Source organism: Perna viridis, chromosome 11, assembly GCF_037379345.1.
Source record: "Perna viridis isolate PV_CMFRI_1.1 ecotype Kerala chromosome 11, ASM3737934v1, whole genome shotgun sequence".
In the NCBI taxonomy this organism is placed as follows: domain Eukaryota; kingdom Metazoa; phylum Mollusca; class Bivalvia; order Mytilida; family Mytilidae; genus Perna; species Perna viridis.
Window position 1 is genome coordinate 33,521,577 of NC_142455.1, and position 273,674 is coordinate 33,795,250.

General features: G+C 32.6%; 14 protein-coding genes, 2 long non-coding RNA genes and 1 pseudogene across 31 annotated transcripts; 10 read left to right on the top strand and 7 right to left on the bottom strand.

The window, feature by feature from the left end:
• Window positions 1–3,925: 3,925 nt before the first annotated feature.
• On the top strand, window positions 3,926–10,433 carry LOC148603798 (uncharacterized). Its single transcript, XM_088552438.1, has 6 exons — window positions 3,926–4,174; window positions 5,870–5,995; window positions 6,877–7,034; window positions 8,100–8,178; window positions 8,351–8,572; window positions 10,015–10,433. Exons 1-6 carry the CDS (start codon window positions 3,973–3,975, stop codon window positions 10,146–10,148), a joined length of 921 nt encoding a protein of 306 aa, XP_088408564.1. The 5' UTR covers window positions 3,926–3,972; the 3' UTR covers window positions 10,149–10,433.
• A 1,258-nt stretch (window positions 10,434–11,691) lies between these two features.
• On the bottom strand, window positions 11,692–21,675 carry LOC148603799 (uncharacterized). Its single transcript, XM_088552759.1, has 7 exons — window positions 21,566–21,675; window positions 20,378–20,437; window positions 18,292–18,658; window positions 17,185–17,670; window positions 15,746–16,451; window positions 14,715–15,445; window positions 11,692–14,192 (listed from the first exon to the last, which is right to left on the bottom strand). The coding sequence occupies exons 1-7, from the start codon at window positions 21,598–21,600 to the stop codon at window positions 13,728–13,730; spliced, it is 2,850 nt and encodes a 949-aa protein (XP_088408885.1). The 5' UTR covers window positions 21,601–21,675; the 3' UTR covers window positions 11,692–13,727.
• Window positions 21,676–21,899: 224 nt separating this feature from the next.
• Window positions 21,900–61,661, top strand: LOC148603800 (mediator of RNA polymerase II transcription subunit 24-like). Of its 4 annotated transcripts, XM_088551528.1 has the most exons (25): window positions 21,900–22,018; window positions 28,677–28,851; window positions 29,234–29,316; window positions 29,841–29,953; window positions 30,199–30,425; window positions 30,946–31,069; window positions 31,867–32,026; window positions 32,827–32,940; window positions 34,085–34,212; window positions 34,838–34,924; window positions 35,437–35,539; window positions 38,150–38,194; window positions 40,923–41,065; window positions 41,757–41,886; window positions 42,373–42,542; window positions 42,855–42,954; window positions 50,446–50,618; window positions 50,832–51,063; window positions 53,032–53,266; window positions 53,717–53,775; window positions 54,466–54,559; window positions 55,390–55,410; window positions 59,287–59,361; window positions 60,013–60,158; window positions 60,678–61,661. In XM_088551528.1, the coding sequence occupies exons 2-25, from the start codon at window positions 28,683–28,685 to the stop codon at window positions 60,837–60,839; spliced, it is 3,093 nt and encodes a 1,030-aa protein (XP_088407654.1). In that variant the 5' UTR covers window positions 21,900–22,018; window positions 28,677–28,682; the 3' UTR covers window positions 60,840–61,661. The 4 variants fall into 4 exon arrangements, with proteins under 4 accessions (XP_088407654.1, XP_088407656.1, XP_088407657.1 ...); XM_088551530.1 differs by lacking the exon at window positions 55,390–55,410; XM_088551531.1 differs by lacking the exon at window positions 38,150–38,194.
• LOC148603801 (uncharacterized) lies at window positions 23,413–26,726 on the top strand. Its single transcript, XM_088551533.1, has one exon. It carries the CDS (start codon window positions 23,568–23,570, stop codon window positions 26,538–26,540), a length of 2,973 nt encoding a protein of 990 aa, XP_088407659.1. The 5' UTR covers window positions 23,413–23,567; the 3' UTR covers window positions 26,541–26,726.
• On the top strand, window positions 45,298–46,934 carry LOC148603802 (uncharacterized; annotated as a pseudogene).
• Window positions 61,662–62,090: 429 nt separating the features above from the next.
• LOC148603803 (lanC-like protein 2) lies at window positions 62,091–74,854 on the bottom strand. Its single transcript, XM_088551538.1, has 9 exons — window positions 74,724–74,854; window positions 68,572–68,692; window positions 67,751–67,964; window positions 66,935–67,079; window positions 65,834–65,974; window positions 64,859–65,044; window positions 64,210–64,386; window positions 63,413–63,485; window positions 62,091–62,957 (listed from the first exon to the last, which is right to left on the bottom strand). Exons 1-9 carry the CDS (start codon window positions 74,820–74,822, stop codon window positions 62,881–62,883), a joined length of 1,233 nt encoding a protein of 410 aa, XP_088407664.1. The 5' UTR covers window positions 74,823–74,854; the 3' UTR covers window positions 62,091–62,880.
• A 180-nt stretch (window positions 74,855–75,034) lies between these two features.
• LOC148603804 (transmembrane protein 106B-like) lies at window positions 75,035–85,584 on the top strand. The gene is made up of 6 exons (XM_088551539.1): window positions 75,035–75,263; window positions 75,566–75,629; window positions 76,056–76,221; window positions 77,341–77,537; window positions 78,960–79,013; window positions 79,646–85,584. The coding sequence occupies exons 1-6, from the start codon at window positions 75,101–75,103 to the stop codon at window positions 79,779–79,781; spliced, it is 780 nt and encodes a 259-aa protein (XP_088407665.1). The 5' UTR covers window positions 75,035–75,100; the 3' UTR covers window positions 79,782–85,584.
• A 716-nt stretch (window positions 85,585–86,300) lies between these two features.
• LOC148603805 (GATOR2 complex protein WDR24-like) lies at window positions 86,301–116,979 on the bottom strand. 4 transcript variants are annotated; one of them, XM_088551534.1, is made up of 20 exons: window positions 116,840–116,979; window positions 109,514–109,603; window positions 108,899–109,006; window positions 107,769–107,885; window positions 106,486–106,563; window positions 105,853–105,959; window positions 103,482–103,610; window positions 101,424–101,555; window positions 100,687–100,885; window positions 100,135–100,314; window positions 97,473–97,544; window positions 96,613–96,710; window positions 95,569–95,685; window positions 94,710–94,824; window positions 93,442–93,507; window positions 92,779–92,918; window positions 91,947–92,198; window positions 91,354–91,453; window positions 90,698–90,890; window positions 86,301–90,333 (listed from the first exon to the last, which is right to left on the bottom strand). In XM_088551534.1, the coding sequence occupies exons 2-20, from the start codon at window positions 109,545–109,547 to the stop codon at window positions 90,198–90,200; spliced, it is 2,373 nt and encodes a 790-aa protein (XP_088407660.1). In that variant the 5' UTR covers window positions 109,548–109,603; window positions 116,840–116,979; the 3' UTR covers window positions 86,301–90,197. The 4 variants fall into 4 exon arrangements, with proteins under 4 accessions (XP_088407660.1, XP_088407661.1, XP_088407662.1 ...); XM_088551535.1 differs by lacking the exon at window positions 97,473–97,544 and adding an exon at window positions 99,228–99,242; XM_088551536.1 differs by lacking the exon at window positions 97,473–97,544.
• An 11-nt stretch (window positions 116,980–116,990) lies between these two features.
• On the top strand, window positions 116,991–119,507 carry LOC148603806 (uncharacterized). The gene is made up of 2 exons (XM_088551540.1): window positions 116,991–117,508; window positions 118,064–119,507. Exons 1-2 carry the CDS (start codon window positions 117,056–117,058, stop codon window positions 118,184–118,186), a joined length of 576 nt encoding a protein of 191 aa, XP_088407666.1. The 5' UTR covers window positions 116,991–117,055; the 3' UTR covers window positions 118,187–119,507.
• Window positions 119,508–136,379: 16,872 nt separating this feature from the next.
• LOC148603807 (uncharacterized) lies at window positions 136,380–154,127 on the bottom strand. The gene is made up of 10 exons (XM_088553939.1): window positions 153,059–154,127; window positions 146,411–147,166; window positions 145,863–146,021; window positions 145,075–145,211; window positions 144,513–144,683; window positions 143,920–144,109; window positions 142,948–143,109; window positions 142,463–142,657; window positions 139,710–139,841; window positions 136,380–139,437 (listed from the first exon to the last, which is right to left on the bottom strand). Exons 1-10 carry the CDS (start codon window positions 153,685–153,687, stop codon window positions 138,054–138,056), a joined length of 3,915 nt encoding a protein of 1,304 aa, XP_088410065.1. The 5' UTR covers window positions 153,688–154,127; the 3' UTR covers window positions 136,380–138,053.
• On the top strand, window positions 148,753–149,889 carry LOC148603808 (uncharacterized). The gene is made up of 2 exons (XR_015916912.1): window positions 148,753–148,842; window positions 149,715–149,889. It is a non-coding gene; the product is annotated as an uncharacterized LOC148603808 (long non-coding RNA).
• Window positions 154,128–154,133: 6 nt separating the features above from the next.
• LOC148603809 (inositol polyphosphate 1-phosphatase-like) lies at window positions 154,134–175,863 on the top strand. Of its 5 annotated transcripts, XM_088553941.1 has the most exons (8): window positions 154,134–154,261; window positions 159,683–159,772; window positions 163,761–163,882; window positions 164,628–164,854; window positions 167,769–167,886; window positions 170,904–171,053; window positions 172,074–172,248; window positions 172,795–175,863. In XM_088553941.1, the coding sequence occupies exons 4-8, from the start codon at window positions 164,645–164,647 to the stop codon at window positions 173,294–173,296; spliced, it is 1,155 nt and encodes a 384-aa protein (XP_088410067.1). In that variant the 5' UTR covers window positions 154,134–154,261; window positions 159,683–159,772; window positions 163,761–163,882; window positions 164,628–164,644; the 3' UTR covers window positions 173,297–175,863. The 5 variants fall into 5 exon arrangements, with proteins under 5 accessions (XP_088410067.1, XP_088410069.1, XP_088410068.1 ...); XM_088553943.1 differs by lacking the exon at window positions 163,761–163,882; XM_088553942.1 differs by lacking the exon at window positions 159,683–159,772.
• Window positions 175,864–185,636: 9,773 nt separating this feature from the next.
• On the top strand, window positions 185,637–191,527 carry LOC148603810 (histone-lysine N-methyltransferase PRDM9-like). The gene is made up of 4 exons (XM_088551466.1): window positions 185,637–185,771; window positions 186,302–186,502; window positions 188,036–188,342; window positions 191,343–191,527. Exons 1-4 carry the CDS (start codon window positions 185,637–185,639, stop codon window positions 191,525–191,527), a joined length of 828 nt encoding a protein of 275 aa, XP_088407592.1.
• A 5,591-nt stretch (window positions 191,528–197,118) lies between these two features.
• On the bottom strand, window positions 197,119–203,581 carry LOC148603811 (uncharacterized). The gene is made up of 6 exons (XM_088552250.1): window positions 202,636–203,581; window positions 201,818–201,885; window positions 201,012–201,212; window positions 199,329–199,635; window positions 198,668–198,853; window positions 197,119–197,310 (listed from the first exon to the last, which is right to left on the bottom strand). The coding sequence occupies exons 1-6, from the start codon at window positions 202,685–202,687 to the stop codon at window positions 197,165–197,167; spliced, it is 960 nt and encodes a 319-aa protein (XP_088408376.1). The 5' UTR covers window positions 202,688–203,581; the 3' UTR covers window positions 197,119–197,164.
• A 4,796-nt stretch (window positions 203,582–208,377) lies between these two features.
• Window positions 208,378–224,819, bottom strand: LOC148603812 (ferric reductase 1-like). Of its 6 annotated transcripts, none has more exons than XM_088552066.1 (14): window positions 224,568–224,819; window positions 220,899–220,961; window positions 217,961–218,047; window positions 216,537–216,728; window positions 215,929–216,039; window positions 214,614–214,764; window positions 214,015–214,125; window positions 213,206–213,321; window positions 212,755–212,844; window positions 212,158–212,229; window positions 211,802–211,901; window positions 211,080–211,235; window positions 210,106–210,182; window positions 208,378–208,766 (listed from the first exon to the last, which is right to left on the bottom strand). In XM_088552066.1, the coding sequence occupies exons 3-14, from the start codon at window positions 218,012–218,014 to the stop codon at window positions 208,668–208,670; spliced, it is 1,329 nt and encodes a 442-aa protein (XP_088408192.1). In that variant the 5' UTR covers window positions 218,015–218,047; window positions 220,899–220,961; window positions 224,568–224,819; the 3' UTR covers window positions 208,378–208,667. The 6 variants fall into 6 exon arrangements, with proteins under 6 accessions (XP_088408192.1, XP_088408195.1, XP_088408191.1 ...); XM_088552069.1 differs by lacking the exon at window positions 224,568–224,819 and adding an exon at window positions 221,709–221,867; XM_088552065.1 differs by lacking the exon at window positions 220,899–220,961.
• A 4,626-nt stretch (window positions 224,820–229,445) lies between these two features.
• Window positions 229,446–236,088, bottom strand: LOC148603813 (methyltransferase-like protein 27). Its single transcript, XM_088552072.1, has 6 exons — window positions 235,865–236,088; window positions 234,579–234,679; window positions 233,281–233,409; window positions 231,008–231,143; window positions 230,460–230,552; window positions 229,446–229,716 (listed from the first exon to the last, which is right to left on the bottom strand). The coding sequence occupies exons 1-6, from the start codon at window positions 235,872–235,874 to the stop codon at window positions 229,541–229,543; spliced, it is 645 nt and encodes a 214-aa protein (XP_088408198.1). The 5' UTR covers window positions 235,875–236,088; the 3' UTR covers window positions 229,446–229,540.
• LOC148603814 (uncharacterized) lies at window positions 229,790–232,805 on the top strand. The gene is made up of 2 exons (XR_015916429.1): window positions 229,790–230,340; window positions 232,136–232,805. It is a non-coding gene; the product is annotated as an uncharacterized LOC148603814 (long non-coding RNA).
• Window positions 236,089–273,674: the final 37,586 nt, after the last annotated feature.

Below are 273,674 nucleotides of genomic sequence, written 5' to 3' on the forward strand. Positions count from 1 at the left end.
GTTTAATTTATACTGGTCAGTGAAATCAAATCAGTTCAGGTTGGCTTATCATTTCATGATAAGGATGGTAGTTATGCCACACGTCAACTGCTCATATATATTCATTATTTTGAATTGTAGAAGAACATGCAGTCTGGGAGATATAAAAACATTTGATATCAGTTTTAAGTGGACTTGGTTAGATATTACTTTAAGGATTTTACATGATATATTTAAAAGTGAATTTTTATAATGTCAGAACTGATGTTATATGTTAGTTGAATACCGTATACTATGTAGCCGCAATTACCATTACCAAACAGAAATGTTTGCTGAAAGCTTGCGGCACACACGCCGCAATTTTGTTTGTCACAATGTTTACTATTTGTTTGCGGCTTGCAGCAAACATTCTTTAAACATCGCAGCTTTTAGTGTTAATAAACCGCGAGTTTGCCATAATTCTTAGTCATCATTCATGTTTGCGGTAACTTCGCCAGAAACTTAGTCGATGTTCTATTAGACAATTTTTTTTAATCTTCGGCAATATTTCGGTGAACATTCACCGAAAGATCGCCAGAACTTTTTAATTCTTTTGAGCATGCTCGGTGCTATTATAAATTTGAATCATGGAGGGAATCAAGCATCTCAGCATTTCATTTACCGTTCTGTGTATTAATTACCTTAATTTGGATGCAGTATGCAATCAAACAGATTTTAGGTAGGATTACCTGCTTTGCTATAGAAGAATTTATGGTCAGATTTAGATTCATTATTACAAGTAGTTATATTACTATTTTCATTTGAGTTTTTTTTTTGTTGTTGTCTGATTTGTTTGCTACAGAGCTATAGATTTGTCTGTATGCATTATACTGGTTGTGTTATTGCTTTTTAATGTTATCAGAAGCATTTTTAATCTAAAATCTGAAAGCATGCATATGAGACCTACATTTCAAAATTAAAAAGGTATTTGAGGAAAAAATGAGTACACAAATGTATCAATTAAGGCTACATTAATCAAGTAACCGAGTATTATCTATAGAGATGAATTTACATTGATCTGTGTCTATGAAATAACATAATTAAAACAATGTAAACATGGGCACAATTGCAATGGTAAATTTTGGATTGTATTAGTAATTATTACTGGAAATCTAGCTAGTACATTTACATAAATCTTTATTGATGAGTAACAATTGCCGCAACATTGCAGCAACCTAAATAAGGCTATCAGTGTTCATTGCGAACTTGCAGTGAATCTCATTTGCATAACAATACATTTATTTAGTTATGATGTTCGCCAAAACATCGCAGCTGTCCATATTAGGCTATAGAGTGTTTGTCGTAAGTTTGCGGCAAACTTCATTTGCATGGTTAATTGTTTGCAGCGAATATTTGCTGCAGGTTTGTTGTAAAGTTGCCATGTATTTGCGGCAAATGTTCGCCAGAGAGCCATATTTTTGGTAAGGGTATGCATATTATTTAGTTTATAATAGAATAATAGTGCTATATTTCGTGTTTACTTTTTATTTAATCTGCAAATAATTAATTGGATTTTTATACGTGCAGTACGAATCTACAACCAAACATCACGTTTCGCTGGGACAACGTTGCATGGCTCATGAATCCTGGTTCGTTGACATTTTAAAATTGGCGTCTGTAATTAAACGTTGGCCAAACTTTATTAACAGAACAATTGTAATCAGTAAAACCCCTAATTGACACAAGGATTGGTTTGAAATTTCAAATATGTATATTATACATGTTGTTCCAACGTTATCCCAACATGCTATTTCATAAACAAGGGTAACAACAACAATTTCATGTTTCTTATATTAAGTACTATTCTGTTTAAGAACCAGGTAAAATGTATATTAGGTTTGGCGCATAAAGAAAAGAAACGGAGGGGTTTTATTGCATTATCCAAGTATGTGTATATCATAACCCCCAGAAATGACAATAAAAGTGTTCGTAAATTCTGCCTTCTTAAGATATTGATTAGTCAAATTTAGTTGATATGCAAGTATGAAAAAATGGCGGGAAAATTTCCCCACACTTTTCCCCTATATAAGTAGTAAAAAATATCTACATCACAGATGCTTCAGGATAAATTTAAATAGCTTTTCGGTTGTTTTCTAGATGTACCGAACATATTTAAGGCAAACATGACTTGGGAAAATTGATGTGCCAATCATTAACTGATTCTTTATACAGAATCGTATTTAAGACTTTTGTCAATGTAATATTAACTTGGATTTTAACTACAGTCAAAAGCTTTCATGTGCAAAGAAAACATCAACATTTGTAAGTATTTTGAATTTCAATAAAATATTTCACGTAAAAAAAGAAAGTAAAAACTTGACAGTTGCAAGCAGAAAAATTCCGTTGCACCAAAACCCCACGTTGTGCCCAGTGTGTTTCTTTCAAGCACGTTTACTTTCACTTCATACGGACAAACAGTGTTTGTTACTGATATATAATATTTGTTATAATTCAATAACAATATCAAGGAAACAAATACATGATAAAGAATCAGATTGGACTGTTATTAGATGGTGTCAATATTCGTTTCTAGCACAGCACAACCTTGTCCAAAAGCGTTCGCACAATGTTATTCTGAATATTAAAAAAAACTAGCTGATAGTTTTTATTTAATATATATAAATTAGTAATATTATTATCGTTATTATTGCCAGTGGTTCTGTTTGCTCTTAATGTTTACTATTGTTAAATTAATGACGGTCTTTTGCCTTACATTTTAAGACCTTTTAAGCTTTCATGTCAACAGTGTTAACCAAATCTTCATTTTGAAAAAAATATCCTTACCATTTAATAGTGTTCTTTTACATAGTACATATACTGTGTATCGCAAGTTCTTAAACTTCAAACACGAACTTAACTGTTGTCTCATACAGGCTAAACTTTTTTCTAAAAATCTAGATTCCTCTTCTACGATAACGTGATTTCTTAAAGAATTTTGCATCGAAGTTGTTATCATTTTTCAAATATTCAATTAAGACATTATAGACAAAGCCGCACGTGTAGAATAATAATAATATTATTTTATTTCAGTATATAGGCACATATCCTGCCTCCCACCCGGACTATACAGGTGCAGCCCCAGGGGTATCCCAAGCTACTTTGTGCGCCCTAAAAATGCACGAAATAAGCACAATTTAAAAAAAAGTGGGGTGTCCAACTACCCTAAAACCCCAATTTCGGTTCCGCCAATGCTACCAATCAGGTATCAAAGGAAGATGCAGAAATATAAAATACATATGTATAAATGTAAGTTCATAAAAAGTAGGAGGTTTTAATCGAGCGCGCGTATTTGTGGGTTTAGCAGTTACATTTTGGCTGCTCCTGTAACTGCTATCCAACAATGTATTATTCTCCGGCTAACACCAACGTCTTAGTGCTATGTCAGTAGGCCAAACCATTTTGTATGAAGTGGTTTTATCCTCGTTTCTCGGAACTCAATAGCCCAAAATGTTATTGTACAGATTCCCGGATCCTCGTATTACAGACATTTGGAAAAATCTTGAATATTGGTTTCCTCAAGATCAACACGGATTTGTAAGAATTTGTAATGAAAACCTCTTCAGATGCTAAACCACTGACCGTTACCGATAGAAAAAATAATTAACGAAGCTTGATATTTCCCAAGGATGAAATTTTGAAGTTCCCCGAGCTCAGACGAAACCATGTAAAGTTAACGAACTTTGGCGTTATCAATTTTACAAACCCATAGAAGTGCCTTATGCCCTGATATCTTGAAGTTGTCATCTTACCAATTAGAGAAAAATGATGAACGCCTTCGCGATTGGTGAAAAAAATCAGAGAAATATCGTCAAGATGCCTTAAAAATGAACTGGGTGACAATATTATATCAAACAATGTTACAGTCACTTAGCTAAAATCAAATCTGTCGCCAAACAGTAAATTTTATTTATTACGTCCTCATTTTACTAATTCGAAATAAGTGAAGCGTCATCTATGGATAAGACTCAATTAAATGTGACTGAGAACTGCGACAAAAACAATTCCTTTCCTCTAGGATCTCAAGTAGGCTCGCTCGATATAAGGCGTTACAGTATTAATGGAATTTTGAGCTCCGAGACGGAATCCAGTTTAACAGGCGGACAAACCCTTCAGGATACTGATGCCACAGCAGCCAACTTTGTGGACCGTTTCATCGGTAAGTTGATTAGTAGTGAATACTTTTATTTACACCAGTTTTATGTTTGCCACTCTTAACTTAATACGACTACCATTGAAGCCGTTTCTAGGGCTGTGAAACACCAGCGTTTCGTATAATGTGAAATATTTAAAGAATATTCGTTTGTAAAAAGTTAACATACGTGCCACATGCTACATTTGTATACACTGTGACTTTGTCTTTGATATTATTGAGTGCCATTCTTTGTAAGAATCAGGCGATGTGAAGCAAATCATTATTCTCAATATGGTCTTTTTCGCCTAAAATATTCTGTAAATCTAGAAAACAGCCAAAAAGTTATTAAACTCATCCTAAAGTATATAGTATGTGACATAGATATTTTTTGACTGGTTATATTGGGGAAAAGGTGGGGGAAAATTTTCCCACCATTTTTTTCCATATTTTATTTTGACTAAATTTACCTAAAAATATCGTTAAAAGGCATATTTTACATACACTCTGATGGTTACTTCTGGAGGTTAAGAGGTATACAAATACTTGGATAATGCAATAAAGTCTCTGCTTTTTTATCTTCATGTGCCGCACCATACACACATTTTGCCTGATTCTTAGACATGGAAGTACTTAATTTTATGAGTTTGCTTTTACTGTTTTTGTTTGTTTACGTTTTTTTCCGCTGAAAATCTTTTTTTTTTACATCTTTTAAGGCTTAAAAATTAATGTTAATGTAATAAACCTTTCATGTAAAGGGTTACTATACTAGAACTTTAATGATAAAATAAAATAAGTTTGAATTTTACACGAAAATGGGACAAGAAATGTAGTTTATACAGTTTATTGTATTAAGAAATTTTAAAACGATGTTACACAATTAAGTGTAAAGGAAGCTTAGTTTTTTTTCTAATCTAACGAAAAATATCGGGGGGGGGGTGGAATGGTGATATAAAATATCAATTATAAGTAAAAGGGAATTCGGCACAAAAATTTTAAATCTGTAACTTTTCTAGCTTAAAATTCTAAGAATATAGTTGAGTTGTATAAAACGCGCTATTCAATACATTTGTAGAAAACATTTTTCTTTTGTCTGTTGCATTAAATTTAAACCAAAAATTTCCGCATATAATTTGATCGTCTTGCTACATCGAATGCCGTACCTCCATATGCCACCAAGTCAGAAAATAGCCCGCGAAAATTTTTTTTCGTTTGTGTCTGTTCAAATATTTATTTTGAATTTTTTTGTTTTTTGTTTTTTGTTTTGTTTTGTTTTGTTTTGTTTTTGTTTTTGTTTTGTTTGTTTGTTTGTTTGTTTTTGTTTTGTTTTGTTTTGTTTTGTTTTTTTTTTTTTTTTGGGGGGGGGGTTAAACAATTAATTCATTTGAGCAAAAGTTGTATTGAGTGTGCACTTCAACAAAACTTGTAGTTTCGAATATTAAGACCACCTGCAGTTGTACGTAACCAGCTTGATGATTTTTAAAATTATTGTTTAAATCACAGAAGAAATTGTCAAAATGCGCATGATAACATGAACGTTATAACAAAATGCATAAATTTGCATTCAAAACTAAATATATTATAACATTAATTATCAAATCAAATCTTGCATTCTCAAATGATTTTTATCTTTCATATTTCAAATTTGAAAACAATGCTACGCTAGTTTTGTTCAGGACAAGTGTATGTACTATTGTAAATATGACTAGATTTTCTGTTCAGATTACAACGACACGGGTACCGACCTACAGAAAACAACAGAATGTCCAGCATATAATCACTCAAAACCAACAACATATCAAAGTTTGAATAACGAAGAGGAAGCGGTAAGTCAACGACCAAATGATGGTAAGTTCGCTATACTCATATATATAACAGTTTATGTACAGTTGGTCAGTTTGGTTTTATCCCTAATCCCTTTTGGAATTCGGCGCTGGAGATATTTCCAAAAGGGATTAGTTTTATCTCTAGTTGTCGTGATTTTGACGGAAGTCTGTGGGTTTGTGGAATTAAGTTTTTATATGATAATGTCAATAAAAGTAACGAACTCATGATGATGAATCGAGGGAAATATCGAACAATAACCGAACTGGCAATGTGGAGAAGAAGGAAAAAAACAACGGAAAAAATTAAAATAACCACTATGTTCATGGCAAGACATTCAACCCGGTCCAGTTCTTTATTGAATATTCTATAAAATATATCAAAAATACTCCCCGAACATCCCACAAAAAAAAAAAAAAAAAAAACCATTATAATGTATCTATCTGATTGTAGGTACACGTACGTTGGAAAGCAAATTTTATAATTCTTTGTCATTGGTGTTGAATCATTAAATCCGCATGTTTCAAGGTTTCTTCAGTAGTGTTATTGAAAGGTTTCGCTATCTCGGATTTCCTGGTTATGAAAAAAGCTGATATAAAATCATAATACTATTTTTCGTAAGAGGCTTATTGAGATAACACGAAGTTCAGCTCAATGAAGCCAAATATTTGAAGCAGAAGATATCCTCTTGGGTATAAGGCCAAATGTACCAGATTAACGATATTTTAAAAATGCGTTTTTAAGCGGTAAAACTATCTTGCATTTGGTTAAATTGTTCATTTATCATTTTTATATGACAATTTTTATAAGACCATGCATGTTAGTGTTAACTAAAGGCTGAATTTCTATACTGGTACTTACAGTCCTGTAGCTGTATTTCAAAGTGAACAATCATTATTTCACAGGTCCATCTGGGAAACGGAAACAACGTAGATACAGGACTACATTCACCAGTTTCCAGTTAGAGGAATTAGAGAAAGCGTTCCATAAGACCCATTATCCCGATGTATTCTACAGAGAGGAACTTGCTATGAAAATAGATCTGACAGAGGCGAGGGTACAGGTGGGTAATATACCCATACCCTCAAATATTGGCGCTATATTTTAATTGTTTCAATCGTCCGTCAGTCCGCCTTCACCAAGACTTCATTCTATACAGGGCATCTTACTTATTCTAAATGACACACATAATAGTCATTGTGCCTAAAAAATAAAAAGTAAAAAGTATGAAATGGAAATTGTAGTTCTAAATAGTACATAGCGTAGTAAGGTTGTTTACCATTGTAATTTATCAAGAGTCAATGGCATTACATTGAATATAATTATAGGACCTTAACATTATTAAGGCAAACTGAACCAATTTTTGTAACCACTTTTAGTCCTGTGCAGGTCCAGGTGTTAAAAGAATAGGCCTGCAGCAGCGCTAAGCTTGTCGTAAAAGGCGACTAAATAGTGCTCAGAAACCTATCCGGGGGCTAGGCGCTCTGCCGACAGTGCAACTGGGATGTGTGCCAGGCGCGTAGCTGAGGCCAAATTGAAGTGTAGGCAAAATTACGGCAGCAGGTCCAGGGGGGCAAAGCTCCCCCCCCCCGAAGCTCCACGGAGATAGCGTTTTAGAACATCATTTATGCCTCTCCTGGATGTATTTTATCTAAAAAAAAAAAAATAAAAAAAATTGGCAAAATTAAGTGCAGGCAAAAAAAAAAAGCTTTTGCCTAACGGCAGCTATGCGCCTGTGTGCCCCAGGTGGTGGAATAGGGTACCCCTGGCGTTTTACATGCTGGGATTGTCAGGCTATAATATGGAAAACCTGACCGCAAACCATAGTGGTGCACCGTGTTGGGAAAGATACAACGTTCCTCGCACATTAAAGAACCCTGCTATGGTATTCAATAGGAGTAGGAACTTTTGCGCTCCGACCTTACCTATCCCCCTTTTTCTAGTGGCAATCCAAATTTGTCGACCCAATTACCCTTGCATCCCATCCCTTTTTTCATATCATCATTCATGTTCATTTTATCATCCATTTCATGTTCATCACCTGAATATGGTTGAAATATTGCAGCTCGGGTGTTAAACCCCAACAATCAATCAATCAATCATGTAACCACTTTTACGTCCTTTTAAGGTATGGTTTCAGAATAGAAGAGCAAAGTGGAGAAAGCATCAGAAATTGATGGAGCGTGACCAAGGGCTCAGTACATCAGGTATTTCACAAATATTTATTACGTTTGCTGATGGGTGCTAGTCTTGTAATACACTTCGTAAAATGAGACAAACATCAACAAAAGTATAGTCTTTACCAGTTCCTTTTATTATGTTGTATATATTGCAATAAAGTCCTTATCCACATTAAGAACTCTTTGTCTATGTTTTTAGCAATACCAACACCAAGAAAGCAGGACAAACCACCAACAGTCCGTAGTAACCAATCATCTTCCTTGACACAGCTCTCTAACGTGCCCCCACTTCCTCTCACTGGAATGTATTTCCCTGGCAACATGGACTGGTCAAGGTCATTTGGGAGTGCTTTATCCAATCAGATGCCACCTTACTTGACAGGAGGATTCAGATATGACAGACGACAGAATCAGAATGGAGGTAGAACTTTATCATCAAAGAATTAAAAAAAAAAAACAAAAGCAAAACAGTATATGTGATGATATTAGTTTAAACATATTCTATTCAGAAATAGTTGGATTTCAATAAATTACCAAACATAATAGTAGTAAGACAAGGATTAAGAAAAAAGCAATGACAATTTGATGAGCACATATTGCATACTCACATGTTGAAGAATATAATATGTGATGATTTTATACTGTGGTAACCTGCAAATACTGAATATCAATTTCCAGTTTCCATGCAACTAAGCCTGGAGCGTTCATTTGATAGAAAGAAAAAACAAAACCTTACTTTTTAAAACTGCACTCTAATGTCTATGCATGATTAATGAAATTTATTTCAAACAGAAACTTCCTATTTGAAATTTGCTACTATGTCACAAGTGTACTAAGTACATTATATATAGAAATGACTTTTCATTATGATCTACAACTATGTGCAAGCATCTGAGCAGTTTTTGAAAAAAACAATTTAATAAATTTTCAAGAAAGGGCACTAGTTCCACCATTAATGGTAGAATGGAACTAAAACTTGAACATGGTCAGGACATAATCAAAGCATCTTGAGTTAAAAAATACCAGTAATATTAAGTACCAGTTCATATGAAATTCAGACACTTGACTATGGTACAGGTGATTCATGGTGTAGAAAAACCAACGGAACAAACAATGTTTTTTTCGATCTTCAGATGCTATAATATTGGGACACAAGTCTTTTTCGTATTCATATCTGTACTCCTGAGAAAATCATACATTATTCTTCCACTAATACCAACCAATTCAAAGCAAATCAAGAACAATAACTCTTGAAGAGTGCTAATTTCATGTACAATTCATATAGATTTTATCTCATAAGTGCAAAACCAAGACCGGTTTGTTATTTGATTCTCAATAAGAAATATACGGTAAGTAAATTTGATGGGAATTTGACATGCATTAGTCACCTCCTGTCTGATTTTTGTAAAGACTGCTATATATTTCAAATTTTGGTATGCAGACTATGGGTTTCAGTGAGTTACCTTCAGCAGCAAAATATTTGAAGTAAATTTTATACAACAAGTACTCAAGACCAAGCATGTCAAAATGAGAAGCCAAATCCAAACAAATATATCACTACATATCTAAGACAAGAAAAGCAATTTTAGCAGAATTTGCAGTTCGAATGACTGCTAAAATAACAGGGAAACATCTGAATTCGAACTAAGTAAAAGGCTACCAAAGCAATTTGATCTGCAAGCAAAGGATGATGTTATATGGATAACACAAACAAGTTAATTTAAGTAAAATTTCAAAGATTTAGAGCATTAAAAATATTAAGACAATTTTAGAATGGCTTAGAGATGCTAGTAAGATTTCATTTTAATCTGCATGTACATGTATAATAGACTTATTCATTAATGACCATTTTCACTTTTTCAGGAGTTGGTCTGTCACAATGTAATGAGTACCAATACACATCTGCCAACAGAGGACTAGATGGGCTTGCACAGACTCAAGGGCTGACTCAACTCCGACTCAGGGCCAAAGAACATTCTATCACCATGGCTCAGTGAGAGCGTACTTTAAATTTAGTACTTTAAACAGTGATAAATTGTGACAGTTGGGAATTGGATTCTCGAACAAGTGCTAAAAATGACATAGGTTTGAAGTTCTGATCAATATTGAAGGATGGAGCAAGTGTAATATCCTAAACAGAACCAGTTTCTAGTATGTTAATGACTTAAATTCAACTTTATTTAGGGGACCCTGGTCAATTTCTTTATTCTCAACACAAGTTCTGGATATAAGTGGATATTTTCATTGTGGTTGTAACATGTATTCTATCAATTTAGGTAGTAATTAAGGCTATATCCTTATGTTTGTGTAATGATCTCAAGATATTTATATATTTGTAGATTCTTGTAAATAGCTGTATTTAATAGCAGATTCTTAATTTAATATACAGTGTCATAAATGTTGTGATTTTGTTCATTAAAATTGATACAACATACTAGAATTCAAGAATTCAATATTTTGACACCATATATGGAAATTCCTAAGTCCTTATTATTATTACTTTTCCAAATTAGGAATTACAATTTGATTTTCCAGGGAAGGGGAATGAACTTTTTAGAACATTGTTTTTTTTTAGAACAATTTCTGTCCTGACTTGATATTTTCTATAATCCCATCATTTACACAAGATTTTTCTCACAGTTTTGGGACCTGGAATTTAATTTTCTAATTTGACCCTAGCCTAACACAATGCAGACAAATCCTTGACCCTGATTTTATTCTTAGATTACATGTTCTATATCAAAGTATACTGAATGTTTCATGGTAAGAACAAGGTTATCCATCTTAAATTCAAATATATCCTGTTCCCAGTTATAATCATGGTTTCCTTGTCCAATCCACCTTTCCAAAAAGCTACAAAGGAGGATATAAGCCAATAGAAAGCAATACAGTAGAATCCTGTTAAAAGCCTATTTGTCTGAGAAAATAATGCAATTAATAGAAATTACAATTTCATGGGAATATATTCAGATATTTACAATGGTTAACTGTATTATTTTTATCTTTTATTCCATGTGTGATTAGATTCCTATCTCCGTGTACAGTCAAAGGAAAGAAAAAATATTGTTGTGAAAACCTTAAAAAGTTACAATTTTTGACTACTGACATATTATTGTTTTACCCATTTAGTTATATTTTTTAGTAATTTTTTTATGTAATTAAGAGAATTTCTTATACTGATAAGATAGGAAATGATTCTGATGTCAGAGTTCCAAAGCAACTACCAGGTATATGATTAAGTGGAATCAATCCACTGTACATGAAAAGCCTGTTTCCCCTTTTTTGGTGTATAAAGTACAGCAACTCAGAAATGAGAATTAAACTAAATAACATTAAAAAAAGGCAAGGAGCTTCCTTCTATAATGACAAACATCATACCAAAAATTATTGAAATATACCCAAGCATTTTGCATTATAGTCTGAAAACTTTATCCCACAGGCAGACAGACAATGGTATACCATAACAAGTCCTGTCTAAAAAGACAGGGAAACAATTTTTTTTTAATATTATATGACAAAATTTTGTTGACAAAATACACATTCCATGTAAAAACTGATTTTATATAATAAATAGTTCATTAACAAGGACACCACATGCAAATAAATAACAAGCATAAAACGTAATACAAATATTAGTCAAATATGTATCGCACTGATACACTGTTACAAACTCAGTAAAACACTCCAAAAATAAAACACTCAGTATATAATACAATGATGAGGTTGTCTAGGTTTTTATCCAGGTTTTATGATATAATTTATAGTACATTTGTATAACTAGATAAAGTGATGCCCCCGCATTTAACCTTCATACAGCTATATCATAACTCATAATTGTCAGATGTATTATTGTGTCCGTGAGACACAAATGATGCCCCCACATGTGGTTTTGAGTAAAACTCCGCATAGCTGAAAGAAACTTAAACTCAATCTGTAACTAATCATGACACACTCACATACCAAAAACCAGTCAAATATCTTCAAGCATTTATAAAAAAAAAAAACAAAAAACTATTATTTCAATACAATTTTTAAAGTGTAGGGCCCATTATTTTGGTAAAACTCAGCGTAGAAGAATGGAACTTATACTAATTTGTAACTAATCATGACAGACTCACATACCATACAGCAGTTCAATACCTTCAAGGATTTTCCCAAAAAAGTGTGGAAAACTTATGGGATGGACAGAATTACAGGCAGAATTACCGACAGAATTACGGACGGACGGACAGGGGTAAAACAATATGCCTCCAACTTATCGTTGCGGGGGCATAAAAATGGGTTATTAGAAGACAAATATTAAGATGTTACAAAATACTTATTGAACAGTTGTGAAATTGTATCAATCAAATTCATCTAACCAAAGCCTGTAAAATTTAAAAAAGGTAAAACTTAGACTGAAACTACATGTAACTAATGGTAGCAAGCTGTACGGAATTAAAATTTTTGTGTGTTTTCAATAGAATGAAAATTTGATGATAAACATTCAGTTTAAACCTCCACAGTGAAAAGCTTGTGTAAAACAGCAGAGGGCAAACCCTGAACAATTGTGGCAAATTCAAACATGATATAGGCCTTAATTTATATTATTGATTAAATGTTTGGCACAGCATAGGATTTCTGACACAGGATGAAAGGGGTAAAAAATTAGAAAATTATATTTGAAACTGACATTAACCAATTAAAATCCAAAATCAAAAATATATTTACACAGCAAGATTCAACATACAAAAGAGTACCTAAAATTCAATTTTTGGTGAAATCAAATAATTAGCTCTTTTTTCCCTCTTGATAGACCAAAAATTCTATAACTGCTTGTTTTTACACCATAAATATGTAATACCTTGTGGTTTAATTCAAAGAAACAAGACCATCACCATGACATTATACACCTGAATGTTTTTGCCATTGTATGGTTTGTGCCTTTTAATGTAAATTTTAGATTTTGACAGGAAAAATATTCAAAGATTTCATGATGAATTTTAATAATAATAATTTTTTTAATTGTCTTACAAGATATTTTCAAAGTTGCACATGCTGTTGATTTGCATAAATTAATTCTAATTTACATTCTGTGTATAAACAGTGTAAATATAACTTACATATAAACCTACAATACTCAAAGAAACATATTCCTCTGTCAATGAAGTTCATTTGAATACATTTCTTTCTATCAATTTTGTAATAAATACTTATTATAACATAGATAGCAGTGATGTATTAAATGTTCCCAATGTAATAAATTTTGATAATTAGCCGTATAGTGAAGCAAATTCAGTCATTTCACTCTCAAACTTTCTCCTGCAAAACACCACAGCATAAATATAAATCCAACAATCAAAATAATTTTAAGATTTCATGTTGAAAATATCAATAAATTATGGAGAAAATCTTTAGAATAATTAGGATAATCAATTAGTAATTGTGGATAACTATAATATGTTAACTAGGGTCAAGAATGCTTACAGATGCACTGGTTTAATCCTGTTCTGATTATTCACTCTTTCCTATCAACCATCCTATTATTCCACATTTATTCATACATTAACATATTTTACAGAATATTGTGAATGAATTTAATTAAACTGTAGACTTGTTGGGAGGTACATGATGGCGGTAGCACTTTCACTTGTATCATTGGTCTTCAGCAAGACCTGCTGCAGATTGTCTTCAGTTGTTTCAAACACCTCCCCCTCTGTTGTGATAATGTCCTGAACTAATGTTCCTGGCTGAGAGTCAAGGGTGAAGATCTGCGACGGGATAGAATCTAACTGGGTCACGACAGCAGGTGGAGGATGTTGAGGAGGCGGAGGCGTAGCGACAATATTTGCTGCCTTTTCATGAGTCCGATAATGTCTCAACAATGCAAACTTTGTATTAAATCTTTTTCTACATGTACTACATTCAAATGATCGGGGATTGTGATGGATTGATTTGATGTGTTTTTGTTGGCAAGACTTGGTTTTAAATGAGGTACCACATATATCACATAGAAACTGTCTGACGGATGAATGCATTGCCATATGTTCATTCAGATGAGTCTGAAAGGTTTATCAAAGTTGTGTTAAAATATCATAATAGCAACATTAAGTGAAGAATGTCAGATCAGTATGGTGACTTTACTGCAATCAATTTATATGAATTGTGATCAAGGTTGTTATTGTTTGTTAGAATTTTTGGTATTATTAAAGCAAGCTTTTTCTCTTTTTAGCAAAAACTGGTACTACAATTTATTTTAAGCAACAATATTGCAATAATAAATGCATGCATAAACACGTACAATAATTTATCAAGTTATAGTAGTGTTGTTAATGAAATCATTTAAATGTAACCACGTTTAAACCATTATTTAATAAAAAATGTGCCTATGGTAAGCACCTTGTCTACAAAAACCATTACTGAATCATGGACTAATCTCTATAGTAAAACAATGTATATAGTCACGTGAAAACTAGAGGGAAGATTTTGCAAAAAATGTATACAGTTGGAAATAAAATTCTTAATTTCTTTTTATGTTCTGTATTCGTCCTATGGTCACCCAGTATTCACATTCTAATACATACCTTTGATCTGAATGACTTTTTACACACACCACAATGAAAGGCATAGTTCCTATTCATTTTATCAACATGTGTTATTTTGTGTTGAGAAAGGGCATCCCTGCGTTTGAATGCTTGGCCACATGTATCACAAAGGAAAGGTCTATGATCGGTGTGAACATTATTTCTATGCCGCACCAAGTGTTCCTTTCGTATCGATTTATACGAGCACAGATTACACTGATAAGCTTGTGGTTCTTCCTTCTCCTCAAACTGCTGTAGGGCAAGCAAAATTTCCTGGCCAGTAGTTCCTGTTAGATCTTTGTGCAGACGTAGATGGGCAGCATAACGAGATGGCATCATAGAGGAATAGTCACACTTTGGACATTTGTACACAGTCTTCTTCTTCTTTTGTGAAGCATTCATGTCATGTTTAAGTTTCATATGCCGATCAAGGCTAATAAAATCATCTGTTGTATATTTACACTGATTGCAATGCATGAGATTTGAACTGTGGGTCAGTTCGTGACGTCTTAAAGCTCCATTACGGATTGTTTTGAAATTACATTGTTTACAATAGTACATTTTCCTTACAGTTTCATGAAACTTCATATGTTTTTTTAAATGACTTTGTCTTTTTGATTTGAATGAACATTTATCACAGAAAAATTTAAATGGTGTTAGAGACTCGTAGTCTTTCTTTGACTTCTTCTTTACATTTAGCCTAGGCTTGTTAGTTTGGACTTCAGGAACATCTAAAAAATACAAATCATTTCAGACTTACAAATGTATTTACTTTTTCTGATATGAATCTATGATAAACTTGACTTACCAATTTAGAGTTAAAAATAGGTATATAATGTGCCAAAGATATTTGCTCAAGTTTAAAGCATCTCAAGCATTAAAGAACAAAGAACAACACTCAAGTATACATTCTACTGTAAATAAAATGGTCCTACCTATTTCCTGTTAAATAAGAAACAAACTACTTGAAGATGGTAAATGGTATAACAAGTATATGCACTTTAACATGTCAGGTCTAATCAATACATTACCCTCAAATGTTATATGACTGGCTCTGAGTGCTGCCTGGATTTGATCCTCACCATTTACAAAACCAGAATTTCCCAAAACACTACCTTCGGAGTTTAGTCCTGTACTAAAATTTTGTCTACTAGTCCTTTCAGAGTTATTTTCCTCAGTATTGTAATTTTGCCCTCCTGAAATATCATTCTCCATACTGTCTTCTGATGTTACAGGAGTAAAGTCACTTGCAGAAGTCAAACCCATCATGTCGTCTGCCCCCGATGATGCTTTGTTTACATCTGATTGGATAAAGTTTGAGTCAACAGAATTTGAATTCCTGCCATCAATAAGTGTACAACCATCATGGTTCCTGTCAGAAACCACAGAAACCATGTTTTCTGAAGTCCTTATACTACTTTGTTCATTCACATGAATTTCAGTCGGCTTTGTCATATCATATTGTTCTTCTTGCTTAGAAACCATTGAACCTGTCTCAGTCATGGCAGTATCTTCCAAAGTATGATCACCACTGTCATTTTGAATAGCATTCATAACTTGTTTTGTATCATCTTTTATATCGTGTTGATTAATTATAGTAGATTTTGGAATTTCAGAACAGCTACGTATTGTCAACATTCCCTTATTATTCTGTACAACAACAACTGTTTGAGCTGACTTGTCATTGTCTGTCTTTGATTTGTAATCATTGTCATAAAATGCACTTGACCTTTTTGGCTGGAAAAAAAATCAAAAACAGTTTTTTTTTTTAAGCTTTTAAATGTATTATAGATAAAGATTCTAAAGATTATTTAATTATTATCACCCTTTGCAAGACCTTGGCATCTTTTTTTAAAATTAAACAAAACACTCATAATATGTGATGCTTAAATAAAAAGGGTGCTTAAAGGCTCTAATTGGCCTGAAATACAACACAAAAATTATTGATCAATGAGTTCAAACAGCTAATTGTGAATTTAGATACATGTACATGTACTTGTATCCATAACAAGAAGTAAACATCAGGACTTAAAGAAAATTCTTGCCTTAAAAGGATGAAATAAATGTTTGAAGTTGACCAAAATTTAGATATTTTTCATTTTTGTACTATTTTTTTCATTTTCAGGTCATATTTCTGGAAAGGAAAAGATGTCCACAACCAAGAAACAACTTCATATGAAGTGAATACATTCATTATTACATATAACGACGTTCCTTGGGTGTGGACAAAGTTTATTGGATGTAAATGTGTCAGAAAAAGCAACACAATTATCTGTCCCTGAAATGTTCATTTGCAGTACATTTTAACGGAAGAATAGTTCATTTTATCAAAATGTTATGGAAATTTGATGTTAATTTTTTATTTTGATAGTACAAATAGACAATCTAAACTGTCAAGTGTTGGCTTATTTCATACAATAATTCACCCACTGCCTAATTTTTAGAGGGACTGACACTTAAGAAATTATACCTTCCTTTTTCTCCTTGATCTTGGGGTATATTCCTCGTCCAAATCATCATCAACTGAGTGGGATAAAAATGATGAGGCATTAGTATTTAATCTTCCTGATTGTTTAATTTCTCTGCCAAATGCAGTCACAGATGGCAGCAGGATCTCACACATAGTTCCACAATTTACTGATCCTTCCTTTTTAATAGGATAATTAGTTTGTACAGACATATCTTGAGTCTTTGGCTTTTCAGTTTGAACCAATTTATTACAAAATTCTGGTTTAAAAAAATCTGACGACTGCTTCCTGCCTGTTTTCATTAATACTTGTAATCGTTTTTGAAGTATTAGCAAGGCCCATAACTCTCCAGCAATAGTACAATTTCCTTCCTGTCTTGTCATTTGGAAAACCCCTTCCTTATCAATAAAGTCCATGTACTCGGAATGATTTGTAAACATTTCTGCAGCAACATCATCAGAAAGGAATGCCACAACATGAGAAAATACCTACATTCAAAAAGAAAGTAAACATTTTAAAATTTACTGTTATAAAAGATTCAAAGGAAATTGGATATAATATTGAGAATTCACTTCTTAGAGATCCCATATTAAACATGGGGATAAGAATTAGTATAAGCCCCTGCTTCCTAAGGTAACTATTTTTTTTTAAGTTTGAAAGAGTAATCAAAGGAACCAAGATTCTAGCAGAAATCCAAAGAATGTAATCCAGGGGCAAAGACCAGACATGGAAAACAGACAGACACAACAAAGAACATAAAGTAACTAATATAATACATGCAAAGTAACAAAAGTAAATGAGCAACTGGGTCTCCAATAAAAACTGGGAGCATGGACCAGGTGCACCAGTAGGGTAAGCATCCTCTGCTTTTCTAGTTATGTACACTATTTTGAGTAAGCCAATAAAATATGTTTTTATCAACTTGCATATTTTCATTTCTTCATAAAAAAAATTTAAAAAATTTCTCTCCCCCAAATAAAATAAATGATCCTAACTTAAAAAAAATCAAAGAAATTCTAATTTCCCAGACCAAAATATTAATCTCCAACCTCACAAGAAATGGGAAATTCTGGAGCCAAGTAAGGTATTACAACACAAATGTATCTTACCTTTCTGTCAACAAAATGTTCAAAAGGCTGAATTTTATACTGTAAACTGATAGTGTTGTAATCTTCACCTTGAACCATGTTGCTATTGGCAATCCCATAATCAGTCACAAAGGTCAGCGTCTGTGACATATTAGGAACACATAGCATCTGGTTGCCAACAATGGGAAGGCCATCAGCTGTTGTAACTTGATTCTCAACAGATCCAGTAGAAGAAAATACTATTTCAGTGGTGCCATTTGTCAAGGCGGATTCAACATCTGAAGTTTGCGGTAGAGTTTCAACTCCATTGATAGTAAGAATGCTGCCATTTTGAAGGTCACTAATGCCCGGAGTAGCTTGCAACGTAATTCCATGCTGAGCTAATAGTCTGCATAGATGAAGAAATAAAAATTTTAGAAAAATACATGAAAACAATATAAAGTAAATCCCATCTTTTTTAAAGCAGAAAATTAACATGTTTGATTAAAATCTGACCAGACACTCTAAATCTTTTAAATTTTGATGAATTTTGTCTAAAATGTGCAAGATTTCTGATGGAGGTCTCTATTTCTGTACTTCTGTCATTTATTTGTAAATTGTAATATTTTAAAAAAAGTAGTCAACAACCATAAAACAATAAACCTAGAAAATAACATAAAGTATAGTTAATTTTTGTTAAGCATGTAATTTTCCAATAAAATTTTACTTGTAAGAAAATACCTATTTCCTTTGAGATCATAGATACTGTCGATTTTGAATGTAAATGAAGAATAAGATATAATAAGTAAGTTTCGTCATGTGACCCTGTGATTTCACGAGAATGGGTCTACCATTCAAAAGCATGGAGTTTTTTCATTCAGAGAGCATTGAGTTGAGTGTTAAAGGCAAAACATCTTTTTGTGTAAAAAATATCGATGAAAAATGACAAATATCTATTTCTACATGATAAAGGTATTAAGAAAAAACATAAAATGGAAGATTTTGCATTGTTATACAGCGTTTCAAGTACCCAGAAATAAACAATAAAATGCAGATCTGTCTTTGGTTTTCAATATGTCAGAAATGAACGAGACTTACATACCCTATTGCCCACTGTACTGAGTTATAAGTCTGATTCTAAAGTATGAACTAACAACACTGATTTTGAGGATTAAGTCGGATTGCGTCAACTATACATATTCAGACATTTTATTTTCATGCCTTCAGAAATAATTATAATAATTTATTTTCATGTTTATTGTCTACAAAAAAAACTGTTCCCAGCATGAAATACAAGGTGTATGATTTTTCATTATCTAACAAAATAAATGTTTTCATGTATAGTTAATCATTCAAGTACATGTGGACACAGTATCAGCAATATAGGAGAGGTCGCCAATCTTATTAGTGATGTCATAATCACTAATTTGCATATAATTAAGTGTCAAATTGGTTGGAAAATAAACAGCTAAATAAACAATTGACAAATTCATGATTAGAATCCCAATTTTCAAAACTTTATAACTTTAGATAATAAGATAATACTTTCTTGCAGAAGCACATTAATGCTATAGCAGTTTAACTTTGTTATTTTATATCCAATTTTGGTTCTGTAAAATGTTTCATTTAGATAAAATAATTCATATTATGTATGTGAATTTATAACTCTTTTATTTGAAAAATAATAATTAAAATCTTGTGTATATTGTACATATAGTCTAATTACTGAATTATTATTTATTTAAAAATTCCATGAATAAAAAGAATTTTATTTGCAATGTTGGGAACCAAAAGAAATTTTCGATTATCTTTAAAAAATGAAAAAAATTATGATGATTTAAAGTTGATGCCCCATGCCACTCAATGGATTTTTTGCCAACCAAAACCAAATCACAGGTAAGTGGTGACATGACGAAGAACTCTCCTAAATATAGATACTCTGAAACACCATTCTGTCTGCTAATATGGAGTTAGGAATCTTAATGTAGATTCACTGCATGTACATGTATTGTGAGCAGTCTTGAATGTTACTGTTGAAGGATGCATTTCCAATTACAGTCATTATTTGATTACAAATAACTCAATCTTGCACAAGCAAATCCCGAAATCATATAAAACAAACTTTCACCTTGTTAACGGTATGTTGATAACTTCAAGGCCAGCTTGGTTCCCATCTATGTCTTGAGAACTACAAATGAACAATATAAATATTCCTCGTTAATCATCTGATAGCTATGTAACATCAGAGATCTATGAATTAAGAAATATGAAACTTGTTAATAGCCAGTTTATAGATAAAATTATCTCACAGTGGAGAACAACACTCCCTGACCTTTCCACTTATTAATTTTTCTTTTTTCCCTTTTGATGAAATGATTTGAAATAATTGTAGCAGATGCCCAGAAAAATGTAAAAAACAAGAAACAGAAGATTTTATTCAAATATCTTAAAAAAACAAAAAAGTTGTGATAGGTTAATGTGAAAAAAAAAATGAATTTAATTTCAAATTATTTTCATTTCCTTAAAAAACCAGGGGGAAGGTTACTTGTTTTCCATACTTTTTTTTGTTTGTGTTTTGGTAGAAAGAAAAATTTGGTATGAACATGAAGCTAAGATATCACAGAATACGAAACTGAAGATTTTATTTTGATATTCACAATACTTTTTTAGATGTGATCATTTAAAGTCGAGTTGTCATTGTCAATTAATTATGAGATCTCGTTCCCCGACGTGTGATGTGAGATTTCAGTTAGTAACAAATCTCTTTAATAACAAGCCTATGATGACATTGATTTTTTGTTCTACAATATATATCAGACTTGACAAAATTAACTTTGATCTGACTGACTGAATGGCATATATATCAGGATTTTATTTTGATAAATATGTGATAATTCCTGCTGAATTTTTTTTTTTACATGAACTGTCACATGACTGTGGAATTGCAGGTTATTGGTTCTGCATCTGATGAAAATGTACTATATAGTATATTGATATCACAGTATTTTTTTATTTGCTAACTACACGAGTAAGTGACTGTTTAAGTTAAAAACCTATGCAATTGTAACGGGAGAGCATGATTTGACTCACAAAATTATACTCCGCCACTGAGGATCGAATCCTAGACCGCTCGGTGGCAAGCCAGCAACAAACCGATTCGGTTAGAGAATTAATCCTTTAGCCAAGTCAATTAACTGACTATTTAAATCTCACTACCTACTACAAGTTACAACGCAAGTAGGCCGTCCTGCCACACAATTGTTTCTTTTAAACATACAAAAAATATTACTAAAGAATACTTTTGAAATGTATTTACAGTGCGCTAGGGTCAGTAAGTTCTTGACTTTCCATGGTGCTTGCTAGTATTATTTTTCAAACCCTCCTTTCATGACTGCAGTCGGAATTTCTTTCCTACAATTTATCGGTGTAGGGTGAATTTGTTTTCCATTAGCAATCTATAGAAAACTATTGACATTTAGTTACAAAATTTTTAAACAAAAATATTTATATTATCAAGTATATATTATATTATTGAAGTCGGTAAAACATTTCAGTGGAATACGACAATAGTTTGCTTACACTTATTCCGGACAAAAGTTTAGCTTTTGACTCGGAATTTAATTACGACATTGGTTTGGATATTATTTATGTTTTTTATTTGTTACTTCCCCTGAATTTTATGCAGCGTTAAAAACAGAAATCCTACAGCAATCATTCATCACAAGACTTGTGTCGATTAGTTCGATCATTCCATGTCAAGCAGTAAATAGTAAGCATTCAAAATTATCGGTTTTATTATGTTGTCACCTTTGTCAGTGTGCATAATTGTAACTTTTGAAATAAAAAGATCAAAGAAAAATGAAGATAAAAGTAATGTGAAACGGGCTTCTTCTAATTCTACTTCTATAATCTCCCGACCAACTTTAACACGCTAAAGATAATGGGACTTTTCTCAGCGCATGCTATTTACAAAATTCCAAACCAAATTAAACTAGTGAATTCAAACATTAACAATATGACTGAATTTAAAAATAATCAATAATGAGTTTAAAACCGGTCTCACTAATTAGCGACAAGAAGAAAAAAATAGCGACAAGAAGCGTCAAGAAGCGACAAGAAGCCGACAAGAAGCGTCAAGAAGAAAAAAATAGCGACAAGAAGAAAAAAAATAGCGACAAGAAGAAAAAAATAACGACAAGAGGGAAAACTAGCGATAAAAAGAGAAAAAATAGCGACAAGAAAAAAAAATAGCCACAAGAGGGAAAACTAGCGATAAAAAGAGAAAAAAATAGCGAAAAGAAGGGAAAAATAGCGATAAGAAGAAAAAATTAGGGACAAGAGAGAAAACAAGAAGGAAATTAGTGATAAAAAGGCACAAAATAGCGTCAAGAAAGAAACAATAGTGACAAGAAGGCAAATAAAAATAAAAAATAAATCAACCCAATAAGAATTGTTATACAAATTCAAAAGATATTAAGTAATAAAATAAAGAAATATACTACTAAAAATAGAAAAAAAGAAAAATTAATTAGCAACCTCAGATTGATTAAGAGATAAGCATTAATTTCTGTCTATTTTTTCCTGTAATTTAATTGGCTTGTATATTGTTTTGGGGCGGCCTTGTGCATAATTATTCATACACACGTGTTTACCTTCAGGCAATAACAAGAAGCCGTGTAATTGACGACGGCACGTGGGTCAGATTAAGTTAATTAGTTTTATTTTGCAAGCAAATTATTCTCTGATCATTTCGAGTGAATAATAAAATGAATATAATTATGCAAATGAACATGTAATTAATGTAATAATTAGCTTGGGTAAATGTAAAAGTATAACTTTATGATTAATAGTAATAAAAACATTGATGGAATGTTTTTGTAACATTTAAAGGATTTGATCTTTTTATAAATAATACATCCATGTTTATTTAAATTTTACTCGCCCAAGCTTAATGAAGCCACAACTAACTACCACTTTGACATAAATTCATGATCACGCATATTCTATTCGATTCTTGCAAAAAATACGGCTCCGTTCGGTTGCAAGAATCTGCTACGTTTGTACGATTACGATTTCTCGAATAAATACATTCAGATTGATACCATCGGTGTTGATCAAAACCCTTAGGAACAGGGTTAATAATATCCTTTGGGCAAGATAATTTCCTATATTCCAGTATCGAATAATTCTATAAACCTTAGGAACAGGTTTTGTACCCCTTGGGCAAGGGAGATATCATTGAAGTATCGATTTAAAATTTTAAACCCTTAGGAACAGGGTTTACTACACCCCTTGGGCAAGGGATATACAAAACAAGGATGTCGAATCCTTGTGGTGACTGTGGCTTAGACTGCATAGATCTTTGTGTATTCTGTGAGCAATGTGAAGCTTGGTATCACAGCAAATGTCAGAAACTAAGCAAAGATCAGTTGAGAGTCTTAACTAAATGCAAAAACATTGATTTTGTCTGTTCACGATGTTGTCGCACTAGCGATTGTTCTTTTGATTACAATCTCTCTCTAAGTAGACTAGAGAAATATGCTGCAAATAACAAATTACTGACAAAGGCAGTGCAAGTTGAAACCATATTACTCAGGGGAGAACCACTGACTAGAATAAGAAATGAGACTGATTTTACATATACGGCACAGTCTGCTCTGACAGAAGATAAGGTTTCTAGACACATATTGAATGAACATAATATGCTAATAAATGATAGAAAACCTGTCAGTGTGTCTAGTGATGGAAATTGTCTCTTTAACTCTCTATCAGTCGATGTTACGGGTAATGAACATCTAGCCAGTAGAATTCGTGTTTTAACTTGCATTGAACTTGTCAGCAATAAGTCCAAGTACGAAACTCGCTTAAATGATCGTTTAAGTATAGTAACTGAATCATATGATGAGTCATGCCTAAAAGCAGCAAAGAATAGAAGCTTTTCGTCTGCCTGGACAATACTAGCATCAGCAACAGTTATGGGCTGTCCGATTCAGTCTGTTTATCCTCCAATAAATGGCTTCATGGACAAGGCTATTGGCATCTTAAACACGGTTTTTGAACCATTGCAAGGGAAAGCTAAAGAACCTATAGTAATATGTTGGACAGGTTCTTGCATTGCATCTAATAAAACTGGTACATGGACACCAGACCATTTTGTTCCTTTAGTGAAACCCAGTGCAGATATATCTATCATTGATATAGAGAGCACGGAGGAGTTTCCTCCTCTTAATAGCACTGCCAATGACTCTCACTTGGTCTGTCCGACAATATTTGATACCACTGCATTATCTATGCATGAGGCATCTTGCCTAAACAATAGCCATGACTCTTATAACAAACTTGGCGATCAGAGTGAGGTAAACGACCTGCAGTCGGGCACTAATTCGTCAGATCTAGACAACCCTATGCACACATTGTCTACACATGAAACAGAAACAGCAGAATCATGTCGCAAACTTGAAAATAATAAATCCCTATCATTAGACAGAATAATAGATACACTGGTGAATGAGAATGCTACTCATGATGACATTCCTCGTATTGTCAAAGATAATGTCTATTTTGTGTTGGACCACACAAAGAACATAAATAGGAAAACGAAGTCGAAGAAAATGGAGTTTTGGGACGATTGTGGAACATGGGATACGAAAACCACATCTACCAAAACTACATATTATGTTCGGAAACAAGATGGCACTCTGCAATCATGTGTCAAAAAGAATGGCCTTTTCTGTAAAGAAATTAAAAGGGAATTTGTCCCTTTAGAACCGCAACCAGATGATTCAAATATATTTGTCTTAAAACGCTATTATGCTTCTCTTAAAAGGGACAACATGTACAAGAAAAGAATCAGCTGGTTCGATAAAATGCCGGGCTATTCTATTGACACTATGAATAAAGCAGTTGCTGAATACTTAGGAACATATCCTATTGAGAATATAAATAGACATGGCAATGCTAGGATTACAAAACAAGAGTACATTCGTACTTCACCAGAGACTAAGAATAAAGTAAAAACTGAAATTGAAGCTGGCAAGTCAGTTAAACAAATTTTCACAGACAATTTTAGTTCTGAACATCAACCTCGAGACTCAAAGTCTATACAGAACTTAAAATATAGCATGAAAAAGAGCAGCGACCCTTCGCATAGACAAAATGTTGCTGATGATATGCAAACTGTCATCAATATGAATTCTGCAAAACACCCATTTTTAAAAGAGATAGTGCAGACCTCTGGCAAGCCACCAAATATAATTTGTTATACAGATTTTCAAATGAAACACTTTGCCAATGCTTGCAGGTCTTCTATCATTGGTGTTGACAGAACTTTTAATCTTGGCGCTTGCTTTGTCACAACAACAGTGTTCCAAGAACACAAGCTAAAACGAAAAGGGAAAGGTATGAGTCCGATTATCATGGGTCCTATTTATTTGCATTGGGATGGTGCATTTCACACCTACCAAAGATTTTTCACTCATATTGCCTCAATGCTTGATATTTCAATAACTGATACTTTACTTAGTGTAAATAACATTGTCATCGGCTCAGACGAAGAACGGGCAATAGTGAAAGCAATTAAGTCTAGCTTTCCGGATTCTGATTTAACTTTGTGTACAAGACACTTAAGTGAAAATGTATCAAGACATTTGAAAAACAAAGTAGGGGTAAATGAGAGAGAATCTAAGAAAATACTGACTGATTTATTTGGAGATAATGGGCTCATAGAATCAAATACAACTGTTGATTTTACATCACAGGCCACTGATATTGAACGCAAGTACGAAGACATTGTCGGTCCATATCTCACAAACAAAGTTATTCCTACTATCAAGGAATATGTGTACAAAGCAAGAAAAGGTGACTCAAGAATTCCATTGCAATGGAAAAATAACAACTGCGAATCGATGAACCACATCCTGAAACTGAATCAGGATTGGAAACCAGAAAAACTGCCAGAGCTGGTAAATAAAATCCATAAGGAAATTCAATTGCAAGAGAGCTTAATCGTAGGTGCACTATACGCACACGGGGACTACGAATTAAACACACAAGTTAGCCACTTGCAGTATACAAAGTCACTCTGGCAGAGCAAATCTGAAAAAGAAAGAGCACTTGTTCTTCAAAAATTCTTGAGTCACGGTAGCAAGGCTATTGATAAGGGCACAGTAACAACATCTACCGATGGGGGATTGGTAATCCCCAAAACAAATGCATGTGCACGAAAGCCAGGGCAGAGAAAACGAGCGAGATCAGCTAAGACAATGTCTGCTAAGAAAGTCAAATTTCAGTGACGGAACAGAGACTTGTGTCCATTAAACACGTTTTGGCTTAGAATTTGTAAATATGTATATATGTAATGTCAATAAAACAAAAAACGAACAAAGAAAATCTATATATATGTATATATTTGTTTAAAAATCTTCATAATTCTGAAAAAAAGTTTTTGTTTCATAAGAAAACGTACACACCTTACGAACACTATTTTTGGAAAACCCCTAAATATATATCAAAAATAAATATATAAAAATATCCTACTAAATCGATGGAAAAAAAAATAAGACTTTAATATATTAGCCAAAAATGTGCAGCAGAATCTAATATACCATTACTGTAAACAATGAAAATATATTTTCTTATCTATATAATTTTTCTTCTTGTCGCTTTTTCTGATTTTGTGACGCTTCTTGAGGGTTCTTGTAGCTTTTTATTGTTCTTTATGCTATTATTTTCTTCTTGTCGCTATTTTTCTCTTCTTGACGCTTCTTGTCGGCTTCTTGACGCTTCTTGTCGTTTCTTGACGCTTCTTGTCGCTTCTTGTCGGCTCTTGTCACTTCTTGTCGCTAATTAGTGAGACCCTTTAAAACTATATACATTGGTAGATGTTCAATGACTGTAGGTGTAAGTTGAAATGGCTGCTCTGGCTTCCAAAATTCTGTCTCCAGCTGCAAATTTTTCTATCCAGTTTTCAGTAATTGGAGCCAGCATGGGTGCCCCAAATTAATCTTTTTAAAATAAAACACAACAGTAAGTCCACTGATAATTCATCAAAATAACCCTCATTTTTGACATATATGTACCCTACTTTTGATGCATGTACAGTACAGGTTTTTAGCTTTAGTCTTATCCAGGATAAAAAATCATATATCACTTTTCATATGTTAAATTATAAAGTCCTCCAGAAATACATGTTTATACTTTATTTTATCATGGACTTTATATTTCCATATACATTGTAGTCCCTGATTTCAAAACATGTTGACCTTTTTCTGTTGTGGGCTTATTATATAATTTGATTTTTATTTATAAATTTTCAACAATTAAGGCTTTCATTTTGTCCTATAAAAACAGATGAAAATGTGATTACAGCTGATGTGGTTCCTGTACTTTAGTCTGAAACAACAGATAAAATTGATATAATGAGCTGGAACAGCAGATGAATTTTATTGGCAGACAGCTTAAAATGAAAACCCGGAACAATCATAATTCCCTTTATTCAAGGGATAAAATTTCTAAGCATACTACCGTGGCCCATTTATTGTGTGCTTTTTGTTCTGTTGTTTTTGGTTCAGTCTGAAATTAGGTCAATTAACTCTGATCAAGTGTCAACACAATTGCTTGATTGGAGGGGATGTCTGTAGCAGACAAATTTAGTGTCAAAACTTAGATGCTAAGAAAATCCCCAACTGATATTTTTGTTGCCAGATCACATGAAAAATTGCTAATTGCAACATTGGCGAAGCTAAGCGTGATCCCAGGGAAAATGCTGTCAAATCACCTTGAAAAGGTGTAAGATTTACATGTACATGTAGTTCATAGACCGCAAGTTTGTACCATGTACATTTTGTATATATTCTTTGTGAAAAAGTTATATTTAGTTCATTATTTGATATATTACTATCCTGTATTTAGTATAAAAAGCATTGTCACCATGTTTCTTTTGTAGCAGCAGGACTTCTCATGCAAACTTCCTGGCTTCTGTCATTCTTCAGTTACCTTTCCTATGATTCTGATGATTTAGATTTATTAACTCCATACTCTTTAATCATATTATCATGATTATGGAATAAAACAGTAATTGTCACATTCTAAACTGGTGATTAAAAAAGCATATAAATTTTTAACCAAACAGGTGATTACCGGTAAATTTCTACCAGAGTTTACCTACAATTTTTTATTTTTTTTCTACAAATTTTATGGGACAAACTGGCTCTTTTTAAGCTTATTTTTGCTTTAAACTATTTTTCCACTCTCCAAAGCTTGTATGTTGAAAACCTTAATTTAAGAATCTTGAGTGGCATAAGAATTTAAAATCCAACAGTTCACATAGTTTGTAATATTTATGATAGTGTACTTTAGTGTGCATCAACTGCTACTGTACTTTATTTTGTAAATGTCAAGGCCAAAATTTTTAGTACATTGAATTTCAGATAACTATGGAATCATCAAATTCATCATCATCTTCATCCAAAGGAAGTATTTTCTGTAACAAAGTAAAGACACTGTTGATGAGAGCATGGAGGGAACGATGGCAGGACAACCATTGGGGCGTAATGTTGAAGAGAATGTTAATGGATATTCCTGGCGATCCTAAGGAATTGGCTGGTGAGTTTTTCTGAAAAATAAAGGTAAGTTCCAAATAACTTTTTATACCCACTACTTGTGGGGTGAAAAGTGCTCGTGCTGTTCATTCATTTGTTCATCTGTCCCCATTTCTAATCCCAGACTCCTTTCCAATCACCAATGGAATTTAATGTAACTTTCATACATTCTTTATCACATGATACCTTTGTAGACCTCCTGTTTTGTTTTTGTTTTTCTGACTGACTTGATGCAAAAATAGGCTGTTATTTCTGCAAATGGAGATCAACAAGCAAACAAGCAAATAAAAGAATTAAAATTTTAGATGTAAGTCTTTAGCAGAAATAGAATTACTTTGTCTATTTATAATAAATTACTTGTTTTTTTTTGTTTGTTTTATTTATAGAAATTTTGATGCAGCAGTCACTTGTTGGGCCAAATCCAAACACACTGATATTGTCTTATTTAAGGCACAGTGTTACATCACAGGTATGATATGGTATTAAATGCTTATTTCAGTTTGTCAATCTTAAATAATGAAGAGGGTTTCTGCACTCACAAAATGAATAAATGCATGATGGATATTCCATTACCAAGCAGATAAACACATGATAATTTGTGCCAAAATGCACTTGTTAAATCTGGGTGATTTTGGAACTCTTTTCCAAATGTATCCCAACCCTCAGAAGGCTTATATGAAGAGAATAAGGCTTTCTGGAATCATGAAATTAGAAACTTTGCCTTGTTATGAAATAATTTCCATGTGGAAACAATCACTACCCGGAGGCATATTCTTAGTAACAGAACCACTGAATCATTACATTTTACAGAATTTGAGATAATAATTTTAATATTTACAATCTTCATATACCAGTTATCATTTTCATTATTTCAAAGCTTAAATAATCAATAGTCAATGCAATGACATGCAACTCTAATGATGTCTTATTTGGGGTCCTATTGACCTAATAACTAAATAATACATACATAGTGATTTGTACATTCATTCATAGGTCATTCCATTCAACACAGCATTAGGACTGATCACTAAGTATGAAGAATTTTCCAAACCATACTGTATCCTAGGGTTAATTAGTATGGCAGAAAATATTGCTACCAATTTCAGGTGAACATCTTATATTTGGATTTGATTTGATGGATGTCTTTAGTGAAACTGCTGTTAATTACCATTGTTTTGAAATTTCCATAGCTTTAATTGTTGTTTTCTTTTTGGTTGATATAATACATGTTTTGTAGAGTTATCTTACATCTGGAATGGAATCTGGAACTTAAAATAGAACTAATATTAAAGCTTTTACAACAGACTTACATGTATGTTAATTGAAATAACCAATTTACTACTGTTTTAAGTTTTGTGGCAAGTACAGACAATGGATTGACAACATCTCGAAGTCTCCAGACTACAATACACTGGTTACTATTAGGTATACTGCAGTCTCAACAGAGAATAAAAGAGAGTAGACAACCTCAACAGGAATACAGTTCTATCATAGAGAAGGCCAGTGGAGCCATTCAAAAGATTATTGAATTGCCAACAGTACAAGCTCTGCTGTATGTTGCCATGTCTGATGATGTTGGTAAGTTGTCTATTGGACAGATATGGATAATTAGGGCTCCAACGAAAAGTGGCGGTCGCTTAATAGTGATCACTCCTCTTTTCGTTCATCCAGTACAAACTTGTGTCCGGGCTGTAACCTTTTTGTCTTTTGATGAAGGCTTTTGATATTTTGCATATGGGTTGATCACTTAAAGACAATGTGCTGCATACTATGTAGTCATGGCATATGACCTTGACTTTTGACATCAGGGTCAAATTCCTCTTTTTCATCACAATGTTTCCAGGCTGTAACTTTTTTGTCCTTTGATGTAAGCTTTTCCCAAATCCATTTCACATATATGGCTTAACTGCCAAGCCAAGTTTCTCACAGATGGATTCCATCTCAATTATTTTTAGTTTTTCTACTGAACAGAATATTATTAATATGGAATTAATTTTGAAAAAATGAAACAATAAAAACTTTTCTGTATTTAAAATTGCTCCTAATGGAAGCTTTTCTTTTAGTCTTTAAAGTAGATTATTTGTATTAATATTTTCAGATAAATTTAGAGAATTTGAACAGACAGAAGTAAATGTTCGAGGGACTCTGAGCCAGATTCACAATGATGCTTTACCAATTCAAGCTCGACAGAAAGTTACTGGCATGCTTAACTCCTTGTCAAAGTATGTTTTTAACATTGTAATATCCCCACTGATTATTTTCATAGAGAATATGAAAATTTTGTTTATATGATATACATGCAGTTGTAAAAAGTAAGTAATATCATTTACTCAATGTGAAACAATCATGTAGGGAAAATTATGTCAGCAATCTACAGGAAAACCTACTGTAAATATCTGATCCTAAATAAATATAATTGTCTTCAAGGTGGAGAAATACCACAATTAATAGCAATCATTTATTCATCAAAGGTCAAATCAAATAAGATTGAACAAAAGTATGGATCAATTCTGCTGAGGAAAAAAAAGTCATTCACCAAACAAATGGTCCTGAAACAGGTGTATTAATATTTTTTTATATATATCTTACCATGCAGTTGATTTATGAATATAGATATTCTGTAAATTCAAAATTATTGTGATGTTTCATTTGTGCAAAAATGTGACTTTGTTAAAAATCACAACAGAAAAAACTTGCAATTTGGAACTTTAAAAAAAATTCTGATGGTGATTTTTTTCTCACAAAAACACCAACAATTTGAACCCCATATTTGATAAAATGACAAAATTACAATAATTACCATTATGCACATAATAATTGTTTAATTCAGATGGACATAACTGTCTTCTACATTACACATACACATACACATACACATACATGTACATGTACAGATTGAATTTTATTTTCACCCCCTACTTGTAATCTTAATTTCCTTTGTAAATTTTTGTTAGGTTTCTACATTTATATTTTCCATACCAGTGTGTTTCTGAAACTTCATAAACATTACTATTTGTAGAATTCAAGAATTTTCTCCTCCCAGCCAGGCAGTATTGGAAGTGACATCATTACCGATCTGCCCCTCCATAGAGGTGTTGGTTGCTGTGGAGGCTGTGTTGAATCCCACCAATGATATCCAGGCTTTTGTTGAACAGATTTGTGTAACAGAAAAACTTATGGTAGGCTTACCCAGACACAACTGTTCAATGCCTGTTTTTTTTGTTTTAAAATATATTATTTAAATAATATTCTGATAATTTTTCACTTGATGTAAGAATAATTTTTCTTATAAAAAATCTAGTCCAGTTTATTTACGTATGCGATGATTTTCATATGATAAAAAAAATCATATGAAAAATTTCTAGAAGCACTATAATATTTGATATACTTAGGTTTGAAACTCATTGAATCTATTATAAATAAGGAACAGAATACTTACTGTTTTAAGAAGCTGTAATTAATTCTTATTTTTATTAGGTTTTAATGAAAAAGTTGGTTATTAGGCCAGATAAAATTAATTTGAAGATGTTCATCCCCTCTCGCCTAAAAAGTTATATATACAAAAATATTTTAAAAAATGTGGGGCAGGAATTTGGCCGGGATTTTGTGGGCATCAGTTTCTAGTACTGAGATACTATAACAAACAAATCTTTCAAATAGCTAAAATTAGGCTGGCAAATATCTGGTAAGAAATAAATATATAAAAATAAAATCCTCCTACCTGCCCCATATTTTTTGTGAAGGTGGGATGAAAATCTACCATTTACAATTTTTTAAAGTAATTCTTTTGTGGGACTTGTGTATTTTTAGCTATTTAATTAACTGCCAACTATAAGAGAAGTTACCTTTTTTTATATCTCTCAGGGAACTATTTTTGATATCTCTCAGAGAAATATTTTTTTGGCCTCTTTCAACTGCTGTTCAAATTTTACCAAAACATTAAGTTTAAATGTTAATTTGGATCCATATGAATTTGTAGAAACTGTCAAGACCATACCTGTACAGTGAGCTGATAAGGGCCTGTTTTATGGGACTGATTGATGCACATGAGAAAGATAATGAATTAAACTGGGCTGCATTTACTTACTTGAAGGTAGGATAAAGGAATTACATTAAAACTGGTGACTTATTTAAAGAATGCAAAATCCTGTACACAGGTGATCTTTATATACAGATTAATTTTACATAAAATGCACTAAATGGGATGTTTGTATCATGGTCTTTTCAGACAGGTTATTGCTTAATACAGGTTGTCACAAAGATAGGTTTGACCGTAATCATGTTTCAGTTTGTTTGCCAGATTGACAGTATTTCTAAGTTTAGAGTAATGACTTAAATAGCACTCTAGCTAAGAATCATGCAAATTCTGTAATATGTGATACATTCCTAAAAAGGCTATACATTTTTATTTTTGTTATAAGTTGCTTTATGGGTCTATTTGATGAAATGTATAATTATTCATTCCAATCTGTCTGGTCTTAGGAGATAATTCATATAAACGTCAAATTGTTTCTATTGTATTTCAGTGTCATTTACAGTTATCTCCCTTAGTTTTGAATTCTACAATACATTCTAAATAATCTATATTTCTAAAGAAGAAGGGTTATATGAAAAGCCGTACATTCATTTCTGTTTCCTATAACATTTTAAACAAAATATCAAAGATAAAAATGTTGGCTTTCTTACCATGTATCACATTTTGCATGATTTTTAGCTGGACTGCTACTCACATAGATTTCCACTTAAGAATCATGCTAATTTAGAATAAGGTAATTTATTTTGAAAAAATGCTGTTCAGTAATTGAAAAGCATACAGAAAACTAAGAATAAGTATTGAAGCCACATTGACTATCAGAGATTCAAATTTACTTTCAACAGTGGAAGGTTCTGGACTTTCCAATCTTTCAAATCACAGGCATATTTGAAAAAAATCAACCCAATAAAGTGTCAATTAAAAGGTTGAAGGTCCAGGACCCAGGTAATTGAAATTTTAAAGGTCTTAGGTCTGAAGCATAGGGGTTCAGACCACTACTAATTAGAACCCCTATGATATACAAAAATTGGAAGCATAAACTTCAGTGTAGGTACCCTTCATTAGTCTATTGATATCTAATAAAGTTGCCTCTCGTAATCTTAAGTTGTTTCATTTCATTGATTATATATCCCACAACATTCCTTTGGTGTGTAGTTTTTTTCAACAATTCCTTCTTTTAATTTACATGTACATGTATCTTTAGCTTCCACAAGTATTTGTAAAGATGAACCAACAGGCTCCACGAAATGACTTCAGTATGGAGATAGAACAAGGGATAGATATATTGTTGAATTCTGTACCATTACTGGATCTGACTGATATCAAACTCAAGTAAGCTGATTTAAGGTTAGATCCAGGGGGTGTAGACTTTTGGTTGAAGCAAGTCAGAAGGGACATAAGGCATCAACATAGTGATATAACATCTAAAACAGCTGAAATAAATTTTAGTGTGCTCACTTCAGATCAACAGTACTGTGTAGTGAAAAAAATTAAAATGACCTGCTTCAAAGCTCTTCAGACCACAGCTGTGGTACAATAGTGATAAACACATCACCAATATTTCATGCATCTCATATACTGCATCTTTTCCTAAATATGAATGAACTACTCCTATTAGAATCAAAATAAATCATGGAAAGTCCATTTTATCATTGTTTTACCATTGGCTGGCCATCATGTTGTTATTTAGCTCACTATTGCTCAGGACAAAACAATGCAACTTAAACAGCCAGACTGTGGTAAAACAAAAATGGAGTTTCTGTGATTTATTTCTTAAATTAGATTTGATGAAGTCATACCAAATATTTTAAAATTGATAGTCACTGCTTTTACGCCTAGTTTTTGACTTGTAGAAGATACTAGGCTAAGAGTCAGTAAAGTGCCTACATTTATGTATTCAATTAATGAATACAAACTTGAACTCAATTAAAGTTATTTTCCTTTCCATTTTATGCAGTTGTGACTGTGTACAGTTTTTGCTGCATGAATTGACCAAAGCAGATCTGATCACAGATGGACAATCTCAAAGATTGCTACATAGAAGGTATCTGACCTAGATATGCACTATTTAACTTAATATTATTCATGTACACTGAAAAACAGACTTAGTGGAGATATTCAATAACAAATGTTTTGTTATGAGCCACTACAAAGCCTGAAACATATTTTTTTAAATGGGATAAAAAATTCTTGTTTTGGAATTGGATGACTTGCACTTTTCTGACCTTCTTTGAAAGGTCAGTATTTTGCAATGTAACACTACATAATAAGGAAAGTGAAGCTCCTGAGGGATCTGAGAATAAATATTTTCGTCATTTTTTAATTAAAAAAAAATATGTTATTAGAATGTGAGTATACTTGTTACACAAAAATATAAACCTACTCTACAGAATAAAATGTTTTTGGCAGATATTTTGCCTATATCAATCAACATTCAGATAACACATTCATATTTAAACATTCAAAGCTGTTTGCTCTGCTATAGAACAAAAATTTGATAGAAACTTTTAAGTACTGTAATCTAGAACTTAAGTTAATTTTTTAATATTGCTGCAGGAGTACAGAGTCAGATAAGCCTGCTAAGCCTGCAGATATGACAACTAAACCTACACCAAGCCTGATCATAAAGGCTGAACCCACAGTAGGGAGTATCCTTAAGGTAAGGCTGAACCCACAGTAGGGAGTATCTTCAAGGTAAAACTGAACCCACAGAAGGGAATGTCCTTAAGGTAAAGCTGAACATGCAGTAGGGAGTATATTCAAGGTAAAACTGGACCTACAGAACAGAGTATCTTAATGTTAGCTCAAAGGAAGACAAAACCACAGTAAGGAGAGTAGTCTACAGAGTGAACCCATAATTTCCTTAAGGAATACGTAAACCTGCAGTAGGTTGATTCATCAGTATTAATAATTCAAATTTACAAAGTAAGAATGAACCAAAAGAAGAATGTACCACCTAAGTTGAAACCAGGTTTGGCATTTTTATCTGTGTAGGAAGGAACCTCCATTCAGTTAAGTTGGAACTAATTGATAATTCATGAAATATTCATGTATTTTTTTATTAAAATTTGTACACGTGATCACCGCTACTATTTATGGTAGATTTGAGACAATAATTTAAACAAAGAATCAGTAGATAAACTTTCATATTATAAGTTTTATAACTTTTTATTTTGAATTGATATTGTTCAATGTCATTCAAGTCTTTTTTTCCATTAGCATTTTGGTATCTTATAATAATAAATATATCCTGTAATGCATGGAGATCATCAGTTTGGCTTTACTTTATATATCTCTGTAGCATTTCTGTTTGTCACTATATAGAATGGCTTAAGAAACTTGCCTGCAATTATTTTTTAATTTTTTTTATTTTGCTGTCATCAAAGTTTTAAACATACATTTTCTAATTTGACAGTTTTCTCATTCTCATTCTTTGCTAGATCTGTGAGTGTAAGATCAACACATGTCATATCAGTTACTGATTATTATGTATTTTCATTTTAATTCTTGACTTAACTTCAACTGAGCTTTTTGTCTTCACTACTAGTATTAGTACACTACTCTGTTTTCAATTTCTGAAGGAAACTTCACTCTATTAATGCCGTTCAAAAATAATTTTGTGGAGATTGGGCCATTTGTCACGAAAGTTGATGAGAGAAATCACAATAAAAAAACATCTTTATTTCCCTAAATAACTGTTTTATTGCTAAAAAGCAATGACTGTAAAAGAATTAAAATTTTATGGTGTATTTATTTTTGTTATTTTCCCAGTGAACATAATAGTACAATAGTACCAGAGAAAGTAACTTCTAGCATTATTCATGTATAACGCAAATCGTTTTTTGAAGCTGCAAAAATTTACAGAATCCTGAAAAATTAGGAAGTCCGAAAATTAATATGTTTACAGTATAGGGCAGGTGCTTTTTGGGTCTTAATAGATATAGCCATAGAAATAAGAAGCTTGTCCCAACAGATGGAGAGGAGAGAGAGCCTAAGAACCAAGGAATTATTTTGAGTTTGCCACACTGATAGAGAGAAGGGAGAGCCCTAGAGTTTGCCACACTGATAGAGAGGAGGGAGAGCCCTAGAACCAAGGAATTATTTTGAGTTTGCCTCACTGATAGAGAAGAGGGAGAGCCCTAGAACCAAGGAATTATTTTGAGTTTGCCACACTGATAGAGAGGAGGGAGAGCCCTAGAACCAAGGAATTATTTTGAGTTTGCCAAGCTGATAGAGAGGAGACAGAGCCCTGGAACCAATGAATTATTTTGAGTTTGTCACACTGATAGAGAGGAGGGAGAGCCTGAGAACCAAGGAATTATTTTGAGTTTGCCACACTGATAGAGAGGAGGGAGAGCCCTAGAACCAAGGAATTATTTTGAGTTTGCCACACTGATAGAGAGGAGAGAGAGTCGTAGAACCAAGGAATTATTTTGAGTTTGCCACACTGATAGAGAGGAGAGAGAGCCCTAAAACCAAGGAATTATTTTGAGTTTGTCACACTGATAGAGAGGAGGGAGAGCCCTAGAACCAAGGAATTATTTTGAGTTTGCCACACTGATAGAGAGGAGGGAGAGCCTGAGAACCTAGGATTTATTTTGAGTTTGCCACACTGAAAGAGAGGAGGAAGAGCCTGAGAACCAAGGAATTATTTTGAGTTTGCCACACTGATAGAGAGGAGGGAGAGCCCTAGAACCAAGGAATTATTTTGAGTTTGCCACACTGATAGAGAGTAGGGCGAGTCGAGAACCAAGGAATTATTTTGAGTTTGCCACACTGATAGAGAGGAGGGAAAGCTGAGGACTAAGAAATTATTTTGAGTATGCTTTACTCGACTGTAATTTTGTTCTAAAGTTTGTTTCTGATAGGCTACATGCATCATGCTTTATTACTTTTGAATACTGTTCTTTATCTTGTAAGAATAGGCTGCGGTTAATGCAAATTTGAATGTTAACTTTATCTTAGTTCTATTAAAAATATTTTTACTGTAAAACAACTGTCTCTGTGTCAATAAACTGTGAAATGACAAAGTGGAAACAAAACTTTCTTTGTTCCATAGTTTTTCAAACTTTTGTTCTCTTTTTAACCTTTAACCAATAAATGTATTTCTTATTTACAAAAAAATTTCTTAGTTAGGGATGTACTTGTTTTGTATTCATGAATAATTTATTGAGTTTTTCCTTAACCACAATTCTTTTCTTCAGGTGTGTTGTTTTTGTTCAGCCTGTAGTGATATTGGCTTTTTCTGTAGAATCCATTTTATTTTCAGACTCTGCATACAAATGTCTCTGCTCTGAACAGCTCCAGTGCAAATGTATGTTGTAGAATTAGTTTACACTTAGTTTAAGGCAACATGAGACAAAAAATGATTCAACTAATCAGTGACCCAGTTCACTAGAACATTTTATGATTTACATGTATCTAAATTAATATTGAATATATGCACTATAAAAGTTATTCCTTCTGATACAAGGGATATGTTTTGTTAGTAGCATGTCATTACCCTGTATATATTTGTTAGTAGCGTGTCGTTACCCTGTATATATTACATGTTACAAATGTAGCTGTTTTAATAGTGGGTTTTTCATTACCATGGTTACAAAACCTAAAATTGTAATTTTTATTTGTTAGGGTCTTATAATTGTTTATATTTTTAAGCAGTTGAAACTAACACTTACTGCCTACTTCCATTTCACAGAGAGCATTACCTTTTATATCCATATAATTCCCATTTACAACAGATCTTTTGTAATGACTACTAGTTATTTTCTCCGTTCATTTTTGCTCTATAGTTGTACATGTAATTGTACAGTGTTTTCATTGTACAGCTAGGATTATATTGTTATGCTATCAAAATTTTAAGATAAAATTTGGTGGTTTTCTTATATATTTGTTTAATGCATCCAGAAAATCTGCTAAATCAAAAAAAAACTCTAACAACTGAGTTAAACTACTTCAATCATCTAATAGATCATGCCATGTTTTCTTTGACCTCCTAAAATTATTTGTAAAGGACTTTATATTTAGATCTTCTTTTTGCAATTACTTCCAAAATTAATTAGTACTGAGATACTGAATCATTTTATGTCCCATGTTGTTAAGCCTTAGTGGTGTTTGGGTATCATCTAACTATGTCTTTATTAACCCTTCAATTGGTCCAGAATGGTGTTTTACATACATCATATTCAGATTCTTATCATAGAGAACTGTAGATTTTATTCTTTCATTTTACTGTTATTTAAAAGAAAAATTGAATTGGATTTTATTTTTCGCTGTATTAATAGAAATCCCATTTCAGATATATGTAAAATTTTATGATGTAAAGTTAAAGTTATTGCAATAACAATCCTTTTGCATTGTTGCCTGTATACAGTATATAGCAAACAATTTCATATTTTATGTATTTCAAAAACTCCAAAATTGTTAGTGGTGTGAGTAAAAGTTAAACAACACCATACTATTACCATTTTGCTAAACACAGGCATGGTTTTTTCAGCTTTGTAGCAGAATTCTGCTATTTCAAATTTGTATTTCACCATTATGATTTCTTTTACTGTATATTTACTTTTGATTTAGTCAATTTCCGCTTGGTTTGTTGACCTCATCCCTGATTTAAACACCATTCTGGACTCAAGTGCCAGTGCATTTAAAATAAGTTATTGTATTCTCAAATATTTAAGTTGTACTATACTATTCATTTGAATACATCAGTTTTCCCCATGATACAGTACTTTATATAATGAGATATTGATAATTTTGTAAAAACATTTTTTTTTTAATGCACCATAGTTAAAATATATTTATTTTCTATAAATCATTTTATAGAAATATCTTTATATTTTTTTTACATTGATTTTTCAGGAAATTATGTCCCATTTTTTTAGGAGTATTATGTTGTACCATTGTTGTTTGATCTGTCTGTCTGTCCACAAATTGTAGGATAACTCATGTTGAGAGTATCATGGTACACCGACTCCTTAAAAGGAAGTGCTATGTGTTTCCATTGTTGTTTGATCTGTCTGTCTGTCTGTCCACAAATTGTAGGATAATTCATGTTGAGAGTATCATGGTACACCGACTCCTTGAAAGGAAGTGCTATGTGTTTCCATTATTGTTTGATCTGTCTGTCTGTCCACAAATTGTAGGATAATTCATGTTGAGAGTATCATGGTACACCGACTCCTTGAAAGGAAGTGCTATGTGTTTCCATTGTTGATTTGATGTTGTTTTATAAGTTCCTGGACTATTAACACAAAAAATAAGGGGGAGGGGGTGTATCATGTGCTTTAATAAAGTAGTTTATTCATTATTCACGTGCATGTCACCAATCTGCTTTACAATCCTATAATTCCATGATCATCCCAGCATCAGTCATTAATTTCCATGCTTTGTCTGTGTAGTGATGTTGTAGGTCATTTTTATGTCCTGCATGTTATTGCCAAGTTCAGTAGAATGTTATATAGTTATTTTGAAATAACCACAAGTTTCTGTATTTATAACGACTTGGTAATCTTTTGAATTAGGATTGAATCTCTCATTTGACACAAAAAAATAGAGTGCATTAGGTCCAGTATTCAGACATCCATTTATTGTTTCTATGAAATCTTATCAGTATGATAATCAGCATGATAACATGTAGACTGTGATAATTATTTTTTTCATGTAGATTATAGAATAAAGTATAATAATATATGGTATTTCTGATGTTATATATTTATAAATCAGCATATATGGTGAACATTTATGAGTTATGCAAATTATTTGTAGCACAAAGAAGGTTATTTGTACTACTACTATTGTATGTATTACTGTAAACAAATGGAAAATCAGGACTATAAACTTTTACAATAAGGAATCTCTGGGTTTGTTTTTGCATATATACATCTAATTACAGACAACTTTCAAACTTGATTGGATTAACTTGTTTTATAAATTAGCATTTATTTCAACTGGGATAATTATAAAAATTTCTTGTTCCTGATAATTTATTTGTTTACAGAAGTATTACTGATATTTCTACATATCTGTTCTTTAATTTGTAGACTCTAGATGCAGATTGTTCCAAGAATCAAGAAGCGTTGATTAGTGTATTGTGTCACATGCTTTCTGGGAAAAGTTTTGATCTAATTATAGCTGCAGCTGCAGCCAATGGAACCCTACAGAACTTTGCTGTTAAACTTGTCAAGTATGAAATATCACCCTTTTATCACACATTCATCTAATGACATAATATTTATAATATTTGTCTCTTCATTTGTTTGTCTGTCTGTTCTTTGTAGATTACTCTTCTGAGTTATTTGAGGAATTAATGTTTTTTTTTTATAGAATAATGTTTTCCTTTTATATGGAAGGATGTTCCTTTTTTCATTTTACTTGTTTCAGAACTATGGGACTTTTACAATGTAATGTCAAAATAGATGAAATTGTTATATGATGTGCTTGTAACAGCTGTTTATTAGTTGTTGGAGCTAAAGTCTAAGATAATACCGTATACAGTAAATGTGCATGGAATAATTTTTGCATTTATTTATTTTTATGGTCATAGTCCCTTGTATCAATTTCCATGATTATGAAAATTATGACCATTTCACAGTATTAAAAATTGATTTTGCAGTGCTACTTTTGATCTGTCCACTGCGAAAAAATTTGTGCACTGTGAAATTGAATAAGTTTACAGTATTCTGGGAACATTGTCTGGTAATGTCCATTTGCATTTATGCAACCATTTTATTTGAGCAGTCAAAATGCACAGTTTGTATAATAAGATGTACCATAATTTGCAGTAACTGACTGAATATAACTTGTGATTATGACACCAGATACATTGTTTTCTGGTGTTTTTTTTCACTCATAATTATTATTTGTATGATTTTTAGAATAAATGAATACGCTAAGCAGGTGCAGCAGTCCCAAGGAGAGAGCTCAAAGGCAGCCCAGAATAGAGCTTTATTGTTTGACATCTCATTTCTTATGTTATGTCATATAACACAGCTTTATGGATCCGAGGTATATGGTGTTTAAACATATATAGCAGTGAATGATGATTGATATAAGATTCTTATTAGGGAAGATAATCCAACAGATGGATGCTTGTAAAGTCAAGTTACATGTATAATATGAAGCAGATGTAACATGTATCAGGACAAAGTTATAAGCTAACGAGGCCTTATCAATAAATATGTAACATCTTAAGTTAGATGTCTTCCTGGCTCATAGTAGACTTTGGATCAATTTCTCTGTGGGCCAATTTATTTGCTCAATAAGAACTGGGCAGCCATTTCTGCACTTTTTTTGAATGAGCTGAATGGCTCAAAATTATATTTGCACAGCAGTTCCCATCCCCTCAGACTAAAATCAGATCCATATTGGTTCTTAGGTCATAGATTGAAATTGTATAGTTTACTGTTATAGAAAAGAAGATTTTTGTTGTTTTTTTTTTCAAACTGCTTTTGAAATTAACCATCAAATCTACTTAATTTTAAAACTTTTCAGATTATAACAACAGCATCAGACTTCTTTGACACATTTTTCTACCAGTGGGTGACGCAGTGTTTACCAGAAGATGGGAAGTACAAATGTATAGATAATCATACACCAACTGAACAGAACAAAGTAGACCAACTTCTGAGTAACCTGATTAAAGGACTAGAACTTAATTACAGGTAAAATGACCATTTCACTGATCTTGTATATCTTTGTGTTCCAAATTCAAGGATAAGTATAGACTTAGGGTATAAGAATTTTCTGACCATTCATTTAAGGCCCATAAGTTTGATGTTTTTTACACAGTTTTGTAGGGTTGTTGTCCCTTTGACAAGTTCCTAATTTCCACATTTATTAGAAATATGATCCCCCTTTTTACCAATTAAGCATTAATTGTGTCATTTAAGAATCTACATTTTTGCTTTTTGTGGCAATTTAAACCTTCAGGGGACTATGACATGATAAATTTGTTGTATTGTTATTAATTGTAGTATGACTCGATGGCAGGAAATTTGTACCAACATGCCATTTGTTTCTCAGGAAATATTGTTTGCATGGGAACATGGAGCACTCTCTGCAGATAATGTCAAGGTTAGTTATTTCAATATTCCACCCAAATCTTATATCAGTTTTAGTGTTTTGAAATGTTTTATGCCATATTCAACAAAGAATAACCAAGGAGGAATTTTGCTTTTCTACCCAGGAATGATGTGAACTTTATGAACTTGATTTTGATTTTCCAGTCTTCTTTTTGGAACACTGATGATATTAAATTGTCAGTTCTCAGTTAAAGTGGTTAACATGGAAGAAATGTGTACAACGAGAATCTGTAGAAGTCCACATGATCTCCTATAGGGTTCATTATATAGGGCTTATGACTTAGGTGATAACAGTATGTAAACATCATATCTAATCAATCACATGTATAGACACTTGCACATGTCAAATTTCCAGTTGGTTAAATTTAGCTTATTTCTAGGTAACTTTCTAGTCTTTGTTTTATGTCTGTCCTAATTATTGTAAATTGGTTACTTTTCCTACATGTATCAAATACCAAAACTTTGGCATAGAAGTGTAAGACTTGAAAAAAAAACCATCTAAATGCATGCAAATATTCTAAAGGAGAAAGTACTGAAATTTGATTAATCAAGAGCAAAAATTTAAGTAAAATAATTAGTGGATCAGTTTGCCCATCTGTGACAAACCATGTCCATGCTATAAACTTGATTATCTTTTGGAGTAGGCTGTTGAAATTGAGTATGAGGGTAGATCAGCTCAAGACTGTGTTGTGCAGCATGGTTCGTAATCTTTGACCTTGAACTTTGACCTCATGAATGGAGGTATTTGAATATTAAGTACTTTGTTTGATTTCAACAATGATTGGACAATTTAAGGGATTCATTTGATAATCCTTCATAAGCTTTGCACATTTCCAACATTTATTTTTTTCTTATCCAGTATTACAGTCTATATGTTCATCTAAATTTTACTTTTAAACTTCCAAATTCTTTGTCAATTACCAATTAGTTATGTCAACTAGGTTTGAGAGCCTGGCAAAATCATGGGGTTATGTCACTGTACAATTAATAGGTTTCGTTAATTATATGGGTGTGGCAGTTGAACAGAAACTATGATGGCAGCTAACAACAATGATGAATAGTGGGTTGGTGGGACAGGCCTATTTACAAACTCTGTATTCTAATATTCTTTCTTGTTTTAATTAAAGTTACATGTAGTGATCACAAAGAATGTAATTTGTTTGGAGGGATTCATTATTACAATGTTTTACTGTGCCCCAACTGAGATCATAATGAATGGTAATAACAAAATTACAGAACTGATAAATTCTAAGTAATAGTCAAGAAGAAATTCTGTATAACAAATGGCAAAAGAGATTTCTATGATCGGTAAATGTATGTCACAACCCTTTACTTTATTAGGTAATAAAGTTTGATTTTTGAACATAAATTACATATGTTTTAAATTTAAAAATTTCAAAAAATGTTTAGGTTTTTTACATATGGATATATGCTTTAGTACTCTCAAACCTCTTTTTATCTACCAGCTGTACCCAGCAGTAACTTGTCATAAAACAGACTTCAATTAAAATATCCCTATGTTGTGCATTCCATTCAAAATTAACCTTTGTATTAAGACCTGTCTTATGTGACCAGGAATCACTTTGAAAGTCACTTTATACAGATTTGACTGTACATTTCTGCTGTTAGTAACATTAATTTTGATTGTTATGTTTGATTATTGATAGTTTAAACTTCATTTCATTTACTGATAACAAAACAGATTGGATGAAAGTAAAATATGATGACAAATGATAGATCTGCATTAATAAAGGGCTGTTGTTTGAAATGAAATCATAAGTGCATATCAAGATTCTTCAGGGAAGATAACTATAACAGATACATAGCTATGTAATAAGCTAATGATAGCTGAGCCAGTTGTAGACCATTGGTTTATAATAATTATGTTGAATATCTAGTTGCTTCATCTTAAGTTGTCTTTACTCATCATGAAAGGGCAAATGGCCATAGTCCGGACATGCCAGTTGTGTGAGAATTTTGATGTCCATTGTAAGTGCTGTGATTGCACTGTTAATAAATATTTTTGCGATAAATGCAAGATTATCCATTTAAGAACTGACTCTGTGTCACACCACAGAGTAGAAGAAGTTAATTACAGATTAGGTCAACTGTATGAACAAGATTTTGTAACTTGTGAGCTAGAAGTCTGTATTAAATGTTTGCCTAAGTTTCATCACAACCGTAAAGTGCATGATATAGCCAATGGATTAATGAATATATAAAGGAGTTCAAACTATAAGTTAAATAGATGGGAAAATGGAAGAACTTATAAAAGATCTGAGAAGTCAAGAACAGTTTAAGAAAACTCATAAATCAAAGTACTTTGAAGAACTAAAAAGATTCAGGCAATGGAAGAAATGAGGTAAAAAAGCTAGCTCAGAAATGTAATGCTGACAATGATTTAAGATGGGATCTTATCAAAGAAGATATTGATCAACAGAAATCTAAAATATTAGAAATGAAAGGTGACCTTGAGGATAATAAGAAAGTCCTAGAAGAAAGCAGTGATTTAGGAAATGTCAATTTATTGATCAGCAAAATAAGGGGGGTAACCCAGAGGCTTGAAGATGGGATTAAGATAAAGATTGATTATATTACTACTGCTGCTCTCTTTAGGGAAGGAAAGTTCGACCAGAGTGCCTTACCTAATATGTTCGGAAATTTAGATTCAGCTTTTTCCCCAGTACCCTATGATGAAATTAGATTAATCAGGAAAAATAGTCTTGAGCTGAATGTATATGATGTAACAAAAATCGCTAGAGATGGAAATGACAACAGTTATTGGTTTGGAAGTCATAAAACCCTGTTACAGACTTGCATTGACATGAAAAATGTAAAGGTCATTGACACGTTTCCTCACAATAAAAATGAGATTGAGGATATAGCAGTTTTAAAATCCGTGAGCAAATTTTGAAGATGGTGAAGAAATGTTCTTTCTTAATTATGATGATCAAGTTGATGAAAAGATTGAGTTGCCTAAAAGGATTACTGCAAATGTTAATGAAAATATTTATGGGCACAGAGAAAATAGGTGGAGAAATCGTTACACTTAATAAAGAAGGACAACTCAAGTGGGAATATAATGGCTATCAAGTTACTGACAGGGAAAAATTTATACCAAATGACATAGCTACAACAGAGTTAGGAAATGTACTTGTTTGTGATAACCATTTTTTGCATGTTTTAGACATAGATGGTACACTCATAAAAAAATTCAGTTTGATTGACCTTGACATTTCTTATCCTCTGAGTTAATGCCGATCAAATAACGGGAATATTTTAATGGGTTGTTTTCATGAGAAGAAAGAGTCCAAAGTACATGTTGTAAAACTGTTTGGAATAAATTAAATTACTGATGATTTGAATATGTTGTTCTCAATGTTATAACCTTTCTATATTTTATTGGGTAAAACATGTTTTGAAATCACTTACTTGTATGTCTGTCTGCCTTATATTTTATGACTAAATCTGCCACTGAACCATTTAATGGAGATGGGTAAAACTTTGAATGAAGGATTATAAATGGTATATTCAAGAGTACACATATAAAGATAGTTATTGGATTTTTGGAATAAGGATATACATGTACATGTATCTATTTGTAATTAATTGGTTTTCAGTTAAAGCAGAAGTGGTCACTTAGCAGTTGAAGTTTTTTATGCCCACTATCTTTAGGGTTTCAGTGTATTATACTACCATGGTGTACAACTCCTACATTTTTATCATCTTAAGAACCCTTCATTTGAGTGTTTGAAATGACTTGATATTTGATTTGTAACTGAAGCATGTTGAGTTGTATTGGGAGCAAATTTTTTTCTTTGTCACACATCTATTACCTGTTTCTTGGATGCTGCTTCATAATTATTTTCACCATGCTCACCAGTAAAGAGGTTATATCAAATTCAGCCCTGAAAATAAATTTGGTCAAATCAATATGGATATTGCATAACATATAAGTAAATTTGTGCACACATCGCCAACAAAACCTATTTTTGTGTTGTTTACTCATGCAGAACATAGAAACCTGTGGTGCAACATAGAGCCAAAATGTGTTAATTCTGCCAGATAGTTAGTTGAAGCATGTGGCCACTATGTTAAAATAACACTTTCAAACTTTGGAATTTAGTAAGAAATTATAAGAAATTGTACTTAAAAGATACTTTGTGACCTCATTTTGAATGTAATTGTAACATCTAGTAATCTTCTTTGTCCATGTTTGGTCTTCTCAATTTAACAGTGTCGGAAACTGGAATATACCCTTTCTTGCAGTAGTTTTTAGCTCACCTCGCCATAGGCCATGTGAGCTATTGCCATCACTCTGCTTCCGTCGTCATCGTTTGTTTTTAACAATTATTCAAACATCTTTTTTCTGAATTACTGAATGGATTTGGATGAAACTCGTCATGAATGTTCCTAAGGGTATCCTGCAAAAAGTTAATGCTTCGGTAATTGATCTGTCAAAAAACATGGCCGCCATCTCTAAAAATAGAACTTCGGGATCAATCAACAGTTTTTGGCTAACATCTCAAAAATCATTAGGTTTAGGCAAATTCATGATGAGAGGTATCTGTGGTGATTTCTGTCAACTGATGTTATTGCGCTTTTTCAACATTTTTTGGCTGTTTTTTATTTTATTACTTCATAAATCTTTTTCTCTGAAATCCATACAAAACTTGGTTAGATTGTTCCTTAGGGTATTCTACACAAGTTGATCATTTAAAATGTTTGAAACAAGGAAAAACATGGCTGCTGTTTCTAAAAATAGAGCAGGGGTCAAAATACAGCCTTTTGCAAATAACTTAAAAACCATTGAATTTAGCAAAGGTCTGATGTGGGGGTAATAATATTCACCATTAGAAGAGGGATCTGTGCCAAAATATGCAAAATGATTCGACGCCCAATTTAGGAGTAATGACCCCAGAAACAGATTTATTTCTTGTTTTTCACGTTTACAACTTTGAAAATCTTTTTTTCTGTAACCATGCAACAAAATTTATTGAAAGTTGGCATAATTGATTTTTAGGGTATCCTACACAAACAGATTCTTTAAAATTGTTCATTGGTTGAAAAAACATGGCCTTCATTAAGAACATAGGGGTCAAAATACTTTTTTTTGGCTATATTTACCTCAACTACAGATGAATAATAAAGAGGAAAGCTACTCATGAGATAAACATGATATTCTGAGTTGACTGGCAGTATTGAAATTATTTTTAGGCGGTGTTTTTCAAAATGACTGCCATTTGCGACCATTTTCACCAGTTGCTTAGATTCCAATGATCTTTGGTTTCAATAGGAAACATGGTATTTGAATGGTGATGAAGAAAGTTTTCTGTTGGCCACTTTCAAAATGGCTGCTATGTTTCATGCATGTACTTATATGATTTCAATGATATTTATATAGTAAGCATGGTCTCCTGTGTTGATTGTTGTTGATGAAAGTGTTGTATAGCCATCATTAACTTTATTTTATTTCCTTTTTCAGCAAATGTATACTGGGCTTATGTCTCCACTGATCTGGTGGAATAACAGGGCATAGGGGGGCCCTGTCCATATTTTATCAAGAGGTTCTAAAAACACTTTGAAGGCATTTCAAATATTTTACAGTGCCTTTGGTCTTTTTCAGCAATTTTTGTCAAACAGTATTAAAACATGATACCTTTACTTACTTTAGCTTCAAGAGCCTCTTGTTATGATTTAGATATCAATCTGTTCCTTTTGAAATTCTGTTCTAAATTTTTTTTACAGGTTAGGCTTATCTTCAACCATTTTGGAGTCAAAGGGATACAAAATTGGCCCTTGCCCAAAGAATCAGTCTTTTATTTTTGGTCTGATTTTGAAAATATTTATAGGATTTCTTATGAAGATCCCTGCCTGCATTATTAATTGGATTTCAGATATACAGTTTTTGAGTAGTAAGGGGTCAAAGGGTGCACACTAAAAAAAAATCGTCTTTTTTCGAGAGCCGATTTTGAAAACTGGTTTTTACTGGATTCCTTGTGAAAATCCATTTCTGTATTTTCAATCAGATTTCAGTACCTTTTATAATTTTTTAGTTTTAAAGGGTCAAATTGGCCATACCCCAAACAAGTCGAATTTTTTTATTTTTTGTCCAGTGTCGAAAATTTTTAAATAAATTTCAAATTTTGTGTAACACTGTGTCCAAACCAGTTGTTGTGTCTATAATGACCTGTAAGTCCCTATGCTGATTTAAAAACAAATGTAGCATATTAAGTTATGATTTATATAAGGCAAAAATTGATTTAAAATGTTACATGTGCATGTGGTTTTCACCCTGAAAGTTCTTTTTTCTTACATTGTAATAGATTTTAGTTGCAAAAAAGAGATAAATTTAATGATCTACAATTTTTACAAGCTCCCATAACTTTGAAATAATTGCTTTTAGGTCATGAGCATTTAAAAGTATTGATGAAAGTAAATTCATCTTTGAAAAGGTATAAGTGTATATAAAAATACAAAACGGTTTATCGGTACTTTATAAGATCATTTATGCAATTTGAGGATGTTTTTTTACATTAAATTGATTGATCCACATCTTGCCCTAAGCATTATAGGTTCTGGTTGCCTCTTGTCGTAGTTTTATTTTATATTATTTTATCATAACTTCAAAAGGACCATGAAAGGACCAAGTAAATAATGTTAAAAAATCACAACTTCATTATAAAATTGACTATTCCAGAGATGTGCGGTATCCAATGTGTCACAATTTCTTATTTAGGAAATTATAGATATGGACATTGACTTCACTTGTACCTGTTTGTAATGTGTTAATTGTATGTATATACCGGTAATGTTTTTAAAGGTGATGACTTAACTAAGTTGAAAAACTTGTCTCCAATCCATTTGTTGTCTAAGAACAATAAAATATGTTTTAACTGATTTATGAACTTAACTTTTAGTGACTTTTTCTTGCATAGAACCCAGTTATAGAACCAAATGGGGTATTGGGGTTGGAAAATTTTACTAATTTTGTGCAAAAATAAAAAAAAATAAAACCCATGTTCTTTCTAGAATTTTCATTTCCTAAACTTCTGAATCCACACCTGGAAACAATTTGTGTTATTCTAACAGGGACTATAAAATATTAGTAATATGAAGCCCCTTGTTGGCTACTACTTCATGATGGTCTTGCTTCAATAATCTGCTCACTATCACGATTATTGGACTCAGGTTTCAGAGTAAAGGTGTATATTGCTATACCACTCCTATGGTAGGAACTCTACAAAAGTAGAGAATGCTTACCCTACCAGTGCACCTGGTCCATTCTCCCACAGTTTTGAGTGGAGTCTGGATTGCGTTTTATTCTTTTAATTAATTTGTGATAATTATGGTGTTTTGTCAGATTTCTTTTGTCTATTCTTTGTCCCTGGTTACTTGTACTTATGACAGTCTCCTTACTTTTACTCTGTGATTATGGTACTAATGGCATCAGATTATCATACACTCCATTTCTGTTTTGTAGACAATGGTGACACGGAGTAAAAGTAAAATGTTATGCCTACCAATCATCATGTCCTCTTGGTTATGTAGTTATATGAATACTGTAGGAGAGGAGTCACGGGAGAAACCGTTGATGATGTTACAGTTTCTACAAACAATTAACCCTGTTGAGGGGGAGATCTACTTTACTGAAAGGTATTGTATTTATACATTTTATATTATAATATATAAATTTTTATGACAGTGTAATGATTTTTATGACAAAAAAGTGCAACAATTAGAACCTGTCAAAATATAACTCTATCAGTAAAGGTGTAAGCTGAAAATTAAAATTGAAAAATTTCATTAGACTATTTTGAAAATTAGTTGATGTTCGTGTTACCATGGAAATGACCCTCTGTTCTATAGGTCACATCTGATGTCAAACATCCTGAGGAAGATTTTGAATGATATTCTGCCAGACAATATGAAGGACAAGACAAATCAGTATATACCGAGGACAATGCTTCCTTGTGAATGTCTGGAGAAATGTCTAAAGAGGGTGTTCAGTAAAGGCTGGGTAGATATGCAGTGTGTATATACACTAGAACAGTTACTGAATCTGTGTGGAACAGACTGGTTTAGTGATAGGGCAGTTCTTGTGAGTAGAAGAGCGACATTTATTTTTCAAAAAATTGAAAACTTCCTTTTCAGATGTACAATTAGTAAAAGCAGATAAAAGAACATTCATATGTTATTAAATATCACTAGATTATACCTGGATGTAGATGATTTGCTTTAGAATCTTTCTAAAATTGCAGTTGATTATCATATTTTAACAGTCAATAATATTTCCTTTGATGGCTGTAGAAATATAGTGGTGAGCTGTCCATGACAAAAGATTCTGTCTCTCACTTTTTAAAATATTTATAACACAGTGGGTTCAATTTATACAGACACTACTACAATTTGAGAAAAGCAAGTTATTGTTTTGAAGAAAGGATTCATTATAGTTCAAATTTTAGCATATTTTCTCAACTTTACTCATATGCAATAGTGATTTGACACAAGGTAAAATAACCTGCAAGGTAATCTGTGAATGCTGCATGTAACTTTTCATGTATTGGACATGTCTTTGGACTCTGAACTCTGCAAGGTAATCTGTGAATGCTCCATGTAACTTTTCATGTATTGGACATGTCTTTGGACTCTGAACTCTGCAAGATAATCTGTGAATGCTCCATGTAATTTTTCATGTATTGGACATGTCTTTGGACTCTGAACTCTGCAAGGTAATCTGTGAATGCTCCATGTAACTTTTCTTGTTTTGGACATGTGTTTTGACTCTGATGTCTGAATTTTATTTTGGACATGTCTTTGGACTTTGACGTCAGGATTTTGTTTTGGACATGTCTTTAGACTCTGAAGTCTGTGGATTTTGTTTTGGACATGTGTTTGGACTCTGAAGTCTGGATTTTGTTTTGGACATGTCTTTGGACTCTGAAGTCTGTGGATTTTGTTTTGGACATGTGTTTGGACTCTGATGTCTGGATTTTGTTTTGGACATGTGTTTGGACTCTGATGTCGGATTTTGTTTTGGACATGTGTTTGGACTCTGAAGTCTGGATTTTGTTTTGGACATGTCTTTGGACTCTGGTGTCTGGATTTTGTTTTGGACATGTGTTTGGACTCTGAAGTCTGTGGATTTTGTTTTGGACATGTGTTTGGACTCTGATGTCTGGATTTTGTTTTGGACATGTGTTTGGACTCTGATGTCGGATTTTGTTTTGGACATGTGTTTGGACTCTGAAGTCTGTGGATTTTGTTTTGGACATGTCACTGGACTCTGATGTCTGGATTTTGTTTTGGACATGTGTTTGGACTCTGAAGTCTGGATTTTGTTTTGGACATGTCTTTGGACTCTGATGTCTGGATTTTGTTTTGATGCTTTTGTAATTTTTTGCTGGTATTGAATATGTACTTTATGCATGACATTAGTTTTTAGCTCACCTGGCCGAAGGCCATGTGAGCTATTGCCATCACTTGGCATCCATCGTCGTCATCGTTGTTAACAATTTTTCAAAACTCTTCTCCTCTGACACCTCTTGACCAATTGGAACCAAACTTGGTATGAATGTTTCTTGGGGTATCATGCATAGAACTGATGTGTGGATTTTTGATCCGTCGAAAAACATTTTCGCATATATATCCAAAACTGTTAGGTTTAGCAAAATTATTTCTATAGCTGAAATGACCCTTATTATAAGGCCTTCAAAAGTCGTCAGGTGACTCCTGTAATAGTTATTGCCCTTGAAAGATGAAAAATGACAGTTTTTTTTGCAGTTTTCAGCTAATATTTTTAAAACTATTATAGAAAGAAACTTTCTATCGCTGAAATGATCCTTATGACAGTCCTACCAAAGTCTTCTTGAGTCCAAATTGTTGGACAACTCCTTGTTAAATTCATTGCCCTTGAAAGACAAACTTTAACTTGGTGAGCGATTCAGGCTCCTTGGAGCCTCTTGTTGATGTTCTTTCTACATCACAAGGAATTTTGACTTGTCAATATACAAGAACAAATAATTTATATGTGACAATTTATATATACATTACCCTCCTAACATTTCAGTACATGTTAGAAAGCAGTAGACTTGAAGATCTCAATAAAGCCCTGAGTATGTTATACTCTGTGTTTTACATGGACCTGGAACAACTAACTCTCAGCCTGATCCTCCATTCTGTTCCTATGTTTCTCCAGTCAGAACAGTACATGAACATACTAACAGATCCTAAAGGCCTTATCTTAGCCAAGATGTGTGTAATGTGTTTGACTGCGGCACAATCTGCAAGAACTGCTGAAAAAGGTTGGTAAATTAATACAGGGAAAGTATACCCTGAATGCATGGTAATCTTTTCATACCCAATCTAAAAATGTTTTTCTTCCACTATTCTGCAGATTTCCTCTTTCTTATCTCAATATTTTAAAGCAATGATTCTTCATTATACTGTATATTTTCTTCTAATTTTTCTAATTTTCACTTATTTTTTGTTTCTCTCTGACAATCATAGTCCTTGAAGTTTTTTCTGTATTTTAGACTTGTCAAAAGGTGCTTCCTTGAAGAAAAGTCTTCCACACTACTGAACCTAATATGAAACATGTTATCATTTTACCTATTATATGTATACATATAACTTCGCTACTTCTCAGCTTCAAAATTTTTTTGATTGTTGTCAAGCGGTTTCGTTTTACATCAGTGAATTGATATTTTGAAAGACAAGGAGGTATTACCATCTATCATTGCTATTTTTTTCAGATATAATGTCCCACCTCAGAAGAGGAAGAAAGAGGACAAGAAAGGATGTAGAATTAGAGGTGAGGATTCATCGGATACAAAATATTTTGAAGTTCTGGGAAAACATCTTAGAAGTGTTATTGTGAATTGTCATACCTGTTAACCTTCAGACTCATGTTCTAGATTCTTTCCATTGTCACAGTTTCAGGTTGGACATCTTTACAGGAAAAAAAATTCATGTAAATATTTAGCTATTTAGTATTTTTCATAGAAAATAAAGTAATTTTAACCAAAAACCTTCAAAATATCTAACATTTGTATGTGGGAGATTCTGAAGTTTTTCTTTGATTTTGTGGGAGTCTAAATCTCGATTTGGGAGGAAAAATTGGTATGCATAATCTTGATGTCTGTACTTCAGTTTGTTGTAATTATAGAAGAAGTAGCATGATATATGTATGTACAATTGAATTCATAAACTACAAATGTATTGGAGTGATAGGATAGAGAACATCACTTAGGCCATTCAAAGTTCAATTCATTGGTTCTATGTACCTTTCTTCTTGAAATTAGAAAAAATACAATAAAATACATAGAATTCATGTACCCCGGTACATTTCTTCTCCAAACCCAGTATCTTTTTAAATACATTGTATACACTTTTTTTGTATTGTAGTGAATATGAGTATTTGTTGTCAAAACCTACACTTTATACATTTATACTTTACACTATTTTTAGCATTAGAATTTGTCTAATCTATCTGTTGTCATAGGATATTGAGGAACCAGAATGTCGACCAGTTAAACGTAGTAAAACACTATCAATGGAGCCTGCTCTTACATTAGATGCTGAGGGATACAACTTTGGTAAGATATTGCTATATCTTTATTCAGAAACTAATTGTAGTATAGATAAAGCTTTGTGTTTAGATGAAACCACTAGATTTCCTATTAGAGAAGCTTTCTAATAGTATACTTTACTTTTCCATTTCCTAATTATTTTTACATTGTCATTTTGTACACTTAATTTGAATTAACATTGTATGTCTTTCATAATTGTTTTAAGTTATTTAAGATAATTCTGTATGTTTCTTGTATTTTAGCAATGTACTATTGATTTATTTGTATAAAAGGCCACTTGATAATGTTAAATCTTCATTTTTTCTGAATTTAAAGTAAAAAAATTTCTAGTTATGGAATATATGTAAAAATGAAGTTTATGAAAAAGATAATAGACTTTTAACTTCATATAAATTGTTTCATACATGATATACTTTTTTGAGAACTATAACTGAAAACAAGAAAAATTGTTTAAGTCCTTGTCCCAGATGACACTTTCTTTCGTGCAATATATCTCTTTAAATGTACATTGACATTTGTGTGGAACAGATTTACTTCCTTATTTAGAGTCCCTTTGAAAAATACATGTACACTGTACCATTAATATGGAAAACATGTACACTGTACCATTAATATGGAAATTATTGCAGGGATATTTTACAGAATTTCTTTTATATTGGCTCTATATTTAAAGTTTTGATTTTATGATTTCAGGAAAAATAAAACTTGAAAATATTTTTAAAGTTAAAAAATTTAACCATACATTCACATTTGTAGAATCATTGCAATAATTTACAACTTATACAACTAACTGTTGTCATAGTTATGCTTTAATCACAGTATTACCTTCCCCCCAGGAGACAACAGCAATAATCAAGGTAGGTAATGGAGTGGGTTATTGCCCTTTGTTTATATTAACTGGAATGTTTTTGTCCATCATTGACAGTTTATTCACAGTTCAAGATTTTTATGCCCCCTGCCACAATAGTTTTTCCCATCTTTTTTTTTTTATTATTTTGTCATTCAACAATTTCTTGATTTGTTTTCTAAAGGCTTGCAGGAATAAAGATGGTGGTTTGTATAAGAATGTACCTTGATGGCTTACATATTTAGTATGTTATATATTCTCCTCCATTGACTTTTGAGAAAAAAAAACTTAGTAAATTTGTAAATTTCATAAAAATAATACCTTTCCAGCTAATTTTTTTACTGACTCAAGTCAGATCTTATATCTTTTTTACACTGTCATATAACAATATGATACCAACACATGGATCAATGGGTCTATCGACACCTGCCCTCCATTTGGTGTTAACATGTGAGGTGGGGGCATTTGTGATTCATCTGTTTTATGCTAGCTCTTCTTGATTTCATATCTTTTTATTAAAACTCTTTTGATAGATTAAAAAAAGTAATTATTTTGAAATATGAATTGTGAGTTTGTATTAACTTTTATACTTTGTTTTGAATTTGTGGAAATAGAGCAGCATAGTCCTGAATGTAAATATGGAATTTGATGAAAACCATAAAATCGGCAAAAAAATTGGTATGTCATGGTGTATGGTCTTTACTAGGACTATCTACAGTGTATTATTTCATTGTGATGGTTCAAATGGTCCTTTGTCTTTGTTGGAGAAAATAGGTAGAAACAGTTCAAACCCCTTTTAATGCAGAAAGGTCTGTGGAAAATATACAGATTTCAAGTTGTGACTTGGTAAAATACATCTTTTTGTGAGTTGTTTATCTTTTTAAATTTTAATATTAATGTTCAGTAATAGGGAACTTATATTGTGTCTGAATATTGTGACTGTTGTCTTTACTATCTTATTACTGAAGTATTTGTGCTAGAGATATAGATATACTAGAGTATGTAATACTATAGTCATTGTATACATCTAGACAGAGATGATTATTCTCTACAAAGTCAGTGTATAAAGACAATGTTGAGACACATGTAATTGCAATGTATTGATTTTCTTGGTTACTAACTTTGGCAGTTACTGTTAAGTGGTCATATAAGTGGTATCAATTTTGGCAGTTTCAAAACCTGATTAGTGTTATATAGTGTTAAAAAGTCAATTTCTTGGGTACCATTTTTTATGGTTTTCTGTCCATCCCAAAAAATACCAAAAATTAGTAATACATTTACAGATATAAGTAATCTCTACATAGTCAGCTACAGAGTCTCTTTTAAGTACCATTCTGTGTAAGAATCAGGCAATGGGTGGCACATCATAATTTTCAGTTTGGTATTTTATCCCTTAAATATTTTCAGTACATCTAGAAAACAACTGAAAAGCTATTTAAAATTATCCTGAAGCATCTGTGACATAGACATTTTTTTAATGCTTATGTAAGGAAAAACTGAGGGAATATAATCCTACCATTTTTCCATAGTGCATTTTAACTCAATTTGACCTATCAATATCTTAAACAGGCAAATTTTTAAAACACATTTATGGTTATTTCTGGAGGTTGTCGGGTATAAATAATTGGTTAATGCAATAAAATCTGTTTTTTTGCTTCATGTGCCACATCTTATACACATTATGCCTGATTCTTAGATGGAGAAGTACTTAATATGATTGGTTCCTACTAATAAAAATTATTGTTACAAAAAATGGTTTTCCTCTTCCTAAGATCAATATGCAATTATTGTACCCACAAAAAAGTTTGGGGGTATACCAAATTGAGCACTTCCACAAGTCGTGGAGTTTTTCTCCAAGCAATTTGATTGGTTGAAATCTGAGTTGAAGAAGGATTTGTAGAGAATCTTAATTTGAAATGTTTTGAGACTAGGCCCTGTTGTCTGTCTTTCTGTCTATATCTGTCCATTAGGTGTGTCTTCAGCATAACTCTTGTGGATGTCTGTCCATATAGGAACTATTAATGGGACGGGCTTAAACACTCCTTTGGTAGCATGGTAATGATGTCCTCATGAATTACTTATATTTGTATGGGATTAGTAAGTTAGAAAGTAGAAAGTATTTAGAAAAAATATAAAACAGGTGGTGCTGAAGTCTTAAACTAGCAGTGTCTATGGTAATTCCTAAATGTATGCCTGACTGATTTTGGTCCCTATCTTACCTAATAAGTATTAAGAAATTCAGATTGGTTTAATCCGCCATAAAGATTTTAAAGAATATTCAGTTTGAGCTTTGTTAATTTTGATATTATGTAATGTCATATTTCCTTTATATGTTTCAAGTATTTATAAGTGAAATATTAGGAAGCTTCTATAAAATTTCTGCATCAATGAAAGTATTATGTAAATACCTAGATCCACTTATTTTCCTTCACTGGTAAATAAGCTGATTTTTTCCCCTAAGAAATGTAACTTATCCATGTATATTAAAGGTAGGACTTTCTTATGTTTCAAAATTAATTTCAGTTTTCCATACTTATTAAAAATGTATATAGGTATTTTTGGATACCAGTAACGTCAAATTTGGTCCTGAAAATAAACTATGTCAAATAAATTTGGATAATATTACATAGCGAAAAATGTCCTTTCTTTACTGTCCATACATGCATAACACTGAAATCAGAATCAAGCTAAAATGTGTAAATTTGACTTTGTAAATATAAAACACCTGATTTCATGACATATTTCTATGAAGGATAGGTTAGGCACATGCATTTAATAAAACTTCATCTATGGAAGCCTTACATTAATTCAGCTTTCTATAGAATACTTAATTTTTAAAGCATGTGTCAAATATTTCAAGATAGAACCACTCAGTTGCATATGAAATCATTGAAATCTGGATAGGAATGGTAGTTTATGAAATAAGAATACTCAATAAAATTTTCACTTAATAACAGAGGCAATAACTAGTATATGTCTAAGTAAATATACCTCTTTGATGAAAATACATGTATTTTGAAAACTGACCAAACAAAGAGATAGCACTAGTCTTACATTTTATGTATCAGTGTAAGAAAGAACCTTTTATCTATCCTTAGTCCCATCATTAAGGTTGTGGCATTTTAAATTTATTTCACAGTATTTCTTATGATATAAAGTTTGTAGATAATGGTGATGGTTTCTCCTGTTTAGTTTAAGAGGGTTAGATCTGGGCCATCAATTTTTTTTTTCAGGTTAGGTCTGAATTTTTCTATGTATTTCTTGTTTGTATGCTCCAAAATGCACACATAAGATAAAATATTTCAGAACATGGAACACTCCTAAAATCATGCAATACAATCATTGAGATACATGTATATCTGTTTTAGCAACAATTTTGAAAGCTTCATTCCTTGTGTACATATGATTATTTTGCAGGAGATATTCTTTTTTATTCAGTGAAAAGACCAATATTCCCATTATTTTACCTTGAAATGGTTCAAATAAAATGTAACCTTGTGGAGTAAGTGAGAAGTTTCAATTTATAAATCAATGATGCAAATGTAATGCACCTGAATTTTCAGACCTATTTATAAGTATATCCTAACCAACACTGCAAAGCCACCAAATTTTATTTATTGTGTGAAGCTTTTTATGGTGCAAAATGTGTAGGCTTGATTCAGAATAACAATTTATCCTATTTCTATGATTGAGGTCGGCCACGATTCTCATTGAATTATCCAACATGTCAGTGAGATTTGATCAATATTCAAGAAAATGATTTGTATAAACTAATGAAAAAATGACGTGTATAGATTATGTTTTCCTTGTGTTTTAATTTAGTTGGCCTCATGTAGATTTAAAAAAATACTGTCTCCTTTCCATGATATTGTTATTTTTATTACAGATTTTCTGACGGCCAAAGAAGATGGAGAAACATCACCCACATTTGATTCTAAGGATCCATTGAATAAAGCATTAGGTAATAATAGAATAGTAGTATTCTATATTTAGATGTGGAAAATTTATCATTTTATTGGCAAGTTTAAGGTTTTTTCTAATATATTTTATCTCAGGCTACTGCTGTGATAATAATAAAATATCAGAAATTTACATTTACATTGCAAACTTTGTTGTCAACAATATAAACAGGACAGTAACAGTTTTAAACACTTCTACAGAACATCACATCTGTGTCCAGTTTCCTAAAAAAATATCTCAAACTGAAATTTTTCTCAAATCCTTCTACTCAAATTTTGACCAATAAGACCAATTTAAATTTAAGATTTGAGGAAAAACTCAGTATTTGAGGACATTCTCAACTTGATTTTTTAATGAAACTGAGGCCAGGACCTATAAGGCTCACTGATCTTCTATATTTTGACATAACAATGGTTTTTTTTTTATCCAAACATATATGTTCACATTTCTGGTACTGAGCATTTACAGTAGAAATGCTTCATTTATTCATTATTTTTAATATTGTATTGTTCAGTCTGCGATTTGTTATGAACTGAACAAGAATATAAGTAACTCTTTAATCAGGTAATATTTTGTTTCTGTTACAATGTGACCAATAGCTGTATGATAACAATACAATAATTGCTCAATGTTAAAACTACACATATTTCAGTGAACTTGTTCCGTCTCATGACGGCGATTACCCAAGAGAGTACAGTTGGACCACAGATAAGTTTTGTAGTGTCGTTTATAGAGGAGGCTATTAAATGTGGACCTCAATTTTGTAGAAATATATTACAGTTCATGCCTCCTCAGATGGTAAGATAATTTAACTCAGCACCATGAAAAAATAATTTTATTTTAAGGACATTTCCTCATGGTGTACCTTTACATGTGCACAACCTCTTCATGCTCTTATGAATTCTAAAAATACTTAAATATATTGCAAGTAAAACAAAGAAATATCTTCTGTGAATTTAAAACCACATGCAAGTTTAGCATATATATAATATATATAAATATATTAAATAAAGAAAACAATTGCATTTTTTCATATGATCAGATATAAATTGAATTGCCAAAAATATGTTAATTTACAAACATCACATTCATTAGGGGCATAACCACCTGGTAAGTCACATTGCTTTCATGTAATGCATATATTTGTTTATTTATGTATTCTTTTCATTTCTCAGTGTTTTGTATATGGATTTATAGAAATAAATAATAATAAAATAAAATTAAGTCCTTCATTTTGTTGCTATTTAATACAGATTTTGAAAAAAAGTTTCATATTTCATGAAGTTATTGATCTCCTTTTTTATGCTTTCCTTTCAGCTTGGACAGATAATGAGAAAAATGCCTGGCATCTTTAATAATCAACAAATTCTACATATATGTGACCTTTCAACCTTGGCAGGGAGAAAGTGGGCAGCCAAAGCTGTATGCCAAAATGCTCGATACAAACAAGACTATATGAATGTTGACAGAAATAGCTGAAGCAGCTAGAAAATACTTTTATCAAAATACAAAACCATCATGAGATACCTTAAATAATTGAAATTTTCTAAAGGTGACTATCCATCTGTGTCTAAGGCTAATAATAACTTGTCATTTGTTTTCAAGTTTTACTTAACATTGAAGATAGATGGTGTTCTATTGATATGACAAAAAAAACTTCTGAAGATTCTGACATTTCTCTACTTTGTTGTTTTGGGTTATGAGGGACATTTTTAGAAAGAAACCTCTTAATTTTTTGTTTCAAGATTTCTGACGGCCATTTTTCTAAGATAACACACACGAAAATCAATGCTCAGGCACTCTTTAAGTTCCATATGGCAAATCATTGATCCAGTTCATATTTTTCTGTACAATGTCAGACATTAGCAGAGCTGATCTATAGAATAATGGCTTTACTGAAGGTTTTTATTGAGTAGAATATTATTTGAATACAAAATTCACTGTACTGTGCATTTCTTGTTGCTAAAACATTTTGAAAAAAATTTTTTTTAGTTCTTTGTGCTTGATAGGTATCAACATATAGTCAAGCCATGTGGTGTCATAATATATCCAATATACTAAATATGTCACTTGTTTAATGGAATCTCATTTTCTAAGAATGTTATATGTTGCTTATTTCAATCACTGCCATCAAAGTATGAAAGGGCAAGCAATGAGCTAGAAAACATGGATCTGATGTGAAATAAAGTGCTAGAAGACTCAAACGCCATTTTTTCTAGATGTGCAATTTAAATATTGTGTTCATGTTGAATATATGATACAATGTAGTGTAAGCTGTTCTATATTAAATTATGTCGAGTATTTTGACTGTTTCATATGATACATGCCATTATCATTATACATCCATTTATCAGTTGGAGGATATTTTCCGATCATGTTGTCCACCTGTCTAAACTTTATGTAACCATCTTAATTCCCAATAGATGGACTATAACTATCACCAGATGTACATCACTTCAGGTTAGAGTGTATCTGCTTCCTGTGCCATACCTTCAATTTTCTGTTCTATTGAAAACAATATGTAGACCATAATATATGTCCCTTCCTTAATACTTTTTTGCTTTAATTGAATTCCCTTGACTCTGAAACAAGCATATCTAAGAAAAAAGAAAACTGTGACTTTTGAAAAAATTATCAAAATCCCTAAAAGCAGTTTTAGCTATATTATGACAGACAGACATCAGTATACCATACTATAATGTAAAAAACGAGCTAATAAAAACCAAGTAACAAAATTTTAAAAAATTTAATGAGAAAAAAAACATTTATTACAACAGGCTTAAGTTGTATTCAACTGACAAAAGGACACCTGCAAAGAAAAGAGAGAGAAAAAAACCAAAAAAACAACACTGAAAAAAAAACCCCATCAAATACTATTAACACTTAACAAAAAACAAGCAGCACTTTATTTATAGTGTCCGTCTGTAATAAATCACCACACAGGTTATTAACAGTCAACTATCACTGAATATGGCACATCATATAGTAAAAAGTTTCAAAGTTCAAAGATTGTGTTTTTTTCATAATAGACATTGCTCATACTCATTTAACTACATGTAGTTACATAACCATCCTGAACTTTCCATAGTGTGACTAGTAGTCAAATCTGATGAAAGCTCCAATGTCCACATATGCAGATAATTATTCATACAATTTACCTTGTGCTCTAAATGTCATTTTGATATTTATAGTACTAAGGTTCTATTTTATCCTTTGCTTTAGTAACTGGTAGATTTCATTTGGCTCTGTAGTGGTATAATTCAACTGAAATTAAATTTGATTAAAAGCTCACCAGAGCTTATGTTTTCTGTAATTTGTACCAAATCTAAATAAAGTTTTTGTATCATATTCATATCATACCAATGTCAACTTGATGCATCTAAACTGATTAGACTTTTAAAGGTTCAAATTTCAACGTGATGTTAAAGTTGTAAATTCATAGATTTCATCTGGCTATGGAGTAAATTGCATATCAACTTTAACTGAATGCCTTGGAACCAACATAGTAGATTTTGAAGCATCATAGTTCATAAGCAGGGAACCTTGATTTGGATGGGTCCAGTAGATCAACCAGGAAGTAAATTGTTCCAGCCATACCTGAAATTGTTATGTGCAATTTTAATTAAATCTTTGCTAAATGATAGTACAAAATTCCCAACTTTAATGTTTAAAACAACAGACAAAAACTGTCTGAGTCAATAGCATTCACGTATGTTAATGGAAGGCTCCATAAACATTGACAAAGATAACATAACAAAACTTTGCTTTAATCAGGTTTCTTGTTTAAAATACCAAAAGAAAGGTAGAATTGGGATTTATTACTGCCAACATTTCTTTTTCACCAGATATATAAGAATAAGTCAGTACTTTTAAAAACGCAATAGCTCATAACAGTTTAATTCTTTGTAAATTTCCTGTAGGTAATCAATCTTTCAAAACTGTTGAATAAACATATGAAAAAGAAGTGTGCAGTGTAGCCCTCCTCTTAAAAATTAGGGAAATACAATTTGCAATCCCTTTGTTAAAACATTGTAGTTTTTAAAGAACCTTACCTTCAAACAAAGAATATGGTGTATCTGCAATTCTACAGCCATGTTTCCCATAGTCACAGCACCATTCAGCAAACTGCAGTTTAAAGTTACTATACCAAATTAAGTTTTTAAACCATTTAATCTAGAGTTATTACTACACAAAAATACTTATATCACAATATCATAATGATGTTTTCTTAAATTTTAGAAGTTAAACAAGTTTGAATTCACATCAATGCAATAATTTGAAGAGTAAATTAACTGGATAAATAACTGATTTAACACTCATGACTTAAACATAATTGGGATGAAAATGTGAAACATTTTTATTGTAACCTATTCATGAATTTCATCCCTTAAAAAATCTGGGAAGTGCAAAAATTCTACATTGAAAGCTGTTGGCTTACCTAGACTTGTTTCTAAGAGGAGCTACACATTTCCCTACCATATATTTGAAAAATATTTCTATGCCCTATAAGTAATTATTTTGGTATGTTTGTATTTGTGCTTGTCAGTAAATAAAACTCAAATAGGAAAAAATCATGATGTCAAATCAAAGAAAATTGCAGATTTTGATACGACTTTCTCAAATATAAGTTGATGATATTTCCTAAAATCTGATGCATTCAGCAACCTCTTAATTTCACATTGTGGAAATATGAAGGTGAAGGACTGTTGCAAAAGTTTTTGACCTGAATTGAATTTCTAGCTTATGTCTAATGGTAAACAAAACTAAAATGAGAACTAAAGGAAAATTTGTTACTCTCAGCGAGACTATATCATGAGCAACTATCTACTAGTTGACTTATAGTGTTTACCTTAAAGGCCTGATACAGATATTTATGCTCATTGGTTTGTCTATACATAGCTAGAAAGGCATAAGCATTCCCTGCAGTGCCATGACAGATTCCGTAACCTTTCCTCAATAACCCTCGCAGCCAAATAACATCAGCACATCTCTTAGCTGCTTCTAGATATTTTGCATCTGAAAAAGTCTGAGAATTTATGAAACTTTTAAGTCTCAATTGGACAGAAAGAAATGTATGAGGTATGTATTAACTGGTGCAGTTAAATATGTACTTCACAGTGGTAGAGTTTACAAAAAATAGTAAGTGTAAAATGAGTAGTAAGATATGATGTCACAATACTATTTTCTACTATGATGTCATAACTTATTACGATGTCATAACTTATGACTAATTTCACATTAATGATTTGATGTGAAATTGACACTTCATCCTACTTAATTGACAGTCTTAATCTAATCATTCAAATGCTGTCTACTCTGAATAAACTTATTGTAAAATTTGACTTGTCAAGTATGACTCATATGTGAATATTAGTTACCCTGGTAAAACTGTGTATTTTCACTTCATCCTAGCCTTTCATGTTTCATACTTATCAAACAATAGCTTTAAAAACTTCACATTCATTGAATTACAAAATATTGTTATTTATTTTAAATACCTCGTAAGCCTGAAGAAACATATAAATCCAGCCAGGAGCACCATGGCACCAGTGAACCAGTTTATCACCTGTCAGACTTGCAAGGGAGGAAGGACAGTTGCCTGATGGGTACTGTAAACCCATCATCCAATCAATGGTGGGTCGTATTAAACCATGTATTGATTCTGTCATGGTAGGGTCCTTGATCTGAAAACAAGAAATATGGCTTGTTTACTTAAAAATGAATAAACACTATGTCCCACAGAAACTCATAACACTTAAATATATGTAAGAATGAAAATTGCCCATTTATGAGGTTAGACTTAATCTTGGTTGAATCTTTCAACTGTCTTCAAAGTCTACTGTACATTTTTTTTGCCTATAAATCAATGTGGAGTGAAAGGAGAACTGTTGATTTTAGTAAATATCATAAAAACCAAGAATAAGTCAAACTCTCAAGATATTAATCTGGTAGTAGTAAATATAAAATGGCTGTAGGTAGAGTAATTCAATCTGCCATGTTAAAAACTCAATAGAATATTTTTATTAAAATATTCAGACTTCAGTCTAGTTCAGAAAAAAGATTGTGAAATAATCAAAGTTTTAACTATGTTAGGGAAATCTATAAATATTGTCCCTAGTTTACAATGAAATACATTTTATATAAACTTCTTTTTCCAGCACATGATTATTCTACATTTGGGTCTGCTTAACATAAAAATTCATTGCCCTTTGTCAGAATGTGTTGAAATTTTAATTTTCAAGACTACAAGTAAAAAAAATCAACCGTTCACAATGACCAATTCTGTGCTTCAATTCTAAAAAGCATAAAAATTTTTTTTATTATTTTTTTTTATTTTAACAAAACACGTCTTTTTACTATATGTGTTTTATATATATAGACAAGCCTTTAAATGACTTCTGTTGACCTATAATCCAGCAGGTCTATAACTGCAAATTGCCATTTCATATTTGGGTAAAACTGACTTTACAAACCTGCATCAATAGAAATAAGATTCCTGCTATTCCATGAGCTGCACCAAGATATTTCTTCTGGTGCCACTCATACATCAAAGGACAGGTGCTTCTTTGATCTCTAGCTAATCTCTGACCTGATTCTAAGACAGTTCTGACAACCTGCAATAGATATAATATTATAATATTGCATTCCTGAATGACAATTGGCAAAAATCCAAAAAATTGACATAATTTACAACTGGTCTTGCTATGAAAAAATTAGTCAACAAAATTGAACTGGAGCTTACGCAGTGTGCTCAATTTATAATTTAAAAAAAAAAGGAAAAAAGACTAAACATGATTTAAAAATCTAGCAAGAAGGTCCATTTTTGCCACACTTAATTACATGCCAGTCAGGTCTCACACATTTTTCTTTGGTCTATTGTTTGTTTTTTGCCTTTGATCTTTTAGACAAATCTCATGCATTTGGGTCTTGGCAGCCTTCCAACTATGGCTATTTGTCTATTAATGTCATGTTTTCTTCCAAAATGGAAACTGAACAATTGCAACAGAATTTAGTAATGCGATTTAGTCATATAGGAAGTAATTCCTGTGATTACAGGCAGAACCAAATGCATGTCACCATACTACATTTCGGACAATTGTTTTTCTCACCAACCTTGAGATTTGCTCAAGTCAGATTTATTTGCCAATTATTTTTCATTGACTTACTGTCAAAGTATAGCTTATAGTTTTTTAATAAATAAATGTGGAAAATGGTTACACCAAGTAAAATAGAAATGCTTTTATACTCTCTTCTTTGCACATGTGTATTACTAAATATCTATTATCTTTGAATAATCATACTATTGAGATATGTATATTTAACAATTATTCAAATGAAGGTGTATTTGGTCAGTGTACAAAAACACAGTTTTATGTGGGAAAAGGGTCTCTCAACTCTTGCAATAAGATGCAGGGAACAAGATAAAAGCTTGAAAAAATATCAAAGTCCTTATCTCACTTTCTATACTATAAATGCTTAAGAAATTATATAATTACTTTCTTATGTTTATAAATTGACACTTCAAAAAGAAATAAACAAAATCCAGTTTAACTGAGATAAGATAATATACATGCCTGGTTTATAAGAGAAGAACTAACAGCATTCTCCCCTAAGTGATATTTAACGAAGAGTAAGGAATACATGTACCCAACTCGGCCATACAGATGTTCTTCTGGTAAGGATTGGTCAGTACATACTCTCTCATGAAGTTCTACTAACCTGTAATGTAGATAGCATATAAAACAAGAGTACTGACAGTATAACACTGAAATCTAAATCTAGTATCTGCACATATTTTTATTTAATGATGATTTACTGTCAACAGTAATTTTCACAACTGCATTTTTTGTGGATTCTTTCAAGTAATATAACTAGAATGGGTATGGTGATTATGTCAAAGAGACAACAACCCCACAAGGATGAAAAATGTCAGCTCAAGGTCACCCATGGATCTTCAATGATGAAGAAACTTTTTCACCATAGGGTTGGCCCCAAAACAACATTATACACTGATACAGCGAAATATTTGCCTTTATATCTCCAGCAACAAAAAGGTACAATGAAAGTAAAAATGAAACAAGACCTACAGAAGCCAGATTTACTGACTTTGGACTGGTGTCAAAAAAGATGTGGGGTTAAAGTACTTTGGCATTGTCATAATCCTTCCAATATCATATTCAAATTTTTAAAAAAAAAAATAGATGCTTAATTTTATGAGAAATTACTCCTCAAGTATATAATCAATTTTAGACCTGATATTGAGAGTATATTTCAAATGGCACTCCAGTAAAGTATATACAAACTAGATACAAAGCTTTAGGGAATTGTTGTTTATTCCTTGTTTTATTCACTGAACATTTGAAATAATAAATCACACACACATATATTACCTGGTAAGACAAGATTGTGATTTTTCTTCTTTCTTCAGTAAATGATATATGACAGAACCTATAGCTAGTGGTCCAGCATCACCACACAGAAATGTGAATCGTCTCCCCTTTAAATGACGAAGATGTTTCTTTATGTACTGTAGCCCAGTCTCCAAATATTGTTGATTTCCAGGATTTAGTTTCTTGTGAAGATGGAGATGCAGAAGAGCTAATCCTAAATGTATGTACATTTGTAATAACAGAATAATAAAAATGGGAAATTAAGTTTTTTATGCCTGAAAGTTACATGGTTTTGCTTTCCCCAGTCCTGGTAAAATACACAACTGCATGTGGTTTCTTACTTCCTACAAAGTTTCATGAAATTTTGTTCAGTAAATTAAAGCAGAGGTGATGTGCTGACAAGCTGTGAGCATTAGAAGTAATAACTTTGGAAATATTCAAGTTCTAAGGAACATAAATCCAAGATTTCCCATTGATATGCCCAAGATTTGTACCTTTATTTAAAGAGAACAACAATTAAGTAATTTGTAATTAATCAATAATGTATAATCAGCATTAAAACATGATTTTTAACAATGAACTTAAGATTACCCTATAAATGGAAAAATTTTACATTTTTTTGTAAGTCTGAGTTGCTCATTTACTTTTGTTACTTTGTATGTATTATTTTAGTTACTTTATATTCTTTGTTGTGTTTGCTTTCCATGTCTGGTCTTTGTCCCTGGATTACATTCTTTTGATTTCCACTAGAATCTTGCTTCCCTTGATTACTTTTCAAATTCTTAATACTAAAACACCTATATAATTGATTATATACTTACCCCCAGTTCCAGTGTACACTGAATAGTTGCTGTCATCATCATCATCTTCTAAACCTCTGTATAGTTTCTCCAATAGCTTGTTGACTGCCGATTTAATCTTCTCCTGGAACTCTGGCTTTAGCTAAGTAGATTAAATACACAATATGTAATTAAACATAAATTATAAATAGATACCAGGAAATTAAATTGCTGCAAATAAGTCTCTTTAAGGAAGATCATACCTAATATCCTTAATATAGATTTTCCTAAATTTTCTAAAAGATTACCTTAAATTAACATGTATTAAAATTTTCATGTAAAAAACATAGGTCACAAAATTTGATTTCGTGATATCTTAGCCATAAAGTAGGCTATTATTTACAACATTCTATACAAATTCTGTGTGGAACATTTCAATTTCACAAAATATCAAAAACTAGTATATACATTTCTTTAACATTCTATATGAAATAAGAAAAAAACTAAGAAAACTTATCAGACATCAAAAGAAAAATAGGTGTCACAGCACATGTTTTATTGTTGTATTTAAAAAAATAAAAATTCCAAGAACATTTCCCACCAATGACCTCACCTGTGAAAGAAATTCCCATTAAATATCTCTATATGGAAGACACTTTTTAAACTATAATGTTTGTAATTTACCATATAATTAAATCAAACATCAAAATTTTTGTTTTTCCATCAAATGTTGCAAACACAATTAGTTAATTGAAAATTTATATCACAGTCTATATGATTTTGCAAAATGACAGAAAAGAATGCTCTGCATGGAAGGTATGATGGTTTACAACTGATAATGCCTTGATATAAGATTTAAGTAAAGGTACATCCAAGGGAACTCTCCCTTATGTTTGAAAAAAGTTGGGTTGATTATATAGAAAAAAAACTTGAAATCACTATAGCCTCCCCTCGGATCCAACACTGGTAAGTGAAGATTGATTGATTGACTGAATATGGCTTAAAGTCCTATGGCAGATATCACATGCACTTTAGACAAAAATGACTGACCAATCTAACAAACGCTACTTTGTACTAGTCTGACATACTGAACCCACAGCTAGGCTGTCTTAGAGCTTACAAGATGCCAATTAATGTGTGAGATTTGACAAAAGTTTGAAAGTTCAAAGAGAAAAAACAAAAGATTGATGGGAAATGCTACCAAATCAGCTTCAAATGATATTAAATATCACTATGGTTATAGGTAGGCATGCCACCCACTAACTCCAAGCCAACCAGTTGTCACTCTGTGTCCTTAAGTCGCACTCCAGCTAAGAATCATGCAAAATGTGATTCATGGGTAAAAAGCCTACATATTTTTATTTTTGATATTTTGTTTGAAATGTCATAGTAAACAGAAATTAACATGTGGTTTTTCATATAACCCATTCTCACAGGAGATAAAAATTATATAGAATGCACTGTATAGTTCAAAATTAAGGGAAATAACTCTGTAAATGACACTCAAATACAATAGAATCTATTGGATTTTCAATGTGGATTATCTCCTAAGAGCAGGCAGGCATGAATGAATAATTAAACATTTCATGGTATAGACCCATAAAGCAACTTAAAAATAAAAATATGTAGCCTTTTTTGGGATGTATCACATTTTCCAAATTTTGCATGATTCTTACAAAGACAGCTACTTAAATACTGTGTACTTGGCACCAAAGTACTTGCTACCAACTTTGAAGTCTGTGGTGGAGCTCTGTCGGGATCGAAGCCAGGAAAACCTACACTAAAGGTAAGCATGCAGCATTACTACATTTTTGTAGCCTGAGACCACCCAGGCGGTGTTTAGTGAAGATTAACACTTGGAAAATTAGGAAATGCCTGTAGCTAGGTTTGTCTCTGTACGTAATACACAAGAGTAAGGAATATGTAATACTGTCCCGTGAATAAAACATGAATTAAAATATAGATCACCTCATGAAAGTGGAAGATATGAATATCAACCACTGGAAAAACTTTTCTCATCAGGAAGAATCGAAAGAGGGCTATTTTGTCATTTATTGATTAATAGTTGTTACCTGTCTATTGGAAGTATGTTCAGTAATACACAAATGAAATGATTATACATAGAAATAGGCATTTTGTTTAAAGAGGAGACATGAATACAAGTAGAGCTTTTTATCCATATTAATAACATCACACAAAATTACTAAATAAACAATTGTCAATTTCATAATTAGAATTCCAATTTTCGAAACTTTATAACTTGGTTATTATATCCAATTTTGGTTCTGTAAAATGTTTCACACTGATGAAAAAAATCATATTTCATATGTGAAACTATAATTCTTTCTCTTGAAAAATAATTTTTTAATGATATTTATGTGTAAACCCCTATTTTCATATAAAATTACAATTAAAATCTTATGCTTGTATAGTCTAATTACTGAATATTTATTTTAAAATTCCATGGATAAAAAAGAATTTTATTTGCAATTTTGGGAACCAAAAGAATTTTTCAATCATCTTAAAGATGAAAACGTTATGATAATTTAAAAGTTAATTCTCCATGCCACTCAATGGATCTTTGCCAACCAAAACCAAATCACTGGTAAGTGATGACATCACGAAGAACTCTCCAATATGCCAACCTGGGTCTAATAAAACACATAGTAATATCTAATTTCAGTGCAAACATGGAGTACAAATATATAATACAAGACAAACAAAAGAGGAAGAGATGAAGCACACATAGCATAACATGGTATGGTTATAAGCAGGCAAAAGCTGATAGCAAAGCTAAGACTAAGACTATTTATTGATGTCTTCCACATTCACTAAACTTAGAAAATTTAAGTGCAGAAAATATAAACAATCCCTTCTATCCAAACTAGAAAAGCTTAATGAAGAAAACCCCAAATTATATTGGCAATTAATAAATGATCTGAAAGACAAAGAAAGAAGGGATGAAAGTTCCACAGTTGCATCATCAAGCTGGTTGTCACATGTTAAACATTTAAGTGACCCAAAATCTAGCTGTATTACACGTATTAAAGAGCTAGATAGTATCCTAGAAAACTTAGAGAAAATTAATGCATTTAATGAACTTGATTTTATAATTAGCACTTCTGAAATAACAAAAGCAATTTCTGAAACAATATTAAACAAATCACCAGGGCTAAATAATGTGTCCAACAACATGATAAAATATGGCCAGTTATCACTTATGAAAAGTCTTCATAAGACATTTAATCTTTGTTTGTCTAGTGGAAAATATCCAAAATATTGGGCTCTTGGATATATATTGCCTATCTCTAAAGGGGGTGATAGTTCTTGTCCAAATAACTATAGGGGAATAACTGTCACTAATGCACTTGGAAAATTACTCAACAAAATTCTTGATATAAGACTCGATAAATTTTCAAGAAATGTTATTGACAACACACAAATTGGATTTACACGAAAAAGCTAGAACATCTGACCATATGTTTATTATGAAAACCTTAATAGATAAGTATCGAAATGTAAAAGATGGTAGGATGTTTGCCTGCTTTGTTGATTTTCAAAAAACGCTTTTGATACTGTCATTCACACAGGTATTAAAATCAAACTATTAAAAAGTGGAGTTGGGTCAAAATTTTATAATATCATCAAAAGTATGTACAGTCTAAGTAAGTCTTGTGTTAAAATTCAGAACCAGTTAACTGATTTTTTTAAAGTAAAATTGGGAGTAAAACAAGGGGACAACTTGAGCCCAAATTTATTCAAAATATTTATAAACGACTTGCCGGCTTACTTGAAAAATACTCCTGACCCAGTATAAATGAACTCAAGCCCACACCACTGTTTAATGTATGCAGATGATATAGTGTTATTGTCATCTTCAGTAACAGGCTTACAGGCTAAATTAGATATGCTACACTTATACTGTAAAGATTGGTACTTAAATATTAATACCTCAAAGACAAAGATTTTGACTTTCAACAAAGCAGGAAGACTCATCAAACATAATTTTTTATTTAATAATTCACAAATAGAGTGTGTGTCCAAGTATAAGTACCTTGGCATTACATTTAGTTGCTCAGGCACTTTCTCCTTTGCTCAGAATGAGTTATATCAAAAGGGATTGAAAGCATATCACAAGCTTAGAAATGATTTTTTTATCTTTAAATCCTTCAATAAAAGCTTCTATTAAAGTTTTTGATCATACCATCAAACCAATTCTTCCATATGGTGCTGAGATATGGGGATATTTTAACCCATACAAAATTAGACTTAAAAAGGAAGTTTTACCACTCGATGATATATACCAAAGACTTATATGTGAAAAACTTCATGTAAAATTTTCAAAATTCATTTCGGGTGTTCATAAAAGGTCAATAAATTTAGCAGTATTGTCAGAACTAGGTCGCTTTCCACTTCACTTTGATATTATCAAATTGATGATAAAATATTGGTATAGACTAGAAAATTTACAGTCGGACTTTCCATTGTTTCAACAGGCCTATGCAGAAATTGTTTAGACAAATTAAACCCTCATGGTATGGATCAATAAAATACATTATGAACATTGCTCAGGATATAAAACATAGTCTAACAAACATGACTCAATTCTCATTTGAACGAATCTCTATAGAGAGACATGGGTAAGAAATTTGAGAAAGAACAGTGAAGGCAAACTTAATGTATACGCTAAAATTAAAAACAATTTTGGGCGAGAGAAATACTTATCTTAAGTAAATTTTAAGCAAAGTAGAAAAATTACAAAGCTGCGCATCTCATCTCATAGACAAGAGATAGAAACAGGGTGTTATCATGGTATTCCTAGACAAAATAGATTATGTCGCAGGTGCCCCTCAGGAGAAGTAGATGATGAAGTACATTTTTTTTTCATGCTCATCAAATAAAATAAGAGAGAGATATACTATATGAGTTAATAATATCTACATGTCCACATTTCATTAACCTCAGTGATGAAAACAAATTGATATGGATCTTAAATTGTGAAAACTCTATTACTTTATCTGGTTTAAGTGATCTTGTTATCTCAAGTGGTGTTTAAATTATAATTTTTTTCTTTTTTATTTTTGTATATGTTATTTATTATTATTATAATTTTTTTTATCTATCATTAATATCTTCCTATATCTTTTTCTGCTTATATTGTAATATGTAATGTAAGAATTTTGGGTAATTAAAAGTCCAGTATATGCAAAATTGATCTTTAATTAATACTTGCAGCCTAGAGCACTGTCCCTTAGTGCCCTTTGTCTTGAAGCAACTCAAAAGACTTGCTTTTCTGCACTGGGCACAAGGAGGCTTCTAGTGAGAATTATGTCCAATGCATTTATTTTTTTTTCTTTTCTTTTTTTTTTTTAATGCATTATTATCACTATTGCAAATAGATATGCCCTTAAGTGAATATACATTTACATTCTTTATTCATATAATAATTTGATGATCATAGTTATAATCTCCATTATCATAATCTAATTTTGTAAATGAAACTGAGGTGTGCCAGTATGATAACTAAATACTATGTGCTGATTACTATGATGTATTACTCGTAATGCAAGTAAAAGCTCAAAAATGTGACAATTATTTAGTTTGTAAATTAATTGTTGATATTATATGTTATTATATATGTTCAATCAAAACTATTGTATGTAAAAAAAATGTATTGTAATCATGCCCTTTATGGGCCCTTTATGGGTGAATAAACAGTTCTTCTTCTTCTTCATACAATGTCCATGTATTTAATCCTTAGGAGCAATACATGAAAAAAAGACAGGATAAAATATCTGAACAGGGTTATTCAGCTACAAACATTGGATATTAAAAAAGGTAGACTGAATAAAATTATGTATATGTTTTGTTTCGTAAACAGGCCCTATTTCTTGGTTCATCAGTCTATTGAAAATAGATGAGGTCTCATCACTCTGGGTTTAACTGTTATTTGTATTCACATTTTGGTTTGTAAATGAAGTCTCTCTAGACTGATAATAATTTTTTACAGAATTAGAACAAATGTTTCTCATCTTCAATATTATTGCACATACTCCGTCCATAGTGCATACAGCAAGCGTATAGCTCTTAAACTCAGTCATGGGCAAAGATACTAGGGACTTGCAGTTTAGATTTAAAGCATGCCTCACTATGAAAATTAAAGAGTAGTTTCAGTATCATATACAGATATTAACCTTCTTATCAGGTCCTGTGAAAACTTCTTCTTTATAGGGAGGGAAGGGATTATCAAACTCTCTTTTCTCAGACATTTCTTTTCGTCTGTCATGTTCCATAAAACAACGAAACGAAAGATAGAATCAAGTTTTTGGCCCAAGTCTGAAAGGTTATATGTAAAAAAAAAATACATTTTGATATTGTTTAGTCACAGTGAGTTGTAAATACTATATCAATTCGGGTAAAGATAATACGCCTGACTTTAACCCCCCCCCCCCCAAAAAAAAAATACGATTCGTTCCGTCAAAATATTTTTAACTTACCTGAATGCTTCAGGGGTGACAGTTGAAAACATCACATGTTTATTCGTCTATTTACCCAGATTACAGATGAATAAATGGACGTCCAGGAGCAGAATAGTAAGAAAGGCACTCATAACGACTCCAGATCATCTCTCACAAGATATGGCACACTAAGTTCAGTGACAGACAGCTATGAAGAGCTGCTAAGTGGAAGTGTGCCTTGTCCAACTTGCAGAGGAAAAGGAAACATCCCAAAGGGTTAGTTAACAATTAATTTAGTTGATACTATTCTGTAATCAATTTTACACCAAGGAATTCATATAATATAAGGTAAAAATAAGCATGGAAATCCCAGCAACCATGCATTATTTCGATTGTATGAGACTCAGGATAGTTGCAATAATATCCATGTAACCTTATTTCTTGTATTAACTATAATTTCCCAACAGGGTAACATTTCCACCCCATTACTCACAAAAATGCAAGACCAGGAATAATTCACTCTTCGCATGAAAATCATTAATTTTATGTTTTGTATAGAGACAGTTTTTATTTTTAAGAGCAAGAGGGAGAACTTGTTGCCCTCATCCCTGTCAAAGATAAAAGATTAAAACCAAGAAGAACGTAAGTTGTCTAAAAATATCTTGTATAAAGATGCTAACATTTACATGTATTTAATGATTTGCCTTGTGGAATAGTGTATAATAATAGTAGTTCATAAATGGAGAAAAGCCTTTCTCTCTATCTTTTATCTTCTAAACATTAACATTTTCTATTCCTGCATTTGAGTATTTCTTGGTAATGCCCTTATAGATGATTGTATGTTGAAATGGTAGTGCTTCTTGGTAAATGTTTGTTTCTTTTGTCGCAGTGGGTTGTATACTGGAGTAGCAGTAATTCTTATTAAGTTCTTTGTTTTGTTCTATTACAATCGGTTTATGATGGAATATAGCAGTAATTCTAAGTAAATGTTTATTTCTTTCTGTTACAGGGGATTGTATGTTGGAATAGCAGTTATTCTTAATAAATGTTTAATTCTTTCTGTTTCAGGGGGTTGTATGTTGGAATAGCGGTGTTTCTTTGTGTTGTTACAGCCAGCCTCTTATTTTTCTTCCTATTCCAACGGGATGTTAATCTAAACAGTGGTGTTCTGCTGTTGAAACCAAACAACTTAACCATCAATCAAAGGGAAAAATATGTCTATTTTGATCTCACAGTAAGTGCTAGCAACTTTAGGAAAATTGTTGCCATATACAACTTCTAGGTAATTGTTGCCATTGACAACTACTAGGTACATGTACATGTAATTGTTTCCATGAACAACTACTAGTTCATTGTTTCCATGGACAACTACTTAGGTAATTGTTTTACATTTTATTTAAATATTCTTTAACAAAGTTTGGAAGGTTGATTTTCAGTTTGTGGATTAGTCTTTACATCACCACTGGGTTTTCAGTGGATCTTCTACTCAAAGACGTGTTAAACTTGTGAAAATAGTTTGTACATATGCACATTACAAAAAAAATTGAAACATCTGAACTTGATGCCATGTTAAGGTTTTCTCCAGGCTTTAAGTGGCTTGGTACCTTATATTGTGGCTTCAATACATTTTATTGCTGAAAGAATACTTCTAGGCTCAACTTCAGTGGCAGATCCAGGGGAGGGTGCTGGGGGTTGGCATCCCTCTTTGTTATTGGAAAATTTGTCATTTTCATGTGTGAAAATGACCAAAAAAAGGGGCAAATGATATCCTAGCATCCCCTTTTTTTCTAAGGAAACCTAGCTGACACCCCTCCTTTTCAAATTGTCTGGATTTACCTGTGAACTAATTTGGAAAAAAATAACTCATTGTGTAATTTTTTGACACCATTGATTTTTATGCCTACATGTATATTTAAAGTGATTGAAATAGTTGCTTTAATTGCTTTAGTAAACTACATGTATCATGGTCAAATTATTTTCTTAACAATGAGACTTTTATATATTTTTTTGTTAATACTGATCATTAGTAATCAATCTAACTAAAATTAGACCTTTTAATTGTTTGATTCAGTCACTGTATATATTGAATGATTAGCAGGTCTTATTTTACCCTACAGGTGCACCTGGTCCATGCTCCCAGTTTTTAGTGGAGTCCGAGTTGCTCATTTACTTTTGTTACTTTGTATGTACGATTTTAGTTACTTTATGTTCTTTGTTGTGTATGTCTGTTTTCCATGTCTGGTCTTTGTCCCTGGATTGCATTCTTTTTATTACTGCTGTAACCTTGGTTCCCTTGATTACTCTATAATAAGAATGTGTATGAAGTTAATAACATGTATATCTACTTTTTCAGTATGCTTTCAACATTACAAATGGTAATTATTTTCCAATAAGACTGACACAAGCTACAACTTCAGCACAGTTTAATTTGAAATTACTGAACACATCAATAACAGATTTCTCTTTGAGTGTGCCCTGGAAATCCACAAAGCAGTTTAATGTAAAGATAGGAATATCGTTTAGTAAAAATAATGGTCTTGCAGGAATGGCGTAAGTTTATAAAGAATCAATATTAAATTATATTAATCAAGTGATAACACACACGTTGCTTTGAGACTCAGCTAAATTATTTTGGAACCAGTACACCAGCAATACAGAAATATGCATTGAGAAAGGTAAAAAATATGTGTATACATATGCATGTACCTGTAGTTTAATTCCTACTGTAAAATGTTATTTCTTAAACTATAAATATGATGTTAGACTTGCCTATGAAGGATGGAGCTTACATTATACACTGTTATGTTGTTATATCAGTGATGTATCGACCAATAGGAATATGCTAGACTTTCTATTACACATGATGTGCATCTGCAGTAAAAGTTCTAACAATCACCTCCTAACTGCATACGTTACTACCCACGGAAAAATTTGAGCCAATCATGATTTGAAAGAGGATCTATGTATAAAGGTCATCACTGATGCTTTATCCCTACTGAATAAAAACAACATTAGCTCATGAACATTAAAGATTTTTTACCCTTATTAGTTATATAGTCATGTAGGGAACAGTAACATTATTACCTCTGAAGTACTGCTATCGTGTTAGGCAATGTACAGTGTAATAGTTAAAATCAAAGAGGAATGAATTAAGTGTCAGTCTATGTAAGAATCAGGCAGTAGGTGATACATATGGTATGAAAAGAAACCACCTTTTTTAAAGTTTGATTTGACTATTTGCACCATAAGAATCAAGGAAAAAAGACAAGATGTCCCATATCACTTTGGTAAATTGAGTTATAATTTCTTTAAAATGCACTGAACATTTGAAGGGTAGATAACTCTTTTCAAAAACCTCATTTTTGTAATATTCTATTGAAATATTTTTTAGCAAATTAAGTGATGCAGAAGTCAAATAATGGACTTTTCAAATAGAGAAAGCATCATGGAGTGAAATGATATTGTCAGATCGGTGGAGTTTTGACATGTATGTTTCTTTTTTCCCATTTTGCCTGATTCTTACAAAAACTTACACTTGGTTGTTCCCTGACTGAACAATCATCAATTTCTTTTTTATTATACTGAATCATAATCTTCAAATTCTTTGTTTGAGATTGTTGAATGTTGTCTGATCACCCTGTATTAGAATTTAACTTCAGAGATCACCTGAACTATGATCTGTACTCAATTGGAGAAGAAAAATAAAAGGAAAACAGAGTATGGCACTGTTACTCTGGTCATGAGTGGAAAAAAGACTGATGACAGAAACAAAACCTTTTGGAATAATTAGCTTAAATGTTACACTTGACTTTTATGTTACAAAAAGTAAATACCGAAATTTAATAAATATATATGTAATACAATTTATTTTCTTAAAAGCATATTTCTTTTGGTAAATGATAAAAAAAAATGTTTGTTCATTGTACATATACATGTATAATTGTTAAAATATTTGTGTAATATATTTGACAGGATGAGATGTGCAGATCCAGAACCATTCCTAACTCAGTATGTGATGATTTTCCAGTAAGTAGAAGTATAGATAGGAATAAATCAAAATCAGCATTATTGCAAGGGGTCAAAGGGGCACATTCCAAAACAAAATCAGCATTATTGCAAGGGGTCAAAGGGGCACATTCCAAAACAAAATCAGCATTATTGCAAGGGGTCAAAGGGGCACACCCCAAAACAAAATAAGCATTATTGCAAGGGGTCAAAGGAGCACATTCAAAACAAAATAAGCATTATAAAGCACCCTTTAAGCAGAACTTTCATCTTCAATTGAAATTCAGATTTCGTGCAATTTTGCATCTAAACCAGTTGTTGTGTCCATAATGAACTGTTAGTCCCTATATTTAAGTATCAAAAACTAATATTGTGTATATGGATAGAGGTCAACATATACAATTGTATCATGCTGTGCTTCACAAAGCTATTTATTATATTTATTTAATATGTGTAATATATTGTTGCTAATAAAATATTACCGTATTTCCAATGTTAATACCAGTACATTATGTAAGCTACTTTGAAGTAGACTAGAGTAAGTCACTGACACTTCAAATTAACCCTTTATTTCTTCGATATTTTCTATGAAACAATATTAATTACGCTATTCACAGAAAGCCATTAAAACTGTACTATGTATGTTATTTTAGAACCAGTATAATATACTCCTCCTTAGCCCATAAAGAGCAGTCGTCAGTAACCACGTATCCTCTTGTTGACTGTGGTAACCATACAGACTCTAGTGACTTTCCAACATTCTTTGGACAGAGATTGGAGATTAGCTGATGCTTTTTATACCATTTCCTTAGAAATTTGTTTTACGTCTATCAGAATTCAGCTACATACACATGTATGCAATTATGTAGCCCTGGATTGCACAATGGAATGCTGATAGACCTTATTGTAAAAGCTTGTTGAATATTATCAGGAATTAAGTAATATATTTATTGATGTGATATTTCACATTTTTGTATGATACTTTTTGAAGTAATAATTTGTGGCATAGTTCTGTCTTAGTATAAAACATGTTGCAGTTTTCAATCATTTTTATTTTGAAGACTTCAAATTTGTGTTTTTATAGTGCTTTATAGGGCAATCTTCACATTTTAAGAAGGCATTTACTTCGTATTCTTAGTTCACTGTATGAATTCCAACCTTTGTAAATGTTATTTTATTTGTGAATTATTAAAGAAAAAAGGACTATATCAGTAAAAAAATGGAAGGGATTGAAGTTGGTGGTCCAAGAATTATTGACTTCATTGTACTGTATATATACATGTATAGTTATATATATAACATACATGTATGCTTTTTCTGAATATTGGTATGAAATTTGAATTTCATTTGTATCAAGCTTTCTGATAGGTTGGTTCTGTTTGAGCAAACTTATTTTTTTATTTATTTTTTTTGTAGCAACTGGTTTAGAACTGACATGATTAACATCAAATGATCGGCACTCAGCAATTCAAATACATGTACATGTAATCCAAAACAAAATAAAGTTTTGATTACAAATCAGTTAAAAACACTTTTAGAACTAAAATCCATTATTAATTAAATAATAAGAGTGTTTTAAATTTTTGAACAGATTATGCAACGTAATGAGGTTTTGGCCAGCTTAAACTTTTCATGGTTTAAAAGGGTAAGCTGACACAAACCAGGTAGTTTTGTATATCATGTTCAAAAATTAAAAACATTCCTTAAATCACAGTAACAGTCCCCCTTTTGGGAGAGAGAACCCCCATTATGTTGTTAGAACTTGCGTCCAATACCCATGCTTGTACTTTTTAGCAAGTAAATGTTCCAACTAAACAGTAAGTGGATAACTGTCCCTTTTACAGAACTTTCACTGGAATAGCAATAAAATTTGCACAGAAGTATAGTTAATGTACTCAGTTTTGTGCCTAGATGAATTTTAATGTACTGTGTTTTATCTAGTTTGTGTTTTTTTGTATATGGAAGACAAACTCCAGTAATAAAATGTGATATTTTACACATGCATGTGGGTACATGTATTTGTTCAACAAATGAACACACAAATATATTTTGTTTTCCTTTGACCATGACATTTTGTTATGAACACTGGAATCAAAACTATTTTAGAGAAGCACAATACTTATCTGTTTATTTTGGTCGAAATTGAAAAATTCGCAAGAGTTTGTTGTAATGACTTAATATTTTAGAAACATAGTTTTTTTTTTATTATGGAAATCAATGTCATTTAATTTCTTATGCTAAATTGAAAACATTGTCTATCTCTATCTTTAGAAACATTTGGACAGACAGACAGACAGTTGTTATTTATATCAACTGTTGCTGCTGTAATCTTTATAAGGTGATGAATCAAACAAAAACATACCATATATATTTTAGCCTTGGTCTTTCCAGAAATAATTTCATCATTTGAGAGAATGAATAGCTTAACCATCATCAATGCTATTTTGACCATGGTTACTGTTTATTTGGAACCAATATTGTTTGTTTTAAGGTCATTCGGTTAGTTTACATTACAAAAATTCTAGAATAATTATTTCAGTGTAATTATGATCCCTTGTTTAAAATGGCTTATTCAAGTTACCTTGTCTTAGTTTCTAACACAAATGTGCTCCAAGTCTGACAGTAGATTGCATGTAATATATTTATATTCATTGTTTCCATGTCAACTGTACATTTGTAGGTAGGACATGGGCATAACAATTCTTATTTATTATTATTATTTTTTGTATATATGCTGTGTTTTATAGACCAAAGATATTTAGTTTTTTTTTATGAAGTATTATATAATAGTGTTAATAGCTTGAATCGTCACTTTAAGAGCTAAAATTTAAGTAGCAGTCTTTATAAAAATCAGACAGGGGGTCATCCATGCATGTCAATAACCCATCAAATTTACCTGTGTTTCTAATTCAGAAACAGTTTCTACATAATCAGTCATTTAGTTAGTTATTTGGTTGTTGCACTTCCAAAATAAAAGTAAAATAGATTGTGTATAAAACTGACATTTTTTCAAGAGTTTTCATTCTTGATTTGGTTTGATTTGGTTTATTTTAATGGGAAATGAATGTATGGTTTTCTTACAAACACAGATCTTAATACACGAGGGACTACGATAGTATATGTAGGCTGAAAAAACAATGTTTGGTAGTTTTTTCTTGACTATGGATCACTTAAGCAAAGGCAGTGTCTGAATTTTATGGTTCTGTCTAAAACTACATACAGAGTGAAATTCACCACTTCTTGTCCCCTTTTGGCAAATGCCGAAGGGGACTTAGGTTTGCACTCCGTCCGTCAGTCTGTCAGTCACACTTGGTTTTCCGAACTTTTTTTTGTAATGCCTCTTCCAATTGATTTCATATTTAGTATATAGTCTTATCATGACAAGTTACAAGTTAAGTTCGAATGACGTTACGGTTGAACGATTTTTACAGAAGTTATGGCCCTTGAACATAGAAAATTTCATGAAATTTTATGTTTTCCGGACATTTTTTTTTGTAATGCTTCATCCAATTGATTTCATGTTTGGTATATAGTCTTATCATGACAAGTTACAAGTTAAGTTTGAATGACGTTACGGTTGAATGATTTTCACAGAAGTTATGGCCCTTGAACATAGAAAATTTCATGAAATTTTATGTTTTCTGGACATTTTTTTTGTAATGCTTCATCCATTTGATTTCATGTTTGGTATATAGTCTTATCATGACAAGTTACAAGTTAAGTTTGAATGACGTTACGGTTGAATGATTTTCACAGAAGTTATGGCCCTTGGACATAGAAAATTTCATGAAATTTTATGTTTTCTGGCTTTTTTTTAGTAATGCCTCATCTAAATGATTTCATATTTGGTATATAGTCTTATCATGAAAAGTTACAAGTTAAGTTCGAATGATATTACGGTTGAATGATTTTTACAGAAGTTGTGTCCCTTAGACATAGAAAATTTCATGAAATTTTATGTTTTCCAGACTTTTCTTTGTAATGCCTCATCCAATTGATTTCATATTTGTTAGCTAGTCTTATCATGACAAGTTACAAATTAAATTTAAATATTATTTGCGCAAAATGGTTTATATGGAACTTATGGCCCTTTGACATAGAAAATTACATAAAATTTTATGTTTCATCATTTTGATGCAAATTGCTGCTGTCATTCTAGAGTTATTTGCCCTTTAATTCATAATAACAAAGTTTTTTTCAACTTTCCAGGTGATAGAAAGAGAATGTCTTTATGCAGCTTTCTGTAATGCAAAAATGTTATTATTTACTGTAAAATGAAGCTCAGGTTTGATTTTGATGGAATTTGCTTTTGCTCTTCAAGAGTTATTTTCTCTTGATTGTTAAAAAATAACACTATCCATTGTTAGTTCATGTATATAAAAAAATCTCATAAAGGCAATGAGTTCAAAGGCTGAAAGGGGACACTGTATTGCATCAGCAATACTGTCAGAATGCTTGTTTAATTTAGTTTTATTTTATGGAGACTTTGAAGAATCCTTGCCCTGTTCACTTCATTATTACGAGAAAATTTTCGACAGGTAAAAGTGAAAAAACAAGTACTATATTGAAAAACAAAGAAAGCCGTCGCAGTAAATTTTTTTCATTTTTACTTGTAATTTTTTACATTTCATTCAGGAAATAACACATGGTGTGCAATTTCAATTTTTAATACATTTTTTTCAAATGCCACTAATTTATCATTATTTGGCCAATTGGGATTCAGAATTGCAACCAGGTGACTTGCGTTTCCATGGAAGAGCATCTTTAAGGTGAAAGGGTGAAAAGTGAAACTATACCGACGGCGTTGCAAAAAGTTAACAAATTTTTTAAATGAATTACCCAGTAGTAAAATACTCGAACCACTATTGAACGGTGAATCCAACTTTCAGTGTATTTAAAGTTTTCTGGGCATTATCTTGTGGTTACTCATGAAATTCTAATGCACATTATTGCATACCACATGACCATCTTTTAACCAAAATGAAATTAGCTCATTCTTCTCTTATGTAAATATAAAATAAATATATAAACAAATAAGTTTTATTTGGAATTGGCATTAATTACATAATAATTAACATAATTTCTATTAAGCTTATGTTTATTATTATTATGTATACATAATGTATGGTTCTGTCTGATTTTTGTTTGGAAGGTTGTGGGCTAGGGTAATTTTTTACTCTAATTCTGTCCAGAAATGATATTTATACACATATTTATGAGTTTTATTCTTCAGTCATAAATATGGTATTTAAGTACCTCTCAGTCTAAGTATCAAGCAAAATATGTATAAAGTGTGGCATATAAAGAAAAAAACCCAGAGATTTTATTGCATTCTCTATGTATTAATACCTCATAACCTCCATAAACAACCGTCAGTTTTTGTAAAGTTAGCTTTTTCAGATATTGATTGGTCAATTTTTTATGCCCCCACAATGATAAGTTGGGGGGCATATTGTTTTACCCCTGTCCATAATTCCGTCCGTTATTCTGTCCGTCCCATAAGTTTTCCACACTTTTTTCGTAAACCCTTGAAGATATTGAACTGATTTTTTGTATGTGAGTCTGTCATGATTAAGTACAGAATGAGTTAAAGTTTTGTTCCTTTTTTGTAAACCCTTGAAGATACAGAACTGCTTTTTGATATGCGAGTCTGTCATGATTAGTTACAAATTGAGTATAAGTTTCATTCTTCTACGCTGAGTTTTACCAAAATAAAGGGCACTGCACTATAAAAATTGTATTGAAAAAGTAGTTTTTCGCTTTTTTTTGTAAATGCTTGAAGATATTTGACTGGTTTTTGGTATGTGAGTCTGTCATGATTAGTTACAGATCGAGTTTAAATTTCCTTCAGCTATGCTGAGTTTTACTCAAAACCACATGCGGGGGCATCATTTGTGTCTCACAGACACAATAACACATCTGACAAAGTGCTTTTTACAATTATGAGTTATGATATAGCTTTATGAAGGTTAAATGCGGGGGCATCACTTTATCTAGTTTTTTTAAATGCAATATGAAAAAATGGTTGGGATTTTTTCCACACTTTTTCTAAATAAACAATAAAAATGATCTACCAGGATTACGCTATTGTTGCTTCAGGATAAATTTAAATATTTTTTCAATTGTTTGATAGATGTATTGAATATATTTAAGGAAAAAAAAATTGTAAAAAGTGATGTGCCACCCATTGCCTGATTCTTGCACAGAATGGTACTTGTATGTTTTTTTTTTTTTTTTTTTAATTGGTCCTAAATGTACCGTATAAAAAATATGTTGAAAATTTTCCTGTTTATATATAACCTACAATCCCTGTATAAATAGCTTAAATATATTCCTCCAAGATGTTCCTCTCTATTTCATTTTGTAATAGATAGCTGGTTTTTTTTCTCTGAAGATTTTAACTTTTTTCTTCCCTAAAAGCATTACAATCTCGAAACCCCATCAGATTAGAAGTTTGATAAGTTTTAAAACTGTTTTTATTTCTCTAGGGTATGTAATCTCAAATTGCTATTAAAGTAGAAATGTTCTGTCATTTGTGATAGCATGATATTTATAATTCAAGTTAAATTTTAAATAAAAATAAATTTATAAAGGGTTGTAGTTTTCTTTTTTAAAATAAGATGACAAATGTTTTACTGACAAGAGTTGGAAATTACACACACGACTAAATATGTTTAACATCACCAAAAGTTGGTAGAATTTACATTGAATATTTCGGATAACCGATATCCTTCTTAAAATATTCAATGTAAATTCTACCATTTTTTGGTGATGTTAAACATATTTATACATTTATTTAATTTACTGTTATGTTTTGCATCGTTTTCAATGATCCATCATCTCCTAAATTTGGTAGTTCTAACATCGTTGGAAATTTTTCAAACCTTTCTATATATATATATAGAGCATATATGGAATAAGAGAAAGGAACACAACACTGTGTTGATCAAGTTATAGATTTTCTTGTATACTATGAATGAAGATCTATACAATTGTTGTTTTACAAGTTGTATAAGGAATGAAGGGCAGACTATGGTAGTGATACAGAATCTCTATTGGTGAGAAGATGGCTGTTAATTTGGGGTTTGAATATAATTAAATATCCTGTTAAAGTACTTTAAAAGAAAAGAGATAAAAACCAATGAAGTAACAACTATTATAATGAAGATATTAAATTCATATTTATACACAGAAAACATTCTGCGAACATCACTGTACATCTTTATAGTGGCTTATAAGTCCAAAATAGATGCAGTGATGAAAATAACTCACAGGGTCAAGGTTGGCTAAACATGTATAAGGCAGAAACAGACAAAATTAGTGATTTTATCATTAATTTGGCACAATGAAGATAACATTTTACAGTTGTATATAAATAACTCAACACATAGCTGCACTTCTGCACAAAATTAATAACATAAGAGTCAACATAATAACAAAGAAATACATAAATCCTAGTAATAAAATATATTACAGAGGTTGAAATAAGCACTCTATTGCAGGCCTGCGGAAAACAAATTTCACGATGGGCAAGCCAATGGTCCTTCTAACTTTGAATGTTTTTTTTTTTTTTTTTTTGTTCAACATACCATGATGGCATGTAAACTGACTCTGATTCAGTTCAGTCCAGCAAAACTTGCTGTCTTGACCAGTTGGACTAATTTTCTTATTTCTGCTCCTGTTTTTTTCACTATCCATCCCAAAAATAGAATATAAACGTCATAGACAATATTAAAATTTAAATGCTCTACCACATCATTTTTTTAAGCTTCATACCAACCCTTTCCTGTTAAAGAAAATAAAAATAAAAAAACATACTAGTCCTCAAAGAATCTGTCAAGTAAACATATTTTCAGGTACTAATATTTGAACTTGAGGCTCTAAAGAGTCTAAATCGCATACCTTGTTTGATAAACTATAGCTACATACTATTTTTTGTAAAAGCAGCCATGTTTTTCATGGATAAAAAATCCATGTAGTATACCCTAAGGAAAACACTGAATTCTGTGCAGTAGTTTCTGAGGAGAAAATTTTTGAAAAAAAAAATGTTAACAACCATGAGGGCAGATGCCAAGTGATGGCATTAGCTCACATGACCTATGTTCTTAACAATAAAAAGGTGCATGATCATTCACAAAACTTTAAAAAATATAAAGAATTATACATGTAATAAACTGCAGAATATGGATCAGAGGCTCCTATAGTAACCAACTGATTTAGATAATGCACTTATTTTCCATATACAAGTACATGTATAATAAAAAAAAATTGTAAATGAGCAAAAAATAAATAGACCAAAAAAATCAAATGCATACAGCATCACATGAAAATAAAATACATATTTTCCATTTTGGAAGAACTTTGAGGTAATGTACTTATGGATTTCCAAATCTCCATTTGAATCCTCTACAATCACACTGAAATATCTATTAATGGAATATGTTGTCACAGTAATACAATTTTTTGTTGGCACTCTGCAACTCCTCCTTAACAGCTCAAGGGATTTTGGTGACATTTTATAGAAAGGTTGTGTATGATATTCTCTTTGTGAGCTTGCTCACAGAATTTCTAGTTTTTTATTCATGCAAATACAACATATCAAAAGATGCAAAATGTAATAGCAACCAAAATTTTAAGACAGATAGCAGTGTCTGACTTATAAACATGGGATCCTATGGCAGCCTAGGGCAATCTGTTGTGCTAAAAACATACACAAGAAATGTTTTCTTTTTCTGAATAATTAACAACTTCAATATAGACCAATTCCGAATTCAAATGTGATTTAAATGATTAATAGATATATAAAAATAATTATATGACAATCTCCTGGGTAGGTAAACTTTTCTAGATAAGTATAAGTAAGTGAAACAAACAATATTTTCATTTTGGCCTAACATGTCATTTAACAATACACAACTACCCTATAGACAACAAATACTTGATAACAACATACAGCACTTATAATTACCCATACTGCATTGATTTTGCACCTGACATACAAATATACATATCACTATCTGCTTAACTAATTGAGCAATTTGAACACGCATCAATTTCACATAATAACAAAATTACACTCTAGATTCTTGACATTGTGTTTAACACAAATGGGTTTCAAATTGATTGAACTTCAACAGAAACATATAATGTTACATAGAACATAAAAGTAAAGCATTAACATGAAGTTGCATACCTTGTTGTGCTAGCTTTACCCCCACTCATGCATAAAGTTCATATCAGATAGCAACTAATATCACTTACAACATCTACCCTATCTATAAAAAGCCTCATACCAAATTAGAAATCATTCTGTTCAGTTGGAACTGAGATTTTTTTGTGATGAAAAAGGTAAGTACAACTGAACAGGAAGGTGATATCAGACAGCAACCAAAATTGCCTGCAACAAGTGCCCTATTTTAATAAAGCCAAATGCCAAATTTGAAATCAATAAGTCCAGTAAGAGACTTGATTTTGGGAAGAAAATTTTGACAGACAAAATAATTCCATCCATTCAATGAGTGAAAGTATAAAAGTCTTATTTTCAGCTAGTGTACCATGAAACTGTACTCCTTATTGTGATTTTCTCATTTTGAAGCAATTCTTAATTTAAGATACTGTCCATGTAAAAATCAGGCAGATTCTATAATATGTGGAGCACAGGGTAAATATTCATTTTGTTCCAATGAAATGTATGTATTATATGTATGTCAAAAAGAATTAAGTTTGTTTTGACAATGGGTGGCTCAGAAAATGATTTTAGAGTTCCCTAACAAAAAAACCAAATTTTGCTAAAAATAAAGTTATTTTCCTTTTTAAATAAATTTCAATGCTTTATAAGTATTTTTTTTCTCTTTTATCATTGCAGTTAGTTAATCCAAACTAACATTCAACTTGGTGAAAGGGTGCATTTGTGATATGAAATGGGCAAAAATTTTTTGAAAACAAAGTTTGTCATGTGCCGCCCACTGCCGGGTTTTTGCATGGACACCATCTTAAATGTTTGTATTAGTAGGGAAAGATAAATTTTCTGATGGGTAAAATTCAAAATTTACATCTAGTATTACAAAATTAAAACCCAGTCACATAATTTGCAAAAGAAAACTCGCCACACAAACTTTGGATTTTAACCATATGTTATTAAAAATTAGCATGAAGCTACTGAACACCATTTATACATTAGTTAAATTATAGAAAAACCATAGTAGTTGAGATTCATACAGCAGCACTTTCAACCTCTAAACCATTTCTTTTGATGGAATGCAATATTGCAGTGTAATTCTCCTTCTGTTATATCATACTACTCTACATGTACATGTACATGTACATGTACATTATATATAATTATACATTGTAAAAATTCTTACTTGATCACAAAGGTTTACTAGAGGTACAAAATGCAGTCCGAAAATCAATTTTAAACCTTTTGCCATAGACATCTATACAAATCAGTTATGCATACTTTAAAAGACCCAATACACTGAGCAGACTTAAGGAGGTAGACCTAGGGTAAGGGACATAAATCCTGAAATCAGTAATATGTTTGTATTATCTTCAATTTCACCAAAGCCTCTCAAGCTTTCCTTTGAAATTAGATTCTTACAAAAGATTGATGTAAAATGCTGAATATAAACGTTTCAATGATTTTTAAGAGTTGTGTCCCTACTCTAGGTCTACCTCCTTAAACAACTAATTAATATCTGATAATGAAAAATGATATTATAGCAAACCAAGGTAATGGCATGAATCTAATTAGTGCTACTCTGGGTAGTTATCAGGCAGATTCAACTAATAGAGTGGCCTGGATTTGACAAAAACCAACTTTTGATCTAACTAAAACTTCACCATAAACAGTAATCGGAAGTTGTAATTACTGGAAAATCAGATCGTCACAAATAACAAAATCCTAATACCATAAATTAAAGGTACATTCTAAAACTTTAGGATTAGAGTGGGAAAAAATACCTTTCCTGGAATTGCCCTTTTAGTAAACATTTTTCCCATTTAACCAAGGTCATCTCAAACACTCTCTTGTTGTCATTCATAACATCATACCAATACCGTCATCCAATGCACCTAATTCTCTCTAGGTCCCTCTCCGCTTAAGAAAACAAAATCAAGTGACTATAACCCTGAGTCCTCTTTGACAGTTCACACAGCCCGTTTAGAGAATGTATGTGTAATCTCATATTGTCTTTCACAACAATATCAGGTATATTCACATTTATGTCCACAGCCTGTGGGACACTGGTTACTTATAGACAGCCATTCCTGGATGTGATTGATATGTCCTCCATGTGAACAACCTTGACACCAAACAAACAGTCCCTTCACAGGTAAATGGCTGAAAAAGGAAAAAAAAATTATACAAAATTGAGATAAAAAAGTTACATGTTGCAAATTTTAAAAAAGTCTTACATAAATAAGAGATGTATTAGGTAAATAAATCCTAAAAAACTTAAGACTCTGTTTAAGATGGTATATAGATGAAAATGTATTTGTGCATTTTTGTGTTTCAATGATATCTCTTCATTAAAAAACAAAAAAAAATGAAAATTTATCCCCAAAATTAATTTGAACCTTAAAAAAATGAGGTGACTACACTATCATAATTTTTCATGATATATATTCTTCTGAAACAGCAATTACTTCAAGTTTTTACAAAACACCAACATGGAAAAATATTTCCATGAGTGACAACAACTTACCAAACAGAACAAGTATTTATCACAGCTTTACATTTATCACACAACCATCCGACCCTGGATAATGGACGGTTACATTGGTTACATGTTATATGAATAACAGTTGATTGTTGGTTCAACATGGATATGTTACCAAGGTGACACAGGTTTATCAATGTGTTGGATATTGTCCATAATTTGAACCTTGCTAACAGTTCTGTAAAATAAAAATAGAATATGTAGACATCTACATTTGTATATCATACTTCATATAAAATTTGATATTTTTTCCATCAGTTAACAAAGATTAATTATTCTGGTATATCACCCATTCCATAAAAAATACCACCGGCTCCAACAGGAAATTTTCTTATTTTTTCCATTCCCTTGTCCGTCTTTTTATCCTTCTTCCAACAAACGAAACATCAGACAATAATTTCTTCTTTGCAAATATAAATGGAGATAATTTCAGTAGTTTATTCATAAATTTGCTTCAACAAAAACTCTTATATCAGTCTTTATTTTGTCAAAATCTTTAAAAAATGTGGACTATTAGCCATACAACATAGGCGACCCTTTACTGATATATCTTCATTTAATAGGGGTCAGTATGCATTCCCTTTTAAATATTACAATTTTATAGATTATTCATTCCCTATTGGTTAAATAGTACAACTTACCTAAATATGAGGTAAACCAGTCCTCTTGGACATCATTGGGTATATTGGGCCTTTTGTTTCCCAGGACAACCAACATAGATACTGGGGTCTGTACATCTCCCTACAATGAGAAGTTAAGTTATATGGCCCGGCAAATTGCCATGATACATAAAGACAAGAGCATATTGAATTTAATAATTTGCCAACAGATGAAAAGAAGAAATCAAGTCAAATACACAACCAATATCTTAATACTGCAATCTCAGAAATACTGCAATCTCAGAAATACTGCAAATTCAGAAATACTGCAATCTCAGAAATACTGTAATTTCAGAAAATGCTGCAATCTCAGAAATATTGCAAATTCAGAAATACTGCAATCTCAGAAATATTGCAAACTCAGAAATACTGTAAATTCAAAAATACTGTAATCTCTGAAATACTGCAAATTCAGAAATACTGCAAACTCAGGAATACTGCTCATAAAGTTTTGAATTATTCATGTGAATGGCTCTTAAGGTTAAAATCATTATTACTAAAGGCAGGAGTCATGAAATTCTAATCTTAAATTGATTAAAAATACATCCCAGCAAACAAATTTATTTTCTTCCCACCTGTTCAGCAAAATAAATCAACATGTTTTGTATACTGTCTGTAACATCCAGATCAGCTATTTCCACTTCTTTTGTGATAAGTAACCAGTTAACATCCTCATTATTAACTTTTGGCACATGGTTAGTAGGAGGATTAGCCTCAGTTTCATTTGCACTAATTGTTGGTGATTCCTGACCGTTCTCTTTTGGTGCTTCAGATGGATCTTTTATTTCATGTCGAGGAACAAATGCCTCCTCTGGTAATTTGAAATCCTGAAAATCAACAAAAGAGTGATAATCCACTAAAATCAAACCAATTTCATTAAAGATGAAGTTCAGATCATGTAAAAAAAATGCTCTACAGTGTAACGCTTGATATGAAGTAGAGAAGATACATGTAAATACATGTTTAATACATATTTATACTATCACTTCAATACAAAAAAAGAGTCAATTCTAAAAACAGATTTCTGCTACATTGATTTATCAGTTAAGACAAAGCATCTCAAAAAACAACTCCAAACCTCCTTTAGTGGTAAGGAACTTTGTGCTTATAAATGCAGACATATTGAAAAATATTTAAGTTATCACTTGAAAAGTATGTGTCTCGAGACAAAGTAATATGGATGAAAGATAAGACTATTTTCTAGCTTTTCTTTCCACTATAAGTTCTGATCCTGCTTTTTTATTTAAAAATTGATCAAATTCATTTGGTTGCTCCATAAGTATTTAATCTAATCCCACAAAAAAAACAGATAAATCTATTCCAATCCACTTAATGTTGGTTGATCCATTGTATTTCCAATAAACCACAAAAATCAATGCTTTTTTTTTCAATTTAATGTTAACATACTTGACCAAGATTATCAAGATGATATGGGTGATAATTTTGTTCTACATCTGTCCCACCAAACAGAATATCCCACTCTACAGGAGGGTTGACCTGTCCTCTGGCAATGTTAGAAAGATCTGTGTCTGTCATGTCATCATCATCTATAAATAGTAATACACATGTATAATGCCATCATCATCTACAAATAGTAAAATATAAGCATCATTTATAATTACAGGAAAACTTGTCTAATATGACCATCGATGGAGAGCAAAATCATGGTCACATATGACAGATGGTCTTTATATACAGGTTGAATTTACACAGAATGCACTACATACGTATATCTTTAACTCTTTTCAGGCAAGTTGTTGCTGAATACTGATGGTCACTAAGACAGATTACACTGTAGTAACAAATTGATAATGTTATCATAGTAAAAAACTGATAGTGTTACCATAGTAACAAAGTTTGACTGTTTTACTGCAATATTTATGACTTCTGGTTTTCTTGTGCTGCACAAGCCAGCATGTAGCAGGGAAATAATCATGCCAAGTTTTAATGCCGAACTAAAAAAAACATCAAAGCTGAGCTGACATGATTTTGTAATGGATGGGCAGACAGACGAATGTATGGAATAGATGATTCCTATAGGGTTCTTGCCAACATTTGGTGGATAAATACCTGAAGTAGCATCAACTGTTGTTGTATGTTTCTTTTCAGTAGACTTGGGTGTTTCTTGTTCATTTACTGCAATGCATATACAAGTCTTTATATTAAAAATAATATACTTTTTTCCAATGATGTCAATAATTACTGATATAAATTAGCAGGATTTTCCATTATAACAGTGCATCTACATACATGGACTGCTTAAAAAAAAGGGATTAAAATTTTTTCACAGTTTTTCTTCCTAGTATCAAATAAAGATTAAAATTGTGAATTAAGAAAAGATTTTTATTAATTGATGTTATTTCTGACTATAAACTGTAACTGACACATTTAAGATTCAATTTACAATCATATGACTATCAAGATCAGAGAAATCTAATAATGCACAAGTTATGGTTTATTGTTTGATAGCTTAAGTGTTGTGTACGTGTTTAAACCCACAATGAACACACTATAGAAGCATTCGTATAAATGCACAATAACAGCATTTGTTTAAACGTACTGTAGAAGTTTTCATTCAAATGCACATTGAAAGGCACTATAGACGAGTTTGTTTATTATTTATTAACTCATTATTAGCTTTTTTCAGCTAGCATTTTTATATTTTCACTATTCTAATTTCATATTATCAATATAAAAAAAATAATTCTTTTTTATCATTTGTTTAAAAGCACAATAGGAGTGTTTAATTATACCCATGATAGATGTATTTGTTTATCATGCATTTGGTAACCATTTGTGTGCGTTTATGTATGGTGCATATGGGAAACCTAAATGTCTCAAGGAGTGTAATGCAAGATGCTGTTTCTATCATTTCTGAACACAACAAAATTTAAAATAAGAATTCAAGTAAACCTTATAAAGAAAAACAACTAGGAATTCAAACCAATCATCTGCTGATAGCAAAAACAGTCTCTACACAGGCAAAATTATTTCACATGATTTTCACCTGAATTGAGCAAAGAAACTTGTGAAAAGAGTTCATACAAAATTCGTGCTAAGTGAGTTTCATGTGAAAATCACATTAATTTCATATGAATATCACATGAATATCATATGAAGCTTGATTAAGATGTATTTCACATGTAAAATATTTGCCGAAGTAAAGAAAACAAATTTTCTCCCATCAGTCAGGTAATGTGAATATTGAGCAGAAATTAGAGAACATTCGATCTCTTACTACATGTGTAAAAGCAAATGTGTAGAAGAATAAACAAGACAAACAAATCTGAAGCAGAAGTTAACATTTACAAATAAGTGTAGGACTAGGGACATCATACCTTTTTCTTTGCCCTTATCACTTATATTTGAGATCACTGACTCGGTTCTATAAATATCTCTTGTCAACATTGGTGTAGAATGAACAGCTTTCAACGTTCTCCAACTCTGAGCAACCTAGAATAGTAACATAACTATAAAAACTGTAAGCAAAGAGGACCCTTTTAAAGCATTGTTGTGAAAGATCACTCAAAAAAAAATAATAAATCACGATATAATTTGGCTTTAAATTGTTATAAATTAGTAGCCCAATTATTATCACAGTAAGAAACTTGTTTAAGTGCATTCAATGTCTAATATGTAGCATCATTGTCCTAAATCTCAAATTTGGAATTATTCTTGTATGTATTTGATACACATATCATGCCATAAAACACTTCTATTAAAAGTGGTTTCTTATGCATTTTACAAATAAGCACTGTAATTTTATTTGTTGCTTTACCATTAAGACTTTATTATGCAATTTCAATTATTTGGTTTATTTGCGTAATGGTAAAAATCATAAAGCAAGTTAAATAGTTTTAATATTGCATTTTTCACTTTTCTCCAATATTACATATGTATATATTGTTTCTATTTACTTTCAGTTTACTTTACAGTTGCTGGAGTATATTGGGGCAACCATTTTGCTGCACCAGTGTATAATGTTGTTCTGAGGCCAGTGGCAGCCTGCCCTGTGGTGAAATGGTTTCCTGCTGTTCATTAAAGCCCCATGGGTGGCCTGCTGGGGTTGTTGTCTCTACGACATATTCACCATACCCATATTTGTTATGTTACAATTCATAAATTTGCAGAAACATCAATTAGCAATAAACCATGTGAAAAATTACTACCATAAGTGTCTACTATCCCCTTTCTCACCTTAAACCTATTGTTTTTCTCTGAGACCACTGCATTGTGTTCACACATATCCTCAAATGACTTGCCACTCAGTATGTACTGCTCAGCGCAGTTCACAAACCAGTCCATTGATAAAAGCTGGTAATAAAAAAAAGTAATGAGAACTTTCAGTGAGCTCAATATGAGAAGAATACAATTTGATATTAAACAAGTAAGTTGGATTACCCCCCTTTGCAAACATCTGCCAATAATTATATTTATTCATGCAGATCTATGAAATGATCTTATCATCTGTAAAATTTCCATCAAAATCATTTATTAACTCAATAAGAGTTGTGCTTGTAATCTTTACACATCTTAAACCCCATTTAAACATGTAAGAATATAAAAATATCTAAAAGCATCCACTAATAATTATCTTTATTTTGCACACCTAAAGGTTATCCTCTAAGTTTTTTTTCAAAGTCCATAAAATAGTTTAGAAGGAAGTGTAGTCTACTTAGGTACTTAGTACATGGACCAGCTCACTTTGCCTTTGATTCACTTAATGAAAAATGGTCCAAGAACCATTAAATTAAATTGACTGGCCTTATGGGAAACAAGAAATACGGTGAGCAAGCTCGTAAAAAGAATACCCCTCTGCTTCAAATACGACTTAAAATGTAAAACACTTATTGGTTTATCTCCTTTTGGCGTCATCCAACAGTAATTATATCCCTTCATGCATATCTACATATGATACAAAACCATAAAAAAACCTTAAAAAATGTTATCAAAATCCTTTGAGTGGTTTAGTGTGAGCTGCACTTAACAAGGTTTTACCATGTGAAACCCTTAATTTGGATGATCTCCCTTTAAAGTTCTCTGACAGTAATTATATTCCTTCAAGCACATCTACATATGATACTCAAACTTCATATAAAATTTCATCCAAAGCCCTTAAGTGGTTTAGAAGAAGTTGCACTTACAAGAAATGTGGACAGACGATTTAATTAACAGATTGATAGGTCTGATTCTTATATACCCTCTAACTTCGAAAATCATGTCTGGCATATAGAAAAGTACCTCATGTACATTAGAAAATGAGAATAAGAAACTCTTTGCATCAATGAACTGGTCTCTCTTATCTGGTTGCCTGGAAAAAACTGTTAACCTCTGCTTCTCTGGAAATTAACCAAAAAAAATTATACAACATTATACAAAATGTACTTCTATATGAAAAAGGTAGATGCTTGGTAAATGATTTAAACCAAAATAAAACCAGAAATACTTTGAGCAAGCTTAAAATGATGGAATTAAATGTATATGCTTTAAGCTCAATTATCTCCCTTTGGAGTTATCTGACAGTAACTATATTCCTTCAAGTACATCTGTATATAATGCCCAATGTTCCTGTAAAATTCAGTCAAAATCCTTAGAGTGGTTTAGAAGGAATTGTGCTGACAAGTTTTAACCGCTAAAACCTTTAATTTAGATTATCTTCCTTTGGAGTCCTTCTTTTGTAATTATATTCCTGAATTTTATATGTATTGGTACTGAACAGTTTAAAGTGGCGACAGATCCAGATGAGGGGAGATTCCAGCATTGCAATCCTCCCTTTGATTGAACATTTTTCTAATTTTGGCAAAAAGTGAGCAAATCATATCCAGGAAACTGGAAACCCTTTTTAAATATCTATGGATCTCTGCCCAATCATGTTAGTAGTAAAAATTTGGTAAATGATACATTAACTATTTTTATGGACTTTTTAATACAAACAATGAACACATAACAAACTTAGATGTTTCTAAGAACAAAATCAACACAATTTAAAAAGAATCAAACCATAAAAAAACTTTAAGTGAACACAAAACATAAGAGAAATGATCAAGAACAGTTGAATAATTGCATGCATATACATGTATAACAAAATGAACTATGAGAACCTTTAGACCCAAATCCAAAACGATTAAGTCTACTAGGGGAGGTAACCTGTACCTGTCTGGGTTCATCTCTTCCTATAGTAAGACAGGAATATTATATTTCACAATCTCAACATATATTTTGAATAGTGGAAGGCAGTTTTGAACTATCGTTACATAGTTTACAATGAAAAGGGAAACTTCAGAAAATACCACAAAATATACATTGAATCCTGTCAACCTCAGAATAAGCTTAAGTTTGAGGAGTTTTGGTTTACTCAGGTTGGCAATGCATGGGACATGAGGAAATTTGTGGGATATATAACTTATACAGGTATGCAGGTTCGACAGGGTTTAACTTAGAAATGTTTCACTATAGATCTTATGCTTGTGACATTAACATGGTTTATATAAAATTTACGAATATATGCTATTTAATTTAATGTTCTTGATAAAAAAAGTGCTAGACAATTATAGAATCAATGGCTTACACTATGACTTGTATATTATCAAGTTTCTCCAATTCAAATATTTCGAACTACAGAATTTGCTATCTAGATTGGAGACTTACAGCAATTTAAGAAGTAAATATTTCAATTGAAGTCACAATAACAAATATTCTAGCACTGAACTGAACAGAAAGCTACACAACTAGTGTTCAATACAAAAACAGTACAATTGATTCCATTCATGTATTAAGGTAAACATTAATTATTTATAAGCTGAAGCCTAACCAATCTAACTGAGCAAAGGTCAATTTGACAAAATTTCTTCAATGTACAGTTAGTGATAAATTATGATATAATGATCAATGATCAAGTTTACACATTAAAGAATTTTAAACTTTCTGTACTGTTAAGTTAAATGCCTGATTCTAATGGATAATAGGTCAATATACATCAATATAGGTCATCTGGTCATGGTAATTGGGGCAATGGAGTCTAATGGATAATAGATCAATATACATCAATATAGGTCATCTGGTCATGGTAATTGGGGCAATGACAAATTACAAACATGTTATAAGAAAGACATTAATTTCGCTGATTCAAAAATGCTGGTATTGAAACACAATCTTAAAAAAAACAAAACTATTAACCTCTATATAAAAATTTTAAAATGGTTTGAAATGAAATTTCAATTTTTTTTCAAACATTTTGAAGAAGACTTTAGAAAATATATGTAAATAAACACTAAATTAAACATGCTAGTTTGTGCAATAGGCATAAACATGGTCAAATATTTAATAGAGTAGAATGTTACATTAAATTACTTTCAAAGTGCAATGTATTTTATACACTGCCTGATATTACCCACATTTTAATGAAATTATAATTTTATTTTATTTTTTTTAATTTAATAATTTTTTTCCAAATAATATCACCTTTGTAACCTCATATGTGTGGTAACACAATATGAGAATTCAATGCCATATAAACTTTGGTTACTTTTTGTTATCATCTTGCTTTTCAGTAGATGATTTGTGAGTTCATTGATTTTGGATTACATGATGAAATAGTCACTCAACCTTGCTAAAGTAAATAATCAGTTACTGGCTTTTAAAATAACAGGATATCAACCTTGTCCATTGGGCTCAATGAATACACTGTTTTGAAAAGGCAATAACATTGTATATCTACCTCAACAAAATCAGAATATTTTATGTATATCATTCCCCAACCAGGATGTACACTAGCATGCACTTCAAAACCAAAGCCTACCAGCCATGCCTTTTAGTATAAACATGTTTGACATTTGTTTTTGACATTTTTTACAAACCTGTGGGCCATAAACCTTATAAATAAATGAAAGTAACACTATTAAATAACCTCAGTAAATAAGTCACTGGGAAAAGCATCTATAAAAATAAAGCTTCAATAAACAAATGATAATGATTCATAATCACATGAAGTTATTGTAGAATTTTAGAAGTTTCAATTTTAGAAATTAGGTAATTTGTTTTGGTTTTCAGAAACTAATAAGACTATTAACTGTTTTAACAGAATATGTACATTTCAAATGGTATGTGAATTTGTAAATTGGCTATTTGGCAAGTAAAAACCTGAAAAACTGGAATAATGTTAAAATGATTAACCTCTCACTCTAAACAAACCAATTCCTCTAAAATATTAGCAAAGCATTGAGTGTTGTATAGAAACAAATTTACATATGAACGACTATTTATTTTGAAAAAAAGAAGATTCTAAGGAAACATGAAAATTGGAAAGTTAATCATTAAGCTAGAAAGCCACTACATCCCAAAATGTAGACAGAAAGTGACAAAAAATAATGCATGTGAAATTGATTTTTAACACTGTAAAATATTAATTATTTTTTGAATCCGGTAAAATTAATACCTGCAAATATGCTTACTTGACAGATATGACGAAAATTAACAACCGTAAAAATTAACATATATGTATATTAAAGTCACAAGCTTCTTCAGTTTGAAATTTTTTAAAATGTCAACGGATTCAAAAGGTAAACAACTTAACTTAAACATTTACATCATTACATTTATTCCTTCTTGTTGAAGAAGCTTAAACACAAGATTTATAGTATTTGATATGCAACTAACAAAGATAGTCTTTAGGATATGTTTCAAATTTGCATTAAAATCACATTTTTTTCTCAATGAAGAGAATTTTGTACTTCAACACACCATAGTTATATTGTACTCTACTACCTGGTTGTTTGTTTTTATCTTTCGTGGCATGAGACACATGTCCCAGTACACTTATACTAAGGCCGTCGGGGACAACTTTCTCCGCTGGTTGTACTGCATCCTTGAATACATGCTGGTATAAGTAGTTATCTTTCCCTGAGCTATAAAATGTGTGACCATCGTCTCTTCTCCATGCTATACCTGTAATGACATAAACAATATTTATGAGTGTGCATACATAGACAATAAATATATGTTGACTTGAAATAAATCAATGTATGAATGAAGCTTGGGATCAAGAAAAAGCTTTCTTAATTATACTAAATTTGTGCCGATTTGTATATTGTTACCGTATATAGTCAACACACAGTTAGTGTCTGTCAACATTTAACCATTTCGTTTCATCAAGTTTAGTTTTGACCTGTTTAATATAACTTTTCTAAATCACTGACATTTTATTTTTAAGTTTCCAACATTTTTGTTATAAAAGAATTATTAAATTTTCAAAAAAAAACATTTTGTCTTTAATAATATAAAAAATAGTTTCTAAATACCATTTATGTATATTAATACCTGTTGTAACATCTTTATGTTCTTCAAATGATGCAAAAGGAATAAATGGTCTCCTAATGTCCCAGATATTAACACTAAAATCTATAAGTAATGAACAACTGGCTATATGATAGGTCCTTTCTGGTCTCCATTTAATCCTGGCAACTGATGCTATTGTGGAGACACTCTTCTTCAATGTTCCCTGAGCATGATCCCAGATCTAAATGTAAAAATTCAAAATATGCTAAAGGTATACATGTAGCTGAGTTCAACCTACACTTGTGATTTTATGCTTTTCAATTACTCAACTATAAATATCAGGAATTTTTCTTGTTACCTCACTGAAACCACAGTAACACAGCTTAGGCCAAAACAAAATAACAGATTTGTTTCCTACTACCAGCAAGGAAAAAAAATAGGGTAGGTAGGTAGGTAGGTAGGTATGTAGGTAGGTATGTAGGTAGGTGGGTGGGTAGTTAGGTAGGTAGGTGGGTAGGTAGGTAGGTAGGTAGGCAGGTAGGTAGGTAGGTAGGTAGGTAGGTAGGTAGGTAGGTAGGTAGGTAGGTAGGTGGGTGGGTGGGTGGGTAGTTAGGTAGGTAGGTAGGTAGGTATGTAGACATTTCACATTGAGATAATGGGAAACAGTCTGGTCTTTAACAGTGTTTGAGCCAAAGTGGCCATAAAATGTTTAGGGTAGGTATAAAAATCTAGGGTAGGTAAGGTAGCAGGAAAAAGATATATTGTATTTTTGGCCTTACCTTAATGGTTCTATCTCTACCACCAGTAGCTAACCATCTGGATTCTGAAGGATGCCAATCTATACAAAACACAGGACCATTGTGTGCAGTGAACTGTTTTTCTGGACTATTTGGTTTTCTCCAATCCCATAGCTAAAAAGGGGAATTATTGCATATCTGTGTACTACCACGACAGAAGACCAAGAAAATTAACAGATTTTACAAAATGGGGAAAAAAAACAATTCAGGTGTAGTAACGATGTCAAATATCACAAGTGGCAAATATTCAAATACACCTTATTAGTCCCAGATTTCATGCAAAAAAGGCAATACTGCAAGAATTAAGACACTTTATCATTTTATTTGCAGAGTCGCAGACATGCAAGAGGCCAAAAGGTTTCAATATTTTCTCATCTTTGCAAAACATTTATTTTAAACAAAATAATGAGATTACTTCAAATACATGCAGCAATAAGATTTTACTCATTGCAAAAATGAAACTCAAAGAATTTAAATTGTGTCAACCATAATTCAATTTAAACATAATAAGTATTTTATCTAGCAAAAGAATAAAAATAACCTGAAAAACTGAAACCAGATGAAAATGTCATAATGAGGGTTTTGATATGAAATTGTAAACAGTCTAAGGTCAATGATCATAAAACAACATGGAAGTTGAAACAGCTTGCCCAATCTAACTGTAATCTATCTCAGGTCACTTAAATACAAATTATCAGTTCACCATCTGAAAGAAGTAATAGGATTTAAGAAATTTACTTAGCCCAAGTACTGTACAATTTTATATCCACAAATACATGTATTTACAAAAAAAAAAGGTTGATGTTGGTATGGAACTAACAAAACAACTGACATTGTTCCTGAACTACAACACAACTGACATTGTTCCAAAACTACAACACAACTGACATTGTTCCCTAACTACAACACAACTGACATTCTTCTCAAACTACAACACAACTGACATTGTTCCCAAACTACAACACAACTGACATTGTTCCCTAACTACTACACAACTGACATTGTTCCCGAACTACAACACGACTGACATTGTTCCCAAACTACAACACAACTGACATTGTTCCCTAACCACAACACAACGGACATTGATCCTGAACTACAACACAACTGACATTGTTCCCAAACTACAACACAACTGACATTGTTCCCTAACTACAACACAACTGACATTGTCCCCGAACTACAACACAAACTTCTACAAGATAAAGCCATTCCTAAGAAAAAAAAATGGATATAAAACTATAATAGTAATTCTTATTTTGATTTTTTAAAATGCTACACTAAAAAACGATGTAGTATTCAGAATAGTTTGAACTAGAAATATACAAGCTCACAAAGAAATACTTCCTCTCACTTCAAAAGGACTCAAATGTACAACCTTTAATTTGAATTTATCTCTCGTTGGAGTCATCCAATAGTACCGGTAGTTATATTCCTTCATGCTTATCTATATATCATACCCAACCTTCTTATATATATAACACCACAATTCTTTGAGCGGTTTAGGAGTAGTTGTGCTTACAAGGTTTAAACATGAAAAGCCATCAATATGGATTATCTCCCTTTGAAGACCTCTAGCAGTAATTGAGTTCCTTCATGCACATCTACATATGATGCCAAACCTACCAATAAAATTACATAAAAATTCCTAGAGTGGTTAAGGAACAGCTGTGCTTAAAATTTGTAAAACCCATAACTTGGATTATCTCCATTTAGAGTCCTCCAACAGCAATTATATCCCTTCATGCATATCTACATATTATACTCATCCTTTCTATAAAATTTCATCAAATTTCTTTGAGCAGCTCAGGAGGAGTTGCACTTACAAGGAATGTGGAAAGACAGACAGATGGACTGACGGAAATTCCTATATACCCCCCAAAAAAAACTTTGTGGTGGGTATAATTATAATCTTCCAATTTCATAGTTTTTTTTTTTAAGTTAGATCTTTTAGAAACATTTAGAAGCTGGCATTCTTTTTTTTTACAGAGCAAGCAAACATTAGAGTGGCGTAACCAAGAAATGTTGAACAAATCTTACCTGTACATTGCCCCCTTCATCAGCAGCAGCAAAGGCAAAGTAGCTAAAGTTAGACGGGCAAAACTGAACATCTCGTATACTTGTCGAGCCTACAGAAAATGTCGTTGCTATACCACGCATTCTGATGTCCTAAAATGTATAATGTAAACTACATGTAAGTAAAAATGATAAATACTTTTAATCAAAATGTACTGTATGAATGTAGTTATCTGACTTTAGTATGATCCAGTCAAAAGTCCTTTTCTCTTATCTAAAAATTTCAGCAAACTGAGACTTATGAGTGAATGAAAGATTCTGTTTGGTTCAAATCTGACACTGACCTGCTAGACCAAGGTCAGTTAAATTGTGGAAAGGATAGCCTATAGCTTTACTGACAAATTCTATTTCTTCATCATTCAACTAAATGTTGGTGATTTAAGTGCAGGGCTTGTTGCTAGTGCGCCAACATGTTGGAATATACCCTTAGGGTAGCCAGAAATTATTTTAATTTTCTGTACATTTTATTAGTCCAAGTTACCAAAGCGTTAGGATTCTCTGCCATTATTGTGGAACCTACTCCTTCCCCGTATAATTTGGAAAGGATTTTATTATATTTTTTTAGCATTCATTTATCTTTGTCAGCTTCCTTTGTAAACATTAGGACTGGGACATTTATATATAAGGTACAAAAAAATATATTTCTCAGTTCGTAGGTCATTGTTATGCATTGAAGGGTTATGCTTACTTAATATAAGTTTCAGACTACCCGTAGCTCTTATGGAACTGCCACATGTATTGTAGTTTCAGAGAAAACATGTGCGACTAATACTTGGAACTGGTCACTTTCATTTTTGGCTTTCATGGAAACGCCTGAAGTTTACATTATAACTTAGCCTTGGCCGATTTTTGCGTACAAAAGATTATTATTGAGTCTTTCTTAAACCATTTGGCATTCCAGAATTTATTTAAGTTTTCATTCCATTCATATTTAAGCACGCTATTATCTACGTTCTATGGAACTATTTTTATGTGTAGGTGTTCATGCATATTCCATTTAAATGACATTATAGGATTCAGGCATAATCAATGACTCATCCTTGTTTTAAATTTTTTGTGCTGAAAAATTTGATATATAAGTATTTTATGTATTTTATTATAAGTGGTATTTTGGCCAACCGGCAACAAAATGTAGGGTTGTGATAAAATTATTACCCAAAGTTGGTGGCTGCCGGCCGAATAGAGTTCTGCCGGCAATTCCTGGACTTATACAAGGTGGGAAGCACTGCAAGATGGCATATTGTATTAGTCTCTCGGGCTGAGAACATCTTGAACAGACCAAAAAAAGAGCTCACTACCAGTTCCAATTGCATAGCCACTTACATAACATAAAGTTTCCAAGTTGCAGAACCATTTTTGAAGTAAAGGTAAAGTAAAACTCTTTTCAAGAAAATAATAGGGTATGTAAGTCTCGTCACATGACTCTGCGATTTTATGAGAATGGGTCCTCGTCTACCATTCAAATGCATGGAGATTCGTCATTTACACATCATTGGATTCAATATAAAAAGCTAATTTTTTTTAGTGTACAAATACTGATAAAAAATGACAAATATCTAGTTCTACAAAATAAAAATGTTAAGAAAAGCGTAAAATATAAGATTTTCCATTGTGATTGCAGCCTTTTGATTTCCCGGTAGTAAACAATAAAATGCAGATCAGTCTTCAGATTTCAACACGTTCTACATCGGAAATTCCGTAAGGGAAACGGAAACTAGAACAAGACTTACAAACCCGATAGTGGAGAAGAATCTTTTTTTGAATAACCCCTTCACCAGAGAAAATAATGGCAGATATTTACTTTCATATTGATCACACCAAGTTCTATTTAAAGATAATTTTGAAGAGAATCAGACCTTTCGAATAGCTGGTCTAAACTATTTTTGTAATTGAATGACAATGCAATATCCCACCACACTGACAACCTGCTTCATATAAAAGAAAAGCTACATATATTTTGGGGAAATAGGAAGGCCATCATCCGACACAGTATTTTTTGGTTGAGTAATTGTTAAACTGCACATTATGATGAACTTCTTAATACTAATTATTTTTACAAGGATATTCTTCATTATTGCATTCCCCTCTGCTTGAAGCCAGTTGAAGACGACCAGACCCACTCGCCTGTCTATTACAATATTTAATGGCAACCCATAATTTTTGTTTCACCATGAACTGACTTTCTATAGTTTGATAAAACTGTGTAACTAAGGCCATAAAAACAGGGTAGATTCTAAGGCACCACCGCATCTCTGAGAATCTAAAACATTTTTTTTTGTATGGCCTAACATAATCAAGCATAAAAATCATATTTATATTCTTTTAGAATTCTTACAAATATTTTCATAGATCCATCTTGTGAACCACTGAGTATTGAATTGCCTTCCATTTGATGGAATCTCACTCTGTTCACAGTCCTTGTATGTTCTTGGAAAACAAAATCTGAAACAAATTTCTGAGTGACAATTTTACATGCACAAAATTTAAGATTTACAATAATATTTAGATTGAAAACCTTAATTTGAAAGCTAGCAAAAAGTCAAAAATCTAAATAGATTGATTTTATTGGCTAACATATCAAAAATCCTATAATTCAAAAGTTTAATTTTGGACCCTGATTATAACAATTAGATTCTGCATATCTATGCAAAGTTGCAAATAACTCAAAAAATTCAAGATTTAATATAAAATCCTATTCTAAGTCAATTCCTAGTGTGACCTTCCTTTAATTAATGACAATTTGATCCACTAACGTTTACCTCTGAGTTTGAAAACTGCATTCTCCCTTTTGAATTAGTGTAAACTTTGGCAGCAAAAAATCACTGAATATAAACTTTGTTGGTCAAAGGAATGCATATGAAATTAGACAAGGAATTGGCAAGGTATAAAACAGCAGTATTGGTCATATTTTTTTGGTGAATGAATTGAAAAGTACTCATATGATGTGAGATAACTTGGATTACTTTACCTTGTTTACCCTTTTGTGGTCTATTTAAATCCCATATCACAATTTTCCCATTGGTAGCAGCAGTTGCCAGGATATTTTCTGAAATTCAAGTCTTCACACTGTATTATAATCATTAAAAGCTTAATATTCAGGAAGTCTTTTGCATTGTTTTTTGATGAAATAATTAATACTCTATCAATATTTATTTAAAAGTTGCATTAGTTGTTTAAACATAAGGCAGAATTCTCAATGACTTGTTTCCACTCAGTATGGTGCCCATAAGAGAGCTCGATACATTTGCTTCTAACTAGATTTAATTTGTAACAAGCCATTTTATTAGTTCATTCATTTTGGACAAACCACAATATTTTACATATAGTTCATATCCATATCCTAAAAAGAGATAAGTAAGGGTATTGTATTCAAGAAATCCCAGGAGCATACTAATTTAAGCATTTGTTTCTGATTTTGGTTGTGCTAGGTTACAGCTTTGCCTTGCAGAGTTGAAAATTTCTAGCCTGTGTGTGTGTTGTTTCATTTTCTCTTTTGGTTTGCTTTTGTGTTGCTGGAGAGTGTGGTACTCCTACAATGTAAGCAGTTGGAATTCCATTCCTCCATACCTCAACCCCTTACTTCTGAGCACCATATATATTGCCATTTAATGCTCATTCCAGCACTCTTTAAAATCAGCAGAATCATAGAAAAATATTTACCATTTAAAAATTTAATACAGTTCCTTTAATCTAACAAGATGACTGACCAAAAGAAAACCAAATGACCTACTTGATGAGAAAAATCAAGCAATCCAGGAAATCTTTTAAATGAACTTCATTTGGCTTTCAGCACTTTGAATGAGTACATACAGTCAATGAAATTATGAATTTTAATTTGTGAAACAAATATTAAATTAACCAACAAATTGCCATTACCAACTTTAAATTAATTTTGTCAAAAGTATATTGTATTCCGTAAAACTGGTGAACTAATTCAAAATGGCTGATCACTTTGATAATTATAGTAGGATGTGTGGGGGCGACTGTTTCACTGTGCCATTGTACAATGTTGTTTTTGGACCAGCTGCAGCCTGTCCTGTGGTGTGGGGGTTTCCTTGTCATTCATTGAAGACCCATGGGTGGCCTAGGGCTGACATTTTTATCCCAATGCAGTGGTTGTCTCTATGACTAATTCACCATATCCATTCTAGTAATATAATTACCTTTATATACACATATGCTCTTTATAACACATTAATATATACATACATATATATACCCAAAGCCAAATCCAATGTTTGGGATACTTACCATCCACAGGACTCCAAGCCACATCTGATGCACTTAAATTTAAGTTCAGACTTCTACCAACTCTCAAGTTGTATCTTTCAGTGAATGCATCATTGTCTATAGAGTAGATCTTAAAAACTGGAAGTGTATAAATATAAGTACTGTAATAATTACAAATAACATCTAAAATAAGTTTCTGATAAAATCCAAGTTAATAGAAATGAGTATATTTTTTTGGTAAAATGATGTTCAAATTTTCAAAGTCTTATCATAATGTGACCCGACAATCATAAATAAAAATAGAGCATCTATTGGGCCATTAAATGATACCCCGCCAAATTGCAAAAAATTTGGGGGGAGGGTAAAATCAACTTAAATTAAAGTTCCTTTTTTTGTCTGCAAAAACATATGTCTTCCCCGTCCCACAAACTGGATCCACTTTCAGTTTCCAACATGTCAACAGAACAGAACAGCTCCATAAAATTCTGTTGAAAGGCTGCAGAAAAGTTGCCCTGACCAGTTCAGTAGAACTTGTTGAACTGACAAGGTAATTATGAGGATTTTTGACAAATATCTACGTTAAAATGGTACGGAAATTTCTAAGTTCAAAGGAGCATAAACATTTTCTGGTAATATGCACAATTAGCTATCATATATTTGCTACATACTACATTTAAAAAACATTGGTTCAATAATTTCAGAGGAGTTGGGCTGACAAGGCAATTTATGAGGATTTTTAGCAAATTTCTAAGTTCAAAGGGGCATAACTCCTACAAAAATTAGGAAATCAAAATTTCCTGGTAATTTACATATGATGTACTTGCTACATACCAAGTTTCATAAAATTTGGTTCAGTAGTTTCAGAAAAGATGTGCTGACAAACTTTGTGATTGTGATGGACCCACAGACCCACGGACAAACAAGCCAGAAACAAAAATGTCTCCCAACCAAAGTGTCTATTGTGTCTAACTCAACACTTTAAAGTTTAAAAGTTTGTATGGTAATGTTCAAATGCATGTTTTTAATTTTCAATAAGTCCCCATTTTCTACATATGAACCTGATGATATCTTATGAACAGGCTGATAAATGAATTGACAAATAATAAACATGATAAACATGACCTTGAACTTCATGATATTCCTCTACTTACCATTTCTTCCAGCCACAACAACCTTGGAGCATTCTTTATTGAGGTCCATGGCATTGATGGGCTTCTCACAATTGATCTTAAATGTGCAACTTGGGCCATTGTTAGGGGCTGAATGAAAAATAAGTCATGTACATAAAGAACAATAAAAAAGAATGTTGTATTATATTCACAATTCAGCATACAATATTGGTCCATATTGAAAGTAACAAACCCCCCCAAAAAAAAATAGTACAAAAGAGAAAATAGTCCTACACCACTACAAGTGAACCAAAAGGTTCAGTATCTGTAAATTAAGTTCTATACAGTACTAAAGAAGAAATCTGAGATAGCTATAAGCCTTAAAATGTTAACATTTAATTTGGAAATTACATTAGTCAGTTATTTCAAAACTTTGAAACCCTTCATTTATTTCTTTAGCTTGTTCATAGCATTATATAATTAGTAGATCAATCAAAAAATGAAATTAATATCAATCAGTTGTAAAAAAAAATCAATCCAACTTCACATACTGTATAAATTACCTGAATTACATCTGCAAAACTTCTCATACAAAATAATTTGATCAAACATCAATTTGTCTGTGATCTAGGATATCAAAAATAATTCTTTTCATACCTCTTTCATGCATTGATCTTTCTGCGTGCATCATTTTGTATGTTCAGGATGTGCTAGTGTCAGCTGGCAAAAGGCTCCATCTTAAAATCACTATAAGTAAACAAGATACAATACACAGCTATTGTAACATCAATAAGAGTTCCATTTCATTTACAAGATAGATCAATGCACCAATCTGCCCTTCTATAGAATATAATATGTAAATTGAACCATGGACCGGTGCACCTGATCCATGCTCCCAGTTTTTAGTAGAGTCCGAATTGCTCACTTGCTTTTGTTACTTTGTATCTATGATTTTAGTTACTTTATGTTCTTTGTTGTGTATGTCTGTTTTCCATGTCTGGTCTTTGTCCCTGGATTACATTCTTTTGATTACCGCTATAATCTTGATTCCCTTGATTACTCTTGGAACTGCCTTAAATATCATATTAACTTTTGTATTAGATATTTAAATGTTTTCCTGCAACAACTAAATAATTTCTATACAGTTTTCTTTAGCACTAGTCCTACTGCCACTTCCTAGTAATATTGGTTCATCCAGTAAATTTTAACAGGTACTGGAAGAATTTTTAATAGGAAATTTTTTTCACTATAATCTTGGTTTTTTCTACTAATTTTGATTCACATACAATATTCAGGCATTATTTTGTTTTGTCTTTTGACCTAGGCCATAGATATTTGGTATATATATCATTATAGGTGGTGTGTGTTACCATAACTTAAAGTTCATAAAATAAAGCAATTCACCATAGTGTTATGTGTTGTATAGGATGACCTTTATGTGACCTTTACCTTTGCACAGATTCCACAAAATTAAAAGATGATGTGTAATACAGATGTATATGTAAAAAAATGATCTTAAAAATATCTATTTAGCATGAACCTAATTACATGTTGTCTTTCATGACTTAATTACTAATGTTAATACTAGACTCCTTTGATGAGCCCCCTTTAATTAGATTATCAAGATTTAATGATATGATTATCAAAAGAATCTTGTCCCCAAAATTAGTAACCAAGAGCAGGTAATTAAACAATTAACTCTTTGGTAAATAAATTGGCAGGTGTCACTAGTTACTGTTTAAAGTTTGTGTTCATTTTCTCTGCAAGACATACAAATTAAATAGGTCAACATACAGGCAGTTAAGTAAAAAAATACATGTATGAAAGTTGTGATAGTTGAGTTCAAAATACTACATGTATACATGTAACAATCATGACAAGGTGATACAGTATGTGAGGACATCCTTTAGGTAAGTACAGTAATTAGGTGGAGATATGCTTCTGTTGGGAGCAAAATTGTTGAGAAGCAAAAAAAAAATAATAAGGATCTAATCAACAGTGTGCCATAATAAATTCTGCAAACAAGGGAAAGTTTCCAGCACATGAATTTTGGGATTACTGTGTCATTTCTTTAATGGCATTACCTAATTCGTTCAAGATGCAGTAAACTATACAAATACCATCTTATCTTCAGTTTTCATATGAAATTGCCTTTATTCTGTTTTTGATAATGTTTATACATGTTATATGATTCATCCCTGTTTTAATATTTTGACTGTATCTCTCTGAACATGCTGAATAGGGTATGTAAATGTACATATACAGTGATTGGGATTAAAATTTTGCCAATAGGACTATGGCCCCCTTACCTTTCAATCCAACGGGACATTTTTAATTTCAATGGGCCATTCTAAAAAAAATACAGGGCAAAATTTGGAACAGCAGCTAAGGCTGGCTAGACATAGATATTGAAGACCAAATGTACATTTGTACCATAAACAAACTTTAATTTACACTACAGATCAAATGTTTATTAAGAGTTAACAATTAACATGTCAATTAATTGTCACATTAAAATCACTTTTCTTTTCAGTTGTTTGAGTTTTTATCCTAATGTATTGTCTAGTCCTTTATCATAGTCCACAAATCCCTCACCAGGTAGACCCAGTCCAAGCTTTACTGATATCAAATTATTTTTATTCTTTCAAACAATGTTTATTGTTCTTTCAAACTGTTAAGCGATCAAGAATATGTAATTACTGTTTCATTCCCCAGTCTTCAAAATCCCAAAAAAAACGCGGTGATCAAAACATCCGCCTGCAGATAATAAAAACATTGAAATTAAAAAGACACGTTCATGCCTTTTTTCCTGTCACAAGTAGTGGTCAATACTCCACCATCAATGATGAAACTAAATGTGCGCACATGACAAGGCACATTAGTCACTCAATGTGCCATTCTAAGAGGAAATGTGACTATGGCGCATGTTAATCCCAATCACTGCATACAAGTCTATAACCATGTGACTGTGGTTTCACAAGAAAGGGTCCTAATCTCTCATTCATATTCATTGATTCTTTTTCATTTACTGAGTGCTGATCCCATTTTCCTGAGTAAAACATCTTACTATGTAAAAGTATAAATAAAAAATGACTCATATATTTTTACATGATAAAAGTTGTTAGAGTAATCAAGGGAACCAAGGTTATAGCGGTAATCAAAAGAATGTAATCCAGGGACAAAGACCAGACATGGATAACAGACATACACAACAAAGAACATAAAGTAACTAAAATCATGCATACAAAGTAACAAAAGTATATGAGCAACTTGGACTCCACTAAAAACTGGGAGCATGGACCAGGTGTGACGGTAGGGTAAGTGTCCTCTGCTTTTCTAGAAACACCCGATGAGTTGCTCATAAAAAGTCAAGTCCGGGGTAGACAAACGAGGAAAAGAATAGAATGTAGAATGTAGAAAAGCAATGAAATAGAAGATTTAACAACAAATGCAGCGTTTTGAGATCCTGGAATCAAACAATGAAATGCTGATCTGTCTCTGAATTTTGTTAAGTTCAACATAAAAAATTCTAGACTCTAGTAAGGAAAATGAAACTAGAACGAGACTTACAAACCCAATTTGTCTTAATGACAAGTAATGTTTTGATTGACTTTGGTATTCTTTTGCCAATATTTACACGATTAATTTCTACCGCTAAGTACAAAGTTATACCATCTTCGAAACTGATTAAGTAGACATCCAAATGGGCAAAATTATGTGCTCATTTCAATGCATGATTGGTTGTCTCCCCATATATATTGGCCATAATCAATGTCATGAAAGTAGGGAGGTCAGTCAAAATATGAAGTATGTAGAAAATGTACAAGTTTATATTAGTTTGAAAGAGCCCAACAAATGTAACTTTTTGGTGCAAAAATTTTTAAAATCGGTCAAGGGGTTCAAAAGTTATTACAATTTAAAGTTCAAAATTTTGGTCATTTTTCTTGCGAAGGCAATAATGTCACATTTTGGGCACTTCTGTGGCCCACATAAGTCAAACAGTTAAAGAAATTCATACATTGTGTCTTAATCATTTAAATAAAGCCATTTCATACTTTGATTTAAGCCATTCAGGAAACTTGTATCTTAGATACAAAGAAAATTACACTTTTTTAAAATCGGCAAAAAAACACTTTGGACTTAGTTTTTTTTTGCTATGTGTCAACAGCATCATGAATTAAAGTGCCATTTTTGGATATTCATATTTGGAAATTGGAAGGTAGTAGAATTCTGATACTTTGCTGTTCTTTCAAGAGTAATCCATTAAACAGAAATAAATAAACAAATATTATGTAAAAACCTCTGATTTGTTTTTCATTGGAATCAAAAACGCTGCGGCAGACCCCATTTTTTTTATATGCGTTTTTTCAACAAAAAAATACATTTTTGCTTACTAAGAATTCAAAAAAAATATTTAATTTTTTCTGTCACTTGTTTTGTGTGGCAATAAAGTTGCTTGACTTGAAAAATCATGTTTTTCTGCTCAAAAAAATTTTTTGAGGTAGAAAATTTACATTTTAGGGTAAATTTTAGAGCTATTTTCAGTGCAAAAAATGGCGAAAGGTCAGACAGAAAAAGACATTTTGAATTTAAAAGCAGTTTTTAGCACATGACAGTTATTGTTATTGTGATTAAATATGTAAAAACACATTTTTATCAAGAAATAATTGAATTATATTTAAAAATCAACAAGCAAATGTTGAAAAATGGGGGTAAATCGAACATTTTTGAAAATTTCAGATTTAAAAAAAAAAACGCATATTTATGCTAATATTGATCAAAATATCAACCTACCATATACTTATGTGGTACCATTTTAAAGCTTAGAATCTAAGCTATCACATGAAGATACTTTCATCTTATTTTGCTATAAAATGTTTAATGTGGATGAAAATTTGTTAGGCCTATACCTTAAATGAAGCCAGACGATAATCAAAATAAACATACATTTTTGCTGCAAAAAGTGGCAAAATAATATTATATCAAGGTCTGGTCAATTCTAAGATTCCTAATGTAGTCTTGTAATGTTTTCTTGTTTAAATAGGGTCTTTAAACATAATAATAATCTCATTATTATGTTAAAATTGAATAAAATTTCAAAAACAAATGCTGTTTTCCCAAGAAATTGAGAAAATTTTTATGAATACATTGACTTGAACCAATGCGCATCCTTTCACTATGGAACTTTGAAGCCCTAGCTGTTTCCTCATGTGTACTATTATGTACATTAAATGATAATAAACAAAATATCATCATTTGATTAAGTTTAATGAACTTTTCGAAGTTTCCATTTCAGGCCAGAAGGGTTTCTTCACCAGGATCTACTATGTCTGCCAAATCTACAAAAGAGATTATGTACATAAGGACATTACACCTATTAACATCATTTACCTTATCAATTTACTTACAGTTAGTTTACTTTCTATTAAATCATAATCTGGTTTGCTAACAATCTGAAAAAATGTAAAACTTTATTTGCTGTTGGTTGCTCACAAAGCGGTTGACAAAAGATGTGGCGAGGAGTTAAAAACACCAAACTTCCTTTTCCAGAATAATTATCTTCATTTCAAAACAAGAAGATTGTTTTATAAGGTTATATTAATGTTATGTTAAATAACTTAATATGAATAATTTCGCTGCGTGATCCGTCTGGTTCTTCTATCAAGTGTTGAACTCTCTTACCAATCAGGTTATCAGGTTCAAGTGTGTCTGGAACTACCCTACTTACTGTACCCCATATGGTCCTACCTCAGACAGCCCATATTCGTCTCATAGCATAGCCCACTTTGCTCCTCAGGCCATCTGAAATAAACAAGTAGTGGAATTCAATGAATATGTACTGTGAAGCAGTTTTAAAGCAGAGTCTAAACACAAAACTAATCGACAGTTCTTGTAAGTAATATATGATTCAAATGTAAATGCTTATTTGTTACCATAATTAAAAGACTCAAAAGTTTTACTATTAAAATAAATAAAGCTACTAAACTAAATCAAAGTATAAAAACTAACTTACCATAAATTCGAAACATCTCCAGAACTCAACAAAATGAAACTAAAATGATGAAAAACAAACAGAAAATAAAACTAAATCATAATAAAATTTACATCAGTGTTTACTTTTTATATGACAAAATAAAATAAATATTTAGGCAGTCTGTTTACTAATACTTTCTTCTGAAATAAATCAATAATTAGAAGAAAAAACATAGTACAAGTATGTTTCATATACATACAACAAAAGATTGGTATTATGAGTCAATCAATGTGATCCTAAAAAGGCAAAAAAAAAATTAAACCATAATTAATTAAAATTTAATGATAAATAATGTATATTACTAGGATTTTAAACCTTTTCCAAGCAATTGTACATGTATATGAATATTAAATAAGTAGAGCATCTACAATCCTCTAAAAAATGAATATGTAAGTTAGCTGTTAAAAATTGTACAATATGAATATATAAAGTAAACTTAAGAAGATGCAGGTCATATGTAAAATATGCAATTGCCACATATATAAATCTCATCAAATAAGTTCTATTTATCAAGTAAAGTACAAGCAGGGCTACATGATAATTGTTCTAATAAAAGTCATAATATATATTAACTGATAAAATGAAAACCAGAAAAAAAGTTGTGTATCATTTGAAGAAGCAATTTAAGGTTGATTTTTTTTCTACATATGATAATTTTAGATAAATAATACAGTTAAAATAAATATAAAGAAGGTTTATGCTTAAACATGTGAGTTTCATATAAATTGGGCACTACATATAAATTAAAATTGAATTATCAAGAAAATTAAATGCAATATGTGCAAATTCTCCCAACCAATAGAAAAAAAGCAAGGTAAAATACAGAGACTTCCGATAATATAGGAAAGTCGATAAAGTCCGAAAGATTTTGAATAGATTGCAATCAAACGTTGGGAGAATTTACTTCATTACATATTCATCGTTTAATAAAAAAGTTATGGAAACATATTCCAACTAATGCTAAATGAGTGTAACCTTTTTTAAATCAGCTCATACAGAATCAAACGAAAATCAGACCTTCCAAGAAGGTGAATATAGTTTTTAAGCTTGCAGATGATAAAAGGTCATTCTAGAATTTGACCTTACGGAAACAGGGCGATTAGGCTTATATTAGACATAATTTAGGTACTTACCGTAAGTGATTGGCCTCCATGGCCTAGGTCCATCGTTGTCTGCACCACCAGTCAAAAATCCGTCCAGAAAACAGTCGGTAAAAGGCATTTATCCACGAGTGTTCGAAAATCTTAACAGAAGCTATGGCGGATCAGTAACATCCGGTTAGCAAGAACGATAACCGGTCCCGCTTTAATTTTTGTGAAAACCACGCCCTGACCACCCTAATATCCAATCGATTCCGCAAGCTATTATTGTTTTTCTTCTGAAACCAGGGTTACGGATGGACGCAGAAAGGATTAAATTTTCGGAATCCGACTGTCAGTGCATTCCGGGTACGCAAAACCTATTTTTTTTCAACATGTTTTTCCTTAAAATTACGTAAAAAATATGTTTTGTAACCAAAAAATTAGCCTGACAACCGGATTATCAAAATTGAAGATATTTCCAAAAATTTAAGCCATAAATGAAGAAAATCGGTCCAGTAATAGCTTGCGGAATGAATTTTGAAATAGGTATGATCTTTGACACATAGTTTTTCAGGCGGCCATTTTTCTCAAAGTATCGTCACTTCAAACGTTTGTACCAAATGACCATCAACTCCAATAACAATTAAAGTTGTATATTTAGAAAGAGAAATGTCTCATCTTCAATTACATATATTTTTTATTGTCATGCAATGGATTTTTAACCATTTTCTAACGTGTTAAAGTTGACTCAAAATTGAGAATTTTGCTCTCGCAAGAATATCGATAAACGCACTACCGACCTCCCTAATGAAAGAGAAAATGGTTAATTTATAAACAAAAAATTGCAAACAAAAACTGTGTGTATACCAAAAGAATGGAAAAGCCGATTGCTAAACAATACTCTGTTGAAATGTCAAGTCTTTTAAGCTCCAATCATGCTTTTCTTTCAGAAAGAGATTTCTATTTCAAGAACGAACCACCTGGTGTGAACTACGTCATCGAAATTTGTGCATTGTTCGCATTTCCGCTTTCGATTTAGTTGACTTCCGGTTTATCTTTTTGGAGAAGGACTTAAATTGTAGAATGAGTTTTAAGGTCCCCCAGCATTCCCCGTACCATAGAAACTCCCCAAATCACTCATATTCTAATGACCAAGGTCGGAACACGTCATTTAATAGTCCACACATGACCGCCAGTTCATCAGTCCCAGCATGGGGGTCTCCTGCAGTTGGGTACAGTCCAAGAGGGAACAGACCACATAAATCTCCATACAACCAGTGCAGCCCTAGAGGAAATCATTTCCAAACAAATGGACAATATAGCCAATCACCGAGAGGACATAATAATTCGCAAAACAGACATTACAACTGTAGTCCAAGGAATAAAACACCAAATATGTCTCAGAATAGATTTTCTAGTCCAAATGAAGTATTTAAAACACCACAGTCTCCATTAAATAGAAGTTATTCATCACCTGCATCTTACAACAGTTTTAATAGTAGTGGGAAAAGACCCTTTAACCAAAGATTTGATCAGGTACATTTCAGTGAACATCAACTAGATGTGAAAATGCTGATGCCACTCTTACACATGTATATATTGTACATATATATTTGTATATATATACAACTTGTACACCAAAAAAAAAAATTCCCCCTTTATCTACAAGTTAACATAAACCCTGGTTTGTGAATTTTAATCAAGGTATATATACACCTGTATATGTATAAACATTTTGTACATGTACCTTCTAGCTCTGCAGATTGTAAGTTTCTAAAACTTAAAAAAAAACACACACACAGCTACAATGTACACCAGTATTCTAAAAAAAATATACATACATTGTCAATGTCATTGACAAAAATAAAGAAATAAAATTTTGTATACTTGATTTTTTTTTAGGCTACTGCATACATGAATTTGTATTGAAGTATGTTTTGTTGCAATTTTGTATAGTAATTAATATTCCATGTGAAATATTTCTCCAGACTTATATTGTCTTTATTTCAACCTAGAACACTATCCAAAGCATGATGTGAAATATTAAGCATAAAATGATTTTACAATGACAAAAATTTCTAACATTTGCAGAATTCAAGACAAGGTAGATTTCATCAACGTGGCAGCGGTTCTATTGAAGACTATTATTCTAATTGTATGATTGATGATCCATGGAAATTTACACCCCCAGTGCCTGTTTTGACTAAATCCTGATTCTGCATAGTGCTTTTAATTCCTGTGTTGGAATTCAGATGGCAGCCGGCCTATGTAAAAAAAAATATAAAAAAATCATTGAAAAACACTAGGATAAAAATGTTATCATGCATGTAAATTTTATAAGAATTCTAACGTGCATACGCTGGCAGCTCTAATATGGTGATGATTTTACAATTTTTATCCAAAAACGTTTTATAAAGGAAGATGTTGAGATACTTATTGTTAAGATTTCAAATACTGTTAACATTTTAATTCATATTTGTCGTTTTATATATAAAATTTAAAACTTGATTTCTATTTAAGGTAACTATTTATAAATAATGTTACTATGTGTAAACTGATTTATGTATAATGTAGCTATTTATAAATTTGAACATAACATTTTCTCAGGTGTATGTTATTTGATGTAATAATCATTTATACATGTATAATGAACAGTTACATCTATATTGATTAATGCTGCAAGTATTCAGTTTAATATCAAACTTCTAACATCACTAGTTACATAATTTTAATTTCTTACATCTTAAACATCTCCTCTTATAAGTATTCATGCAAGTAGGTTTCAAATCATTTTCTACCCAAGATGATTCAACTGTTTTTATCTGTAAAAATTTCATGATTATTGGTGTAAAAGGAAAGATGATTGAAGTAAAACATATTTATATTGTTTATACCCTACTACGAAGTGGTCAGGTGCATATAGTTGTCTTGTCCTTCCTTCAATCAAACATCTATACTTTTTGTCTAAATACTTACAGATTTTGAGCCAATTTCAGTACATGCGAATATATATTTCATGAAAGAAACTACATTTTCTTACCTTTTTTCTTAAATTTTAATTCAAGTAAAAAAACACCAAAGTATTCACTTCAATGCCCCCTGAAAGTGTTTGAGTTTCTGAAAAAGGGGGCTTTTTAATATCTTGTTCTTTGTCAATTTTCAATGTATGTCTGTAACACTTGTGTGATGCTGATTTGAGTTGAAGACACTTAAATATGTGGTGCCACTGTTGTTAATAGCAAGCTGCTGGCTAAGACTTGAATATTGCCCATGTTTATAATACATGTATGCAAATGTAATATAGTCCTTTCATTACATTATACATTAGAATTGTGATTTGTTTTAAAGAAAATTACAGAGTTATTGTCACAACTGCATCTTTCTTTAAGCAAGTGCTGGTACCAAACTTAACAAATTGTATCCTTGAAATTTTATCTAAACACGGTTTATGCAAATGTTCCTTGTTTGTCAAATTCAAATATTCTTGAAGAAAACATGTATTATTTATATAATAAAAGCAAGTAAAAATACATAAGTTTATTAATGGATTTTACCTCTTGAAGTTGTTTACCATTAATACTTGAACAGGTGAGTTAGCATAGAAGAAACAGAATTTGTATTAAGTAGCATCAGTTGATTTATCTCCCTTTAATAAGGATGTTTCTATTTAAGTTTTTTAAAAACAAAGGAAAGCTGTAGATAAAGTGTTTCTCAACCCTATAAATATTCTGGTTTTGGCATGCGATGAATGTAAAAATATCTTTTCAAGTGCAAAATATCTACCACCAAAGAAAATACCCAATAGGCATGTGCATAACAAAACTAAGCTTAGTTTCAATGTCGTTTTTTATAAGTTGAGACATAAATTTTAATTGGACTGACATTTTAACCCCAGTAGTGTTGTTGCCTCGTTTATATTTATACTTTAAATTTGAAGCTGTTATAGAAGATGGTTTAGTGCAGTTTATTGAGTTCTTACTATTGGTTCAATGTTGCTCTCTGTGATAAAAATAATGGTGCATTAGCTCCTCCTTTTGACTATTATGTTGCCATAAAATTGAAGATTGAAAAAGTGAGACCTTGAATTAAATGTATTAGTAACTGAATGAAAAAAACCCTTACAATATTGTTGTACCTCAGGTTCTGTTTAAAAAAAAACTTGCTAATAACTTTACCTCTGAAACTACATGTTGTATATCCCAATTGATTTGTCTCTACCTGTTTTGTTTTGTTCTAGTTTGCTTCTGGATGGTATTTAAAAAGCTGCTTAACAAAATTTATTTAAACAATTTCAACCTTAATTGTGTGAGTCATGGAATACAGGCAATTTCAACTGTGGCATATTTTTACTTCAATTCAAGTGTCAAGGTCACAAAAAAAGCAAAGACCATATAAATTAAGTTTTTTATGTATAAAAAAGTGAAGGTCTACCAATAGTTACTATGGTAAATACACAATTGGTCCAGAAGTCAATAACAGGCTGGTGCAGGGTCCAGGGCCCTCAATTTCTGATGCACAACCATTGAAATTTGTTTACCTATGTCCTTGACCTCTTAATGAGGACTTTTTATTTTCTTCTTGTTGACCTGTTATTAAGGAATTAAATAAAATCCAAGATATTTCAGTCTTGAAATGGGAAAAAAGAAGAGATATGGTGAAATGCAACATGTGCATCATGTCCAAAATAGTAAATATATTACTGAAAACATACCTTTAAGTAAGCTCTGAATGGCCCCAACAACAAAAGTAATAAAACCAGGGTTATGGAACCATGACATATCTTCAAAATCAAACTAAAATGTAATATTAGACAGACATCTCCTGACTCTGGTGTATGAATTCTGTAGTGGGGTTAAACTAGCTTTATAAGACCTTAACCAACCACCTTTAATGGAAAATTAAGAAAAAACAGAAGTGAAACCAATAAACAAACACGATAAAATTCACTATATATACATCCAATTTTTCGATGAAATATGTACCTCAACATACTGTAAATTTGAACCCCAATTGGTCTTTTCACTTCACAACAGGGTATGTAGAAAAACTTGGGTTTTTATTCAGAACAATTTTAAAGGAGTATTACTGTAAATATCCTCATAGTACATGTAGGTGACTTACCAGATTATGGTGTTGCATACACAGATGTGTAGGTACTTGAACCACTACAAGACACAATACAAGTAATTGTTCATATGCTTAATTTTAGATAAAAGCAGATATCAAACATTTAGATCTGGAAAGGCAACTTGGGTGTAAAATATGAGTAGGATTATAATATAATACCGGTCCAGTTCTAAATCAATGAAAAATAAGAGGTCAGGGCAGAAATCACAATAATAAAGCATATGTTGTGTGTCCCAACTCATACGACAATTCCACAGAAAAGGAAATAGATATTGGATAGCCACCAAAATGGCTAATTACATATGCCCAATTTTCATTAAGGCACATGCTAAATTTGAAATCAATTGGTCGAATGGAAGTTGAGATATTTGTGACATAAATACTCCTTATCATTTCATATATATATAGTGAATAAAATGTGTCTTTGGGCAAAGCTTGATATGATCACAGAGGTCAAATTCTGAACAGTAGTAGCAAGTAGGGACACACCATTCAAGCTTGATACAGCTTTGAATTTTGATAGCAATGAATCATTTGACACAGAATAACAACCAGAATCAAACTGATTTTTTTGGTCCCTTATTCATAAATGGTTCCAATCACAAACCCTAAAATAAATACAGAAACGCAATATCTGTATGATGGGTATTTTTTGTAATTCTAGCCTTCTTTTGGCTATATGGGACATTGTGAAACAATTTCAAAGAAATGTATTAGTTTATAGTCCAGTTATTATCCGGACATAATGAACATTCTTAAACATTCTTAAACAGTTCAAGTCACTACCCTCCCTTTCCTGTGGTACAATCCAATAGAGATCAATCATTCACTTGAATATTCAAGTTATTGTCCAGACACAATTATTATTTCTGGCTCCTTTTAGCCCCCTATTCCATTAATGGTTCCTGCAACAGCCCCCAAATCTCTCAATCAAACTCTTTTTTTTTTGTGGTATGGCACCTTGTGGTACAGTTTTAAAGAAATCCAATCACTTAATAGTCATTTATTCAATCATTATGAAAAGGCTTGTTTCAGGCACATCATTCCTGAACAGTTCAAGCCTTAACCCCCAAAATCAATCTCAGTCTGCCTTTCGTATAGAAAATTGTGGAACAATATAGACATCCATATGCTTTCATTGGAGTTTATAGATGAATTATACTAAATGCTTGTTTTTTGCCCCTGATTTTAAAGTTTTAAAGCAATAGAAGCTGAAACCCCCAAAATCAATACTAACTTTCCTTTTGTAGTTTGGAACCTTGTCATAAAATTTTATTAAAATCAACTAATACATGTATTCAAGTTATCACTAAAACCAAATGACCAGACAATGACAGTGGCATACCATTATACAACTGCAAATTTATTTGGGGTTGTATAAAAATGATAAAGGCACACAAAACAGGAAGTGAGTGTTAAACATTCACTAAAATAGGTTACATTTAGCCGCACACCAAATCTTATCTATTGGGAGTAGAGATAGTTGTGACAAAATTCAGGTGACAAGGTGATTTCATTATACCACCGATGTGTTGAGTGGGGATATAAGCTAAAAATACTGTGAGCAAGTATTTGACAATAAATTTAATTGTATTCCATCAAACCTATTTTTATATGATGCCCAACATTTCTATTTAATTCCATCAAAATCCATTCGTCTGAATATAGCTGAAATATTGTTGCTCGGACGTTAAACCCCAACAAAGAAAATCAAAATCCATTAAAGGGCTGAGTAGGAGTCACATGTACAAGGTTTTAACATGTAAAATTTAGATTACTGGTATTTGTTCATGCACATCTTCATTTGAAATCCCTCAAGTGGTTTAGGAGTTGCACTTGCAAGATATGTGAACAGATATGATTGACCAGACAGACCCAAAGGATGATTCCTATACTCCCACTGATGCTCTGTGGGGTGTAAAATCCATTTAAAAAACGTGTCCATATTGATTTTTTTGGTAATCTAGTCATATAAGGAAGAACATGGATGGAATTGAACCACCACTGGTCTGTAGACCAGTACACCTTTCATGTCCTTATAACCAGAAGTTGAAATCACTTATGACTTAACTACGTAGAAACAAGAAAATTCTATGAACATGACTTCATAGCCCATTCCCAGTTATAGGCATTATGGTCTGTTCACCAGAAATAAGTCTAGTTGGGAAAAAGCAATAAAAAAATAAGCAACATTATTAATAAATTGAAAAGAGTGAATAACCAAAATATGATCATGAGTGCCAAAAATGCCTCGATTAAAAGTGTATGCAGAATTAATGTACCTCACACGAGTTCAATCTTAAAGTGTTCTTTGCACGAGTGATCCTGTTTTTGCTATTCATGATAACCAATTGATTATCCTATCTATTATGTGGATTTTCTCCATTATTTGTCGCTATTTTCAACATAATTTTATTAATTTTGTTTAAGACAGTTTGGGGAGGAGGAGTGAAATTATGAAATTTATTTCAGTTTGAATGATTGAAAATTTTTACACTGGCAACATAAGGTAAATCACTACTATCTATATAATAATATATTAATATATAAAAATAAACAAAACAGTATGCTCTAAATTTTATAGACACACTGTTAAAGCCTGATACATAGTTTCAAGTTTTGACAGGAATAAAATATGTGAAACAGTATAGATTTCTGACACACAACAAATGTAGTCAATGACCTTAAATATTCTACGGATTATGGAAAAACATCCAAAAGAAGGGATATGGCATAACTCAACAAATGCACCAGTGTATAACCAAAATATAAAATAATAAATACTTTCAGCAGTCACTAAAAGGTCTTCTGGAATAAGAAGCTACTTTGGTACACACTAAGATAAAACATCTCGCCATATCAAAGTAAACCAAAAATGCAACTGTTGTATATCTTTAGAGCCTTTTGAATCTTTGTGTTGATCAATTTGAAACGGGTCCAAAAATTCTAACAACACTAGATTATCAGATAATCCAAAGAATAAAATACTTGGAATAAAATCCCTTTAAAATATCAGGAAAGAAGCAATTTATACAAATTTAGGCCTCAATTCCAAAAATCTACTACTATAATTTTGTTTTTTGTTTTGTAGACCTTATGGTACATTTTCATGTTGATACCCAAATTAGTCTTGAAATAACAAAAAAACTAGATATTGCCCCTAACAGGATTAGTATTCCTTGGAGGCGGTTGAACCTTTATGGTGGATAGACAAAGCAAAATTTGCTGCAATTTCTAAAACACCCAACTCCAAACAGCAATCAGTACTTTTTTTGTTGTTGTTGACAATACAATAACAGGATATGACTAATGTAGTTTATCACTCCATTGATTTTCATATCAATCATGCAGATAGTTAAGGGGGAGTTGAAGACCTGCTTCAGACCAAGTTTTGCTGAAATATGCTTAAGTCCCAATGGTCATCATTTCTACAGTTTTTGTTCAAGCATGAATTCCTGACAATATGCAAATCCAATTATGGTAATCTATCACCCTTTATAAGTTTCACAACAATCCTGCATGTTGCAGACAAGGCATGATATCTCAGAAACGTCCAACAGCTATCATTTGTGCAATTTTTGTCCAAACCTAAATTACTGACATTATGCACATTTCCATGTGGTTATGTTACATCCCAAGTTAAGATGCTTAAAATATAGTTCAGATGGACAAACGGAGTGAAACCTATATAAATATTGTTTGTTGCCTCTTTCAGTCTCCAATACATAAATGAATACGGTAAAAACCCCAAAATCAACCCCATTCTGTGGTATGGAACCTTGTAGTGCAATTTTAATGGGACCCATAAATATGATCAACAAATTGTCTAGAAACCTAATTGTCTTATGACCAAGAGGACCCCTTAAAGAACAGGACTGCATAAAATAGGTAGGGCAATAGAATTACCCATCATAAAAGTCAAATTCAGGTAATGCTACTGAAAACCTAAAATGCATTCAGATAAAACAATCATAACAGCAGGTGCAAAATCCCTTAAAGTATCATAAAAATTCATGTGGTACCAATGGTATCCCTAATGCTTTTCTGAGTGAATGGCAAAGTTATCCTACTAGTAATCCATCCATATTAAAAAAAAAAAAGACCAGGTACACAATGACGTCATTTCAATTATTCCATCTTACAAAAAGAAGTATGAAGATGTTTATGATGAATTGAGGATGAAGAACAAAATGATGAATATCCTGATCACTATTTACTGACATGCAATAAGATATATAAACTTCATAAAATGTTGAAAGCCAACTAAACCAACAGAGCATTTTGTAATTTTTTGGAGGAACAAATGTGTGACTAAAAGATTAATCATAACCAGAATCCTTTAAACAAGCATCAGGTCCTTTCACAAAAAGCTTCCAGTGTAAAAAGAAAATTAGGACTACTCCTTGCATCTAGATAAATTTTATGAGGAAACCTATCACCCACATATTAATATTAAATGGTTTCTCTTCAACATTTCTAAATGGCATATTTGACGATGAGCATGTATACCTATGTAATGAAGTATGCATATAAAACATTTTGGTTGATTACATAATAAGAAAATACTGCAATTCATTGATGTGGGCCCCTTTCTTGGAATTTGTTGCCTTAAGAAAAAAAATATGGTGTTTTGACTGATTTAACAGGTACTCTCAACCATATTTGCTGTATAAAGGAGGTTGACCTGGGATAAGGGAAATCAGTGATAAATTTGTATTATATTCAATTTCATCAATGCATATCAAGCTTTCAGAATGAAATCAGTCTTGTTTATCTTGATGCTTACATGGTATTGATGTAAAATGCTGAATACAAACATTTCAATGATTTGTAAAAGTTGTGTCCCTTACCTGGGTCAACCTCCTTTAGTGGTATTTCATTGTCCATTTGTGCTTTTGCATTATAGTCAGCTGTAGACCATTGGAATTCCGGACACCTTGCATGACCGCCCCTATATGTAAAGTAAATTTTATATGAAATACAATAAACTTCTTGATATTAAAGGGTAAATAAAGAAGTAGGTCTAATTACGAAGATTGTACAACCAAGATTTTATAACTGCGGAGAGCTGTTTTTCCCAAAGGAGCAATGACTGAATTAAAAAATAATTTAAGAATGAGGTATATGGCCTTGGATGGTCTTAGCAACAATTTCACTTATTTTCCCTGACAGCACATATATTGATTAACAGGGAACAAATGATAGCTCTGACCTGAAAAATAAGTGCAGAAATATAGGCCAACAGTTCAAGGATTTCTATAAAACCATTGATATTCAAAAAGCTAAATTAGACATCACAAAAATTGGGATTCTGTCAAACATTCTGAGATCAACACAAACATTAAAATAGATTTATTGAAAAAGGCCAGAAAGTTGATATTTATAATATTCAAGTCTCAGATCTATAAAAACAACACAAAAGCTAACCAGTCTAAAACTCAGAACTCAAAATGGAATGTTACTGTAGTATCTGACTCAAATAATCAAAATCACTACCTGTAGGTCAAATTCATAGATGTAGACAAAATATGAAGCTTTACCATTATGTCAACCCATACAGCTCAATTTTGACAGTGATAAAATGGTTGACAGCCTAATAAACAAGCACTTTATACTAAAATTGAAATTACTAACTTTTAGGCCTCTATTCCTTAATGGCCCAATACCTCTTATGAACTTTGACCGGAGTCTTGACTAAAAAGAATTACTGGACAGGACTAATATTTGGATGTTGTGCAGGAAAATCACTTACTTTAATTACTTGGTGAAGTGTATAAGAGACTTTAACATCTTAGGAATGCTTGACAAAAAGATGGATAAAATAAAATATCAAAATAATTATTTTAGAAGCAAACTATGTGCCAATTTCAAGGATGATTTTGGTGTTCCAGAGGACATTTGTACATTACCTTGGGGTTTGCAGATTAGTGAATAAAATGAACTTCATTCCCTGATATTTCTATTGGTGTATTTCCTTATATCCAAGCAAAAAATGTGTTCCAAGCTACAGCCAAAAATGTCCCATGAAAAAATGTATGGAACCCTATGGAATCAATAAGTAAAGGACTGCACCAAATGATCAAGGCCATGATCAATAATCAATCCAAACCTATCTTTTGGGTATGTCCCCTTGTAAGTATAGTTCCATTGATGCACCTATACTCCTACACAAGTTTTTATGAAGATACTTGCTTTTTGAACCCTATAAATCCTAAATAGTTAAAGCGTAAGGAAAATGTCTCCTACAATCAATACAAAATTGTCATACATAGAAAGCCACCTTATAATGCAATTTTTTGAGATACATTACTAAACATACTGTCTTGATACTAGAAAATGCTTGTTTTGGTCCTTTTAAACCTTTTACTATTGAACATTACAAAATGGGTTTATCCTCCAAATGAATTATCCCAGTATTTCCTGTGTGGTATGGAACTTTGTGGTGACAAATGTTTGAGAGAAGCACATACATGCCAACCTTTTTGGAACTAAAAGTGGAAGGGGGAGTTCTTGGGGATTTTCATTTCATCCTTGAAGCAGAATGCTGCATCCTGGGCACATTTTGTTAAGTCTGTCCGACAATATTCAATAAGAGACATATATGTTTTCTTTATGTGAGGCCTTTATGAAGGGGAATTCATCCATGAGGACTTGAATATTATTGTCATAACGCTTCATAACTTGGACAACCAATTCTGGTGCTTCATCCCCCATCTTTGTATCGTATCAGGAATTTTCCCCAAATTCAAAATCTAGCGCGCCAATAAACTTTTTTAATCGGTGCATATGTATTTAACCAGCCAATGAAAAGGTCTGGGTATATACTATGTCGGACATGCGTTTCACTTCATTAAACTCGCCCAGTAATGGCAAAGTCGTCACATTATGGACTCGACCATAACATAGAGTTGAATTAATCAAGATGAAAAAAAAAATGGTAATCATTTTTAAAATCCGTAGAAAAGTTTCTTAAGTCAGTAGGCAGTAGAAACACCAGAAAATCAGTAGACTACCGCCTAAAGCAGTAGGGTTGGGATGTATGGATCCATAAACTGTTAAAATATAATAAAATTGTATAAAATACTTGTTTTTGGTCCCTTATTCCTAAAAGGATTGGGCAGTTAAACATAAATGCAATATTATCATGATTGGCCAACTAATATTTAATTGAAGGCATAAAAATACCATAAAATGATCATAATAAATATTCATGTATGAACCCCAAACCTGTTTTCATGTACATGCAAGAAAATCATACAGGAACCTGAACATGATACCAGCCCACATTTACTTACAAATATCAGTTCAAAAACCTATTTTCTGCATTTCAAAGAAAAACTTTTTGACCAATTAAATTTGATTATCAACCAGTACTGTTTTGGAACAGTTTAAACCAACACTGATCAACCATCAGCACAGTAACCAAAATGTAAACTAGACATAGCCCCTAACAGGACTAATACCACCTGCATCCAAATGTTAACTAGACATAGCCCCTAACAGGACTAATACCACCTGCATCCAAATGTTAACTAGACATAGCCCCTAACAGGACTAATACCACCTGCATCCAAATGTTAACTAGACATAGCCCCCAACAGGACTAATACCACCTGCATCCAAATGAACCCTGTACATTAGTGGACCAATGTGGACATAAAAATTCGTATCAGACACAATTTTTATGGTGAATAGAATATGTACTTTTGACACACAATTTGCTACCATTTGTAAAACACCCAACTCCAAACAGTAATATTTTTTTTTGGATAACATAATAACAGAATATGACTACATGCACATCTCCATGTGATAATTGAATACTCTATACGAGTTGTGGACAACGCATCAGACCAAGTTTGGCTTAAAGATGCTTAAGTGCTAACAGTGACCATTTCTACAATTTATGTCTAAACATAAATTCCTGACAATATGCACATCTCCATAAGGTAATCCAACATCCCATTAATTTTCTTAACCAGCCTGCAAATCGTTAGGGAGGAGTTGGGAACACCACATCAAACCAAGTTTGGCTGAAAAATGCACAAGTTCCAACATCCGTCTGTCATTACTACAATTTTTGACCAAACACAAATCCCTGTTATTATGCACATTCCAGTAAGTTTCAAACATTTCTGCCAGTAGTTCAGGAGTTGTGGACAACTCGGGAGACCAAGCTATGCAAAAAACGTTCAAGACGTTCAACAGCCATCATTTCTATAACTTTCATTCAAACCTAAATTTCTGACAGTATGCATATCTCTGTATGGTTATATTACATCAAACAAAGTTTCATAACAATGCTGCAAGCTATTCAGAAAATAGGTCGAACAGATGGACACAGAGGGTGAAACCTATATACCCCCAAAACTTTGATTGTGGGGATATAATAAGGGACCAAAAAAAATATATTTTATTTATATTACAGAACAGACAAATTATGCTTATCACCGGCCCTGCTACAATCCATACATCACCAAATTATTTACTTATTTCTTCCTCTGCAAAATCCAATTAAAATTTGGTGCTACTACCACTGTTGCCCCAACCACAAAAATTTATTGTACCCATTTTTCAAGGGGCTTTGTCCTAGAACTGTCTCACAAACACGTTGCCTTAATAAAACAGAACTGACCAAGAGCCAATCATCATTTATCACAACCAGAACAGACATTTTGATACAACCAACATTCATAAAGAAAATCCAGTCAACTGTCCTCATCCCATCCAACAAAAATCCATGGAATCTGTAAATATCATTTATACCCAACCATAACTACGGTGCCATTCATTTATTATCTAAGGAAACTATCCGTAAAAGTTTTACTTTCAGAATATCCTAATTCACAAAAAGTGTCTACAAACAATACAATATGAATCCTATAAAAAATAACTATTTATAAAGACAAAAACCCAGAGAAAATATTTAGAAACATTTATTCCAAAAATCAGTGTTCAACTACAATGTTCAGTTTGTCCCTATAACTTTTCAGCAGCTAGCCAGACACATACTACGTCAAAACTATCGGTGAACATTCCATTCAACAAAAATTTGGGTAAAAAAAATCTCCATTAACATAAATCAAACCAAATTAACTAGAAAAACTAAGAACAATGCTTCCTAACTTAATACCCTCTTCTCCACCTTTTGACCTCTATATAGATTAGGAACAAAATTTAAGAGGAGGTGCACAATGGGAACATGTAATAAAGATTTCAAATCCTTTCAGAGGGGTAGGAGGAATAAAGGATTAAATATGGGTCCCCATGTTTATAAATTACACGTCTATATTTGGCTATGTGAAACGCCCAAATTGATTTGAATAAAAATCTAATGAAGAACATGCACAATGGGAACATGTATCAAGATTCTGTTCAAGTTTTATTCATTTCCATTAAGTGGTAAGAGTAATGGATAAAAGATGGTACCCCCCGTGGAACTTAAGGAACAAAACCCCCCTATCACAATATCAGGCTTTCAAGTGACTTTTTGTAAAAAACAAGGGTTATTTTTAGGGCCAAATCCTTAAAAAATAAGGGCTAAATTCAGGATTTTTTTTAGGCTATTAACACAAAAATAAGGGATGATATTCTTTCTTTTTCAATTACAATACTAAAAGAAAAACAAGCTACTTCCCACTGGCTTAAGACAACAATATAAAAGTTATTTACCAACCCAGAAGACCATGTCAGTGGCCATCAACAGGTGTATTCAGCATTCCAGTTTGACCATTATAAGTTGAACTAGTATGGGTCCAAAGAATGCTGTGAACTGCTAATGACCACCAAAATGTCTTCTGAGGTGTTTATTTGATCATAATATTCATTTTCTTAAAGTATACTAAGCTAGATTCCATTAATACAAACAATATAAAAGGAAATTACTAATTAAAAATTTAAAAAAAATCTAAAAATAAGGAATTTCTCAACAAAAATAGGGCTTTTTTAGGATTCTTCTGCTTTTATTAGGAAAATTAAGGCTGCTTTTGAAAAATAAGGGCCAGCTTGAAAGCCTGCTACATGTACACCACTTTGCAAGTGCGGGTATGAAAATGTCAATAGAACTAAAATAAGTGTTTGAACTGTTGATGAAAAAAAATACAACCAAAATTCAGGAAATTGAACAAAATGGTCATTTTACCAAAAATTAAGTGTCAAAACTGTGAATTAGCAATTAGCACCATGTGAAATGGGAAAAGGCCATAATGGAAAAAGGAACAGATCTAAGGCCAAACACAAAATATGCACCATCGTATAGACCCTATAAAAACAGTCAATAATGACCGAGATCACCAAAAGGTCTTCAGTAAGTAACTTAAAAGCTCTGATAGGCCCCGACAACTAAAGTAATAAAATCCACAATAACAGAACTCCATAAAAAACCCCTAAAAAGTTAAAAAAAAAAAACACACGAAACATTAATGACCAACAGTGTGATTTGGGCAAATTATTCATTTCTAACTAAGTATCATGCTGCAGGCAAAGCAGATAAGTTGGAAATAGTGGAATAACATCTGATAAACTCCCAAATATTAATAGCAATCTACCCAGTAGACCATAATCAAACTGGACCTGAATTTTAGGACCCAATACATTGTGTTGAGGTTTGAGTAGTTAGGTGCTGCAAGTTATGGTTAAATTCATTTTTCTTATGCCCAACCTTTTTCAGAACAAGTATACAAAGTTAAGACTGCATGCTGGAATGGAATCCTATTTACCTATACATGAACCCATATCAAAATCCACTACAAATCTTTTAGTTCTACCCCAGCATGACAACTTGTTCACAAGAAAGGGCAACTACTTCTAAAATCAAAGTTGAATAGATCAGAAAATACAAAATGTCAATTTATCAAAAATAGCACAACTCAACTTGCAACATGCATGAAACAAGTGAAAGGTTTCTTCATATGTACCCAACACGATTCCATTGCAAAAACATCACCTTTGGTCTATCATATGCTTAATTCAATAGAGTACATAACCATGGTAACAGATCTCCTATCATACTTGTTGCAAATTTAAGAAAAGCACTACTTTTGGTTTTGCAATAAAATAAAAACTGGGTCAACCACTCCATCATTACAACTCAACTACACTTCAGTAATATGCTTAATCCCTTCATCCTACCTCCAAAGGTTAAAAGGGCAGTGGACATGAAGCCAACTTTTTGACTAACGAAAGTGGATAGATTCATTGCTTATCTCTACAACCCACCTCCCACTTTCCAATTTTTGGTGCTGTCAATTCATACAAGATACAACTCAACTACACTTCAGTAATATGCTTAATCCCTTCATCCTACCTCCCAAGGTTAAAAGGGCAGTTGACACGAAGCCAACTTTTCGACTATAACAAAAGTGGATAGACTCATTGCTAATCTCTAAAGCCCACCTCCCAGTTCCCATTTTTTGGTGCTGTCAATCCATACTATAAGAGTTAATATTTAATTATTTCCATCAACTTTCGACTCTGTGTTAGTGTGGATTGACAGATTATGTCTACAAAGACACTTGAAATGTAAACTGAATCATGAACTTAACATTGGAAGCCTCACTCAAGTATGGGTTCCTACTCAAGTTCATACAATTCAGTTTAGATATTCACTTCTTTGTAGTTTGGGACTTATTACTGTCCCTGGCACATACCTTTTGTTTTCATCTGTTAACTTGCTACAGCTACCAGATCACATGAAGCAACAATTACTAAATAGTTGAACAGGATACATAGAGAAAAATGTTGGTTCATGTGATCAATGCAAGTATCCACTCTCAAGTGGTTGTGTCCTATCTGGATCATACATATACTGTATTTTATCCTCTGCACATCAAATGAGGATAATTAAAATGCAACTTCTGAAGACAAGTTTCAATGTGTCAATGACTATGCTAGTTTTTTTTCTTTCTCCAATAATTAGGAGACCATTTTTTGTTAACTATTTTTTTATGACCTGTATCTATGTTTCAATGTGTAAATATTTGTTAAGAATTTGAATACAAATTGAAAGAAAGTTGCAAATGTAAGCAGGATATGATGACGTACCTGATCACAATTAAATAGTTGTGACAATAACGCTTTGAAAACTTCGCATATTTTTTAGTGTTTGTCCTTTTTTCTGTTCGTCCTCATTTTGGTAATGAAAAGTTCCTACCAAAGCTTAATATTTTTTTCCAGTGAGAATGATTCTATCACCACCAATTGAAAAATCTAAGTGTTTATGAATACAAAAAAGAAAATGTAAAATAAAATAAAACTTAATACACCAAAGAGCTGACAACGTCATGCTACCAGCTTCATACATTTTACCTTCAAAACCCCTTTTCCATTTGATCTCTGGCCAAAGCTTGCGCCAGTGGGAATTTCATCTGCATACTGACAAGAATTGCCTTCTAGCTTTGAACATGTCCCGAAATGCTACAAATTATGTCCATGATCCGAATATTGTCCTTCAGCACGTAACAAATATATCCAAAATGAATCAACTGATTGTTCATAATTTCATGTTTAGAGTCTGCAGATTCACATGTACACTTTTCTAAACATACTGATACTTTATTCCAATGTCTTTTTCTCATGATTAGAGAAGCAACACTAAATGGGAATAACCCCATCAACATGAATGTCAATATACAATCTGGAACAGTCAAACACTGATTAATCTTCAATAGGTCAGTCTTTATTTCATTCTTCTAACACACGACTATCTTCTTTCTATAAATATTCTTCAGCACATTATCTTTCTTTCAGTCTCAAAACAGGTAATAATATCATTGTAAGTTCACAGAATGTTGTTCAGCCTTAGAAGAAATGTCCTTAATTCTGAATCAGCAAAACATTATTGTCTTCTTTTGTTGGCATGTGTATTCTCTATTTAAAGTAGCCAGAGTTACCTTCAATTTGCATGAAAAATACTATATTCAAAGGTCTATTGTATAGAAATCTTGGACAGACCAGGATTACTTTAAAATAATAAAAAATACTCATATATTCAATAAATTATATATGGAGTTGAGAGAAGTGAAAGGAAAGTTTATAAGCAGTAATGCTGTGTTTTCATAAAAGAACAGATGACTTTGCAAAAGGGAGACAACTCCTGCAGGCTACCAGTAGAGAATTGTGATTTTTCTGTTTTAACAGTATACCATTATATTGACAGCAAATGAAAAACTTGATTCAAAACCTGAATATCAGTATTCTGATAAGCAAATTACATCTTTCAACTTATTTCTGCCTAGTCTTAACTCTTAACTATTCAAGGTAGATAATTTTAAAAGATCACCATCAAAATTGATTTTGAACAGAATAGTATCAAACGATTCAAATAATAGCCCTGACAAAAGGTCACATGGTAGAATTTTTACTTACCGAGACCCTTATATGCGGGACTTTCTGCAGTTAAACTACACTGTGGACCAACTAAGCAATAAATCTGATACAACTATCATTAATTCTGCTGTTTCGTTACAAAGGTACTGAATACATCTTAGAAAGCTTAAGAGAGAATATCTTGTTTCTTATTTTTCTGATATTCAATCATGTAGCATACCTAAATTAAATGGGGACTATTTCCACAACAATACATGTAATACACTGTTAAGACAGAATAAACACATTTTTCATCTGCTCCATAATCCACAATTCAGCTATCTATCTAACCTTTTTTTTAAATACAAACTTGAAAATTACAATTGGACTTCATATTCCACATGAATGCATGGATGACATTTTACATAAGAATACTAACTGATTGACAATTTGTGTATGCATAAAATGAACAGAATATCAATTTAGTTTGTTCATTAAACTATTTTTTGCTAACCAAATAAAGTGCATGTTAATAATGAAACCCAAACAAATTATGTTGAACTATAGACAAGAAGTCCAGATGTTTACATTTATACAAGAGTTAAGTAATGGGGAATTATTAGCAGGAGCCAAATCTATTATTTGATATATAGACATGTACATTGTCCCTAATTTCATGGGGTGGGCATAGAGAAAGGGGGTAACCAAGATTACTCATTGGTCCATACAACTTTGACTTTTGGAGCTGAATGTAATAATGAACAGGAACGTTCAGGGCTTTGTACAATGGCATTAGAGGTGATATTCTTGTATTAACAGACATCACTTTAAAGGCAATTGTTTATTGGGTCAAAAAAAAAAAGAGTTTTGCTCATGAATTTGGTGCAATATGATTTAATAAATAACAAATAAACCAAAATATCTTTAAGTTAGAGCCCTGCTAGATCTTATCTTTACAAGAACTTTTTGATTATTCCAAATGAAACTGCTAGTACTGATCAAACTGAAAAAAAAAAGAATATTTCTTTCCAAATTAAAGAATCATTTTTGCAAGGAAGGACTAGAAGAATGGTACAATGTAAACACAGTATACTGTTATCAACAACAAACCAGTGTATCTGCCACTCAAAAATAGAGGGTTGCAGCTGCCTTATGACCTAAAATATTCCTAATTAACATGTACCTTAAACCCATGTTTCTGATTCTACTAACAATAGGCTTTCTTGAACAAAAAGGTTGAAAGCAATTATTTTTTTCTAAAATGTATTGAACATGCCCTTTTGTTCCTGGTTAATTAACTAGAGCCCTTTTTGGCATTGCAATCCTCTGCCTTAAAAGTTCTACGTAGAAAATTGTGTAGAACTTTTCAATTACATTACCAAGAAGGGTATAAGGAGCTGGGACCAGAGACAGCATCAAAATATAAATATTTGAACCATAATTTACAACAAGATTAATATTAATAGATCTAAGTGAGTCCAAACAGGTAGATATAATACCCTATGAATAATTTACTAAATCCCCAGAAATTGTCAAATTTTATCCTTCCTATGTCAATATTATTGGTCATTAAATCAACATATAAAACAGAATTAACCCTAATCATATTATAATAAAAAAACAAAAACAAAAAAAAAAACAGTAAACTTTTTGAAATTCTGTCTTCCCTTAGATGAATTATCTACCAGCTTGAAATCACTTTCACAAAAATGTACCTTATGAATAAGACTGCATACAGAGAATGGGAAAGTAGTATACATATAATACAACACATCTAACTTTCTATGTACATAAATTACAACTGCAACAATTCTAGGCATGAAACATCTATTACTCCTTGAACAGGGAAACTTTACAATAAGTTCTGTGTATTTTTTGCTGATTAAGAACATTTTGCATGTGTGTTTTTTACAAGGTCGTACAACATGTAGTATTTGGGTCAGTTTCCCTTGTTTCAAAGAGACACAAAGAAGTATTTTCAGTAATGATTATTTATTGAACATTAATGCTGGTACATTCAAAGCAATGACATTTTATGTCGACATCTCTTGCCTTTCATGCTAATTAGACACAAACAGTCTCCAATGTGTGAAATTTCATCCTGAATTAAGTATAGGTATATACTGATTTGCAAATCTTACTAAATGAAATTTAACACATAATTTTAACCAATTATCAGATTTGAAAATGATGAAGAACACCCTGGGACATTGGATATTAGGAATACATGTAGTTCATGAAGAATTTATACACAATAGAGCTGTTTCATATCAATAAAAATTTTTACTGATCATTGCAATTTTCTCAATAAAAGGAAATCATCATTTCAAATTCATTATAATATATGGGGTGAAATTTAAATACAAAAATACATGAAAATAACAATGAAAGATCTATTCTCAATGATTGAATTTCAATTTGTTTAAAACCGATCTCAACTTGAATCAATAGAAAATTGGTAAATCCATTGTAAAAATATAAATAAAATAATTCAACGAATCAAACAAAAAAATTATCTTCATGCAGGAAAAAGTTTGAAAGCCTAATGCAGTAAACATGTAATGATCTTAAAGGAAACAATTAGCATAAAACAGGAGAGCAGCAAAGATCAGCAAAAATACCAAGCATCATTCATCTCTCAAACTAACACATACACACAAGATTTCACTAAGTACCGATATAATATTCAATACTTGGGAGTTTTTCACATTCAATTGTCTTTCCTAAGCAATAGCATTTTTTTAAATTTCTATTTTACTCAGACAGCAATGCAACTTAATGTCACGAATTTAGTCCAATCATCACGACTGAAATACGATTGTGCCAGGGTGACATTCTTTGAGTCTTCAGTCTTTTGACAGTTTATAAAGCCACAGAATGCATTCAATAAATTCCTGGATACACACAGAACTTTCTGACACTCCTTCAATACAACTGTTTTCTATCTATCAAGTCATTCTATTCCATCAAATTTATCCACTGGAATGAACCTTACACTTCATAATTACACAAAATCAACTGCAATAGCATCAAAATAGACATGAAACATTAAATACAATAAATAAAGTGAAGACCTCTATAGTGATGAAACAACTTATTAAAATGAAAATACCAGCAAATAAAAGTTAGAGGGAAATAAGCATTCAGAATACATTTTGGAAGTAATTGAGTATCCTGATTGTTAACAAGCATGAAATTGTCAAAAATACCAAAAATAAATGTTTTGATATAATTTTTTCTCTATTTCTAAAGCACTTACAGCATCCATAAAAAAATCCTCCTTTACAATGAATAATTAAAGCTAATTAAAAACTACATACTACGAGAAAAAATAATTTTATCTAGAGAGAGAAAGAATTGATTATGTACAAAATCTTATGGAAACTAAAATTTCAAATGAAATCAAGTCAACTCAAGAACAAATGAAGTTAAATAAACATCTCCTGGAATGCATATTTCCAAATAACATGAACAAAACGATTTTCCAAATTGCAAAAATTTAATATTCCTTAACTCATAAAACAATACCTCACCCTAAAGCAGTACGATATTTGAGAGAGAACATGTAACTTCTATCAAATCAATGCTTACCCTTAACTGTTTTTAAGGAAACAAACATCAATATAAATTACTGACATGTCTACCCAGGTCATATCCAAGCTCCTCGACCTGCACCATTATACCCCCCTCTGGAACCTCCAGAGAATCCGCTTTGAGTGCCTGAACCCACTGCCCCTGATGATGCAGACCCAGACAATCCTGGTCCACCTCCAGCACTTGATGATGAAGGCTTGTTTTTCAGAATGGACTTTGGAGGCCCAACAGGAGTAGCCATGAGAGGTCTTGGAGCTGACTGCCCTGAGGATGACTGCCTAGAATATTGACCCTGATAACTTGAACTATTTGACCTAGAAAATTGCTGCTGATTTGAATATTTATCTTGATAATTTCCTGAATCAAAACTATACTGCCTGGATGTTGATGACGTTTGAGTTGTTTCCCCTTCCGACCTTTGATCCTGACCAAACTGTGACCCATGACTGTACTGCTGCTGTGAGGAGTAACTCTGCTTCTTGTAGTAACCTTCTCTACCATATGATGAGCTACTTTCACTGGTTATCTCCCTTCCACCAACAGCTACTTTGTGACCTTGCTTCGCCAACATTTGAGCTAAGGCTGCTGCTACTCCAGCATTAGAGGCTGAACCCTCAGTCTTATTGTAAGCTGACGAGTCATAACTTTCCTGTGCAAAACTATCCTGACCCACTGAAGCTTGGCCCTGATCATCACCAGGAGTAATATATTGTTCAGAATATGAGGCATTACTTTGACTGCCATCATCACTGACCAAGTCCATGTTAGCGTAAGTTCCTGATCCTGAACTTTCTGTATTTCCAGTGTTTTTAAGAGCAGGGTTAACAGCCTGCAGAGACAGTTGAGCTCCTGGAGACAACTTTTCTTGCTTTGACATACTTGCAGCTAATGCCAGCTGCTTGCTTAGTGTTTCCATCAGACCAATTGTCTTTTCATCAAGAGTCATATTCAAGTTTTTAGCAACTTGTTGAACTGAGTTTCCCTGTTGCATCAGTTGAACAAGTTGTGCAAGTTGATTTTGTTGGTTGATAGTGGCAGAACCAGGAGTATTGTCACTGCTCATTGACATAGCACTATCCGACCGTTGCAAAGGCTGAGATGAAGATGACTGCTTGACTTCTGAACTCTCAGTAGATGCAGGTTTAGTGTCTAATCCTGGTATTCCACTTTTTTCATACATGGCTGCAAGCCTGCTATCAACACTAGGTTTAGAGGATGGTTGAGGCTTAGACTGAGAGCTGTGACTACTAGGTGGCTTTGCCTTTTCTTGTGGCTTTGGGGCTGGAGGTTTAGGATGACCTGATGGTTTATCAGCCTGGGAAGACTGACTTGAAGACTTTACAGTTGAGTGATCACCACTACCCTGCTCTTTCATCATCTTCATATTCTTCTTGCGAACTTTGCACCACATTTCATGACAGTCCTGATCTTTTGGAAGACTGTAATGACCATACAGATAATTCAATTAAGACATATAAGAGGAATATCAAAATCAAGTACCATCAAATTACTTCCTACCTTGTACCCCAGTTATCTGTCAACAAATTAAATTAGTTTAAAGTATGATATAGTGTTTTAAGTAGTAAGCTTAACTAAATAAGACATGCTGAAAGAGTTATCTAAATGCAAATATCATTTAATTAATTGAACCACTAACTTCAAAACCAAAATTTTCTGTAGGGCAAGAACTTAATAAATAGAGATAACTTACTCAGGTGGCACAATTCTACTGGGGTCAATATCTCTGAGCCATGGGCAAACCAAAGCAGCATCAGCACTGATCCTCTTAGCCGGGTCAAGTTCTAACATCTGATCCATCAGGTCAAGGGCCATCTTAGGTAAGCTGGAATAAACAAGGGACGCAATTTTAAATAAGCTCCAATTTTTTTTGTCTATGAACAGGGACATAGATTTTAGATTAATTTGTTGTATCTTTTCATTTGATCTATTCTACTGTATAGAAACATTCAATTCGAGAAGAAACATTTTATGTAGCTGTCCATTCAAAGTATCAAAACACAGATGTTAGGATACAAAGCGGGAACAGCATTGTTGAGTTGTAGACTAACAATAAAAAACTTTCAATTTAGGTCTATAACTGTAATTGTTTATGATAGATGACCTCAAAATGCACATTATTTGTTCATTATCTTCTTCTGCACGCAAACTGACTTACTCAAAAGGATATTATCAAACTTTAATTATTCAGACGGAAATTTTGTCAGGGATTGACACTTAACTTTTTTATCTTGGTTGCCACCCGGGCTCCTAAGTTAAAAAATCTAGGAGCCCAGAAAATTTTTCAGAATATTAGTTTAATGTGTAATTGTTTGAAAATACATTTCTTTTCAAGAGATTTTAAAAGTATTATGGAATAAACTATTTATTTCCCTGTCTTCAGTTTATTACCTGATTGGTTCTCATCTAGTGCTGTAGTGAGTACTCACAAATAAACATTTCATGAAATAGTTTTTCTGCAGGAGATCGTTTAGTTTGTTCCTTCGCAATTGGCTTTACCCCTTCAATGTATCGCCACATTTTACCATGGTCTTTACTAACCTGGTATTTATTATTTGTATTTGTACGCAAAATTCAACCAGTTGCGATTTCCGGTATGCCTAAAAACCGGAAAACAAACCCGACCACATACCAAAATTACGGTCGCCACTCAGACGATAAACAATGGTTATTATCGTCGCCCAGCAAAAATTTAAGTTGCCACAGGCGACTGTTAGTGTCAATCCCTGCAATTTGTGATTGCCTTATCAATAACCCATTTTGTTAAGTTTGACCAATTTTGAGAACGTGAAACTTTTACTACTCAAGTGTTTAAACTTTGATTTTGGACAGTATCACGATGAAAAATTTTGTAAGCAAGCTCACAAAAAGAGTATCTTATTTTTCAGGTGAACTAAAATCTAGTGAAACCTTTTAACTGGATTTATTTCCTTTGCACTGACCTGACCTGACTAAATCATTTCATTCATGTTTGATGTTGCCAAACCTCCCTATAAAATTTTATCAAGACTCAGCGAGTATTTAAGGAAGAGTTGCACTTTTAAAGTTTTAACATATAAAAGCCAAGAGCTGATTATCTCCCTCTGCAGGATCAGAAAATAATTATCTTCAAATGCATCAGCATATGACATCTGATTAGAACCATCATATCAATGGCAAACAGAGAAAATTATAATATAAATAGAGAGTAAATGTATGTTGGTTTCTCTTTTCATTTGAATCATTCCACAGATCCGGAAAATCCAATCTTAGAAAAAAAAAACACCTTCTATTTTGCTGTCCATTCAAAGTACCAAAAATCAAAAGTTAAGACACAAAGCGGGAACAGCTTTATAAAAATTCAATGTCAAGATGGCAATTTTTTTTGGAGAAAGTGAAAAGCAAAAATCAAAAGAAATTGTTCCTTTGTAGAATTGTACTAAAGCATATACATGTATGCTCTTTCAATGTAACTACCTAGTTACTGATTAAATGATCTTAATAGATTACCAAAAAGGTACATTTAAAAAAGGTGGCAGAATACTTTTTTCAAGCATGTATTTGGAATTCAGACAAGTATTGAATTTAAAATTCATGAAAAATTTAATTTAATACACATTAAAAATTAATCTATCTAAAAATGTATAACATTTTCTTTACAGCTAGTTGAAATAGACCTGTTCAAATTTCAACACAAATCTAGCTAGGCTAGCAAGTACTTTAAATAGTGATCTAGGTAGAAATCTGCCCAATCCTACCACTCTACCACAAAACACCTGTGTAATCTTTTGGACACTGTCTTTTTACGTTTGAATAGCTGTCAATTATGATGACTTTAACCTTTAAATTTGCTATCCACCATCATAACTGACAGTTATTCAAACGCAAAAGACAGTATCCAAAAGATCACACAAGTGGTATAGTGTGTCCTACTTCATTACCACAGAACAAATCCTTCACTTCTCCCATAAAAGATGCTACCAAAATTTGAGATTCTTCGGCTGCAGAGTAATTGAATTAGTTTTCTTTGTATATTCAATCATTTCTTTTTGGTATTTTTAGATATTATAGGTACAATGGGAACAGCTGATCAAACAAAAAAAATATATTAACAGTGGAAAAATCTATCCATATTTCCATACTAAGTATAGTTAGATGTTTGTTTCTACTTAATGAACAATTCAAGTAACTGAGAAAGTTCTAAATGAGAAGAAACATTTTATGTAGCTGTCCATTCAAAGTATCAAAACACAGAAAAAACATGTTAGGATACAAAGCGGGAACAGCATTTTGTATTTGCCAAATCCTTATTTCATTTGAAAAACTGGTCTAAAGCTATGAAATATTCAAAAAAAATCAAGAGTATCAAGATAAAATAAAGCCATATCTTTTATATCATTCTCACTCACATGAACATTGGTATGCTTTTTCTTTGTCCATAAAAAAGAAGGACCACATAACACTTACAATGAAAATTCTTCTCTTAGCTTTCTCCTGTATGTTTTCTTTGGTTTAAATGTGTGGAATAGAGGTAATTTAATAACATCTGGCCAGACAGCTGGACATGGAGAGCCACAGGTCTTACTGATCAACTCTAATTGAGGAAATTCTTGGCCAGCTTGGAATATTGGCTTCCTAGTAAATAGTTCTCCTAATATACACCTGCAGTAAACAAATAAATGTACATGAATGAACATTGTAATATATATTTTTAAATTTTCCAGACCAATTATCAACTTGTATTAATAGACCAAATAAATTAAAATAATCTATTTATAACATAACTTTGTCTGAACTGACCCTTACTTTCAGACATGATTTAACAAAAAGGGTGAAGTGTACAACATCTGAATTAAATACATGATAACAAAAAGAAATGGAACAATAAATTCCTGATTTTAAAAAGCAGAATAGAATAATGTCTGCACAACCCAATACTAAGTATAGTTTACCCAATACTCCATATATCAACTGCAGGACCGTATCTCTCTTCTCCAAGTAATAATTCTGGTGGTCTATACCACAGTGTAATGACTTTATTAGTGTATAGTCTCTCTTTATCTTCAGCACTATAGAGACGGGCTAAACCCCAATCTCCAAGCTTTATCTGTCCTCTGCAAAATGAACTAAGTTTTACTGGTTAGATCATAGAAAACATGAAGTTGCACACATTGTCATGCTAGGTATATCCTATTTTACTAAAAGTCTATATCAGACAGCAACCAAAATTACTTACAATGTATACCCCATAAAAAGTCACATACAAAACTTGAAATCAATCTATCAATTGGGAGTTGAGATAATTGCAACAAAATTCAGATGGATTCAAACATAGCATCCACTCATTGACTGGGGAAGTATAATTATTCTAAACAAGTTCATTAAGTACTTATATTCATTTTTGTCTATAAATGTTCATTTATAAATCTAAATTCAAGCATTAATTCAAGGACTTCAATTTTTTACCTAACACAATATATTTAGTCAGATTTAAGCTTAGTGTGATTAATATACAGTGTCTGATAAATAATACAATGTACTGATTAATCAACTTCATTAAGCAGCTTCAACTAAGAATCTTATGTACTAAGTGTGCTATTGTGATAAAGGACAATTTGTCAAGATCACTGTTAACATCTTAGTTCACCCCATTGTAAACAAAGGTAATTATCTCCACAATTTAGTTGTGTCTTCTACAGTACAAACTGAATTTACCTGTCTCACGTTAGAAACGGGTAAGTCACTGAGTGTCATTCAAGTTACTTAATTTGTTCTGCTAACCTGAAATCATGCCCTAAGCAAACAATGTAAATTTATGTCCAAAATGCTTATAATATTCCATATAATCAATAATAGGACATACAAAATATATGCATCAATGTCCCCTGACCTTAAATTACACAAAATCAATATGTTCAACTTACCTGTTATTGAGCAATATATTAGAACACTTAATATCTCTATGTAAAAAGTTCTTTTTATGACAATAATTCAAACCATCTAGCAGCTGCTTTGTGAAGGAGGCAACATGTTCATCCTTTAAATGTACCATGCCTGGTTCCAGAATGCCCATCAAATCATGGTCCATATACTCAAATACTAAGTAGAAAGCACCTTGAAAAAAAAAAACAGCATTTTGATCACTTTCACACTGAGTTCAAAGTCTGTGCTTTGCTCTTGGAAAACAAATAAAACTATGTGTGCAGGAATCATTTTGTGTACCTTATACTGATTTTACAGTCAAGCTAGCAAGAAAGCTTAAGAAATCTTCTTAAAAAAATTTAGAAATATCAATTTCAATGGGAGATAACTCTCACAATATTTGCAAGACATTGTTGATTTTCAATCTTGTAAAAATATTCATGGAAGTACCTTTTGTAAAGTTTTTGATTAAAATCTGTAGAGAAATGAAAGCACTTACAACATGTGATTGATGAACCAGATGTACAGCTGTCTAGCATTAATTAATCCCTGTGTCCTGTTGCAATGGGTACAAAAATAAACTTTTTCAACTTACCTTTGTCTTTCTTGAAGTCCAATGCTTGCTGTTTATCAGTGACTATTTCCTTCAAATTGACAATATTAGGATGATTTAACTGCCTGAGAATCTTTATTTCTCGGACAGCTGTAATAGGGAAACCTTCTTTCTCGTTCTCCAGTCTCACTTTTTTCAAGGCTACTAACTCATCTGTAACAAACAGTGATATATATAAATACAATGTTAGAACTGTCAAATTTGCAAAGCAAATTTCTGTTCATTCCCTCCACAGGATTTCAAACTCGTACCACTGTTACATCTACGGCAACACCGCCTGCACAAAGTCCAGTACACTAGGCCATATGGCCAACTAAGCTATATGAAAATATAGCTTTTGTTAGCCGTGTCATTCATCCTCATAGGATAAATTTTCTGTTTATCAGTATGCAGTTTTATTATTTACAGATAAATAGTTGTAGACAAATTTGACAACTTTATACCATAAGGTTATTTGTTATTGGGCTGAGGTAGAAGGATGTCCTTTATTGAGTTTTGCTCACAGTTTTTCTAGTTTGCTTTTCTTAGTATTCAAGTAACAAACCTGTAAATGTGTCTTTAGCCTTGTAAACTTGTCCATAGGTTCCTTCACCAATTATCTCAATTATCTTGAAAAGATCTACACATCTCTGACCCCAATCACCTTTCACTTTCTCATCATGTCTACGCTGCTGGCATATTCTGAAATAATCACATCATGGTCCATCATATCTTCTGAATATTTAATGCCAATCATGTTTGACACTGAATACACAATATTAAATGGAGACCTAACAGTATAATATTATAAATTTCTGGAACTTTACAATGAATGTTCACAAACAATTCAGTGTTTAAACTGTTAACCTAATCCAGTTTATCATCTTGAATATAATTCATGCATTTCAAGGCAAGAGTTTTTATCAACTATTATTGATTTATGCAAGTAACTTGAATACCTCATCATTTAGAGCAATTTTATTTCATGTTTGATAAAGTACAGGCAACATGTAATTGTTTGTTTCTCTTAAATGAACAATTCAAGTGAGAAAATTCAAAATAAAAAGAAGCACTTTATATAACTGTCCATTGAAAGTGTCAAAACACTGATGTTATGATACAAAGTGGGAACAGCATTATGATTATGTAGAGTATCCAACCAAACCTTAGGCACTTCAGCTACTACAGATACTAACTTTTGACAAGAGTATAGGCAAAAACAATATGCACTGAAGTAAATATGGCAAGGTTGAAAAATCTTTCACATTTAGTACATAAATTCATAAGCTAACTATAGCATTAGTTGTGGTACATATTAATACTTCAAATAAACTTAATATGCTATTGACATACCTTGGCCTTTTTAGTTTAGGCTGAGAATTATTGTCCTTTTTAGGTTCTGGGTCAGGCTCTGGTTCTACTTCTTCCTCAGGTTCAGGATCATCCATCATAGGTGGCATTGGAAGATCTGTTATTCTCTTCTTGACAGGGACAACAGGCTTTGGTGGTTCACTGGAAACAGAATATGATGGATTACAGTGACGTGTAATAAATCACAAGCTACATGTTCATAAAAGCACCATAATTCAGGAAGAGTATAAGAGACTATAGCATGTTCGTTTTTTTTTATAAATGGTCCTAGCATTTTTGCTAGGCAGTTTTTTTCCTAATAACCATCCAGAGATTATGAAAATGAAATAATGAGCAAAAGAATTTGCTATTTTATTACCCTCCACCTCCAACCTCCTTTCATTTGTCCATTTACTTAATGAATAGGTACACATGTATCAACTCTGGGTGAATCTTTCACTCTAATGAGAAGTTTTGCTATTAGCTTTCAATGTGACAACAGAACCTAAATCGTTCCAGAGTAATAAATGCAAGTATGCAACAAAACATACCTGTAGGGACTTTCACTTTCGTATTCTTCTTCTGGTGTGACTTGAGGTAGTGGTAATCGAGGCAGTGTTGGTAGTTCTGGTTGTCTACGATCAAGTGACCTTCTATCATCTTTAATATCCCTATCACGCATTTGCTGACTCCTTCCCCTATCATCACGTCTTTCCATCTCTATCTTTTCTCTATCACCTCGTCGTTCTCTTTCTCTGTCTTTTTGATGCTCCCTTGAACTTGATCTATCAGATTTACGATCACTAGACCGTTCCTCTCTACGATCAGAGTTTCTAGATGTATGCCCATCGTCTCTTCTTTTACTGTCATTTTCAACTTTAACAACAATTTTATCTTCAACATGTCCTATCATCCTATCTCTCTGACTAGAATTAGATTTGTCACCATATTTAGAGTCTGAGTTTTCTCGCTCTCTTTTTACAGGTTTATCATGATCTTTCCTATCGGAATGACCATCATGTGAAGGTCTTTTGATGTCTTTACTTTCAGTCCTTCCTTTGGCAGCTAAGGCCGCTGCTTCTTTGGCCTCCCTGGCACGTTTGTGTTTACTCAGTTCAGCTGCTAAACTTGTAGCATATTTCACTGTGGAATGACTAATTCTATTTTTATTATGGGAATGTCCATGTGAAGGTGACCTTGATCTAGTTCTGTTACCATATCTACTATAGTATTCACGGGACCTGGATCTACTCTTCCGACGTCTAGGACTTGGACTCCTTGAATTTCTTCCATAAGGCTTGCTGGGTCTAAAATATAAAAGTTAATTAAGATAAGAGCAAAATCTGACGAAATACATGTTATGGATAAGCTTCTACAAATATTTTCACAGCAATTTAACTATTGTGAATTCAGAATACATTGACTTGCTCATTAGGTTCCATTCTATGATCAAGTCCTGTTTCAAAAGGAAAATCCATCCTGTTCATATTGATAAGGATACAAAGTATGAGTGTCATTAAGTCTCTTAAATGCCTCAAAATTCTTAGATAGTTTCTGAATTAAGTAGCAATAATAATGCTACACATGTATTAGAATTGTGTCATCATACATGAATCATTCCCAAATGTCCTTTCATACTTTGCCTGTGACTGTTTAAAATAAGTAATTTTACAGAAAATGTCAAAATGGTGGGAAGTTAATTCATTAAAGCAGTTTTTGTTTTGTATCTAAATGAAAGTGGTCTCATCTGCATGACACTAAGAAAATTTGTCAAATGAGTGACTATGTTAATATCTTTGGCTATCTAAATTTTCTTTTTTTCCGTTTGCAGTCTGGTACAGTGAAAATTAAAAAAAAATGTGGTCTAAAATAAAGCAAAACTAAGCCAGAAATACAATTTAATGAATTTTTATTTTTCTGTCAAGACATTAGGGCTAACAGAGTAGCAAGTTCTTTAAGACCTATTGTCTACATTTATATTTTAAACCAAAAATTAAATGAAATGCTAAGTATGAAACGTTAACCAGAATTCAGGCACCCTGTATTGTATTGTCATAACATAGTGAGAATTTCCCTACTGTCCTAGTTAAACAATGAAATGCTTAACAGTTTTAATTGATTTGATCGGCCATGACTATTTCCTGACCTACTATACCTTCTTCCTGAAGAGGCGAGATTATAATACAATGTATAAGATACAAAATTGTATGGGTTGAAATGGACATGGTACGAAATGACTTCATCATGAAAATTACTGATTCCCAATGTTAGAATAAAGCAAAGGGAAAAGGAAACTTTACTTTAATGAAGTTCATTACATTTTTTTTTAACAAAATACACTAAGGACTAACAGAGTTTTAAGTTTTAGAGGACTTGTGCAGACAAAATATTGCTGGCCATTAAGATAAGGTCCTATCACTATCCTGCACAACAATTGTTTTTGCCAGACCTGCATGAACTCTATGTGTTAGGTATGATAATTTGTTGCATCTCTTCAAAACCTTTATGATTCATTTTTTTAAGCAATGGCAGTTTCCAAGGCTGTACAGACATTGGTTACTTTTTATATACATGTATGCATATTTCCATTAATTTTCTATTAAAATAATGTAGACTTGGGTTTAAATAAACAATTGGCCAAATGAAGGACGTACTGAACACCATCCTTTAAAAGCAGTGATGTTATTAGAAGCTGGCAACCGGCGAACATCACTGGATAATAGCCAGTAAAAAATAAGTGAAATCTAAAAAAAAAAAAAATTAAAACACAACAGAACGATTTGTAGTTTTCATTTCACAGATTTTCCCTACATCTAAATATAGAAGAATTTATTTTGATCAGCCAATCAAATTTGTACGTTTAAATTAAGAATCTTGTTTGATTTCCTGTCAAGAAGCATGGCTGGATGAAAAAAAGTCAATTCCAGAATAGAACCAACAATCTACATACAGCTTTTTCAAAAGGTCAAGAAGGATGATGATGGTAATTTATTTATTATGCAACTGCTGTTATGGAAGTGTAGTTCAAATTGTGGATTTAATTGGCATGAAAGTCAGTAGGCCAAAAGGGAGGGATACATGACGGTGACACGTGTGGACTGGGCCTTGCTTCATATTTACTGGGATTCATAATTCATATGGCAGGTTTGGTGGAGCAGCCGCTTTTTTCAGATTTAAAAGGGATTCCTGGGAATTTTTTTCTGTCAAAACCAACCACCCCCGATCTTTTCACTCCCCTCATAAAATTTCTGTGTAAAAGCATGTCGTATATTTTAACACTTCAACAAAATAATATACATATGGTATTATTTCAAGGAGGGGGTGAACTTAGTTTTGATCCATAGTTTTATTTATTGAAAATGAAATTACAATGAAATGTTTACCCCACTGATTTTTTTTTCAAAATTGTTTTTTGTTTTGGATTCTTTTTAGGGTGGGGTGTGGTCACCCTCCCACTTCCATTGTAAGCCATTCTATGCTGTAAAATTTAGTTTGATATAAAAGAAAATCATGAAGTGTGACCACTTTGAAACCAGTTGGCACCCACTTTCTGTGTGAAATGTCTTGTCAATTTGGACCCCTGTATTTTAAAATAAGTTTTGTGAAGACCTTTAATAAAAAAAAATATCAACCATTCTGCAACAAAATTATTTATTAGGATACCTACCATAAAAAATCAATATTTATAGTTCATGTGTACAAATAAAGTCATTTTATTGTTATGTGATACTGTTTCCTAATTTATATTTCATTTTTGAAAATATTATTTATTATTTTCATTTTTGTTTTTGTTTTATTTTGCTTATTATAGGGTTGCATAGTGGTTCATTTTATTATTTTGTTAATGTTTTTCAGCTTGCAACGATTCAGAAGGGAGAACCTGTTGGAGATAAACCTCTGGTTTTTCTATGTGGTTTTATTTAGCAAACCATTTACAGTGACGTCGACAGTTCAGTGCCTATAGACTACTTACTTTTACTTTAGACCGGAACAAAATATATAAATAAATAAATAAATGATAAAAAAAAAAGACATCTTAATTCCTTGATTGAGGTTCTTTGGTTATGGTTTATGTTTCATAAAAAAATTCTCTGCAACTGCATGGACCCAAGGGCCAATACTTAGTAAAATATGGAAAAGTTCAATGAAGCACTTTTACCCACATTTGGTACAGATAGGTGACATTATTTTCACCCTACCTGTGTCAAATGCTTGGCCAGAAAGAGGCTCCAGCAGGCTCAAGTTGGTTAAGACTGGTTTGAGGAATAGAATGCAGATGAAATGTATAAATGTTAATAAATTCTGAAAAGAAAGTTATTTTACCTCAAAATAAACTTGTCAAGACACATAAAATACTGTTAAAGCGTGATACTTGCTTATATACATGTATAAATATCAATGGATTGAGAAACAAAATAAAACCCTTCAAAATTCACCAGAATGCAGGACTTTGCGTCTCCAATTTAAATTTTTCTCGGTGAGCAAATGACATCACTGAAAAGGAAAACGAATTTCTTGACAGCTGAATAAAGCAGAGATAAAAAATACATGGAACCATTTTTGGCTAGTTGAATATTGATCTTGCTAGCCAAATATAAATTCAACTAGCCACATTTTTGGGGTTTTTTTTCTATATTATCATCTGTTTTCTCTTGCATTTGACTATCTTCTGCCTCTTTTTCTTTTTTCAACTATCTTTTCATTTGTTTTTAAATTTATCAAAAACTTTTCCATTTTCGAATATTCCCTCCTATTTAAGTTTTTCATGTACTTTACAGTAACAAAATACATGTAAGTACTCCATTTCTGAACTCATACTTTAAAAATAAAATTATATTTCAACAGATTCATTATGAAACAAGAAAATCATTTGCTTCTTGTTCATTTTTATTTTGACAATAAACAACTAATTTGCAAGGTAACAAATCCTAAATTACCAAGATAACTTTGTTTGAATACTAATACGAGATCAGGACCGTCGCCTAGGTTTTGGCACATCCGGTTTACCAGAAATTAAAATGGCAGATCATAAACAATGCTTACAAGTCAATAAAACTGTGCATATCATGCCAAAATTCACTTGACATATTCAAGATAAACTTCTTAAAATGTAGGGAACATATTTTTGATGTATGATGTTAAGGGATGTTTTACTAAATAACCTGTTGGCTGGTTAACTTTCCTTGGAACTTGCCAAACAAATGACGGTCGCCAAATTGACGAGTGTAAGCAAATGAGAACTCGCCAAAATACACATCTACTCGTATTTGGCGAGCTGGCGAGTGGTGGTTTCCCACACTGAACAAGGAGATACATCTAGGTATGGCATGCCAGTGACTATGTAGGTCATTAGTGGGAAAGGGGTTGAGCGACAGAAAATTACAAAGACTTGCAAGAGTATTAGGGAAAAACAAAGCAGCAAGTGAAGATAATAATTTCAGACAAAGCTGTCCAAAATCATCAGACTGATTGAACTGTTGGACAAATTACACAACCAGTCCACAGACTGTCAAATTAACATGGACATAAACTATGTGGTTTCAAAAAATGATTGGTGTTATATACATTGTATTAAAAAACAATTTTGCAGGAACTATTTTTGTGCTTGACTGTCAATCGCAAAAACTAGTACACAAAGAAAGTAAATAAAGTAATATGTTTACAATATCTTGTCCTAGGGCTCAGGGGTTTGATGAATTATTGAGAAAGAATTAAGTTAAACAAAAGCACCATGGCAGCACCAACAGATTGGCTAATACACTGTATTAAATACATACATGTACATGTATGTACATGTACAATTAAAGATAACCTATCAATTAATTTACATCAACAGTAAATAGTAGGGACAGAAAGTCAGGGATGTCCTATTACATAAGCATGTTGTCTGAAACATGAATGACTGTTGAAAATAAAGTACATGTAAATAAGCAACATAAACTTCTATAATTTTAAGCCTACATTTGATTGACCAACAAATTTTGTCGACCAAAAGGAAAAATACCCATTCCTGTATTAAACTTGTAGTCCAGGTGTAGCCACAGCATCTTGATGGATGGTACCACACTAATACGGGTGCAGCATGATCAGGGCTCATGCTACTGGGCGATTCCGGCGAAATAGTCGCCTTGGAGTCGCCCTCTCATTTTCAGACATCGCCCATGATCGGGACTGTACTCCATCTTTTAGCGGTATTTTGACCAGAGTTATCTCTCTTCCCATAACAATTCAAACAAAAATGGCACCCTTTCAAGAAAATAAATTGTAATTTTTTTCGAAATCTATCAAATTAACAGTAACAAGCAAGCATTTTAATCAGCTTTTAGTTTCAAACATTTAAGACAGGATACAGAATGAACATTCTTCACTTCAGCTTACGATAATTCATGTTTTACCGTTCACATTTCGTTACGAAACGTGCAAATTAGTCATGCGGGTTCGTTGGATTTAAGCTAAATTTATCTCACATTGTATTGTAATACATTGATATCACACTGAATCGTTTCATCCGTAATGGACAATAAGACAGACAGGGATGACTTCTAAATATAAGATAAATTTTGAGAAACACAAGTCGCCGAGTGTAGTGTATCATCGCTGTTTCATATCTCAATTTAAATTTGACATTTTAAATATATAATTCTTCAACTCAAACACTATTGTACAGTACAGTAAGAGACATACATGTACCATGACTGTTCAATGACAATGTGGTACACCATTCTGAAAGTGGTAGTCAATAACATGTATATTTCTTTGGATTCCTCACAAATCAATCTTTTTTGTAAGTTGATGAGCATACATTTGTACATGTAATCTAAATATACATATACAATTCAAAATAAAAAAAAGAAATTGGGAATATCTTTTTTGATCTTCAATCTTAAATCAGTGTCTTTATCGATGTGACAACTCTCGTGTACATGTACACTGAAATCTCTATTGTTTAATATATTGTCGCCAGTGTAAATCCTCACTCGCATTTTGTAGAAAAAAATCAAGTGAGTGCCAAGACTACAATAAGGTGAGACCTGAGATGTCAGCAATGTCATCGTACATGTATGTCTCTTCCTATACTGTTACTGAATATAAGGCAAAGTCTTAGCTGTCCAGCTTTGTATTCTTCTACCCTGTTGCCCTAGATTTCATATACAAATACATTTGAATTTGTAAGTGGTACTAAATATTTTTGCACTCACCTTGATTTTTTTCTACCATAGGGACTAGGCGATCTTGACCTGTACCGTTTTGATCTTTCAGGACTGTAACCCCTGGGCCTCTCTGGGCTATAACCTCTGTAAGCCTGGTAAGCCTTCGGTGGTTCAGCATAAGATTTTGGCTTGAAAGAGTCGGTGTAAGCCTTTGGCGGTGCATAACCTTTTGGAAAAGCCTCTGGGGAGTGAGGCCGTCTTTTTGTTTTACGTGAGCTATTATTGCTGTATGGTGGAGGTGAGTGGGCTTCAATTATCACTGGAGAGTCACTTCTTCCTTTATCATATGAACGAGGTTGAATCACTGGGGTAATATCACGTTTGGATTCTCTGAGGGACCGGTTTGGTTCCACTGGTGATGCAGGTGCCTGAATATCTGAATCAGAACTAATGTCGTCATAGTCAACAATAGATTTGTTTACATTTTTAACTTCAGTTGCACTTTCTTGTTTCTCTTTTGATTTCTTGTGAGATTTTTGCTTTTTCTGTTTCCTTTTCTTCTCTCGTTTTGAGTTCTGTCCATGCCCTGAATGTTCACTGTCATTATGCACTAAATGTCTGTAAGATCTAGCATCATATTCGTCAAAATAATGATCATCGGGATGCTTTTTCGGCATAATCAAATTTCAACACATGCTTCTTTCCGAATAAGAGTTATCTCCACTTGCCCCTTGTCTGCAGGCTGCTCGCAACAGAAATGTATACGTTATTTTTTTCAATTCCACATTAAATCCAGGTGACTGGTTGGAGTCGGAATGATTCACTTTTTAAACCTTGGAAATACTGTTAGAGATTTACTTCAAAGTTACAACGTATACTGTGTTGATTGAGTATCTTCCGGTTTCCGTAATAAGCTGTTAGATATTTCTGACTTCTGAGTTTATCTTATCATTAAATTCACAAAATATCGTTTCTATCTTTTAATTCGAATGATTCTAAAGTAAAATAACTAATATCTTTGTAATGATGGTCATTAGATTTAGAGATTCAAGGCGATTTTCTCTCTGGTTAAGCGTTTGATAAGATGGCAGTACATTGAAGCCGGAAACACCTTGTCAGAATGAACACACAAATTGATGACGTATTTCACACACCTGAAAAATATAAAAATAGATCACCTGAACGTCGACAGTTGAAAGCTCATTAGTGGATAAATTAATGTATGCTCTTGAATTTTCAGTAAGCAAACGTGTAAGTGCTCTTCAAAGTTAAATAATAATTCAATGTTTAAGCAGATCACCTTCATTATACAAGCATGACCATTTCAGCCTGTGTGATATTCCTATAGTATAATAAATGGTTCACCGTTACTTTTCTACATATATAATATGGGGTAGGCATTGCCTAAATCAGCGAGCACTGTGAGCTTTACCATACATGTACCATCTGTCCGAGACTCGTAAAAATAATAAAGGACATTACTAAGAGGGGGAGGGTCGACCTGGATAATAATTTTTGCATCGCAAGTGCAATATTTTTATTTATATTTAAGCAGCAAGCAAAATCAATATTTCTATTTGAAAATCTGTCTCGTTAATTAATGGGGGAGTTTTTTTTTCAATAAATGAATAACTTGAACATCCCCCCTCAAAAAAAAAATCCAACCCCATACCCCCCTTCCCCCTCGCTCTCAAAATGGTCAACGACTTTACAGCACTTTGCAATACTTTACATTTTTATCCCTTAAGGACATCTCTAGCAACATCCATTTCAGTTTTGACCTGTCAGATCAATCTGTACTGATATTGGAAATATTACAGTTCTCCATGGATGGTGGGAATATTTTACAACTATCATGTGATGTAAACGAAATTGAGACGACAGCTGCAAATTTCAAACAAGAAAATAATTGCCTTTCCTATCTTAGAAAAGCTATGCTTCGATTTTGATAATGTAATCAGAGTTATATTTTTGCCCGAGGCGGGTTAGGTTCTTGACAACAGCAACAGCGGAGATACACGTACGTATATCCATGTATTTCCCGAAGTTTTTATAAACATAACATTCACTTCTTTAAATAAGTAAAACAAATTAAAAAAAGACTTGAAAACTATTAGAAAAGATGAATTTATTTTATTTTTTTTTTTTTTTTTATTTTCATATGGTCAGGCATTTATAACAAAGTTCCATTTGCCACCTGACCATGGCAAATAGAAAAGAAATGTAATTAATTTGTGAAAAGACTATATATGATTTTATAAATTAAATATATTAAACAAATCATTCAAAAAGCATTTATCACAATAAAGCTCTCACACAAACAAAACTCTCACACTCTTATTTTTGTTTATAGAAAAAAAAATCTATTAAATAAATGCAATTTTAAACAAATTGAAAAGACTAAGCTTGCTGCTGTTGTTATTGAATGTAAAATAACATGAGGAAAAATTATAAATATCTAATCAAAAATAATATGTAAAGGGGACCAAAACTTTTCAGCTTTTTCTAAGCTTTTGTATTTAACAGCAATATACATTTCTAAATTCATGTACCTCTTTATTCTATTTTTCAACCCATATATAGTAGGCAATATTTCATATAATTTACACTTATAAATATAGTTTTTGGTTATAATCAATAAAGTATTTAAAAGTAAAGACTCTCCTATATAACCTAATAATATCTGCTTTTTATCTAACATCAGATCTTGATAAAACTTATTAAGTCTTCTAAATAGTTCTATATAAATTTGTTTTGTAAAACTACAATCATAAAACAAGTGTTCTATAGTCTCATCACATGATTTACAAAATGTACATAGTTTTGTATTTTTTATTCTAATTTTATACAAAAAAGTGTTAGTTGGAATGATTCTATGGATAATTTTATACTGAAAAATCATCATATATGGATTTTTGCACAATTTCATTAACTTAAAATGACTTGACCAGTCAATATCATCACAATCAAAAATGTTTTCCCAAGCTTGGTACTTGTGGGATGGCTCCTCACAAAAACCTTTAACAATATCTCTATATATATATTTAATACAATTGCTAGTTCTTATTTTTTCCAAAAAGCCATTACAACATTGAAAGTTTACAAAATTAAAGTCGGGCATATTTTGTACTAAATGAGTTTTCATAATTGGACGTATTTTTGCTAAAATACCATAATATTTTAAGAAATTTCTAATCCCGTAAACATCTCTCAATTGTTCAAAACTGTAAAACGAGGTAGTATTCCTGTCAATGAGATCACTTAGATTTTTAATACCACAAGATTCCCATCCACAGAAATAAGAAATCTCATTTACAGGGATAAAATTGAGAATATCCAGGGACAAAATATTTTGAACATCAATCAGTGTATCATGCTTTGCTAAATGTAATCCTAGCAAAACATCTCTCCAAAAAGGATTAACAACTTGTTGTGCCAATTCTTTTTGTTTTTCTTTTTCTAAAGCAAATACTCGGGCACCACCATGTTCAAGCTCAGCTTTAGCTACATTCTGCCAACTACCAATTGTATTTTCAATGAATCTTATAACCCATGTCACTTTAAGATATGCATTAAAAGATTCTAGGTGAACCATTTTTAGGCCTCCCATATCAAAATCACCAATTAAAGTATTTCTTTTTATTCTATCTGGTTTTCCATCCCAGATAAAATTAAAAAATAATTTATTAAGATCATCAATCATATGTTTTGGCAAGTTTGGCAATGAGGTGAACAAATGTACAAGTTAAGACAATGCAAGAGACTTAACAACTGTAATTTTACCAAGCAGTGTTAATTTCCTGTGTTGCCAACTCTTCAAAACTTTGGTGACATCTTTAATTTTCTGTTTAAAATTAATTCCAACCATGTCTTGCATGTGTAAAGAAAACTCAATGCCTAAAACCTTAAAATTAGATGAAGACCAATATAAAGCTTTGTCTTGACACAAGACTTCATCAGAGAAACGCTTACTACCTATCCACACAGCTCTAGTTTTCTGTGTGTTCATTTTAAGACCTGATATACGATAAAATTTTTCAAAAATATTAAGAGATTCTCTTAGAGAAATCTCTTTCCCATCTAATGTCAAAAAAGTATCATCTGCATATTGACTTATAAGGGATTCTTTCCCTTTGATATCTATACCTTTTACATTTTCATCAGACTTCAAACATAAAGAAAGCAATTCTACACCTAAAATAAAAAGATAAGGGGATAGAGGATCGCCTTGACGACAGCCTCTTTCTAAGTCAAAGGAACTAGACATATTGCCATTATTTATGACACAACTCTTAGCATCTTTATAAAATGTACTAAACCACCTACACAGTGATGGACCAAAATTAAAACTTTCTAAAGTTTTGATAATAAACTGAAACTCAATTGAATCAAAGGCTTTTTCAAAATCAATCAATAAAAGCAAGCCTTCCATGTCATTTTCCTCTAGATAATGCATAAGATCATATAAAAGTCTAGTATTTTCCCCTATAAATCTACCCTTGACAAAACCTTTTTGTGTGTCACTTATAATAGATGGAAGCACATTTTTTAATCTTTCAGCTATTGCTGCTGATGCTATTTTTATATCAACGTTTAAAAGACTAATTGGATGCCAGTTTGACATGTATCTTCTGTCTTTTCCCTCTTTAGGTATACAAGTAATAATACTTTGATTCTGAAAATTTGAAAAGTTACCATGTTCATAACCATATGAAATAGATCTAAATATAAAAACACCAATATTTTTCCAAAAAAATTTGTAAAATTCGGTGGTGAAGCCATCAGATCCTGGACTCTTAGCATTAGCCATTTTCTTCAAGGCTTCAGCACACTCTCGATAGGTAATATTACCTTCACATTTTTCTTTCAGTTCATCTGAAAGTTTAATATCATGAATTTATTTTTACTTAAACGTAATCTTAACCTATATATTTTCATTTGTTTGATTGAAGGATATGATGAATTTTCTAAGTAAGGACAGTCATTTTTTGTTACTTCTGGGACATGACTTTTTTTCGTTAGTATAAAGGGGAACCTTAAGGGAAATTTAGAAACTACATGTAATAACGGTAGAGCTCACACCACTTCACAGCGCTCCCTATAATACGGGCACAATTTTACCACAAACTTCTCTCTGACTTCCTGTGTATCTAGAAAAATGATTAACACATAATATGCCCTAGAAATGAGAAAGTAACATGAATTTTATGTAAAATAAAATATACATAGCCTGTGGGTTTTTGACTAATCCCTTTTGGGATTCGGCACTGGGCCTGAGGATATTTTTTGTTTTGACCACCAGATTAGGTTTTTACATGCATGAATCACATTCTATCCGATTTTTAGAAAGACTGCTACTCAAAAACTGACATGAGGCTGTAGTATATATCAACACTGAAATCTCGTCAACTTTAAGATGGCATGATCAATGCTTTTGAAGTTCAACATTAACTTTTGACCAATATGGGCTCAATTTTACCACTAATTTCTCTCTGACTACAGATGAACAAGTGTATTTAGGATAATTCTAAGGCTTCGTACTAGCACCCCATAGACATGAGAGTTGTCTTTTGCTATTTTTTCTATCAATTCTGCAGACAGTGCCAAAATAAACTAAGTTGAGATAAATCATCATCATGTTCTTAGATGTTCCATATCATATGTGTAAATTTAAACTTTATTATTCACAATGACAATCTGGTCAATAGAAGGATAAAGTGTAACAGTGAATTGATTGTTAGTGTTTTCCGTCTGGGATATAAAAATACAACAATAAAAGTTCCCTAGTGAGTGATAATGACCAGTGAGTAGTGTAAAATATCTTGCAATTATGTGAAGATTCAGAAGAGGGGTTTCTTGAAGGGGTATTGGGTGTAGTTGTTGGGAGGGGGGACATAATGGAGGTAAAATTAAGGTCAGTGGTCATTGTGAGAGATATTGTTATGTGACAGAATGGAAAAACTGTTGTCTTGAATCCATGATTACTCCCTAGTTTTACATATCCGGTACTAATTTACCTAGTTTTTCAAATACATCCCGAAGTTATATGAAAAAACTTTAATATGGAAAAATCTCATGCGAATTAACAATGGGATAATGCACAATTATGGGAATGTAGGAATTTGCACCTTATGGACTTCTGATTAACACTGTGCAGGCACACATTTGGGGGTATGGATACGTGAATACCGGGGAAACAAACAAAATTGAGGCGGAAACAGATATGGAAACAGAAAAGTTGACTTTTAGGTCTTGGTTTTGAAAAATGAGATAGTTATTTGAAAAAGCGATTATTTCACAGAACTCTATGATTATCAAGCGTATGTTACATTGTGTTTCTTGTGGTGAAAGTGTTTTATAACAGGTCGAACATATCAGTAGTTCAGGGTGGGTGTCTGTGAGATTATAACAAAATGTTTAATTCTCATTCATTTCCCTGTGATTTGTTTCAGTGATAATTTATTTAACTTTTATTGAGACCACTTCTACGATCTAAAACAAAAACAAAACAAGATTGGAATTTTAAAGCCATCACTAATTGCGTGTGAGGAATATACCTGAAGTGTGGCCTCTAAGAAATTCTTATCTAAATTAGCATTTCTGATCAGTTGGTGGGGTGTGCATACACTTTTGAGGGGATCCTTATTTGTTAGATTTGTTTTACCGTTGCAGATATGAACCATTGAATGGAATATTAAACGAATATATATCAAGATGGATCACAGACGAGGTTGTATTATGCAAAAAATATGTCTTTTTAAGGTAACCGTACCTATATTATTGCCTGCCTCACAGTCTTTACCATTTTATAAACAAAAGTCACGAAATCACATGATTTTGGCTAAGCACTATGAGTCTGGTAGTCTTCTATTAGGGTCTGCATAAAATAGTTTTTAGAAAATTTTATAAAGAGTTTTGTCTACCTGTCTACCATATTTTTAATCAATGTAACCGTAAACAGACAAATTTTTTTTTTATTACATTCATTGTCTTTTAATCAGTCCGCCAAAATATGGCCGCGATTTGCATCATCTATATTTTACATTTTTACAAATTAAACAATAATCAAAACAATTTGTGGAAGGTTGAATATATACGTAGATTACATGTATATCATGGGTAGGCACTTTATACCTGTATGTTACTATTAACAATCACTCATGCACACCCTCTAGTCCTGGCTCTCACTCCTCCGTCTCCTCCTTGGTTCCCGCCCCCTGTCGAACCCCCATTATATTCATCATAAAACTAACCAATACTATTTTCAAAAATCGAAAGTAACGGTATCAACAGGAAATCGACTTTGTTTCGAGATCATTGTATTAACTCCTCTCCAATGCAGTTGGGTGTGGATATTGGTACTTAAGATATTATTATTATACAGGATAACCTAGCCATTTCTCCTGGTGGTTTTAAAAGAGCTTGTAAAAGCATTTCCAGCATTTAACAAGCACTGACCCAATTCAGTTAAAAATTTCCATGAGGTTCTAACAAATAATGCAAGTTTTAGTTGATTGCCTTCGTGTAGTTTAAGCATAAAATATGTATAGTCAGTCTACCTTTCTCTTCATGTATCAGAAACTTAATAGAGTGTCCATATTGGTTCTTTAAATATTCCGGGGCAAGGGGAAGCAAAACTTGGCATTGCTCTTGTTATTTCAAAATTTGTTCTAAAGGGGAGATGCTTTAAATGTAAAGCAAAGAGAAGCGTAAAATACTTTTATATTTATATATGTCTTGAGCCACTGGACCAGAGTCTTCTTTTCTCATGGAATTTCTGCAATTTTTGACAATTAGCAAAAGTTTTTGGTTGGTCTTCCTGTAGTAAAACATATGTACATGCATATGAGGGTGTAAACCCCTTTTAAATTATCTGTACTTTGCCTGTTTTTAAGTACTCCTTGGTACTCCGAACATTGAGTATTGTTCCCAGAATCTTGAAAAAATAGTACTCCAAATATTTGGTATTTGTTACTTAATGCTTACATTTAGCAGTATTCGGTACAGTTTTACATGTACTGATAATTTCAAACATTATTAGCATGTCTAATGATTCATTTAATTCTGCTAGAGCTTGTTTTTTTTTTTTTTTCAACATTAATTTGAAATGTTGAAACAACTACCAACAACGATCAATGAAAAAAATGTGCACTGAAATACAAAATAAAGACATGAAATCAGTCCTTAAGGTAGGATACTGTACGGGTGCTTCCAGATTTACAATAGTAAGGATATGGAACCAACCATGAAAAGTTTAAACAGTTCATGGAAATAAATACCAGTAATTCATGACAAAATATTTCTGGTAAATAAGGAACCCCTCTAAAGTGTATGCACACCCCACCAACTGATCAGAATTCCACAATAGCCACCTATACACAATAGGTATAAGTAAATTAGTGAACCATATCAAGTGAATCTCAGGTTTTAGTTTATTTTGGCACTCTCTGTAAAATTGATAAAATAAGAACAGCAATAGTTAGATTAGTCTTTGATATACAATGTAGTTTAACATAAAATTGATGTAACTTTTTAATATCTAGGGGTGCTATGATTAAAAATTCTTCCAGAAACACAGGTTTGCCTGTAGTTCAAGTAAAATCTGTGGTGAAATTGAGACCATATTTGTCAAAAGGTGATGATGAACCTAAAGATATTGAACAATGTACATGTATATGACCTTTGCAATGCTGTATTTATCAATTCTTCAGAAAGTGCCAAAGTTAAACTAACTTGAGGTAATGTTTTGAGATGTTCCCAGTAACATGCACTAGAAACAAATTCTATTCAAATTGATGTGCTGGTCAGAGACCTATATACAATACAAGATTTAAACTGCATGTGTAAATGAGTGGGCCATATCAAGTAAGGTTTGGCCCCTTTGCAGATTTGAAAAAAATTAAACAGCATTATAAAAGTTAGGTCAGTTTTTTTATTTATTTTACATAAAATTAACTTTCTCATATCCAGGGCATGCTATGCCTTATTTTTTTCTCCAGATATGCAGATTTATTTGTAGAGGTGGAGAAGTATATTGTAAAATTAAGCTCATATTTCTTGAAAAGTACATGGAATGAAGAACCTTAAACTTACCAGAAGTTTCTTTTTAATTTTTTATTACCATAATAGTTAAATTATCATGTTAAAGTAGTCCAGTCAATCTAGCAAAAATTTACCCTTAATCTAAACAAATTGCAACAGAAGATATTTAAGGTCTAATCTATAGCATTATGATCCAAATAAACACAGAAAATGTAACAAAAGCTAACAAGGTAACATCAAAATAAGCATTTTAAATTTCCTATTGAAAATGACATTGGACAGGGGAGATAACAGAAATTATAATAACATTTTATACAGATGATATTTATGCCTGATAACTAAAATATAGTGATTGTAGACATTTAAATATTGATAAGAACATCATCTACAACTTAAAAAGAATTGTCATATATTTTACCAAACAACAACTTACCGATAGATGTAGAAACTGAATAGTAAACATTATGCCAATTTTTTGAGATAAAGAAGTTCAAGAATTCTAATTTTTATGAAAATGGTGAAGTTGAAATTCTCCTTTTTGATAGTAAAAGATTCTTTTCACAAACGCAAAACTGTTGATTGATATTTTGCAGATATAAACAATAACTTTTAAAAAAGAATTTCAAAATGGTGGAAGTGCCAGAAAATATGAGTTTTCTGTAATCAAGAATTCCTCAGAAATTTTGATATACCCATCATAGCCTGAACCAAATGTGTTACAGTGTACTTATCATGAACAGCGAAGTTATTTATGAGATAGTCAATAAAAAAGTACCATCAAAGTATTATACTTTTACCTTTAAATGAAATGGATAAAAATAGAACAAAAATCTGACAAAAAACATTATTTTTTTAAGTTTTAAGGAGTTGTCTTTCCTCTCTAATGTAAATTTCCAAAGGAATTTTGAATTGCTTGTTTTGAGTTTTTTGCAACTTAGATTTGTTTAGACTAATTCTATAGGTCTACAATCACAATATCACCGATATCATGTTTTTGGGATAATGAGCATTCTGTTAGTATCAGATACAAAATGTACAGGACTTGATGCATGCAATTTATAGTCTTAAGAGTAATCAAGGGAACCAAGATTCTAGTGGAAATCAAAAGAATGTAATCCAGGGACAAAGACCAGACATGGAAAACAGATAAACACAACAAAGAACATAATGTAACTAAACAATACATACTAAGTAACAAAAGCCAATGATTGAACAAGAAAGATATATACATCAGAGGCAGATTAAGTACTATTATTCGTGGGATACTAATTTTTGTGAATTTTGTGCGTTACTAAAAACACAGAATTGAATACCTAATAAATTACATATTTTATGTTGAAATGTCAAACCATGAATTCATGAACCCATGAACCAACTATTTGTCTGCAATCTATGAAAAGACATATCCATGAATAAAAGTACTCTCACAGTGTTGTAATTTGTGTAAAATTTGAACACGTAAAGTCTGTAGTAATAAAAGTTTTTTAATTCCCCTAATGCAGAATTTTACATGATATTATAACCTTTTATATTAAAGAAATAAAGGGCAGCCTTGATAAAAGTGAACTGAAATTGAAATTATGTGCTTTTTGAATATTTTGAGCTTGACATGTTTAATCCAATTTGTGGCTTTTGTATTTTAAAAAAGTCATCACCTGTCACACTTAAAAGACTAAAATCACATGTTTTTTTTTATATTTATATTCAGATGGCTATTTGTTTTACCTAGTTTCTCCTACAGAGGAAAAGTACATAGGAAACTTTGCTATAGAAGTAATGGGAAATGTATTTTTCTAGATGAATTTTTTGGGATTAATGCATTATGAGATGGTATGATATTGAAAAAGTATTTGCCATTATTTTTTTATAATCTTGACAACTTTTTCCCATTATACTGTAGGAATAAAATGAATTAGCATACATGTACATGTACAAAATGTATTCTGCTGTTAGAACTTTCAATCTTCATTGACATGATCAAATATTCACTCTGATTGACTGATAGTCAAATTCAACTTAATAACATGATAGTAGTTGCACTTATCAGATGGAAATTCTCACATTTACCAGGGTTTGATACTAACTTCATTTGTTCATTGGTCAGCAAGACTACTTACATGTAAGAGGTAAAACAGGTAGTCCATGGTGGTTACCATCTGTAACTGTAATTACCATCTGTGGACTATTTTATTACTTGACTTGGTCAACGTAGTCTGTTTACACATTTAGACATTATAAAAGTTTGAAAGAAATCGACCTCATGAAAAATAAGGCAAAATTTAGGTAGCTCATATGACTACCATGAAAATTTTTCAAGTAGTCCTTCCCAAAATAAGGGTGGCACAGAGCTACCGGACTACTGTTGGTGTCAATCGCTGTTCACATGTATAATTTGGTTTATCTTATTTAATTAAATACAATATGTAATAAATATGTATTTATATTATTTGTAATGAGCATGTTAATATGAAATAAATAAGATAAGAACCTTAGATCACAAGAAGAAGGTTAAGTACATTTACATTACATCCTCGTCTTTACTGACTACATGTAATTTGTTATTTGTTTCTTTCAGTTACACGTAATTTGAATATGAAAGTGAAAGATCTGATATCAGAATTGATTAATATAGGCGAAAAGGGAGCAAATGTAGCTAGAATTATAAGGTCTGAGCAGACTCTGCTGGAACTGCTAGTACAAGAAAAGACTGGTCCACAGAAGAATGAACGATTTGTGCAAGATTTCAAAACATTAGCTGATGTTCTTGTACAACAGATTGTGCAACATAATCTTAGCATAAAGGTATGTGCATAAAATACTGTAGAGACAATACTCTCATATAAACAAGTCACCAAGAGTAATCTCTTCATGAAGAGAAAATGTTTCATTGAATAGTTTGTACTTAGTGATATTCTTCATATTAGTCTTACCATTTAGAATCTTACATTTCCGGATTTCCAGCAAGTACATATTTACGAGTTTTTGAAGCATGGAATTACAGTATCTGTATTGGATAAATTTCCCATTTTAAGGAGTATGGGGCAACAGGGAATGGGGGATAGGGCATGGGGGATGGGGCAATGGGGCAATGGGTAATGTGGCATTGGGAATGGTCTAAATGAATAGGGGAATGGGAAGAGGGAATAATTTTGATTGGTCAATCAAACAAATTGTTTTGTATTTTTTTGCAAGCAACGTACATATCATAATTTTATGACACCAATTGAAATAATGTTTAAACAAGATTTTTTTAGAGTAATTTTTAATTATTACAGGTGTCGCAGTTCATTATTCATTGACATTTTTTTTAATATTAACCGGAAGTACATTTGTTATTGATTGAAAATGATTGCGCTTACACGATTTCTTAATGTAAATTATTGTTTTCAAAATTTATACCGAAATAATTTTGTGTTGGAGACACTCGTATATATTTTAATATTGACAAATTAAACACATTAAGCAATAATAACAAGACCATTTAAAAAAATAATAAAATGTTTATTACCTTAGCTTTCAATTGGCAGAAATATGTCGTTTGTCGCAACCTACAGGATAACAATATTGCCGTTTTAAACATGTTTAATATTTTATACAAGAATTTTAGACCATTATTGAAATTAAAACAGTTCTCATCCTAACAATATGCAGAAATGTGTCATTTTTAAGTAATTGAACTGAAATCAATATGTCATAGCCAAACATATGACGCCTATTGTGACAATTTTAACATTTTAAACCATAATATAAGACTATAAAGGTAATTTCAAGTGTTCGCACTCATTCAATTTGCAAAACAAATATCTCATTTTCAAGAATTTGGTCTGAAGTATATGTATCACAGCCATCAACATAACAATGATATAGACAATTTTAACATTTTTTACAATCTATATAGACTAATAGGTGTATTCAAATTGTTCCCACACATACAATTTGCAAAATATGTCTTTTTGAAGATTTTTTACTGAAATATGAGTGTCACAACCACCAACCGGATACAAACATTGCCCGTTTTAATATTTTTAACAAAAATTTTGGATCATTTTTTTAAATTAAAATGGTTCGCACCCATACAATCTGCAGAAATATGTCATTTTTGAGAAATTTGACTGAAATTAATGTGTCAAAGACACTCACATGATACTTTTTTTGACAATTTTAACATTTTAAACAATAAAATAAGACCATTAAGGATGTTTTAAGTGTTCGCACTCATTCAATTTGCAAAAAATATCTCATTTTCAAGAATTTGGTCCGAAATATACAATGTATGTATCACAGCCAACAACAGAATAATAATATAGACAATTTTAACATTTTTTACAATAATTATAGACTAATAGGTATATTAAAAGTGTTATCACACATACACTTTGAAAATATATGTTATTTTGAAGATTTTTGACTGAAATATGGGTGTCGCAACCGGCAACTGGATACTAATATTGCCATTTTTAATATTTTTAACAATAATTTTGGACCATTTTTGAAATTAAAATTGTTCGCACCCATACAATCTGCAGAAATATGCCATATTCGGGAAAGTTTACTGAAATTGATGTGTCAAAGCTCACACATGATACTTTTCTGACAAATTTAACATTTTAAACAATGATATAAGACCAGTAAGGATATTTTAAGTGTTCGCATTCATTCAGTGTGCAAAAAATATCTCATTTTCAAGAATTTGGTCTGAAAAATATGTATTAAGCCATCAACATAATAATGATATCGACAATTCTAACGTTTTTTACATTGATTTTAGACTAATAGGTATATTTAAATCGTTCCCACACATACACTTTTCAAAAATATGTCTTTTTGAACATTTTTAACTGAAATATGGGTGTCCCAACCACCAACTGGATATAAATATTGCCCGTTTTAATATTTTTTAACAATAATTTTGGACCATTATTGTAATTAAAATTGTTCACACCTTTACAATTTGCAGAAATATGTCATTTTTGAGAAATTTGATTGAAATAAATGTATCACAGCCCATATATAATGCTTATTTTAACAATATTAACATTTTAAACAATTAGTTAGACCATTAAGGTAATTTTAAGCATTGGCATTCATTTAATTTGGAAAAATATCTCATGTTCAAGAATTTGGTTTGAAATATATGTATAACAACAATCAACAAAAATCTTATCTGGACAATTTTAACATTTTTAAGAATAATTTTAGAAATCAAATTCATTCACAATTTATACATATATCTATATTTTTAAGAATATTGTGCATGATTATTTCTCATGCAGCTCGGAGTGTCGATAATACATGTAAACAATGCAAATACCGCGTGATTTCGGTAATTCTCGAACTCGCCGGCAAGATTCTAAAATCAATATTGATTGTACAAAACTTTTTGCATCCTTATCTATTATATGTGTTTGATAAAACATTTACTTTACTTTTTCTTTTCGGAATGGGGAAAGGCATTTGACAACGGGAAATAAGTCGATGCAATGGGTGATGGAGCGATGGGGAATGGGGCTATGGAGAATAAGGCAATGGGGGATGGGGCAAGTGGGAAGTTTATCCCATACAGGGACTGTACAAGAAATATATTACATGGTTCAACAAATATTAAAATATCCACACAAAAAATAAGTAATATTGTCACTTTTCATATGAGCTTTAACCTTAGCTTACTGATATATATTTAAGTGCCATTCTTCTATTCACTGTTTATATTTTATAGTTTCCAGGTGTCAAGGACAGCATATTTGGAGAGGAGAGTAATAAATTTACCAATGCACTAGGGGAGACAATCACAGTGCAGATTTTGTCTACCCCAAGTGATACTGCCAGTCTCCTTTGTGAGTTGTGAATGTTGTTACACATGATGGTAATTCCTAAATAAATGTGTCAAATTTAGTTCTGAAGATAACTGTATAGTATTTGAAGATTTGGAGAGATCAAATCTTCAACTACAATAAGATTACCTCCACTCTAATGCAACTGTTTAATATAACTGGCAGACTAAACAATTTAAAAGTTTAAAGATGACTTCTGTGCATGCATTTAAAATTTGAAGCAGTCAGTTGTGGAATTGACATCTAGAAATGTCCCATGTTATCCAATTGGATTCCATATTACAACAAATGTTGCAGTAGAAATAAATGTAAACTCTGTCTGCTTTCATAGAACTTCTTATTGTGAACTCCCTTATATGTATAGAGTCTTTTAATGAACTTTAATATCTTGCAATGCAATTGTTTGAAACTGGGTATGATGAAGAATAGACCTAATATCAGAAACTAGACCCAGTTCTAGTACTGTATAAGTAGTGGTTTTACTTCTAATTTAAGCTATTTTTGTGTAGTAACTATGATGGTCAAAGAGTTTTGTTCAAGAAAATTATTTGATTGAATATGGATGATGACAGCCGATTTCTTAATTTCGTTATACTAGTCCAGCATGTAAAATATATGTTCTGATGGGACTGATGTTTCTGGAATGCTCAAATACTGATGGGTCAAGACTGTAAGATTGGGATATTTTGCAGAGTTTTCATTCTACCATTCAAGCTGGGATTTGTCATGCACTGCATGCTTTTTCTTATACATCAAGTTTACAAATTCATTTACTGACAATTTTTTCCAGGGTCTGCAAAAATTCTGAGGAGTGTTTAAACTTAAAATGATTTAGCATATTGTTTGTCCTGCCTGTGTATGCTTATTCAAAGAGTAATCAGGGGAACCAAGGTTATAGCGGTAATCAAAAGAATATAATCCAGGGACAAAGACCAGACATGGAAAACAGACACACACAACAAAGAACATAAAGTAACTAAAATCATACATACGAAGTAACAAAAGTAAATGAGCAACTCGGACTCCACTAAAAACTGGGAGCATGGACCAGGTGCACCGGTAGGGTAAGCGTCCTCTGCTTTTCTAGAAACACCCGCCGAGTTGCTCATAAAAAGTCAAGTCTGGGGTAGACAAACGAGGAAAGTAAACTATGACCCGTTGAATAAATCAGTTTTCATGATGCTGATGGATACATCATAACGATCCACGAGTTCATGTTGACGACCATAAAACTTCTGTAGTGATGACTTCAATCTTGTAGCAACATAACCCTGTTCCAGAAGCCTATTTGTTAGAGTTCTAGCGTGATGCAAAAAGTCTGCGTAGCTTCGGCAAGCTCTTGCATAACGTATGAGTTGTGATATGAACACTCCATACGCAGGAGCCGAAGGGATGTTGCCACAGATGAAAGGAAAGTTGACAATTTTGAATGAAAAGTCATCACGTTTGTCGTAAAGTTTGGTCAATAGTTTTCCTTTACCATTGATTTCTAAGTGTAGGTCAAGATATGAGGCTGGCTTCACAGTGTCTGTAGTATCCTTTATCTCAAGTTCTTTTGGGTAGATGCGATGTATCAAATCCCTGAAATTAGGATTGTCAAAGTCGCATAGTTTGCATTTATCGCATTGTTCATTTCGTGCAAGATTAAATTGTCTTCCGTCCCTCAGTTCCTTAGAGATATCTTAAAGTAAGCTCACTTGTGACTTAAAGTTTTATTTGTTGTTTACTGCTGATTTTGACTGGAAGTTGGGTTCACTTGGTGAAAATATTAACACTGGTAGTAGGTTTTGCTGTTTTAGGCAATTCAGATGTGTAGTAGGGTTCACAGTTTTGTTTTTGTTTGGTTGTGAGTTTTTGGATTTGTATATTAAAAAGGAATTAAATACAGATCACATTCTTATAGAATGAGTGATTTTGTTACTCTTTTTCAAACATGCCCCCTTCCGTTGGATTTAGGAAGAAAATTTAACACTTTGAACAGAAAAAGCTGGTGTAAACTGGTATTTTGTGGATTTTTACATAATTTGTAAATAATTTTGCTAGGGGATATATAAGGCCTATATTCAGAGGTAAATTTAGGGTACCAGAATTAATGTTAATTGATATGTTTGTTGAATGGTGCTAAATTTCATTAAACTCAAATTTCATATTTGTGTGTTGTGGAATATAAAAAAAAACAAATTCATAGAATAATAGGATACTTAATTGAAAAGAGTGAATAACAAAATATGATCATTGGTGCCAAAGAACATCTAGATTTAACGAGTTAAATCTTAATGCGTTCTTTGCATCAGTGATCATATTTTGCATATTCATGATAACCAATTGATTATCCTATTTATTATATAGATTTCCTCCATTATTCATTGTTATTTTTAACATAAATTTAAAATTTTTTGAACAGCGGATTGATATTTGTGTTGTGACATTTTGGCAGGAGAATTTATTTCACAGTGTGAATTATCGAAAAAAATTACACTGGGCACATTTGGTAAATCATTACTGTCTATATAATAAACTGTGTTCTTTCACTCATATCAATGTCTGGTATTTTTTTCACAACTGTAGTTCCTTTTATTTATGTTTTAAATGATGAATATTGAGAGTTATACTGTTAATTACTTAAAATTGAAATTTTATATTTTAATATGATATACTTTTGTTAGCTATCAATGATATTTACCTTGTATTTTAAATCTGGTTTTGATCGTTGCAAAAATATATCCATAACTTTGGATTGTAGATTTTAAAGTTATGTCATTCTTCAGTGGAGTCATTTGTTTTATTTTTAACCTTTTTTTTTTTTACTGTAACAAGGATGTCTTTAAGTTTCTACAGTATTAGAGACCAGCAATAAAAAATAGCAGGAGAAATTATAGCATATAGTTATTAACTTGATTGGACAAAAAAATTGGCCCAGTGACACAAAGGCAGTAAATTTTCTGTGCAACTGCTTCTTAATGACAACCATACATCTAAGTAGAACAGCTTGCTGATAGTTATTTTATATGTTCAATCAGGTAAAGTTCTTGATGGGAATGATAAAGCAGCCAGTCTATTGGCCAGAGTGGTCCATGAAGATGTTCTCATTCAACCTAATGGGGATGTTAATCAGCTAGACTCTATTGAACTACCTGAGAAAGATATTGGTGTTTGGATTGATCCTATAGGTATGACCAAATATTAGGCAGAGGTAAAGAGTATGAAGCCTTATCAATATATTTGTCAGTTATCTACAGTTGGATGTCATCCTAGGACCTAGTAGGCTTGGAATGACTTGTCTGCAAGTAGATTTTTGTCTAATATTATTGCACAATTGAAACAAATTGGTCATTTTTGCTGCACATAAATTGCAATTCATCCTGTGTATACATGTACATATATTCACCATCAGTAATGAGTGCTTGGCTTGTTGGGTTTTTGATCCTTCAGGATCAAAACACCTTATTTCACGGGTCTAAATATGTAAATGTGTGTGAAGTTGGATCAGTAGTATAGATTGACTTTCAGTTTATACATAATAAAAAAGGGCAGCTCTTTATAGTATATAAAATGCAATTTATGATCACAAATATATTTAACGTAATATAATCTTTGAAATTTTGTTCATGTTCCAATTTTCACAAGAATCAAAAACCGCCAGTGCTATCAACAGTTTGGTATTGTTTCTCTACTAGAGATGGGAAAATTCATATTTTCAGTATGCAAACTTCAGTGTGCATATTAAAATCAATATATTGCATACTGAGTGGAGAAAAATACTGAAGGAGCATCAGTTGCTTAATAAATTTATAGAAAACTTGAAAAAATGTATTAAAAATGTTTGGAAACCACACACAGAAATTAAATCACTGCCCAATGGTTCAAAAATCAGATGCATTTAATTCCTTTTTAGAACATGAGAAATGATGATTACTTTCAAGAAAGTCGTGTTCATCACTGATAATTCCAAACCGCAAAACAAAGGAATTTCAATTCCAAATAAAAACCTCCAACACAGCAACAATGTAGTTGTGGCCTTATTATTTTGATTAGCTACAGAATTAATGGACTTTATAAAACATTTTTGACTTGAGTGGTCAATAAACAATCAAACAGATTGTGCAAAGATCAGTGATGTTAAAAAGAGAGTTCTGCTGTAATGAAGTGTTCTCCATAAGTTAATGTCTGAAAATTTGTTTCATTTGTAGATTCAACTGCACAGTACATAGGAGGAGAAACAGGCCTCCCTAGTAACTATGGTTTTGTTCCAACTGGTTTACAGTGTGCCTGTGTTCTGATAGGGGTTTACAACAAACAGACAGGGCTACCAGTAGCAGGAGTCATCAACCAACCATTTTCCACTCAGGATCCAGACACTGCAAAGTATGGAATTAGTCGTATTCTTTATATGAAATCACAGTGTACTGTTTATTCAGATATTGTTGCATGCTATTTTTAAAACAAATGCTACTTTTTATTCTTATTTGCAATACATGGATGTTAGAAAAAGTTAAACTTTTCAAAATGCAACTTTTTAAATTTTGCAATCACAGCTCTATCACATTACTTGCAATAAATACCAACCTCTTAATAATAAAATTGTGTTTACAAGAATTTGTGTGTACATACATGTATTAGGTTATGAATAAGACTGACAGAATGTTTTATTTTAATAGAAACAATCTTAAGACTATGTGATCATTATGGTCAACAGCTACTCAAAGTTTAAATACTGGGCCCAGCACCAAAAAAAATCACACATTAGCATTATGTACAGCATGTTTCTATCTTTAGAAAGAATTATTTAAATCACCCACAAGTCTAATTACAATTATATTGAGAGTTGTGCTAGTCCATTTCAAATTGCTATAGTGTTTATACTATTAGTACAATAAATGTGTTTTTTAAATACCATTGTTTCCCTTTCAGATGGAAGAGTTCCTGTATCTGGGGTGTAAGTGTAGAAGGCTGTTCAGTTTCCTCAGTTCAAGACATACCAAATCACATATCTAATGGTGACAAAGTTCTACTTACAAGCAACAGTGACAAGGCAGAGATTAAAGATAAATTCAGTCAGGCTTATTCTATACACCATGCTGCAGGTGCTGGTTATAAGCTTCTCTGTGTTATTCAGGGTCTGGCAGATGCTTATGTCTTGTCTAAGAATAGTACATTCAAATGGGACACTTGTGCTCCTCATGCAGTGCTCCTTGCTTTAGGAGGGGGAATTATGAGTTACAAAAATTTGTGTGATTTTCCTCAGGAAGGCACTCAATCGTTTGATAAAGCAGTGGGCCTCCAGATTTTATATGAGAGGGGAGATAACTCTAAGTCAATTGGTGTTAACCAGTGGTGCAATAGTGATGGCATTGTGGCTTATAAATCACAGGACAGTCTGAAAAGACTTTTAAGTGCAGTTAGGACTACTTAAGTTATTAGTTTTGGTCAAACTTTTAAATTATTACTAAAGACTACTTAAGCTTTTAGTTTTGATCATTCCAATCAAAGTTTGACCAACAAGTAGTAGTTGTTCTTTTTAGTCACTGCATGTAGAGTCTAACAAAAGAAATATTCTACTTTTTGTTCAGATAAATCTTCTGATCAGACAAGCATGTTTCAGCTTTCATGAGTGCAGGAAGCATAATTGAAAGTGGATACCAAAGAACTCTGAAAAGTTCATTTGGCCTGTGTTTCGTTAAAAAATATTGAGTTGAGCAGAAAGATGAATGAAGTATTGTTAGTTCCAGCATGCAGTGACTCGATGGAACAAATGGTAGGTTTACCATTAATTGGATTAGGTTTTAGTTTGTGATCCCAGTGTATAGACTTATTAGAACCTAACGTAGAACACTGATTACACAAATTGATGTTGTGTACATAGTCAGATTCAATGAAGCAGTCTTCTTATGGTTGATTGTATAGAAAAACTGGAAATCACTGGAACAGACCCCCCCCCCCCTTTTTCAGAATATCTGTATTCACCACTTGTATATGTTGGATGATTAGGATGTGATTGTTTAATTCACCAATATAGGAATTATTGTGTACTGTTATGGTACCATTATTGGCTACTGATTTAAGGGATAAAAGACCTTAAACAAACAACACAAACTAGATGTTTTTTGTAGGACGTCTGCTATGTGAGAAAAAAGTAGATGGAAAAAGACTGGGTAATACATCATTGCTGCAAAATTTTTATTGTTAAAAAAACATGATAATGGTAATGTTGATATGTATTGACACATAGGACAAGAGACAATCAGATCAAGTATCTGTTCGACCAAAACCATTAAACTTAAGTAGTGGAAAATGTACATATAAGGATTATAATTTCATGAATATTTTGTGATTTTTGAGTAGGTATTAACTGTATAACTGTTATGGGTACTATATTTGCATGTGCTGGTCGACTCCTATTTTGTGTCTCAGTTCCTTGGTTTAATATTTTAACAAACGCTTTATGTGCTGCAGTATTATCTGTATCTCTCAGAAACTAGTATCCCAAGCAGTCTTACTGTCAGTATTTTGGTATGAAACCCATGCTTTTGTGATAATTCAGGAGAGATCGCTTTGTCAAGGTTGTGATAAGTGTAATACAACCAAAGATTACATATATGTATATTTAACAACAAATAAAAAGCACTAATCACTTTTACTTGTTTGGAATATAAAATTCAGAAGTATATATCTATTAAAAAGTAACAGTTATCAAATAAAAATTGTACAATATATTATTGAAATCCATAGTATCAAATTCTGTGTCAATGAGGATTTTCCTTACATTTTGATATATTTCAACCAAAAAGGAAGAGTAAAGCTTTTTAATTAGTGATGCAACATTTGTCCTTTTACCATGAAACAAGAAGTATGTCTTCCTTAAGCAGTTTGAGAATAGACTTTTTCATAACCACTCATTTAGAAAGTGACTAACTTTAGACTTGACTTCTTTGTATTAGAAACCCTATTGCAAAATGAAAATTTCTATCTATCTGTGTGTTATTGTCAAGCATTTGGTAAGAATATTTTAGTACGTCAAATATGTTTTAAAATTGATAAAATATTACAAATGGTGTATTACTTTTATTGCCTATAAAAATAGATAAGTTGTACTGGTCACCACAAGGTCTTCATTGATGGGCACAATCAATACCATAAAGCATTAGTATTGTTTAAATCAGGTTGGGTCTGATAGCTTTTAATTGTAATTGATTTCATCTTGATTACATGGGATAAAAATGTAATCGATTACACCATAATTACTCATAATTTCAAATGCAATCAGTTGCATATGATTTCTTTTGTCAAAGTTAAAATTGAAAAATCCTTTTCAATTATATATTCTCTATTTGCTGTGGTAAATAAGTAGCAAGAAACAAGACAAAAGAGGATTGTAATCTAATTAGATTGGTAGAACACAATTATCTATTAAATAAAATGTATAAACAGTCAGAATATTTTTTATGTAATCAAATTGTAATAAAAATAATTATGGTTACACCACTTACTCATCCAGTAATCAATTACTTGTAGGTAATCATAAATTACAATGATTACTGATTACATGTGATGACATCTGAAAGTGTAATTGACTACAGATTATGATGATTATAATTACTCCATCCCTGATTAACATAAACCTATTCCTTTACAATCATAATACACTCATTGATTAAAATGTAATTGAATAGCATTGAACAAAATACGGCGGCATTTTTTATATTATTTATAAGATTGTTTACAGTAGACTTACTGTCTTACTTTCTTGTGGTACCACTGTTTTCCTTTAAATGTTTATATGTTTTTTTTTTCAATGTTAAGATGTAAAGATAAATATATACACAACAGAATTTTATTTAAAATTATATTTTTAATATTTACGCAAAAGAAATATATGTTTTTTAACTCTTTGAATTTAAAGTAACATTGTATGGCTAATATTTACACAGCAGAATTATATTTGTTTTGTTTATTCATTTGAATTAAAAGTAACATATTTGTTATTTTTTTTCTGTATCATGGAATAAACTGATACCACTGTGAAAGAATTATCGTTCATGGGGTATTAGTTTTCGTTGTTTTCATGGTTTTAATCATGAAATTTGGTTCCCAACAATGGAAATTTTTGAATACATTTGTAAGATGGAGTTGTCAAGTCCACGAATTGAAGAATTTTTTAACTAATATTTTTCCTTAAACCATGAGACTTTGTACCCACGAATAAAAGTACTTTGACAGTATATATAGTATGAGCAACTGTTCTCATGAGTACACACCTATTAACCATGATCCAAGATTCCTGTTTCTTTTTTTTCCACATTGCTGTTCCTACATAGGAAAAATTGCAACATATGTTTTTCATGTGTTTAGGACCACCATGAATTACAATGTACATACGAAAACAAATGTTTTGGATAAACAAATGAAGGTGGCTCCCCTACTTAGTAGAATTTCAAAACTTTTGTAGTTTCTCATTTCAGAGAATCAGAAAACTATGCAATGTGTATTCATCATGGTAATGTAGCGCTTTGTGAACAACTTCTATTTTTCAATGTATGTGGTCTACAGTATAAGAAAAAGCATAAAAAGGAGAGATAACTCTGTTACAAGAAAATTACAAAATATCACAAATGCAGTTATATTTCAAGTTCTATTGAATTTTTTTGGCCAAACTATTTATTTGGATAGCTACTGAGAATTTAAAAAAAGCAAAGGAAATAATCTTATTTGAATTTTGATTCCAATACATTGGTTTTTTATGGCCAAATATTAAAATTTAGAAAAAAAGAGGATGGTTTTACAGTTTTTTGACCCCATATTTTTTTCTTAAAAATTTTCAATTTTATGTCTGTAGACAGGGTAGGAAACTCCTTCAAATTCTAACCAGTCCTGAATACAATTTTTCAATATATTTACTATATGGCTATGTAAATTCATGCTAAAATTACCCAGCCTTGTCTCAGGCTGGCAGGCAGGCCACTATTTCTAACTCTGCTGTAGATCAAATTAGTTTTATTAGAAAAAATAAGTCATTGATTTTTATCAATATTAATATATGTGTTTTGGGGCAAAAATTGGGCCTCTTTAGTGGGAAAAAAATTAAATTTAAAAAAAAACTGAATGAAAGTTGCTGGATATATTCTTTTATTTACCTTTAAAAAGTATTTATGCTAAACAAATTACGACAATAAATGCATTCAAGAATAGTTTCAATTTGCATATACTCTGCATATATACTACACAGATTAAAGGAAATGGGAATCATTTAGGGCAAAATTCCCCATTCTGTGCCCCATTTATGAGAAAATGAGGCTGGTGACCCCCTTTTTTCTTTTCATTTTTTTTGTTAATAAGGGTATGAAGTTTTACAACATTAATTCATGAAAAAACAAGTAAATAAAAAATTCCTATGGTAAATATATATGTCTAACATGAGACTCAAAGGTATTTAAAGGGTACTGTTTGTATATAATTTTGGAAAAATAATTATTCCTCTTCTAACTTCTACTTTCAACAAAAGGAAGTATATAGAAATATTTAAGTATCACCATGTAGCCCAATGACTCAGCTGTCCAATGATACCATAAAATTGCTTTAACTCTTAGTTTTGGAATAAAATAAAAGATGTGTATCCCTACTCCACCAAAAATCGCTTCGACATATTTTTCAATGTCAAAACCCCTTCGAGTATTTATGCTTCAGTAAAAATGGCTTACTCGGAATTTGCTGTTCAGTATTATCACGATTAATATTTCTGGTTTTTTTTAATGTCTTGTGGCGATTTTCATAGTTAGAATTTATGTTTTAAAAAAATCAAATAACAGAATTTTCTATTTCCCCGTAATAAGTGGCATAAATTCGACTGTTCAAGCATTTGCTCAACCAAAACGTCTTAAATGTGGTATTCTTCGATAGATAATTAAATTTTGTACATAATAAAATCACGAAAACATAATTTTCTAGTCCGAATTTCCTCTGACCCTGCAACCCTCCTCTTTTTTATTTGGATATTGATATGTCGGGTTGGGTCAGAGGAAATTCGGACTAATAATTTTCATTAAAGAATTTTCAAAACAAGTTTTGAAAATTACCCTTATACCTTGAAAACAGGTCTCAGTATCAAGCAAAATTCTCATTCACACCATACCAACATTGTAAAACTTATTTTCAGGCATTCATAATTAAGATAGTGATGAACCCAACGCATGTAATCAATTCAGGCGCTTAGATTTTCCTTTTAGGAGTACAATTATTATAAAATCTTGAAAAGCGGAATTTTCAGAATTTCATATTTACTTCGATTTCACCTGTAATAGGATTTTTTTTTCAAATACCAAACTTCAAACAAGCTTTTGTGTATTCAAATACATTTATATAGCATCTTAGCTTCTCTAATGAGCCAAAGTAACGCATAATGAAAATAATGTAAGGCCACACCCCACAAAAATCTGCCAAAATATGAAACAAAATGATCGTTTAAAGCATGCACACACTATACATAATTCAAATGTATTCGAAACTGTTAGCTTCCACACTCAAAGCTGTCAAAGAGGCCGAGTGATATCGATAAAATATGAATCTTGAAAAATTCGAAGGATCTTCTGGAAACCCTCAATGCTAGATTATTTTCAGAATATAACAGCTTCAAGACCCTTGGTTTTTTTTAAATATTAAACTACTACTCCCCATACTCAGTTGAAAGCCCGACTAAAAAAAACAACATTATACAGAGTTGTTACTCCAAAACAGACGGTACACCTAATTTACAAATACAAATAAGTACTTGGTAGAGATTCCTCACACTTTTTAAAAACCATCTTCCAAATATACCAAAGAAGATGTCAAAATGCTGGATTTTTTTTTTGGACAACATATTTGTCCTATGTGGTGACCCTGTTTTTCAGCCTATGGTCTGCATTTCAATGGGAATAAATTGTGCTCCGCTACTTGCTGACCTTTACCTTTTCTCATACGAGGCTTACTTTATAGCTGATCTTATCCAAACGAAGGAACATTGTTTAGCCAGATCCTTGATCTCAGTTTCCACTATATAGATGACGGTCTGTTTTAAAACAATTCTGGTTTCGGGTATATTATACATCGCATCTACTACCTCAAAGGACTTGAGATAAACGACAATGCAGACACCGTGAAGTCAGTCTCGACATACACCTAGAGATCGAGGGTAAAGGAACACTATTGACCAAACTATACGACAAACGCGATGACTTCTCATTCCGTATTGTCATCTATGGCAACATCCCTTCAGCACCTTTGTATGGAGTTTTCATATCACAACTCATACGTAATGACATAGTTTACCGTGACTAGAGTTCTTATAATTAGGCCACTGAAATAAGCTTATGTTGCTACAAGATTGAAGTCATCACAACAGAAGTTTTATGGTTGTCATCATGAACTGTTGGATCGTTATGTTGTACCCATCTGCACCATGAAAACTGATTTTGTTCACTATGTTAGAGTTTCCTCCTCTTTTCTCGTCTACCTCGGACGTGACATTATATGAAAACTCGGCGGGTTTTTCTTTAGAAAAGCAGAGGATGCTTACCATGCTGCTAGTTTTTAGTAGAATCTGGGTTGTTCATTTACCTTTGTTTCTTTGGTTATTTCATGTTCTTAGTTGTGCGTGTCTGTTTTCCCTGTCTAGTTTTTCCCTTAGGACATATTCTTTTGATTTCTGCTCGAATCTTGGTTCCCCTGATTACTCACAGGCCACTCAAAATGTTATACTGGCTTCAATCGTCTTATTTTTTTTTATATTTTTGTTTGTTCTTTTGAACTACGAAAGGCTTCATTTCTTTACGTCGATTTGAATTAAGCTGATACCAATTTCAATATACAAAGCTTACTGAATAGCTGTCTAGGCAGGGATTATCTTTTGGATACTGGCTTTTAGGTAATCATAATTTCAGCCATTCAAACTTGAACAACTGTGTCCAAGTGTGAAGTGTGTCTATATCATTATTTTTTCTTGGTATTGTTAGCTGGACAAAACACATGTTTGTACCACATTTACACACACTTACCATGAACTAGAACTAAAAAGTGGGTAATATTTATTTGATAGAAGGCATTAACTAGCTATATATGTCAATACCAAACATCTAGGTTAATTTACTACAACAAAATTTCATAGGGAATTTTCTTTTTTTCTGGATTGTCATGCTTTAGGCATAGACACATCTGTCGTATGTCTTAATAGGTCTAATGAACCATGATATATTGGGTTTATATTACATTTCGATTGAAATAAAAAAAATGTTGATTATTCATTAAAAGTTTTTCAATTAAATAAGTAAACGAATTGAACTTGACTTCTATTACCTTAAATTGAATTTTAACTTAGACTCTATTTTGTATGATAAAAACGAAAATAACATAAAAATCAGATGTGTTTTCTATGATAAACTGTTTTTTTTTCATATGCGACATGTTATGACAATCCTGTCAAGTGAAATTGCGCACCAGCCGTGTGTATAGAAATGGTAGAGAAAAAAAATAATAAAATTGTGGCAAGTAAATGTTTTCACGACCCAACATATGCATATTAAGCTTTTAGATAGAATTTATTTCACATAAATTTCTTTTACCCTACCGGTGCACCTGGTCAATGCTCCCAGTTTATAGTGGAGTCGGAGTTGCTCATTTACTTTTGTTAATTTATATGTATTATTTTGGTCATTTTATGTTCTTTGTTGTGTCTGTCTGTTGTCCATGTCTGATCTTTGTCCCTGGATTATATTCTGTCTATTTCTGCTGGAATTTTTTAAGCTATAACTCAATATGACATATCTGTAAAGGAGCAGAGAAATTTGGGAACATCAAATCTACTATTTAACCCCTTTTGAAATATCATAGGTATCAATGCAAAAATATAGTTCAAAATAAGCAAACAAAACAAAGTTAAAAACAATAACAATAACAAAAACAAAAAGACAATAAGCAGCGGAAAACAAAAAAACAAAAAACAACAAAGAAAGATATCACAAAAAAAATAACTTTTTAAAAAAAAATATGGAATATGCTTAAGCAATGTATAATCTGTGTATCACAAATCTCAACGTAGCACACTTCAGTTTCCTGGTGCTCCAGTGGCAAATCCGAGGGGATGGTGGGGTGTTGAAGGGGGTTGCCAACCCTCATGTTTATTGGACAATTTGTCATTTTCATGTGTAAAATTGACATTTAATGGTAACAAATGTCCTAGCACCTCCCTTTTTCTGAGGCACCTCATCTGGCACCTCCTTTTCAAAGTGTATCCCTTCTATTGAACATGTTGAATTATTTAATTAGTGTGAAGCAGCAAATGTTATTATTTGATTGTAGCCATTGAAGTTATTAATGTTGGAAAATAAATACTTTCTAATTTTTAATAATTTTTTAATGATTAATGCGGTAAGAATAGATGTATTAAGTATCAGTCCATATGAAATTCAGACACTGCCTGTGGTAAGGTGATTCATGGTGTAGAAAAACCCTTGTAAGAAACGATTTTTTATTCTACATATGCTATATTTTTATGTGACACTAATCCTTTTTGTATTTAGAACTGTACTTTTGAGAAAACCACACTTTAACTTCCCACTAAGATCAACCAAATCAAGAACGATAACTCTTGCAGAGGGCTATTTTCATGTACAACCTATAAGATTTTTTTTCCTCAAAAGTAGAACACCCAATTGAAAAAAAAAGCTAAGACAGGTTATGTTGTTTGTAAATGAGGCTGAGTAAGGAATATAAGTAAATTCGGTGGGTTTTGACATACATGAACCACCTCCTGCCTTATTTTTATAAAGACTGCTACTTAAATACCAAGACATTGAATAACCATGACACAGATCTAGTGGAGCTTCAGTGGACATGGAATTATTGTACAAAATGAATTGCTAAGATGTCGTATTCCCAAATTTTAAAATATTGTCTAACCATGAGCGAATTGTCAGTTTGTTAGTAGTGTGTCAATATCTTAATTAAAATCCACAGGAAGAAACATGTTTTGATACTCCCTAAAGCATGTTATAATTTCAAACCATTTTTTTTTCAAAGCGGAAACTCTTAACGATTTTCATGTAAGTGATTTTTACTTTCACCATCTTGCTTTAATTTTTCAATGTATATCATATCGTATTATTTCTAACGATTCTATTCTTTTATCACATGCAGCCGTTGCATTCAATCCTACAATCTGTATTCACAAGGAAAGCCAATTATGGAATTTACTTATAATATCTAATTCAGCAGTATTTTGTTCCCAAAAGCTGTTTATTTTGTCTTGTCGATTTCGTGTTTTTTTGATGTATACATCGTTATAAAAATAAAAGGTAATAGCAAAAAATTCCGAACTCATAACCACAAAATAGAGTGGACATTTTTCAGAATAAACATTAATTTGCAAAGGAGAGAATGAAGCGGAAAATTCCAAAGTGGCCATAAAAGTGTGTTATATACATAAAAGCAAAAAGGGAGTCAACTCAGTGTTAAACAAAACGACTGGTATAGTGAAAATATATGTTAGTATTTCATTTGTTGATGCGGAATATTCTGAGATATATTCTTGATTTTTTTAGATGTCGGACAAGACGCACAACGTAATTCATTGCTTACATTGAACCTCAGACCCTCCAACGTGGGCTTTGCAAGCCAAAAACATTGATTAAAATTTATCACTAGCGGTTTCCAAACCTAAGGGAGTAAGCACCACGAAAATACCAAACAGCGGGAAAGTTTCTCGAAGTTCTAAATTTTGCTTATTCGCGAGGTTCGGGGAATTGCGAAAATAAAAGTTCGCCAAATTTCAGTTCAGACATTTCACAGTAATCTCACGTATTTTTACGCGAAAAAAAGACAGCGAAAATTTAATACCCTAATTCATAGAGCAAAGTGCGAAATTTAGCACCCGCAAAAATTACCAGCAATAGGGTATTGCCTTATCCTTTAATAGTTATACAAATGAAAAAAGTTCGACAACTGTTATTTCGCGTAAGCGTGTCATAACATAAGGTTTGTTATAAAATTACCGAAATTGTATGAATATATAAGAAGTCTTTGTTTATAGTGAATCAGATACCAACCCATATTAGAATTCAAACACCGCTAATAGAAGAGTCGATACAAGGTGCAGAAAAAACTCACCAATGAAAAATTGCTCTTTGGTCTACATACACCATATCTTTACAGTCCTTTCTGCATACCAGGAGAAAGAGAAAAACATACTTGCATCTCCCTAACAATTCAACCAAGATCATAATTATAACTCTTGCTAAGTGCCCATTCGTATATAACCTATATCATGATATGCATGAAAATTTCTAATGAGAAACTAAAGTGAATATTGTGGGTTTTTGACATGATGGTATCATCTCCTTTCTGACGTTTGTAAAGACGGCAACTAAAAAGGGACATATTTGAAAAAAAAATTATAAACTAATTTATAAACATTTTTTAATTATGTTATGGTGTTGCGAGGGAATATGTAATTATCTTTTAATCTCTTGTTTATGCCTGATCAAATAACAAAATATGACATGACTTTAAACGTTTAGGATAGTTAGTTTAATCTATGACGGATGCTGGACATTATCTGTTCATTCAGAAAACAATGCTATACTTCATGTTTTTATTTTTGTTCTGTTTTTGTAACGAAAGGTTTTTTTTAAATAAGAAACCGTTTGATGATTTTGTGAAAACAAGAACCATTCCGATATTTTACCCTTATGATGTAAATTCAGTGTGGACTAACATGTTTTAAGTAGTAGTCTTTGTAAGCATCATGCGAATTCTGTAATATACGATACGATCCAAAAAGGCTACACATTTTTATAATGTATGTAGGCAACCACAAATCGTATTTTCTTTGCATGATTCTTATCAGGGGGGGGGCTACATTATTCATTATGCACACGGTTTCCTCCACTGGACAGGACACTTGACTGGACGGAATGAAGGATTTGATGTAGTAAATTGTGCGTCAGGCTATAAACGGTACATCAAAGTCAAACTGGAATGGATCGTCAATCATTATGTGTCTCAATAAGAACGTCCTTGTCTAGGTTCAACCAGTTCAACGATTTCAAATCCCCTGTTCTTAATCAAGGTATTCAATAGCAAATTCTTTCAATTTCAAAGTTCCAACATGCTTTTCTAGAATGTTTTGCAATACTTATACCTAAATGCCTATTTTCTGACACAGTAAATACAATGCCATTAATTTTCCAGCATATATAAAAATGATGAAGCTTGTTCATATGGCTTGTGCTTCAGTATTTTTGTTTTACATCTTGTTTTCCTCGTCTTCGGTTTTTATATTCATGTATGTTATTCAATTCAAATGATTTGTGTTCGGCATATTGTACGAGAGGACAGCACAAAAATGCAAAGGGAAAATTTGGTAAAACCAGAAGTGAACATAGTCCATAAGATATACTAAAGATATCATGAAACTGTAATCTTTTAGTCAGAAACAGGATATTCCTCAATAAGTTCTGGATATCAGAAATTTCTTTCAGACCGTATTGATGAAAACATTGAAATTAGGCGGGCTGAGTAATTATTTTCGTAACACTTTTCTCGGTAACTGCTAATAGCAGCCTCTTAATTGATATTTGGCATCCAGCGTCAGGTACCGGTCCCATATTTTGTGGGATTTAATTTTTGGCCTGAGATAAAACTCTTAAGTTGAAAATTTCCTTAAGTCCTGTGTTTTTCCTCAAACCTTCAATTTCAGCTGATCTGATTGGTCGAAATTTGAGATGAGGAAGGATTTGAGCAAAATCTCAATTTGAGATGTTCTATGAAACCGGACCCACCAGGCTTGTTGAACGACTACTTTCTGTTCACGAAATTCGCGTATTTCTGTTTTCGACCCATTATTTATTTCTTATTTTACTGTTTAAAATGATCATAAATTTTGCAAAAATTACCAGAGTAAACAAACTTTATTTACACATTTTTTTAGATTTCATATAACTTGGAACACCAGTCTCCAGTACTGAAGGCATCATCCATGTTGTCGGTGTTGTGTCTTTACGGAGTCAGTTGTCTTCTCCTTCTGTCCGGTTTAGGTTAGTAAAGATGAAAAGAGGTTTCCGACCTCAGTATAAGACTGATAGTCATTCACATAATACTGTAAACGTATTAATTTTTGCAGTTGCCAATTTGTGCGGATTATGTCCAGTGAACATATTCGAGGGTGTAAGTAGTCGCGTGTTTCAAAAAAGTCATAAGCTTCATCGGTACATTTTTCACGTTTTTCTGTCCAAATCATAAGATAACGAAAAGTAATACGTTTAAAGTAATTGCAGCTTTAACAACTAGGAAAATTATAATATAAACATTCTATAGAAGTTTGTACAACAACACATCATTATGTATTTCCAAATATTCCTCTCGTGCCCTTTCTAAAGGCCCATTTCCTTAATGTGTTTTATTGCTTAATATAAAAAAAAACTAATACATGAAAATGATATAAAGTAAATCCCATCTTTTTTAAAGCAGAAAAGTAAAATGTTTGATTAAAATCTGACCAGACACTGTAAATCTTTTAAGTTTTGATGAATTTTGTGTAAAATGTGCAAGATTTCTGATGGAGGTCTCTATTTCTGTACTTCTGACATTTTTTATATACAATATACATATATACATGTACTTGTTCTGTTTTGCTATGAATAATGTTAAAGGGTATTCATTATCTGTTAAAAAAAACTACGAAGAAAAATATGCATGAGCTTAATACGAGATTAACTCCGAATTCCCAAATGTGTAGATCATGTTGCAAATCAAAAAGAAATAGTGTTCTTGTCGTTATTTTATATGTAGCCGCATATGACTGTGAAAACCCAGACTTGCCCAAGGATCCGGAATTTGGATATTATATAATTGAAGATGTAAAAGTAAGTGACAATTAGTAGATAGAATTTTAGATAAAACATGTATCATGATTAAAAATATTGGTTTAATACACCCCTGAAGTTAATACAGTTAATACGAAAAGTTTACAAAGGAAATTTATCTTCCTGACCATATATGGTCTGGGCTCGTTGAGTTATACGGTGGAACAATTCCAGTATCTGTATCATCATGTGTATACTTCGGCGAAATCTGCAAAAGAATAATATTTCGAATTTCATTTCTTATAAAAGTATTGTTTAATTCTAAAAAATAAAATGATAAAATGTTTAATGATTGTAATAATAATCAATAAAAAAGCAACAAACAATATGGCATCTACGAATTGGCAAAATTGACGATAATAACTTTCAGCAAGATGATTATTTACCTTTTTATTCAACAAATGCTCATATAAACCGACATTCAACTCAAAATAAAAAGAGCTTTACAAGATGATGAAATTCGAAAGTTTTTTCTTCAAAGATGTTGAACTGATGATCGCTTAAACAACTTTTAATTTCAATATTTTAAGCCCGATAAGCATGACGAAAACTACGCCTTTTCAACAACACCGCCAGGATTTTCAATCAGAAAATCAACCATCCCTGGAGCTGGACTAGGAGTTTTCACAGAGATAACGATTCCAAAGAATACTAGACTAGGACCATACCTGGGGGTACTGGTCCCTGGATATGCGTATGGAACTATCAAGGATACTCGCTTCACGTGGGCGGTAAGAAGAAATGATTTTCGAAAGAGGGATACATTTAAAAAAAAATAAATAGTATACATGCATTATTTTATTTGTTAGTTAGACTGAAATGAACATATATATATATATTTTACTTTAAGAGAATATTGCAACGTTTGACATGCCTTTACAATCTGTTTATTTGTGTATAATGGATCAATGCTTCATTGATACGGGAAACACGTAATATTTTGACAAATTCTTATTTTTAAATGCTAATCAATTGCACCATATCTTGATAACTATTGAAAGTAAAAGCAAGGGGACTATTTTCAGTAAAAGTGAACGCAATATCCATCATCCAGGGAAAAAATAGCCAACGAAAACGGACAGACACTATCACTAACTAAAATAAACTTGAATATTAAGGGGGTAGACCTGGAGTAAAGGACATAACTCTTGAAATCAGCAATGTGTTTACATCATATCTAATTTTATCAAAGCCTATCAAGCTTTCATTTCAAATAGAATGAAATAAATTCTAGTCACTTTGATGCTTAGATGATATTAATGTAAAATGCTTTAAACAAACGTTCCAATGATTTGTAAGAGTTATGTTCCTTATCCCCCTTAAATACAAACGGAATATAAAGAACAAGTGAACAACCCGTCTCCGCTAACGCCTGGGAGTATGAAACATAACTATAGGATAGACCTTTGGTGTAAACTTCGGAGTAGTCGATGAGCATGCGTACTATACACTTCCGTGAGTAAATTCGTTTGTTCTACATCAAGCCCTACTTGGCGGAAGTACAAGGAGCGTTTAAAACAACCTTCACATGAATACTTCTACTTGCAGCGAGCCGAATAAAAAGTTTAACAAAAAACGTAAGATAAGGTAAACAAGACGTCACACGAAAAAAAAAAAATTAACACTTGCAATATAAACATACCCCCCCCCCCCAACATAACGGGTGAGACATCCGGGTGCTCCGAAAGGGTAATAATGTCCTGCTCCGCCAGCAGCATCCGGCATATTGCAAGTGAGAATCTAGCAACAATAATGAATCTCCTATACGTGTCAAAAACAATTCACACAAGGGCGAAATCATTTTATTTCAAATAAGTATCATGATATAAACGTAATAAATAACTTGGATGTAGTGGAAACTTATCCGATATTATGGCAACAAAGAAAAAACAAACACGCCATTTCCATTTTTTTTAAACCGCCTGAATTTGATTATGAACTTGAAATCACCATGCGGTAAAAATTAACATACTAGACCTAAAAATTACTAAGTTTGGAGTTCGAGTCCCGCGGAGGGAACGACCAAAAATTTGCATCGCAAATTTGACAGTTGTAACATCGTTGGGAATTTTTCAGACCTCTCTCTCTCTCTCTCTCTCTCTCTCTCTCTCTCCATCCATCTATCTACATAAAATGTATATAACAATATAAAATTTACTTTTAGATTTCAAAATAATAAAATCTCTCTATTGACAATAAATATTACTGAATGCATATTTTATATCATATTTCAACTAAAACTTAAATTCTTCTTGGCTTTCCAGGTGCAATACAATACCCCTGACTACCGGGTAAAACACTATGTTGACGGCCACCTAAAGAATTTTACAAACTGGTTACGGTATGTTAACACGCCAAACGTCGTTGAGCAAGAAAATCTGCATCACCTTCAGATGAATTACGAAATATATTACGTTACGTATGAATGTATCAAAGCAGGCACGGAGCTAATGGTCTGGTACGGCGATAGCTATGGGAGATTGTTAGGACTAAATAGAACCAATAGCGACTACGTACGGCGCTTCAATGAACCAGCCAGGAGAACCCACAGAATCCATACCCATGTTCTTGGTAAAAATAAACACCGATTAGATAAATATGAAATAACTATAATTGTGACAAAAGGAGTAACTTGCGATGTTTAACTTCATCGCAGCAACTGATTTTTTGGAACTTGGAAATGTTTTTACCAACTCCGGTTTATACCCTGATATTGCTACTTATTATACGGAGTTTCCTTTTGACTATTGCCTAGATTTGATCAATTCGGTAATTTTGTTTTTACCCTTCATTTTGATTGGTGTTTAACTCGAGTATCCCATAATTGTTATCAAAAGTTGATACCTTAATGATATTGTTGTAAGATATTTTTAAATCATACTATCTGACTTTGCATATAGGTAAGAATATCGAGATTTCTGCTGTACAAGTTATCAAAGCATTGTACAAATAATTTAACTATTCAAGTTTCATTTAATCATACAATATCAACGTATGTTTCAGCAGAATAGATAAAATACGTGACATTAAATTATCCATATAACGAGAATATTTTGGTGAATATGTCAAATGGACAACAATTCCACCGGAATGAAAATGTCAGCCCAAGGCCACCTATTGGTTTTAAATGAACATGAAAACCCACACACGACATGGCTGGCAGCAGCTGCCACCGAAACATCATTATATACGGATACCGAAAAATAGTTGCATTTTTATACTCAAGAAACATGATAAAAATAAACTTAACGTGAAAACGAAACAAGACATACAGAGGCCAAAAAATCCTGGCTTGGGACAGGCGCAAACTAAAAATGCGGCGGGATTCATGTACTTTGGCGTGATCACAACCCCCCCTTTAAAATCTGGCCATTGTGGAAAAAAATATTACACAATTAAACACATTTAAAACCAGTTCAAACGGTCCGAGTCACTTGTTACAATATATAATTGCTTATACACCAGTATTACATACTTGCAAATAACGACCTTTCTTTTACAGACAAACCGCAAAAGTATCGATCAAACTGCTACAAGTACTTTGGAACATTCAAATACCCAACCCCACCGGGAGATAAACGGTCTCATGTTTTATTCTGTCTGCCTGGGCACACATTCGACATTTGCAAATATGTACCATGCGACGTTAATCCATGCACTGGCATAGCAGATTGTAAATCATGTGACGGTTAGTAATACTAAGAGCAACAATGTTATGATTCTTTAATAATAGTATCAAGTACAATTAAAATTTACGTTTTAACGAAACGTGTAGAAGTCGCCTCCCGTTTCCTTGTCTGTCTTTTGAGAAACATATCGTCAATTGATCTTTTTATTACTAATCGAGGCAGCGTAAAGAAAGAACCTGGATATCAACGAAACCTAACATCTTTGAATTTTCGACGGCGGAGGCGGCCATTTTGAAAATGGCGAACGATACTTAGTTTACATTAACGATTAAGCCGCAGATTCTTAACCGGGACGACTTCAAGAACCTAGATATTAATTTTCATCAAAATCTGACAAATTAAAGTTTTCGGGCGCGTTGCCAGCCATTTTGAAAATGGCGGTCGATACGTAGTTCAAATTAACGATTGAGCCGCAGACTCTGAATCGGAACGACTTCAAGAACCTAGATATTAATTTTCATCAAAATCTGTAAAATTAAAATTTTGGACCGCGGTGGCGGTCATTTTCAAAATGGCGACTCATACATAGTTCAAATTGCCGATTGAGCAACAGATTGTTAAACTGGACGACTCAAAGAACCTAGATATCAATTTTCATCAAGATCGGACAACTTTAAATTCATGACCGCGTTGGCGGCCATTTGGAAAATGACAGACGAGATGCACGCAATTTTTTTTCAGAGTTTTGTTTGGACCATTGAGCTGAATATATATACCAAGTTTGGTCAAATTCTGATCAGCATTTTTTGAGATATTTGATGTTCCAATTTCCGATGCGAAAAAAAAGGTACCTTTAGTCAGGCGGCCATTTGGAAAAAAATGGCGGCAGCTGGAATTTTTTTTCGAAGTTCTGCATCCTTCGAAGAGTAGTTCTAACTTCTTGAAAAGTTTCAAGTTTCATCTCAATCCAACCAGCCACTTTTGAGAAAAAGGGCGGACACTTTCAACAATTTTTATGACAGGAGAATTAAAATAATAATAATAAGAAGAGGAAACACAGTAAAAACAATAAGTCACCGCTACTTCGTGGACATGTCTTAATCTGACAAGTCCGAAAAAACCTCTAAATCAGACACCTTATTAATTACAGCCACTTAAAATCCGTTTAAATCTATTTTTACCTTGGCAAAAAGAACATCCATCTAAACTGAACCAATTCATTTGTGTTAATAAAGCCGTCAAATCTAGGAACACGAAGACGTTGTTTACAAGTTAATTATATAGCGAAATAGTGCTTATTTCACACATTTAGCGATCAGTTATTATTCGCAAAAATTAGTACACGCACATACACATTTTTAGCATTGGATTTTTTCAACTTTCAACGTAGTCCGAATTACTTAAAACCTCGGAAAATATTTAAAGAGTAATCAAGGGTACCAATATTCTAAAGGAAATCAAAAGAGTGTAACTCAAGGGCAAAGATCAGACAGGTAAATCTGACACACAGAACAATAAAACATAAAATAACCAAAATAATACGTACAAAGAAACAAAAGTAAATGAGCAACTGGGACGCCTCTAAAAACTGGGATCATGGACCAGGTGCACCGGTAGGGTAAGCATCCTGTTTTTCTAGAAACACATGCCGAGTTGCTCAAGAAAAGTGAAGTCCGGGGTAGAGGAAAGGAAAAGTGTGACACGTTGAACAAATCGGTTTTGGATTACATTCTTTTGATTACCGCTATAATCTTGGTTCCCACGATTAATCTTTCATGGTGCAGATTGATACAACGTAACTGCGAAAATAAATACAATGTCATGCGTACAATTACGGTACTCTGTCTATTTGAATCAAATGCCAAAAAAAATAATGTAAAAAAATAAATAAAACTATTTTGTACAACAGATTAAAGAAATGGTTATACATTTTATCTTCAAGATATAGAAACTATACAGAACTATGATATTGGATTTGCAGGTTTATGTTTCCACATGGGACACTACATACGACCAGTAAAGGAGTTTCGATACGGAGACAATGTCAACACGTGTACCTGTCATTTTAATTTGACCGTTACTTGTACTTCAGAACTCAGCACCTACAAACATATGTGTTTATACTAACTCAAAAGAATCAAACATTTCACAGAAAGCTCGTTCAATGTTAAATGATATATAAATTAATTTTGATTATCATAGTTCGATGTCAGTTTATATCCATATATATATCTCACATGCCACTTCAATATTTATTTGGCTCTTATTAGAAATATTATATTCCTCAATCTAAATGTGATGGAACTAGCTATCATTTACCTTTATGTATACATTGTGTACATCAATATTACGTACTAATAACTACTGAATCATTTTATATGGTGATGGGTTTCCATAATAATATGACTTTACATGTTTAAGATAAATAGATCTATATTTTGAACATATCAATATGAAGTAATATTCATCTTCTTTTACATTATAATTACTCAGTGTACATATTCTTGCACTTCGTTCAATATTGTCATACCTTCCAACATCAATAGCTAAGCCATGAACACTAATTAGATATTTTGTAATTAAAATTTATACCTGCAACTCACTGATTTATCGAAATAACACTGTAAACAAAGTCTATCCTACATATGTATATAAAGGTGACATTTAGGTGACGAGTCAAAAATGCATATGCTTCACTTAACAATTTATCAATAACACGCTGCTTGAAATCTTCAATAAAATTATTTATTTGTTTATCAACCTGTGTCAGCCATACGTAAATACAGTTATACAACAAATCTTTACCAATTTTACCAATTCAATTTATTATTTGATTTTATGTAAATAGATTGTTGGTAACAACTTGTCAATATGCAATTATAACTAGAAAAGCACAGGACGCTTATCCTACCGATGCACCTGGTCCATGCTCCCAGTTTTTAGTATAGTCCGAGTTGCTCATTTGCTTTTGTTACTTTGTATGTATGATTTTAGTTAATTTATGTTCTTTGTTGTGTATATTTGTTTTCCATGTCTGGTCTTTGTCCCTGGATTACATTCTTTTGATTACCACTATAACCTTGGTTCCCTTGATTACTCTTTCCTATATCAATTTTATCCGATGAAGCATTGTAGCGAATATAATCGTCACAATCTGAGATGTTTGTATAATATTGATTTGTGATGACATGCATCATTAATTTGATCCTCTATCCTCCATAATAACACCTAGATGAACTGTTCCGTACTACCATACATCGTGTACTAAGTTACAGTCCTAGATTAATCCTACGAGGAGGAATGACCCGGCCAGCGAAAGCCATATTTTTTATATAGCCTAGCTGGCCGAGTGGTCTAGGGTGCTGGACTTAAGGCAGGCGGTGTTGCCATAGATGTTACAGCGATATGAGTTCGAGTCCCGTGGAGGGAACGACCAAAGATTTACATCGCAAATTTGACAGTTTTAACATCGTTGGGAATTTTTCACACCCTTCTATAAGTTTACGTTATCTTCCCTGTATCAATTTCATCCGATGGAGCAGTGTGGTTAATAGAGTCGTCACATTCTGATATATATATATATATAAAGTCTAAAGGAATCTGCCAACCAGCAAACTTAATGGTATCGGATCGTCCAGTCATGACGATGCAGCACAAACAAAAATAATTATATGAGTCTGAAGGATTGTACAACGATACCGATAAATATGTTAACACACTATAATAAAGTATATAAAGTGGGCCAAATTTTCAGTCAACAAATGACCTTCTTCAGTGCCTTAAATAAACTGAGTGTGTATGAAAGTAAATGGTCTGTGAATACAACTCACTACCTAATCAGGTGAATACCTGTGACGTATAAAATTTTTGACCGACAGTAACAAAGATCTTGAACATTGTGCTATAGACACACGTTGTGTGTTGATCTTGAATACTGAACTATAAAAATAAAAATATTTACAAACACTGTTATAAGGAACTATACAAAATAGGAAGAACTTAATGTTTTTTGTTAATTCCGTGTGGGTGTAAAACACGGAGTTCTTTTATCCAAAATCCCTCCCGCTTCATTCTCTGTAGATCGCTCCAGATCGTGTTTTGTTCCACGATGAAGATTTTCATTTTGTTAAAATCATCGGGGCAGTGGGTAGGTAATCTGAAGTGTTGACTGACTTCGAGTAAAGGTTTTTTTGTTAGGTCGCTCCTGTGTCCGTTCAAGCGCTTGTGAAAAGGCTGTTTATATTCACCAACATATTGATATGTTGATATTCAAGATCAACACACAACGTGTGTCTATAGCACAATGTTCAAGATCTTTGTTACTGTCGGTAAAAATTTTTATACGTCACAGGTATTCACCTGATTAGGTAGTGAGTTGTATTCACAGACCATTTACTTTCATACACACTCAGTTTATTCAAGGCACTGAAGAAGGTCATTTGTTTACTGAAAATTTGGCCCATTATATACTTTATTATAGTGTATTAACATCTTTATCGGTATCGTTGTACAATCCTTTAGACTTATATATATAATAAAGATAGAAATAAAGATTCAAATTATTAAAACCGAAAGAGAGAAACTGAAAAACTAGGAAAGCCAAGAATTCAGTTTGGTAGAAGTTCCAGTTTAATTTTCGAGCTTGTAGTTTACAAGCGAGCAGTTTTAAAAAGCTTTTAGGATAGTTGCAAACTACCGGGTTGTTCGATATTGTAATTTCTCTAGCTAGGGAATGGTTGCAGTTTCTCGAACAGGTGGTTTGTAACTATCTATGGGCTTGCTTGAAACATAGTATTTCAACGACTAGGTGTCTCGGAAGCTAGGTGTTTCGAGACTAAGTGTCTGGGGAGCAAGTTACGCTTAGAACATGATACTTAGCTAAAACTAAATGATAAATATTTAATGTCAATAGTGTTTGACACGCGTCGCGGAATCGCATTATTGTTGGTAGAATATTTCAGGGGATACTTGTAATATGGCGGATGCCACTGGCGGAGCAGGACATTTTTACTCTTCCGGAGCACCTGATGTCACTCCCATTTTTTTTGTGGGAGTTCATATTGCTAGTGCTTAGTTTTTTTGTGTGACGTCTTGTTTCTCTCATCTTCAGTTTTCGTGTGACGTCTTGTTTCTCTTATCTTCAGTTTTTGTGTGACGTCTCTCTCATCTTCAGTTTTTGTGTGACGTCTTGTTTCTCTTATCTTCAGTTTTTGTGTGACGTATTGTTTCTCTTATCTTCACTGTTTCATATGTTCACGTTTAGGCCATGTTTTGGGATATTGGCATACTTGAATAGACCCACTGCTGACTCTGGTATATATTTGTTGGCATATTCTAAATATATGTTATTTCGAAATACATATAAATCATGTCGTTTTATTTTTTGTATGTTTTAAGCAAAGTTTTCGCTGATTTCTGTTTGTAAGATCAGGTATGAGAAAGTCATAATTCAATCTGTAATGTCGTTGTTACACTCTTGCCTTGCCTTTAATGTCAGTCACGAGATGTCTTCGTGATACACTCAGTTAAAAAAATGTTTCAGTGATATTTTTTACGTAGAATACAAACTTAATTTCTTGTAAATACATTATATAGGCCACAAATTTATGTCTAAGGTTAGTGTACATAAAATGATATGAAATGACTTGATAAAATGACTTTATTTGTACCCTAATTATGGGTTCATGTAAATTGATGCATCCTTCTCACTTAACAAAGGGTAAATTAAAAAAAGCAAACAAACAACAATAACTCTTATGCTTATATTGCAAATAACGGCATGCTGTCCACGCATGTTAATAGTAGCCTCTTATCAGCAGCATTGGAATCAAATACATAAGCAGATCTAAATCCAAAAACAAATTGTACACAAGAAATACTCAAAAACAAAACTTTCAAACAAAAGAGCATAACCATGCTATGAAAAAATGTCTCATGTGTAATTCAAGGAAGTGGGCATCAGTATTTTAGCGTCTTTAAATCGTATAATACTACAAATTACAGTAAGTAATGTATTATGTAAATCAGGTAAAATAGGCCTACATATGATTACCCTGGGGACCTTTAGTCAACTAACAGGGGTATCGAACCAGTAGTTATTAGATATAACAATAGCACCAATAACGGTATTTTGAATGCTTGATATGTGTTAAAAATATAACCTCGCATCATCAGCATTAGAACCATTTACATAGGAAGTTCTACATCCAAGAGAAGAATTGTACAGAAAAAGTACTCAAAATAAAAAAAAATAATAAACATACCGGGAGATAAATCCAACACCAAGAACTTCTACCACGATGTGTATCATCAGTGTTTTAAGGATAAAGCATTGTTTGTATGTATTGTCCTGTAGTTTTTCTAGATATTAATATAATATTGAAAACTTCCTTACTTTACGTCCAGAGTTTAAAGGAAAAAAAAACAGTAAAATACATAAATATATCTCTATGATGAAATTACAAAAATGCAATTTATACCAATATTGCAAGTTATAAATGTGCTGTACATGTGTTTCTCTTCAGTATCATTGCAGAAAATCCCCAGGTCAACAGGTCAACAGGTCTTAATAGCATTTTTATAAATTTCGAAGTGTCGATATTTTAATTCCAGTGAAACAAAACTTGTTGAACAATTGTGTCTATTACTTAATTGTTAGCATTGACATTGCAATATTCGACAATAGCTTGCCTATTGTGCATTCCTACAGGAGGAGTACACAGGACATTTGACAAACGCGTTGTAGTGTTAATCATATGTGGATTCTGAAAAATTGACCCTAAAAATCTTTTAGATAATCCTAAATATCGCTATAATTCTATATATTTTACCACTACAAGACAAAAGGAAAATTGTTACTACACCACGAAACAGGTAATCAGTATGATAGAATTTTTCTCAAAAACATATTCGCCACTTTTGGAGCAACAATTTGTCAACAAAGTATCGACATACCAACGGGCACCAATTGTACCCTTTCAAAACGATCTGTTTCTTTATTCTAATGAATCGTTCATTTATCCATCAGATCTTGAAATTAAAGAGACTATTAACACAACTTTGTCTGCGTCATTTTAGACGACAGTAGTCAACTCAGTACAAACATACATGATAAATGAGCCAATTTTGATTTTAAAATTACAATTTTCCTTTTCTCGTGCAGTAATATAAAAGTCACGGCTGACATTTACATGATATTTAATGTATTTCGTTCTTTTTTTATTTTTCATTGTTTAAGTTCATATTTCTATAGTGTTTTGAATGCTGATTTTACTGATTTTGACTGGTGGCAATTTTATGCTGCCGATTTGTGTTGAAAATACCGGAAATAATGAACCGAATCGGAAGCAGGAGGTTTGCACTATATAAAACTCGGTTTACCATACCTTTCATTTTGAATCATTACTATGGTTTCCAAGTTTCCAGTTTTTATCCTGACATTTCCATTTGTTATAAGGACTTTCCATTTGTCTATTTAAATACTGCCTAGATTTGATCAATTCGTATATTTTGTCATCACCTTTCATCCTCGCTTGTACTTTACATTTTAAACTTCATGAAATATAACGAGAATATATATAGTAAAAGAGACAACAACCGGGATGAAAATGTCAGTAATAGCAGTTATTTCAATCTATATTTACCCTTATACTATGGCTTTAAATATATTAATGGTAGATTGGATTGGCAAATATGGTATAACAAGTTTAAAAGGAGTGTTAATTTATTTGTCATATGATATATATTTTGAATTCTTAATTTCAATCAATACCGGCACATATCCATGTATGTACTGAATTCGGTTGAGCAAGTAGCTGTAACGTTGGAGAAGCATACACATGTGTTCACATTATCTACAAGTCTAAAGTCTGTCGAAGGTCTCACGTAGCTTCCCATATGATAACAATAATCTGAAAAGAGTTATGAAAATGCTTCTTGTTTATAATGGAAACTGCATGCTTCAGGCGATGTAAAGCAATTTAGGTCAGGTTCATGGCAATACTTTAAAGATAATCAAGGGAACCAAGGTTATAGCGGTAATCAAAAGAATGTAATTCAGAGATATTATAAACGAATTAATTGTTTTAAGAATTAAGCAGCTGTTCAAATAAGATTTATGTAAGGGATAATTTACGGATTGGAGGTCACAAACACAAGTCCTATTAAAACAAAGCATTGCAGTTCACTATCATTACTTTAAAAGGGAGATAATGCTAATTTTTTAGCAGGTTCAATTCAACTTGAATCTCACATTGCTATCACATTTCTTTACTAAATTCCTCAGGTCATCAAATATCTAATAAAGCAAAAAGTGATCATTCCTTGAATGCATTCCTTTGATTTACATGAATCCTAGCCGGACAGCTACTGAAGAATGCAAAGTGTTCATACTTTGAACATAGATATTATTATTTATTTTGTTATATACATTCCTTTCTTTGACGTTTACAGCTCTTTAATGGTGTACACTTTCCACTTATACCATATACCATCCTCCCGTTCCCCATTGAAAATTCCCCATAGAAAAATCCCCATCCCCTTTTGAATCTCCATGGCATATTTCCTAACAAATATTGACAGTATCAATTTTAATTTTATATTTATAAATTGTTCAACATCTAAAATGTTACTTTTATCTTTAATACATTTTTTATATCAATAAATACGTTAAAAACTAAATAAAAGAAGAATACAATATCCCAATCCCACCATCCCCATTGCCCATTGCCCGTACCCTCATTAACATAGAACGGTGAATTTTCCCCATACTAGTACTGTTTGTTCCTTTTTTTTTAATAGTATCCGAATTGTACGGACCGCTTCGGTATTTTGTAGGTTTATGATCAATTTTTATCAAGTTTTCTTAAATGTGAATATATTTCGAAAGAACAGACGCTTCTTCAGTGACTTTCATATCTATTGAACAAAACAAACAAAATGAAACAATTGCCCAAAACACACAAAAATACACAATAATGGGAAATTACAACATGACAGAGAATATATACATAGCAACAAGAAAGAAAACAAAAAACAAAAAACCAAAAAAAAAAAAAAAAAAAAAAAAACTAAAAAAGAGAGAGAATAAAAATACTAAACAATTCTTTCAAAATTAGATAAAAAGATTTGTATTACCGTACAATACATCGAGATACATTTTGTATAAGGAATATTGTTGTTTGTTACTCTTGGTTGGTTAAGACAAGGATGTATTTGCAGAAATATAATATTTTTTTTAAAAGACGCATTTTAAAACTTTGAACAAACCTTTGCAATCTTTGCAATCGACCTCTCCAGTGCATGGATTCACGTCACAAGGAACATATTTGCAGACGTCGTATCTTTTCCCGGGCATACAATGGAAAACATGTTTCCGGTCATCAGCTGGAGGTTTCATATAGCGGAAAGCGCTATAAAATTTGAAGCACTGTGATCGGATTTTTTCAGGTGGATCTGAAATGTACAACAATAAAGAGTAATCAAGGGAACCAAGGTTATAGCGGTAATCAAAAGAATGTAATCCAGGGACAAAGACCAGACATGGAAAACAGACATACACAACAAAGAACATAAAGTAACTAAAATCATACATACAAATTAACAAAAGTAAATGAGCAACTCGGACTCCACTAAAAACTGGGAGCATGGACCAGGTACACCGGTAGGGTAAGCGTCCTGTGCTTTTCTAGAAACACCCGCCGAGTTGTTCATAAAAAGTCAAGTCCCGGGTAAACAAACGAGGAAAGGAAAACTATGACCCGTTGAATAAATCAGTTTTTTATGGTGCTGATGCATACACCATAAGTTCCCAATATGTTTATGTTATATTTTTCTTTGTTTAAATGAAATCAATTTTAATGTCACTATTTGAGTCTAAACCTGACCGACATCTTTACAAAATAATAAGAATAGAATAGTCCTGTCTTACTTATTAATTGGGGGTTAACTAAATGTGTTTTCCATTTTGTTTCATTCCAGCGTCGCATGTAGTCATCAGTAGTACGTGTTAACCCTAATCGTGATCCATAACCACTGCCATACCAAACTAGCAATTCTGTACCAGGCTGTATACACTCTTGTGTTACATAGTAAACCTCATAATTTAACTGAAGATGCCATAGATTTTCTTGGTCGATAGTGTTAGCCATGTTTACATATCGCAACCAGCTGGAATGAGTCTTTGGTTTGGCGTCAACGTAATGTTTGACTGATGTTTTGACAGAACTGTAGGTTACCTGCAGTGTCAAAACCAAGTAAAAGTGTTCTCAATATGAATTTTGATTGAAGTTAAAGTATCAAAGGAAGATTAAATTAAGAAAATGTCATATGGCCTCGACAATACGTAAAGATACTGTTACTGTAAAAATTAGTCGTCCACAGTTGAAACACTACTAACAACATATTTTGGAGCACTTATTTCACAGAAGAATGAATACTTTTTTTTTGTATTTTTCTTATAATATCAGCTATTGAGTCAAACAAGCATTTACTTTATATGGTATTTTCGACTGTGCATTTTAAAATGCATGATCCGTTATTAACGTTGAATTTAGGAATATTTTAACATACATTGTATGACGAAAGTTCTTTGTTATGTCATGCGAACTAAATGGTCAGATAAAAAGTTATCTTAAAGAATATATACCTATTCATGTATTTACTATAGGTGATAAAAATGAACACAAGTGTTCTCTTAAGAGGACAACACTAGAATAATGTTGAAGTAGCTCATGCCTACTTCACTAAAACCAAGTATCAAAACTTAAAAAGTATTTTGTACAAAATGTGTGTAAGAAAACATAACGCTTTCATCAAATTGCTTGTTTATATCAGAAATCATTGAATGTAACTAATATCCGAATATAAAAAATGTATATTACCGCGTATGAAGAAATGTGCTTCGATTTACGCAGAATAAACCTCATAGATCTAAAGGTCATTATACAAGATAGTATATTCAGATATTAGTTACATTTCTTATAATTTCATATTTTGGCAAAAACTATAATAAGAGTAATTAAGGGAACCCAATTTGTAGCGGAAATCAAAAGAATATAATCCAAGGAAAAAGACTAGACATGGAAAACAAACATATACAACAAAGAACATAAAGTAACTAAAATCATACCTAAAAAGTAACAAAAGTAAATGAGCAACTCGGATAAATTCATATTAATTTATTCCAATACACATGAATTATTTCATTGGTAAAAGGAGTTCGGTTAAAGGGCATGGTTTAAGGTTCATGATCTTGCTTATTGATCAGGTGATAGGAAAAGTGTATCCAAGATAAGTAAAAACGACGGCATCTCTTCTAACAGGAAAAATTGTCATATTAAATTATCGTTTCTTTTTAAAACGTCTACAAAATAATTTATATATATCCCATGACGCAGAAAAGAAAATATGTTCCAAACCTAATACATGGATCAACCATACCTGTATTGCAAATCTTCAGCATTGCATTGATTACTGATGTGAAACGGCATTAACAGACAGAAGGCAAACTTGACATAAAAATTAGAAGGCATTTTCCAACATAACCTGTTCTCTCTATAAACTTTCGACTTCATTTCGCTGATAATGGATATTATGTGTAATCACATCTTACCGTCCATACATACGATGAATCGTTGATACTTGTATAAGAATATGGCGAGTACAACAAACCATCGTATGGTCCAAGCCTTGTATTCTTTGGAATAGCCGTCTCAGCGAACACTCCAAGCCCAGCATTGGGAATATTTGACTGTCTTATTGAAAATCCCATAGGCAGCGTAGCAAACACATAATCATCATTGTGTTTTGGGGGCTGGAAAAAATAATCAATGACAGAGGAAAAATCATGCGGTAAAAATGAATCAGATGTTTATTGATTTATATTAAATTCGCAAAAACATAGCAATTGTTTAAGCATAATTAAATGGGGTACAGTGTTTACCACATTTATTGACGTATTTCACCCAGAATTAGGTGGGAAAAAATACTTGTAGTAGAATGATATTTAATATCAAAACACCTAAACGCAAATAAATAAAAAAAAACAGTAACTGTAATAAATGTATCTCTATCGAAGCCTGCGATCATCGAGGGCGGCGATGATTATTTGACAATCATAACTACCTACTTTTTTATGTACTAATACGCATTTTAGTAATGCGTAGAAAAGGTGAAGTTCAGTTATATGTAAGAACAAGAGAATTAAAAAAAGAATAGATTGAACGATTGATAGTGTCACTGACAACACAGTAAGGAAAAATAAATCTAATTTTCATAGATATACAAAGATTTCAATAATTGATTCTTTAGGCAAATATTGCCCATCATATACTATGCATTCAACACATGAGTAAATGCAAATGTTCTCTATGCAAATAAATGTTTAAAAAGGCTATCAACAACTTAATTCTTACTCACTTTAATATTATCAATAATGTAAAGTCCAAATTCTTTTGGTAAGTCTGGGTTGTCACAGTCATAGGCTTCTAAAAATGAAAGCTTACAGAATATATATAATTCTTAGAAAACATAATATTTTTGCATATTAATTTGTGTTTAATGTGTGTCTATAGCTACTACAAAGGCTTCCTCTTACGGTGGAATTGGTACGGGATTGTCTCGCAAATGATTATAGCAGAGTAGGACTTATTCAGATTTAGAGACATTTTCTATTCCCCTTAAGCTGTCATAGTTTCAACTTAATAATAATAATAATAATAATAATAATAATAATAACAAAACAAAAGAAAACAAAAACAAAAAAATAAAAACAGTTTAAATGTACATGAAACACAAACTATCAATACAAATATTAAATGTAAACAGACAAGAGACTTCTCGGTCATTGGTAAGGGTCTTTATTGTAAAGATCATACAACTATATTATAAATGTTCAAAATCCATGACCATTTTTTTCTAGTGATAGCGCTATCCGTCCTCCCTTCTCAACATACTTCCTTCCTTCCGTTAAGGGGAAACCCCTAGGGAAATCCATCTATCATTTATTATTTCTCATACACCACTGAATGGAATCAAAGGAAACTTTCACAGAATCTTTATTACGTATTCCCAAAGTGCATCTCCTAATGCAGATGTTGGTCAACAGGTGCATGCTATCAATGAAGGAGTGCGAAGGCGTATCAAGTTAGTGAGCATTTTTTCTGGTTTGAATCTATAATTTTACGTAATATGATTATGATAATTTGGTTTTGTTGATATATTGTGCAGAGTATTACCTATTTGTGGTGCAAGTAGAATAACCAATCCGAGGAGAGAATGGAATTGCATAACTTCCGGTCTTTAACTCTTTAATATGTACTACGTAACTAGCAGCGTGTGTATAAACTTTTATTAAGCTAAATAAATAAAGGAAAAATATTATCTTACTGTATCAAAGCAACCCCAGTGAATGATGATCAATAAAGAATAATAAAACTGGAAGAAGAAGGGTGATGTCTGTGCTAAGAAAATGAAGACAAGAATGAAAAGGGAAGAAAAGTGTATTATTTATAGCAACATTCATCTCACATAAAAAAAATTAAACGGAGAGTCACACAATAAAACAAGAAATTGAAGAATATTGATGTGCGTGCATATAAATTTATATGGATCAAGGAAGTTTTATAAAAATTAAATATCTTTGTTTTGTCACTATAACTATAACGTTTGAAAATTATAGTTGTGTTATAAATTTCGTGAGTTGATGAATTTTGAATATTCAATTGACGAATTCAGACTCTACGAGGAATGGAGACTTTCACGGAATGTAAAGTTTAAGGTCAATGTGGCATATGACAAAGTTTTGCACGTAAAGGTGCAACGTATCGGTTGAAAGCCAATAAAATATATCTTTGTATAAATATACATATTTAAGCAACGTTAAAAAATAATACAAGTCAATCCTCATGCAAAAATAAAACAAAATCAAAACAATTAAAGCTAGAAAGAAAACAAATAACAACGATTGAAAAATACACCATGTGGTTATATAATGTCCGACTGAATGTCTAAGAGTAATCAAGGGAACCAAGGTTATAGTGGTAATCAAAAGAATGTAATCCAGGGACAAAGACCAGACATGGAAAACAGACATACACAACAAAGAACATAATGTAACTAAAATCATACATACAAAGTAACAAAAGTAAATGAGCAACTCGGACTCCACTAAAAACTGGGAGCATGGACCAGGTACACCGGTAGGGTAAGCGTCCTGTGCTTTTCTAGAAATACCCGCCGAGTTGTTCATAAAAAGTCAACTCCGGAGTAGACAAACGAGGAAAGGAAAACTATGACCCGTTGAATAAATAAGTTTTCATGGTGCTGATGGATACACCATAACGATACACGAGTTCATGATGACGACCATAAAACTTCTGTAGTGATGACTTCAATCTTGTAGCAACATAACCCTGTTCCAGAAGCCTGTTTGTTTGAGTTCTAGGGCGATACAAAAAGTCTGCGTAGTTTCGTCAAGCTCTGGCATAACGTATGAGTTGTGATATGAACACTCCATACCCAGGAGCCGAAGGGATGTTGCCACAGATGAAAGGAAAGTTGACAATTCTGAATGAAAAGTCATCACGTTTGTCGTAAAGTTTGGTCAATAGTTTTCCTTTACCATCGATTTCTAAGTGTAGGTCAAGATATGAGGCTGACTTCACAGTGTCTGTAGTATCCTTTATCTCAAGTTCTTTTGGGTAGATGCGATGTATCAAATCCCCGTAATTAGGATTGTTTAAAGATAATACGTCATCTATATAGCGGAAACTGAGATTGAAGGATCTAACCAAACGATATTCTTTCTGATCAGATCAGGTATACAGTCGGCCTCATAAGAGTGAAGGAATAGGTCAGGAAGTAAAGGAGCACAATTTTTTCCCATTGGAATGTCGACCGTTTGTTGAAAAACACGTCCACCACACTGGACAAATATATTGTCGATTAAAAATTCCAGCACTTTGTTAACGTCTTCCTCTGTATATTTGGAAGATGATTTGGAATTATTTCTTATAAAGTATGAGGAATCTCTACCACGAACTATATATTTGTATCTAGGTGTACCATCTTTTTTGGAAAAAACAACGATGTATAATGTTTTTAAGTCGGGATTTGAACTGAATATGTGGAATAGAAGTGTACATTGTTGAAAAATCATAGGTTTTAGTGCTATTATATTCAGATAATAGTCTTCTAAAAAATGCAATCACAAAAAATGAACTGTTTTATTCCTGAAAAAGTTCGCGGCGGTCTCTTTAAACAATAACAGATTGCAACATATAGCTCTGACTTTATATGTATCATCGCATGCATCACAGTTTTTTTCGAAATTAATGTCCCTTATCCAAAATTTGGAAAGCACAATTCATTGTAAAATTTAACTAGTAAAATCAAGGGCAACCGATTTTTCAGTCGACACTGATACCGAAAGGAGACTTTTTTGAAATGGCAATATGGCGAATGGCTAATATCTTTGCATCCTATTCTTATGTCATTGAGAAAATTCTAGTTTATATAGGCACAAGGACAGACAGACTAATCATGGAGTGATCCAGTAAAACATGCATAACAAAAACAAATACAATCATTAAAACTGAAATAATAGAATATATTCTACAAACATGAATACCAAAATATGTAATTATTTACAAAAAAGTACTTACTTGTACTCGTGGTGTTTTGGAATTACAAGAAGTCAGGTTGATCACTGTATTTAGACACAAAACGTAATGTCGCGCTTGGGGGTAAACCGTCGAAGTGAAACATTTGTAGTTTTTAGTCTCTTCAAAACACCGGTAAAATGTGTAATATTTTCATAGGTTATATATTTTTTTAATCACCATCGATAATGATGATCAAGAACAATAGGTCGGAACGAAGACAGCAGCATTACCATAATAAAAATTGATTGATTGAATGTAGTTTAACGCTCTATGACTGATAATTTTGATTCCGAGACAATCATTCGTCTCGTTGTGTTGTTTAGCTTTCCTACCTGTTTTGGCAGCATGTATTATACTAACTTTTGTATGTTGTTTATTTAACGGAACCAAGATTCGATCGAAAGTCAAAAGAAAAGTTAAATTTATAAATAATTTTTTTCTTCTTCATTACTGAACTCGATACGGTCGATAGGGTATAGTAATAAAAATCCTACCCCATAGTTCGAGACCAATCTAAACATTACGAAAACTTGCAGTTATTTTTGGTCAAACAGTGTTAATATAAATTTAAAAACAAACTACAATATTTAAGTTTGTCACAATGGAACATAAAATTTAGATACACAAATCTTCAAATGATAAATGAAATCGATTGAAAATTGACATTTTGTAAATAGAAAACACGGCATCAATTCATGTGTAAATGAAGATTTTCAAAATGTTTGATTTGAAAATTTAAGCCGTTTAGTGAAAACTTGACTCAACATGAGTATTTTACCTAGGAACAACAAAAATTACTTCCTTAAGCAGTTTGGGGTTCGAAAACTTTTTTATATTCACTTGTTTAGATCTAAATATCGCTTCATTTGATAAAATACCCTTTTATGATTCCTACAATATCTGCGTTTTAATACAGAGCAGATGTTGATAAATGTTTGCATTTCAAATCATTTGACCAAATATTTTAATTGTTAAAATAGTACAACTGACAAGAATGATGTTTTTTTACTGTTCCTTAGTATAAGAGTAATCAAGGGAACCAACGTCCAAGCGGAAATCAAAGGATTGTAATCCAGGAACAAAGACCAGACATGGTAAACAGACAAACGCAACAAATTAAAGAATATGAAAATAACCAAAATAATATATACAAAGTAACAAAAGTAAAAGAGCAACTCGGAATCCACTAAAACTGGGAGCATGCACCAGGTGCACCGGTAGGGAAGGCTTCCTCTGCTTTTCCAGTAACAACCACCGATGCAAGTTCGGGGTAGACGAAAGAGGAAAGGAAAACTAAGACACGTTGAACAAATCAGTTTTCATGGTGTAAGCTTATAATTATTTAGATACAATTCATGTTATACAACATTGAAGAACATATTAACTTCGGACCGAATACGGTAAAAAGCATTGTACCTTTTGTAACGCAATTGTGCTTCCAATTTCATCTATTTTTTGCGTTAATAGTCAGTTACTGTCTTCATAATTTATGCCTGTATATGCATGAATACCAATCTATAAACTTATAGACAGAGGTATCATGTTTCTGGTATCGGAAGTAATTCTAAACTCTCTCTCTTTTCTTTTGTTTACAATGTGATATGAAGTAACTCCATGAAACACGTATGCAACATACCGATATTTTCAATATTTATAACTGGTTAGCAGTTTTGTATTATTCTAAAATACATTAATTATATGTCCTTTCTAAGTATGTGTGTACACACGAGGCGGTTCATCATCCCTCGCCATGTATCCTATTCTGTTTTTTTTTTACATTTTACATTATTTCCCTACTGTTCTTCTCCAAATAATTTTGGGTCTTCCAGTCTATCTCTTCTACTTATATCACTCCTTTTTTATGTTGGAATTCTTGTCGCTATGCAAGGTGTGACCGACCAATCTCCACACTTTAATTGTAATAGAAGGTCGTGCGGTCTCAGTTTGATTTTAATGGAATAATTGAAACTGTTTTCTCTTCTTTCAACTATTAATTTATTAAATTAATATTACAGACATGTACCTGGGGTATGCAAATCAGATTGACGGGGGATGGTACTCATGAATGTATTAACATTTTTCGTGATTGACATTGACGGAAGTTTATATAGCAACAGCATTTCTTTAAAAAGAATATCGTTTTGCTAGATCCTTTAATCTCAGTTTCCGCTATATAGATGACGTATTATCTTTAAACAATCCTAATTTCGGGGATTTGATACATCGCATCTACCCCAAAGAACTTGAGATAAAGGATACTACAGACACTGTAAGGTCAACCTCATATCTTGACCTATACTTAGAAATCGATGTTGAAGGAAAACTATTGACCAAACTTTACGACAAACGTGATGACTTTTCATTCAGAATTGTCAACTTTCCTTTCACCTGTGGCAACATCCCTTCAGCACCTGCTTATTGAGTGTTCATATCACAACTCATACGTTATGCCAGAACTCTAAAAGATATGCTTCTGGAACAGGGTTATATTGCTACAAGATTGAAGTCATCACTACAGAAGTTTTATGGTCGTCATCATGAACTCGTGGATCGTTATGGCGTATCCATCAGCACCATGGGGACTGATTTATTCAAGGGGTCATGGTTTTCCTTTCCTCGTTTGTCTATCCCGGACTTGACTTTTTATGAACAACTCGGCGGGTGTTTCTAGAAAAGCATAGGACGCTTACCCTACCGGTACACCTGGTCCATGCTCCCAGTTTTTAGTGGAGTCCCGAGTTGCTCATTTACTTTTGTTATTTTGTATGTATGATTTTAGTTACTTTATGTTCTTTGTTGTGTCTGTCTGTTTTCCATGTCTGGTCTTTGTCCCTGGATTACATTCTTTTGATTACCGCTATAACCTTGGTTCCCTTTATCACTCTGTCATAATTTTATTCACTTACAGGTTATCAGTTTTATACTTTCGGTAACATTGCATCCCATCATGGACCATCGGAAATTGCTATTTTGCTCAACACATTTGATTAGTAATAATTTTAAAATATGCGAAGTCATCGAAACAAAATTAGAACATTTATTGAAATTATTGAAAATTTTGATGACCAATACTACTACACACAGAAATTTATCCAAGACGAATAAATATATCTTGCTTCATTTTGCATAACATGATTCGCCTTGATCACAACAACCATGCGTAGGTATGTTGATTATCTTATACAGAACTTTTCAATTACACACAAAACTGAATTTGAAAGAAAAATTAAAAATTGACCAAACAAACACATTTAGGATTCCTACCTATAAGTATTTTCCAAATATATCTATAAATAGAACACAACTATATTAAGATTTTCTTTTACATTTTAGGTTCCTTTTATTGAAACAAAGTAAAACGATTTTCTTTCATAAATTTAATACAAAACATTACAAAGAAACAATATTTACAATCATACCTTCTCGTCAAATAAATCGTCAAATTTTCTAAAATTCATATGCTTCAATGATATCTGCAGATGGTCATAATAAAAGAATTTCAACGTACATGCTGCAACTAACCATCTGCATTCCATCAGCAAATATCACAGTTCTGCTTAAAAAAAACTTTTTCACACTTTTTTAAAGACCTAAACATCTTCATTTCATGGTAATCCAGAGCCTATGATCCCAACAATTCCAAATGACAAGAATAACGTGACCATTACATCTAAACACAACAGTATCAGCTTAGCTGTCCAGGCCTGATGATAAACCACGCAATTAAGAACAATATTAACATTTAGTTTGTGTTTTAATTACTGTAAAAGTTATTTTACTTGATAACGCACATAAACACCATTTAGAAACGCAAACACACACATAACATTTTATGATATTGCATTCTTGGAATTGAATATTTTGGTAAACAAGAACGTTCATACATGTACAAGCATGTTAGATATTTTAAGATTTTATGATGGAAATATGTTGCGAGGTACATTCTCTGTAAATGGCACCTGTAAATGATGCTGTATTTTTCGCTGTGTCTAATCTGATATATTTATTTTCTATTGTTTTTAGATTCTATATAATTAATAAATTAATTGATAATTTTAAAATAACAAGAAGCTCCCAGGAGCCTGAATCGCTCACCAGGTTAAATTTTGTCTTTCAAGGGCAATAAATTTAACAAGGAGTGGTCCAAATATATTTGACTCGTGAAGACTTTGCTAAGACTTATCATAGGGATAATTTCAGCAACTGAAAGTTTCTTTCTAACTATTATAGTTTTTAAGATATTGGCTGAAATTTGTTAAAAAAACCCGTCATTTTTCATCTTTCAATGACAATAACTCTTGAAAGGAGTCAACTTTGATCCTTTGGAGACTTTTGTAAGACTTATAATAAGGATCATTTCAGCAATAAATGAATTAATTATTAGAAATAGTTTGGCCAAACCTAACGGTTTTGGAAATATTGTATGCGAAAAACAACTGTATGACCTCTATGTTCTATTTTTGAGAACGGCAGCCATGTTTTGATGGATCAAAAATCCCCATATCAGTTCTATGCAGGATACCCCATGGACTATTCATACCACGTTTGGTTCCAATTGGTCGAGTAGTGTCAGATGAGAAGATTTTTGAAAAGAAATAACATTAAAAATAGCAAAAAAAAACGTCGGAAAAAAGCCATTTCTCCAACATGGCTAATCAGATTGAAATGAAAATTTGACAACAGATAGATCTCATCATGCTGAATGCAGATATTGGCTATACCAAACGGTTTTGGAGATATATGGGAAAAACTACTGTCTGACCCCCCAAGTTCTATTTTAGTAACGGCAGCAATGTTTTTCGACGGATCAAAAATCCCCAGATCAGCTCTATGCAGGATAACCCAAGAATCATTTATACCAAGTTTGGTTCTAATTAGTCAAGTAGTGTCAGGGGAGAAGAATTTTGAAAAATTGTTAACGACGAAGACGACAGGCGACGATGACGACGGCCGCCAAGTTATGGAAATAGCTCACCTTCGACCAGTGAGCTAAAACTAATATTTCCTGTTCAAACAAGTGACTATTTTTAAAATAAAACTTACGAATGGTTTTGAAGCTGTACTTTTCTCGTCCTGTTGTGGTAGTGACGAGTCTTTAGTATACTTCATTTCGAATTCTCCTAAACACAATGGAATTTTGATTAAAAAGATTTTAAAGCGTGGTTGTGCTCATTTGCAAATGGTATCGGTCAAAATATTACTTTTTTGTATAACAGTGTCCTTTAACGGTATTCTGTATAAAATTTTAAACGTTGATCTTCCGTGACACTGACAAAATTGTAATAATAACGATTTTCGATTACAATTTCATGTTTTACGACATCTTTTTCAGTTAAAAGACTGAAAAATCCTAGAAGTTATTTCTTTATTAGATTAGAAAAATATTTCATTTCTAACATTTGGTAATTTGAAGAGGAAATTTCAGAGATAAAAATCCCCAACGACTATAATCACATTATAATAGATAATTACAGTATCAATTGAATTGTTAGATAACATAATGGATATGGTGAATATGTCAAAGAGACAACAATCACGAAAAAATGAAAAATGTCAGCTCAAGCCCACCCATGGGCCTTCAGTGAATAGACGATAATCCAACTTTCGGAAAAACTCATTAATTTAGGCATTTCCCCATTTCTAGTAAAGGCCAACAACGTTTCAGACAAAATTTTTGTGATATGAATATGCTTGTTTTGATGCCAGTTTTTTTCCAGTAGGGCTGTATAATTATGAAACAATAACGGAATTCAAAATGTGTCTATGACGAGGAAACCCTCACACCACAAGGAAGGCTGCAGCTGGTCCACAAATCACACATATTAAGATGATTCGTGCATGTCAAAATTAGAGGATTTATGCGAGAGACTAAAATATGGTCTTCTCAGGAAGGAAAAACTGAATACTATTAATATGATTATAACAAACATTTTTATATAGAACAAAAACATCGTTTGTTTAGTGGATTATTCTACACTATACATATAAATCAACTATACCATTGGTAGAGAGCTTACCTGTATTAGTAATATGAGTTTTACTTTCAATAATTTTCAGAACTTCAAGCACTACAATAAGAGGGATCTGGAAACATTCGTACGCAATGAATACATAGTATCCTTTGTCAGATACCTCGGCCTCCTGGAGACGAAGACCAATGAATACATTTATTACTGAAAAGGAGAAAGGGGTTTCTTAATCCAAAAAATTGCTCGACTTTGTTCCTTAATTTCTTTTATCAAATGTTAATGTGTTACTGTATTTGACAATGTGTTGTCTCAATAAAATGAACAATAAAAGAACAATAGTGTTTGACACGTGTGGTGGCATTGCTTTATGGTGGCTAGAAAATTACCGGATTATGCTCAGTTTCGATGTGCCACTAGCGGAACAGGACTACCTACCCTTCCAGAGCACCTGATGTCACTTCCGGTTTTTTTGTGAGAGTTCATACTGCTAATGCTTAAGTTTGTTGAGTGACGTCTTGTTTACGTCATTTTCAATTTTTCTGTGTATTTTTTTCTTTCGGTTCGCCACATTTTGTATAATGGTCGTCTTTCTTTCATTTGTTCACTTTTAGGCCATGTTTTGGGATTTTAATGAATATGAATCATCCACCAGCTGACGCTTTGGTATTTTTTGCGATATACAACTGATTTTAGTAGATGCTCGATCACTAAATTTGACGAACTCTGAATGCTAAAATAATCAGTTATTGTTATTTATGCAATTGACTTACATGCAAGTATTATGGTTCCACAACCAATTAAATAATGTGTCCAATAGAACACTGGTCTAAATCTATGGTCTTTATCAGGTCGGAGTAGACCTATAATGGGCTGAAAGAAACACCGTGGCACATAAATGTATATAGAACGATTATTTGATTGTTAAACTCAAAATGTTTTGCATACATTTAGTTTCACTTTAACGGATGCATTTTTGTGTATGATCATTGTAATTGTAAACTGACGGAAAATTATGGTTTAAATGTCTTTTTCTGGGCATAAAGGACTACTTGCAATTTTGTTACACTATCTCACACAAAACCAACACCTTAAATAAGATAATGCGAAATATTTCACTCATACTTACATTTACTATAACAAAACAAAATATCAATATTCCAATATATGGATGGGACCGTTCAAAATTGTTACTGCCAACCTGTAAAATATTTTGTAAAATTGTTCAATAATACAATATATAGTATGATAAAGTGTGACAATAAATTACCGACCTGTTAAACTCTAGACAGTAGTCAAAAGGTCAATTGTTTCTAGAATGTGTGAAATACAAACAGGCAGAATAATTCGAAGTTGAAAGTTGTAATAGCGTGGCAAAAGATAGATAACTCTAATCGGAATATATGTAATATATCACTTTAAAAAGCTTATATAAATAAATATCCTCTTCTATGCCGAAACAAAAATTAGATACACATATATAATTAGATAATAGTTCGCCATGTTTTTCGTTTTTATTCATTACGATTTTCAAAGTAAAATAAAAACTGCATACTTTCCAAAATACATATATGTGCTTGCTTGTGTCATTAGGCCCGACCGTAAACCCGGGTAGCTTTTTATTGTAGAAAGAAATAGCATTAAATACAATGCGTCATGGCTGCAGAATTGAACCGTTTGTTTGCAAAATTAAAAAAAAAAATTAAAACATTTCGAATGTGCTCACATGAAATTGTCCGTCCGTGTTATCATAGATTATAATGATGAAGGAACAAACTGTCAAGATAGCTGCAGATACCATTGATATTCGGTGAATCTGAAAACAAACACAGGAAAAGTTACACTATTCGCCCATTACATGTCTTTTATTACGTTTCACGAAACCATTCAGTTTCTAATAAAGACGCTAGAATAAACTTGATTTTTTTACATTTTATGAGGGAGAAAAGCAGATACCAAACAAACTTATAGCTAAAAGTTATACATGTATTGTAAAAACTGAAGATATACCTAAGAACTGGAATACTCTAGGATTTCCATTTTTCTTCTGCGAGATTGGAACATTGCTTACTTAACGTGGTTACTTATACATCTAGAGGAATACCATCCAATAATTCCTACCTGTATCTTATTTCATCAATTTACTGACCATATTCTCATAAATAGTATAAACTCACTAAAAACCAAACGTTTGCTCCAAGAATTTGTTTGTCGGGAAAGAGAGGTCTGTAGTATCTAGCGATGACATATCCAAGATTCGCCATAATCATCCATGCAATAACGGCACAACTACCTTCAATACAGTTAACAGACAGTGACAAAAATCATTAACTATTAATATATTTGTTTGTTCTTGCAGATGGAATGTATTATATTGTTATATTAAAACATTGACATGATTAACTTAAGATTTTACATGATGCTCAAATCTTCAAATGCTATATTAGTGCAACTAGACTCTTCCCAGATAAAACTCACTTGCACTGGCGGTGCAGGACATGCTTACCCTTCCGGAGCACCTGGTGTCATTCTCGGTTGTTTGTGTGAGTTTATATTGCCAGTTGAGTAAGTATTTATATACTCAACTGTTTTTCATTATATTCGCTGCATTGTGTATGTAGATCGTATTTTGTTTCCTGTTATCATGTTCAGGTCATATGTAGTTGAATTTACAATTTTGGAACTGTCCCAAAATTGACGCATCGGTATTTGTTACCGATATTTAAAAAATCTTTTGTCCCTTTCTACCATCGATTCGTGGATCTATAATAGTAGTTTTATTTCATCCAACTAGGATTGCGGCCAAAATTATTTAACTGAACCGTGCTTTCCGGACTGAAAGCACTGGTACATGTAAGAATGTTTACTTGTTTTCGCCATTCAAATAGTGATTAGTCTTTTAATGTGGATATAACATCCTATTTCTTTATTTAGCTCATGGCTTAAGTTTTAGCCAACTTTTAGTGTGTAATGTAAAGCTTCTCACCATGGACTTGGACTCGAATATTTCTACCAGGACAAGTATTTGTCAGGGACTGTAAATTAATTTTGATAGACGATGATTTCCTGTCTGTCCCAGAATGTTGCTGTATTGCTCCTGTAATAATCATGGAGTTAAGAATATTGAAAAAAAAAATTTAATCTTTTCAAAAATTTTGGTTGTAAGGAAAAGTTGCTGGAGTTTCTGTTCTTTATTATGATATCAACATTATCAGAAAAGAATCATTGAAATATTCGATCACTTACACAAGTTAAATTACATTCAAATTTCGCATGACTTTCAACTCAATTGAGTAAATGACAGAGTTCATGTGGATCGAGCCTTCACTTGTATTTCGTGTGAATTTCTTAAGTGCAAATAACCCCATTTTCATGTTAAATTCATATGAAATTCATAGGGATCTCGAATTATTGAGTAAACAATATTTGAGTGGACGCAGGCGCAGAATAAAAGAGGAAAATGTTCATACGTTAGAGCCTGACATCTTCACTTTGAAATGGCGGATGTACATGTATCATAACAGTTATAATTATTCTTGGAAACGTTTACAAAAATATTTGTAATTGGAGAACTAGTTTAATTACCTCCAGAAACTGTGCCTTTGGCATACAACATGTAGTATTCTTTATATAAATCAAACACTTTAGGGTCACTGTTAGTCACAGTTCTCTCAAAGGTACACGTCAGTGTGTTTTCTATGTAACTGCCTGATGTGGAGGATATGCCATCTGTAGGCTAAACATAATATTAAAAAAAGTAGTCTAAATCAAGTGTGCATATAGCTGCATGTACATAGTAATAAATTGGCATGTAAAACCCAAAAGTCAAAAACAAATACAATGCGAGACAAAAACATCATACAAAAACCGAAAAAAATAACATGAACAAAAGCGAAGAAAGATATCTTCAGTAAAGATAATCGATCGAGTGTTCTGTCTAAGTTACAAATGTCAGTGGCGAACAGAACAGAATTAATGTGTCCACAGAGTAATGCACAATCCGTATAGGTCTCCAACGTGGCGGAAAAAACGCTTAAAACTTTTCCTTAAAAAGTCTTCACTTTACTTTCAAGTAATGGCGAAGTACTCTCCTTGTTACAGTAACAGTCAAGTTTGTTTTATGTCAACCTAGATAGCTTCAAAAAGAAAGAACAGAGAGAAAAGGTCAGAGTGCAACACCCGATACAAAAATAACATTAATAAAAGTATATCTTAAGATTCTACTCTTTTTTGAAATTTAAAGTGAAATTAACACATGGTCCTACATTTAAAATACACGGTTTTGTATCAAGGGTAGTCTTAGGATTGTGTTGCATACCCTTTATCGCATCACTATGTTCTACATCTAAGTAAAATCCAATGTTAAAATTAACATGACCTGTCAAAAGTTGCATCACCAGCCGTATCAACCCATTAACTATAACACCCTCGGCCTTGGAGTAATGTGCATCTCTTTTTATATACGGCATGCAATACATAATTTGACAGGCAATATTAAGAATAGAATCAGTTATTTGTGTTATATATTTTACATTCCATAATGAAAAGGACGTGCATACAAACTATAGTGAACTCACAAATCGGTAGTATACAGTAACTTGCGACCAGAGTAAGATGTTATAAGTTTGAATGTTCAGATAAATTTAAGAACCCTCTACATAGAGTCTGGCTTCCTCTTGGTAATACTTGCAGTAAGCAAAGTGCACCATGTAATCTAATAGTGACTTAATACAACAGAAGCAAATATCGCAATATGTCTTTATCGAGAAAAGATCGACTTCAATAAAGAATTATCAACACTGAACCTGCCTCAAGTTTTAAAATGATGTATGCACAGGATCATAAGTTGTTATGATATTACACAGTTTATATAAAATAACTCAAGGATGAAACTATTTACATTAGTTACTGGAGAGTTGGAGTAAGAATTCCCTGGGTCATTATAAGAATTCTGGACAGCAAATGAACCACCGCTGCTGGTCATCAAACACGAAGAGACACTTGCATCCGCCTGTAAAGTAAAGGTGATTTTGTTTTTGTTTATCTTTTTTTTTATTAAGGCTACTTTAAAAAAATATATAATAACAGGAAGGTTAAGGAGTCCTGCTCATCCCTTTCATGATGACAAGAAAAATTATGACGTCGTACTGACTTCAAACGGAGATTAAATAGACAATACATGTATTTATAAGTCGCAAGTATTTCCAAGAACAACAAAATTTAAAGCCCCACCCAACCTGTCAAGACTAATTGTTTTGTTAATGAGTATGCCGGTTTTTACATTAAGGGTTCTTCATGAAACATTTACAAAATAAAAAATACAAAAAAAAAACAAAAACAAAAACAAAACAAAAACAAAAAATAATAAAAAAATGGAAAATTCAGAAAATAAATGATGAGAAAATATAGTTTAGAAAATAAATGATGAGAAATTATAGATAAGAAAAAGATAATTAATCACAAATTTTCTTATGTCTAAATAAAACAACATTCTTAATGTTATCTCACCATTGATTGGGTAGTTGACAATCCAAATGCAGCATACTGGTCTATATTGGACACGAGTTCTGATTTGATTGTAAATTGAATTGTATTGGCACTGGCACTGGACCATGATATCTCGTAACTGGTTCCACTGTCAGCACAGTCACTGAAACAACCCTTTGTACGACCACATTCACTGTCAACAGGGAACAAACCCTACGTACATACACAAGTAGGATATTTAATAAGAGAGCAAGACTAAAATGCATACTTTATTTAGGAAGACTTCACACAACATATAATATACATGAGCGGAAAACGAAATTAGCCTTGTCATGTGTTATAACTATAGTTTTCTTTGACGTTTCTAAAGACAGACCGCTGATCCCGTCAGTGCAGATGTCCCATGGCTTCAGAAATTTGAACATTCGTCGGTTTAATTAATCCTTGCTTTCAACCTCGGTTTAATTTAAAACAATTGCTTTCAACATTGGTTAAATTGCTTTCAATCAAAAATGATAATCTTAGAGTAGTGTGTGTTTGTCTTATTTATATGTTATGTACATGTTTGTGGGTTTCGTCCTCTTGTACACCTACTGTGTCTGAGGCTATCGAAGCATCTTGTCATGTCTTGCCTTATTTAATTACCATCAGTCTAATTAACCTTAGCTTTCAATCAAACATATTAAGATTTGTGAAAAAAAAGAAGATTTAATAAAAATTCAGGTAACAAAATAGAACATTAAGAATGTCATTCAAAGTGAAGTAAATCTAATCACCAAGCTGTTTGCTTTCTATTTATACAATGTAGTTGAAAATCACACACACTTTTAGCTAATACATGTACCAGAAATTGTCAAGCTAAATTAATATATACATTTGGATTTTTTTGGGTTCCTCTATACATACTTTATTCTGATCAACCATTGTTGAAACAATGGTATACAGATATACATATCAGTCATTACATATGAAATTGTATTACAGAGGTAAGCAACACATAAACAAAAAGTAAATAAATAAATAAATAAAAAAATAAATAAAAAAAAATAATAAAAAAAAATAAATAAAAATAAAAAAAATAAAAATGAAAACAGTCAAGAACAATAAAAAAACAGATAAAAAAATCACTGCGATTTAAGAATTCATTGTTACATGTACGTGAAGATAGCTGATTTATGTGGCGGATAGCAAAGATACAAATAAAGCTATTGGTATAAGAAAATGCATGGCATTTGCAAATAATACGATAAAAAAATATTATCAATATATCATAGTCCATCACGATTTAACCCGAGGGCACAGTACTGTAGCTGAGGGAACAAAAAACCTATATATCAGAGCTTCGTTTGATTTAGCACTATTGATGGACAAGACTTTAACATTATAATACCAGTGTGTTAGAATTAGCGAATGGATTGAAATGGCAAAAAGTTAACTATACTTACTGCTACTGATGACAGATACATCAGAAAATACATCATTCTGACGACATTGCCCATTGTATACCTTAGTGAGGCTTACTATGATCCGTCCTTTAATAAAGAAATACAAATGTAAAAAAAAAAAGACATTTTTTTTTATCTCATCAGAAATGCAAATACATAAAATGTAGTTTTTTGTGGTTATTGTATTCATGATTTCTTAAGTCACACGCGTACGCATTATAAACAAAATTAACAAATATAGTAAATGGAACGAATTTTAAATAATTATACAGATATAAACCTTGGTAACTTATAGGCATCAAGCTAAAGTCTTTTATATATATATATATAACATACAGTGGTGGTTGATAGGTCTATTATACCACACAGGTAAACCCGTTGCTTCCAAAGCGGTGTTTATCGCAAATGCGGTTGATACACACGTTCAACAAATTTGAATTGATACTTGAGTATAATATTGAATCCTAAGGAAATATGGTGACTGTTTTGAAAGTAATCTTGACACCACTCCTTCGTTTTAGGGTTTTATCATTAGCAAATGACTTAAATATTGAAATGATTCTCTAGTTCAAAGTAAAAAAGTTTTGTTTTTCATCTAAACTTTTCACATTTTTTTTTGTAAACGGGCAAGTCTAAACACAAAATAGCTTTCATATGTACATTTGTATCTTCTTTGTAAAAGCAACTCATAGAAACACTATCAGTTCCAAGTTCGTAATAATTTAGAGATAAACAACAATTTATCAAAGCACCCAAGCCTAGATGTGTGGCTTTTAATACAGTTGATGTGATAGTCTAAAGCGGTTGAGAGCTCAAATGTGATTTTATTTTTTACATTATTTTACGACATGAATAATAATAAAAAGTTATGGCTATGCTTAAAAACTAGCTTTTCTAAATCGTCTTGGTTCTGAACGCATGTCCATACATTATTTTTCAGGACAGACATAATTTCTATATGTTTCTATTGTGATGAAAAGACTAAATTATAGTTAAACATTAAATCTCTGAACACAAGGATAGTGAAATAAGATACAGAAAGCTAGCTTTAAATGATCAATGTGGGAAATTTCAGTACCAAACAAAGAAATACATTAAAAAAAACATGATAATTGTGTTACAGGTGCAACACTATGACGGGAAATTTTGCAGGTCTATAGTAGACTCGCAAAATTCGAAGTTCATCTCAAGTGTGTGAATGCATATGTATACTCTGTATGTGCCAAAACTAAACGGAAACCGCACAATTCGGTCCGCAGACAACTCGTAACACCGACCGATAAGTCCTGAAACACGGGCCGAGTGGTGCTGGACCGAGTGGTCCGCGAGCCGAGATGTCCGTAATTCAACTAAACACATGAATAGTATATTCACATAATGCATCTTTTTCGTCAATTATGAACACCCTCCGCTTATCGTTTTACCATGTAGTGATGCCTTCTAAACTCGACCTGTCAAATACTTCAAAAAGTCTGTAATTCTGTTGAGTGAATATGTTTATAGCGGGAAGGATATCAATCTATGACCTTGTATATATAGACCCTCGGGGCCAAATACCACTCAACAATTAACAAAATAACTTACATGTTTAGTGCATTTTTATTTTGAAACTTACTTTCATCCGTACCAGCTTGACTGAGAAAAGGGGTCCGGGAGTTGGATTCGTCTTTTCGTTGGAAAATTGTGTAGAAAAATGAGCAAATTATATCTTTAAACAAAATCTGGATCCGCCATTGTCATTCACACTGTGAAAATCTACTTGCCAATTATATGTTTCTTCCCGGAAGTGAATAGGTCAATTAAACATGTTATGCAAAACTTGAATTGTGGATAAAAACACAAGAGTCGCCCGAAATGTCTTTGTTATAAAAGATAACAAGAATAGGTATAGTGTATATGTCAAGAGACAACAACCCCACCGGAATGATGTCAGCCCAAGACTACCCTTTGGTCTTCAATGAACGACAAGAAAACCCTCATACCACAGGGCAGACTACAGCCGGTCCCAATTAAGACATCATTATACACAGGGCACAGTGAAATAGTTACCCCTATATACTCATGTAACATACAAAAATGAAGGTAAAAACGAAACAAGAAACACAGACCAGAAATTCCCGACTTGGGACAGGCGCAAAAAAAAAATGCGGCGGGGTTAAAGTACTTTGATTAGATCAAAACACTCCCCTTTAAAATCTGGCCACTGTAGAAAAAAAATATTACACAATGAAACACTCCTAAACAGTTAAAAAAAATATGAGACCCTTGTTACAACGGAAATAAAGAAACTGAATATAAATGAACACAAATGTATAAAGAGTAATCAAGGGAACCAAGATTCTAGCGGAAATCAAAAGAATGTAATCCAGGGACAAAGACCAGACATGGAAAACAGACAAACACAACAAAGAATATGTAATTAAAAAAATCCATCCAAAGTAACATAAGTAAATTAGCAACTCGGACCACACTAAAACTGGGAGCATGGACCAAGCGCACCGGTAGGGTAAGCGTCCTCTGCTTTTCCGGAAACACCTACAAAGTCAAGTCCAAGGTAGACGAAACTGAAAGTGAAAACCATGACACGTTGAACAAATCAGTTTTCATGGTACAAATGACTACACCGTAACGATCCACGAGTTCACGATGACGACCATAAAACTTGTATAGTGATAACTTGTAGCCAGATAACCCTGCTCCGGAAGTCTAATTCTAAGAAGTCTATTAAAAAAGTCTGCGTAGTTACGACAAGCTCTGGCATAACGTATCAGTTGAAAAAAAAACGAAAACTCCGTACGCAGGTGCTGAAGGGATGTTGCCACAGATGAAAGTAAAGTTGACAATACGGAATGAAAAGTCATCGCGTTTGTCGTATAGTTTGGTCAATAGTTTTCCTTTACCATCAACCTCTAAGTGTATGTCAAGATATGAGACTTACTTCAAAGTGTATGTAGTATCCTTTATCTTAAGTTCTTTGGGGTAGATGTGATATATCAAATCCCTGAAACCAAGATTGTTTAACGATAATATGCAATCTATAGAGCGGAAACTGAGATTAAAGGATCTACTAACTAAACGACGTTCCTTCTTTTGGGTCAGATCAGCCATAACTAAGGACTACGAGCAGTTTACTGACATGCCAGCTCCAGACAAATTTAAAACATACGTAATGAAATCTCCGCGTGCGTTGAAATAGGCCGTGCAACACACGCAGGTCAGTTTAATTTCTTTTAATTAAAAAATACATATAAATACAAGCATTACACAGTTAGGATATTCGTGAAATTAATAAAATAAATCATTTAAATTTTGGATTATACATGTTTCGTTAAATGATATGGACTAAAATAAGTTACTCAGGTTTAAAATGTTCCCATATTTATCATCGAACATATTTTGTACAAGCACACAGTTTGTAATTAAACCACTTCATACAAAAAGTCTTATATCCTCTTAAAAACAGTTATTTTTTTTCATGAACAACTGATGTATACATGTATGCATGTATCGATTGCCATACTAGGTACATTGACCCCATGAATAAATAGCGGTAAATGATATTAAAAAATAATCTAAAATGACCAAGATTAGTGTAATGTCCAAACAAAAATTACACACACGTCATAACAACTTATAAGATATATCAAACTATTTGGAGTTAAATAATTGCCTCTTAACTGAGAGATGATGCAGCCCAATAATTTTTACGTTTCAAATATAATCGAATACAACAATGTTTTTAACTCACCTCAGGTCTATTTTCTACTTGTATTTGCGATAAGCACCGCCTTGGAAGCAACGGGTTTACCCGGGTGTATATTGTAATTCTAGATTAGCATATACATGCATTTCACAGACCGAACAACGTACGAACTTCTAATTTAGACGTACAGTGCATGACAGCTTACTCGTGATACAATGAATTAATCTTTTGTAATTATCTATTACGTGAAGATGTAAGGTTTGAGACTGATCATTTTATAACTTGGATGTAATCAATTCCTTGGCAAAATTCCAATGAATTTTAAATAAATTATGCAAATGGAATTTGACTTTAAAAGATTTGGGAAAATGTTGTATTTGAAGATACGTGTACTTGAATATTATGTACAGTAAGATCGATAAGATAGACAGGGCTAAAATAAGTAATTAAACGTTTAATAACTGAACGTACAATGTATAGGGTGTAGAAAAAAAAAAAAAAGATATTGGGATCCAACTAAACCAGGAAACATGGAAACATGGTTAGGTGCATCCTCCGGTTTGGTCTGGTAGGTAGTTCTTGATATGGTCGGTGGTATAAGTTGTAGAATACCCTAATTATATACCATGGACATATTGCCCATGTATGCACAATTCTAATAAGTTCAAAACACCAAGATAAAAATCAAAAGGGCGATCAATCCTCTTTTATTCATCTTAATAACATCATTTTATGAAAAGAAATGAGCAATACTGAAGATACAAACGAGGATAAATTTGAGCAATAAACAGCGACGAGAACACCAAAAGGACAACAGACGAGACGAGGTAGAAATTATGCAACACATAAGAACTAAAAAGTAAAAACAGAAAAAAAAACTAAAAAGAAAGCACGAATCCTTCTAAAACCCGGAGTGAAACCGACGTGCTTCTCGCTGACGTCTTGGTCTGGCGAAAGAAAAAGGTTCAGGTCATTTGTAATATTGGAAAACTGACAGAGCATATCGGTCCGTCAAGTCGTGATGTCGGCCGTGCTTTTGAAATGACCACTTCAATCTATGGGCAATATGTTTGTTCAAGTTATCTGTACTGTATATCGATATTATTGTGTCAACTTCCAGCGAAGCGTGCGAGTTGAGTGACAATAGCTTCATACGATGGAGCAGCTGGAATGTCACTATCCTTAACAATACGACGGAGCAGCTGGAATGTCACTAGTTAAGAATACGACTGAGCAGCTGGAATGTCACTAGTTAACAATACGATGGAGCAGCTGGAATGTCACTGTGGAAATCAAAGTGGTCGCGTTTTCTAAAGAGTTTTAAAAGATGAAAACTAAAATCCTCTTTTGTCAATTTTGTGATGAATGTCAAACTTTGGCGTGTCAGTAGTGTCCTTGATTACAAGCTTTGTTTGGTAGATCTGGTTGTACTTTGGATTGTACAAGGAAACTTTATCTCCTGTTCCGGTATTATATGAAGTTTGGTAGATCTGTTTTTTCTGGTTGTACTTTGGATTGTACATGGAAACTTTATCTCCTGTTCCGGTATTATATGAAGTTTGGTAGATCTGTTTTTTCTGGTTGTACTTTGGATTGTACATGGAAACTTTATCTCCTGTTCCGGTATTATATGAAGTTTGGTAGATCTGTTTTTTCTGGTTGTACTTTGGATTGTACATGGAAACTTTATCTCCTGTTCCGGTATTATATAAAGTTTAGTAGATCTGTTTTTTTTTTCTGGTTGTACTTTGAATTGTTCAAGGAAACTTTATCTCCTGTTCCGGTATTATATGAAGTTTGGTAGATCTGTTTTTTCTGGTTGTACTTTGAATTGTTCAAGGAAACTTTATCTCCTGTTCCGGTATTATATGAAGTTTGGTAGATCTGTTTTTTTTCTGGTTGTACTTTGGATTGTACATGGAAACTTTATCTCCTGTTCCGGTATTATATGAAGTTTGGTAGATCTGTTTTTTTCTGGTTGTACTTTGAATTGTTCAAGGAAACTTTATCTCCTGTTCCGGTATTATATGAAGTTTGGTAGATCTGTTTTTTCTGGTTGTACTTTGGATTGTACATGGAAACTTTATCTCCTGTTCCGGTATTATATGAAGTTTAGTAGATCTGTTTTTTCTGGTTGTACTTTGGATTGTACATGGAAACTTTATCTCCTGTTCCGGTATTATATGAAGTTTAGTAAATCTGTTTTTTTTTCTGGTTGTACTTTGAATTGTTCAAGGAAACTTTATGTCCTGTTCCGGTATTATATGAAGTTTGGTAGATCTGTTTTTTCTGGTTGTACTTTGAATTGTTCAAGGAAACTTTATCTCCTGTTCCGGTATTATATGAAGTTTAGTAGATCTGTTTTTTTTTCTGGTTGTACTTTGAATTGTTCAAGGAAACTTTATCTCCTGTTCCGGTATTATATGAAGTTTGGTAGATCTGTTTTTTCTGGTTGTACTTAGAATTGTTCAAGGAAACTTTATGTCCTGTTCCGGTATTATATGACATTGTTAAGCTACCTACCTAACCGATAATATGGATGTCTTAACCGAACGGGTATATACAGACCAAGTTTACATTTGAAAGTTGCCCAAAGATAACCGTGCAATTTTTGCTCGTCTACATGAAAAACACTACCAAAATAAAAGTTTCTAAGTAGAATGGTAAATTCATTTACACGAACTTACCGATAAGTATTTTTGTCGCATTAATTATGTCTTGTCAAATCAAGACCAACCTTTGACCGACGGTAATATAAACTAATACTTTAAAAATCCATCCTCGTTTACTTTGTTTAAGTTCCTGTAAAACTTGGAAGACAACTAGGAGCTAAATCTTTTCTTATTGTTTTTTTTTTCTAGTGTGGATAGACATGTACACAGTGTGTTGCAGTATTTGTCTTACCTTACAACAATACGGATGTCCTTTAACCAGTCACTCAATATACACACATCCGGTTGTTACTTGTAATAAGTGGAAACTGAACTTTGTCACCTAAATCGAATTCCATCTTTAATAACTACATGTAGCATATTCGCCTAGTTAAACTACAAACAAACTTAAAATGGATATTACATCAACCCTCTTTTCAAATTCCCATTTAGAAATCGTTTACTGTATACAAACTTCACCAATCCGTTAAATTCATTGAAGTGAAGTTATGCAAAATATATATCTTACATTATATCGGGTTTATGGGCGTTTTTCAAACGAAATATCAAATTTTAACTTAATACAATAATTCAGTACAGTTTAAAAATGAATGAATAATGAAATAACCCAGTACGGGTTAAAAATGAATGATCACTTACTGTAATAACCCAGTACAGGTTAAAAGTGAATGGATAATGTAATTATAATCCAGTACAGGTTAAAAAATGAATGAATAATGTAATTATAATCCAGTACAGGTTAAAAATGAATGAATAATGTAATAACTCAGTACAGGTTAAAAATGAATGAATAATGTGTTAATTTTGCTAGTGCTTTAGGTTTTTTGTATTTTTTCTTATTTTTCTTCGGTTATTTGTTATTATATTTTATTCTGTTCGCTACGTTGTGCACGTAGATCGTTTTTGTTAACGGTTTTCAAACAGGCTTTGCACTTGGATTTTGATATATCTGAGTCAACGCTTCAGTATTCCCCCACCGATATTATATGATGATTCATGTGGCTGGGACAGAATCAACTTCAATATGATTAAGAAAACGCTAGGTTGGCTTTTGAGAATAAGTTCAATGAAGTTCATTTAAGTGTTGAGCGAATGAAATGATACTGATTGTCTTCCTTTGATTATATGACCGAAATTGTAGCAAAAAATTTTAAACTTTCTTAAATCTTTTTTAAACTTTCTTTCCCTGGACTTGATTTTTTTATGAACAACTCGGCGGGTGTTTCTAGAAAAGCAGAGGACGCTTACCCTACCGGTGCACCTGGTCCACGCTCCCAGTGTTTGGTGTAGTCCGAGTTGCTCGTTTACTTTTGTTACTTTGTATGTATTAATTTAGTCTTTGTTGTATATGGTCTTTTTCCCTGGATTACATTCCTTTGATTCTCGGTAAAACCTTGGTTCCCTTGATTACTCTTTCTATCATTCTAGCATTCAAATAGGGTGGATTAAGCGAACGTCGCCCCTGAAATTGGGAGGGGACCCTAATCAAAAATCTCGGATCCATCCTTCACGTGTATGTCAGATAGAAAGTAAGCTCATCAGGTGATACTTATTCTTACCCATCTTTTGAACATAACCATTGTATGCGCTGTAACACATCTATTTACATCCGCAACACTACAATAAAACTGTACTTACAGTCTAACCAATAACAATGTACTTAACAACGATGTAACAGTAACCCTTAGCCCCTTTATAATGGCATTTAATACTAAAATGCCAATCACATTTACTAATTTCGATCCGCTGTACACGTGTGTCATTTGATTCATTAGCTACGTTGCTTGTATACTAAACCTTAAAAATAAATACATACTTTGTAAGTAAAAATTGAACGCTGAATCTGGTGATTTAAACGTGTCAACTTTAATCAGATAGAAAAAGAATTTAATATATTTGTCACGATTTTTTTAATGGCTTAGTCATAGGATTGTTACGATCTTATTTTCATTTGAATATAAAAGTACACAAAGCAAGAATTCATCATATACCTTTTACAGTTTAAATTAACCGTGTCTTCTAAAATCACATATCACATTCAGTTTTCATTCACAATCATTCGCTCCGTCACATAAACGTATAAAAAGGTAATTTGTCTATACTCTCAAGTCACACACTTATTGTATTGCTGAAAAAAAAATAGAATAAATTATGTTTTAATGTGGCTCAGCGTGTATTTGAATACAAATAGTCAACAACAGCCATATTTACACGTAAAAGCTAAAAGGAAACTAAATACAAATGCAAAACAAAAATTTATCGTATTACTAAACAAAATACAGAAAGTACGAAAGTACGACCTTTAAAAGAGACCAAAAAATACTTGAGTGAAGAAACCACTGACCACACAGACTGTAGAGAGAAGGTGACATGCAATGACATATTGATCTCGATCTTTACCAAGACGATGCGTCAAGTTCAAGTTGATGATAGTTAATTACATAGAGAAATGACAAAAATAACAGTGAAAACTGTGCTGAGATAATTAAATTGATAATTTGAGTTTTTATCAATCATACCAAAAGGGAAGGCAGTCCAAAGAAAACTGATGATCCGTTGTTCAAGACACTGTCGCTGTATATTGCACCTGTGAACGAATTTCCAAAAGGACAGTCTCTTTCATGTCATAAACATTGTGGTTGACCTCCCGACATGTTAAGCGAGTGGACAGTCCTTTGCATTAGTGACGCGTTGTTTGTGCTCTATAAAGCGTTCACCCAACCAACGATAAGTCTCGCACAAGGCCACCCATTTTCTCCTCCAGACAACCAACAATAAACACGCAAAGCTGGGTTCCATTTTGGTTCACATTGCCACCCCACCTGACTGGCTATAGTGCGTACCATCAAACTGAACAGTATTGAGGTTGAGAACAAGTTTGGCAGAGCTAAAATTTATGTAAGTTTTATCACAAGGATTTGGTCTTCGGTCTAGGAAATGTTTCAAAGGTATCATAGCATCTTTGTTTGTAATGCTCGTATTAGCTGTCACGTCTAAATTCTCTGGCTAAAACATCAAGTATATTTAGAGCATGAATAATATCCTCGATGCATTAAATAGGTTTTTTCAGGATGGGTATGAAAGTATCGTTGGAGAAACTAGAAATGGGTTCAGTAGGACAGTTACAGGCTTAAACAATCAATCTCCTAAGAATCCCAGTTTTAGGTCTTTTGGGAAGCACATAGATGGTGATGTTCAAATTATGAGCTCTGCTGGGAGATCCCAATAATTTAATGATGCCGAAATGATTATTTTCTGGTTATTTTTTGGTATTGTTAGTTCGTCGGTTTTTTTACTTTTTGTAAAAGTTGAAACTCCCCAACCGAAACATAGCATTGAGCATCGTAGGCGACTACAGCTACATCTTCGTTCGCGTATTTAATGATTGTGTGGGTTTTCAGATGGCGGGAGTTCGCCTGCTCATTGGTAGTCAAGTTATGTCTATTTCATTACGCACAAATGACTATGACTCATTAGGTTTCTTTTTTCCTTAAACCATTTACTTACATAAAGTTCACTGATTTCCATGAAAACACTAGTCTATTTCATTTATACCAATGGTGTGTTGACGTACATGCCTTATACATTTTTCGTCTATAGGTTTAACTTACTTTTTAAGGTGACCTTAGATGAACTTTTTGAACTGATTTTATAGGTATGTTTTATTGAATGTGTAATATTTTTCCACAGTGGCTAGTTTCCATGCGGGCTGGGATTGACGGCTAGATTCCTAGATTCACTTTAGTATTTTTTAAGAGTGGGGAGGGGGTTGTGATCATGCCAAAGTATTTTAACCCCCTGCATATTATGCGCCTCTCCCAAGTCGGGAATTTCTGGCCTCTGTACATATGTACACATGTATATGTATGTCTTGATTCGGTTAGTTTCACTTTCAGTTTACTTCATGTTGCTGGAGTAAGTACAGGCAAGTATTTCACTGTACCTGTGTATAATGTTGTTTTTGGGACAGCTGCAGCCTGTGGTGTGAGCATTTCTTGGTCGTTTATTGAAGACTCATGGGTGACCATGAAACTACAGGTCACTGAGCTCGGATTAAATTCAATTAAGCCTTGGTATCAACTTTTTTTGAGATGTAAAATTATATAGATTATATAGATAATTTACCTTCTTCGCAAACTATTTTAAACTGGTCTGAGGTTTCAGATAAAATATTGTAAAAAGAATACTTATCTGACATTCTTTCATATTTCCAAAAGAATATTTTGGCCACCAATTCTGTTATTCTTGCTACTTATACTTTTTAGAAAACAAAAATGAATGATATTTTTCCGAATATTATTTCATTTCAAATCTAGTTAACAATAAATCAAAAGTTAATTTTGTTCATCATACGAAACATTTTTTTTTCATTAAAATGATATTTTGACTAACAAGGCGCTCAGTGTAATAGATCTATGATTTATTGATTGGTTATTGTTTAACGTCCTATTGTAGACTGGGGTAACATCCCCCCCCCCTTTTTCAAGTCCAAAGTACACTCCATGTTTTGGGTGAAGTCCCAAGTACAATTTTACTTCCTGGTAAAGTCAAAATTCCATGAAATTCGAAGTACAAAGTACGACTGTTTTGAAATGTTAAGTCCATGGACTTGTGCGCCTAAGTCTAAAGTACGCTCTGAAAATGATCAAAATCCGATATCGAAAAAGTGGGGTGATAACCTCGCAGATAATTCACACATTTTAGGGCAAGAACGATTGACCAATCAAACACATCCTATTTTTCAGGCCGATCCGGATTTTTATTGTGCTAGCTAACAGAATCGATAGCCCTCGGGTCGGCGTGCCACCACATTCAGACACATTATTCTTACTCCGAGCCAACCAGTCGTCACTCTATCTCATTAAATACCCCGCGATTCGCGGAGATTAACAACTTTTAAGTCTTTGGTGTGACTCGACCGGATTACTTGCATTTGACGCGAGCACGCTACCCTAGGACCATCGAGGAGGTATTAGGTTTCTGATCAAGTAGTAGCTACCTTACAACATGCACACACGAACTAACAGATAAGGAGCATGTCTTATGATTCTTGCATCATTTGACTGCATCAGTTAGGTTAGGAATGGGTAATATACAACGAAAAAAGACCAAAATGTTTATATTTAATAATATTATGCAATAAACAAATAAGCACTGATTGAGCAATTATAATTTTATAAAAAAGAAACAATAGAAATCTCTAAGTTACAAAACTCGGAAGACGTAAACTATACCCTGTTTATCAAAGTAATGTTGGTACGATTCTTCTCTTAACTTCTCCCATCGTTTCTCGGTCTCTAACCGTCTCATCATTGATTTAACAGAATCAGAATATCCCGGGGCTTCCCATTCGTCCCTCATAGCTATAACAATTTGACCCCCTACGGAAAAGAGATGACAAGAGGTCAAAATATACACTGTTAATGTCACATCCTATACATTTACGTACATGTATGTATGATTCAGGAAGTGGAATTCTAGTGGATCTGTAAGATGTTCCAAGTGATATAGGCAGTATGTCTGAATAGCTTTATTTGAAATGTTAATCAATGGTAATTGTTCTAAAGCGTTACCTTCTCACAAGTCGCTTTTTCGCTATGTATGATAAACAATATAACTACAAGATATAATCAACACTCTACATACAGTAATGATTTGATTGTCATTTAGCGTAAAACTTCGTAGTATCATTTCAAAGATAAAAGATATGACAAAAAGCAAGGCTATATGAAAAGCAAGCACACATGTAAAGCAATGACACATGGAAGGCAGTGACACATGAAACACAATGACACGTAAAAAGGATGACATATGAAAATGGGAGACACATGAAAGGCAAGGACATGTAAAAGGCAACGACACATGGAAGGCCATGACACATGAAAGGGAAGGACACCTGAAAGGCAATGACAAATGAACCACAAGGACACATGGGAGGCAGGGATCATGGAAGACCATGCCACATAAACAAAGGGATGTAAAAGGCAAGGAAGGACACATGGAAGGTAAGGACTAATGGGAGGCAAGGACACATGAAAGGCAAATATGTGTGAAAGGTTATTTCATTTTAATTCTCAAAATGTCCGAAAACAAGACGACTTCGATACAAGATAATTGTACTCACCTTTTTTAGTTAAACGTATAAAATCGTGCAGAGCGTCTGCTGGTATATGTCCAGGACAGAATGACCCTGAACAAATCAGACAATCGTAGTAACCTACAGAGTGAGAAAAAACATTTCACAGATACTGTCAATATATTTTGACTACCGATATTTTCAGTCATAGAATATGAGAAAACACTAGCTGTCAGAACTAAACTCAAGAGTTATGGTAATCCCATAAGGTGTTCTTATTTATAACAGATAGGAATTCTGATTTTGGGATTGGATCTGAACTGAAACATTCGGATTTTGCAAATATAACTTTTAACCAGATGTCTTCTTTTCTATTTTCATTATTTTCAAACATCCATCTCAAACATTTTGCATCAATATTTAAGAACTATAAGCTGGAATATTGATTTTTCTTTACATGTATTTATACTTGTCATGTAAACACCGAAATATGTTTTCCTCTTATATTGATCAGAACATTAACGGACTGGACCATTTCCCCAATAGTCTGACCTAGAGAAGGCTGTAATCCTTTAAGAAAAGATTTCTAAAAGTACCATTTGAATCTTGCAATGTGTCTTTTATTAGAAAGTCACAAATATATTTTCTGTAGAGGTTTTTCATCTTAGCTTTGTCCAGCATTCCCTGAGACGGATCCAGAGCATCGATCTGTTTGAAGCCCAACTGGCGAAGCTATCAAAAAGACACAAAATTTGTTTGAATACGAGAAATGATCTGATATTAAGCATATATTGAAAGTAGATTCAGAAAAACGGTACAACGTACACGTATGTCAGCTACTTTCAACAACTATTGCTAAATACGAGGATCAAGTGGACAATCTCACTGTCATGGCGTGTAGAGGTGCACATCTAGTGGACATGGAAGAAAAAATTAAAAGAGGACAGTTTAATTTAGAACAATTTTCTCACATTATTTTACATGTAGGCATTAATGATATTAACACAAGTAAGATACACAAGATTATGTCAAATTTTAGATTTTTGTTGAAAGTTTGTTTACAACATTTTGATGGATCTAAAATTCTATTTTCTTCTATTTTACCACGACCCGTCGATTTTGATAAAACCAAGGCAATTTGTTCTGAAATAAACAGAAAATTAAGTGAACTTTGTCTTAGAAACAATGCAGGATTTGTTAAATCTAATAAAAGATTTTTAGTAAAGGGTCAATATGTAGGACAACTTTTCTCATATCCTGAGCTATGAAGGTACCACGCAATTAAGATGGTGTATTATCAATACAATTCGTCATCTACAAAATAAATAAATTTCTTGTGTTAAACAGAAAGCAAATATATATTAACAGGCGCGTAGCTGCCGTTAGGCAAAAAAGCTTTTGCCTGCACTTAATTTTGCCAATTTTTTTTGGATAAAATACATCCAGGAGAGGCATAAATGCTCTAAAACGCTATCTCCGCGGAGCTTTGGGGGGGGGGGGGGGCTTTGGCCCTGGACCCCCTACCAGGGCTCCGCCCTAGACCCCCTGTCGTATTTTTGCCTACACTTCAATTTGGCCTCAGCTACGCGCCTGATTAAGGACTTGTGATTTTATATAGTTATCTATATAGTGTTATTTGATGATAATTATTTTTATGATGTATTATATTTTTCTTATATTTTTGTAACATTTATATATCTACAAAATTCTGCTTTACATTTTAGGCCAATTTCTACAAAGGAGAACTTCATCCTTTGGAAGTTTACTCTGTACGAAAGTAGAGCATTTCGTGGTGTCCGAGCTTGACAAGAGAGCAGACCATCTCTTTCAGCTGTTAGGGACGTAGAGTTTTTACATGGGAGAACATCATCTCTTGGAAGCTTATTCTACATCAGGGAGTAGAGCATCTCATGTAGATTTTTTTACATAGTTTTTTTTGTGATATAATAATACATGTTATTGCTTTATTGTAGTGTTTGGCGGGCTTGTTTGGCCGATTTATGTTTTTGTGGCCTTATTCTGTTTCATTTGATTTCGAGAGAAAGTGAGTGTGATAGAATTAATATTTTCATTATATTATGTTATTATCAAGCAGGAACAAATTTCCTGCTGTTTTTTGTTTTTTTTTGGCAAATTAAATATATTATTTATTTTTAGCATTTGTTTGTCTATTTATACCAGAGTAATTCAGGAAGTAAGGGGAGTAAGAAGTGTTGTGGTAGGACCCTCTTTGACAGTTGTGAGTATAGATGTTAAGTTTTGAAAGAGGTTTGGTGGTACATTTCGCAGATCCAGCTACATGTATAAAACGTTGTGTGTATGGATTCGTGTGGAGTTTAGGAATCCAGTACACAGACGGTAAATCACAATCATCGTCTTTGGTAGGGAGACAAAGACAGGATAGCACAGAATTATGGTTATCCACTATCTCTTCTTTGAAAAGTGTAGTGGCAGTAACGATCTTACCTCTGCTGTTATTTTCTACGTCTGCCTCTGATAATAAACATTGAATGGGGCGAATCCGTATAAGTTATCAGGAAAAGTAGGGTTGATGCCAAGTATATGCGAATGTCTTGTAAGAAAATGTCATATTCAAACTTTTGTAGTATTCTTTTAAATATCATTTCAACTCAGCTGTAACATCTAACTTTGTCCAACATTTTACCTCTATGTACAATGATCATATATTATTTGGGTAACTAGCTGAATCATTTTAAAGCCACCAATCCGTTAATTGCAATTTAGTTTCATCCTAATACAGGACAGCTAGAAATGCAAGTGCGACCAAGGGGAAGTTATCTGGATTAACTAAGTAAAACGCTGATTCGCAACCAAGCCAATATTTTCAAGTGTGGACCTGGGTACTTACTCGTTCAGTAGCTAAACCAGTGCCGGCCCCTACATCTAAAATTTCCACCGTGGCTCTTTCAGGGGCTGGGTATAACGACGCGGTTGTATCTGCAGCAACTGTTGGCGCCTTTAATGTTTCTACGATCTCCTGTCGTAAAAATGTTTTATATTTCTTAATACAAAAAAAAGTATCATGTCATTTACATGTATAATGTAGAAGTAAACTTTTAACTTAAAGCTAAATCAGAAAGAAACAAATACACAGTTATATTTTGATTTAAATCAAATTACCATTTATCAAAAGCGAATTTCGGAACAACTTAAAAAATTACATACTGTAAATATGTGTATGTTCTTTTGAAACAAATGTAAACACTACGAAGATATAAATCTTCTATGAATGAATCAATAACTTTGATAATCATGTTTGTTCTTTCCTCTTCGCACTATATTTATACATTGTAAATGTATATATATATATATATTAATTAGACATTGTGCATAACAGAACTAATACCCCGGCAGCCTGTTGTACATTTGGAGACCAATGTGAACATATGATTTATATGGAAACATTTTTTATGGTGGACAGACCAAGGACTTTTGTGAACAACACAATCACTAGATATGACTAATTCTTGACAATAGGCACATCTCCATAATGTAATCTAACACTCCATTGGGTTTCATAACAATCCTGCAAGTCGTTAAGGAGTTATGGACAACGCATCAGACCAAGTTTTGCTGAAAAAATGCATAAGTCCCAACAGTCATCATTTTCATTTTTTTTGGTCTCAACACAAATTCCTAACAATACGCATACAAATGTATGTCCATATTTAAGCGGCCAATTCGTTTCATAACAATCCCGCAAGTCGTTAAGAGGAGTTGCGGACAACACATGATACCAAGTTTTGCCGAAAAACGCGTAAGCTCTAACGGTCATTTTTTTACAATATTTCTGCCCGAACTCCTGACAGTATGCACATCTCCATGTGGTCAAATTACATCCCATAAAATTTCATTCCAATGCTGCAACAGCTGCTTAAAAAACTTCGTTTGGGGTATAATTACATTTGTTCCAGTACTTGGTCTCGCTCAATACAGAAATAACTTACAATCATCATATATGGATCAAATTAAAATTGTTATATCACCAACCCGCAGTCCAGTGTATGCCGGGCCCAATACTGTAAATAATTAGACCTACTGCGTCGTGTCATCCATTCTCTATCCCGCAATCGGACCTACCTTGTATCATCCACACAGTTCAGCAACAATGGCCTGTTGATCGCTGCCTGATTTCATTTGACTTACCTTGTCATATCGTCCATCTTCGGCCCAGCGATCGTAGTAGGATGCCACCTGATCTTCGGTAAGGTTGCCATTAAACAAGTCGGTTTCATGTTTTTTATAGTCTGAAATTACGTTTGAAGGGAGATAATTCGATATAAAACTGACCTTAGAAGTACATTTTTTTTAAATTTGCGTTTAAAACTTAAAGCTTATTTATTCTCTTATTTAGGGTCGTTAATCATCATATTGTGTCATACGTTCAATTTTCAAATGCATCTGTCCAAGGGTAAGAATTTCTGATGTTTCAGGATTATATGTAGATGCCCTTTTATTGTGTGATATACCCACAGTTGAATACGTTCACACACCTTCATGTTAATGTAGGTACAAATGTATAAAAAATCAACTCTTGCTTTCCGACGAAAGAGTGTTTAAAACACGCCCAGTATTTTAATGTAGTCTAAAAGTTTATACTGAGAATATCATTAATAACAATCTGTTTGCAGTTACTGTTTAAAAAAATAAAGCATTTAATGGGACATTAAAAAATAAGCCCGCCACGTTGCAGACATTTCTTTTTTTTTTTGGGGGGGGGGAGTAAACAACTTAAAATGGCCATAACATTGTGTAAATAACCCGATTAAACTGAAATTCGAATTTGACCTGTGTTGTACATGTATGATACTCAATAACTGTACAAAGTTTGAAAAAAGATCCTTCCATCTTTAATATCTCTGGATACTGTCGGGGACGGTCACGCAACTTTTCTGAGGGTATTACACTTCATGTGGCGGGGGTATCTGTGGAAATCCTCTTTAAGTAATGGAGTATCCTGTGCTTGTTGACAACAAATCACCGTGTACGAATTGTTTGAAATTTAGGATTAATTAGATTCGGCCTAGTATCATTAGAACAGCTATGTATATAATGTCATAAAAGGATCTCGGGGTATATTACTAATTGTTGACATTGATGAAGGTCAACATTGGTTTATGGGGTTATATTATGCCTGTGATAGCTCGGAAACCTATCCTCGGTATCTCGTATGGGAAAATTGGTAGCTACATTACCACAAAATGTAATAAGTTGACCAATAAACATCATTGTATGTTGCATGATGTTAATGCAGAGTAATGCGATTTACAGTCAAAATTTGCCGTTTTCTTTAAAGGAAATTTTACGGATACGAAACATCCGTCTTGTAGGTTAGCTATCTCTTTGATAATTTTTGTGAATATAGATATACTTTCATTGCGTGCGATGAAGCATTACAACCATTGCATTGCATAATAACCTATAAAACTCACCTGAATCCATTGTCTTTCAATAAATAATAAATCTGGGCTGAATAATTTCGATCGTGAATATTGATGCACACGTAGTCACAACCGTCTTTTAACAGGAACACACTGTGGTCATGGGTCGTTAGTTCCCGTTTTAATTCACACTATATTTCATTCGTACATGTTTAATAACTTGAGACACAAATATATACATGCATGGATACACACCGTCGACAGGCTGGAAACGTTTCCCCTAAGTTTTCTTTTAACTTTGTTATATCCCTTTTTCCATTTTTCGCCAAGGTTTAAATAAATACAAACTATCAGATATTTGATCTAACATTGGAATGACTATTTAATTGATCTTTGAACTTTAAATCCTAACCGCATTCACTGTCCATAAAGAAGGTTATTGAAGCTTTTTAGTTTCATTATTTCAATTCGATATTGTTGTTAATGATTGATTATTGTGATTTAACGCTCGAGCAGCAATATTTCAGCTATATTCAGGCGATGGATATGAAATGGGATGATAAAATGAATTAGAAATGATGATGATGAAATGAATCAAAGTGCTGAGGCATTAAGTCAAGGAAGATCTCATAAATATTCATGTAACCAAATTGCAAGCTAAATAAACCGATCAAAAACCTAGTCATTTTAAAGAGAACCGTTTTAATGAATGCATATCAATACTGCTTGTTTATTAATGTATTTATGGATCTTCTTTTCTCTTATTGTTTTTGGTATTTCTGGCTGTGTATATTTATGTCCTCAAATTTCTTGGACACAGCATTTCTTACAAAATATGAACTCCACTGTGAATCATTGACTATCAATATTGATGGATTTTCAACGTAAGAATAAATCCACACTTTGAAATTTCGGGATGGCGATGCATGAAGTAGAAATGAATCCTGTGGACTAGGGGAACTAGGTTAAGCAAGGACCTAATCTAAAGGGAGAAATGAGCAAAAAAACCTCTCCTTGTTTGAGCTCTCTTTGGCAGCGATTTGTAATAGATTAAATGAACAAATATGTCAATATTGTTAGGTTTCAAACAGAATTTACTAAAACTTGTCCTTGTCATTGGCCCTGAGTTGAAAATGTCAAAACTATAGACTTTTTTACAATAAATAATTACCTTTCTCTAGGGATTTTTCAATCCAAACAAGGATACAAACTCTTGATATCAAAACTACTATGCAGTTTAAAGATCTTTAAACTAAAAAAAACTTTGCACCTCATATATTTTAGCAATTTAAGATTCCAATCAAGATGGAAAGTCAAGGATAAAGAGATGTAGTGAATACAGGAAATATTATGTCTTTCTTTATAACAAATGAACTTTGAATATAAATCCATCTTTTCTACTTTCCAAAACATACCATACCCATGAGTACCACTTTGTATGATGAATCATTATTGCGCTTAAGCAGAGTGTTTTACACCTGTCTGTCTTCAATAATGCATGTGAATTTCTTTCATTTTTTTCTGCATGATTGTTTCACCAATATGTATTACATTTAAATACAAGTAATTCTTATATTTTGCGAAGAAATAAGTGCTACGAAATCAGCCTTCATATTTGTAGTTTTTATTAAGAGATGTTAACATGGACCGGCATTTGAGAATCATGAACTTAGTTTCATGCCTAAATAGTGTCCCAGCACAAAAATATAGTCCATTTTGCTTTTGCTTTCTTCTCGCTACCTCTAGTGAAACTTTAAAATGGGTTACCACTGAAAAGAAATCAAGGAAAAAATGATAACAGTGCCTTTTGATAATTGCAATATATTACAATATGTAAATGCACAAAAAATATACATGTATTTTAACACATCATATGGAAGTACAGAAACCTTCTCTTGATCAGCGCATGCGTCACCAGATATGGTTAGATAAAACTAGTCTCTGCTTATTTTGGGTTTATACTGGAAATTCACATATTATTTGCCAAACTGATGAAAGATTAACTTCCTAAAATGTGCAAGCACTAGTGTGTGAACTTTTGTAGATGCATTTAAATCTTAAATTACTATATTGACGTAAAGTTTCACAAATGTAAACAATGGGTGATAACAATATGGACGCCGCCATGGACAATTACTATAGCCAAAGTGATGACCCTGGTCCATCCCTCACCCAGTCCAATTCATCTACAACCACCTCCACCTCTACTACTAATAATAAACGTTCTAGTCCTGATAGTCCCGATAATCTGTAGGCCACCGTGCGACAAATGTCTAGGCTAACTCGTAGACGAAACTCGACAGGTGATATGAGTGAGAGCAGTACCGCCATTAAAGAACTTACAAACCCCAAAAAAAACACCAGCTTCCAGAAAAAGTATGACTGAGAAAATTGTTGAAGCTTTAACTAGTACTGACGTATTAAATGCAATAATTCCTGTATTTGCTGAAAAAATAAGTGACATCCTCTCTGAAGATATTAAATCTGAGGTAGACAACTGTGTTCAGGACCAAACAAAACAATTGCATGACAAAATCAATGATCAACAAAAAATTATAGATGAACAAAAACAAAAACTATGTATACAGGCTATTAAAATCAACAAACTTGAATTAGCATCATCTGATCAGTCTCAGTCTGGCAAAGAACATGCAAATAATATTGACTTTCTGTACCAAAGAGTAGCTGTCCGTGAAAACCAACTTGAAATACAGCTGCAATATTCACGCAGGTTTCATAATGTACCTGTCCCTGTCAACCATCATGGTGAAACTCAGTATCTAGTAAACACTGACCAACTTGTTATAGATATATGTAAAAACAAATTGAACATTGATATTACAGTAAATAGTCGTTCCCATGTGTTCGGAAAAGCACGCAATGGTAAATCACAAATAATAGTGAGGTTTATATCGTATAGAACTAGAAACTTTGTGTATACAAACAAAAAAGCTCTGAAGGGTGACACCAATGGCACTTTCATCACTGAAAATCTTACTCAATTTAGAAATGAATTAGTACAAAGACTGGCTGATTTAAAGTCAAAGAAACTGATCAGTGCTTACTGGACGGCAGACGGTCGAATTTTCGTCAAAACTACTGATGATGAACCAAAAAAAGATCATCAATACCCATGATGATATTTCACAGATGGAAAAAAAGCTTAAAGAGCAACAATCAGATACATAAACTTATTATTTAGACTTCGTGTCTAACCACAAAAATGCTCAAATCTCAAAAAATTATTTTTTCTTGTGTTGTGAATTGTAATTTATGCTGATAATATTTCTTATTTTTAACGTCTGTGGATTTGATTATTTCTGTTTGTTTACCATTGACGGGGTGTGCATCTGTTTATAAATATATGTTATATTTATAGCATAGTATTCCGAGTTAGACAAATAAACTTTCGAACGCGCAGCGTGAGAAGTTTATTTGGCTAACGAGGAAGGCGTTGCTATAAATGATTTGTAACATGAATGACACGCCCATGACAGTTCGTGCGGAAAAAAATAACGTTTGGCGGGAAAATCTAATAACCCGCACAGTAGGCAGTATGGCAGACGCATTCTCTCTACCAGATTGGCTTGACATTGAAAATGTAGAAAGCGATGATTTGGTTCTCTCTCAGGTGTGTATTTTTTAATTGAATTAGACTGATTTACGCTAATTGTCTTTTTGAAGGCTTTTAAACACAACTATTCGGGGCATGGACCCCCTTTTTTGGCCCAAATGTAAAAAAAAATGTGTATTTTTTCGGTTCTATCTTTAAATTAATGAGTAGACATTATATTTTTTGTTCTCTGTCTGGCAAAGAAAACCTGCAGAGATTTAAAGATTTGTATTTTATTATATGAAACCTAATAAAATTGACATTTGTATGTGTGCTTTTTTGTAGGCGTAATCTTTTCCCAAAGAGGCGGAGCTTACCCATGCAATATTCGTTTTAGTGTTCTGGTTATTTCATGGCTGTTTCCTCATTGCATTATATAGGCCCATGTGACCTTTCATGCAATATTATTTGGTAGCTTCAATTTAGAGCATACATTTTGGTACATGTTTGTCGTCTCTATGTTATTCCATAAAAAGATCAAAGGAAAAAAGAAGATTCATGTTACAAGTAAATTTAATGTCCGCTCCACTAGCTGTCCAATAGACAGGTGAATTAACCGTTGTCAGTCTATATTTATCTAGCCAGGTATTCTACAGTATTGTATTGATTGATACACGTGACAGTTACAATACAATTACCTGAAACAAATTGTTTGTATGGAACTGGAAGAAATACATGTACATGTAGAGTAAACTTTCTGCGATAAATCTATTTTAAACCCTCAATTAATTAATCAATCAATCAATCTCTTTGTATATAATCAATCTTTCAATCAACCAAGTCAGTGATAAATGTGCTGAGATATCAAATACAAACAAACTCAACAAACATCGACAACTTGGGAACACCTGTCACAACTGTCAATGTCAACTAAAGTGCTAAAAGTAGTATGTGAGTATTATAAAACATGATAAGTAGCACTACAAATCAAAACACTTGCTTCTGTAGTATAAATAGAATAATATCTGTACAGTTGGGTATGAATTACCAAATAGCAATGATACATAGACAAAACCAGAATAAAATATACAACACTAATCTACGTATACAAGTACATATGTGCTTGAATACTCTTACATGTATTAAGTGTAGTTCTATGAACTGTCACAATATGACGAAGTCCAAACTAACTAAGTATATGTAATAAATGTGCCAAAATTTCATTACCATTGTATCAGCAAATATAGAAACTACAAATTTTAAATGTATAAGAGGAAAATAAATTAACAAGAGATAAACTAGTTATCAATAAGTTTACATTCAAATATGGAATACAATCTTCTGTTACGGACCTATTGATGCAGTTCTAAAGCAGTTACAGTAAATCAATGTACATTTATCGAATACTGACTGTCACATGGCCATGTAAATAAAACAAATGTCAACAATAATAGCAAGCACGTGCTTCCGTTGGTATGCGCATGTCATCAGACGGCAAAGGTGTAAACAACAACACGTGTATCCATCAATGCATGAAATGGTAACAACGTCTAGTTTCCGTTTAAACTTGAGTAAAACATCTAACTGTCACTGTAAGACTCCACTATATAACGTAGTTCATTTGTGGAATGAGCTATCTTATGCTCGAGTGAGCCAGACACTCAGTTTAGTTAAAACATCTCAGCAAATACCGTCATTTTGTCTGTAATGGGTATTAACTGTTCATCAGGTCACGAAAAGAAAAACTGGCAAGAATTGAAGAATCCATATCGACCCCGAGCACTACTCTAAACTCTAAACCAAAAACTGCGCCAAATCATGACGGAATTTCCAATAACCAATCAAAACCAAAGATCAATAATTACGTGTACTATTCAATATAGTCTATTTCAAATAAGGCTTTACTAATGCTTTATTTTATTAATTCAACAAATATAACAATATAAGAATTTTACAATACAAAGTAAATACACATATAATATATTGGTAAAATTCGACACAACTGCACATACATGAATGTATGACGAAGGGTGCGTTATAGTCCAGCGGTGTGATATAGGGTATGCGAAATACATGTAGGTCTAAGGGTGTGATATACAGTATGCCATATAGGTCTAGGGGTGTGATATACATTTGTACAGTATGCCATATAGGTCTAGGGGTGTGATATACATTTGTACAGTATGCAATATAGGTCTAGGGAAATGCGAAATAGGTCTAGGCTTGTGATTTTGGGTATGCGATATAAATCTAGGGGTGTGGTATAGGATATTTAAATCACAGGTCTGCCACAATGATAATGATTGAAAATTTGAGAATGGGGCAATTTCTAATATGGAGTGTTGATATCACAACTCATACGTTATGCCAGAGCTTGCCGAAACTACGCAGACTTTTTGTATCGCGCTAGAACTCTAACAAATAGGCTTCTGGAACAGGGTAATCTTGCTACAAGATTGAAGTCACACTACAGAAGTTTTATGGTCGTTATCATGAACTCGTGGATCGTTATGGTGTATCCATCTGCACCATGAAAACTGATTTATTCAACGGGTCATACTTTTCCTTCCCTCGTTTCTCTACCCCGGACTTGACTTTTTATGAGCAACTCGGCGGGTGTTTCTAGAAAAGCAGAGGACGCTTACCCTACCGGTGCACCTGGTCCATGCTCCCAGTTTTTAGTGGAGTCCGAGTTGCTCATTAGCTTTTGTTACTTTGTATGTATGATTTTAGTTGCTTTATGTTCTTTGTTGTGTATGTCTGTTTTCCATGTCTGGTCTTTGTCTCTGGATTACATTCTTTTGATTACCGCTATAATCTTGGTTCCCTTGATTACTCTTTTTGAATACAATCAAAATGTAATCGAATCATTTTTAACATATTTAGGAAAAGTTTCATTAGGGATGTCATATGCGGGGACTCTTAATGCTCTAAAAGTTTGTTTGGCTACGTATAAATACCTATTTTTTTACAAGATATCCCCCTTTTTGATAGATCAAGATCAACTACTGAATGTGATAAATATGCCTCAAGGCCTCATTTCATCCCAATCTAATTCAGATTGGATTTTAATTACTCCCCCTTTTTTCTTTGTCGCATGACTTCATGTTCAAAGAGGGAGCAATTCTGAGACCAAAAATTTGCATCGCAAATTTGACAGTTCTAACATCGTTGGGAATTTTCCAGACCTTCCTATACGTTTACATATCTTCCCTGTATCAATTTAATCCGATGGAGCAGGGTAGCGAATATATATTTTTTTATTAAAATTGTTCACTGAAATACCTGTAATTTACAAACACTATACATAGAACATTTTCAAACCTTCAGGACCCATCTGGCACAGGCGGTTCCGCTTTGAAAAAGGGGTGGCAGCTTGGGTTCCTAAAAAAAAAAGGGGCGTGCCATTTTTGTCAATTTTACACATGATAATTACTATTTTCCCATAAAAAGGAGGGATGCCAACACACCCCCCCGCACCCTCACTGTAATCATAAACATTACTTACGTTTTTTTGTACATCACAAAAAGCGTACATTGCAGCTCCGAAAATCCGTTATTAGAAGCTCCCGACACTCTCAATAGATTTTTATAGTCATGATAGTAGTCTATATTTAACTCCTTGGTAAGATTGACAAAAAATAACACTTTCAAACAACTCAAAGAGCGTACATTGTAGGTCCACAAAATATGTCATTAAAAACTTCCGACATCTTCTGAATTTTTGACCGGATTGCTCGAATAACTAAAAACCTCGGTGTTAACCGAAAAAAGATTGAAAAATCCGAAAACCTCAATAAAACACGTTTTTTTGGTGGTATAATTGCTCACTTGCAAAAAAGTTTTTTTATTAGTATCCCAGCATTTTCTAGCTAGCTAACGAAAGTCTGTGATAATCAGTATGGCGTCAGTACTTTAAATTAGTCACTTGTCGTTCCGACGCCAAAATGTTTTCGGTTACTGGAGGTACCATGTTTGACCTGTGTCAGAAAAAATAGAAAAAATAGTCCTGCTCGCTAACACAAAATTCAAATAGTTTAAAATAGGCACATAATTATAGAAATATTAAAATTCAACAAATACTACAAAAAGCTTTGATGTCATTATACTTCCATCTCTTACGAAAAATAAAACATCACATATTAAACTTGTCATGGGAGTGTGGATAATTGAATGATCGGCGGCGGAGCAATATACTAACGTAAATTTGCAAGGTTGAAAAAGGGAAGAGTAAAGAGAACAGACCGCGAAATATTTAGGCGGTTCCATGTGGCATTATCCCATTTCCGGTTGAATCCCACTGACCGGCGATCTCTAAGTCAAGTTCAGCCTATAAATAGCCTTCCTTGACAAAATGGGATTGGACACAAGGACAATCAATACAGGGTCGACAAATTTTGATTGCCACAAGAAAAAAGGGAGGGATGGGTAGGTAGGGTCGGGTAATTTAGCCTCTTGTGGCGGAGCGCAAAGGTTCTTACTCCTATCGAATAGCACAGCAGGGTTCTTTAACGTGCGAGGAACGTGGCATCTTTCTCAACATGGTATACCACTATGGTTTGCGGTCAGGTTTTCCGTATTATAGCCTGACAACCCCAGCATGTAACACGCCAGGGATACACCATTCCACCACCTGGGGCACACATCCCGGTTGCTCTGTGGGCAGAGCGCTTAGCCCCCGGCTAGGTTTCTGAGCACTATTTAGTCGCCTTTTACGACAAGCTTAGCGCTGCTGCAAGCCTATTCTTTTGACACCTGGACCTGCACGGGGCATTTTGAAATTTTAATTTGACTATTTGCACCATTAGAATCAAGGAAACAAGACACGATTTCCATATCAATTTGATAAATTTAGTTATAATTTCATTGAAATAAATGGAAAATGAACATTTCAAGGGCAGATAACTCTGTCAAAACCTTATTTTTTTCTGAAATTCTTTCGAAACATTCCTGAGAAAATCTAGTAACGCAGAGATTAAATAATGGTGTTTTCATAGCACCTTTGAATGAAATTATATTGTCATATCAGTGGAGTTTTGACATGCATGTTTCTGATTTTTCCCATTTCGCCTGATTCCTACAAACTCTTACATTTAAGCCTTCAAAACTAATTTGATGCACTGGACCTATGGCATACGCACGGGTCATACATCTTATTTCATAAAGAAGATAAAGTTTGATCCGAGTTTCAGTATTCTAGTTTATTTTTTGCGTAATTCAAACCGTTTAACTTTTAACATTTTGGTAAACGTTATTTTTTAGGCGTTCAAATAGTCTAATTAAAATACCTTTATAACGCGTTCTGATTTTAAAAGGTATCAATGTTTCACTAACTTTTTTAACGTCTAACTTTTCTGGTGCACATAAATGGTACGTGTTGTCCCTACATAGAAATACTTACTTGCTCAAACAAGAAATTGAATGTCTATGTTATGCCGTCCTCTACCATACAAACAATGTTTAATTACATGACCGTGTAACATTTTGTAACTACCTTTAAAACAGCACTTTAACCACCGACATTTATAAGGTAAGATCTACCTTGAGTACACCGCTCTAACCATCGGCATCTATTAGGTATGATCTCCCGTGAGTGCTCCGCTTTAACCACCAACATTTATTAAGTAGGATCTACCTTGAGTACACCACTCTAACTATCGGCATCTATTAGGTATAATCTCCCGTGAGTACACAGCTTTAACCGCCAACATTTATTAAGTAGGATCTACCTTGAGTAAGGCGCTCTAACTACCTACGCCCCGTGCAGGTCCGGTGTGAAAAGACTAGGCCTGCAGCAGCGCTAAGCTTGTCATAAAAGGCGACTAAATAGTGCTCAGAACCCTAGCTGGGGGCTAGGGCGCTCTGCCCACAAAGCAACTGGGATGTGTGCCCCAGGTGGTTGAATGGGGTACCCCTGGCGTATTACATGGTGAGGTTATCGGGCTATAATACGGAAAACCTGACCACAAACCATAGTGGTGCACCGTGTTGGGAAAGATGCCACGTTCCTTGCACGTTAAAAAACCCTACTGTGGTATTCTGCCGGAGTAGGAACCATAGGGCTCCGCCACGGGAGGCTAAATTGCCCGACCCTACCCACCTCTCCCTTTTTCCAGTGGCAATCAAAATTTCTCGACCTCATTGTCCTTGCGTCCCGTCACATTTTTCATTTCATCATTATTTCATGTTCATTTTATCATCCATATCATGTTCATCGCCTGAATACAGCTGAAATATTGCTGCTCGGGCGTTAAACCCCAACAAACAAACAATCTAACACCTACATATACAAGTTAAGATCTACCTTGAGAACATTACTCTAACCACGACATTTTTCAGTTAAAACTACCTTGAATACAGTGCTCTTACCACCGACATCTCTAAGTCAAAATGTACCTTGAGAACAGCTCTCTAACCATCATCATCTATTAAGATATACCATAAGTACAACGCTCTAAATACCGACACTTTTAATCTAATGATATACCTTGAGTATAGGCAGCACTTTGACCACTGATATCTTTTATATAAGATATGTATCTTGACTACAGCGTTCTAACCACCGACATTTTTAGAAAAAAATCGGCCACGAGAACAGGGCTGTAACCATCAACATCTATTAAGTAAAATTTATTTTGAGTATCTTGAGTATAGCACTCTAACCAGTGATATCTTTTATGTAAGATATGTACCTTGAGTACAGCGCCCTAACCACCGACATCTTTTAGGTATAATCTACCATGAGTACAGTGCTCTAACGAACAACATCTTTATCTTTTAACCACCAACATATTTTAGGTATGATCTACTTGTACCTTGAGTACAGCGTTCTTACCACTGCAACTATAAGGTAAGATCTACGTGTAGTACAGTACAGACATCAATAAGGTACAAAAATGTATGATTTACTTTGAGTATTACGCTCTAATTATCTTCTCCTATATGATATGATTTGCATTGAGTACATCGCTCAAAATACCTACATATATAAGGTATGATTTACATTTAGAACAACGCTCAAACTATCTTCACTTATAAGGCATGATCTACCTTGAGTACAGTGCTCTAAATATCCACATCTATAAAGTATGATTTATCTTGAGTACAGCACTCAAAATATCTATTTCTATAAAGTATGATTTACCTTGAGTACAGCACTCAAAATATCTATTTCCATAAAGTATGATTTACCTTGAGTGCGGCTACATCTATAAGGTATAATATACCTTGAGTTCATCATTCTTACTATTGACATCTATAAGGTAAAATCATCCTGTACAGACGCGATCAGTTCTAACCACTCACAAAACTGTCCTAGATCTGTCAAAAGAAAACTTCTATCATGATAGATTTAGAACAGTTCTCGGATAGATTTAGAGCCAGCTCTTCTGACAGTTCTAGCAGACCTGGCTCTAGTAGTAGAACTGTTCTCGTAAAGCTGACTCTACTTCTAGAATGATTTGTTTTTGTAGGGCCAGCTCTGCTAGAATTGTCAAAATAGCTGACTCTAGTAGTAAAACTGTTTTCTTAGAGCTGGTTCTGTTGCTACAACTGTCAGAAGAGTTTGGTCTAGAATTGATTGTTCTATGACACTAGCTGCTCTTCTGACAGTTTCCCTGAGAGGTTATAACTGATCGTATTTGTAGCACAATACTCTAACCACCGACATCAAAAAGGTATGATCTTTCTTGAACAGCATTTAACAACTGACATCTATTAGATTGATCTACCTTAAACACAGCGTTATAACCAAACTTATATTTAAGATATGTCATACCGTATGATCTACCTTGAGTACAGCGCTTTAACTACTGATAACTATAAGGTAGGATCTAATTGGAGTACAGCGTTCGTACCACTGAAATCTATAAGGTATGATCTACCTGCAGTAGAGTACTATAACCACTGTCATCAAACCAGTATGATCTACCTGTAGTATAGAACTCTAACCACTGACATCTATAAGGTATAATCTACCTTAGTACAGTACTCTAACCACTGACATATGTAAGGTATGATTTACCTGTAGTACAATACTCTAACGACTGACATCTGTAAGGTATTATCTTCCTGCAGTACAGTAGTCTATTCACTGACATCTTTAAGGTATTATCTACCTGCAGTACAGTACTCGAACCACCGTCATCAATAAGATATTATCTACCTGTAGTACAGTACTCTAACCACTGACATATATAAGGTATGATCTACTTGCAGTGCAGTTCTTTAACCACCGTGATCAATAAGATATGATCTACCTGTAGTATAATACTCTAACCACTGACATCTATAAGGTAAAATATACCTGCAGTACAGTTCTTTAACCACCGTCATCAAAAACCTATGATCTACCTGTAGTATAGTACTCTAACCACTGACATCTATAAGGTAAAATATACCTGCAGTACAGTACTCTAACCACTGACATCTATAAGGTAAGATATACCTGCAGTACAGTACTCTAACCACCGTCATCAATAAGTTATGATATACCTGTATTACAGTACTCTAACCACCGACATTTTATGGTATGTTTTACCTGAGTACAGTACTCTAAACACTGACATCTATATGGTGAGATCTCATTGGAGTACAGCCTTCTAACTCCTGACATCTAGAAGATAAGATCTATCTTAAGTGTAGCGCTCTAATTACTGACATCTATTGGTATCAGTTATGATCTCCTTAGAGTACAGCTCTCTTATAACCAATATCTAATAGGTACGATTTAATCAGACTTATATGTTTCTTTCTCTCAGCTAGTGCTAGTGTAATAGGCTTTGTCCTTGACGAAGGCTTTGGCCAAAAGTCGAGGTCTCTTTCTTTTTTTTTTATCCGTTTTTTTACATTTCATTTGTTTTTAGTTTTTTTAATTAATTTTTTAAATAACTTTTTTACTTATTTTAATATCAATTCTCTGTAAGCATCAAAAGGATCCTAAAAATGTTGGCCAAGGTCATGTTACAGATTTCATTGATATTATGCCTATTTTTCAAGTACATATAACTATAAGGATATATACAATAAAATTCTCAATTGGTGTTTGGTTTCCATGGTAACGGTAATGGTTTGAAATGTGCATATTTTCCATTTTGGAAAACTATGAAAATTGAAAAATTGCAGTAGTTCCACTCAATGTCAGTGGACATATGCCAATTGAAGAAGAAAAGTCCATTCTCCAACTTTTTCCTCGTTATTACAACTAACAAAAAAGGAACTGATTAATACCTAATTTCTAATGATAGGACTGTGCCAGTCAAACGAATCAAATGTAAATTTGTCATAGACAAATTCAACTGCAGTTATTATACTCAATCACAAATCCTACACTTAGTGAAGATGAAAACAATGACTCCAACAATGAGAAATTTCATTTTCCTTGAATGCTTCATAAAATTGGATATTATAAGTAATTTTTTGGCAGAATTTTAAATTTATGATTTTAAAAATCTTTTTTTGAAACTACATGAATATTTCTTAAGACATCTTCGTATAAAATAATTTTTTCTCTGTCCTACTTTTCATTAAAATAAAAATTCTTTCAAATTTTCAGTAATATGTCGACATTGCAAAAGACGAAGATCAGATAGCAGTAATTGATTATTGTAATAATTTTCTTTAACCACAGCTCCAATGGAGCAAAACAGGTCATTTAGTTGACTAACAATTATGATATGGAAAGTTCTGCTGCCATTTTCCCTGCAATTGTTTGGATTTCTATACTCTTTTTTTTTTGTTTACAAGAAACATGATATATCTCTGTCAACTGATGGATATTCCAGAGAAAATGTAGGAGGCAGGAGTGAGTTGTACAGCACCTTTAAACATTGTATGGATAGGGGTATTTCAATGTGTACTAAGTAATACTTCCTTATAAACAGTTAATTCTGTGGGTGGTGGGGGTATAATGAAATGTGCGTCCAACCCTCCCACATATTTTTACTGGTATAGGTTTGAACTGAACGTATGTTTTGACTTTGGAACTCAGTAAAGTCATCAAAACGGCCCTGCATGGTCAATTTTCTAAAATCTGCAGATCAATTTAAACAGAAGTAAATTAAATCCCCCTTCAAAAAAATTCAAAAACTATTCAAATTCAAAAAAAATATTCTATGTCTATTTGGAGAATATCCATATCATTGTCCTTAAAGATCCTTGAGAACAACAAACCCACTGAAAACAGTGATCAATCAATAATTTGACAAGACAGATGATCATTATGAACTGGTACAATTATCAACCAAGCAGTAGTGTTTTGTCACTACTGGTGATCACATAAAATAACAATGTTTTTTATTCCCAGAACTTTGCAAACACATAATTACAATTTTGCAATGATATTTATTATTATCACATGTAATATGTTGATGATATACATAAAAGTAATGATATGTTGAATTGATCAAACGCATACTCATTGGCAGGATACCCAAACAATAGCATTCTTAAAATAAGAAAAATAATTATGACATTGTGTAAGCAAAATTTGTTATATACACATCTTCATAAGAGGTAAAACGAAAGTGCAAAATTTCAATTCTGTGCGTTTTTTACTTTGTAAGTGTTGAGAATGGACAAAGGGAAAAAATAGGACCCCTTTCTATTTCAATGTGGTGTCATAAAAGAAAATTACTTTGTTAAAGTGCCAAATGTTAATCTTGTCGATGTAAGTAAAACCATCCAATTAAGATACATGTAGTTAGTAATCTTATAGAGATGTTCACATATACACTTCCAACATTTGCACTTGCGGTTCCCGTGTTCCAAAAGAGCAAGGACTTTAGACCACAATTAGAATGGCTCACAGCAAGGAGATCCGGTGTGTACGTCCGGTAAAATTGATAACTAAGGATTAATTAAATTTCAAAGAAATCACAATCTGGAGTTTGAAACTGCTATTCTGGGTAACAGAATTTAGTTTTGTGGGGTCCTTCTACATGAATTTCTCTTACGAACAAATTTACTTGAGTATCCGACATGGGGACACGTGGGGTGTGTGAGTATTGGCATGTAATTTCAGCATTTAAGGTGAATGTACTACACCAAATTTTAATATAATTACACCCTCCACAAACAAAGCTTGGGGTATATAGGTATCACTCCGTCTGTCCGTCTGTCCACATTTCTTACAAGCGCAACTCCTCCTAAATCACTCAAGGGATTTCGATGAAACTTTATAGATAGGTTGGAATATGTAGATGTGCGTGAAGGAATATAGTTACTGATAGGGAACTCCAAAGGGAGGTAAAAATAGATTATCCTTCAGTCTTTAGGGGATTACAAGATTTGTCCACTCAAGATTAAATTTTAGAAGCTCATGGATTAAATGTAAAATTTAACTTTCTCAAATGGAGAAATCTTGTATCCACTGAGAGCATTGGATGAGAATCTGTATCGCCAATGAAATCAGTAGATAACTCCAAAGTGTAAAAATTGTAAGCGAAATTCCTCTAAAACCACCCAAGGGATTTTTATGAAACTGTATAGGATGGTTGAACACCATATGTTAATATTTGTGTATGAATACAATTACTGTCGGGAAACTTCAAAGGGAGATAATTCAACTAAAAGGTTTTGCAAGACAATAAGACACCTTTTTATTTGCAGATGTTTTTTTTAAGATTCAGAATGCAGTGCATATAGTGAGGTTAGTTCATTTGTACCAGATGGAAAAAGAAGCCCACTGCAATTTCTCAATTATCTTCTGTCCACGGTCTATATCAATCCTGTGACAAGGATTCATGAAAACCTAACTACAGCTAGCAAAAGAACAGATTGTAGTTATGTTACAAAGGCAAAGCAGTGTCTTAGTGCCGTGATGAATACAATTTATCCTGGGGAAGATGATAAGTTGCTAGATTTTATAAACCCACAAGACAGGGAATCAGATAGAAGTTTCGAGGATCTCTCAAAGAGGCTGATGAAAACAGTCAAATGTGGACTGTGCAGAGACAACTTCTATCTATTGTAACTGTCAAGAAGCCATTCAGCAGTGTAAAGAAGTTGATTCCTGGTTTGACATCATATCGAAACAATGTTGTAAAGCATCATGGATTACAGTATGGAGTCAAGGTTCCAGTATCATCTACTACCAAGTTCAGACAATCAATTGATCCAGTAAAGTTTAAAATATCCTGGACTTTTTCACTTCTTCCAATATTATTTCATTTTTAAAAATAGGGGGTAAATGGTACAGAATTCAGCACTGCTTAATTAGACTGAAAAGGTACATGTAAACATATTTTAAATATTTTCCCCCATTCTTTATATTGATATGGAATAATGGTAAATTGTACTCAATTGGTCAGTAGTTTGAAACTAGACGTAATGTAAAGTTTATTAAAGATGTATTTCATCAAGGTGTTTTACTGCTCAAATAGAACAGTATTGTTGCAGTGTAACAAGCTAAGTACCCCATTACAGTCATAAAGGGCACAAAAAATGACAGACTTGAAAAATTGTTTTGTACATTATTAATAAGATATAATTTTACTTTTTTTATGTAGAAGTATTTCTAATTCATAACTTACTTTGTACAATGCTCATAACGATGCTTAGTGCTATATGCCCTTCCAAAAAATCTTTAGTGTAAATATAACCCTTTAAATTAGTGTGGGTTACACAGTCTTTATGTATATGGTCTATAATTGACGGTTTACGACATGAGATGCAATAATAAGTCCCAGTACACTTTATACAACTTTATTTACAACTCGTGAAAATATATGAGTGCAGTTCGGAAGTCAGGGACAGACTCCTCGATTCAACTAGACAAAAACCTATTCTATATTTTTACAGAGGATCATAAAACACTAACAACATTTCGAATCTTTTAGGTATTACATCATTTAGCGATAATTGCTATATAGACAAATTTAGCTTGGGACAGTTTCTCAGCTCAACGACAAACATAAAGATTAACAGGGGATTAAATTACAAATAAATAAATGTCAATCAATTAATATAGATACGGAGAAAATCTGAAAACGATAAAATAAACAATGTCCTGCACTTAAAGTTCAATAAAATTCTGTTTCCACTAAAAACGTCCAAGGGGTTCAGCTGTCCGTTTTCTCTTGGTTATATAAACAGTATTTTATTGGGAATGACAGATACAAATGAAATACAATATAGGGATTGGAAAACAAGTGATAAACACTTTTATAAATTCCTCTCACATAAAAAGACATTATCAGAGAAGGTAATTAGCATATATCAGTTAGATATCAGAAAATGGTGATGATGATAAAGAAGACCAATTTATACACAATACACAAATTATTTGAAACCAACTGTTATAAGCAATACGATAAATTCAAAGGATACCACACATTTTAATCAGTACATACATGAAACAAGAGATTATGGATAGTCGAGACCGTAGATCCAGCAAGAAAATCTTTTAGTAGATAAAATAAATTCTTGAATCACAATAAAATTATCGGAATTCTCACGATCAGAGAGGTTACTGTCACCAGAGATGATCTTATTGATCGTAATAGGGTCATAGGATAATTTAGCAATCATGTTACGTCTGTGATCGTCGAATCTGTTACATAATAGAAAAAAGTGTTCAGAATTTCAACTTGGTTACAGTATGAACAAAAAGGATTCTCAACTAAGTTTTTCATGAGCAAGTGTGCTTTGAGTCCACTACTCAGGGTCCTAATTCTGACATGAAAAATTTGCCCATCCTCTTACCCGCATAATAAAAAATGGTACAGGGTGAGTTTTTCTTAAATATTTTTTAAAACAAGATAACGATGAATTTCTTTTATCAGCCGGTTGTTGATTCCACAGTCTAGTGGGAACTGTTATGATAGTAGCTAGTTCTTGATGGAATATTTACAAGATTGCTGGTATTACGGGTTCCATATGTATGAGTCCTGCCAAAGGACGCTGGAACTAAATTAGACAATTATGCATCGGCAGTACTGTTGACCATCTGGTGAAATAATACAAGCTTGTGATTTGTCCGTCTTTCTCTTTAACATCTCCCACACTGTCTCTCTCAGAAGAACATTTAGACGTCAATTTCGAAGCATCAGTTACAATACGGGCTGCTTCATAATTAATCTGCTCCAACCAGTCCTTCATATATTCATGACAATTATCCCAAATGACGTCGGCATATTAAAGAATGGGACGAATAAAAGAAAAATACATAGTCTCGAGCGACTCTTTGTCAACAAAATATTTTAATTGACGTATTAGATTCAGGCGTATAAATGCCTTTCAATGACCTCATTGACAAGTTCATTCCAAGAACCGTCACTAGAAAATGTAAGACCTAGATGCTTATGAGACTGAACTGTCTTAATGACATTGTCATCCATAAGTAAGCGATGGTGATAGTCGGAGTCAACCTTTCTAGATATTATCCTAGATTAAGTTGTCTTCGGATTAAATGTTACTAACCATCTTTCGGCCCAACGACTGATTCTTAGCATATCAGAATTTAAAGTTATTGATGGCAAAAGAGGGCTGCCAACAATAGCATAAATAATAGTATCATCAGCGAAAAGTTTTATGTTACAACTCACTTCGTCAACGATATCGTTAATAAAAAATAAAAATAACATAGGACCCAGAATAGAACCCCGAGGAACACCAGCGTTTAAAACCACCCTTTGCTTCCGACCATTCAAATAGCTACAAAACCAAGTTAATAAACTACCCATTTTCTGTCACTTAAATTCCAAAACCTTATGCCAAACACGATCGACAGCTTTACTGATATCGAAAAATACAATGCGAATATCCTTCCCTTGATCTAAAGCTCTCGTAAAAACATCTAATAAGTATAATAGTTGATTGACAGTGGATTTTTTTTGGGTAAAACCAGACTGGTGTTCAGACAGCATATTACTAGGAAAATACATATTAGTTAAACTTAAATTAAAAATAACACAAAGAGGCTTATGAAGTATATCAAAAGTCATCTTCAACAGCCTAGGACTTATGCCATCAGGACCAAGAGCCTTGTTTACATCAATGATTTGAAGAACATCCTTAACATCATCTTCTGTGATATGTATGTTGTTAAGTTGTCTGTCAGGGACAGATTCAATAGCGGGTACGGGTTTATTATCATCAACTATGTTAGATTGTGAAGAAAAAAAGTTGACGAAAACTTCCGATTTTTCTTTGTCACTATTGACGACAGAATCGCCCAACTTCAATGGAGGGATATCAGAGACTCAAGTTTTAAGACCGACTACTCGAGAGGCTGTAATCCACCATTTTTTGACGTCAGAAGTATTAGATATTGACCAAACTATCAAGAAAATCCTGTTTCTGTTTTCGAATTAAATTCACCGTACGGTTCCTACAGTGTCTGAAATCGGTCCAATGTTGGGGTAGATTTGATTTTTAGCCTCATTATGTAATCTACGGCGTTTGCGTATAGCGCAACGCACGGTATTATTCATCCAAGGCGGATTGGCGGAGCGGACAGTTATCTCCTTATTTGGGATAGACTCCAAAGCGGTTTGTTTAATAAAATATCTGTAAAAGACTCGACGAGAGTATCAACGTTGTTATTAGCATCAGAAATGATAGCATCCCAATCAATAGATCGTAATTTGTCGCGAAACTCGTTTTCATCGCAACGATCATATAACCAAATCCGACGCTTGAAACATATATGTTGCTATTTTTCAATTTTAATAAGTCCACAAGTTGGACAGTGATATCTTGTCATAGAATCGAGAAAAGAATGACCGACATGAACAAGATCGACCAGATCTGAAAAAGAAGTGCTATTTTCTGTATAATGAATCGGCTCGTTGACTAGTTGAATCATATTATAATTCGTAATGATATTTTTCATACGCCTGTTATTGTTTTTTAGATAGTCTTCGTTAAAATCTCCCAAGATGACAATGTTACTAATACCCGTATCTACAGCCAGGAATGATCAATAAGAGTAAATGAATGAATGCCAGAATCCGGAGATCTATAAAAGACTCCTATCAAAACTTTTTGATTTCCCTTAATATTAACCTCAACCCATAAACCTTCGACACCCCTGACAACGAGGTCCTGCCTTACACTGGCGGCTAAGTTATTTTTAATATAAATGGCTACGCATCCGCCCCTTCTAACAACACGGAAGGGAGGGTGAAAACTATCTAATAAAATATCATTGTTGTCTATATTTGGACTTAGCCAAGTTTCACTGAAACACAAAATATCAATGTTACGAAGTTAAACATTGATTAAATCTATTTTCGGAACAAGGCTCTGAATATTCAAGTGAACGAATGACGGAAAATAATTTATACAATCACGAAACGCATTATATAAGATGTCCTCGGTAGCCTTCGATGACGATTCCGAAATACTAGAGGAGGTAGGGCCAGGATTTGACTCAATATCACCCGACTGCATCATAATCAAGAGTAACCAGATAAGATTAAGGCTAAAAAATAAAATCTGACAGAGCAAGATATCATAATTAGAATGGATGCCGTTGGTTAAATGCCAGCTAGTAGAATTAGATGAGTCTAATTTTGTAGGTAAAGATGACACGTGGTGCAACAGAAGCATGGGTAAAATAGCAGACGATTCCATAGAAAATATAAGATTTGCAAAAAGAACTTCCTCAAAAACAAGGCTCTTATGTTTCGGTATACGTGTGGCTCTCGACTGAAACAGGCCGATCCTGATGGGATTCTCACCGATGGACAACATCATTAGGTAATGCCGTTGTCCCACGAGAAATACCGCACCCGAATCGAACTGTTGTGGCTTCAAAAAAATAATAAGATAACTACTGCATAAAATACATGTATGCATAATCACAACAATAAACTGGTCATCAAAGTCTAAAACTAACATATAGAATACTGTGTTACTAAAGAACAAAACAAACCCAATATATACAGATGCAAAATGCATAAACCGCATCTCACATTAAAAAAAAAAGAAAAAAATGAAAGAAAACAAAATCCATGGAATAAATCATCTGAACATGTTAAAAGGCAAGTCGGTCATCATTGACATCAAAACTATTTACTGAGTAAGCATAAATCATCTAATAAAATTTTGGAGTTAAGAGATAAAAAAAACCTCATACGTACATTTAAGTATGTACTCTAAAGACAGAATTAATATTTAAATACTTACTAAACGGTATTGCAACTTGAAGGTAGAAAGAAGAAAAAAATCCCTCCACGCACGTTGCAAGTTTGAGCTTAAGTCAAAAATTTAAATACTTCCTAAGTAAGTATATGTCATCAATTGAAACTTGAAGGAAAAAAAGCACTAAAGCTACGAACATGTACATGGGAGGTTTGTATTTAAAAGGCAACATATTTAGATACTTACTAAGTAAGTATATATCATCTTTCATAATTTGAAATTTGAAGGAAAAGAGAAAAAATCCCTCCACGTACATTGCATTGCAAGTTTGTACTTAAAGGAATAATATTCAAATATTCATATTTTATCACATAGTGTTATTCATTTAGTTCATAATGTAAGATAAAATTGTAAGAAGAAAAGTAAATATGTTTTGATTGACATTAACTAACAACAATTCCGCAAAATCAGTTCCGTAGTCCATTGTCCATATGAGTTCCTGGTAACTGTCCATGTTATGCATTATTAGGATGTAGGGAATCGTCCAAACGCTTGCTGAGGCAATGGTACGGCATCATGCCCACCCCTCTACTACACGAAGGTACCTGTTGAAATTGGGGGTTGTATTGGGTCATAATTTGTCCTTGGTAATTATAGTTATTGTTCATTGGAGAGCGGACATGATAACCAAGCGGCATCATCATCATGGACGAATTTGTCTGAGTAAACATAGCACCTGCGTTTGTCATCGTGTTTCCCAGAGAGTTAACGGTCGCCGAAGTTTCGCCTTGTACACCAGAATCTGTGATAATTGAATGCAGCTCAAATTCTGTAGTTATAACGTGTTTCCTTTCAGAATTGTCGGTGACAAATATTTTCCCCATCACGCACAGATGTCTTGCTGATTTGCCCAGCCCTTACGACATTTCGTACTAAATATGCTAGTTTAGCCCGGGGTTTGGTTAGATCTTGACTGATTCCCACGCCTTTTAGATCTTCAATATCTTTTATAATTTGAGATGCTCTGAGGAGTTCAGACCTTTTTTAGCGTGTGTGAAGCGGGCTATGATCTGCTTCGGACCCTTTGCAGTTGGAAGACGGTGGGAAACGCTTATGTCATTCGGGTCAAGGTTGACATTGAGCTTTTCGAACACAATTTTTTAAGTATCTTCGTCTTACTTTTGTGGTATTCCATTGAGCCGGATACAGCTTTTTCGACTGTGCTGTACCAAATCGTCAAGTTTATTTATAATTTTTGGAATATCGCTAACAGATTTTTTTAACATTACGTTTTCAAATTTGAGTTTTTCTAACTCTGCAAAAGAGGGGGGGTAGTCGCTGTTTGGACTTGTTGTACAATGTCGGCTTTAAGTTCTTTTCGTAACTCGTCGAGCATCATCGTTTTAGCCGCTTTTGCCAAACGTTCGACATCGTCGTCAGTAAAGAGATACTGTTGTTGATATTAATAGTGTCAGTTGTTGGACCTGAACCGTTATTATTGTTTATACCGTTATCAAGGTCAGAGTCATATTATAGTTTTTTTCTCAAGGTTCTAGTTCTATCTCCATTTACATTCGGGGATGGCTTGGACGAATGGCGGCGTTTCTTTTTGTCAGTATTAACATATATTGACATAATACGTTGTCACTTTAGGCCGGTATTTAATTTTTTTTATGAAAAAGTTGTCAAGGTGTGCTCGATTTCCTGGGTTATACTCTTTGTCCATTTTGACCACAATTGACCAAACTACTTGGTGCTTTTCTTCAGTTAACACATGTTTTGTTCACACAGTTTTCAAATAAGCAGCCATTACCCTCAAGGGCGCGCTCACCTAAACTTAAAGGACTATGTACAATAAGACCCACATTTGCCCCCCCTCCCCCCAAATTAGATATTTGATATGAAGGTTTTTTTCTGTTTAGAAGGTGAAATGAAAGATTTAGCATGTTCATTTTACATTTTCAAGCATATTATTTATTGATGATTGGACACTTGTCATAATTTGATAAATCAGTGATTTTTTTTATTAAATGTGGCAAAATTGGAGACTTTTTGGAACATTCTTTTTGATTTTCGAGTGCCTCATCCAACTTGACCCACAAGTATTGTTTATGATAACTCAATATTACTTTGATAAGAGTCCAGATCAGTTAAGATATCCATGGGTCTTATTGGTGGAGACCTCTGAAAATAAATAAAAAAAAAGCAAAAACAAAAACAAACAAACAAACAAACAAACAATCAAAATTAGCATTGAATATTGGCTTTTTTCCTAATTATTTTGTTATTTTTTTTTTACAAATTTAAGGCTTCCATAAAACTGATATTTGATGAATTTGTGAAAATCAAAAACCATTAAAAAAAATTGTCAGTGAATATCACATTGTTGTCATTTACTTTAAACTTTTTTTTCTTTAAATAGGGGGCCAAATATGGCCCCTATGGTACCTTATCCTTTCAAAATGTCTGAAGTGACTATCATCTAAGGAATAAATTGTTGTTTATTTTGTGTTTTTGATTGTAATAATAATATTTAGTGAACAAATACATGCAGAAAATATAGTAGTTGTTGTTTACATATTTGCCCCAATTCCAGGAATAACACCATAATACTGTTATTGTGGATAGCTCTGTGCCATATCATCACGTTTGCCAAAAAAAATTTTTCATGTGGATTGAAAATTCGGATATATATGTGTATAGGTTATTATCTACCAATATCAAGACTAAATGCTTTAAGAAGATATGGGATGTGCAAAAACAGTCATTTTCAGCCAAATTAACACCTGCTCATTTATGCGATATGTGCTATTTTTAGTAACTGTGAAATGGAAAAAAATAACTATTACGATATTCTTTTGTCTATGTTATTTTTAACTGTTGATGATAAAGCCTCAAAATCAAATGTTAGATTAAAGTCATATCTATCATTAAAATACCAGTTTTCAGTTAAAAACTGGAAATTTTCAATGAATTTCAGTGTATTGGCAGATTGGTTGCTAAGGAAAATCAGGGACCTTGGTTACCAGATTCTCTATACACCATAGTAGCTTGATTATATTTTTTTTCACTTTGGTGAATAATTATGGGTTATAAACTAACAACACAAGCAATATCAGCTTAATTTTGAATATTGGCCAGATAATTGATAGGTAGACCTAGGGTAAGGGACATAACTCATAAAGTCACTGATATGTCTGCATTATATTCAATTTCACCAAAGCCTCTCAAGCTTTTGTTTGAAGCAGAATAAAACGAATCCAAGGTAATTAAATGCTTACATAAGATTGATGTAAAATGCTGAATACACAAGTTTAAAAGCTTTTTAAGAGTTGTGTCCCTTACCCTAGGTCCACCTCCTTAAGTTACTTTGTCTGTACATTAAAAATACATGTATCGTCTTCACATTTCCAAATTATTGTTATAAATGATTGCTCTGTTATAATTAACACTTGTAAATAAATTTACTGTTTTCGGTACCAAACAAATAATAACAATAATGAAATGAAATGAAATGAAATGAAATAAATAAATAAATAAATACATAAAAAAAGCTACCACCTCCTACACAAGTTCTCAAAGTTCATATCTATAACCTTCTCAGTCCTTCAATTATGTTGTTTTCACCACAATTATTTCTTGGAAAATCACCTTATATAACCATGTAATTGATATGTTACTACAAATACAATTGCGTAACCACATATTAATTGTTTCCTTGTTTTGTCGACTTTTAACCTGACAATGAACTTGAGCACAAATAACACAACGCTGCCGGAAATCCGCGATAGAACAAGATTTTATTTCATGGTGTGACAGAAGTCTACTTACAGGCACTATTTGTTTCCATTGGCGACAATTTTAAAAATCAACCCTTTAAAAAGTGATGGAGCTACATGTATAAACTGACGTTCACATGTAGTCGTATTTTGGAGCTCCTCAAATATTTCATATATATTGAGACATTCTGTCAAATTCTGTAGTTTTTTGTCACTATCTGGTAATATTTTTGGCAAGAAAATGGTGTCAACACCCAGGAAACAACTTCATATTTAGTGAATGCATTCATTTTAACATGGTCAGAATTCATTGAACATTTTTTAACAAACTGTGCTATGAAATAAAAAGATAAATTATTTATAAACTTTTTACGATAATTAAAGTTTAGATTTAGCATTAATTAAAAACACAGTTGCAATTGAAAATTATTTCTAAAAAAGTTAGTCAAATTTTTTGAGGTAATAAACAGTCTGTATTTTAAAATAATAAAAACTTTATAAAATTCAAATTATGCAATATTTTAGATAGAGTTTAATGTAAGCAATAAAAAGAATTCATACTGAATTATTCGTTTTTACGTTTTGTAAAGTAACTGGCCGATTGATGGTTAAGCACCTATCAAAACTGAAATACTTAAATTAGAGCACTTTAAAATTAAAATCTTTGCAGTATTTGCAAAATTAGCATAAATCATGAAAGAAGACATAATTTCGTTGCTAAAAATCATATTAAAAATTTTCTTTGGTGGTTTGGGGGGGGGGTCCCTGTTTGGCCCATGGACTATATATGTACGTCGTTATTTTTATTCTATTGTCGTGTATGTGTTCTCCGTTTTAGGCTTTGATGATGTGTTTCTGGATTTTCCGTCTGTTGTGATCATTCGGTATTATTCCCGACATTTTATTATCAATAGCCTTAGTATAGTATCTATTACGCTGAGGTCCGTCATCTTCTTATCAAAAGCATATTTTATAGTATTAATCTTGTTGTCAGTCGTTGTAAATGACACAGAAGTTAACTTGTCACTTAATCACGGTTTATTTACACCGTTTGTCTTACACGCAAAACGTTATTAACGATATGGCTAACATTCAGCGCGAACGTACGCTCTGTATTGATGGATGTACGTTAAAACTCATTTAATATAAGCAAACACTTGACTCATCTATTTTATTATATAATATGTTTAATTTAATAGGTTTGTTCCTACAAAAAAATCGTCCTTTTATTTTTGCGTTTTAACATGAATTGAACTTAAAAAAATATCATCAATTTTCTGGTCATATTCGCCTGTCAAATAACAAGGGTTTATGCTTTTGTTTTTTTTTTTTGATAATTAAACAAACATTCATTGTATACGTGTGGTCTGTCATTTGGTTTTTGTTTGTGGTTTATTTGAATTGTTTTCTGTGTTGGGAAATTTGTTAATTTATTTTTTACAGGTTGACTTGTAAAAAACTTATATTTTTAATTTTTGTTTGAATGACATGCATTGAGCACATTTCGGTTGAAAATACATTATATGTATAAACAAAATAAAGGAAGAAAGAAAATATAAAATGTAACACATTATCATTGAACAACGAAGAAACATGTTCCACTAACAGTTAACGAATACATCTTAATAAATATGGAAACTGTTAGGAATGTTTGTTTTATAGTTTGCAGTTTTCGTTCTTTTGTGCAGTATTTCATGCCCCTACCAGTCTTGAAATTGTTGTCTTGTACATGCATTTTTCTTCGTTTATACCTTCGATGTTCCCGGAGTTGACTTATCCAATTATTTCCCCTCGTCTGTTTCATCTGTGTTCCTGGTATTGACTTATCCAATTATTTCCCCTCGTCTGTTTCGTTGTATTTCCTTCTTTTGTTTCGTCTTGTTCCAGGTTTGACTGATCCAAATAATATCCCTCGTTCGTCCTTCGTGTTCCCGGTATTGACTTATTTAATTGTTTCCCCTTTTATGTTCCAGTATTGACTTATCCAATTATGTCCCTTCGTTTGTTCTTTCGTGTTCCCGTTATTGACTGATCCAAGTATTTTCCCCTCGTTTGTCCTTCGGTGTTCCCGGTGTTGACTGATGTAAATATTTCCCCTCTTATATTCCAGTATTGACTTTTCCAAGTATGTCCCTTCGTTTGTTCTTTTGTGTTCCCGGTATTGACTTATCCAAGTATTTTTCCCCCGTTTGTCCTATGGTGTTCCCGGTATTGACCTATCAAAGTATTTCTCCTCGTGTTCCTTCGTGTCCCTTCGTGTCCCCGTGTTGATTTATCTAAGTATTTGCCCTCGTTTATTCCTTCGTGCTCCCGGTATTGACTTATAAAGTTTTTCCTCTCGTTTATTCCTTCATGTCCCCTGTATTAATTTTTTCCAAGTATTTCCCATCGTATGTTCCTTCATGTTCCCGATATTGACATTTTCAATTTCAAGTATTTGCCCTCGTGTGTTCATTCGTGTTCCCGGTATGGACTCTTCCAAACATTTCCCCTTGTCTGTTTCTTTGTGTTTGCGGTATTAGCTTTTCTAAATATTTCCCCTTGTTTATTCCTTCATGTTCCCGGTATAAACGTTTTCAAGTATTTCCCTTCGTTTGTTCCTTCGTGTATCCTGGTATTGACTTATCAAAGTATTTACTCCCGTTCGTTTATTCGTGATTCGGGTATAGACTCATCCGAAAGTTTCCCCTCATTTGTTCATTCGTGTTCCCGGTATTGACTTATCCAATTATTTCCCCCTCGTCTGTTTCGTTGTATTTCCTTCTTTTGTTTCGTCTTGTTCCAGGTTTGACTTATCCAAATAATATCCCTCGTTCGTCCTTCGTGTTCCCGGTATTGACTTATTTAATTGTTTCCCCTTTTATGTTCCAGTATTGACTTATCCAATTATGTCCCTTCGTTTGTTCTTTCGTGTTCTCGTTATTGACTGATCCAAGTATTTTCCCCTCGTTTGTCCTTCGGTGTTCCCGGGTTGACTGATCTAAGTATTTCCCCTCGTTTATTCCTACGTGTTTTCAGTGTTGACTTATTCAAGTTTTTCCCCTCGTTTAATCCTTTGATGATTTCGGTTTTGACTTTTCCCCTCATTTGTTCCTTCGACCATCCGGTATTGACTTATCCAAATATTTTCCTTTGTTTGTTCCTTTGTGTTCCCTGTTTTGAATAATCCAAGTTTTTCCTCTCGTTTATTCCTTCATGTTCCCGGTATTAACGTTTCCAAGTATTTCCCATGTGCCAAGCAAAAAAAAAAGGATAAATAAAATATATAAAAAAATAAAAAAAAACTTATACAAGTATGTAACCGTATATTTATGATGTATTAAAATTTTATCCAACTATATTCCATCCAATTCACCACTACTTTATCTACTCTAACCTCTATGATTATGAATGTCCCCTCAATTATTTCCTATGTTACTGACTCTCAGTTTTTTTGTCAACGACTTATTCCATTATACCTACGGTTATTTCAATAGTAATTTCGTCAACAACGTTAATATGCAACACACCATTCTTACGATTTTCGATTCATTAATGTTTTCTTGAACAAATTTTAACCGTAATTCTTAATTGCACAACATTCACAAAGGCAATTTAAGGGTTGTTTGACGAGGATATATACACATATTTCCGACAATTTTGTTTCTGATGTGATCTCATTAGGTTCTTCTGTCAGCAAATTGTTTTTCCCTTTTGTAATTAGCGTTGAAATCGAACAGGTTTGGTAGTAACGCAAGTTTTTATGTAAATTTGATACTATAAGAACAAACATGATTTCAATTATGTTCGTTACTTTTGGCTGCTGTCCATTCGACTGTCCTACCATCTATTCTCTTTTTGCTTTTGCTTCTTTTTATTCTGATTTGATATGCAAGATAGACTTATTGTATTTATTTCATATCTTCGTATTCATTGTTTGAAGTTTTTAAAGAAGTAATCGAAATTATGTAAAATGTTTTGTTACTTTTTTGATGAAAATGAACTGTTTTGATTCGATGATATTGTATTTGCTTAATAAAGTGGTTGTCAGAATCACAAGAAAACGTGAACGTGCTGCAATCGTGTAGTTATTTTTTTGTAAATGCCAATATCCGTGTAAGGTACTTGTTTAAAATAAATCTGAATGCATATATCTTTTAAAACATTTCACGTGCACGTGTTGGTACAGTCTATAAATTGAAACTTCTGTCATATAGATTATGCTTCATTACTCATTACTCGATTATCTTCTTATCTCTACGAAGAACATGATATTAAGGACACCACAAACAATTCAGTAACTGACCTTTATCTCGAAATAGATCCAAACTTATTTCTCACTAAGTAACCTATTAAAAAGCAACAAAACAAAAACGAAAACACAACACAACACAACAAAATGAGTTATCTATCAGGTTACATGTACTATTACGTATATCATTTCATTTGAATCAGAGTTCCAGTTTCTCCAGCACACGTAGATTTATATATCCAAATTCATACAAACATAACCTTGGCAAAAGTACCATTAAATAGATTTTCAAGGAAAGTGCTCATGGCTTTACACAAAAATTTCTTAGGTAAGATTATGTGGCTAAAATAAACGGGTTATCACTTACAAATTTTATGTATACGGTCGTCATCATGACTTGATTGAATTATATTGGATGTATAATAATATAAAAGACAATTAGAAAATTACCGAACTGACAGATCTAGGACACAGTCAAAGGATTGAAGTCCATATGAAATAAGATACAAGATCAGGAAAATACAACCGAAGGATCCTGACTAGGCCCAGGCGTTTCCAATGGAAATGATGGAATAAATCAGGATGAATAGCGCTCTAACCCTCTTCCTTGCTTCAATTATGATCAGCGGTCAAAGCAGAACAGACCAGGATTTATAAAAAAATATAAACTGAGATTTTCCTCAAATCCTTCCTCAACTCAAGTTTTGATCAATCAGATCACTAGAAAATTTAAGACTTGAGGAAAAACCCTTGATTTGAGGAATTTCTCAACTTGAGATTTTTTTTTATGAAAACCTGGCCAGAAGATTTCATTAAGTAATCTTGCTAACGTTCTTCTTCTCCTTTGAAGGGAATCACTTTTAATCTACATAACGAAAAATCAAATGATTACCATATGATTATCATAATGTGTGACACATGATGCTCTGGAATAGTTCTACGGATATTAACGTTTTCATGAGTGGGACTAGAAGAATCCGTCCTGTGAGTATGTTTGAGTATGTGTCGGCACAACTCTTCACCTCTTTCATTATTAGGGTGAATCTGGATTCATTTTGCTAAATTTTCGATATTTATACTTCTTCCAAAACGACTTATATTCTTTCAAAAAGAAAAGTGATTAAATGTTTTTTGGGGATGTTGGTAAATGACAGATCAACCTCATCTGGTCTCTAGAAAAAAAAATTTGTCATGTGACCTTTGTACCATGCCTTTATTTGAATTTCATATAAAAATTTAACTTTTAAATTACCAAAAAACACTACACTCAATGTCTGGTTTTTGTGGTTAAGAGTGAAACACTTTATTGTTATATAATTGCAAAAATCAATAATAAGATAAGGGTACCGATTCGAGAATTAACCGCGAAAATTTCTTCTAAAAATATAATGTCCGGTCCAATTAATCATGTACTTATTATTTTATACCTTGACTTTTTGTGCAGCGCGAGATTTCTTACAACAAGGCGTTTGTAACAGAGTTATATTGCTACATGATTAAATCATTACTAAAGAAATTTATTATTGTCATATCAGAAACTCGTTAATCGTTACGATGTATCCATCTGCACCGATTTATTCAACGTCTCATAGTTTTTCTTTCGTCTTTCGTCTACCCCAAACTTGACTTTTTGTGAGCAGCTCGGCGGGTGTTTCTAGAAAAGCAGAGGATACTAATCCTACCGGTGCACCTGGTTCGTGCTCCCAGTTATTAGTGGAGTCCGGTTGCTCATTTACTTGTGCCGCTTTGTACTTATTATTTTGGTCATTTGAAGCTCTTAGTTGTGTATATCTGTTTTCCATTTCTGGTATTTGTCCCTAGATTCATTAGATTTCTGCTAGAATCTTGGTTTCATTGATTACTCATTGATGTTACACATTCAATTAGATATAACAATAACTTAAACATGATGAACATCTTGTCATTAAAATCTCTTGCACGGTTCAAGGTCATGTATACAACGTGCCAATGCTACTGACGTACATTAAAAGTTTGTACAGACAGTATATATATTTTTTTCCTTCGTCGACTTTCTAAAGTGCATGAAAACCTGTATGAAGTGACACAGTTTGTCAAATGTTTCTTTTTTGCCTATGTTAAAAAAATCTTGTTTAAATTGACAGCATTTTACCTTCTAAAGTCCATTCGTACATTTTATTTTTTATTCTTTTTCCATTTTTTTTTTACAGTTACTAGAGTGCTTCCGCTGATTCATCGCTTGTAGCTTGTTTTTGCTTACTAAAATGCATTTAAACTTTCCGAAATTGACAAACTGTTTTTAAATGTATGCTTTCTTTCTTCCAAATGTCATCAAAAACTTATTTCAATTAACATAATTCTTTGTCTTCCTCCCTTCTTAAACAAACTTTAAGTTACACCCATTATTTTTCTCATAACTTCTAAAGTGCATACAAAGTTTGTTAATTTGACAAAGTACTTTCTTGAGCTTATGTCTTTACTTTTTTCTCTTTAGTGCATTGTTTTTAGTTTAAAATATCAGAATATTTTTTTAGTTATGTTTCCCTTTGTAATACAGATATGGTAATAAAACATAATGTTTATCAATCATTTAAAAAGTAAATATATAAATATATAAATATATAAATAAATAATTAATTAAACAAGTAGTTATTAGGTCAATAAACAATATTTTATCATTATATTGATGAAGGAATGTCGAATGAAAAATCTGAGTATTGTAGAGTCAAACTATCTCAAATTCAATATGTAACAAATATAACTGTGTGTATTAAAGAACACACTTAAGATTATTTTCATAAAAATGTTAGACGAGATATTTTTTGCAAATGCTTCAACTGGGTATGTGTTGATGATTTTATTCATATTTTGTACAAGCATGTTCGTCTAAAACTGTAAATTTGTTTATCTATGGGGTTTAATTTATTGCACGGGAAATGATGTTGTATTATCTTAAATAATACTTGAACATGAAGATATATAAATTTGCGAGACAAACTACGAGAACAAGTAGAATAAAGAAAACCTTAGTTTTACGTGATGACTTGTAAAGTGTTCCTTAATTTGCATTCTTTAATTCTGTAACGTACCTTGACATACATGCATTAACCAATTATGGATAAAGCTTTAATCCGAATGGAAAAACGTGTTAAGATCGAGCATTATCAATGAATTGAAGTTTGTGTCAGGTTAAAACGCTGGTAATGGTCTTCACACTGCAAGGCTCGTAATATGAAATTCGCCAGCATATAATTGTGTGTCTACTTTCATTTAGAATGTTAGTTTATACTAAAAAACTAAGTATAGAATAACCTACCACAGTGTTATTTGACTTTTGTACAAAAAGTATCAGAATCAAGGAATATATACAGTCATATACTATCAATTTGTTTAGGTAAAATGTGTTATGCATCGCAAAATATCATTTCAGGGCAGATTACTGCCAAAAACATTTTAAACATTCTTATAAAATCATCCGAAACATCTCCATTGATGCAAAGATCAAATCGTAATTATTTCAAATTGAGAATACTTCTTTTAGTGAATTAATATTGCAAAATCAGTTGCCTTTGATATGTTTGTTTTAGACTTTTTTTTATTATTTTGCCTGATTATTTCAAAGTCTTATACATCAATTTATATCTTCACACAATCATCAAAGAGTTTAAAAATAGTTGCCATCGTTTTTGTCAGTTGTGGGTTATTTTTTATCACTGAAAAAAAAAAATCAATCAAAGTCAAGGCCTTCTCAACATAATTTTGAATTAAACAAACAAAACAAAAGTCAACTGCGGTCATATAAGGATAAATATATCTAAGAAACGCACCACTTATTTCCGGTTGTACAATTTTCACAATATGATTTTTTTTTTCGTAAAAGTCTTTAAAATACTGAACATTCTAAACACCTGCTTGACATTAACACGCAGGATTTGCGCTTCTGTTGTAAAAATAGGAAATTTCATCCATGGAAGTCGAACATAAAATTCTGAAACAAAATGAGTTGTTATTAAAAAAAAAAAAAAAAACGAATGATAGCTAAACTGAACAAACAATGCATTTTCGTTCTTCGCTAGTATAAGTTCACATGTTGCATCAATTGTTTTTGACGAGACGACTTAATTTTTATAATTTGGATGACAAACGTCAATTTTTGAACCATAAACATTAAATTTGGAAAATCTTTATTTTCACAGAACTTGATACCTTGGTATCATGTTTAATTTTTTTCAAGTTTTCAATTTTTTTTATATACTTTTATCAGATAAATGCATCGGATTTCAATATTACAAAGACATAAACGTAAGTGATGCGTTCTTTTGTTCCTGAGTATATATCTTTCTCTAGATGTCAAAGTTAATGACCCATTTGTTTTAACGAAGCCAGTTATAGATCTTGTCCATATGCAGTAAGACGTAGGCGTTATAAAATACAGTTAACAATACCAGTCAGTTATCAACAGTGACAAGAAGCATATTTCAAAATACACAACAGGATAACACGCGATTAATTTAGAATATTTCGATGTGAAAAATCTGATTATATTTGTCACAAACACTACATTAAACTTTTATTTGTTTTGTGAGTGAAATGTTCGATTTAAGTAAAAAGTGTTTAATTCAAGCCATATTAATCGAAAAAAAATTTCGTTTAATTTCGAAACCCTCATGCAGTGAAACTAATATTACAAAGAGTGAAATGCAAATTGTATCGTGACATTGTTGCCGAATTTGTAATTCGAAGCAGTGTTACTGTTAATCATATTTAGTTTTTTTCTGGTTATACGATGTCGACAATGAATAGAATAAAGCCAATATACCGTAACACGCCTCAAAAAGGCTTTATTCTTTGCCGACACGACTGAGACCATGTTTGTTTCAATGGCCTAAACATGTACATAAAATTTACACTGTTGACAAAGTCTTCATTGTTGAAACTGTAGAGACGAAAATTATAACACTATAAATAACTACGATTTTTTACTGGTTATGTGGGTATTTTATGGTCCCATACATAATAGCACGCGGGGTATTCATTACGTGTGGGAGCGTAGACCCAATATACATATATATAGTATCTGGTCGATATATCAAGACATCTTTCCTCGGTTGGTCAGCGCTCTACTTATCGTTAAAGGTCATTCGCACAAAGTCTGTCAGTGATGTTTGCATCAGGGTATTGACGTAAAGACAAAATATAAACACTGGAATGAATGGGTTATGGGTTATGAGCAATGTCAAATATACCCAGTTTTAGAATCTAGACGCTAAAATATCGGATATATTCTCAACCCTCGAGATTCATCATCAGATAATTATAAGATCTCTCTGACTGATAAATCGTGATTGACCTACTGTAAATTGTAGTTTATTATAATACAATGAAATACATACTTATACTCGGCGTCACAAGATACTGTTAAAATTTGAATAAAAATATTTTCTACGACTTTATTAACACATACCGTCACTTAAATTGTCTTAAATGACTTGCTCATTCGTTTAGCCAAACGGCTTCTCCCTAAACATTGAATCGTAAAATTCTGGTGAGATTTTAATTCTCGGTCCCAATATTTACATTGTCAAAAGTCGGCCATGTTTACAGTGATCGGGTTGCTAGGAGATGTTGTTTATGTTTAAATGGTTTATCCAAAACAGAAGAACCCAGAATGCATTTAGGCGCTAATTCAGATATCTCGGATTTACTTTACGCGAACAACGTACAATACCGAGAAGTTGATCAAACAGACGATTGTCACCGGAGTTCCACGGGAATTTACGAACTTCATTTGTAAACAAATCGTCCCGTACAAACCAACATGGCGGATGTTAGTATGAGATTTTCCCGTAAGGATTTGTTACGCCCGATTTAAGCCAATAAGCGACTTGTTGGTACTAACACGTCATGCATATGTATGCGAACTATCTTAAGATTACATAAAAGAGAGACAGCTCTAGCGGTAAGTCCCGACGATTTAAAAAGTACAGCTCCAATTCAAAAATGTGCTGTATGTAACGTCGAGCATAGTCTAACTCAAAATATATCTATTGTCCCAGTTCCCATGTTATTACAGGTGATCTGAATGTCGTTGAAGACCAAGAGTTGAAAACATTTTTTTTCAAAAAGTACCTAAGTATTCCTCTCACCAATATCCCTTTTTGGAATAAACGTCGTAACATCATCAAGGACTCACTCGATTCGTATTGTATAAAATGGATACAACGTGAGAAAGTAGACTAGAAAGCATAGGAACACTACTTCTAATAAATATCAAAGCCTTATTTTCCAAATAAAACAAAAATTAAAAGAGCTCCTCAATGAATTTGTCTTTGTTTCTGCTGATAAAGCTGCAAGAGTAATCAAGGGAACCAAGGTTATAGCGATAATCAAAAGAATGTAATCCAGAGACAAAGACCAGACATGGAAAACAGACATACACAACAAAGAACATAAAGTAACTAAAATTATACATACAAAGTAAAGAAAGCAAATGAGCAACTCGGACTCCACTAAAAACTAGGAAAAGGGACCAGGTGCACCGGTAGGGTAAGCGTCCTCTGCTTTTCTAGAAACACCCGCCGAATTGCTCATAAAAAGTCAAGTCCGGGGTAGACAACCGAGGAAAGGAAAACTATGGCCCATTGAATTAATCAGTTTTCATGGTGCAGATGGATACATCATAAAGATCCACGAGTTCATGATAACGGCCATAAAACTTCTGTAGTGATGACTTCAGTCTTGTAGCAACATAACTCTGTTCCAGAAGCCTATTTGTTAGAGTTCTAGCGCGATACAGAAAGTCTCCTTTGTTTCGGCAAGCCCTGGCATAACGTATGAGTTGTGATATGAATACTCCATACGCAAGTGCTGAAGGGATGTTGCCACAGATGAAAGGAAAATTGACAATTCTGAATGAAAAGTCAGCACGTCTGTCGTAAAGTTTGGTCAATAGTCAAATAAGATATGAGGCTGACTTCACACTTTATCTCAAGTTCTTTTGGGTAGATGCGATGTATCAAATCCCCGAAATTAGGATTGTTTAAAGATAATACGTCATCTTTATAGCGGAAACTGAGATTGAAGGATCTAGCCAAACGATATTCTTTCTTTCTGATCAGATCAGCTATAAAGTCAGCCTCATAAGAGTGAAGGAATAGGTCAGCAAGTAAAGGAGCACAATTTCTTCCCATTTGAATGCCGACCTTTGTTGAAAAACACGTCCACCACACTGGACAAATATGCTGTCGATTAAAAATTCCAGCATTTTGTAAACATCTTCCTCTGTATATTTGGAAGATGATTTGGAATTATTTCTTACAAAGTATGAGGAATCTCTACCAAGAACTATATATTTGTATCTAGATGCACCATCTTTTTTTGGAAAAACAACGATGTATAATGTTTTTAAGTCGGGATTTTAACTGAGTATGGAGAATAGAAGTATACAGTGTTGAAAAATCATAGGTTTTAATGATATTATATTCAGATAATAGTCTTAAACTAACTGTTTCTAAAAGATCTTTCGAATTTTTCAGGATCCACATTGAATTAATACCACTACGGGAGTAACCAGTTGTGGTAGGACTGCAGACCCTCTTTGACAGTTGTGTGTATAGAAGTTAAACGTTTTGAAAGAGGTTTGGTGGTACATTTTGCAGATCCAGCTTTGAAACGTTGTTTGTATGGAATCCAGTACATAGACTGTAAATCACAATCATCGTCTTTGGTAGAGAGACCAAAAGAGGATAGGACAGATTTATTGCTATCCACTATCTTTTCTTTGGAGAGTATAGTGGCAGTATAGGTCTTATCACTGCTATTTTTTTCTACGTCTCCCTGTGATAATAATGTTATTTTGGGCTTTGTCTGCTGGAACAACTACATATTTGTAAAGTATAATAGACAATATTTTTGCTACATCGGGGTCTTTGAAAACTGAGGCAGTTTGACACTCATTATTCTACTTAAAGTTTCATTTGTTTCAAAATTAAAGACCTCACGGCCTTTACCCACTCTTACAGAGAATCAATTTCCTCTTGTTCTCGTTTGATCCATTGCGAAGTTCTCCATAGCATCCATAAGAACTTTGAAGGTATAATTCCAATTTATGAAGCGTGGTTCAGGGTACTTGGGACATTTAGAAAGGACCTTATGTGGGGATTTGTTTTCAATGATGCATATATCTCCCGTAACGACGTGACCAGAAGGACCATATTTGAATGGAGAGTTTGAAAGAACAGTCATGTGGTTTAGCCTTGAGGTCCACAATCTCGAAGTTCTGCAATAGCCTGCTATAATTGAAAGTTTTGAATGCAATAGGTGAAGTATAGGAATAGGAAATAATCGGTATTGATTTGTCCTTGAAATACGAAGTAGGATAGCTGGTTATCGATTTTCTTTCGAGAATTTAATGCACCGGAATATAATACGGCTAAATTATAAATCGATGGAAAGCTTATTTCAAGTTAAATCGAAATAATGATATCGTACAAATCGATTCTGTTCACGTCTCTATCAAAATTGGATCAAAGGTCAATCATGATTTTTAAGAAAAAACTGTATCATTTTTGTATGACTTACTTCCCTTTGTTGGTAAGAAAAAAATTCAAACTTTTTACATCAAATGAGTTCTAATTTTATCTCATACAACATGTACAAGAATCAATAGCTATATTTAAGAAAGACTAGCGAATTGTGCAGTACGCAGCATTTTTGGTAAACATGACAGAAACTTTCAAATTTTAGCCTTCTGATCTCTACCGTTTAGGTATAAAAATTTGAATATATATAAAGTTAAATATTTATCCTTAATATCTAAACTTGCAGTAAAATATCATTTTTTCTATTTAAAAAGCAGCTTTGAAAGTGTCATTTCTCCATTAGTTAAAAAAAAGATTTTGTCCATTGTGTACATATTTCGTATATTTGCAATCATAATAATATAATACTTACCAAATTGTTCATTACACCTACGTTTTATATAACTATCTCAGTTCTTGACAAAATTTGAGATGAAAATGGAATATCATTAAATCAAAAGAACACCACTTAGCCTGTCATTAATTTCTTGTTGCCCTGCTACAACAAAATATATCAGTTTGTTGAGAAACAGGAAGCATACATGCATTACCAATAATGCAATAAATGCAGTTCAACGAAAATAACTTCGTTATTCGCCTTAGTTTTATTGCATATAACGAAACATTGCATTATTGTTTCTAATTGCTTCGGTCT

Excerpts from the sequence above, each read along its gene's own strand:
- LOC148603812 (XM_088552065.1), bottom strand. The coding sequence starts at position 218,014 with ATGGGCAATGTCGTCAGAATGATGTATTTTCTGATGTATCTGTCATCA. Across the intron at positions 213,322-214,014 it reads TATTCGAGTCCAAGTCCATG|GTAGTTGTGCCGTTATTGCA; the intron begins GTGAGAAGCTTT and ends ACTGTATTGAAG. Across the intron at positions 212,230-212,754 it reads ACACGGACGGACAATTTCAT|GTTGGCAGTAACAATTTTGA; the intron begins GTGAGCACATTC and ends AATATTTTACAG.
- LOC148603811 (XM_088552250.1), bottom strand. The coding sequence starts at position 202,687 with ATGCAATTCCATTCTCTCCTCGGATTGGTTATTCTACTTGCACCACAA. Across the intron at positions 201,213-201,817 it reads ACATTATTGATAATATTAAA|CCCCCAAAACACAATGATGA; the intron begins GTGAGTAAGAAT and ends TATTTTTTCCAG. Across the intron at positions 197,311-198,667 it reads CGATTGCAAAGATTGCAAAG|ATTATTGTTATCATATGGGA; the intron begins GTTTGTTCAAAG and ends AACTCTTTTCAG.
- LOC148603804 (XM_088551539.1), top strand. The coding sequence starts at position 75,101 with ATGGACGTCCAGGAGCAGAATAGTAAGAAAGGCACTCATAACGACTCC. Across the intron at positions 75,630-76,055 it reads AGATTAAAACCAAGAAGAAC|GGGGTTGTATGTTGGAATAG; the intron begins GTAAGTTGTCTA and ends TTTCTGTTTCAG. Across the intron at positions 76,222-77,340 it reads ATGTCTATTTTGATCTCACA|TATGCTTTCAACATTACAAA; the intron begins GTAAGTGCTAGC and ends CTACTTTTTCAG.
- LOC148603813 (XM_088552072.1), bottom strand. Across the intron at positions 233,410-234,578 it reads AAGATGGACGATATGACAAG|GAGATCGTAGAAACATTAAA; the intron begins GTAAGTCAAATG and ends TTTTTACGACAG. Across the intron at positions 230,553-231,007 it reads CACATTGCAAGATTCAAATG|GTTACTACGATTGTCTGATT; the intron begins GTACTTTTAGAA and ends CTCACTCTGTAG.
- LOC148603810 (XM_088551466.1), top strand. The coding sequence starts at position 185,637 with ATGTGTAGATCATGTTGCAAATCAAAAAGAAATAGTGTTCTTGTCGTT. Across the intron at positions 186,503-188,035 it reads ATACTCGCTTCACGTGGGCG|GTGCAATACAATACCCCTGA; the intron begins GTAAGAAGAAAT and ends TTGGCTTTCCAG. Across the intron at positions 188,343-191,342 it reads AATCCATACCCATGTTCTTG|ATATAGAAACTATACAGAAC; the intron begins GTAAAAATAAAC and ends TTTATCTTCAAG.
- LOC148603801 (XM_088551533.1), top strand. The coding sequence starts at position 23,568 with ATGTCGAATCCTTGTGGTGACTGTGGCTTAGACTGCATAGATCTTTGT.
- LOC148603809 (XM_088553941.1), top strand. The coding sequence starts at position 164,645 with ATGAAAGTGAAAGATCTGATATCAGAATTGATTAATATAGGCGAAAAG. Across the intron at positions 167,887-170,903 it reads TGATACTGCCAGTCTCCTTT|GTAAAGTTCTTGATGGGAAT; the intron begins GTGAGTTGTGAA and ends ATGTTCAATCAG. Across the intron at positions 172,249-172,794 it reads CAGGATCCAGACACTGCAAA|ATGGAAGAGTTCCTGTATCT; the intron begins GTATGGAATTAG and ends TTTCCCTTTCAG.
- LOC148603800 (XM_088551528.1), top strand. The coding sequence starts at position 28,683 with ATGGAATCATCAAATTCATCATCATCTTCATCCAAAGGAAGTATTTTC. Across the intron at positions 30,426-30,945 it reads TGCCATGTCTGATGATGTTG|ATAAATTTAGAGAATTTGAA; the intron begins GTAAGTTGTCTA and ends TAATATTTTCAG. Across the intron at positions 60,159-60,677 it reads AGTTCATGCCTCCTCAGATG|CTTGGACAGATAATGAGAAA; the intron begins GTAAGATAATTT and ends CTTTCCTTTCAG.
- LOC148603799 (XM_088552759.1), bottom strand. The coding sequence starts at position 21,600 with ATGGAAAGTCAAGAACTTACTGACCCTAGCGCACT. Across the intron at positions 17,671-18,291 it reads AACATTTTGTTGACAGAAAG|GTATTTTCTCATGTTGTGGC; the intron begins GTAAGATACATT and ends TTTTGAATGTAG. Across the intron at positions 15,446-15,745 it reads CAGTCATATAACATTTGAGG|ATGTTCCTGAAGTCCAAACT; the intron begins GTAATGTATTGA and ends TGTATTTTTTAG.
- LOC148603803 (XM_088551538.1), bottom strand. The coding sequence starts at position 74,822 with ATGGAACATGACAGACGAAAAGAAATGTCTGAGAAAAGAGAGTTTGAT. Across the intron at positions 68,693-74,723 it reads TCACAGGACCTGATAAGAAG|CTAAAGCCAGAGTTCCAGGA; the intron begins GTTAATATCTGT and ends TAATCTACTTAG. Across the intron at positions 62,958-63,412 it reads ACCATATTCTTTGTTTGAAG|GTATGGCTGGAACAATTTAC; the intron begins GTAAGGTTCTTT and ends TAACAATTTCAG.
- LOC148603807 (XM_088553939.1), bottom strand. The coding sequence starts at position 153,687 with ATGCCGAAAAAGCATCCCGATGATCATTATTTTGACGAATATGATGCT. Across the intron at positions 143,110-143,919 it reads AATATATTGCTCAATAACAG|AGGACAGATAAAGCTTGGAG; the intron begins GTAAGTTGAACA and ends TTCATTTTGCAG. Across the intron at positions 139,438-139,709 it reads AGTAGAATTGTGCCACCTGA|TCTTCCAAAAGATCAGGACT; the intron begins GTAAGTTATCTC and ends TGGTCATTACAG.
- LOC148603798 (XM_088552438.1), top strand. The coding sequence starts at position 3,973 with ATGGATAAGACTCAATTAAATGTGACTGAGAACTGCGACAAAAACAAT. Across the intron at positions 7,035-8,099 it reads TGACAGAGGCGAGGGTACAG|GTATGGTTTCAGAATAGAAG; the intron begins GTGGGTAATATA and ends CGTCCTTTTAAG. Across the intron at positions 8,573-10,014 it reads ACGACAGAATCAGAATGGAG|GAGTTGGTCTGTCACAATGT; the intron begins GTAGAACTTTAT and ends TCACTTTTTCAG.
- LOC148603805 (XM_088551534.1), bottom strand. The coding sequence starts at position 109,547 with ATGATGCACGCAGAAAGATCAATGCATGAAAGAG. Across the intron at positions 94,825-95,568 it reads AGAAAAACAATAGGTTTAAG|GTTGCTCAGAGTTGGAGAAC; the intron begins GTGAGAAAGGGG and ends TTACTATTCTAG. Across the intron at positions 93,508-94,709 it reads TGATAAGGGCAAAGAAAAAG|TAAATGAACAAGAAACACCC; the intron begins GTATGATGTCCC and ends TATGCATTGCAG.
- LOC148603806 (XM_088551540.1), top strand. The coding sequence starts at position 117,056 with ATGAGTTTTAAGGTCCCCCAGCATTCCCCGTACCATAGAAACTCCCCA. Across the intron at positions 117,509-118,063 it reads TTAACCAAAGATTTGATCAG|AATTCAAGACAAGGTAGATT; the intron begins GTACATTTCAGT and ends TAACATTTGCAG.